At 44.3% G+C, this 255,927-nt stretch overlaps 15 protein-coding genes and 1 pseudogene across 28 annotated transcripts; 13 read left to right on the forward strand and 3 right to left on the reverse strand.

Moving 5' to 3' along the window:
• Positions 1-7,001: 7,001 nt before the first annotated feature.
• On the forward strand, positions 7,002-10,872 carry pim1 (Pim-1 proto-oncogene, serine/threonine kinase). The gene is made up of 6 exons (XM_080015953.1): positions 7,002-7,398; positions 7,529-7,644; positions 7,835-7,885; positions 8,082-8,448; positions 8,762-8,938; positions 9,068-10,872. Exons 1-6 carry the CDS (start codon positions 7,320-7,322, stop codon positions 9,334-9,336), a joined length of 1,059 nt encoding a protein of 352 aa, XP_079872079.1. The 5' UTR covers positions 7,002-7,319; the 3' UTR covers positions 9,337-10,872.
• A 12,252-nt stretch (positions 10,873-23,124) lies between these two features.
• LOC307241283 (glutathione synthetase-like) lies at positions 23,125-30,831 on the reverse strand (the record flags this gene model as incomplete). Its single annotated transcript, XM_080015325.1, has 12 exons — positions 23,125-23,245; positions 23,408-23,597; positions 23,894-23,975; positions 26,850-27,044; positions 27,286-27,352; positions 27,466-27,543; positions 27,650-27,730; positions 28,680-28,796; positions 28,979-29,118; positions 29,888-29,963; positions 30,273-30,418; positions 30,700-30,831. 12 exons carry the CDS (start codon positions 30,829-30,831, stop codon positions 23,125-23,127), a joined length of 1,425 nt encoding a protein of 474 aa, XP_079871451.1.
• A 779-nt stretch (positions 30,832-31,610) lies between these two features.
• On the reverse strand, positions 31,611-49,839 carry LOC307240789 (glutathione synthetase-like). Its single transcript, XM_080014649.1, has 13 exons — positions 49,794-49,839; positions 48,878-49,019; positions 46,872-47,017; positions 46,547-46,622; positions 45,782-45,921; positions 44,945-45,061; positions 44,389-44,469; positions 41,207-41,284; positions 40,402-40,471; positions 40,001-40,195; positions 39,339-39,420; positions 36,786-36,975; positions 31,611-33,204 (listed from the first exon to the last, which is right to left on the reverse strand). Exons 2-13 carry the CDS (start codon positions 49,007-49,009, stop codon positions 33,081-33,083), a joined length of 1,431 nt encoding a protein of 476 aa, XP_079870775.1. The 5' UTR covers positions 49,010-49,019; positions 49,794-49,839; the 3' UTR covers positions 31,611-33,080.
• Positions 49,840-50,717: 878 nt separating this feature from the next.
• Positions 50,718-59,150, forward strand: LOC307240878 (U8 snoRNA-decapping enzyme). 4 transcript variants are annotated; one of them, XM_080014775.1, is made up of 6 exons: positions 51,142-51,254; positions 51,804-51,855; positions 52,964-53,116; positions 54,221-54,261; positions 57,977-58,214; positions 58,685-59,150. In XM_080014775.1, exons 3-6 carry the CDS (start codon positions 52,985-52,987, stop codon positions 58,937-58,939), a joined length of 666 nt encoding a protein of 221 aa, XP_079870901.1. In that variant the 5' UTR covers positions 51,142-51,254; positions 51,804-51,855; positions 52,964-52,984; the 3' UTR covers positions 58,940-59,150. The 4 variants fall into 4 exon arrangements, with proteins under 4 accessions (XP_079870899.1, XP_079870902.1, XP_079870901.1 ...); XM_080014774.1 differs by having other exon boundaries at positions 52,985-53,116; XM_080014773.1 differs by lacking the exons at positions 51,142-51,254; positions 51,804-51,855 and adding an exon at positions 50,718-50,869 and having other exon boundaries at positions 52,985-53,116.
• Positions 59,151-60,549: 1,399 nt separating this feature from the next.
• On the forward strand, positions 60,550-87,089 carry arhgap4b (Rho GTPase activating protein 4b). The gene is made up of 24 exons (XM_080015724.1): positions 60,550-60,635; positions 65,759-66,041; positions 68,030-68,201; positions 68,821-68,983; positions 70,611-70,673; positions 70,797-70,970; positions 71,575-71,703; positions 72,192-72,413; positions 73,199-73,300; positions 73,616-73,801; positions 73,924-74,008; positions 74,484-74,511; positions 75,725-75,821; positions 77,089-77,149; positions 77,297-77,374; positions 77,961-78,089; positions 78,887-78,992; positions 79,201-79,428; positions 80,184-80,239; positions 81,000-81,171; positions 82,046-82,159; positions 82,599-82,706; positions 82,840-82,918; positions 85,058-87,089. The coding sequence occupies exons 2-24, from the start codon at positions 65,972-65,974 to the stop codon at positions 85,259-85,261; spliced, it is 2,826 nt and encodes a 941-aa protein (XP_079871850.1). The 5' UTR covers positions 60,550-60,635; positions 65,759-65,971; the 3' UTR covers positions 85,262-87,089.
• A 603-nt stretch (positions 87,090-87,692) lies between these two features.
• cav4b (caveolin 4b) lies at positions 87,693-93,043 on the forward strand. Of its 2 annotated transcripts, none has more exons than XM_080015818.1 (4): positions 87,693-87,870; positions 89,116-89,382; positions 91,453-91,640; positions 92,546-93,043. In XM_080015818.1, exons 2-4 carry the CDS (start codon positions 89,119-89,121, stop codon positions 92,727-92,729), a joined length of 636 nt encoding a protein of 211 aa, XP_079871944.1. In that variant the 5' UTR covers positions 87,693-87,870; positions 89,116-89,118; the 3' UTR covers positions 92,730-93,043. The 2 variants fall into 2 exon arrangements, with proteins under 2 accessions (XP_079871944.1, XP_079871945.1); XM_080015819.1 differs by having other exon boundaries at positions 89,119-89,382.
• Positions 93,044-93,399: 356 nt separating this feature from the next.
• On the forward strand, positions 93,400-102,909 carry fam50a (family with sequence similarity 50 member A). The gene is made up of 13 exons (XM_080015460.1): positions 93,400-93,649; positions 94,475-94,559; positions 95,163-95,262; positions 96,076-96,224; positions 96,729-96,805; positions 96,953-97,019; positions 97,258-97,319; positions 97,880-97,956; positions 98,414-98,468; positions 101,078-101,126; positions 101,257-101,327; positions 101,888-101,998; positions 102,586-102,909. Exons 1-13 carry the CDS (start codon positions 93,539-93,541, stop codon positions 102,592-102,594), a joined length of 1,023 nt encoding a protein of 340 aa, XP_079871586.1. The 5' UTR covers positions 93,400-93,538; the 3' UTR covers positions 102,595-102,909.
• A 2,230-nt stretch (positions 102,910-105,139) lies between these two features.
• LOC307241434 (interleukin-17 receptor D) lies at positions 105,140-122,612 on the forward strand. Its single transcript, XM_080015526.1, has 12 exons — positions 105,140-105,368; positions 108,773-108,857; positions 109,918-110,067; positions 118,357-118,475; positions 119,115-119,238; positions 119,401-119,439; positions 119,553-119,698; positions 119,850-119,924; positions 120,266-120,332; positions 120,437-120,583; positions 120,693-120,865; positions 121,250-122,612. The coding sequence occupies exons 1-12, from the start codon at positions 105,225-105,227 to the stop codon at positions 121,820-121,822; spliced, it is 1,842 nt and encodes a 613-aa protein (XP_079871652.1). The 5' UTR covers positions 105,140-105,224; the 3' UTR covers positions 121,823-122,612.
• Positions 122,613-123,513: 901 nt separating this feature from the next.
• sars1 (seryl-tRNA synthetase 1) lies at positions 123,514-139,646 on the forward strand. The gene is made up of 11 exons (XM_080015453.1): positions 123,514-123,665; positions 124,639-124,709; positions 124,851-124,931; positions 125,061-125,219; positions 126,337-126,480; positions 130,431-130,586; positions 131,440-131,661; positions 133,273-133,402; positions 135,427-135,584; positions 136,165-136,294; positions 138,758-139,646. The coding sequence occupies exons 1-11, from the start codon at positions 123,530-123,532 to the stop codon at positions 138,913-138,915; spliced, it is 1,545 nt and encodes a 514-aa protein (XP_079871579.1). The 5' UTR covers positions 123,514-123,529; the 3' UTR covers positions 138,916-139,646.
• Positions 139,647-144,863: 5,217 nt separating this feature from the next.
• Positions 144,864-153,739, forward strand: LOC307241596 (PTB domain-containing engulfment adapter protein 1). 2 transcript variants are annotated; one of them, XM_080015771.1, is made up of 9 exons: positions 144,864-144,982; positions 148,347-148,399; positions 148,508-148,586; positions 148,847-148,918; positions 152,099-152,197; positions 152,274-152,411; positions 152,536-152,640; positions 153,489-153,551; positions 153,688-153,739. In XM_080015771.1, exons 3-8 carry the CDS (start codon positions 148,539-148,541, stop codon positions 153,549-153,551), a joined length of 525 nt encoding a protein of 174 aa, XP_079871897.1. In that variant the 5' UTR covers positions 144,864-144,982; positions 148,347-148,399; positions 148,508-148,538; the 3' UTR covers positions 153,688-153,739. The 2 variants fall into 2 exon arrangements, with proteins under 2 accessions (XP_079871897.1, XP_079871898.1); XM_080015772.1 differs by lacking the exon at positions 144,864-144,982 and adding an exon at positions 145,089-145,205.
• Positions 153,740-154,173: 434 nt separating this feature from the next.
• tmem106c (transmembrane protein 106C) lies at positions 154,174-162,900 on the forward strand. Of its 2 annotated transcripts, none has more exons than XM_080016027.1 (8): positions 154,174-154,310; positions 154,605-154,876; positions 155,250-155,313; positions 156,812-156,971; positions 158,452-158,592; positions 159,643-159,692; positions 159,789-159,842; positions 161,241-162,900. In XM_080016027.1, the coding sequence occupies exons 2-8, from the start codon at positions 154,675-154,677 to the stop codon at positions 161,434-161,436; spliced, it is 867 nt and encodes a 288-aa protein (XP_079872153.1). In that variant the 5' UTR covers positions 154,174-154,310; positions 154,605-154,674; the 3' UTR covers positions 161,437-162,900. The 2 variants fall into 2 exon arrangements, with proteins under 2 accessions (XP_079872153.1, XP_079872152.1); XM_080016026.1 differs by having other exon boundaries at positions 154,203-154,503.
• A 2,186-nt stretch (positions 162,901-165,086) lies between these two features.
• On the reverse strand, positions 165,087-217,526 carry tns2a (tensin 2a). 7 transcript variants are annotated; one of them, XM_080014706.1, is made up of 28 exons: positions 217,260-217,526; positions 200,605-200,710; positions 200,157-200,194; positions 184,187-184,225; positions 183,588-183,626; positions 182,470-182,519; positions 181,824-182,007; positions 181,238-181,288; positions 181,007-181,129; positions 179,961-180,025; positions 179,283-179,366; positions 177,523-177,635; positions 176,166-176,226; positions 175,174-175,249; positions 174,629-174,758; positions 172,888-172,953; positions 172,637-172,753; positions 170,770-172,314; positions 170,349-170,514; positions 168,746-170,010; positions 168,516-168,647; positions 168,258-168,353; positions 168,071-168,148; positions 167,854-167,931; positions 167,532-167,700; positions 167,340-167,408; positions 167,005-167,034; positions 165,087-166,647 (listed from the first exon to the last, which is right to left on the reverse strand). In XM_080014706.1, the coding sequence occupies exons 1-28, from the start codon at positions 217,386-217,388 to the stop codon at positions 166,509-166,511; spliced, it is 5,238 nt and encodes a 1,745-aa protein (XP_079870832.1). In that variant the 5' UTR covers positions 217,389-217,526; the 3' UTR covers positions 165,087-166,508. The 7 variants fall into 7 exon arrangements, with proteins under 7 accessions (XP_079870832.1, XP_079870831.1, XP_079870836.1 ...); XM_080014705.1 differs by having other exon boundaries at positions 183,588-183,629; XM_080014710.1 differs by lacking the exon at positions 217,260-217,526 and adding an exon at positions 209,315-209,344 and having other exon boundaries at positions 183,588-183,629.
• An 18,095-nt stretch (positions 217,527-235,621) lies between these two features.
• Positions 235,622-238,809, forward strand: LOC307241284 (histone H2A-like; the record flags this gene model as incomplete). Its single annotated transcript, XM_080015326.1, has 2 exons — positions 235,622-235,694; positions 238,433-238,809. The coding sequence occupies 2 exons, from the start codon at positions 235,622-235,624 to the stop codon at positions 238,807-238,809; spliced, it is 450 nt and encodes a 149-aa protein (XP_079871452.1).
• Positions 238,810-239,702: 893 nt separating this feature from the next.
• LOC307241823 (histone H4) lies at positions 239,703-240,014 on the forward strand (the record flags this gene model as incomplete). The annotated part of the gene is made up of 1 exon (XM_080016063.1): positions 239,703-240,014. The coding sequence occupies one exon, from the start codon at positions 239,703-239,705 to the stop codon at positions 240,012-240,014; it is 312 nt and encodes a 103-aa protein (XP_079872189.1).
• An 879-nt stretch (positions 240,015-240,893) lies between these two features.
• On the forward strand, positions 240,894-241,255 carry LOC307241285 (histone H2B 1/2-like; annotated as a pseudogene). The gene has a single exon. The product of its transcript is annotated as a histone H2B 1/2-like (transcript).
• A 9,921-nt stretch (positions 241,256-251,176) lies between these two features.
• LOC307241522 (histone H3.2) lies at positions 251,177-252,156 on the forward strand. Its single transcript, XM_080015669.1, has one exon. It carries the CDS (start codon positions 251,614-251,616, stop codon positions 252,022-252,024), a length of 411 nt encoding a protein of 136 aa, XP_079871795.1. The 5' UTR covers positions 251,177-251,613; the 3' UTR covers positions 252,025-252,156.
• The last annotated feature ends 3,771 nt before the right edge of the window (positions 252,157-255,927 follow it).

The following is a 255,927-nucleotide window of genomic DNA, read 5'->3' on the forward strand; positions in this document are numbered from 1 at the left end:
CATTTTCACTTTTTGTTTCATTCGGGCTGTTCTGTTGCTTTGTCCATGATAACGTGTCAGCCCCGCCGTTTCCCACGTGGATAAACGCCCCTGACGACATCCACCCCTCAGCTGATTGCCAAGTGGAGGACAAGTGAATACCACCACCACTACCACCACCCCCCACTTCCCACCCTGTGGGAAATTGGAAATATCCCCCCGGCGACCCGCTTCACTGTGCGTCTACATGTTGTTGTTTCTCAGAGTCGAATAACGATATACCGCGCCTAACCCACATAGCTCCAAAACCCCAACCCCAACCCCACCCCCACCCGCACCACCCGACCCCTTCCCACCACCACAACCTCCATGGGAAGGTGACATGAGCACCCAACCCCCACACCGCCTTGGTTCAGCACATTCCCGGCCTTCCCGTATTCAATACCATCCACATTCCAATGGCAACACCACCCCCAACACCCCCTCCCTCTATCTTTATCTTTCTTATCTCCTATTTCTGCCTCCCCCTTTCTTTTCTCTCTCTCTCTCTCTCTCTCGCTCTCTCTCGCTCTTTCAGATCACGGGAACCATTACGCGAGCATAAAAATAAATGTGAGATTGTCAGGTGAGCACCATAAAACACGGCGATAAAAATAACACAGGCTATCGCCGGCTGCCCCACGCCGGACTGTGAAATACTTTGGCTCCTTTCCGTGCCCTTTGTCTTGTATTTTTTTACATTTTTATCAAACATATTACGTGAGTAATCACCCCGCGCCAGGGGCGGAAGGTCACGCGCGTATCAGCGCCACATTAAATTATACCGCCCCAAACTCAACTTGGACTGGTGAGCGGCTCCCTCAGCCTTGTCATTATGAGCAGGAATAGCACGAGGAAGCCGGCAAAGGTTTCCAGAGGCTCAAAGACAACAACCTGACCGCTGCCACGTTGAACCACTTAAAGGACACCCAGGCCTCTTTTACACCCAGGGACATTCCTCGCCCCGCAAGACAATGGCCATAAACAAACGTTCCATTGGACCACGGCGCGGAGGCCCTTTAATTGAGACAAGTGGGGATAATTTCCTGGAAGCAGAGTCTGAGTGGCGCTGGACAGGTATGCCAATAACCTCTGACCCTGAACCAGGCCTGTGCCGACATGAAAGTTGACCCCCGGCGACCCCCGAGGGAGCTCGACAGGGGCCCCCCCTCTGTGGCGCTTTCTCACACAGGTCAGCCTTTGATGACACTCACGGCTTTTCCCATGGCCCCCCGCTGGTCAGGGACCCGGGGCGTACGGGGAGGTGAGGTTGTCCGGGGGGGCGGGGGGCGACGGGGTGAGAGGCTACCTGAGGAGAGGTCGCAGGCCACACCGGCGGCTGCACCCGACGCACTCCCCACACCGAGGCCGCCACTAAAATAACCCCACCTTTGCCGGTGCTCACAAGCACGCCCGGCTTTCCGCAAACCTACGCCCGTTGTGCTCTCATAACCACACGGGCGGCATTACCGAGGTTTACACACGCTGTGCCCTCCATATATGGGAATGGCTCAAATGATTTGAATCCCTATTTTGGCAGCAGCGCAACAGATAAGGTGTCGGGGTGAATGAGCGCGCACGTGCATGCAACTTCCGGGTTCTGTATTGACAGTGGGGGAACAGCTGCGGGGGCCCCGTCCGCACATCTTCGAGCGGTGAGATAAGACGCCACCGAAATAACCTGTGAGGTAACAACCAGAAACAGACATGAGCCGTCGGCCGGGATCTCCGAGCAAAACACGGCGTATGCGCTTAAGTCTGTGTTTTCCCTCCCTTTCTCTTCCGCGTGGCACACTGCCATTCTGTCAGCCACTAAAACGTCACAAACCCATAGAACTGTGCTCGTCATCACGGCCCGCTAATCGTAAGTGATGCAGGACTCGCAAACGATTGGTCCGTGGCGAACCGTTTTAATTGACTCAGGAGTATGGATCCACTCAGACAAAAGAGTCGGCAAGTAAACTTCGAAATAATTACTGAGACTGAATTAAAAGTCCAAGCCAAAAAAAACCAAAAAAAAACAAAACGTCTTCCCACCAATATAAATAATTTTGACAGGATTCAAGGATCCTTGAGAGAATTCAATTCCGACTCGTTGGTCGTTCACAGCGGGGTCATCCTTCGCTCAAGAATGAATCTCAAAAAAAAAAAACAGTCAACGCCTTCATCGCGTTCAAAGAGTTTTATTTCAAGTGGAATTTTAAATGTTTTTCGTGGCACACTTGGCCAGCTCTGATGATCACTGCCATAAGAAAGCTCCTGGGCGGGGAAGGCGCGATTTAATCGACTCGTTCCTCATTGTCAAGTCGAATCAAACAGGCGGCGATGGCTCCCGTGGCCCCGTTGTCTGGCAGCCCGATCAACGTAACCAACGCAGGCAGCTTGTGTTTTTTCTGGGAGGGGCCGGGCCCTCTCCTCCTACCCCAGCCGTGTTACCACCCTCTCCTCATTTGCAGCGGGTGATCTCTGTCAACAAACGCCCTGCAGTTTTACCCGGACACTCCTCACTTATCTGAATCACTGTTATTACAGTTGACGGCCATCTTTTCGAGGGTCAAAGAATTGCAGCGCACAAAATAGACAATTACAGTTGGAAACGCTCTCTGCCGCGGCGTGCCAATCGAAGTGATTCAATACTCCCACCTTCATCTGCGATAACACAGAGAGTAATTAAATGAAGCATCAGAACAATTATAGGAACATTCCAGAGCACGTCCATTAAACCCGGACACAATTTTTCTCTATCGCCGTAATGGCCAAGGGGCATTTAGGCAACATTTGCTTAACACGACTCCCTCGGTGCCGTAGAGTGTCGTATGGAGAGTTGGATGCGAACTATTACCTTGTTTTTTTGCACACGCAGACCAGGCGTTCTTTATCACCGCACGGCTTCAATGTGACGTCCCGAACGCTCGGGCGTTTCCCGCTCACTTTTTTCCCCGATGGGAATGGCTCACGGAGGCCATTAAAAATGCTGAAATGCGGCGCGGAGCTCCGTCCATTTGACACCCGCCACAATCCCACTAATTGTTTTTCCAACCACTTGCAGGGCAACAGCAGGTGGGACTGGCCCTCAGCTGACCAGGTGATTGGCTGGCCCCACCGCCATGATTTATTGAAAGGAAAGTGCTTCCAGTGCAATGGGATGGGTTGGATGCAGAAACAGAGGCAGAGAGAGAGAGAGAGAGAGAGAGAGAGAGAGAGAGAGAGGGAGAGATTTCCCTGACTCTTTTGCTCTTTTGCGGAGCAGAAGGAGAAGTTCAAGGTCAAGCGTGAGGTCACGTAGTATATGCATGGAGGAGGTAAGGAGGCGAATTATCGGCGGAAAAAGAGGGAAACCGTGTCGCACTGAGCTGGAAATGTCATCGCACAGGGATAGAGGGTGGAGTCGGACGGGTCAGGCCGAGGGTGCATTAAGAGGATAGACAGGTTCATAGGAAGGTTGACTTTGCAACATCTATCCAAAGATAACGTTGCACAAAACGGTATGTTGCAATGATCTACGATCTAAATAGTGCGTGGGCGCATTTGACATCTGAGAATGTGCTCACATGAATTTATCTGCATTTATATATAATATATGTGTGAATATATTGTATATGCATATACATACATGTGTAATTTTGTGGATTCTCAATTTATGATAATGGCATAGAATAGGATATAGGTGTTATTCCTGTTCATCCTCAATGTGAAAAATCTAATCCAGCCTGAAAATCATGTTTAGTAATCAGATACAGTTTTTTTATGATATAGAAATGTCTGTACTTAAAAATTAAAAAAAAAAAGGAAATAAATAAAGTGAACAAAGCAACTGTAATAACACACGGACCATCTCTTGGAGAATAGTGCAGAGCGTTTGCATTTTGAAATACTGTATCATGGTTGCCAAACTTTTCAGGGTGTAAGGGTGAATATTTATTCAGAAAGAGGAAGTAATCCACAGGTTTTGACACCTTACACAAGGAAGATACAGTATCTGCCACAACCACAACCACCACGGCCCCCCCTTATGCAATTCTTGCTTCAGATATACATTTGAGAACTCCAGAGTGAAAATACACATGGTGATTAATTAGGAAGTGCATACATTTATGGGTTGACAGAGTGAAACCGAAATGGGAACCTCTGACGTGAGAGTCTTTTGTCTTCTCCTCGGAGTGAGCGCAGGTGGGGGGATGGAGGGTGGGCGGGTGCCGTCCAGAGATTGGATCGAACAGCTGGCCCTGGGTCCTCTGCCCTGCAGCGAGCTTCCAAAGGCACCGCTGTTGCTAATAAAAGATGGTATGGCAGCAGCGGACCCTCTGACAGATGGACCTGTGCCGGTGGCTGTCATTCGAGCCTTGCTGATAGTGCAGGCTGGGGGTATCTGTACCCACCCACCCCCATCTCACACACACACACACACACACACACACACACACGCACACACGTACGTACGCACGCACGCACGCACACACACACACACACACACACACACACACACACGCACACACGTACGTACGCACGCACGCACACACACACACACACACACACACACACACACACACACACACACACACACACACGCACACACATACACACACACACACACACACACACACACACACACACACACACACACACACACTTGGCATTACTTTGGCATTACCTAGCCCTCCAGTCACTGTCACTCTCTCCTTTGGGCCACACGTCTCCACTTTCACATACCGCGCCCCTCAAACGCTGACCTATGCCCCCATGCTCATCAGCCTACACAAATCTGGCTAGTGATTAAAAAAATCATAAAGTGTCTGATAATTTCAGGGAAGATAGGTCTGAATCAACTATACTCTTACATGAGTATAGGTTACTTTTCTCAGCATGCAGGTAGATGGGGGTCGAAAGGGAATGTGAATTATAGGCTAAGAAAATAGCGCCGCAAGCACATATTTGCATAGCATTGGTGCACTCAGACATTTCTAAATAATTTAAGGAATTTGCCCCGGGCTACCAAAGAACAGGTATGAACACTCTTCTACTTGCCTTGGTCATTCTGCTTTGGTTTGAAAGCATAAGCCTAGGGTATGGTATGCAGGACGGGAACCAATGTTGGCAAATGGAATGCAATAACCAATCACAGTAGGATGCAAGGTTCCAAAAGCAGATAAACAAAAACTATGGTCCCAAAATGGTGAAATGGGATTTTTGTTTTTGGTATTTTGAGGTGGGTTTTTTTGTATTTTTACTGGAAAAAAGTCCATACATTTTTAACACTTTGACTGCTATAACTTTGCCTGAGGATGATAGTTTTAAATTAACTTTTAGATATGCCTGAGTGATAAATCAACATTTTCATGGTCGGCTCTATCACTTATTAATGCTGCCCTTTGCAATACATATTTCTTTGTGAAAATAATGATGAATAAATAAAGGTATGGTAAAAATGTATATATATAAAATGATATACTGTATATATACACAGAATATGTATGTATGTATGTATATATATATATATAGTTTTACCCATAGGATATATTGACATCGGGTTATATACTCTGTGATTATCGTGATAATAAATTCTTCAATAAGGGTCAATCACCCAGTGTTACCATTAAATCCGAAAGCACACCAAAACAAAACTGACCCGCTGAGGCAGGCAGAAAAACGGGGAGGGGTGTGAGGGTGGAATGGGGGGTGGAGGGTTGCCATTCAGACGAGCGAGGGGGGTGAGGAGGAGGAGGAGGAGGAGGAGGGAGGAGGAGGAGGGAGAGCGGGGTAAATGGAGGTCTTTTATCTCCAGTTTCCCACATCCTGTGAGCGACTGAAAACGCGGCCACCCAATTTGAAAGAATGAGCGGAATGCGCCCGGTTCCCCCTCCCTGCGCTGTGGCGATCAGAGCGGCGGGGGGAGGCTCATTGTCAGGCCGCTGCAGCAGAGGGTCCGGTCCCCCTCAGCCGGTAAACCTGTGTTTCATGTGAAAATGATCAGGTAAATAATGGCGGCGGGACCCCGAACCCCGACCCACGGGTCGTGTATGTGTCTGCTGCCTGTGCCAACGTCCAGGGGTAATTGTGTTATTGTCCAGGGATTCTTTGCAGCAGGGGGGGTCTCAAACCCTTTTTTTTTATTTTTTTATTTTTTTTATTTTATGGCAGTGGACCCTTGACATTGTAAGTTCCCCCGAATTGGGGGAAAAAAGTAGAAGACTACGCTCTTTATGTGCCTGTCACACACCGCCACGTGGTTTAACATTTAGCTTGAACCTTCCCAGATTAAAAAAACAAACAAAAAACGAGTATGAGGTTGATTAAGTCGATTATGTGGGGAAAAATGTAAAAAGCGAAAATTAAAAAAAATAAAAATAAAAAGCATTTATTGATCTATTGTGCGGACCCCCGCGGGGGGACGCCCCCGTTTTAAAGCACCCATTGTAAATCCGACGCATTTAAACGCCCCTCGAAGAGAAGAGGAGCCATAATAATACACCAATGTCGCACTGCAGTGCGACAGAGCGGGATAGAAGGATAAAACAATGCCTTTCAGTTTATCCTGGAACTAAAAATAAAGTTTGGGTAACTCTGAAAGCGGGGACCTATTATTAGTCCATTCTTTTTGTAAATACTGAGTCAGTTTCCCGCGGTCCCCCCGCCCCGCCCCGCTCCCTTGGATTTACACGTTTCCCTCCAAACCGCGGCCTCGATTGTCTCCCTTCTTTTTTTTTGGCGCGTTTTTTAGTTTCCCGCCACGTCCCGTCTCGTCGGTCGCTTTGTTTTCTTTTTTTTTTTTTTTTCTTTTTTTTTCTTTTTTTTTTTTTTCGGTAACTGACGCGCGTTCGAAGCGCGCGCGCCTCGGCCCGCGATTGGCCCGGCGGGGCGGAAGTGGGCGGGGACGCGGGGGGCTCAGCCGACGCGGCCCGGGCCCCGCCCCTTTACTATGCACTATATGTGCGTCGCCGCCCCGCGCCGCAGAGCCGGTGTCTCAGCGTCGGGGCTGCGACGCGGAGCTGCACGGATTCCAACCGGGTTTTTTTTTTTTTTTTTTTTTAATCCTTCCGACCGACCCCCGGGGTGTCTTCGGTTCCCAACCTCCAACACACGCGGGCAGCTGTCTGTTTGTTTGGGGTTTTTTTGTTTTGTTTAACTCGACCTGGATGAGAGGATTTCTACCGCATTTCCAGCCCCCGAACCCCCTTCTTGTCAACGCCGGGTCGCGACTCGAGACTCGACCGGCGGGAGCCCTGCGTTTGGAATAATAGCAAGAAGAAGGAGAAGTCCGGGTCGTCGCTCCTCCCCCCCCCCCCTCCGTGGATTAAACAGGGATGCTGCTCTCCAAGCTCAACTCGTTCACCATCTCCCCGGTGGACGTGCCGTCCAAGATCCAGCTCCAAGTGCATCAAGGTTAGACGGAGCGGCCTTTTGTTGTGGGTTGTTGACACGGGCGTCGGGGAATCGGACGGCGGGGGATCGGAGCACCGGGCAGTTTGTGCTAATCCTTCTCTGTTTTGTTTTTGTTTGTTGTTCCTTTTAGCCCTTGTAGTGAAGGAGAGGGAGCCCTTCGAGAAGGTCTACCAGATCGGAGCGGTGCTGGGCAGCGGAGGCTTTGGCACCGTGTATTCCGGCACTAGGCTCTCCGACGGCGCACCGGTCAGTATGAATACACCCCAAATGCTAATTTTGGTGTCGTTTTTCATCTTGTATTTATAGATAGATAGATAGATAGATATGTGTGTATATATATATGTATAGTTGTGACTGTGTGTGTGTGCGCTGCGTGCGTGCGTGAAATTAATAATAAATAATTCGACTGACGTGGTCATGTGTTTCCATCCTGCAGGTTGCTGTCAAACACGTAGCCAAGGATCGCGTCTCCGAGTGGGCTGAATTGGTAAGCAATAATGGCTTTCATCTATTTAGATTGTACTTATTCTTCTTCTTCTTATTATTAATGATAAAGTTGAAAAATATAAACAAATAGTAGAAATATAATAAAATAATAATCAAAACGAGCACAGTTTTGAGGTGGTTTTCCCCCGCGTTTGGATCCGGTCCGTGACGTGTTTGTTGTGGTTGTCCCCCCGCAGCCCGGTGGCTCCCGAGTCCCAATGGAGATCCTGCTGCTGAAGAAGGTCGGCACGGGCTTCCGCGGTGTCATCAAGATGCTGGACTGGTACGAGCGGCCCGGCGGCTTCGTCATCGTGATGGAGCGGCCCGAGAACGTCAAGGACCTCTTCGACTTCATCACCGAGAAGGGGCCCCTGCCCGAGGAGCTGGCCCGCGGCTTTTTCCGCCAAGTGCTCGACGCCGTGCGCCACTGCCACGCCTGCGGCGTGGTGCACCGCGACATCAAGGACGAGAACATCCTCATCGACATGCGGACCGGGGAGATGAAGCTCATCGACTTCGGCTCCGGGGCGCTGCTCAAGGACGCGGTTTACACCGACTTCGACGGTGAGTCGACGGGGATCGTCGTCCCCACACTCGCCGCCCGACCGCTCAATCGCGTTGGCTCTGGCGCCCCCTAATGGCGGCGGGCGGTATTTTTACAACTCAAAGTTTGTAAACAAAGTCACGTGTCCGCCTCCCCTCCCCGCCCCATACACACGCTCCCCTGCACCTGATCCCTGCCGAAAAAACATATGGCCCCGATCACTTGAAAACAATATATATATGTATATCATAAACATATTTCTTTGTGTTTTTATTTATTTTTATTTTGACAAAATAATAACAACATTTTTTTGTCCTTCATCTCGCCCAATAGGCACGAGAGTTTACAGCCCGCCGGAGTGGATCAAGTTCCACCGCTACCACGGGCGCTCGGCGACGGTGTGGTCGCTGGGCGTGCTGCTGTACGACATGGTGTGCGGGGACATCCCCTTCGAGCACGACGAGGAGATCACGCGGGGGCAGGTCTACTTCAGGAGGAGACTCTCGACAGGTGAGCTTTTACCAAACTCAGCCGAGAGAGACCGACTACAATGACAGGATACCGTGGTGATAGCGTCTCGTAGGCGATTATTATAATTTCTTTGCACCCCGACTGACCTACCACCGCCTCTCTCACCAGAATGCCAGCATCTCATCAAGCTGTGCCTGGCCCAGCGGCCGGCTGACCGGCCCTCCTTCGAGGACATCATTAATCACCCGTGGATGCAAGGCGTGACCGCCGCGGTCGTCCCCTCGGCGGTGCAGGCGTCCGAGAAGCCTGCGCCGGAGATCCGGCTGCACAGCATCGCCCACGAGCCCACCAAAGTGACCGTCGAGCGTCTGCCGTACACCAACGAACATATACTGGAGCGGAAAGGCAGCTCGACCAACCGGCCCAACCTACTCTAATCCGAAGTAACGGCTGGGATGCCACGGCGGAAGAAGACCCCCAGGATTGAACTCTGGCGCAGTGCGACGCGGCGGGGCCCGTCCCCGCGCGGATGCCCAGGCCGGAGCGGCAGGACACAGTCTGCAGAGAGCTGGCGGAGCCCGGCGGGCGGTCGAGCTGATGTGACCGCTCCCTCGTTCTTATCACCGGCTGCCTTTTCGCTCTATTCCCCCCCCCTCTCTCTCTCTCTCTCTCTCTCACTGTAAAGGTGGAGTAAGAGGAGCACGGGAGGAAGGCAAAGACAATATTGCCTATATTGCAATAAGTGCCTTATGTGTGATTGTTGTTGGAAATGGAGCAGGAGGAGGAGGAGGAGGAGGAGGGAAGGGTGTGTGCCCTGGAAATACTTGAATTTCTGAAAACAAAAAAAAAGGGAGACCCCATGTCTTTTTTTTATTTTGGTCTTTCTTGTTTCCTAAAAAAGCTTTATATTTCTTTTTTTTATTATTATTATTATTTTGCTGTTTCTTCTCATGGGCCTAGATCAGTAAAGCCTGTGCCATTGCAACCATAACAATACTACTTCCTACTACGCCACCGACTCCAATGTCCTTAGCAACCGGGCAACCTCATAGCAACGGCTTAGACCTGCACAACCAAAACCTGAAACACTGGACTTACCTCGCTGTCACTACGCCACCGAAACACACATACACATACTTTTACAACTTCCTACCGCCTAGTACTGTAAACATAAACACACACATACAGTCAGGGCCAAGGCAACCGGTCAGCCACACCCACCTTATCGCACGCCTCAATGTAACCTTCCCATACGGAAATACAAACATCCTCTGCTCTTAAGTTTGACAAAGATTTTTTTTTTTCTCACAGTGCCTCGAACATCACAATTTGCTGGGGGGGCATAAATTGTAAATAATAGTATTTATTGCTGTGATTTTTTTTATTTTTTATTTTATTCACTGAAGCAAACTGCGTTTTGCTGTGGAATTTTATTTATTTATTTATAAGACAATTTGGGCTGTAAGTAGAATCCATTCCACCAGTTATTGAAGGTCCCGCAGATTATTTAAAAAAAAAAAGAGGACATGAAAAAAAATTGTTGACCATATTTATTTATGGCTTGGAAATTTTAAAGAGCAGATGTGTGTGCGTGTTTGTGTATGTCATGTATATAACGTGTAAAAATAACAAGTCTTGAAAGCACTTCCATTTTCCTTTATGTATCGAAACATTGAGCGTCTACTGATGGTAACTGGCTTTGTTACTCTGTTGTCTGTTGTGGGTGTGAGTGGTTTCGGAATGATGTATGTGTGTGTGTGTGTGTGTGTGCGTGTGTGCGTGTGTGTGTGTGTGTGTGTGTGTGTGTGTGTGTGTGTGTGTGTGTGTGTGTGTGAGCTTTCACAACCTGTTTGCATGATTGTGGCCTGTATTGTCGTGTTTGTTTGTCTGTCTGTGTTCATTCGAAATAGAATTGTAAATGATTTTAGAAGATATTTTTGTACGATTTCAATAAATATTTTTTTTAATCTCAACATTTTGCCTTCTCTTTCTGAAAAAATGTGTGTGTGTGTGTGTGTGTGTGTGTGTGTGGTTGGAGTCTCAATTGGTGGGTTTTGACTCAAATGTCAAAATCGTGGATTGACTAAAATGTGCATCACCGTATAAGGGTGGTTTCCCAGATGGGATTTAATCTAAGCACTAAATCTAATCTAAGTACTGAGATAATCCTATTTAAATTAATCTATTTATTTATCTAAATTAATCTATTTATTTAAATTAATCTATTTATTTGTTTAATTTGTTTATTTAAATGTATCAATTTTTTTAAATTTTAATTAATCCATTCATCCATTTAAAAATGCACTTTTGAGATGTTGCTTTACTAGACCAGGAAGTCCTAGACTAAGGTCATTAAGGACTAGCCACCCTCCTGGTCTTGGTGCTGGTCTCAGTCCAGATAATCCATTACATCCAAAAATAAACCTGCATCCGGTCGGGTTTCATTTAAGCAGTCACTTGGACCTAGATCGGCACTAATCTTCTTTCTGGAAATCAGGTTTTTTTTTAAACAAAGCAATGGGTAAGTCTGACCATTTTAACCGACTGAGAAAGGTGATCCCAGGTTAGTCTGGATTAAAAGTGTGATCATCATTTTAATCTCGATTTGTGAAGGCCGACATGAGCACCTCGGATTAGGACGCATCAATAGTGTAGATCAGTGGTCTCAAACTAGAATGACCCGGGGGCCACAGGCCTGGTCGTGTTGAACTTCATGGGAAAACTGGCCAGTTTTTTTGTTTCGCTTTTGTTTTTGTTGTTCTGTTGTTGTTTTTTTGCCTCATAGAAATCACTCTCTTATGACCTGTTTAATTCTGTTTTATATTTTGAAAACATTAAGTACATTGGTGTAGAGAAATTAAGCATTGTAATTAAAAAAATATATTAATTAATATATTCTCACCATGTAGCGGGCCACATAAAATTGTCTCGCGGGCCAGATGTGACCCCCAGGCCTGTAGTTTGAGGCCCCTGGTGTAGACCTCCCCCTCATCTCGCACCTGTTATAAGGTGAATTGGTACGATCCTCATTGGTGAATTCAAATCAATTTATTGTAAAAAAAAATGCTCACACAACATTTTGGGTCTGAAAGGGCGGGGTTGCGGTTACATGCCAATCATTCCAATTCATCAAAGTGGTGTAAAACAGCGTTTTCTGAACACTAGGGTATGAGCATCATTGGCCTTGAAGGGTGTGGCCTTCTCCTCGTCTGGGATGGGCGCTGCAGACGTCACGTTTCCTTGTGCCGGTTGGAGCTCTCATTATGCAAAGCTGCTTTTTTTTTAAAATGAGAGTCAAATTGAGGCGGATATTTACATGAACTGCCGGTGAGTCACTCTCCACCTTTGGCGACGGAGTTGATTTGCCTGTTAGGTAACTCTGTTCCCCAAATGAGTCACCAGAAAAACAGAACGATGTACAAACAATACTTGCCTGGGGAACAATAGGCTCTACCTTGAGAATTCACAACAATAATCAATTTCACTTCCGTTGCCAACTGAATTTAATTTAGTTGAATTTAATTACGCAATCAATTTTGGTAACATAGAGCACTATTATACTGCTATTAGTACAATTATATTATATACTATTATATATTATACAGCTATTAGTACAAGTATATTATATACTATTATATATGATACTGCTATTAGAACTATTATATTATATACTATTATATATTATACAGCTATTAGTACTATTATATTATATACTATTATATATGATACTGCTATTAGAACTATTATATTATATACTATTATATATTATACAGCTATTAGTACTATTATATTATATACTATTATATATTATACTGCTATTAGTGGAGCAGCCGAAAGAAGTAGAAGAAGATATTATATATTATTATATATTAAGCTGCTACTGGTACTAATATATGATATACTATTATATATTAAGCTGCTATAAGTACTAATATATTATATACTGTTATATATTATACTGCTATTTGTACTATTATATAATATTCTATTATATATTATACTGCTATTAGTACTGGCGCAGCTGATTTACTATTACTGCGATAGCACCTCTAGCAACTTAAAATGGGATAATATATTCCGACCCAGCCCAAATAAATCAGGTTTTTTGGTCTTTTTATGAAAGAAACGATGCGCATCTCGCGCAGTTCTGCCAGACAACTCGACGGCGCCACATGCTGCCACGCCCGACTAAAAATGTCTACGACGTGACGCCTGGACCGGGGCCCTTTTCCTTTTCATTTCAGGTTCTGGGAGGTACGCTGTCCAAGCACATTCAAGCTCCATTAATCAATGAAGCCACTGAAGTCCCAAACTGCTACCAATAACTTTGGGCCGACATCACTCGTACAATGAGAGTGACACATCAGTGGCGTTAGACAAAGTCATATCTGGGAATGAGTCTTTTGGTGGAATTTGTCTGATTGATCCCGATTCATTTTTAATTGACTGTGATGTGAGAGGCCCGAGCGGCCATTTTCTGGGTGATGCGTCTTTCCCTCAGCAACTCTCGTAACTTAAGTAACCTTAAGCAGTCTTTGGGACTTTGACCAGATTAGACAACACTGGTTGGTATCCCTGGTGTGTGTGTGTGTGTGTGTGTGTGTGTGTGTGTGTGTGTGTGTGTGTGTGTGTGTGTGTGTGTGTGTGTGTTTGACTTATTGCCCCACTGATGAGGTCCTCTTGGCTCATCTCCAGCTCGTTTCCCGTATCTTCGCTCTACAAAAACTCTTGGGAAATAGAAAGAGAAAGTCTCGTCTGTTGCAGAATCCTATATCTCACTCCTCCCTGTTCCAACTGTTACAGCGGAACAGAGATGTTGGGTAATATTATTAGGAAGTTCCATCAACCCCCCCCCCCCCCCCCCCCCTCGCAACCCACCCACCCACTCCCCCTTTCTTTTCCTTATTTTCCTCCCTTTATACGTGGCTGTCTTGGGTTTTATCCATCCGTTTCCAGTCAGGATTGAGATGGATCAGATTGCTGAGAAACAAATGGTAAATAACGCATTCTGCCAGAGTTCAGCGCTGGCTGCCGGGGAAAATGATCCCATGCGTTTATGCGTGTGGTGTAAAACCCAGCCAAGGCGTGAGTTTGTTCCAACCGAAGATTTCCTCGCGTGAATTTGGGCTTTACGTGGCGGACCATATGCAATAGCGACGACAAACACGTATGACGAGGCTCTGGGACTGACTATGTGTGGTCTACAGGGTCCACACGGCAATGGTTGATATAACTCAGCAACAGGATACAAGACCTTGTGTGTGTGTGTGTGTGTGTTAGGGCAGCAGAAGTTCCCTGACACTGACCCCCACGCCACACACACACACACACACACACACACACACACACACACACACACACACACACACACACACACACACACATTACTCAGTCGTGGTGGCCAGCGAGCGCCTGTCTCTCAGTTGAGGGTGGGACGTCCTAGCAGAGGTCAGGATGAACCGCCTTCACTCGAAAAAATAACCACTGAAATGTTCCAGATGTCGCTAAAACGTCCCGCTCCGATCCTGCTCTACATCAGGGCTTGTGTGACACGCGTGACACAGACTTTTTTTTGTGTGTGTGGGGGGGGGGGGGGGTCTTCGGATGTACGATTCGTTGCTCAATCAGCTGCAGTTCAAGTCTGCTTGTTTTGGCTTCAAACAGGGCCGTAGCTACCGTTGGTTTTACCTCACTGCGTGTTGACCAACGGCTGTAAAATGTGTGAGAATAAAAACACGACACCGTTCATCCCTAAACGTATTTTGTGAAGCCGAGAACTACAAGGATTTTGCTTTTTAAGATAAGATGACATAGTTAGATAGAATAGATAGACTAGAACAGATAGTACTTCACTGATCCCCAGGAGGGGAAATTCAGGCATTGCAGCAGCTCAATCAAACCCAAATAATAAATGCACAATAAATACATACTAATAAGCAGTCCAACAGTCAAAAAAAGAATAAAAAAAAGTTATCAAACTAATATAAACAACAACATTTTTATACTATAACCATCGTTATGCAAAAACTTTAATCAAATTCCTTTTTCCAGGGCTCGTGCATGTACACTCGCGCTGTCGCAATTCGTCGGCAGGAAGATCAGGGAGACGGCTTGCAGATACTTGAAGTTGGCAGCTCTGTTGACTTTTGTGCTCACATTTTTGTGAATGAGTCAGACTGGGTCACAGGAGAGACGGGAGAGAAAGAGGGCGAGGGCGGACAGCTATGCGCCCCGCCCCAGCCCGATCTCACGGTACCCCCCCCCCCCCCCCACCCCCCCGCTGGGGAAAAAAAAAAAACGACCATCAAGGCCCGACATGGCAACCGGATACGGGGGATAAGAAGTTTGAGGCAAAAGTTGTCTTCGTCAAGAATGCTGGTGCTAGAATTCTCCTGTATTCTGTCAGCGGGGACGACTTGAGTCTTTAAGACGCGACACGGCGACAACGGACTTTGAAATTCCCATCTGCGCGGTGGAAGTTAGAGGGAGCCACTCGCGGGATAAACGAAACAACCGCACGCTTCAATTTGAATTGGAATCATTTGGATTGGGTCAGAGTTTGGGGATTGGACGAGAGGTGATGTTCCTCCAGGGACACACATATCCAGAGGACGGTAAAGGGTCTCAGCCTGAAACCGTGACGACGTTTTGACATCAGCTACACAGCCTTCTCTTTTCTCTTATTTTAGGGGAGGCGGGGGGGGGGGTGCTTTGTAATATCTTAACATCACTAAATGATTATTTTCCCAGGACTGGCTGGTGGAGTGTTTGTCTCCAGGATGAACTGGGTTTCCAGGGTTGTAGGAGGAACGTGACTGGACAAGAGCAAGCGGTGACCCTGACATTGGGTTTAGCAATTTACAGCGACGCCCAGAGGTCATTGGTAAGGTGTGTGTGTGTGTGTGTGTGTGTGATTGTGTGTATGTGTGTGTGTGTGTGTGTGGGGGGGGGTAAGTTCCTGGGAAGTTAGTAGTTCGTTTTTTTAAAAAGGCGAGGCCTGGGAAGCCTTTATTTATCCGACTGTTTGTCAGCACCCGCGTTGTTTTATCTTCCCACGTTCTCTGGTAAAGCTTTAGGCTATTTACTGTATCCCTTTTGGCTATTCCACTCCCTAAATTAATCCCAATGCACTCAGGTGAAGACAGACCTAAAGAATAAAAAATAAATAAAAAAGTATATATATAAATCGTATAGCTATACAATAGATTAAAGATTCAACATTCAAGATGTTTATTTGTCACATACATACGATCATACAAGTATGTAGTTAATGACATTGCAGTGCACCTGGAGATTATGCATAATAAGTACTAACTGGTCAATAACTAACTGGCACAGTAGCTAACAAATTAATTAAACTAACTAAATGAACTGATTTCTAAAACGCAATTCAATTAGTAAATCGAATAGGGTAATAAACAAATTAGGAATACAAAATAGAAATAAAGGAATAGACTAATATGTATATACAGATATGTGCATTAAAGTGGCATGTGAATAAAGTGAGGTAGTGATTATGGAGATATACAGTACAACACAGTAATACAGTAACACCGAACAGAACAGCAATACAGCGCAGTATGCAGTAACCCAGAACAGTGATACAGTATGCAGTACAGTATGCTATATACAGTACAGTAAGGCAGTGGGGCCTGTGTGTGTGTGTGTGTGTGTGTGTGTGTGTGTGTGTGTGTGTGTGTGTGTGTGTGTGTGTGTGTGTGTGTGTGTGTGTGTGTGTGTGTGTGTGTGTGTGTGTGTTCACCCCTGGTGAGTTCAGCATTGAGTTCAGAATTTGTGAAGAGTGCATGAAAATGAAAAACTTATTTTTGACAGATTTCATCCCGCGTAAGCAACTCATAACATTGACTGCAATAAAACGGTAGCCAATTAAGGAAAAAAACAATTTTACGTCTGTATTTCTTGCTTTTCATCCCTCAATCACCAGAGTTTGCCATTTTCAATAAAAAATAAAAAAGATATATATAGTATATATCTGTCTACTAACCATCCTGATCTATTTCTACTTGTGAAAGACGGACGCTTGTTTGTCGGAAGGTTTTGACCTAATGGTAAAAGCAACTTGTCCACCAAAATGTGATGCAACTCCATCCCTTTTGTTTGTTTGACGCATAGAGATAAGACAACAACCGAATCGAGCTCAAAACACACAAAGCGCTGGGCTGAGGTCGAGCCGCCCGGTGAACGGTGTCTAGTGGCGTCTAAAGCGAGCCGGTTTTAGCAAATGAAGCGCTTGCAAAAGACCTTTTTGACAGGTGGACACGGAACTGATATCAGGAGCGGCCATGCAGCTCCAGTAAAGGTTGCTGTTCCTAGAAAGCCGGGGGGGGGGCGGGGTGTAGAGGTGGAGGTGTGGAGGCTGTGGAATACTCGTCTTGACAAGGGTAAGCCGTGGGCTGCGCCGGCATTTCGTAGCAACCCCCCCCCCCCCCCCCCCCGCCCTGCCTGCAGATCCAGGGAGCGCACCAGAGTCCGAGATGAAGGTTGGGGAAGGTTGGCAGTTTGAAACCCGGAGGGAGGGACCAATGACCAACCTGCAGGCAACCTCCGCTCATGGCGATGGGAAGAGGAGAGCTGAAAGGTCCAACCATCCGGCCTCTTCCTCTTTCTCTTTTTCTTCTTCTTCTTCTTCCGGCTGCTCCCGTTAGGGGTTGCCACAGCGGATCATCTGCCTCCAATACCTTCTGTTCTGCACATCTTCCTCCCTTACACCAACCGCCTGCATGTCCTCCCTCACCACATCCATAAAGCTTTTCTTTGGCCTTCCTCTTTTCCTCTTGCCTGGCAGCTCCATCCTCAGCATCCTTCTCCCAATGTAACTCTCATCTCTTCTACACACGTGTCCAAACCATCTCAATCTGGCCTCTCTCACTTTTCCACCCAACTGTCCAACCTGAGCTGTCCCTCTAATGTACTCATTCTTAATCCATCTTGTCACTCCCCATGAAAATCTCAACATCCTCAACTCTGCCACCTCCAGTTCAGCCACCTGCCTTTTTGTCAGAGCCACCGCCTCTAAACTGTACAACATGGACTAATTATCGTTAAAAAAAAAAGTTTTAAAAAATGAAGAAATTCAAACGAGGCGGATTGTGGCTCCTCTCCGGATTCCCCCGTGAGAAGGAAGCGGGCGGGAGGCTTCTGTGGGGGGGTGGAGGTGGGGGGTGGAGGTGGGGCTGCATTCCTGCCAACTGACACAGCGCCTCGCACACAGTGCAGGCTGCTGCCACGTCCATTAAGGGAAAAGGTCAGGTCGCTCTGCCTCGCCGCCAGAGTAAGCAAACGGTACACGCCGACACCCAGAGATCACCAGCCGGCGGAAAGGCCGCTGTGGGCGGGCGCGCACATACACATGCGCGCACACACACACACACACACACACACACACACACACACACACACACACACACAGACAGGGAAGACTTTGTACACACATGCACAGGACATTCTGACGGGGAAATGCAGAGTTTTAGGAAATGACCAGGCTCAGGTATTTGTTTGTGTGAGGCACGGCGTTGAATCACCGGAGTTAAACAGCAGACACACATTGAATATTTCGAGGATTTTAAAATTTTACATGGGCCTCACAGTGAGGACATTTGTATTTTGGATCGTGAGGACATGAAATGTGTGCTCCCGGTGTCCTATTAGTTCTGTTGGATATTTGGGTGTGTTAAACCATGTATGCACACACCTACGCACACGCACACACACACACGCACACGCACACGCACATGCACACACAAAAATGTGGGCACGGATGTTGACTCACAGATCAATAATGCTGGTTATGCCCATAACCGCCTCCTGTGTGGCATTCCGTCCTGTATGAGTGTGTATCCTGTGTGTGCGTTTCCACTCGTGTTTTCCATTCCTCTTCGAAGTGAATATGAATATATGTGAATGAGACGGCGAGAGGGAACACCGTGTCTTTCTGCCCGAGGCAGTCCCATTCCTCTTATTGATATAATATAATTCTTGCCACGCACGTCATGCAAGCCCTTCACTTCACAACAACAGTCTTGAGTTTGGCAGGAGGTAAACAAGTAGCAACACAGTGATCTCCACAGCCACCTTTCACCCGAAAGCCAAAGAATGCACGCACACACACACACACACACACACACACACACACACACACACACACACACACAGAGCGAAACAAACAGAGACAGAGTCAGGGGAGAAAACGCAATTATTGTGCGGGAAACACAAAAAAACAATTCTAAATAAATCTCCACCACCCCTCTGCTTTATTGCTATTTTCTCTCGCTTTCTTCCTGTCTCTTTCTAACAATTATTTGTCACAACCCCCCCACCCACTCACGTTCCCACTCGCCCCTCCCTGCAACCAGTGGCTTTCCCGTAAAGGCGCCGCCTCGCACACTTCCCCATTCCAGCTCCGCCAATAAACAACACTGGTGTGGCAACGTTCACAGGCTTTTGCTTGCTGCATTCCGGGCCAAGGCCCTTTGATCCTGGATGTGTGTGTTTGTGTGTGTGTGTGTGTGTAAAGTAATGAAGTTTATAGTCGAAACAAATTGTGTCGGTGTCTTTATGTCCCTCCGCTACTCAACGATTTGACGGTTTATGATTTATGAGAACACCGGAACGATCGTTCAGTGCGAGCCCAGTACCTTGATAAGACCTCGGCCAAACTAAGGCGTGACCTCGAGCAGCCGGTTTTGTGTCCAATTGTGCCTTCACTTCTTAAACGAAGGAGGGAACTGGTGATTATGCAAGCGGCCGTTTCGAGGAATGAAGAACTCAGCAAGGTTCCAAAACAGGAAGTGAACCCTGACTCCACCTCCATCACGACGTATTTCTGTCCATGCATGACTGAAGAGTTGTTTTACTTCCCCTCAACCGGCATAGGTGGATAAAAAAATGTGTGTGTGTGTGTGTGTGTGTGTGTGTGCGCGCCAGGGGAGGGGGAGTTCCTTTCTGTCGAAAACTCATGGTCCCATTCACGACAGCAAGACAGGATGTTGTTATCATGTGATGAAAGAGCAGAGAAGTCCCCACTTACTCTAATAACTGACACACACACACACACACAAAATTAAAAAAAACAGGAATAAACCAAAATGTACGTTTGTATGGTTTAATGGGACAACATGCCTGAATAACTCCCCCCAGTATTAATAGGACAGATCCTCTGTGCTCATGATAATGTCCTCATAATATGGTCATCATAATACTGTCCTCATGATAATCTCCTCATAATAATGTCTGTGAATTCCAATTAATCTTGTATTGAAGGGTTTTATACATGACTCGATGGACCACCTACACCCCTGTGTGTGTGTGTGTGTGTGTGTGTGTGTGTGTGTGCGTGCATGCGCATATACATTTATATACCACAGTGCACATGTTGGCCTTTGCGCCCAATCAAGGTGAGTGTGAACATTATTATCAGCACTCAGGAGATCTTCACTTGGTTATTGCAGTCACATGTGCTGTCAGGGCAAGATGGACGCCACGAAGTGCTGATGCCACAGAATGAAGCACCGGCGACCAGACTTTGAGCTGTAGCTGGAACGACTTCAATAAACTAACCGTCTAAATCCCTATAAGCCATTTGTATAAAACCACAAGTTTAGAACAAGGTGACCGAATGAGACCTAAAGACCTAAATAAGTTACAAAGGGGTGTAGAGTCACGGCTTCTGGGTTTGTTTTGGACGTTGCTTCCACAAGGCGGCCGTCGCTGTGGAAAAGTGGTCAAGGTTTGGTAATGAATGTCCTAGGTATTTGGTGTGTCTGTGTGAATGTGATGTGTGTGTGATGTGTGTTTGTGTGAGTGAGTGTGTGTATGTGATGTGTGTGTGTGTGTGTGTGTGTATGTGATGTGTCTGTGTGAGTGTGTGTATGTGATGTGCGTGTGTGATGTGTCTGTGTGAGTGTGTGTATGTGATGCATGTATGTGTGATGTGTCTGTGAGTGTGTGTATGCAATGTGTGTCTGTGTCTGTGTTAGTGTGTGCATGTGATGTGTGTCTGTCTGTGTGAGTATGTGTGTGTGATGTGTGTATGTGATGAGTGTGTGCGTGTGTGAGATTGTGTCAGGTGCTGAAAGCTCAAACCTTGTGCACAAGCTGCAATATTAAACATTTTTTTTTGCGTTCCCTCCCAATAAGTAAAACATGTGTCATAGTTTAAAGCTAAACAAGGTTGAGCCTTCCTGTTCACACAGACGGGAGAAAGGTGCAAAAATAAGAATAGTGATTGTAATTGAAAATAACCCCTTTCTCTCCTCCACACACACACACACACACACTTTATTTATGAGAAGCTCTTTATGATCATATACCACACACACACACACACGGACCGTATCCCAGCCTCGCCGTCTTCTCTCCATTTCCTCCTTTTCTTGTTTTCCCACAGGCCGCCGAGAAGCCGAGCGGAGTCACTGCGACCCACTTCCTCCCCGCCGTGACCCCCTTCCTGCCCCGTCGCCCGGCGCGCTCCGCACTGCCGTGACCCAGCCTACCACCCCCCCCCCCCCGCCAACCCACCGGGCCTCGCATCGTGGAGCGTGGCCCGAGCGCTTGTGTAAGCAGCTTATTAGATCTCTCTCTGAAAAAGAACCCATTGCAGAACAACTAACAGCGTGACAACCTAGAAAACTCTTCACCCGAGAAGAAAACGTTGCCCTACATGCGACTCGACTATTTGATCTTAATCTATTTACGGCTTTGAAGGGGAAGTTGGACATATTTGCTTCTTTTCTCGCTCGTACGTTTGCAGTCTTCCAGTGTAGTGTGTACGCAGCGTCACAAGATGGCGCCACATGGTTGCCCATGACAACGGTCATTATTATGAGGCAGCAGTCATTATTCAGAAATAACCGACAGCTGTTTGCCGTTATCGACCAATCAGAATTGAGTACTCCACACATCTGCATAATCTATCCATTTATCTATCTATCTATCTATCTATCTATCTATATATATCTATATATATATTTTTTTTTTTAAGCACTGTGAGGGATGTGTATTTGACTGTCACTGCCTGATTCCAGCTCAAACAGGACTCTGGACTTGGTGTAGGAAAACAATACCATGAACCTCTGGATACCAACTATCTGAGTGTACACACACACACACACACACACACACACACACACACACACACACACTAACAATTTATAAACTATAGAAATGACATATTATCCTGGTCAATCATAAAAATTATCCCAACAAAGGATTTGCCGGAACAATGTTGGAGTAATTTAATGCCTTCGGAGGATTTCTCTGGCCAGGAAGTTCCAGTTGTCATACACGGCTTGGCAGGAGGTGGAAAACAAAAGCGGAAAAACATTCCTAAGAAAGAAATTCTTGAGAAATTTGAAAACAAAAAGAAAAAAATAGAAACCGGGGCAACTGCCAAGAAATGACGCCCATCACCCCTTAACGGGACGACGGCTCCGGGAAACAGCGCGCCAGCATGTGTTTTTTTTATCCCCCCCCTTCTCTGTACTCCAGGAAACGAGCGTTTGGGGGAAAAAACAAAACAAAAAAAACCCAAAACAATGAAATACAGTAGGAAAATAAAGAGAGGCGCTCGGCGGGAAGAGAGAAAGAATGCTCGTAGTGTTTCCTGCGCGTGCGATTGTCTGGTGCTGACAGTGCCGATGAGGGTGACCCCCAGCGCCTATCGTGTGACCTCGCTGCACGCTGGACTGTGTCACCGCTCAGGGATCAATAACAGACAACAATGGCCCGTGCACATGCATATACACACACAAGTATGACATCCTGGTCAAATCCGAGCCATGTTTCACACACACACACACACACACACACACACACACACACACACACACACACACACACACACACACACACACACACACACACACACACACACACACACAGTGAGTGGAGTGTTTACAATTCCATTTATCATCCGTCGTGAAAACATCTTTTGAAATGGTTCATATCGGTCATTTCATAAACAAATAACACAAAAAGTACATCATTTAAAAGCGTTCAACCTCTGGCCTGTTAAAGTTAAATTACCATAGACTTTAGCGCCCCCTCATGGCCAAACACACAACACAAACTGCCCTTAGATGAGAACGCTGGTACTGTACCAGTCCACCAACACTCTCTGCAGCTCTTTCAGGAGTGCAGCACCCTATGGAGCCATGGGTGCACGGTCCAAAGAAACCCGGCGTCAAAATGGCGGCTCACAAAGCTTTTCAGTAATGGATCAGGTTGTCATACATGGCAACTCTTGAGATCCCGCCGTCTTCGTAGTCTATGCCCTTGGTCCTCATAATGTGGCCCAGGACTTCATTCAGCACCATTTCACCGCCATTCCTGTGGCAAGGTTAGAAAGGAAGAGTCAAAAGGAGAAGTCCACACTCGAGGCGCCCGCTTTAGTTCCGACTCCACAAACCGGGAAGCAGGCCTTTCAGTGTGATCACGTGGATTCCGCGCACGCTGCCCACGCGCTGTGGGCGCCGGCACCACAGACAGTACCTGACGTAGGCGCCGAAGACGCCCAGCTCGGCGGCGACGGGGGTCAGTTTGATCGGCAAACCCCTCCGGAGCAGCACGTTGTGTTCCACTTTGGGCCGGATCCGCTCCATCAGAATGTAAGCGGCTCTCCTGGCGTCCCCTTTAACCTCCTCCAGTATTCTGACAATGTTGTCCTCGTAGAAGTTGTTCCCTGCCGTACCGGAGCGAAAGCGCGTCATTTGGTCCAACCCGTGGTGAAATTAAAGCGTATGGTGCCGTAAAAAAATAAAGAATTACTTGAAGTATTAATACTTCAAATGCAGAGTTTGAATGTGGTCACACTTCAGTGGAAAGATTCCTACATGGGTGTAAGTGTTTCTGTTCCATTTGAAGTCAATGAAATTGAATCCAAATCCAAAATATTAATAATACATACATAATTAATAATATTAAAAATTCATTGAAAAACAGGTAGGTAGGCATGTAAATGAGAATATTTAGACTTACCTCCTCCCTCTCTCTGAGGCTTGAGGACAAAGTTACCGGGGCTGTCCAAGGCCATGGCTACCGTTTGGTCACCCTCCGGACACTGGATTTCGAGGAAAATGAGATCCAGTTACATTTTAAAAGTACATTTGTTATTGGTAACCAGACGGAATGTTACACCAGAGACTTTGGGGTGAAGACATGAGGGTCCCTAGGAGGTGGGGACAGCGATGCTGCCATCCTGCCACTAGGGGGAGTGAGCGAGCGTAACAGTTTATTTGCAAACCACTTCAAAAAAAGGACTTCAACCGGGTGGAGCGCAAACAGGGATCAGTGGAGGTTACGTTCATGTCGATGGAGGGTGCTCTTAGATTTTCAGTGATTGTAGAGGAAACACTGAATTGTATGCTTGATACATACATTTAACAACACAAAATATGATCACGCTATAACACAGATCTTGCATCCAGTACGTCCATATCCATCATTTTTCATCCGGGGTTGATGATGGTTGTGCTTGGTATATTTTGGGGTCTATAAGTTATAATGGCCTCGACCAATTCTTTATCTTGGATCGGGCTTACTGGTTGTCCAGGATCACCTAAAGGTGTTCTGAGATGGCAACAGCAGACCCGCCGACCTCGGGAAAATATTTTGAGTACCACAAAAGTGTGACAGGGGAGTCTCCGCTGCGTTTGAGTGAATGCAGCTGAGTGACTCCATCAGAAAATCACACTGGTAACGAGCCTCATCACATTGTATGCGAGATACTACAACTAATTATATAAGTGTACAAATTGATCTGATTAGGATATACCACCTGAAATGCATCATCTCTTAAAGTTACCAAACTACCAACCAGAGCTGCACCAATTGCAATTTTCTTGGCCGCTTCGACTTCCGATTTGTTTTTTCAAGTCTGACCTGCAGATTCCGATTTAGGGCGATTCAGAATTTCATTCAAATTGTATGTTCATAATAATACATTGACTATAAAATGTTTTATTTACATCGTGACAATTATTTCGAGTTTATATCCCTGATCGGAGAAATCACATTTTCTTAGCATTTGGTCTCATTGGGTTTATCTGCTGTACGTTGAAGACAAATACATCATGTGATCTGATCTCGCTCACGAGATTGGACAGCCGCACATAAGGACTACCGCTGCAATCATCAAGATTCCAGATTCTAGAGGTTTATTCGTCACATACATATACATACTTTCATACATATATGCAGTGAAAGGTCAATGCAACGCACCCGGTGATAGCACACAATATGTCCTAGACTTAACACAGTAGCTACCTAAGAATTACTATTTGACCAACTAACTGATTCCTAAAACGTAATGCAGTAAGTCGAATACCGTAGAATAAAATCAAAATATATAGAATAACATAAAATAAAATAAAATTAAATAGAATAGATAATGGGAATAGGCTTGTGTATATGGGATAGGCTAATTATGCATATATATGTGCATGCCACTTTAATGCACATATGTGCATTAAAGTGGCATGTGAATAAAGTGAGGTAGTGTTTGTGAGATATACAGCACAGTATACAACAGTACGGCGCAGCAATACGGTAACACCGAACAACCCAGAACAGTGACACAGTATGCGGTACAGTATGCTACATACAGTACAGAAGTTAGTGGAGCCTATGTGTGTGGCTCAGTGAGGACCCCTGGTGAGGTCAGCATTGACAGTTCTTATGGCTTGCGGGAAGAAACTCCGTCTCAGTTACCACAATAGCGAGATTGCTGGTTTTGACAACATTTATTATTAGTCATCGAACAATAATAGAACATCTAACAGCCGCTGAGTTCCAATAAAATAGAATCTGGGACTGTCACCAAGTTTCAGGATATAATGCAACCTGTAACTGGGCACAACATATAACTAACTTGGAAATGTCAAGTTCAAACTTCAAATGAAAGTCTCTTTCACTTTGGAGTGCAAATATACCTTTCTTGGGTTATATGTTTATGGAACCCCCAAACAGTCGACATTTTCTTCCTTTCACTCGCTTTTTTTGCGTGTCAACCACGCAACTACGTGACATTACGTTGGTATCGGTTTTGAGTATCGGATCATTTTTTACGAGTTCACGAGCACCGTATCAGGCGTGTGAATTTGTCGGGCACAGAATCAGATGTATCTGATGTCTGACGCTGATCGGCCGGTCCCCGGTCAAGGCCGATCGGGCTGAAAACCAGCCGATTCCGGTGACCGGGCGTTTTACATGTTAACATTGCTGTTACATTTTTGTTTTGTTGTTACATTTTTCACTCCCTCACTTCCGATCTTACCTCAGGGGAGGGGAGTGGTTACAGAACCACGGGCACCAGGTCGTAGCATCTGGTCCAATACGAGGTAGGTCGTTTAAATACCCAATAAACGTACGGTATTGTTTTTTATATATTGATTGTTTTCCGTCATTAAATTACAATAATAAATATATAAATATATCTATGTTTTTTTTTTGCGTAGTTTCAGTTGGCATTTCATACCGGCGTATTTTGATCAAGAATTATGTGCTTGGTACACAAAATACGTGCAGGTCGGCAGCTCTGTAATAGAGCGGCTTCCTCAACGCCAATGGAGAGGTCTGTGAGGGGGCGGGCTTCCCTCGGGGGAAAGAGGAGCTGTGTCTTGTCCGGATAGAGCGTGAGTGTGTGTTTCCGAAGGGGGGAAGGGAGAGATGGCGACCGAGTGGAAGGAGAAGCCACGGGAGGAGATGACACCGCCAAGGGATTTGGTGTACGAGGAAAAAACTACAGAGGACCGAGTGCGGCGCCCCGAGGGACACCGGCGTTTACAACGCTATCCTTGCATCAACAATCTTTTTTCACCTATAACTTGCATCCTACGAAGAAATAGGCTAAACCGCCCAAACTGTTATGGTTCAGAAGAGGCATCTCCAACCGCTCACCCTCAAACATATATTTTGCGAGTACTATTCCACTCACCATATCCAAAGTGTAGAGTCCAGTGAACGTGGCTCTGATCTGCTCCACCACCTGCGGCTGGTCGGGGAAGAACTTCTCCAGGACTCCCGGCCTGGCCAGCTCCTGCTGGACCTTCTTGGTTCCGGCGAGGTGGGTGCTGATGTCCGGACACTTGACGGCCAGAGAGCGCTCCATCATTAGCTTAGCTTCCCAACCCTATTGAACCCATCCGTCATGTACGTTATGAGACAGGGTCGTTTTGAAAAGCACTTCAGTTATTTCCGCTCACAATTTGGTACCACGCAGAACTCTGACGTGTCTTTTGGAGTGCTTACTTTTCTAGAGCTCCCAACTTTATTGTGTTGTTGTTTTTTTTGGGGTTTTTTTTTTTTGAAACAATGAAGAAAGAAAGAAAGTTACATAGCAATACAGGTGAATATTTGGAGTGACGCATGACCTTCTCCGTGTAGTGGTGAGGCATGAAGCCGTCACGATGGAACACGACGGCCACTTCCACTCCGTCGCTGCAACGGGGCGACAACGAGAGAACGGTGAGAAATTAAAGATCTAGTTAAAAAAGGGCCAAACCACGATCCACAAATCCTTTTCCAGTTCCAAAGGGAATTGGCTCACTCACATAAACAGTCTTTTGTCGCTGTCCAGGCGTCCGCTTTCGTACACGGACTCAAAGTTTTTCCGCATAAAAGAAATACCCCTGCGCATGAAAAGGGAAGGTTGTTTTTTTTGATTAAAGTGGGTCTCCAGTAATTACAGAATCATCATCTGTAATACATACACTTGTCGTTGACATACACCGTCACCTTTTTCGGAGCATCTCCTGAAGGTTGCGATGGTTGAAGGAGACAAAGTGGAGATTCTCCACGTGAAACAGTATTACCGCCCTGCAAACAAATAAGCAAAAAATAATTAAATACATAGTTTAAATCAAAGGCAATTCAAGTGCACTGTAATTAATGGTTTGTACAGTATGGACACTTGCTGACACTTACAGCACGTGTCATTTCTAAGGAGTCATGACGCAGTAATTAACTGGTAATCATCTAGTCTAATGCTTAAACCACTTCCACTTCATTTTGCGAGTCACAATCACTAAGATGTCGCCTCCTAATCCACAGCACATGGGGGTAATAAACAGAAGACAATCAGCGAATCGTAGCGGAAAAACAAGTGACTTTTAACCAGGAACATTAGTAGAAAACATATTGCAGTTGTCCGATATCACTTAATTCATTGACAAGCGCTTTCCTGTCTTAACAAAGATGTCACAACAAATTTGAACTATGCTGGTTGCCAGAAAAATAAACAAATATTATTATTATGTTCATTATTATTATTATTATTATTATTATCATCATCATCATCATCATCAACATCATCATCATCATCATCATCACTACTACTTATAATATTCGATAACAATAATAATAATAAAAATAATAATAATAATAAATCAGGATCAGGTTGTATCGAACATTACACCGAAATGATCAAAATGCTATTCAAATACTGCACATTATTAAAGCAACGACAAAATAAAATATGGTTCTTAAACATTGTGCACAAAAAACAGCAGAGAATATATCAAGTGAAATGTGAGATTTGCAGAAGAAAACACAAAACAAATGATTTCCTTTCACATACAAACCCGCGAACGTCGGCGGAGCAAAAACAGTGTAACCTACGGGAGGCGTGTGGAGGCGTTTGAAGTGTTTGGATGACATATGACATGAAAGGGAGGAATCTAAGGACAGGCGCGACGGACAATTTATGCTCGCGTTTAACAGTTCCACGGGCGGAGGCGGTTGGTGTTGCACCCTTTTCGGCACTCACTCCTTCTGTCCGTAGAGCTGCCAGGCCTTGGCCAGTGCTCTGGCAATCCCAGCTGTGGAGTTACAGTCTGGGATGGACTGGCACTGATCCCCGAGACCCACCAACCTCAAGATGTGTCTGGAGGAAATAAAAAATAAAATAAAATTATAATAAGCCGCAAGAACACGCCATTCACGTGCCAATCCAACCTCAAAAACGTATGGAGGACATGCTATTTGAAAATGGTTCCATTTTTTTCCGCCTCACTAAACGCTAACCGCTGCCATCAAATCAACTCCACCGAGAAGGTTCTGAATCACCTGTGGATGACGGGAATGTTGTCGCTGACCCCGAAGGCCCCGGCGGCGATGGTGTTGATCTCCACCTGCTTAAGGCGGGACGTCCCGTCGTCGCTCTGTTCAAACATGTAGTCGGACCTGTTGATTCCTAACACAATAGACTGACAAAGAGGTCACAGGATTTACTTCCAACAACGGCGTGGGGGGTGATCACATGAGGTGATCGTAAAGAGATAAGCGGTCTGCTTCGCACTCGGGGGTTCGATGTCCTGCTCAAGGGCATTTTGAGACCCTACCGGGAGGAGCCAGGGAGCCAGCGACCCTCAAACGACCAGACGACCTTGCCCTTGTACCCTAAAGGCGCAAAGTACATACTCTCCTCCCTTTAATTGGGTAAAAATTGTGCTTTCACCTCCTACGCACTCAGTCAGTGACGCAAGCGCAGAATTATTTAAAATGACAATTTAACTAATCTGTCGCAATGTAGCTTGAATGTTATTCTCCCTTGTAAGTTGCTTTGGATAAAAGCGTCTGCTAAATGACTACATGTAAATGTAGATGTAATGAATCTGACTGTTCACAGAGTGACTCGTTAAGAAACCGAATCTCAGAAAAACCCTAACCCTTAGCTCGGGAGGAATGTGTGAATTGAATTGCTGCTATTCTGGATGGACCTGATGAGTCAGCTGGATTAGCGCAGCCTTGCAATTTTGATCTTGCAACACAAGAGCGAGTTTCCACGGTTGCTTTTTTTTTTTTGGGTGAAATTTGAAACATTTTCAGGGCGCAGCCTGCGAGCTCACAGTGGTTGGAAAAAAAAACAAAAAAAAAAACCCGGTCTACTTTTGCCAGTTATGATGACATCCTGAAAGGTTTCCAGAATACTTTGAATAAACCCAGAGCACATGCGCTGCATTTCCCCCGTTTTACCTGTGTTCTGCCCTCCTTTTCAACCCTCTTCAAAATGTCAAACAGCCGAGCAGTGAAGTCATCCGCCTCGATGGTGCTGTGTGACAGCGGGAAAATGAAGGTTGTTTTTGGGGGTTTTTTTGTCCAAAATCCTAAAATATGGAGAATTAATAATAATTTCGAGGGTTGCTTTGGTGTGGTTGGAGGCTAATCAATTCGACACCCGTAGAGAAAGAGAAATAATGATCGAAAATCATTCGCTGAGCAATGGCCATAATCCCTCAAGGCCCCGAAACTGAAACGGGGTACACAGTATTTTCTTAAATGTATTCAATGCATTTAGCTTAATTTACATTTGTCTTTATTATTATTTATAATAACAATTTTTTTTTTTTGTTTTTATTACCTAGCGAGTGTATCCTCCAAAAATCTTGGGTCCTGGCTGATTTTGTCCATCAGCACATTGAAATGGCTCTGCACCTCCAGGGCCTGGTGGAAGGCGTCTCTGGGCACAGGAGTGGGGAAGAGGGTGAAGGGAGCGTAGGTCACCACCTGCAAAGCGAAGCAACACGGGATGACGACAGAGCGAGCCTAATTGCGACGACAACAAACGAAAACGCACATAAACAACAACAACAAAAAACGACTTGGCAGGATTACAACGAATTATAGTATACAGTATCATCACAAACTGGGGGGTTTTCCTCCATAAACAACAAATACACTGGATGAATGAATTCATTAAAGCAGGAGGGGGAACAAAAAGGATCCCCGCACGACGCGTCTGACACACATCTCCCGAAGCAAGCGGCGCTGTCAGCGCCTGTCGTAACCTCGGGGCTCCCCTCCGTGTGGCGGAGGGCTCCCAGCTCCAGCGCGAACTCCTTGGCCTCGTTGGCCAACGCCTCCAGCGCGGCAGGGTCCGTGGACAAGTCGCGCAGAAACCGAGCCGTCGCCGTCGCCATCGCGGCTCGTGTGCGCGGCCGCGGCGCTCCGCGGGGGGTCCCGGCGGTCGCGGGTGGGCGCGGCCAACCTCCGCCGTGTGGGCGCGGTCTCCCCTGCACCCCCCGTCCACCTGCGGACCAATTTGTGCCTAAGTGTCATATAACATACGACTATATATATATATATATATATATATATATATATATATATATATATATATATATATATATATATATATATATATTTGTGTTGCTTGATCATTTATAATATTTAATATAATTTATACCGCTGCTATTAATGTATTTTTTTAGGAAACGCTTTTCAAAAACCTAGATATTACTGCCTTTATAAAAAGTTATTTTACTAACAAAAAGGCTATGGAACTGATTAACATTTGTAAATGATCTCCGTGTGGTATAGTAACTCTAGTGGCTCAGTTTGGGTATTGTCATGTAAATACCTTGACATAAAATAACATTTTAGGGTCGCCACATTGTGATTGGGTGGTCGGTTGATTTTTTCTTTCCCTTATTTTCTGTCATATATAATGCTACGACATAGGACGTTCATTTAAGATGTGGCTCGTGTCAAATAATGAGGTAAACCAATGACAAAGTAATTGCTGTGAACAAAACACTCAGACCTCCGCTCTGAACGCAACATCTCTTTCTACTTCCTGCACAAGCGGACATCAGCTCATCGCAAATCTCTTTATATGGTCATCTTCTCCATCCGATCCGCTGTGCGTTTCTACAAACAAAACCAATAAAAATGGTGTTTTTATTGTAGATGTATTTATTTCATTTTAGGAAGTTTACATGAAACAAAATTGCTTTAAAAAGTAACTAAAAAGGCCTATAACTATATTGGCACACACACACAAACACACACACACACACACACACACACACCCACACCCACACACACCCCATTATTATGTAGCTCTGACACTGACTGGTCTGCAGCTACACAGCCCCATACGCAGCAAGCTGTGATGCAGTGTGTGTTCTGGCACCTTTCTATCATAGCAGCATTAACTTTTTTCAGCAATTTGTGCTACAGTAGTTTTTCTGTGGGATCAGACCAGATGGACTAGACTTCACTCCCCACGCGCATCAATGAGCCCATGTCGCCATTTCACTGGTTCTTCTTCCTTGGACCACTTTTGGTAGGTACTAGCCACTGCATACCGGCAACACCCCACAAGACTTGATGCTCTGACCGAGTCGTCTGGCCATCACAATTTGGCCCCTGTCAAAGTGGCTCAGATCCTTACGCTTGCCCATTTTTCCTGCTTCAAACATCAACTTCAAGAACTGACTGTTCACTTGCTGCCTCATATATCCCACCCCTTGACAGGTGCCATTGGAACAAGATGAGCAATGTTATTCACGTCACCCATCAGTGGTTTTAATGTTGTGGCTGATCGATCGATAAATCAATCTATATACATATTTTTTGTCAATGCATACAAAAATATTATGCAATTCTCTGGTTAGACCATTCCTGTAATATTCTAATAAAAATCCCCCAAATAATATTAAGACAGATGAAACCATTTACCCCACGCAATTTACTAATTATGAACAGCGTAGTTCCCGTTGCTGAGAGCAAGACATTAATGTCTTTCCCTCTAGTTTACTGGCATAAAAACCCACTGTTACAGCAGATTGGCCCACGTGTCTAGGACCCTTTCACACATGTGACTATGTGAGCTCACACAGAAATATGCAGAGAAAGGAGTCAGGGCCAGAAATGGTCCAAAACAAAATTCTAGACTGTTCTGAAGTGAGTCCAGATGGAAACTGAACACCCGCGGAGAGATAGGTAATAGTAGGGACCCTTCAAATCCTGAGAGTAGTGGAGCAGTTTGGCCCATAGAGAGGCATAGGAATCTCACTTTAGCGGAGTACTTTCTTTAAAGGCCCCATTTTAAACCTAGGGTGTCATTCATTGTCGTCAAAGGAATTTCTGTTTAATTGAAAAGTTGTGTCACATGTCAATGTAAGTTGCTTTGGACAAAAGTGCCGAATCGAGTCCATTTTCTCAGTAGCATCAAACCACTGTGTATTACAGTCACAGCTAAACCTTCTATAGGAAGAAGTATCAATCTAAATGGAAAAACAAAAGGGTGCCAATATTTCCAGCCACCTCTGTATTAATGTGATTTTGACTGGATATCAAATCCACTTCATTTTTCTGGAATTGTGTTTTGTGCCATGTAGTTATTAACTAACTAATCCAGCGAGTGGAAAGTCTATCTTCTTTTTCAGACCAGGAGAGGGTTGTCCAGCACGGCTACGCCCGCCGCCACACCTCCGTCAGCATATTCAGAACTCTTGGTCCTCAGCAGGTGGCCGACGCATTCATTCATCACCATGTCTCCGCCCTGCCTGTTGGGAGTACACAGGAAGATCAACATATTAGTCGTTTCTATTAAAACCTTTCATCAAGCTTCTACTCAGGATTCATTTAAAACGAGTCAGCGAACGAACAAACAAACAAACAAACAAACAAACAAACAAACATGGCTGGGCATCTCGCCAGCTAGAGGATATTGGGACAAATGGCCTTTTCTGGGTAAAAACTACCTATAAAACAGAGTATTATTTACAATTTTAATTGAAATTGTTCAATTATTTAAGATATATTTTTATTATGATGAAAAATATAATATTTCATATATTATTATTTTATTTTTTTGCTGACAGACTGTCTTTGGCTACAACACACAAAGGTAAAAGAGGATGTCAGAAGTCAATACAAATATTTCAATAACTCCTTCATACTGCTGACTCAAAATGTGTGATAATACAAACTATGCTGAACGCAGGGAAGCTAATCACACCAGTTAATCACACCGGTTAGCAACCAAAACCCAAGAAATAGCCCCAAAACCACCGCTAGGCCGAAGGCCAGAGGAAACACTGCTAACGCCACACCTGATAAGCCAGGCACAATTCTGATTGGGGACTGTGCGAGAAAAAATGCAATTCTTTGAATGATGTTTCACATGTTTTCTATAGGACAATAGCCTTTTTTGTATGTTATGTAGCTTGTAAAACACATTGCCTTGGGGTTTTTAAATGAGTCTCTCAAAGATCATATGAAGAGACAGAGTTCTTTCAGATAATGCCATACTGTATTATAAAGACCACATCACATTCCATCAACCTTGAGTGGAGATAAGGGAAGCCCCAGGGGGCTTGACATAGCATTGTGGTTTGTTTTAAAGCACAGTAAGATTGTATCTGTGACCAGAGTTTGACTGTTAAATCATTGAATGAGAGAAACCCCCAGGAATATGATTGGGGGGCCATAATATTTTCACATCTTTCTCATCAGACCACGGTTTCATAGTACTCTGTAGCTTGGTCTTCATTCTGCTGAATACATATCTTTAATGCTCTGTTTGTTTTGCTGTAGCGGACAGGTTAACATAGTGAGAATTCTCCAACATGACTCCATAACCAAGCATGTAAGAATGGCAAAGACTGAAAATCTGACAATGGCTGACACCTGTCAGGGAGCTGACAGGGCTGTTGCCAGTTACCCTCTCTACAGATACAAGTAATGTGAGGATTATTATCCACACTGGCCTGGGTATTTTGACATTTTGCGAAAAGAAAACACTGCTCGGCTCTGAGACTTTCCCTGCTACTGGAGAAACTGGGCTGTCAATTGCAACATTAGCCCCTTTCCCACATGGAATCTTTACAATTGCTGAACTAAAAAATATCCGGCAAAGGCGGCAGGTAGCCATTCCCATATTGGCCTCCTTTACGGAAAAGTTCAGAGTCTGTTCCCACATAGATGACTGTGAACCCTAAACCAAAGTTATTAAATCCGTCTGATCATTTTCAAACTGTCCTACACTCCCTGCCTCTGGTGAATGAACGTTCTCCACCGGTTCTCCCTCTCCACTCGCTCCCTCCAGCCATGCCCTGCGGTGCAGTCGATGCAGGCAACTAAAAGACACGTCTAAGGTCTGAGTGGCAACTTTAAATAAGAAAAAGAAAGCAATCTAAGAATATAAAGACCTGTCTCCGTAGAGACTGGACATGTTTAGGTTTCTCATCTTTATAGCCCGAGCTCCACGGTTTGGATAGGAGTTGCCAGTCTCTGAATGTGTTTTTTATGCCTGAATACACGGCTCACCCATGGGATAACGTTTATTTGCAATTTCAATATATTTCTACAAAAGACCGCTTTAGACCTGATGGGGTTCATCCAAACATCACCGGATTGACTTGGTGCCAACCTGAGTCATGCCTTACCCAAACAAGAATGACTGGACAGCATGCAGCAGAGCACACACAGGCAGACAGCCTGTCTATTTTTATGTGAAAAACTCAGTGCATTTAATTTCTTTATTGTAAAGCACTTTCAGCTGCATTTCTTGTATAAAAGGTGCTATGAAAATATATTATTATTATTATTATTACTACTACTACAATTATGCAGGAGTTCACTCACTTTCTTTTTTTCCATTTAAAGGAATTTAGCATGGTTCAAAAACATTACATTTACATTTACATTTAGTCATTTAGCAGACGCTTTTATCCAAAGCGACTTACAAGGGAGAATAACATTCAAGCTACGCAAAAACACCTCACCTCAACAAGTTGACGGGATGGCCCGTAAATTAATACCACTCCTTAACTCCCAGTATAGCAAAAAGCTTCAAATGAAGAAGGCTACAGTTGAATGAATGACGTGCACTCTCAACTATGATAAGGCCATCGATAGTTACCCATGTTTGCAATCTGATTTAACCTATTAAACATCAAAAAGCGCATAAGGCCAATGTACAAAAACTATAATAAAGAAAATAATAACAACATCCAAACTTTGTGTTCTGGAATGAATGTCAAGTCGAAAGGTTTAGTTTTATTATATTATTTTAAAGGGATATCTAGGGTCAATGGAAGTGGTATCACTAGGTGTTATCAATCTTCAGATTGTTTTCACAATATTTGACAAATCATTCAGTGTTTACAGCTTTGAATAAACTTGTCGTACCAATTCACTTGTAGCAATACTAGGTAATTGTTTTACATTTAAAAAACAACTTCAAAATCATTGTGATGGTACACTGAATTGTAATACGGAGAATGGCACCTCATAATGCTCAATAATGCTAATGCCGGGTGGTGCAGGCGGCACCCACTTTCATTTAGGCATGAGGTTTGCTTCACCGTCTGACTCGCTCGTGCGAGCGGATCTGCCAGGCCGAGCATATCTGGTACATACACCTGTAGCAGGGGGCTGATCCCTGCGCCCTCTCTCAACGCGGCTCCCCCGGAATTGTGGGGAGAGAGCTCCGGGGGACCCGTGGACTGAGTGCTCCCTTAAGCGGTGAGGTCCGTGCAAGGGGCACTGTAACCTAGGTCTACGTTATACTGTATTTGCGTTTGTAACAGACTGTTATTCAAACATAAGGTTCAAACTTGTCTGGTAAAATTTATTATTTTCGGACACAGGACCAAGTTTCACGACAGTGGTGTAAGACTGCAATTGCACTCAGAAACTGTAGGGGCACTAAATCCCAAAAGCTACATAGTGCTGCTTTCGCTGTGGTGGACAGTTATTTACAAATAGCTTAATTCATTATTAGAAATGTGTTTGCTTCTTAATTTTGATCTTTGTAAATAAATGTTATTCTGATACGTGAATATTGACAGAGCAATTTCATTTCACAACATTTAACTACCACAAGCAGGCCTGCAACGTGTCGAAGACAATTGTTATTTTTGCTTATGCCGAGTTCAGACTACGCGATTCTGGGCTGATTTTCTGCCTACCAACAGGTGTTTTGGAGATCCCCGAGCAAAGCCCCAGATTGGAGGAAAATCACAGTGCGCTGCCATGAGCAACATGATATCAAACATGTTTAATATCAGGTCCCGTCGGGATGGAGTCGGAAGTGCTGAAGCCTCACATGATACCTGGCTGAACTGTGAGGGTTCCGTACCTGACATAAGCGCCGAACACTCCCAGCTCGCTGAGGCACATGCTGAGCTGGAGCGACGCGTCCCTCCTCAGCAGGTAGTTGTGCACGGGCTGGGGCTGGATCTTGTCCATCAGGATGTACGCCGACCTCTCGACGCTGCCCCTCACGCCCTCCAGGACCCGGCAGATTTCAGAGCCGTAGATGTTGTTCCCTGTAGGGAGGCGGAGGAAACGTATCGTCGGTAGCTCATTCTGGGTGGGGGCTTTAATTCAAGATCGGATTTCTGCAATTAAGACCCCTCCAAAGAAAAAACACTTGGATTTGGTGAAGCTAAAATAATATCGTTGGTCTTGAGACATCCGCAGGGAGGCTCTGCCCTGAAAGGCCGTCCCCAAACAAAGAGGCTATTAATTCAGTGACTGCGCTAGGAACAAGGCATAGCCCGAGATAGCGTCGCTGGCCTTTAAACCGCTTCAGAGAAGTGGGGTTGGAGCTGATTTTAAAACTGATAAACAAGCATCCCTTGGGCAATGAAAGTAGGTGCACATCATAATTTCAAATGACAATAAGTGGAAGAATGCAGTGTGCCGTACCTACAAATGGCAGGACTTATGTAAACAAATATGCTGGAGAGCAAGGTTACTCCTATGGAAAATTCTATGGAGAATGAAAACAAATATCATTTCATTTCATGTCATTTTCTGTGTGAAGTTATAAACCAATATAGAAAAAAAACCTAAAAGTTACATAACTTTGAATTACAAATAAGCTTCAACTTGAAAAACATATTTTTAACATTTTTTTCTTTTACTTTTTTTTTTTAATAGTGTATTTAAATAAACAAAGTAGGATTTAAAGAAAAATAAGACATTGAAAGAAAATTGTGATAAAAAAATACAATAATTGATGCTTGTTTATATACCTATGCTCACTAATGCCGTGGGCAAACGACACAACTTTTAAAGACGTCAGATCGCTGTACTGTTCACACTACTTTCTGTCTTGTGATCAGGAATCTTGCAGAACAAGCCCTTTCATCGGGAGGAATCCCCGATGAGTCTGTTGGGTCTCCAAATTACGTTTTGTCACCAAAACACAAGCGAGAATTGACACCAGAAATGAAGTGATACAATACACGGGACAGGATCATTAATTTTCTGATTATATTCTTGACTGTAAAAAAACGAATTAAAGCAGAATTTAAATAAGAAATATATTAAGAACCTAGGGAAGTAAAATAGGAATGTTCAGTGTTTCGGGCTGTTACTCTGTGCACTCCAATCTCCCCGACTCTCCTTCTCGACCAGCCCCCACCCCACCCCCCACCATGTCAGCTCTCTTTGGCTGTAGCTCGGTGAGTCACTCCGGACAGGACCAGATATTAAACTTGCTTGATATCTCGCTGGCGTCTGCAATGAGCAGTCTGATCATCGCATTGTGAGCAGTTCACACAACACCACTCCCACAGCTGACCTTTTCTGGCAACCTCTGAAGTCATTTTTGGGCAAGGCCAAGCATATTGTCAACAAAAACACTAAGCAATTCGGACTGTTTACAACCGTCATAGCATACTACAGGATCTTAAAGGGCCCTTTGCAACAGAGGCGGTGCGCTGCACTCTTGTCCATTGGTGTATACAGCCTGCTTTATAGTCAGGGTGTCGTTTAGTGCGCACACCATAAATTATGTCATTGTGGTGCTTGAGACAACGCCACACTTCAATTCTGCGGGAGGGTGCACACCTCCCAATTTTTTAACTCCACATCGCGTGCTACAGGTAATTCAAGATGGACACGTCCGAAGGAAGGTTGTGCGAAGACGTTAAACATAACCATATGCTGTTGAATTCATGGACGGAGAAAGCGCCGTCTCTGTCCAAAGATTTGGACTATTTTAATACCTCGGGACTTCATAATGTTTACACTAACAATTTGCACAAACCCACGACTACATAAATAGAACCAACAAAAAAAACAAAACTCTGCACTGCAGGGGAGGGGTTTGTAGCTGTTCCATATTTGTGAATAACAAGGTTCAAGAGTCTGATCACCATGGGTAGGAAAGTTAGTGTGCTGGTTATATTTACGCAAAACATTCCTCATATTAGCCGTATTGAAGTCGCCAACAACAATGGAAGCTGCCTCAGGGTGAGCACTCTCTAGTCTCTAGTAACCCTTGGTGAAGCGTTGCTAAATAGTGACACTCTAAACCACGCTTGGCTACATGTAGCCTGCTCCACAGCAGGTTGGTAGAAAAAACAAAAACTAGCATGAGCCCCTAGCTGGCTTCCTGAAACTGAGATTAACCAGGCCGGCAGAAATAAGCATGGCTTACGGCGTGGGCAGGATTCCTGAAGTACCCCCCCCCCCCAAGTGTGTATGAAAAAGCACATTGATTAGCAATAACAAATGTAGCAGGCCACAAAACCTGCATTATGCTGACCGAGGGCAGCACAGCAGTGTTTTTATGTGCCAACATTTTGTAGGAATCACGACAATAGCTAACAGGGAAGGGTCAAGAGTGTGAGACCCCGAGGTGACAAGCACAGTGTCAGCGGCCACAAGGACACAGTACCTCCTCCCTCTCTCTGGGGCTTCAGCACAAACCGATCCGGATTGGCCAGCGCCATCTTCACGCTTTGGTCTCCTTCTGGGCCCTGGAGGAAACAGCAACAAGAGAAGCATATTTTTAATAACAAGCATGATTAAAAAAAAAATTTAAAACATTTTGTAATACATTCCCTACCAATCATAAGAGATTTCTATCAAGGGGGATGTCTGATACCAAAGAACATACAGTGCTATTATGAGGATAATGGGGAATTTCAGACACAAAATCAATACTTGTCTTGATTATAATCCTGTCTCACGTTTAAGTATGGGTTCATCATATTGTACTGTATGCCAATGTAAAATAAAAACATAATATAAGACCAAGAGGAAAATCACACTTCCACATTATTACTGTGGGAAAATTTGTGGATCATTCATTCACACATGTTGGGCAGATATCCTCCAATCACTAGCGCTTCCCACTTAACATGTTAAGTGTTAAGAATAACAACAGTGGCCCGAGGGAGACCAGTGTTTGGAGTGCTAATCTTGTCAATAATCTATTGTTTGTAATTTGCATACTATGAAGTAATAACCTTAAATGTCCAACATGTTACGATACTAAAGAGGCGTCTCCAACCACTCACCCTCAAAAATATATTTTGCAAGTACTATTCCACTCACCATATCCAAAGTGTAGAGTCCAGTGAACGTGGCTCTGATCTGCTCCACCACCTGCGGCTGGTCGGGGAAGAACTTCTCCAGGACTCCCGGCCTGGCCAGCTCCTGCTGGACCTTCTTGGTTCCGGCGAGGTGGGTGCTGATGTCCGGACACTTGACGGCCAGAGAGCGCTCCATCGTTAGTCGTGTTTCCCAACTCTATATGTTTAAAGAGTTAATTAAATAAATAAATAAAAGAGGAAGACGATCAGGGTTTGCATTAAAGCATTTCAAGTTACTATGTTCTGAAAAAAGAACAATTAGCACACTAAATGTGAATAGTACAGAAGTACTACAGGTAGTACAGATGCAGGAAAGCGTCAGATGTAAAATTAGCAGTGGTTGTGTAAGGAATGAATTCGGACCTGTTCAGATGAATAGTTCTGAGGCATGTAGCCGTTCCTGAAATATACTACCGCCACCTCCTGGTCGTTTCTGAAAATACACACCAGATGGAACAAATCTGTCTTTGCAACGCAAACACAAGTCTTATTGCTGGATTAAATAGTTTAAAGGGGACCTATGATGCAAAACACACTTTTTCACCACTTGTTCACATACATTTGGGTCTCTGAAGGGTTTACTAAGACACAAACTGTGAAATAAGACAACCCAGTCAGTTCATTGTGAGCTGTCCTTAAACCAGCCGTTCAGCTTTGTGTCTCAGAGCTATGAAGCATCGAGACACATTAGAATTAGAACCGCCCCAATCTGAGCAACTCCACCCATGCCTGCAGCACGGAGCTTGGAGATTCCAAGCTCGCAAGATTCCAAGCTGGGTTGTGTGTCGGAAGTCGGAACAAACTTTTAAATAAGGCCTTGAGGATCGAATATGAATGGAGGTTTCGCAACTGGATCGCTTATTTCTCACCTCAAATTTGTCGAGAAACAGATTTTAGGGTACTGATAAAGTGAAATAAGTAAAAGTTACGTAGTAAATACAACGGTACCCGGAAGCCATGCTCAAATGCCATTGGCTCACAGAACTAGGGGCCTCGGGAGGGTGGGACCCACTGAGCAGAGGGTGGATTCGATGAGAATGGCTAGAATGTATAATCCAAGTGGTATTTTCAGCAAAAAAAAAATAGTTAAAAACATCAGAGACCTATATATTAACTTGGTGAAAACGAGCACAATAGGTCCTCTTTTAATTGCTCAAATTTAACTTACACAAACAGCCGATTGTCCTTGTCAAGGGACATGGTCTCAGACAGATCATCAAACCGCCTTCTTATTGTTGTAATATTTCTGAAACAGGTAAATAACAACGTCCAGGTCAAACTTTGTTACAAAAACTCAAGGGATGAAAAGAAAACATTTACAACACAGGACTAATGCGTGAATATGGCATGATATTCAGAGATTTTACACCAGTGTACTGTAACCAGGGACACAGTCAAGGGCTATTCTTTGAGAATAGCCATGTCAGAGATGGACGACATCAGTGTGTAAATCCATATCACCGTAACAATAAATATTATGGTTGCACAACATACATGTTTTTCCCAAACTTACTTGGAAAGGTTATTGCTATATTGTTAGGGCTGTGACGGTATTACATTATTCTTACCGCGATGAAAAGCAACGTTTAACCATGGTACTGCGGTTTACCGACAGGCAGGCACTTTAATATTTTGTCAGTCAGTATGCATTACAATAACAGGATAAAACAGAGAGAAGTTTACATGAATGCACAGGGATAACATTTCAATGAGGAATTATAAATAAAGGTAATTACAGACGGACGTGGACACAGCTCTCTGTGTGCTAGTGACGGGAATTACGGCTCTTTGAAGGGAACCGGAGAGAGCTGTTCTTTTTGTATATTGTAACATCTGCGTATTGGCAAATGGCATCAATAATACGTGAAAATATACGATACTTTCGGTAAGTATGTTGTTTATTTATTAATAATAGTAACTAGTATAACTGTCAATAATAATATAACTTATTGAAATAAAACCTCAGTCAGACCAGTGCGTGTCTGCCTTCGCTTTGTGAACCTGACGTGACAGTGGGTGTGCTCCTCTCTTACATGAAGGGGGAAACATACTTTCACAAACTACTTTTCACGTTCGGCAGGAGACAGCAACTTAAACAATCAACACGACATAAAACTGTAAAACCTGGCCAAAAGATTTTTTTTTAATTTTTTTTTATTAAAGGCTCATCACCCAGTGAGACTCTGTTCCCATCATTCCTACAAAAGATCAAGGTCAAAAGAATCAGATCGTTCATGAACGACCCAACACTACCACGCGCCCCGACAATGGAAGACAGTCAGTGATAACTAAACTCTGTTAACTAAACAATGTTTATTGCATTCATATCCTCCTATAACTTCACCTGCAAAATACACACACACATACACACACACACCAAAATCGATGGAAATGAGTGTTCGATTTCGAAATCACAATCAGGTTCAAGATTCTCCCCGTATTTTTGTGGCTAATTTTGTCCCACATGGTTGCCATATCGGTGCGATCAAGATCTGCCGGTAAATGAATGCAGTGTGCGCTGGGCGTTGTGCGCTGTCCACGTTGCCGGAGACAACGCACAGGCACGTTTCCCTCCTCTGGCGTTTCACTGTGTGTACAAGGCAGAGTGTACCTTTCACCAGAATATCCAGCAATTCCACAGATGTGGGGATGAAAACGGAAAATAAACTCGACTATCACCGACGGAATGTCCTCTAGTGCAGAGGTTCCCAACCACCGGTTTGCAGACCGTGCCGGGCATTTGCCAGGAGAATAGGGGGCGGGATATATATATTTATATATATTTTTTTAATTTATTTATTTATTTTTTAATACGGGCGACCAGCACTCTGCTCCACTGCAGAGCAGCAGGAAGTCATTTGCCTATCACCACCAGCATTCCCCTCTGGCAAGAATAGCACCTGTTTCCTTTGCTTATTTTGGTGAGTAACTCAAAAGTAGTGTCATAAGCGTTGGAGAATTCCCACCGCGTGGCCGGTGACGTTAACCCATTTCACTACGAGAAACAAACAGAGTATTAAATATATTCATTGTGCAGAATAAAGAGAAAGATACAGATGCACTTCAAAATAGTGATGCCGTACATTCTGCCCTTGCTTCTACCGAAGAGGCCTCTATACCGTGAGAGGTTGTGTGCCATTGGTTAGGTGCCCTTCACAAGACCGTGCCCACTCCCCAATCACACCCTTAGGTGTTTCTGTCATACAAAGATTTAACAGTCAAACTCTGGTCACAGATACAACCTCAGTGTGATATTCTACAAACCACAATGCTCTGCCAAGCCCCCTGTGGTTATCCTCATCTCCACACACGGTTGAGTGAAGAAGGAATGTGGTCTGGCCTTGTGACAATACATTATCAAGTTAAAGAACAGTCTCTTCAACGTGAGCTCTAAATGAGTCATTAAAATCCAAGACAATGTATTTTAAAAAGCTATGTAAGATACTAAAATCTATTGTCTTAGATGAGACGTATGATACATCATTCAAAGCATTGATCATCTGCATTTTCTCTTACATGAGTAACTAAGTGTTTATAATTCTAAAGTCTAGTTGTGCTAAAGTTCTTCACTGTTTAGGTGTGTTGTTTAAATATTCTCATTTTTGTTATTTATAATTATTACTGAAATAGAAGTTACTTATTGAGAAACAAGTGTTTTTCCTTATAAATCAAGACTCAACAGTCTGACAATGGCATAGCCATTGGTGGTGACAAAAAAAGTTTAGATCTAAAACCGAATCTAAACCTTAAATTCAAATTCAATAAAATCGGGTCAAGTCATATTGAATCGTGGATTTGGAAAATCTTAACACTCCGAATATACATACAATTTAATTTCTTTATTCACACACACACACACACACACACACACACACACACACACACACACACACACACACACACACACACACACACACACACACACACACACACACACACAGCAGTGATGACTGTGGTCAATACTGAGGTGACATCACATAACTGTGGTAACGCAGTTATTGTAAAATCCCTAAATATCGCAATAGGAAAATGTGCAATAAATCTATTTGAAAGGGTTTTTTTGCGATCGTGCAATCATTACATTACCACATGGCTTGCCGCCCACTTGATGCATGCAAACCAAATGATCCAATTAGACGAGGCCTTTCAAACATATGATGCTAAAGAGAACGACCAGATACAGGGGACATGATGAGGCTGCCAGCACGGAAAAGCTCACGTCTGCATAACTTAATAAATGACTGATATTAACAGGGATGGATGGCAAACCTGTGACTTGTTTTCCCAAACCGGTTGAAACTAATATCTATCGAAGACTAGAAACAAATTGAAGACATTCTTAAGCCTCACCTCCTCCACAGCTCATTCTCCACATATCGATGGTCCAGGATGTTTCTTTGGACGTCCTCGACCAGGAACATCACGACCGCCCTGCAGAGAGACAGCGGTCGCGTCGGTCAAATCCCAGATTGTGAAAAGGTAATTAAACTCCAAAGAAGGAGAACATGGTGGTATAATACCATACCAATATCTAATACCAGTGTGGTATTATATTATACATTATCTTTACCCACCACTATATATCTGTATAGGTTGTACCTCATGCACTGCAATGCCAGAAGGTATCCTACATCTTTTTGTTATTTGGATGACTTCAGCATGTATATTTCTATACGGCCACAAAATGATGCCGGCAATGATCTACCATCACACCTTGGGTGAGGATGTCATGTGTTTATAGTTTCTATCTACTAGACCCTGACATTTGAGATAACACACAGCACATTAGATATAACAGGTGGAGCCAACAGGTGGATTGGCATAAATGATTTATCATGTCCTGCCCACCTCAGAAAAAAGGTGTTGGAAATGGAGCCCGGTTGTTTAGGTCTGTGCCAGTGTTTACCTCTCTGACCCATAAAGCTCCCAGGCTTTGGCCAGGCCTCTGCCCAGTCCCGCTGCGGGGTTGTTGTCCAGGATGCGTTGGCTCTGCTCCAGAAGACCAGCCACCTGGAGAACGTGTCTGAGGAGCGAGTGAAAGAACAAGGAAAACGGAGAAGGAAGACAAGACCCAGAGGGTTCACTAAATATCACGTTGACATCTCATTTACTAGGGTCGGGTGGTTTCTCTGTATAATGTTGTGAATGTCAACAGTGTCATACTCAACACCATGATAAAATTCATCTAGTTTTTGAATACCTTTTTTGCATCCATCTAAATCATCATTTGTAGAAATCAATTAAAAAAAAAAGTCAATTTCAGAGAGCAGTCAGCCTTTCAGACATATGGACGGGGATGGTAGCTCAGGCGGTAGAGCTGGTGGTCTAGTGATCTAAAGGTTGCTGGTTCGATCCCAGGCTCCTCCTGCTAGCATGCTGTAGTGTCCCTGAGCATGACACTTAACCCCTAATTGCTCCCGATGGCTGCGTCCGTCGGTGTTTGAATAATTGTAAGTCGCTTTGGATAAAAGCGTCTGCTAAATGCAATGTAATGTAATGTACACAGTACTACAGTAACATAACTTTGGGAGTGAAATACGACATTCCATTACTAAAGGGGAACTTATTTTGCTAATAATTATATTGTATAATATGGAGACAATATAAAAAATATATTATGGAGTGTATTACAGAAACCAAACAAAAATAAAATCTGTAATATATGTGTAACATCGTCTAACTGTTGGCCGGGTCCCGCACTTTTCCATTATTTACATATTTGTTATTGCAGTCAGCTGCTTACCGGTGGACGGTTGGTGTTTTTGAGGCGAGCCCCCCGAAGCTGGCAGCAATGGTGTTGATCTCTATCTGTTTGAGAGCGGAGGATCCATCCTCTCTCTGGTCCAGCATGTAGTCCGACCGGTTTAATCCCAACACAATGGACTTGAGACGACACAGGATTTTACATTGTTGATAAAAATAAAAAAAAAGATTTTATTTTTTATATATATATATATATATATATAGTTGCTGTTCTCACCTATCACCTAAGAGTGTGATAAGTTGAATATATATAGATAAATATCAGACCAGAGCAAATCACAATGCTTCTCTGAATTCAGCTTGGACTTCAGAGGGTTAACGACCTTAGTCTAAGACTTCCTCGTCTTGAACAATGTCTCATAAAGGCTTTTTTTCCAAATTCTGGAATAATTTATTTTAGCCGTGATTTAGATTAAACCCCGTTTGTGAAACCACCCTACTTTCAACTAAGAGAAGCTTATTCAGAAGGTGGCCATTCGACCAAAGTGACCAAGACATTCATCTTAAATTATGACATTTCGGACATTGATTTCTAGAACACGGATCAGTGGTTCTCATATGGGAGTACATGTACTTTGGGGGTCCTTCAAATTCTAAACATTCCATGATAACGGCAGAAATGGTAACAACACTATCTTTCAAGGTTGCCGGTTCATTCTGCGATTTCAGCAGCCGATTGTGACATAAGGGGCATTGCCTGGAATTGGTCTAGTTGTGGAGTGAAGTGTCGTTACCTCAGACGTACCTGTGACTGCCCTTCTTTCAGTATTTGGCGATAAATATTGAACAGCTTGCCGGTGAAGTCATCAGATTTGATGGTGCTGGGAATGAAAGACACCGTCTCCTTAAATATAATTCAAAAGTAACTTCTGCCGTTCATAGAAAATATTAAAAGTGAGTGATCGCTCACTTGCAAAACACTTTGGTCCAGACACCATTTTACAATCGTGCTCCCAAAACATCAACTTCAACATCAACATCAACTTGACAGGCGCCATTGGCACGGGATGATCAGTGTTATTCATGTCACCTGTTAGTGGTTTTAATCTTGTGGCTGAATCTGTTCCTACCTAGCAAGAGCATCCTCCAAAAACACCGGGTCCTGGCTGATCCTGTCCACCAGCACGTTGAAGTGAGTCTGCACTTCCAGGGCCTGGTGGAACACGTCACTGGGCACAGGAGTGGGGAACAGGGTGAACGGGGCGTAGGTCATTACCTGTGGAGCGAGACAGGGGTGATTATCTTCATTCATCTCTATTGCTTATTTGATATAGGTGGTGCAAGAGTACAAATAAACGGGGGAAAAAAACAACAACATTTAGGCCAAACATCCTGATTAAGCATGACCAGGCATTAGCGGGCGGCTAAACAAATCCTGACTTGTAAAGCGGAGCGAATTCCTAGCGTGGCTTTGCATTAACCATGCTGGTTTGAACAACCTCCCTCTCATGAGCTACCCTGGTTCCGAAACCTCACAAACATTTGCTCTGCAAACCTAAAAATAAATAAACAAACAAATAAAATTAGCTAAATAAATAAATAAATGGATTTTGTCTCTAAGACACATTGAACGTTAGAATATAGATAATTTGCTATTTTTATAAACATCCACTGATCTTTCCTAACTTGTAGAATACAAATAAGCTGTTTTCACACATGCACTGCAACACTGAACTTATCTAGACATTCCCCGGAGGAGCTGTGCAAGGTTGTCATTAAACAGACAGCCAGCCTGCCAGCTCCCTCATCCGATCGAGTGCATGTGTGAATAGAGCAGGTCATTGTCCGGAGAATTCGCAGCGAGCGAATGGCCTGTTGATGACCTTGCGCATGTACACGCATGCACATAGATCCTTTTTTTCAATAATTGACGACTTCACGGAATGCGGTGAATGAGCTGTGTACACAATAGCACCTCCAAGCGCAACAAGCGCATTTCACGGTAGCGTTTCCTGCGCGTTCTACCCAGGTGCCACTCGCCTAAACCAACACTATTTCCAATAAGTGAGATTGTGTCTGACACAGACAGTCTCCTGTTAATGTTCTACATGTGTGAAAGGGCAGCTCCGAACAATGTCTAAACATCGTCCAGTTTTGATATGTAAAAATAACAAAGTAGGGGTGTAAGAAAGAGAAAAGAGGGAGGAGAAAAAAAACAAAAAAAAAATAGAAAAAAAAACGTATGTACGTTCAGTTGCGTATTGCGATTCGCATTGAGACTCAAACAATTCACAAATCGATTCCTCTAGGAAGAATCGATTTGTGAAATGACATCGACTGCTCCATTTGCCCAGAGTGGCAAAATGTGGTGCAAGAGCAACCTTATTTTTGTATCCTTTACAAATATGTGACAAATAATCTCTTGAACTTGAAATAAACTCAACTCAGTAGCACCTTTGCTTTCATACAAACATGCAGCCCATAAATAAATGAATAAATTAGAATATTGAAAGAATAAAATGTTAAAAGTCAATACCACCCAACTCAAAAGTATTTTACTTGAAATTAAAGTTACTTTAAATTTTACGTTATGGAGCAAATGTCAAAGGCAATGTCAGCTTGGAAAAAAAAAACCATTTCAAAGCAAAAGGTCTAGTGATTTAACAGGTAGTCTAAATAAAATGGCAATACAAATTGTAATATCGAATCACAACACATATCAATTTGGCTGCCTGGTATCACAACACATATCGAATCGGCTGGCTGGTATCGCAATACATCGAATCGGCAGGTCTCTGGCAATTTACAGCCTTAGAACAAGGTATAAATTAACAAATGTTAATCCTTAAATCCGCACTGTCAATTGCCCTGCCATGGCCTTTCTGTAATAACCATCATTATGCTACTTCTCTGTCAGACAACTATTTCCAAGATACATACGAAATATGAAAATGTACTTGGTGGTTAGCGGCAGTTGACACAAACACTGTTTACTTATTAATTTAAATGGATGGTGAATAGATGGATAATGTGGTTGAGTCATTTCTTCAACATGTATCTGCAGTTGAGGGCCACGGTACACACAGGTTTTCAACCGAACAGATTCTTGCAGGTTTGACGGTGCCGCAGACCCAACCTCTGACGAATTGGGGCACTCCTCGGTCCTCATCAGAACGCCGTGGAGCAGGGCAGCGTCTTTAGCCTGGTCGGCCAGGCCTCGTATCAGGGCGGTGTTCAACAACACCTCCCGCGGGGTTACCTGGGCCATGGCGGTCCAGCTGTGGTAAGAGGGGCGGTAAAAAAAAAAAAAAGTCAAAATCTCTCATGTAAGCATGACAGTGCTATTTTTACCTTAATGTGTGGTATAACTACCACAAATTAAACACGACTACAGCTGTATCGCCATTTAAAACGTAGAACCTTAATAAAGTGAGTCCCTGGTGGTCTTGCTCACAGCAAGAAGGTCCTGGGTTCGATTCCCGCCTGGGGCGCTGTTGGCACCGTGCTCCGGGCGGGTTAACTCCCAAATAGGAGCCTTTCTGTGTGGAGTTTGCATGTTCTCCCCGTGCTCACATGGGGTTTCCTCCACCTCACGTCAGTACGGACCCCCACCAAAAACATGCACAACATCATCATCATCTGACCAGCGATGGAGGCTCGTCACCAGGTCCCCGGGCGCGTCGACGAATGCTGCCCACTGCTCCTGGCTGCCCCCCCCCGGAGGAAGGACAAGCCAGGATGGGTCAAATGCAGAGGCCTCATTTCACCGGCCACCACCCAAAAAGCGTGTGTGTGCATGTGTGGTGTGTTGCGTGATATTTAAAGATTCTTCTTCTTCTTCAGCGCGGGTGTCGGTTAGAGGCGTACATGGAAAAACATGCACCTCGTAATGCTTTCTCGCTTTGCTTCAGCCACCGACCATCGTATTATATTCGATTATCTAGTATAAGTATAGTATAAAACATATAATATAAGACATTTTACGAGCACGTAATGACATATGGAAGCGGGGCGCTAAGGTGACATTGGAACAGACATGTTTGTTTTCGTACCTGGTGGAGTTCGCTCGAAATGAAAGACACGACCGAGCTCCGGAGGGACGCATGCGCACGGAACCGGGTCGCGCCGCGTCTCACGCACCCGGAAGCGGGCGTGTCCTTCTGCCTACGACCGCTCCCGTTGGGGGTCGCCACAGCGGATCATCCGCCCCCAATACCATCTGTACGGCGCATCCCCCTCCCTCACCACATCCACAAAGCTTCTCGTTGGCCTCCCGCTTTTCCTCTTGCCTGGCAGCTCCATCCTCAGCCTCCTTCTCCCAATGTAACTCCCGTCTCTCCTACACACGTGTCCAAACCATCTCCGTCTCGCCTCCCAGAAGCGGGAGTACGCAATTAAATTCACCCACGTGGTCCCTTTTCCCTTTCCCTATATATTTTAATGTGTGAGGGAATATATATATAAATAATTTATATATATTATTTATTTATATGTTTATATGTATGTATGTAAGTATGTATTGTGAGAAAAAAAATATATACAAAAACTATAACTATAACATACTACATATAACTATACTACTATAACATTACAGATTGAACTAATCCTCGATAGCAAAACTATATGTGTGTATACTGCAGTATACGTTCCATTCATTCATTTATGTACATTACTATCATTCATATTTTGGGTGGTTATGAAATACAGTTTCATTGATCAGTCAGAGCCTTGGCAATTCAAATTAAAAATTAAAAAAAATCAAAACATGTATAAAGACACTGGGTGTAACTACGCAACCAGTTAGAAACCGAAACTGAAACGGTTAATCTGGCGCGCACACAGCGGGGAGTCTGCGACTAGCTACTCGGGGGAGGGGAAATAGCAAAGCGGGGACCGCCCCGCAAAGGGGGGTGTGTCGCTTGTCACAAAGTAACGAGGAAACAAAGTTTCGTCGGACATTCTGGGGGGGGACGTCTGCTAGATGAGACACGCAGCTTAGGACTCACCACGTCGACGTATTGAGTTTTTTTTTTATTTTATTTTTGTTAGATTCAATAATAATAATAATCATCCAATAAACTCTCAGTTTCATGGCATCATTCCGGATTCAGAAATTTTGAACACGACAGTATGTATATCGGTATACACACACACACACACTCCCGAGGTTAACCCAATCAACGGTAGTTCAGTGATTAATACTGCGTTCTAGTGAAACACGGAAATCGGTTATTCCGGTTCGGTATAGTCCCTACTCCGAGCTAAACGTGTTCCGTTATTTCTCTTCGCCGCGCCCGACTCCTACATGCTGCGCATGGTTTTCCGTCGGCCGTTCATTTGCAGCTTTCTGAGAAGGAGGTGTGGTTTTTCTGACGTCAATGGAAGGCAGCGCTGCACAGAGTTAGGGTTGGTCCCGGAAGCTTGCGCTGATCGTTCTCTTACAAATAGGAGATAATTAGTGTTTTAAGTGTTTTTTCCCTCTATTTTTCACTGTTTATGTTTCAAATGCATATGTGAGTTATTATATATATATATATACTAACTATATTATGACTGGAGGTGTATATATGTACCTTATATTTCCTAACTTGTTTGTATGCAAGCTACTGTTCCCTTCAGTCTGTGAATAGAAATTGTTCAATAAAAAATAGATGAAATATAAAAGAGCAAAAGAAAACAACAACCGTAGAGGACAAAATAACATTTGATGATTCGTTTTTAATGTGAGTGTTGTGTTGCAACAACCAAGGTTTTATTTTGCCGAGTCATCATGTTGGTGGTTCCTAATTGAGACTCGGACGCTGTCAGCACAGCCCGCGCAGCATCTGTCTGTGCGGCAACCCACTGCACTGTTACGTACAATTACGTACATATCCTACTCATATCCACGTTGTGTTTTGAATGAATAGGACGTTGGCTTCGTTCGCCAGATGATGGAGCCATTTCATTACGTGCCTTCCCTGTGTGTGTGTGTGCGTGCGTGCGTGTGTGTGTGTGTGTGGGGGGGGGCGCTGTTAACTTCCTCTAAACTTCCTGTTTATTCTGCTTGGACTTCCGGTCAGCAACTGATCACAAAACCACATCCACCCTTTAACTGATCATTCCACTTTACAGGTATTCTAGATTTAAAATGTTACTAGATAGAAATGATACATGTTTAATTTAAATAAACCATATTTGTTTGATAAGATGACCTGCAAGGTCTAAACAGAGGGGGGCATTTGCAATGCAACAGCACATGGTTAGGACTAGTGGACAAACTAGTGAATCTTTATTTTTTAATTCCTTTTTTTTCATAGTTAGTTAGTTCCTCCCGTTCCTTCTGGAACATTGGGCGACGAGTCCCCACCATTTGCTCCTTACCAGAATGGCTTCTTCTCGGCGTTTCCGTGACATGCTTTTTTTTTACGGGGTGAGCTTGTTAACCCCATTTTATATTTACAATAATGATAATAATAATAATTTTGAGCCGTTCAGTAATCCGTCTATAGAGAAGGGGACCGCGGCGGACTGCAGCTGGTGGCCGCCGGCGAGCTCGTAGACATGGTGGCATAACTAATATATGAACACACATATATATATATATATATATATATATATATATATATATAAAATATACCTTTTCCAACATATTGTTTATGTGTTTTTTAAAATTTCTTATTTGTTCCTATTTCTTTATTTGCACTTCATCCCTGTTAATGTTCGGTTTGTTTGTCCTGTATCTTTCAGATGGATATTTTAAATTCCTGTTTTCTTTGTGTACATATGTCTATATTTTCAATAAAAAAAAATTAAAAAAAAGGGAATAGGGAGCGGGCGGTTGCTATGGACTCTGGTCTCCATTTTTGGAGGATCATTTATTTTCAGTTGCCTAGAGAAATTGCTAAAATCTACGGACTGTATAAAAATGGAGAACAAAAGGGAGAAAAGGGAAGCGTTGAGGTGGCAATGATTGCAAGATTTTCTGTGGCAGTTTTTTACCCAACAAGACTTCCAAGCCATCTTTTCACTCAAAGATTCGCCGACCGACATTCACAGTCAATGCAAGTGATCCCCCAAATATGGAGGCTCGCTCCAGCAATGTGACGTCAGCTTCCCATTCCCTACAGGAGACGAAGCCGGAGACTGTGTGTGTGTGTGTGTGTGTGTGTGTGTGTGTGTGTGTGTGTGTGTGTGTGTGTGTGCGCGTGTGCGTGTGCGTGCATTCTTGCATGACAAACAGAAATTTGTGCCCCTTTTTTAGATGGCAAGTGGACAGCTGTCCAGGGCGGAAGGGTTGGCTCGCTCAGGCTCCAAGCACGCATGCCACGTGATGCTCTACTCGGGCACTGAAGCTCAGCTGTTCGGAAGAATTCCCATCAGACACATTATACTGGTAAGAGAGACAGCTCCCCCGTCTCTCTGGTCTCCCTATTCCTTTTTAGTGCACGTTACACATGCCTAAGAAGATTTTACATGGACATGAATAAATGCTTCTATGCAAAGATGTTTGTTTATGGGCAGTATGTGTGCATTTGAGAAAAAATCCAGACTGTATGAGTGTAGATAGATAGATAGATGGATAGATAGATAGATAGACATAGATACTTCATTCATCCCAGAAGGGAAATTGCAATCGTCTGAGTAGCTCATGCCAAAACAGTAGGCAAAACAATAATAATAAAGCAATACAATAAAAATATAATACAAGAGAATGGCAATATATTGAAAAAAAAATTTGAAAATATACAATAAACTAAACCTAGTGATACAACAGATATAACCTAAAAAATAACAGAAAAAAACAATAAAATGCAAATAACCTAAAAAATTAAGGGCCATGTTCTAAAATAAAATATACAGTCCTATACAATAACTTGTGAAATAAACAGTGAAACAGAGAATTTCATTTAAAATAGAAATGGTGATGTATAATAAACATGACATTAAATATAAGCCTTAAACATTAAATTAATGTTGGCAATAAGTCTGTAAACCAAAACATTCTACAGTAAACATACACTTCTGAACACATTCATATTTGGGTTAACACGTCTGATAGCGTCAGCAGTATGTCTGCATTACAGTGTAGATGGGGGGAGTTCTTTTCAAATTATTTTTGATCTGATATGAAACTTAACTTTACCATGAACCTTTGTCACATTCTTTAACACGGGACGTTTAAACTTACAGGCATCATTTGTATCTGTAGTGTCTTAAATTCCCTCCCATCCCCATCATTAACATGATCCAGTCATCCATTTCACCCAGCCCCAGGGTCTGGGTTTACGTGTGTGTGTGTGTGTGTGTGTGTGTGTGTGTGTGTGTGTGTGTGTGTGTGTGTGTGTGTGTGTGTGTGTGTGTGTGTGTGTGTGTGTGTGTGTGTGTGTGTGTGTGTGTGTGTGTGTGTGTGTGTGTGTGTGTGTGTGTTCGTATTTGTATGCATTAGTGTTTTGAGTGGGACTGCCTTTTTTTCTGTTTTCTTTTTTGCTTCCCTCAGATGCAGATGCGCTTTGACGGTCTATTGGGTTTCCCAGGCGGGTAAGTCAGTCACACTGCTCGGTAGATGTGGTCCATTAATGCAGGCGATGTCATCAAACATGTCGATACCTTTTCTTCAGACTGTAGAGGACCAAAGGACTTAACAATTTTCTGTTAAATTTTTTTTGGCTATTTGTATACATTATATTTGACAGTTTTAATTTAATTTTTATTTTGTCTGTGGAGAAACGCACCCAGCCTCACCATAACAAATTCATTGTACAGTGGTACTTTGACTTACGAGTTTAATTCGTTCCGTGACAGAGCTCGTAATTCAATCTGCTCGTATAGAAAATCAATTTTCCCCATTGAAATTAATTGAAATTTAAAAAAAGAAAAAAACAATTTATTGAAATGCCAATAATCCGTTCCAGCCCCCCAAAAACCACCCCAATTTTACATGTTTTTAAATAAGAAAAATGTATTTATAAATAACAAATATTGTATAAAAACATAATAAAACCATAATAAAAGAGAATGTAAAGAAATAAACTGGTTTTATAAAGTGTATTTACCTTGGAGATCAGACAACTAACGGAAGATGCTGGCGGAGGTGGAGGGTGGAGGAGATAGGCGGAGGAGGTTGGAGGAGTTTCGTTTCGTGCTTTTTCGGTCGCTTTCGTTTGTTGCTACACTTTATTGCTGAACTTTATTGCTACAATTTTTTTTTTTTTTCACTTCACTTTCGCTTAACTTTAAAAAATTTGCCAATTCCATCACACGCACACCTCGCTCATGTTTTTCTATGATTTCATGCTTTCATGCAATCAACATCATCCATTTCTTCTCAGCACTTACTTTCTTAGGACCCATGGTTAGAATTTCTTTGGGGGGCAATATAACTGCACAAATCGCGAGCACAAAACACAAAAGAGATGCTTCCACGGTCAGGTAACCACGTGAAGTGAAGGAGTGAGACGCGGGATGCTGGCCGGATTCGCTCGCCACGCCAACTAGCGGCGTACCTGAAGCTCACTCCTCGTAACTCACATTTTTGCTTGCAAATCAATACTAAAAGTCGACGGAACGACGGCTCGTAACTCGGAAAACTCGTATCTTAGTGCACTCGTAAATCAAGGTACCACTATAATGTAAATGTACCTCGCGACTAAAACTGATTCTGATCCTGAAGAGTTGAATGTGATATGGAAGTTTCGTAGAATGTTTGGCTGTAGGTGACGTTCCCTACCTTGATTCTAGTCAATGCACACCCATCATTTTCCCAGAAGTGTCTATATGGAAAATGAAGAGTGTCTTCTTTTTCCCCTCTCCGCTGTTTTACGCTGTTTTTTTTAGCTAAAACACGAGGCAGATTGAAATGTACAGTGCAGGTACCAAAATACCAGCTATCGAAAAGAGGAGTTGTAGTACAATGCAGAATATGAATTATTGATGGTGCGAGTATTTTTCAAGGTGCAAGCCAGAAGCTGTTGAAGTAAGTGGAAAATAGTCCCCATAAAAACGCTGTCATAGAAAGGGCAACATACAGTTCAAGGCAGACGTTTCTGTCAAAATGTGGATAATCATCACCAAACTTATTTCCCAGAAAAGTGTCGAAAGGTACTCAACATTTCAGGATGTACTCAAACATGGTGCGGAAACGGATAACCTTGATTTGAAATGTCCTGATGCACGGCAACATAAGTCACTAACCTTCTTGACTGTTATTATGTTATAATTGTGGCACGGTGGCGCAGTGCATTGCACTGCTGCCTCACAGCAAGAAGGTCCTGATTCCCGCCTGGGGCGCTGTTGGCACCGTGCTCCGGCGGGTTATCTCCCAAATAGGAGTCTTTCTGTGTGGAGTTTGCATGTTCTCCCCGTGCTCACATGGGGTTTCCTCCACCTAACATCAGTAAGGACCCCCACCAAAAACATGCACACATCACCATCATCTGACCAGCGATGGACACCTGGTACCAGGTCCCCGGGCGCATTGATGAATGCTGCCCACTGCTCCTGGCTGCCCCTCCGGAGGAAGGACAAGCCGGGATGGGAGAAATGCAGAGGCCACATTTCACCGGCCACCACCCAAAAAGCATGTGCGTGTGTGTGTGTATATATGCATGTGTTGTTGTAGTGCGGTGTGTCATGTGACAAATAAAGATTCTTCTAATTGGCTGGCAAAAATCTGGTTCAGGCTGGATGGATGAAGGCTGAAGCTACACTGTAGAGAGCCTCATGTTATTATTATTAAGTGGTTTGTCTGAGCCACCGTATCCAAGGCAACAAGTAATGTTCAGGGGAGGCATGTTTAGTACTTTTAATGCTCTTGTCAGCTCACACGATTCCATTGAGCAGAACACATCCCCTGGTGAGACAAACCAGAGTAGGTTAGGCTCATAAGAGGCTTGGACAGTTTCTTCACTTTTGTGTGACATATACTACATAGCCAAAAGTGATGGGTTTCAGCCACACCCATTACCAACAGGTGCATAAAATCAAACATACAGCCATGCTATCTCCTTGGACAAACATTTGCACTTGAATGGGTGATACTAAGGAGCTCAATGACTTACAACATAGCACTGTCATAGGATGCCGCCTTTTCAACAAATCTTCCCTGCTCTACCTGCCCCAGTCAACCCTAAATTCTGTTCTTGTGAAGTGTAAAGAAGAACAGCTCAACCACGACGCTGTAGGCTACGCAAGCTCACAGGATGGGGCAAGCAAGCAAGCAAGCAACATCAGCACAAGGACTGCGTCGTGAGCTTCATCAACCGGGTTTTCTACGGCCGAGCAGCTGCACAAGCCTCCGTTCACCATGCGCAATGCCATGCATCGGTTGGAGCAGTGTAAACTGCACCACCGTTAGACTCTGGAGCAATGGAAAGGCGTTCTCTGATGGATCATGCTTCACTGTCTGGCAGTCTGATGGAGGAATCTGGGTTTGGCGGATGCCAGGAGAGCTTTACCTGCCGGAATATATAGTGGCAACTGTAAAGTTTGATGCTGGAGGAATAATGGTCTAGGGCTGTTTTTTTCATAATTCGGGCTCGGCCCCTTATTTCCAGTGAAGGGAAGTCTTAATGTCACAGCGCATTGACATTCTAGAGAGTTTTGCGCTTCCAACTTAGCTGCAACATTTTGGGGAGGGCCCTTTTCTGTGACAATGACAAAGTGACTCTGGTGGAATAACTTGACTGGCGTGTGCAGAGCCCAGACCTGAACCCCACTGACAGCTTTGGGATGAATTGGAACGCCGACTGCGAGCCGGGCCCCGTCGCCCAGCATCAGTGCCTCACCTCACTGATGCTCTTGTGTCTGAATGGGTGCAAATCCCTGCAGCCACGTTCCAAAATCTAGCGGAAAGCCTTCCGAGAAGAGTGGAGGCTGTTCCAGCAGCAAAGGGGGAAACAACTCCTTATTGATGCTCATGGTTTTGAAATTAAGTGTTCACGTTTGGAGTTGACCATAACTCCCAAAATAATAACAATATTACATTTCTTTGTGAACAGACTTTGTTAAATAAAGTGTTTCTGCAGCACACTTGATGTGACAATGTACCCTACAACTCTTGCGCAAAATCGAAACAAAAAAGAGCCTCTTCCGGAGCAGCGTTGTGCCTTGAAAGTAAATGACGCCTCCATCTGTTTGATATATTCTCTTCCCTTCCAGCGGGATCCTTCCGGAGACAGCCGCCAACCGCCATTGCTATTTATGTAGATCAACATCGGCTGATTCTGACCTTTGACCCCCCCTTCCCCCCTTTCAGGATGGTGAACCTGGCGGAGGAGACCCTGGAGGAGGGGTTGAGCAGGGAACTGTTGGAAGAGGTGGGAGTATCGGTTCCCATGTCCGTGGAGGATCACGTGGCCGCCTCCTACGCCCCGCCCCACTCCTCCTCCTCATCTGGCCTCATCGTTCACTTCTATGTGAAGAAGATGGAGGAGGCGGATATCAAGGCCGCGGAGAAAGCGACCCTGTCCATAGCAGTGGACCATGGGCAGGAGGTAATGTGCGTGTGTGTGTGTGAGTGTGTGTGTGTGTGTGTGTGTGTGTGTGTGTGTGTGTGTGTGTGTGTGTGTGTGTGTGTGTGTGTGTGTGTGTGTGTGTGTGTCCACCGGGCAGAGCAGCGATAACCATATGTGTAGTGATTTATGGAGAGTTAATGTGAATGTATATGTCTGGCAGTTCCCCCTGCCACACGCCACCCGAGTGGCCCTTTCAGGGCCCTCCGAGACAGACAGGCAGAGATGTTGCAAACACACAAGTTTATTGTAGAGAGTGGGCAAGGTGGAACAAGCCGGGAGCAGATGGAAACATGTCACGAGAGAGGTTCCACTCCTGGCTGATTTACCTGTTGCTCATTGATTGCTCTGACAAGCAACAACCACCTCTGATCCTATACTGTTTTCATCTGATCTCTCTCTCTTTCTTTCTCTCTCTTTTGCCATAATTTCCCCCCACCCCACCACGCCAGGTTCTGGGCACTGTCCGAGTCCCACTCTACACCATGAGGCGCGGGGGTGGGCTCCCCTTCTTCCTGTCGCACTCGTTCATCGGGAACGCTCGCTCTCAGCTGCTCGACGCTCTGTTGCGCTTCCACCTGGTTGCCCCGCGGGACCTGCGCAAGGCCCTGGTGTGCTCGGCCGAGATGCACGCCTGCTCTGCCGAGGGCCTGCAGGCAGGGCTCGCACTCGCACAGGAAGAGGAAGAGAGGAGACGTTCCTCCTGAAAAGCAGCTGAGCAGGCATAAGCACACACACTACAAAGATACACACACATATACACTGTGGATGAACTCTCCACTGACACGCAGTACATACAGTACACATGTTTCAGAGTGAATGTTTCACATGATCTAGTGATTTAGATTAAAAAAGAAAAATAAAGCAACTGTTTAAGTGTTAACCAGAATAAAAATGTTCCTATTGCTGCTCAGCTGATATCTGAGATTTTGTCAATTATTTGAATTGAATTGTGGGAGGATGGAACGCCAGAGCTGCTCATCACAAAACCTCAAGATTTTCTTTTTTACACCTCTGCGATACAGATCTGCTTCCTTATTTGGTCAGGGATCTGCGGCGTAGGCTATGAATGTGGCTCTAAGCGTTTCACAAGCACATTTTCAATCAGGTTTGCCTTCCTCGTCTCCCCTACACATCGTAGATAACCTTTGTGAAATTGTAACGCCCGCTGTAGTTCCGTTGCGTTCCGAGGATTCCCAGTGTCATCCATAACATGCAGCTGTAGGACTTATATTGTATAACTGCACCCCGGGTGCCTATAACCTGACTGCACCAGATGTTAATAACCTCACTCCCCTTGCACTGCTGCTGGTGTCGAGCTAGAGCTGGCTAATCTCAGGTGAGATTGCACGGTTGCATCCATATTATACAAATGAGACGGAATTGAACGTTGAGCCAATAAAATGCACACCTTTCCTTTTTAATTCGTTGCCAATTGGGGTCACATGTTGCCAAATCTGACTGTGGTTTTTTTCTTTCAAACTCTGCTGTCGAGAGAATATGTTCACCACATCCTGCACAACAGACAGGAAGGATGGAAAGACAGTATCTTCGCTGTGAAATGGCTGGCTTTTGACGTGTGCGTGTGTCTAATCTTATCTATAGATTAACACACACACACACACACATTCCGTGTGTCTCCGTGTGCATATGTTGAGGACATCAAAGTGCTAACATACATGGATTTATGATTATATATATATTTTCTTTAAAATTCATTTTGTGGTCGTGCAAGGCATTGTGCACAGACAGGACTAGAGAGAGAGAGAGAGAGAGAGAGTGAGAGGTTGTCAAATAATGGCGGGTGAATAAATACAAGGTCGTCAGAAAAACATTTCATGGCAAAAGAGAGAGGGAGGGATGAGAACAGTGCAGGCGAGAGTTGGATGGAGGGAGGGGGAGGGGGTTGGGGACCGGAGTGAGAGAGCTGGAGCGAGGGATGCTCAGAGAAAAAGGTGGTATATTCATAGCAGCAGCGGTATTTATAGCAGCCCGAGAGGAGAGGAGAGAGTGGAGGCGTGGCTTGGGCATCCAGAGAGAGAGAGCGAGAGAGAGAGGAGAGGCTATTTGAGCGGGCAGGAGAGGGGGAAAGGGAGGGAGGGAGGGTGGGAGGGCTGTTTTGGAGTGTGTACGTGTGTGTTTATATGTGTGCGTGTGTGTGTGTCTGTGTGCTTGCGTTTGTGTGTGTGTGTTTGTGTGTGTGTGTGTGTGCTGAGGCAAACGGAGGGAGGAGGAGAGTACTGAGCTGAGAGGAATCTGTCAGATTCAAACACTGCTCTGTGTGTGTGTGTGTGTGTGTGTGTGTGAGAGAGAGATACACAGCGAGAGAGGGGGGGAGAGAGAGAGGGGGCTAGACAGAGATAGAGGGAACACTGGAAGAGAAGAGAAGACCACAAAAGTGAGGTATGTACGGCTGTCATCGTCCCGTTGTCTCAGGAACCCGAGAGCAACCTGTGTGTTTTTGCGTGTGTATGTGTGTGTGTGTGGGGGGGGGGGGTTAATGTGTAAGAGGTAAACATGTTTCCCGGGGGGGTTGCAAGTGGACAAATGTGAGATGGATGGAAGCTGCAGACAGTCAGAGGTATCAATTATGTAATATGTGCACCGTTTGTGTGCATGTATGTGTTCACATATAAGTGTGATTACACTGACAAATGCTTAGGTGCGTGTGTGTGTGTGTGTGTGTGTGTCCACCGGGCAGAGCAGTGATAACCATATGTGTAGTGATTTATGGGGCCATTGTAAATATAACTGGTGCTCCTCCACTGCTCTCACAGCCGGGGAACCTTGACTTCCCTCCTCCCTTCCGCTTTCTCCATAGCACCTCAGATATCGACAGCTCATCACATTTTAAGATGCAGATAAGGTTCTTAAAGGCTTTTTTCCCCCACGGAGATATCGGACAAAGCGGGGACTTGGGTGTGTGTGTGGATGTATTTGGAATATGCTTCGGCAGGGACCTTGGAAACCTTTTAGCGTTTCTGCGGGGGTTGGGGGTCAGATTCATGTTTGGGCTTCTCAAAGACGCCGCCGCCGCGCTGAAGATCATCTCAGGCCAATGACTCGCAGTAACGTCGCCCCGGCAGTGTTGATCAGTGACTATAATGTTCTTTTTGGGGGAAGCCCGAGCCAGCAACGTGATCTTTAGGTTTCTTCTACCCGCACGCTCGCAAAGCGTTTAAAAATGCCTCGTCATTAAAGCAAATACCAACACACAAGCCCAGGTGGTGCATCCCATTTACCATGCTCACCATAATAGCTGCAGTGTATTTATTGAGGTTTCCATCCCAGAGACCAGAACCAGAGTCGATGCACCTGCCAGTAAGGGTTTGATCAATGGGTCGATGGGTTTATTTAATTCTGTCATCAATCCTTTTGTCATTGTCGCCCCAATGTATCCCGCTGCACAGCTCCGGTTCCATTTAAGCACCATGTGTCCCTTCACCACCACAGCTTGGTGACGTGCACCGCTACAAGGAGGAACCACCGCGCTAGAATGGGAAAATAGTACGGCGCAAAAGGCAAATTTGAAGTAGACGAGAGAATCGACGGTTCACAATATACCTGTAGCTACCACCGCTCTGAAGCGTTTCACGTAGAAACTCTTTCCTAGACAGGTAGAGGTCTAGCAGGGCCCGAGGAGGGAACGCCGCCTGCCTGCCAGCCCTTCCTGTTCTCCCGCCGCACAGTGGCCAACTGTCAGGCTTGTTTTCGTTTCACCCCCTTTTTTTTTTTTTTTTTTTTTTAACCTTACAATTTCTGGTCTCTGCCTGGACCTTGTAAGTATTCATTCCGCAAATGTATAAGCTGTAAACAGACCATCTACACAAAATTTGCAGCTCAGAGCTGTCGTTCAAACATTCCCCCTCTTGACTTTGGCTTTAAAACGACCCTCCGGAGCTAAATGGGAAAATGAGGGGTGAGTGGGTGCAGGGACCAAATGTGTATAAAGAGTGAATTTCCATCCTTAAAGTATCTCATATCTTAGCTATTCCAGCCACTCGCCTTGGGTTCCCCATTGACAAAGGGTGACCATTGTGATAAATTAGTAAGGCATTCAGTGAGATTATGATATCCCTCTGTACGAAGGAGCTGTTGCTACCTGTTCTAGCCGCACCACAATTTCCTGCTTGTGAGACGGCTGCGAAGCAAGTTGCGTACGTCCATTTGTGCTCCTCATTTGGCAACCCAGAAATTTATCTATTTCGGTGTTTGCACGGCATTTTCTATTGTATAAGTGCTTCACAGCCAAACGCATATTTCCCCTAATTCTTGCGATGATGCATTCTGAAGCCAAGCGTGGCATGCAGCCAATTTAATAGCAGTACCTCTCGTGGTGGCGAAGTAATGAGCCTGTAATCCCTTGGGGGCTAGGTGAGTTGCTTTTGTGTTTAACTCAGAAGCCACGAACGCTGCTGTGTCACCATGCAAGTTGTAACGCAAACCTTGGATTCTCCATTGTGCGAATAGTATTTTCTTTCCGTCCACATGGATCTTTATGTCCACATCAGTAGTTCACTTGTCTAGCAAACCAAGCAACAAAGCCATGACATGACGGGAGTTTGGGCACAGGACGTTGCCTGTACACCTGCAGTGTTGCTGACACACAGCGAGGATGTCGGACATGACATAACGTCTGACGACGCGATCGCCTTCTTGTAATGTGTTGATGTTCATCGGAGAAGAGGGACGGAAGGGACGGGAGGGGGTTGTGAACAAAGTGCTGAGAGAGGTGATTATTGTCTCATCTCAGTTGCTCAACGAGATTACAGAGGCAGCGTTGTTCCTGCGCACCGTCGGCGTCCCTGAGGAAAACCCATGCGTATAGGAAGGTTTCAGGAAGTGAGAAACCCCGGGCCCACCGTCACACCGACACCCAGGTGTTGTGCCCCCCCCCCCAATTTTCAAACTTTGCATATGGGGTCATGGCGCATCAATGCACAAACGGGGGGAAGGGTCGCAGGTGTCGGGGAGGCCTGACGTGTCCACCCCCTGGTTGTGGGAGGAAAAGAAAAGTGTCGGGGGATTGAGATGCAACCCGCGAGAAGTGGACCGACGTTGTGAACGGGGCCCCGGCGGCGTGGCGGAGCGGGGCCGGATCGACTCGGCTTAATCAGCCCATCAGCGAAAACAAGTAGAGCCAGATTCGTTATCATCCGCAATAATCTTGCACGCCATTGCCGTTTGCTTCCTCTGTTAGTTCTGCTTAGTTGACTTGATTTGGTTTCCTTAGCGCGGGGGGTTAAAAAAAGAAAAGAATTTGTTTAAAAAGACTATTTTGGAGATAAGCATCTGACGTGCTACTTATATCCGCTTTGAGCCTCTAGCATCTCGTTAATATGCCTAATGTGTGCCACCATAAGACTCTCTGTTCGTGTGACCTTGACTTAAAGTGAGGACTACTGTAACCCCCCCCCCCAACACACTCACACACACACATACACACACACACCAGCACCCATCCTCAACCCCCCTTTTTCTTCTCGTTCCTGCCATGCTCTCTTATTCCGTCCCCCTCAGTCAATATCTCTGTCTCTCGATCCCTAGTTCACTTACACTCTTGTGCTCGAGCTCTTAATCCATCCCCCCCCTTCTTACTTATACGCTCTCTCTCTCTCTCTCTCTCTCTCTCTCTGTCTCTCTCTGTCTCTCTCTCTCTCTCCCCCTCTCTCTTCTCTCTCTCTCTCTCTCTCTATCTGATCAATTACCAGTTCCATTGTTCTGTGGAGATTAAGGTCGCACACAGACGGAGGTCTCTGGAGCCTCCGAGGTCTCCGAGATCCTCTGCCTTTTTGCAGTGGAAAATTTTCTCTCACACACCCCCTCCCATAGTTTATTCACCTTAATTATCATTTAAGTGCGTCAGGGTCACATCTGCTACACGTCCATTTCAAAAACTCTATATGAATATCCGCTCCTGGGACTCTCAATCGAAAGATCAAAATTCATTTATATCGCTTTAACAGGATTTCTCCTGACATTGCAGATAGAAAATCTTGACAATCTTGACCACGACCCCCAAGATATCTTCAATTCAGTGGTGAACTTCAACTGGTACTCTATTTCTCTTTGCCTATCGTATCCAGATTGAGATGACAAGGTCAAAAATATCATCCCCGTGTGTCCAGTACTGAGATTGAAGTCATAGGCTGCAGCGGAGTTATACTTTAGTCTTTATGATGAGTACAAATTATATGTGAAGGGCCACTTCAGTTGAGTCGGGGGTTGCCAGGTATGAACAGCAAAGCCTTGCACGAGATCATCACCATCAACAAAACTCATCTGACCAAACTGGAAACCCTATAGCACCAACACGTCGGGTTTTGCAGGTGACGCACAGCCGGTGATCATGGCTGGATTCATAGTTAAGGCACCAAAAATGGCTGAAATGACTCCACATTTGAGATGCTGGAAGATATATATCCCCACTTTCGCAGGAGCCAGGTAGTTGGTTCCCTCTGCCGCCTTGTATCGAGCAAACACGGTTATGTTGCCTGGAACTCGGGGTCAAGTCAAGGTACTTCCCTGAATAGACAAAACAAATCAGTTCCCCCTGTTCAAACGAAACACACTGAGCTACTTTCATGTACAGCAGAGTACTGAAACTGGTGTGTGTGTGTGTGTGTGTGTGTGTGTGTGTGTGTGTGTGTGTGTGTGTGTGTGTGTGTGTGTGTGTGTGTGTGTGTGTGTGTGTGTGTGTGTGTGTGTGTGTGTGTGTGTGAGTGTCTGCGGATGAGCATACATACAGTACATGTGTGTTTTTGAGAAAGGGAAAGATGAGATTGTGAGATTCCAGCGGTTTCAGCTGACTCACAAATCTCCCTGTCTAATGAACATGGCGTACACGACGCCGGAGCTGATAACGTCCTCTGGACATTTTAACTCTCGGCGAACTGACCCCATTAGCTCATGGGGAAAACACGCAGTAGGCTCTCGGGAATTGACTCTCATCTCGATTTACTCGGTGAAACGAGATCTTCATCGGGAATTCAAGCTCACCAACGAAGTGACCCCGTGAGAAACGCGTGTTCGTACAGTGTGAGGAGGATGCAATGGCGTCTTCGCGTTTAAAACTGGTGGACGGGGTAGAGCGCCCCCACCTGGAGACACAGTATTCAGTATTGCTGTTAGTCATCGGCCTCCTCTTCCTCTTCCTCTCCTCCTCATCCCTCTCTCTGACACATCACCGACCCTCCTGCGTTCTGCCCTCCCCACCTCTCTCACTCTCTCTCTCTCTCTCTCTCTCTCTCTCTCTCCCTTCTCTGTTGTTGTTGATGATTATGCTGTCCCCTCCCGTCTTGTCGACTCTTGGCCTCATTTGCCCCCCCCCCCACACTCCATGTGTCTGGTATCCTCCCTGTCCTCCTTTCATCCCCTGACGCTTGACCTCTTTTGTCCTGCTGCCATCTCTCTGCCTCTTCTCTCTCTCTCTCTCTCTCTCTCTCTCTCTCTCTGGCCAATCTCTCTTATCTTTCACCTTCCCTTCCCATCTGACTCCCCCCCCCCCTTCTCTCTCTCTCTCCCAGGCTGGTTCACCTATGGAGCCGGTTTCACGCGGGAAACCCGGGGCACTCCGTGGGACTCGGATCGATCCCGCCGGAACCGGCGGACGACTGTAGAGCGGAGCGCTTCCCGAAAGGCGAAGAAGGAGCGGAAGAGCGGGACGGAAGGAAGAGGAGCGTCTGTCTTCCGGTGCGTCACGCTTCTTAGGAGCGTGCGGTTGGGGTCGAGGTTCAAAGATGATGACGTCCCACGGAAAGCTGAGGAGGGAGAAGGGGAGCCTGGCCGAGTACGAGTCCCAGGTCAAAGGTGAGTCACTGCATACGTTAGCCAGCAGCCTATTGACAAAATCAAAATATCAATATTTTTTGATGCATATTTGGTATCGATAACTCGACAATATTTTGGAGATTATGAATATTGGTGCTTTGTTACACACAAGAGAAACAATAATTACTAATACAGATGTTATAACCAAGAGAACAGCAAAAACAGTCTCTGAAGTTCCATCACTTGCATCACTTTACTGTCATGCAGCCTTGAAGACAACCGTTAACTATATCACAATTTTGCCATCACAAAATAGCCAAGTCTCATATCTCTATCTAGTCTCATATCATGATATCAATATGATATCGATATATGTAGCGCCCAGCCCTGGTGTGCGTGCCATCCATGCACTCGGTTTCTCTGCTGCCAACCTCTGTCGCCAGTGTGTTTCTGTCTGTTGCCTTCACCTCAATTTGTTTGTGGTCTGAGTGCACAAGCTTTCGTGCCAACGAGAATGCACGACTTCCTGTGTGCATGAAAAGCGCCTCGCAGCCACCCAGGGATGGTGCCAGGATGTGAGGGCTGTCGCGATCAGGAAATTTAGGGGACAGTTAATAGTTATACAAATAACTGTGAATTCTGTTTTTTATGCCACCATCATAGTATGTGCTTATAACTCGCTGCACTTATTATTATTATTATTATTATTATTATTATTATTATAGATTGTTTTTATTATTATTATTATTATTATTATTATTATTATTATTATTATTATTATTATTATTATTATTATCGTTGTTATTATTATTATTATTATTATTATTATAGATTGTTTTTATTATTATTATTATTATTTTTATTATTATTATTATTGTTATTATTATACATGTCTAGCTATTTCAGAAGTGCTATCTGTTCCTATTGGAACATAAATATTCACTGGGTAGACAGTGAATTTGCTTCAATCCAACTGATGGAAATTCGGCAAATTCACATTTTATTTATTGCAACGTTTATGATATTGGTTTAAATTCGCCTGCTGTTTAGATGGAAACATCTGATTGTAGAGTCTAATTTCATTGTCGATGTATCTGCTGATATATAACAAGAATATTTGACTATTTATATTTTCCCCAAAATTCTGGCTCATATAGTCTACAAAGCTGCGTATCACCATGGGGCAATATTTTAATCTCACCGGACGTTAAACGAAAATGTTGAATTATCACCCAGCCCTGATGTTCTGGCTGGCTGACTGGCTGACTGGCTGGCTGACTGGCTGACTGACTGACTGTACTGTACTATGAGTGTGTATTTATAGTCGTATTAGTGATGCTGTCTCCTCACATCCAGTCAGCCCCGGGCTGTGTACTCAGAGAGGGAAAGCGAGAGAGATATGGAGAGGAGGAGAGCGGGAGAGAGAACAAAGAGAGCCAGAAAGAGGGGGTAATAGTGAGCAAAAGGGATGCTGGCAAATGAGCCCGGGTGAGGGAAAGGAAGTGTAGATGATGGGAGGGAGGGAGAAGGGAGGGAGGGAGATGTTTTTTATTCGTGATTTGGCCTGTTTAGTATACAAGAGTGTATCATGCATGTGTGTGTGTTTTTAATCGGTAAAGTAGAGTCTAGTTCCATGTCTGTGCATCTTGTACATCCTCAAGGCTGATGACACGTATATGCTCATTGTCCCCGTGGGCTGCAAGTTGTCAATATGCGTAGAGCTCTGCGTGTGTTTGAATGTATACCTGTGATTACGTGTTACGTGCCTGTCACTCCCTTTGTGCTTGGGGTTGTGTGTACATACAGTGTATACAGTACTATATATATATATATATATATATATATATATATATATATATATATATATATATATATATATATATATAGATATAGAACACACATATACAGCGTGTATATACTGTGTGTATATATATATATATATATATATATATATATATATATATATATATATATATACACACACAACCACACACACTGTATATGTGTGTTCCCTCTGTGGTTCCCAGACCTGCGTGCCCAGCTGACGGACCAGGTGAAGATCCTGGAGTCTCAGGTGGATGTGAAACAGCAGCAGCTGTCCGACCTGTCCGAGTTCCTACGTCGTCGCGGGGACATCGAGGCCGAGTATGGCCGCGCGCTCGACAAACTGACCGAGCGCTTCACGCACAAGACCAAGAAGTGAGCGCCTTTAATGAGTCTGAGTAAAAAGGTGTTGCTTAGCATTGTGGAATTCAAAGCAATGTTATCCTTTGACTCCAGTTACTATTATTATTATTATTATTACGGTCAAGATTTAACAACTTGTATGCTTGCACTGAAAACCATCAAGTTTTCATTGGAATCTGCTCGTTTTGACAACTGAAACAGTAATTTCCAACCCTACACACCATAAAAAATATTAATATAAAATTTATCAGAAGCAGAGGAATTTGTCTTGGTAGGGGTTAAAGCTGTTAAAGCTTAACAGTCTAAAAATACAAATGAATACAGAAATATAGCAAATGTATTTCTGTGTACAGGATAAATTAAATTAAAAGGCTGTGCCAGGGGCTGAGTGGCAGTGTGGTTGCTAGTGTTGGCTCTGGCTATCAGTGTAATTGGGATGTTTCTGTACATACATACATTAATACTAAGTTATTACAATGTTATTAATGAATGATTGCAGTGTTATTACTAAATGATTAAAATTGTATTATTACGTTATTACCATGTTATTACAAGGTATTATTGATTATTATTATTATTATTATTATTATTATTATTATTAAGGTTAATACTCAATAATTACAACCTCCAGGAAAGAGCAGTGGGGCCAGTCGGTGTGCCAGGTCTGGTCGGTGCTGCTGACCCAGACCCGCCTGGAGAGCCGGGAGCACGCGGCACTCGCCGACACCTGCTGCAACACGCTCACACAGCGGCTGGCGCACAGCACCGAGGACGCGCACCGCCTCCACAAACGGGTGGGTCAGGACTGACAGACACAGGGATGGATGGATGGATGGAAGGATGGATGGATGGATGCTGACAGCGACAGTCGTGGTCAGTCATCGTAGAAGATCCCCCCCGTCAGCTGTTCAAAACTGTGTCAATCGTCTTTTATTTTATTTTTCTACGTGCTCCCTTGGTACAGTGAAATGCCGTGAGCCGCTTTCCCGATGAGATGGGCACATGAGTTGTTGTTTAAAGTGAACCGAATCCCATTTCTGGGCGCACATTGGCACATTTGTCGGCCACCAACGAAACCCAGGCTTGTGGTACAGAGAGTTGTTTCCTTTTAAACACTTACTGTTATTAGCCACCGCTAACCATGTCAGCTTGGTGGTCTGTGCCTTGTGGTTTCCACTTCCACACTCTTTCACCCTGTAAAGCAGACAAACCATTGGAAGAGTTGTTTTAAAATACTATAAAACCATTACACTGGCCCTGGTTTTGCTTGATTTATTTTCATTCAATTTGGATTACTGTAGCTGTTAAAGAGTGAGAGGAGAGATTCAGGTGAATCTTTGTTCATGGGAACTTGGTTATAATGGTCTTTTTGTCTATAAATAATAATAATAATAATAATAATAATAATAATAATAATAATAATAACAATAGTAGCAATAGTAGTAATAATAATAACTTTAAGTTATTAGTGCCTTTCAAGCAACCCATGGACACTTGACAAAATCAATACGATAGAAAAAAATACAAAAATATATATATATTCTTGCTGTAAAAATATGATCACTCTCTTCCATCTTCATTCACTCTGGAATGAAATGTAAATAGTTTTTAATAGCATTTAATGAGAATGGATGAATATTGGATGGATCCAGGCATATTGGCCTTTTAGTTGTATGTATATATCATTTTAGGTATGTCATTTTATGGTTTTAAAAAAAAAGGTGTTATAAGCAGTATGGGCTTTGGGTTTCAGGCAGTTATTCTTTTCTTTGTGTTCTTTTTGCGAAATTTCATGTCATGTTATCCTTTTTGAGTTTTTCTGAATATTTCATTTTACCAAACGTATTAAGTATTTTTCGTTTATTACTCTGTAAATACTAAGCATGATTTAAAATCCTAAAGTACAACAACATGGTTCCACAAGCTCCATCCAGCTTGGTGGCTTCTGACGAACAAATTACGCACACACACTGCAAACACACAAACAAATAAATAAACACTTAAAATATGCAAAATATGTGTGTCTAAATTGGAGACGGGGTTAATCCCGATCCGTGAGTCAGTCACGTGCCACCGAGCATGCTCCATAATGACACATTTTGCACAGACGTGTCAGTAAAGAGTTCCGCCTCTAAACTTTGTCTGTGCACAGTACGACAGACACTGTGTGCTTCACCTGATGTTCCTCATATTCTGACAAACTGACTCTTCCGGGATCCCCCTCTCCACACACACACACACACACACACACACACACACACACACACACACACATACGCGGTTGAGATATTTGCTGTTCAACTATTTTGACGCAATTCATCGCAGTTAGTTCGCAATGGAAAATACTGTGGAAGTTTGTGAAAAAGGTAATAAAGTCAAACCTTGCTCTGCTTTTTATTTTTATTTGAAATGATTCCACAGAGCAAAGAGGTTGCGGTGCAGATGCAGGACGAGTTGCTGAAAGTCACCATCGAGCTGCAGACGGTGAGCTCCAGAAAGTGGTTTACAACGAGATGCAAAGTCGTTTGATATCAATAAGATACTTTGGAAGATATCAAAGAAGATTTTAAATATATTTATATACTTACAACTTACGACATACTCAAGGCTCTGAAGACCTACAACCTTTACCACACCGACTGCCTGACGGCGGAGGGGAAGCTGAAGGAGGCTGAGCGGCTGGAGGAGCGGCACACGGGCAAGTCAGCTGACCTCGGCCTCGGCCAATCGGGAGGCCAGAGGCGGAGTTCAGTCAAGAAGATGGAGAGACTCATGGAGAAGGTAATGGCTGTCTGTCTGTGTGTGGGTATGTGTGTGTTTTTCATGGCTTTCATCATATAGGTGGTGCGAGTGGGGCACCGGAAATGTTAGTACAGGTGTGCGGTGGTTCGGTGTGTCTGTAGGGTTTCATGTTTCCTGTCGACGTTGGTTGGTTTTTGTCTCTACATCCGCCACAAACAGTCACAATCAACCTTACATCGAAACATTATTAAACACAAATGAACACCTGTGAAACAAGGGAAAAGGCAATCTTGACCAGTTTACAAAAAAATGCTGATAAACTGATACATTTCTATAATATTCTACCTTTCTATAGACTTGAAATTAACCTTCAAAATGATTCACAGGGCCAGTCTGCATTAATCGTGGGCCACATTTGGCCCTTTGAGTGGCCCTGCTAGGTGTTAACGAATCTTATCTTTGACATATGAACCTCTTGTGATGTTGTTTATGGATGATTATGTATTTGTTAATATTCTTGTGTTGTCTTTCTCATCTGTGTGTGTGTGTGTGTGTGTGTGTGTGTGTGTGTGTGTGTGTGTGTGTGTGTGTGTGTGTGTGTGTGTGTGTGTGTGTGTGTGTGTGTGTGTATGCACGCACGCAGAGGCAAGGCCGAGTGCAGGAGACCCAGCTGAAGTGCACTAAGGCCCGCAACGACTACCTGCTGAACCTCGCAGCTGCCAACGCAGCCATGAACAAGTACTATCTGCAGGACGTCAGCACACTTATTGACGTGAGGGGTAACACCGTAACTACGCTTTGTGGTCTACTGTGTGTGTGTGTGTGTGTGTGTGTGTGTGTGTGTGTGTGTGTGTGTGTGTGTGTGTGTGTGTGTGTGTGTGTGTGTGTGTGTGTGTTGTGTTACGAGGTTCCTTCCGAGGGCCTTGTGGCACTAGAGCTGTGAAGAGGTTGCTGCGAGGCGGAACAGCAGCGGCAGCAGCTCCAATCAGGAGAAAGAGAGAGAGAGAGAGAGCGAGAGCGAGCGATAGAGCGGCTGAATTAATAAGAAAGGTGTTACAGGAGGATTAGAGAGGCGGGAAAATGAGGGCAGGGCGCATCAGGTATGAAGGATCAAAAGCTCAGTTTCAAAAGACAGAGATCTGACATGTATCCTTTCTCTCTCTCTCTCTCTCTCTCTTTCTCTCTCTCTCTCGTGCATCCATTTCCTATTCCCTTTCAACCACCCCCCTCCCCTCATCCACATCCGCTCCCTCTCCTCAGTGCTGCGACCTGGGCTTCCACCTCTCGGTGGAGCGGGCCATGCGGTGCTACCTTTCCAGCAGGGGGCGGGCCCAGAAGACGGAGGAGGCGGGGCTCAAGCAGCTGGAGGCGGCGGTGACGTCGCTGGACCAGGGCGGCGACCGGGACGCCCTGCTGCAGCAGCACGACACCTCCTTCTGCCTGCCCTTCAGGTTCAACTACCACCCGCACGAGGGCGACCAGGTGCAGCGGCCATCACTGTTGACACACACTACTAGTTGCAGCTTCTGTAACACCCTACTTTTAAAGTGATTACACAAAGCATTTTAACTGCATGATTCATTAATGTTCTTCCTTGAGACCAAACCATACCCTGACTTAAGTTAAGTGTTGACAGTATATTGTTATGGAGTGACTTCAGCGACTGACTCAAAAAAAATGTACATAGCTGGCACATTAAATTCCAATGAAGACAAGTTGAAGCAACCTGGACGTTGTCCTTCTAGCATTTTAATGCCACATAATGGTATTCGTCTTTTTCCACATAACCGCATGACGGGAGATACTTTCAACCTATCCCATCTTTTCTGTGTTTTGAGCCAGTCGCATCCCTTTGTATCAAGCTGGATAACAACACAATTTCTACATTGGTTTCCTGATTTTGTAATCTGTCATTTAGGATTTTTTATTCGTATTAAAAAAGAATCATTAATTATTCAATTATAAACAAATATTTAATGTTGAATGGTGATTTGGTTGATTAATTAATTGACCAATTAATTAAGTAACACGATTTGTAAATTATAATTTATTATTCCATTATAATTAATTCATTGAGTAATTAATAAATGTATACAGTTTTTCTCTTTTAATATTTTTTAAACACCTCTATTTGAAGAGTTCATAATTCGATTTGTAATTGATTTTCAGTGGGGGGAGGTAACAAAGCACTTGGCCGGTTAGGCATGTACTTCCCTGTGACTAAATGTGTGTTTCGATTATGCATGTGCGTGTGCGTGTGCTTTAAGGTGTGCGAGGTGAGTGCGGAGAGCCAGGTGAGGTACGAGCTGGAGACCCGGTACCAGCAGCTTCAGTCTCGCCTTGCTGCCATCACCTTGGAGACAGAAGAGGTGAGCTTATTGCTTTCACACACTCCATTTCCTGTCCAAGGCTCTCTACCTGTGTCTCCATCTAATTGTGTATACATTCCTGCCTTAATTGTTGTCGTGTGTTGACAGTACACAATTTCAAATGGAAGCAAGAATAATAGGGTTTCAGCACTAGGGGCTTGAATCCCTTAATTACCACTTCGGTATACGAAGGTATCGTAAGAATAGGATGCACAGGGTAGCGTTAATAAGGACTTGAGTATTGAGACATTTCCAAAGTAGTTTCCCTTCTTCTATTTTGCTTTTCAACTATAATAATAGTATTTTTTTTTTCAGGTCAGTAAAACACTTAAAGCCACGCTCACCTCCCTGCTGGACACCATGTGTGACAGTGACAGTAACTCCGCCCCCGACGTCGCCAGCAACCAATCGCATGAGCCCCCGGCACTAGGCTCCGCCCCCAAACTGACACTCGCCAAGCGGCGGGCCAATCAGCAGGAGACGGAGACCTTCTATTTCACAGTGGGTTTGGCGTTTGGTGGAGGTCTCGGACTAATCTTGTTCTGGTTTTAAATTTGAAGCATTGAAAGAATAACAAGTGACACACATATACCTACATACATCTATCGTGTACCTTTTGTCAGAAAGTGAAGGAATTCCTCACCAGCAGTTCCCTGACCTCCAAACTTCAAGCCAAACATGACCTGCTACAAGACGCCATACAGAAAGGTACGAGGCTCACACCCCGACAGCGTAGCAAACTATTCACCCTCCAAAAGAAAAACCTTGTCCTGCATATCACAAACCTATTTACTGTTGGTGAAATGTGAAATTGGACATATTCCATCTCTTCAAGTCGTCCATTGTAGTTTCTATGTATCTTCAAGATGTTGCCGCTAGCTAGCGTGGCATGAAACAAGGGATAAGAAGGATCATTAATAACAGGCGGTGGTCATTATTCGGAAGTCAACAATGGCTGTTTGCGGCTATTGACCAATCAGAGTGGAGTATGCTACAGCGCCGCGTAACAATCAGTTTGCAGTATGCACCCTAAAATGCAGTGTTAATGTAAACATTCCTCATCTCCATCCAACAATGAATACTGCTTGCTAACAGTTGTCAGATGTCAGAGTTGAGGATTCCTCACATACCTGGGCTTTTCTCAATTGTTTTTTTTTTTTTGTTTGTTTTTGTGTTTCTCCAGCTGAGGCGGTTGACAGCGACCCTTCCAGGTAAATACACGTGTCACGCGTTGCCAAAAGGAATTGGCAGTGTGAGCTAGAGATTGACAGGGATGGAGAGAGGGGAGATTAAAGTGAGAGAGAGGGAGAGAGGGGGATGGAATCGGGCGGCTCGCTCACAAGAAATTGTCACTCCAAAATGTGTGCTCGCCGCCAAAATGTACGACTCTGGCACCGAAATCTGTATGCGTAGCGCCGCAATCCAGGCCAACATTCTGGTGTGAAAATCATTTAGTTAAAGGGGACCTATTATGCTTTTCCTTTTTATCTGTCATTTATATAATGTTACAATGTGGGATGTTGGTATAAGATGTGGCCAAAGTGTCAAATAATGAGGTAAAGCAAAAGAATCGCAGTGAGTAAAACGCTCAGACTTCCAACCGCACTGAACGCTCTGTTTCCAACGTATTTATTTTTTTCTACGTCAGCTCATCACAGATTTTTTTACATGGTCATCTGCTCCAATCGATCCGCTCTCCGTCTCCGAGCAAAACCAATAAAAATAGTGTTTCGTTATTGTGGATGTTTTAAATTAGGCCTTGTAGATCTAATGTGAGTGAAGATTCGGCAACCGTATTGCTAATTTCTCACCTTAAATTTGTTCAGAAACAGATTTTGGTGGACTGATGAGGTGAAGTCTGTTAAAGTAAATACAATGGAACCCGGAATGCCATGCTCAAACATCATTAGCTCAATGATCTCGGAACTTGTGTTCAAACCCCATTGGCTCACAGAACTCGTGCCCTCAGCAGGGTGGCTCCTCCCACTTAAACGGAGCGTCATGAACACGATGGATTTCGAGGCTTGTTACAATGTCTCTATTGCATAATCTGAGTGGTATTTTCAGGAAAAGCTTCAAAAACATGTTTTGGGGACCTTTAGGGATCTCTATTAACTCGTGTAAAAAGCAACATAATAGATACACTTTAACATTGTTTTGTCTAATTTATGGCAATATATCAAATATCATGATAGAAATCAATATGTTTACAGGGTTTCACCAGGTCCTTGAGTTGCTTGAAGTTCTTGAATTTCCTCCTCAGAAATTGAAGTACTGGAATACTTTGAAAATCGCCACTTTTGTGCTGATGTGTTTTTTTTTAATGTTTTCATCATATATCCATTTCAAAGTCTAAGGTACCTAGTAGTAGCACTGAACCAACATGTAAAATGGCATCGTGCTGTTATGTATTATATTTCCCAGAATGCATTGTGCTCGGTCAGTGCGTGCTCGGAAATCCAGACCCGTTTCCCAGTTCTGCCACACACTCTTCACCGCAGATTTAGTCTCCTACATACAGGTAACACTGACATGCACACACACACACACACACACACACACACACACACACACACACACACACACACACACACAAGAAAAAAACAACATGCTCCCTAATACAATGCAGTATGTTTGAATTCTTCTACCACGAACAAACAGAGTCCGCTCCCCTGTCCTTCCTGTCTCCGTGAACGTCACACGTCCAGCTTAGCTGATTCTCTTGCTTCATCCACCTCTCTCCCTTTTATCTCTTCCTCCCCGGGTCCGAGGGATTAAAACGCAGTGGTCCCTCTGCCGCCTTTTTCTCTCCAACTCCTTTATTGTGCGCGCGAGTGTGTGTGTGTGTGTGTGTGTGTGCGCGCCTTTTTTCCCATTGCTGCTAAGTCTGTATTTCACCCTATTTCCCACTTTCCCTTTTTTAATCCACTTCCCCTCCCTCTTTCTCCCCCTTTCCCTCTCTTTCATCCTCCTTTGTATCTTGCTCTCCCTTTTAAAAACTCTGTTGTTGTTTTTTTGTTGTTCTTGCTTTGGCTTGGCGTAGAAGGAGAAGGAGAATGTCTCGGACGCAGGTAGCGAAACCCCGATGCCCCGTGACTGCTTGTGTGCACGCACGGCTTTTTGTTTGTTTGTTTGTTTCTTTGTGTCAGGGTTCTTACCAGGTCCTAGAAATGCTTGACTTTCCTCCTCAGAAATGTAATTACTGGGATACCAAGAAAATAGCCCTTTTTCTGCTGAAGTGCTTGAAAAAGTCCTTGGGGGAAAACAAAAATAATAATAATAATAATAATAATAATAATAATAATAATAATAATCATTATATATATATATATATATATATATATATATACTAATATAAATATAAGACAATGAGACTATATTGAGATTATATTATGTTTATATTTTAACTCATGAAGATCACATTGAAAATTGATTGGATTGATTTGTCTTTGCCGTGAAATGAAAAAATAGTACTTGAAAAAGTCGCTGAATTTCATTTTGTAATGCCAGAATTAACCCTGTCATTTGTGCTTATACCTGTTGACATTACCCGCTCCTCGGATGACCCTTGACCCCGCATTGCTTGCTCATTCCAGCCCCCGCGACGCATTGCTCTCGTCATCATGTTATTGCTCACACACTCGCTGTGTTCTCCCTTGTCTACCGTCCCTCCTTTATTCTCTCCATCCGGCGGTTGACGCCTTCCTACCTACCCCTCTCTCGCTCTCTCGCTCTCTCTCTCTCTCTCTCTCTCTCTCTCTCACCCTGTGATTGTCTCGGCCTTACAGAGCTCTGGGCAGCAGATTCCTGTGGTGGTTGAAAGCTGTATCCGTTTCATAAACCTCCATGGTGAGTCACGTGCACAATGTGGTGTTAAGGCGTGCTGGGAGAGCTTTGAAAATGCTCTGAATGGGGAGGTATGCGTGCGTGCGTATATACTGTATATGCAGACCTATTTTCACGTGTGTGTGTGTGTGTGTGTGCGTGTGTTGCCAGGTCTGCACCACGAGGGGATCTTCCGAGTCCCCGGATCGCAGAGGGAGGTGAACCACATCAGGGATGCGTTCGAGAGAGGTATGGTCGAACTCCCCATACCTTGTCTAGTTATTGATTTATTTTGTTTAATTGTGGTCGTCTCACAGCACAAAGTACAGCCAAATGGCAAAGGTGTACGGCAAGCGCTGGCAACTGATTAAAATCCTTCTTATTGCTTTTAATCAAAACTATAAAAACTTGTGGAGCTTCTTATTATCCACTAGCCATTTACAAAAGTGTATTTTTCTCAGGTCAAATCAACCAGCCAATGTTTACAAAAATATTGATATTAAACAAAATATGTCATGCAAGTATAAAGTAATAAGTCTGCATGTATATCTGGCCTTTTTGGGTAAAAAGTGCATATTTGAAGGCAAACTATTTTCTTTCATGACTCAGAGGTTTTTTCATCTTTGTTTACATAAATAATAATTTCGAGTTTATTCAGTGGGAATTTTGATCATTTGCCCATAATCCTTACAAACAGCTCTTTTGACCAGTTTGGGTCTTCAGCACTGCCTAGCTACTTCATAATCACATGATCTCTTTTTCTGTGGATGAGACATGTGTGTACATCTATCCATCACATTCAATCTGACGCATTGGTTTACTGCTCTCTTTTTAGGAGAGGACCCTCTGTCGGACAGCGAGTGCGACCTGGACTCGGTGGCCGGTGTGTTGAAGCTCTACTTCAGGGGCCTGGAGCCTCCTCTCTTCCCCTACGACAGCTACTCCCCGCTGCTGGAGTGTGTCCGTAAGAACCCCCCTTTTTAGCCTTTTTCGTGTGTTGAGTGTTGCCGGCGCTTCTGAGGTGCAGTCATTCATTGAAATATTTGAATTCCATTGATAAATGGACACCACTTTGGGGGTGGAGGGGGGTTGTCATGTGGGGAGCCACGGTACGGTGGATGATCACCTAGTGATGAGTGTGGACGCAATCATAATTTTCCTGAGCGGCGACATCTTAAAAGGACCAATTCGAATTTGAGCTTTCCAATAACGCAATTGTATCGAGTGTTGCATTTCTGATTTCTCACCGTCACTTTGTTATACAAGTGTTACGCAAGCGCGTTCCCTCGAGGGGCCCGAGAGAACGCGCTTGTGTAATGCTAACGCAGGTGAACGTATGGGAGGGAAACGGCATTTGTGCGATTCGCTCTGACCGACTCGTTTGCTTCCTTGACTCTAAATGAGATTGGACAGATCAGAGCCCTTCCCGCTGCGACTTGATTTGTACGGCCGACTGTGGCTGGGATCCCCGCCCGGTTAGCTGTTGAGTCTACTCTCAAACCAGAAAGGGATTTACTGTCAGGGTAGGACAGATAAATCGGCCTCCTGCTATGCTCGGTGTGGTGGTGGTGGGGTCATCAGTTAAATTCTATAATACTCTTGGGAGGTGTACTGCGATAAATCAAATCTTACAAGCTGTTTTTTTTTCCTGCTTTGAGACTTTGAGATGTTTATCTTTCTTCCTCGCTCCCCCCCCGCTGCCCTCTCTGTTTCCATCTGCCTGCTTTTTACCTTTTTCTTTTCTGTCTTTCCCCGCGTTAGAAATAGAAGGACTGACGGAGAAAGCCTCCCAGATCAAGCCCATCATCTCCTCCTACCCGCGGCCTCTCCTCATCGTGATGCGTTACCTCTTCGCTTTCCTCAATCAGTAAGCCCCCGCACAACACAGTGCCAGCGCCACGGGAGCTCTCTCATATCTACCACGCTCGTAAAACTGAACAGCCGTGTCGGGGAGAACAATTAATGTGTGTGTGTGTGTGTGTGTGTGTGTGTGTGCGCCTGTGCGTGCGTGTGTGTGCGTGGGCGTGCGTACGTGCGTACGTGCGTGCGTGCGTGTGTGCGTTCGCTATCTGCAGTGTGTCCCAGTACAGCGATGAGAACATGATGCAGCCCTACAACCTCGCCGTGTGCTTCGGCCCCAGCTTGCTGCGGGGAGTCGAGTCAGGCGACGCTGTTGCTAGGCAACCGCAAGTCAACGACCTGATCAAGACCATGATCCTCCAGCACGACGCCATCTTCCCCGGCCAGTCGGAGCTCCCGGGCCCCGTCTACGAGAAGCACATGACCCTGGAGCAGGAGTACTGGTGAGAGGCCACCGGGCGGCCCCGGATCTTATAGGAGAGCATCCGGAGGGGGACGGTTAGAGGAGTCCACCGATTCACCTCCACATTTCAGCCAAACTACCATGATGCCAAAGCAGTCTGACTTTGACATTTTGAGTAATATAAAAAATATATAAACATTTGGTTTTATTGCTAAATTCTGTTTGCCGCCAATATTGATGTCAATTGTTGACACACTTTAGTGACACACGGGCATGGGGTTGTGATAGGAGACCTGAATTAAGGGAATTCCAGTTATTTTTCTTATTTGCCTCAAAGAAATATATTTCTGAGTCTTATTTAATTTTTATTTTATTTTATTTGTCATATTCTATTCACTAACTGCATAACGTTTTAGGAATTAGTTAGTTTCAGTTTGTAAGCTAGGTAGGAGTTAGGTTAGCTATTATGTTTGGTTTAGTAACTTTTGTGCATAATCTCCAGGTGCCTTGCAAAGACATTTCACTGCATATATGGATGAAAGTATATATATGTATGTGACAAATAAACCTCTTGAATCTTGAAAAAAGTATTAAAGCTGTTTAAAGCTGACAGACAATTGATTAAAGTGCATTGCAAATAAAAGAGAGAATACAGTCATACAGTCACGGACACACTGTCTGCAGAGCACGGTTCATGTCGGACATAACTTGAGAAAAAAGGGTGTTGCTCGCTTCAGCTGTCAGGCAGAGCAGCACGCAGCCGACCATAACTCTCCTTGTTCTGCCTGTCTGCAGCGAGCCGATCACGGAGGAGGGAGATGGAGAGGCCGAGCATCTGCACAACGAGGACGGTGAGGACACACGCACGCACGCACAAACACACACACACACACACACACACAACCTCACACGCACGCACACGCACACACACACACACACACACACACACACACACACACACACACACGCACACACACACACACAACCTCACACACACACACACACACACACACACACACACAACCTCACACGCACGCACACACACACACACACACACACACACACACAAATTCAGGTATAGGTGGTTTATAGTCATAAGGAAAATTATTTAAAATCTGAAAGATTACGGCAGTTAGGATTATGTTGATTTTATAACTAAAATTTTTTGAATCATTACAGTCAATATGTATATACATATATCCTTAAAAATGGCATTATTATTAATATTATCATTATTGTTATTAAAACCTTTAGAATATGAGGACACTAAATGTGACAATCTGACCATCTGAGTGTCCTACAATATTAATGCGGGTGGGTTCAGGTAATTAGCCCATTTCAATCATATCTAAACACACACACACACACACACACACAAACAGGCACTGACATACATACACTTTCACATCAACACACATTGGGCAAATGGAACAACGAAATCAAACAACTAAGCATATGGTCACATTTACATGAAAATTTTATGAAACCAGATGATTGAATTAACACAGTTGAATCAACACAGCAGATACGGAAACCTTATCCATGCAGGATATATGGAATTTATTATACGTAACGTTAATTTGTCAAACTTCTATGTGCCTGTGCGTGCAGAGATGGAGGCGCTGGCCATGTTTGACTACCTGGCCAGGTCTCCGGCGGAGCTGTCGTTCAAGCAGGGTGAGCTCCTCATCCTGCACAGCAAGGCCTCCTGTGATTGGTGGAGAGGGGAAGTGGGCGGGGCCAAGGGTCTCATCCCCCACAAGTACATCAGCGTGCTGGATGGGTCAGTGGCATGTCCTCCATGGACGTTTCTACATTAAAATATCCGCCTAGTATTTTTTTTATGCCTTTTGCATCTATATGCTGTTTAAAAAAAAAAAGAAATGTGTTTTTAACTAAAAGGAGGCTTACCTGACACATTAACTGACAGCGTACTAACCTTGAGTTTTAAATGCATAAGTATTGGATTTCCTGCAACCGACGATGTGGTGTTACTATGAGACAGTGACGCCATTCACTGTGCTTCCTGTTTGTGGGTACCCACACAAATGTTGCTGCTCGCAGCGAGTCGAAACACACGCACCTGCTGTCTGCCTCCATCCCATATCTGCTGCCTGCGCTACGCCTTCCCATTTAAAACTAGAGATTTTCAGAAATGTAACCTACTATATCCATCTACGTTTCCTAGCATAGCTGCCACCTGGCTGTATTGGGCTCCATAGCTGACATAAGGCTGCACCCTGTTACCTTCTGTTTATAGATGTGTACATATATTTTATTTACTTTTATCTCTATCTCTTTTATTACATTTTGCAACCTCTGCGTCCGTCACACCTGCATTTTTTCCAGGGGGGTTAGTTAACATTTTTAACCAGGTTTGCAAGACACGTTCATGGTGAACTTTGCCCACATTCCTTAACAGGCCATTTAATATTGACCATTTTGTATAAATATTTTCTAAATCCCTGTTAAAGCTTTGTCACAATTTGTTTTCCACCCGTCACGGTGACGTGTGTCAGATGATGTGCTTTTTGTTTCTGTGTTAAAAAGAAAATGTTATATGATCCATATTATTTATACTGTATGTTCTATATTTACTTGAATATTCTATATTTACTTATATGATCAATCTCTCTCTCTATCTCTCTCTACTTCAGGTCAGAGCGAGGGAAGAGAGACGAGGGCGGAGGTGGAGGTGGGGGAGGAGGAGGAGGAGGAGGCAGCACTGGCAACCTGACGGTAGAGGATCCACAGATGGAGAATCCCACTCGGTATACACGTACACACACAAGCCCCTAGACACACACACACACACACACACACACACACAAGTGTACTTACACACACTAATTCCCACACTTGCACATCTCCATGCATGGTTGCGCTCATAAAAATATCTGTGCATGCACACACATATGCACACACATATGCACACACACACACACACACACACACACACACACACACACACATACATATTTTACCATAAATGCGAAAAGGGCCGGCAGGAGAAATGTGTGTGCAGCAGTCGCACTCAAATACACACACACACACACACACGATTGTACATACTTTCACATGAATACACACAGCAGAATACAAGCTTTATGCTCAGACACACACACACACACACACACACCCGTACCGAAAACTGTGCACATGAATGCACAGAGAGAAGAGAGAGAGAGTTCATGTGTGTGTTTCTAACAGGATGCGGGTGAACAGCGACAGCGCGTCGTTGCCAGGGCGACAGAGAGGAAACGAGGGGAGTCCCATCAGAAAGCCCTCCACCTCGCCAGCCGCACGTCACCCACCAGGGTATCTGTCTGTTTGTCTGTCTGTCTGTCTTTCTGTCTCTCTGTCTATTTATCTATCTATCTAGTGTTGTCTCCATTAGTACTGTATGTAATGAGTCCTACGCCCTCTTTCCTAATTCCTCTCCTCCTCTCAGGGGCCATGAGCGCAGACACACCCTGGACACTGTGAGACAGGGCAACCTCCGAGCAGCAGACCGACCACCACTGGACAAGGTCTGTAGTGTCAAGTCTCCCAAGCCTGATTATTTTCTGTTCATTAGCAATAATAAAATAATACATTTTTCTGTACAGTTTATATGTATGTAATGCATTTATATGAAATGCCACTCAAAGTGCTCCACATTAAAATAAAGGGGATAAAAGGAAATTAGGTAAATTAAATGAATCGTATGCAAAGTGGACCGAAGATTAAAACTGAGATTCAACCAGTAGCGGGCCGTGCATTTCAGAGCTAGGCCTCCAGGGCGGTCTCCCACAAAACCATCTCAAAATCACGCGACCGTATCACCATCATATGCCTACAGCTGTGCACAACTACACCATCAACCCACGGTTCCAATAGCAGAGACAAAACCAAATGAAAGCAAAACTTATAATTTCCTTATATGTTGACATGCATCATGTATGTTACTATTATTGTTTTAAAGCACTTTGTAACATTAAGGTGTGGCATATTGTATGCCACACCTGATATAAATGTATATCAAGTATAAATTCATAAGAAGTGGACCTCCTGTAAAATATATCATAGTTTATTGAGTCGGAATGCACAGGTTTTTTTTTATATTGTTATGAGAGAGAGCACAAAAGCCGCAGACCTGGCAACTGCTGGCAGCAGTGAAGAACACGGCCACCAGCTACAAACTTTAATCTGACGGGCTAATTCGTCTGTCAGTCCAGAATCTGGATTCAGTTGTCTATAATCTAGAGTCTAGAATGGCGACCGTTTTCCCACAGAGTGCAGCCGTTTCGCCAAACTTTATAAAAGACCCGATTAACTGCTCCCGGTGCAAGATTTATTAGAATGTTTTGATTAGATATTAAACCTGTAAACGGATCTCATGTTTGCTATTCTGAAAAATGTCCAATTTCCCCACCGTGACTATGAGGTGCAATAAAATCGAATGTGATATATTATGTGTAATGCTGCTGATTTTTCCTTTAAAAAAACATATTTGTTGTGCTTTGTATAGTCTCGTCCTTCAATATATTACGGGGTTTGTTTACAACCTAATACAGGCAGTCATCACTTTTGTTTTTTGGGGGGGGGGGGCGGTAATTTAACACTCGGGGGCGAATCCACAAAAGGAATTTGCAGCTTTTGCGGCCGCTAAACCTTCACAAAGAAGACAAAAAGAAACAGCGTGATTATCAAAGCGCCCGCAGAGGGGAAAATGCAGCCAAGCGAATAGTGTCTGGGTGCTCCGGTGCTGTTGCACGTATTTCAATAATTTGGTGCAAAATTGGCCCCTTTCTATGCAAATGAAACTCATTGCAAAAAAGAAAAATGTTCAATTGACAAGCACAGGGAGTTGGTGGTCACTGAGGTGTCCCCGTTTGAGAAGCTCGTGAGGAATTGTGTGATGTTTTATCTTCTGTCCTCGGCTTCAGATCATGCCATCTTCTTTTACAGTCTGGAGGCGTGCGTTTGTACACCAACAGCGCTGACGGACGGAGACGTTAAATCCCAAATATGGCTTCTCTCTGTCAAGCGTAAAACGTTTGGAGGAACGCCTCTGCACCTCGTCAGTCACGAGATGTAGCTCGCAGTCCGAAAGTTTTCTTTTTCTCCTTGTCTCTGGCATCGTCCTGCCGACTGTGTTACTGACAGAATGCCACCATTTACACTTTGCCACATGGATAATTGCAATCACGCAAAACTTTATGGCCATGTTTGTGCTGTGGCATCATAAGGCAATACCTTTTGGGAATCGGACGCTGAGACGGGGAAGATAGCGGTTACAAGTGATGTGCAATTCATGGTGGTTCTGTATCAGCGCCCGCAGTGCATTCTTTGTGAATTGGGCCCTCAATCTATTATAATAATAAATATAATATAAAAATTAAATTAAAACAATATAAATATAAACGTCAAAACCGATGGTAGAAAGAAAACTTAAATCATAAGGACAAATGAGGCATAAAATAATGATTAAAAAAAGATTAATAATCAAGAAAACGAATAATAATAATAATAATAATAATACACAAAATAATAATAATAAAGAAATGAATATTATTAATAAATGTTATTACATTTAATTATGAGCGATCTTTTTTTCCTCACTGCTTCTATCCTCCAATGGAACTCTTCTTTCATACTTATCTCGCATGGCTGTCCCCCCCCTACAGGAGATGATCAGCCGTCAGATGAACTCCGTCTTCAAGGAGCTCCTGTTGCGCCAGCCTACCCTGCAATCGGCCACTCCGCCCTCTCCTCTCCCTCCTCCGACCTCCTCCGCCTCCTCTTCCTCGCTCGCCCAATCCGCCCCGGCCGCCAAAAAGAGCGGCTTCGGCCTCCGGGGGCGGGTCCTTTTCAGACCCGTGGACCAATAAGGAGAAGTGTTCGAGGGCGGATTGATTGTGTTTGATGACGATGATGGAGATGAAGATGATAATGTGTGGTGTTGCAAGTGATTTATATTTATGGAAGAAACAAAAAAGACGAATTTGACACGCGTGTAATATTTGCTTGTCTCTGCCATTTCATAGTGCCACAAGTCTCAGTGCCGTATTACAGTACGTCCAGTGTGTTTTCTTTTTAAGTCTGTTTTTGTTATAATCTTTCTTTTTTGTTTGTATTTATGTTTTTGTTTGGCTGGTCTTTGTTATCTCTTGTTTTTTGGGTGGGGTGGGGTGGGGTGGCTTTGAGGCGATATTTTTGAGAATCAGGGACGTGACATCACCAGATCGACTCGCAGAACTGGGGTTTAGCCGGCATACGTTCCTTTTTGATTTTTCGTAGCGGGCGCTCCCAGTTCGACACCCGACGCACAAAAGTTTAGGGTATTTTCTAATCTCATCGTCGAAATGAAGCAAAACCAAATAAGGTCATAGTACAATTAATAAAATATAGCTGGGGAAAAAAAACGACGTCCAGTTCGCTGACGTGAACTTCAGTGCATCGGTGCTGTATGCAGAGAACCCTTTTCGCAAATTAAACCCCACATACTGTAACACAACCAACAACTTTATTCACTTGACTTTAGACTTGAGCTGCCCCCTCCTGGTAGCTCTAAGCTCAGCACAACCCCACAATCTCCCTGTTAATGTATCCAAGACACTATTAAAGTACGGAATTTCCTCAAAGGTTAATCTCAACGTATCGGGGCGGTTTCGCGGACACAGATCGCGCCTTATCTCAGACTGAATCACGCTTTTAATATGGACTAAATGAAATGGCCTTTCTCAGTAAAAAGAAAGAGTCTGAGACTTGCCCTTGTCTCGATTTGAAAAGTCCGATTTTATCTGGACCAAGACCAGGCAGAAGGGCGGTTATAGGCAGGAGCTGACCGGTCCTTCATTCCCTCGTCTCGGAACTAATCAACCTTAACTTCGACGACGTCTCAGAAAGGCATTTTTATATCCTGGGTGAATTTAATCTGGATTATTTTAGTTCCGATATAGCTTAAACCCCGTCCGTGAAACCACCCCATTGGGTGCTCCGTGGATATAAGTTGACATATAATAATACAGCGGATACTGTACATCAAGACATCATCAGGGAAGTGTATGAAGTGAGACCAAGGTTTGCATTTAGCACACACACAAACCCACAACCCCAAACCCCCCCTGTAATATGTGATAAATGGCCTGATGGACAGGCCATAACTCAGGGCTCAACCAGAGTTAGGGAAGGGCTAACTCGACTTAGAGAGAATAAAGATTTCAGAGTATCTCACTCAGGACTTTGACTGACTTAATTTGCATCCGTTCAACTGGAAACTATCCTGGTGTCAATAAAAATTAAAAAAAGCCAAAACGGTCACTGTGTTGACGCGGCCTTGGAGGGATTTTAATTTAGTGCAAATGCCTGTGAATGCCAACGGTATCGTGGACTCTTTGTCTCTCGTACATTCTGTAAATCTTTGCCCCCCGTGAATAATATAATTATCATCAGCCACAATTCTTCCGCTCAGATGTGTCGCAGTGAGGTGTACGATGTTGTTACTTTGGATTTGGATTTTAACGCATTTGGAAAAAAAAAAAAAGTATAGCATTTCACATCTGTGGTGTGTTTCGGTATGGGGAACCAGAGAATCTGAATCTTTTTTTTTGCGGATTCTGATCGTACGGTCGCGGCACCCTCCATCGTTCTGGGTCACTGTTCGGTTATGTCACAAAATGTAACTGTCAAAATGTATATGTGGTTAAAAGAAATCCAATAAAGACGATCAGCTGATCAACGTAGATTGGATTTGCAGATTCTTCTTGTCGGTGCACTAAATATACTAATATACATCATTTTAGTTTGCCGCCTGGGCTCGACTGCTCATCACCCCTGGGGAGGTGTACAGCAAACATATGTAGACAGAGTGAGCAAGAAGGAGTGAGAGCTTGAATAGTTGGATAGACGAGTAAAGCCCAACAGAGGCACGCAGGGGAGGTGGAGGGAGCGTAGCAACGCAGGAGCAAAGCAGGTACGAGAGGTTGGCGGCTTGAATCGGCCACCCCATGAGGGCGTGGAAGCGTGTGGCGCTGTCAAATTGTTTGAAAGAAGTGGCTCCGCAAGCGACACATCGTTTATGTTTAATTGTATTTTTTGATGAGCTCTAAGGAATGGGACTAATATGTTAAAGGTCAGCTGTGTGTGTGTGTGTGTGTGTGCGTGCGTGCGTGCGTGGGTGCGTGGGTGCGTGCGTGCGTGTGTGTGTGTGTGTTGATTGTTTCAGTCGCCACTCTGAGAATAAACCAAGTCGTGTAACTTGATCGTTGGAACCATCCAAGCCTCTTCCTAAAATAATCACAGCCACCAGCCGTCCACACACACACACACCCACACACACACACATACACATACACACACTTTCCTATTTGCACATCTGTCGTAGTCATTGCGGGTCAATCTCGAACTGAGGTTTGCGCGTCTGGGGAGAGCCACATTGATCTGATTGGCGTTTGAGAACAGCACTTTCCACAGGCCTCCCCCACAGCCCTCTAATAAGGTGAGTGCCTGCACTGTGTGACTCACTGTTTGTGGAGCCGCTCCTCCTGCATTTTGGTCACATTGCTTTTTTGTTTACAAAGGCGTGCCGGTTACAAATAACTCTTCTCGTGGATAACAGGACTATATCTAGATGAGAACATTTTGGACGTGGCTTACAGGATGACATTAACAATGTTTGCTTCTTTATTGCTTCAGAAGGTTTTATTTTTATTTTTTTAGGAGCTAGTCGTTCATTCATTCACACAATGCTATGACCCACAGTTTACATGAGAAGATGTTCAGAAAAAAACTTACACACGTCGTTGAATTTGTTGTTTTCATATCAATGTCAAAGTTATCTCTGCAATATAACAGAGTGCTTTTATGCTCATCAACAGCGACAATGTGACCATGCTGTTTCGAAACAGCTGGTAAATTGTATTTAATTGAGATTATTCGGATGAAAAACGAACATTAAACATAACCACGTGGATTTGAGGTGCTATTTACAGTTTTCCCCTGAGTTTCTTTTGGAAAGGCCAAATGCCAAACAGGTGGTCGTTCCACTGCTCAGCTCTCTGAGCGAGTGTGTGTGTAGGAAGTCCCAAAGTCCTGTAATTAGTAGCTAAGATTAGTATTTGTTGATGATTTTTCGAGTGTGATTAACACAATCCTATAGCATTTAAAGACCTGGAAACGGATGGATATGGAGCGCAGCTCCGTTGCTCTTTGGATAATTTAATTTCTTACTCGAAGCCTTGGGTGGGTTTGATACAGTCAAAGTAGTGCAATTCAATGCAAAACCACAACCTCTATACAGTACCAATCACTGTTGTAGCACCTTCCTTGAGACAAGTTTCAAGAAAGGAACAGATCAGAGTGTAAGCTCCCGGGCTGAATGCGTACCAAACAAACACATTTGAGACAGTTATCATCCTCGCTACGTGACCTTACCACAGGATCCAAATGAATAGAGAGATTGGAGCAGTTGGAATGCCAACTCGGGCAAAACAAATCGCCCTCAGGGCCAACCATCAACTGCCAAAATTTCCATAAAATATTCCTGTTTGTGTGTGTGTGTGTGTGTGTGTGTGTGTGTGTGTGTGTGTGTGTGTGTGTGTGCGTGCGTGCGTGCGTGCTTGCGTGCAAGTGTGTTCCTGGCCACACCTGTACACTGAGCTCCTGGGCAGTTGAAATGCCAACTTAGGCAAAACAAAGCACCCTTGGGGCAAAAACATCAACTGCCCGAATTTGTTTTGCGCAGAAGATGATGATGGTGAGCGACGACTGCCTGGTGGAGTGCCAGATCGACGATGACGACGATGAAGTAGACAACGTTCGGCTGGGGGAGGGAGAGATAAACACCCCGCCGCCTCCACCGGAGTTTGCCTCCCAAACCCCGTCTCCGCCCTTGCCTCCCACCCATCCGGCACCTGCGTACACACCCACACCCACACCCACACCCAGCCCCACCCCCAAACCCAACCTTCCCGTGTCCAGGGACCCACTTGGTATCAACCACCACCTGAAGGTAACAGATAGAGAGAGGATATGGTGGGATAGATTGATGGACGCTTTGGCGTTGGAGGTCATGATGAAAGGATGAAACAATGGTTACACTAAAAATATTTTACATTTATTAAAATAATATATATTGTATTTATTTATTTATTTGTTTGTTTGTTTGTTTGTTTATTTATTTATTTATTTATATTTGATCCATATATATATATATACAGTATATATACAGTATGTGTGTGTGCATATATATGCATATATATATATGTGTGTGTGTGTGTATATACAGTATATGCATACAGTGGGGCAAAAAAGTATTTAGTCAGCCACCAATTGTGCAAGTTCTCCCACTTAAAAAGATGAGAGAGGCCTGTCATTTTCATCATAGGTACACTTCGACTATGAGAGACAGAATGGGGGGGAAGGAATCCAGGAAATCACATTGTAGGATTTTTAATTAATTAATTGGTAAATTCCTTGGTAAAATAAGTATTTGGTCACCTACAAACAAGCAAGATTTCTGGCTTTCACAGACCTGGAACTTTTTCTTTAAGAGGCTCCTCTGTCCTCCACTCCTTACCTGTATTAATGGCACCTGTTTGAACTTGTTATCAGTATAAAAGACACCTGTCCACAACCTCAAACAGTCACACTCCAAACTCCACTATGGCCAAGACCAAAGAGCTGTCAAAGGACACCAGAAACAAAATTGTAGACCTGCACCAGGCTGGGAAGACTGAATCTGCAATAGGTAAGCAGCTTGTTGTGAAGAAATCAACTGTGGGAGCAATTATTAGAAAATGGAAGACATACAAGACCACTGATAATCTCCCTCGATCTGGGGCTCCACGCCAGATCTCACCTCGTGGGGTCAAAATGATCACAAGAACGGTGAGCAAACATCCCAGAACCACACGGGGGGACCTAGTGAATGATCTGCAGAGAGCTGGGACCAAAGTAACAAAAGCTTCCATCAGTAACACACTACGCCGCCAAGGCTCAAATCCTGCAGTGCCAGACGTGTCCCCCTGCTTAAGCCAGTACATGTCCAGGCCCGTCTGAAGTTTGCTAGAGAGCATTTGGATGATCCAGAAGAGGATTGGGAGAATGTCATATGGTCAGATGAAACCAAAATAGAACTTTTTGGTAAAAACTCAACTTGTCGTGTTTAGAGGAGAAAGAAAGCTGAGTTGCATCCAAAGAACACCATACCTACTGTGAAGCATGGGGGTGGAAACATCATGCTTTGGGGCTGTTTTTCTGCAAAGGGACCAGGACGACTGATCCGTGTAAAGGAAAGAATGAATGGGGCCATGTATCGTGAGATTTTGAGTGAAAACCTCCTTCCATCAGCAAGGGCATTGAGGATGAAACGTGGCTGGGTCTTTCAGCATGACAATAATCCCAAACACACCGCCCGGGCAACGAAGGAGTGGCTTCGTAAGAAGCATTTCAAGGTCCTGGAGTGGCCTAGCCAGTCTCCAAATCTCAACCCCATAGAAAATCTTTGGAGGGAGTTGAAAGTCCGTGTTGCCCAGCGACAGCCCCAAAACATCACTGCTCTAGAGGAGATCTGCATGGAGGAATGGGCCAAAATACCAGCAACAGTGTGTGAAAACCTTGTGAAGACTTACAGAAAACTTTGACCTCTGTCATTGCAAACAAAGGGTATATAACAAAGTATTGAGATGAACTTTTGTTATTGAACAAATACTTATTTTCCACCATAATTTGCAAATAAATTCTTTAAAAATCAGACAATGTGATTTTCTGGATTTTTTTTCTCATTTTGTCTCTCATAGTTGAGGTTTACCTATGATGAAAATTACAGGCCTCTCTCATCTTTTTAAGTGGGAGAACCTGCACAATTGGTGGCTGACAAAATACTTTTTTGCCCCACTGTATATATATGCATATATGTACAACAATGTACAACAATGACTGTTTTGATGCTTGTTTGACTGTTATCTCTGTAACTATAATATAGATATATTGGTAAATATAGCTTATATAGGTAAATTATTCTTCCCATACCTTCCATCTCTCTTCATCTGTCTCTCTCGCTCTCCCTCTGACCTGACAGGTGGAGGTCAGCGACGTGCTGGCTGAGCCCGCTGCCCCACACAGCGTGGACGGCGTGTGGGCATACAGTGTCCTGGGCTTCGAGACCATGCGCGTTTGGACCTACAGGTGTCTGTCGCTGCTGTTCGCCGTGCCCTTGGCCCTCCTCGCCGGCGTTCTCCTGGCCTTCCTCGCCAGTCTGCACATTTGGTAGGACTGAGCGGTAAAAGCGCAAATTGCTCATATCGGCTTCAGCAACACACCCACTCACTCAAATTTCCTCATAACGACACCCACCTCTTTTTAAAACCGAATGCCAGGCTTCGATGACTGATTCATCACTTATATTTTATTCTAATTACGTGTGTGACAAGACTAACACATTCATTCATTACTTAATTTCATTTCATCTTCATCTGTAACGCTGTACCCTGTAAAGGCTACTTCACAACAAATCCGTAATCGCATCCGACAGTCCGATCCTCCGCTAGTGGTCGTCGGATGAAATGGATCTGAATTTAGTGTCACAAAATATGTCTGGGGAAAACAGGTGAACTCGTTTTTTTCCAGTGCAATAGCGAGTAGTTTGATCGACTGGATATTTACCATGTTCCATTATTGAGACTTTAAAATGTCCTTTATATCGTTTAACGTGTAAAAAAAAAAAAATACATACACAAACTTACATTCACTTCTATAATAAGAGATTTATTGATAGTGAATATGGTGACATCCAAGGTTAACATAAATTATCTACATTTATGTTATATATGTGACTTATTTACTTAGCTTTAAACCCGGTTCAAATTTAAAAAAAAATCGATACTGATGTTACCTCTGGCATTGTCGGACCGAAACTTCCTGCATGAGTTGAAAAGATTGAATGCGCCCCGGAGCCTGGATCAGACACAGGCACCGCATCACGTCACAGCTTTTGGTGTGCGGAATCCGACTCTCCGTACGAACGATTTGTCGCTTGTCGGAGAAGGTGTGAAGCGGGCTTCAGGAACGCCTCCTTTATAACATGAGTCCATAATGACCCCTGACCCCTCTCTCTCTCTTTCCTTCATTCTCTCTCCCATTCTTTCCACACCCCCTGTCTCTCCGTCACTCAGGTGTGTGGTTCCGTGCGTACAGTTGAGCAACATGTTTCTCCCGTGCCTGCGGTCGTTGTGGATGTGCCTTGTGAACATTTTCCTCGCGCCCCTCTGTTCGTCGCTCGCTCTCTGCTGCAGCCACATCGCCGTCTCACTGTCCAACAAGGACTGGCCTTCAGTCCAGAGCAAAAGCATAGAATGAATAATGAATGAATCAAACTAATAAATGAATGAGTGAGTGAGCGAGTGAGTGAGCGAGCAAAGGAAGTTATCCCATTCACTTGAAAGTGTTTGGATTTGCATTCAATTTTAATCATGTTTAATGTTTAAAGTTGGGGGTTTTTTTTGTTGTTTTTTTTTTACTGTACAGGGCAGTTTTCAAGCGTTGTTGTGAATTTGTCTCTTCATAATATGAGTATGTAGTGTAATGGAGTGTTTTAGTTCTGCTAAGTGTATTATATATTGCTATATATGCCATAATAAAAAAAGAAGGCTGTTGGAAATTGTAAACTATCACGCAGCACAAATTCAAATAAATACATAAATAAATAAAACATCTAACCTGCGATCAACTTGGAAAACTTGGAAAACCCGCCTCCTCACAGCAACATGGCGCCGCACCCCGTGAACGGTGAACAAAGTAATTCGTTTTAATTGGACACCTCGAACAGCTAAACTGTTCAGTAGTTTCCGTTCATGTGCAGGTGTTTGTGGGATTCTCCAGCAAATAGCGCATTGTTGGCGTCCATGTTTTCCAGAAACGGAGCCAGTTAAAGCCCTTTGGCTCGCAAATCGGAATCACCCATTTCCGAGTTGCCGTGAATCGAGCGCAGCATTTCCCAGCATGCATCGGGAGGGGCGTCACGTCGCCATTTTTCTTGTTGTGATCAGACGGTTCTCTCGGGGACCCGGCGCTCCTTCAGTGTGTTATTTAACAACCGTTCCCCCGCGCGTTCCTGTTCATTAAGAGATACTCAACGTTCCCCAGAAACCTTGTAAAAGTCAGCCGCCATGGCGCAGTACAAGGGAGCCGCCAGCGAGGCGGGCAGAGCCATGCAGCTGATGAAGAAACGAGAGAAAGAGAGGGAACAACTGGAGCAGCTCAAGCAGAGGATCGCGGAGGTACCGTGCAGATTGAACCCCCTTCCCCGGGTGTCTGCAGGTCCCCCCCAAAAAATACCCCTTTTACAGTCTCGAACTCCGCTTTTACTGACACGAAGCATAAAAAGTGATTCGATAGTCCGACGTTCGAATTGAAGGACCCCCAGATGGCCTGCAGGTCCTCAAACAGCCTGAAAACGTCTCGCCTTGACTCCCACCAGTCAACATTTCACATGTTGTCAAACACTTGTCAAACAGCTTCTTTGTACTTAGCTGCACTTAAAAATCCACGGAATGTCCCTTGTAAATAATGTCAAAATTTATTCCAGTGCTGAATTACTAATCTTGCTAGTTGACCTAAAGCAATCTGATATAATAACAGTTCATAACCTGTTCTATTTCTACCTATATACCTACCTCAGCCCTGTACCAAATATCTAGTACTCACCTTCATTATTTACTCAATATGAGAGGGATGATTTGTTTAATAATCTCAAATTTCTTAGTCATGGTCTTAAAACCCTTTTTTTTAATCTTAAATTGTTAAATTAAGCTAGAAATTGGCCTTAAAAGTTCTTAAATATATTTTGCGTAACTCTATGTGTGATGCCTGCAGAGACCATGGTAAGCCACGGCTGCTTTTATTTAATCTTCAAAATATATGTCCTGTATTTTGTACCCTGTGGTAGTTATTCCTTATTAGTCAGCCACATATTTGCCGCGGCCACAGATTGCTGTCCGTCCTTAATCACCAACACCACCTTGCTGCTCAAAAAAACCCGATATATTTGACCAGCTTCATCAGTGTGTTTCATCCTTCTTTTGTGCTCTGGGTGTCTCTCACAGGACAACATGGTCAAGTCCAACATCGACAAGAAGTTTTCAGCCCACTATGATGCGGTGGAGGCGGAGCTGAAATCAAGCACCGTCGGTACGGACCCTTCCACAATAATCACTGAAAAACACACTTCTTACTAGCTTATCACTAGGTATGCACAGACAGTGTTATCAGGTCCGATACTATGCTTATGCAGCTGCATTGACTCCCTGTTTGATGCTTTTTTTAACTCAATATATCCTGTTTTTTTAAGATAAATAATTAGTCATTCTTTTATTGGAAGTAATAAACACTCAGGGTCGCACTGATATTGCCCCTATACATTTTGGCATTCATATCTAGACCCAACAGCCATAACTCCTACACTGTTGAAAGCATCGGTGCATCCCTGCTTGCTTACATCCTTGTTATTTTAAGGCCAGGTGGAAATACCTGGAAAGGGGGTAAAGTGATCATATTAATGTGATAAACAACATACATATTACAGCTCGCTTTTTGGGACACCAAATGGCTCTCTTGATCCCATATATAACAAAATGATGTGTTATTAGTAAAAAAAACCTTAAAAAAAACACACAATTTGCTCACTCATTGTAATGACAATACCAGGTGGCAGTGGAAAGTCAGAATCTACAGTACACGTCCAGCGATTTAGAAAAACAGCGTGAAGCTTGTTTGATTGCCTATCTCGATCAGGTCTGGTGACACTGAACGACATGAAGGCCAAGCAGGAAGCGCTGGTGAAGGAGAGAGAGAAACAGCTGGCCAAGAAGGAGCAATCCAAGGAACTGCAGCTGTGAGTTACACACAACTCTGACTTAAACGATTTGACCAGTCTGTGCATGATACATGCACAGATGCAGTCTGTGCATGTATCTGTGGTACTGATATTGTTTTCAAAATGTTTACGTTCGTATTTCTCCTTTCACATAGCCACTTCTAGATAGATAAATAGGTGATTTATTGATAGATAGATAGATACAGGGTTCTTACCGGGTCCTTGAGGTGCTTGAATTTTTTCCTCTGAAAATGAAGTACTGGAATTACTTAAAAATACCCCCATTTTGTGCTGAAGTGCTTGAAAAGAATAAAAAAAACCCAGATAATTGAAAATCTGTGATATTCCCCTTGCTTTTGTTTTTCAAATTGTGATGTATTTGTAAGTTTTCCAGAATCGCTGTTACAACATTATGTCAGGGAAATGTAAATTTGCGTGTGCGCATGTGTACGTGTGTGTGTGTGTCATTGGTTTATGTGAAGTCCTTGAAAATGAAAATATTTGTGCTTAAAAAAAGTAGTTGAAAGTCCTTAGATTTCATTTTGTATTGGCAGAATGAATCCTGCTTGCAATATTTTTATTTATATCTCTATTTTGATGTTTAATAATGATCGTTAGTCTTTGGTGTCAAGTTTTGGTGTCTTGATTTGATATTTTTTCATTTCTCTTTGCTGTGGGGGTTGTTGTTTTTTTTTTTTTGTACCCTGCTACTTTAGCTTGAATCCCTACTCATCTTATCTCATTTGGGGGGTGTAGTTGAATCACAATCCAAAATGATTCCCCAAGAAAAAAAGATGGTGATACACGTCTTTCTCCTTCTCTCTCTCTCAGAAAGCTCGAGAAGCAGAAGGAGAAGAAGAGGAAGGAGGAGCAGAAGAGGAAAATAGCCAGTTTATCATTTAATCCCGACGACGACAATGAAGACGAGGAGGAAGAGGAAGAAGAAGAAGAGGAGGAGGAGGAGGACGAGGAAGACTACAGTGAGTGCAAATCTTAAGATGTGCAACCCTCGATGCCCTTAAATGAGGATGTCTCCTTACGTAACTCCTTTTTATTTATGGCAAGTTGTTTCAGCGCATGGGAGTCTCATTTCATTTAAAAAGGGTCTCGTTTCATATTTGAATATAGTTATTGTTTTTATATTTTAATTATTTTCTCAGATTTTCAGACAAAGAGATTCATTTGAATTGAAATTCATGGATTTTCAACCAACGGCTCGAAGCGCTTTCTGGCTCCTGCCCGCTATACAGATCTTTTCGCCTTAAAATCAGTTTGAAAAGTTTGACCATAGAGTAGGCTGTTTGTATACATCTGAATTTACTGTTCTTACGCTAAAATGTCTGACCTCAAGTATGCTTGTATCAGAAAGGCAATTCGCCCTTGTGTCTTTGGTCTTTCATCAAGAAATGTAATTTAAAAGAGAACAGTTCTTGCTTGTTTTTTTTTGCCTGTTGCACATCCCCGGTGGGTTTTTCTGTTCCCAGCTCTGCCGGTGAAGAAGAAGAAATTGGGAAAGAACCCAGATGTGGACACCAGCTTCCTGCCCGACCGAGACCGGGAGGTAAGATCCTTGTTGGATGAAAGCCTGTATCTCTCAGTCACCTGGGTGCTCATCGACATTTTTGATCTGAGACTGTAACGCCGTCTTCTATTGCGGGAATAGCGCTTAAGACGCTGCTCCGATTTCAGGCTTTGTCCCTGTTTTCAGGAGGAGGAAAACCGCCTCCGAGAGGAGCTGAGACAAGAGTGGGAACGCAAGCAGGAGAAGATCAAGAGTGAGTGCCAGAGCCAGGATCGCATACATTCGCCTTTCAAACACATTTAATCCGGTGCTCATCGGCAGGTTAAACTCCCATCCCTGAGGCAAAAACTGTGGATGTTTGTTTTTGATTGTTAGTTGCTCCAGGGCAGGAGTTTCCCCATTAGTCAACATCCACACCCTGGGAGGGGAATAAAAACCCGCTCATGTAAAATATATGAAATGTGCTTCGATGTCTCTGTCTCTCGTCACAGGCGAGGAGATCGAGATCACGTTCAGCTACTGGGACGGATCGGGCCACAGGAAGACGGTCAAGGTAAAGCCCTTGGGAACTTCCCACTGAGAGTTGCACGTAAAGGTGGTGCACACTAAACTTTATTTCACATGGGTTACTTTCATACTATTTTCAATTTTTTTTAATGGCCATTCCGTGGCAGCAGTTTCTCAATGTCTCATTGTGGATGTGCCAAGAAATTAAAATAAGATAATTACTGGAACAGCTCTGTTAAACATGACCATTGTCTATTGGTGAGCAAACTACGCAGTAACTAGAATCCCTCTTCATGAGAATACACGTCATGGCATCCTATTAAAGGAAAACTCAATTTTTTTATTTTTTTTAACCAAAGCCTTATTTTCCAATCATTTGGAGTTAACAATCACCAAAGAATATAGTTTTGGTTGCTCCATTACATAGCAGTCAGCCAAAGATATTTTCTCAATACTGGACCAATTTAAAACATTCTGATGCCTCAGTTTGACTCACAGTGATGAAAAACACAAGGTTTACTTTAGAAAAAAACAAACAAAGTTTTCGGTTAGACACAGTGGATGGATTTCCCACGGTGCCTTTCTTTTCTTTTCGCCTCCCTCCAGATGAGGAAGGGCAACACCATCCAGAGCTTCCTCCAGAGGGCGCTGGAGGTGCTCAGAAAGGACTTCAGCGAGCTCAGGTGAGGAAGAACCCCACCGGCGGAAAGTCGACCGGAGGATCGATGCTGCTGTGACGTCTGTGTTTAAGAACAAGCAGTGTTTATATCCTTCCTTCCTTTCTTCTCACCTACCGCTTTCTTACTACCCCCTTCTAATGGAGATTTTTTTGGGGGTGGGGTAGAGATACAAAAAAAACAATTTGAAAACGTTTAAACACTTAACGCACTTCAAAGGAACTCCCATGAAACAAACTCATACCCCGTAGCCCAGGCTCCTGCTCGCAACTGCTCCTCCTCTACATATTTCTTAACCTCAATCGCTTGTTTTTGTGAAATGTGCATGCCGCCTACCTCACCCTCCCTCCGCAGAGCGTGATGCCACACTGCCTGCCCGGAGTTACCGCTTGCCCTGTTTTGACTGCTACCGGGGCTCTGAGATGAGACTTGAACGCATTCCTTTTCCTCTCCTTCCATACAGGTCTGCCGGAGTGGAGCAGCTGATGTACATCAAGGAGGATCTGATCATCCCACACGTGAGTACCTGGGGAGGGGCGTGAGTACCTGGGGAGGGGCGTGAGTACCTGGGGAGGGGCGTGAGTACCTGGGGAGGGGCGTTTGTGGAGCGTAAGTACCTGGGGAGGAGTGTGAGTACCTGGGGAAGGGCATGAGTACCTGGGGGGGGGCGTGTGGGGCGTGAGTACCTGGGAGTGGCGTGAGTACGTTTTTCTTGTCTTGAAGTGCTTGAGAAATGAAAGCATGTGATATTCCTCCAGGTCTTGTTATTCAAATCTTAACCCAATATAATTTTTCCAGAATCGCTGTTACAACAGATTATGCCTGGGAAATGTCAATTTAATCCAGTCTGGTTGGAAATGATTGGAAACACTTATAATAGTAGATGACAATAAGATGGATAATCTCAACCTCAAAATCTGTGGGACAGGCTGACGATTTAATATGGCCAATAATTTCCTTTAGAAGAGAAGGAGACTGGCTCAAACTGGTTAAAAACAGCAGAGCAAGTGACGGTGGTGGATGGGTCAGAAGAAGGGAGTGAGATGTGTGGTCTATTGCCTACAATCGTGTCAAACATCAAGACAAGCAGTTTGGGGAGGTATTAAGAATAGTGTTAGTGGTACTAAAAAGAACACAAGGTTTGTGACAATTATTAAAAATAATATCCGAAAAATATTTTTGTCTTTTCAGCTTTGACAATTTTATGATAGCTTCAACCCCCCCCCCCCCCCCCTCCAATTTTAAATGGAGCGACGATATGTTTTCCTAAAATAGTGACGTTAACTCCTCAGTATTAAAACAAAGTGCGGCCTCGTATGAGTCTGAGCAGCATTTTTAAAAGCAGCAGAGAGATGTACGGCTGTGGAAGGGTTAAACCTACAACAGTAACGAGCTGAAGCACCCGGTTGAGCCATACGACAGGAGAGAGATCTCAAATAAAACAGGCATGTGATCAGAATGTTAACAGCATGATAAAACAAGATGTAGTGTGTGCCCATGCTCTTGTGTAGGACCTGTCCAAGACTGTACAAGATTGAAAGTGTCAGTAAGATTTAAAAAGTCTTTAACCAACGGCTTATTACGACAGCCGACGTGAACATTTAAATCCCCGGTGATTAGAACCCTGTCATATTGAGGCATGATTCCAGAAAATAAACCAGAAAAGTCCTTGTTGTGTTTAGGTGGTTGGTATATCACGGCGCACGGTACCGGGTGAGGTCGATTCAACTCGAGCATATTCACTTCAAAGCTGGAGTTTAAGGTTGCTCTCCTTTCCCCCTTCTGTCTAGTTCATCCCAAACCAGCTGCTCCATGATTTGAAGGCTAGCATCTTGTTCTTTTCTTCTAAGGTAGTTCTGACATAGCCTGGAGGAATGTTTTGGGTCCTTATTTTGCTGTAGGATGAACCCTCCTGACCGACTAGGCGTCGACCAGAGGGTCTCACGCGGCGCTGCAGAATGCTGTGGTGGCCCTGTTGGTTCAGGGTGCCAGTCACTCTGCAAGTCGCCGACTCTGGATCCAGCAAAAGAGCCGCGACTACAACGCTTCCTCCTCCGTGTTTGACAGTTGGTGTCACACGCTGAGGGACCTTCCTTTCGCCTACGCGGCGGTGTACAAAAGCCCTGCGTGATGTACCAGACGTTTCAGATTTTGATTCATCGGGCAATAAGACCGTCTTCCAGTCTGCAGTAGTCCACTAGAGGTGCTTGGCGGCCCAGGCACGCCCCTTTTTTCTCATTTTGGCGTCTTAGCGACAGCTTTCTTACCGCCGCTCGACCTGTCAAACCTGCAGCTCCAAGTCTTCACAGCTGAAGCTGAGACTTTCCTACTCTGATCGGTGTTAAGCTGTGCTTGAAGCTGTTGTCCTGTGAGCCGCCTGTCACGTAAGCTGTTGAGTCTCAGAAACTTGTCTTGGGATTGTGCTGCGGCTTTGGTTCTGCCAGACCTCTCCCCGAAGCAGTTTTCTCCAGTCTCCAAGTGGCATTTGATGGCGTAGGAAACTGTGTTCACGGACACCTTGGCTTTCTTTGCAATTTCTCGAATAGGGAGACCTACACTTTTAAGGGTTATAATGGTCTCTTGGTCTTCCTTTGGTAATTGCCTTTTTCTCGCCATTATGATAGCAATATACTACTAATTGCAGTTCAATATTGTCCAAATAATGCTTAAGAGGGTGTAATAATACAGTCAGTTCCAACACTGCTTTTATACAGACAGAGGGTTTGGACTTGAGCTGCTTAAATTTAAATTAAAAACTGTAAAAATGGGTGTGTTTTTATTTTTCATGTTTTTACTTTTGACCTGTAGTGTTTTTGATGTGACGCACACCTCTCAATTAAAATGTCCCTTTTCTTTGAAGCACTTTCCAAGGAATTCCACCCTTTGAAGAAGACAGAATACACATGATGACACATTCTTTTTTTAAACAGTAACCTGTTTGACCAGGTGATACCCGTCCATAACAGTCAGTACTCAACAAATAATGGCCACTCCTAATGGTTTTTGTTAGACGTTTGAAAACCGCAAGAATAGTTGGAAACTGAGAGAAGCCATATGAGTCGTACATTTTTGGCACGAGAAGAAGAGCGTTATCTGATCAGAGCGTTTGGTCTCTGTGTTCCCGCAGCACCACAGCTTCTATGACTTCATCGTGACGAAGGCCAGGGGCAAATCAGGTCAGGAGCGGCCCCTACATTCTCCAAAATTTCTTTTTTCTTTTTTCCACGTTTTGGGCTTTTTACCTATAACATTACAGGGTGTGGTGCGCTCCCTTCAAATCCCGTTCTTCACCCCGTGTTTTTCCAGGTCCTCTGTTTAGCTTTGACGTCCACGATGACATTCGACTGGTGAACGACGCCACCGTGGAGAAAGACGAGGTGGAGTTTGTTTATTTATTTATTTATTGGTTTTTAAAGCCTGCAAACCTGTTGATGGTTGTTTTTTTCCGTCTCGTTCTCCAACTTTTTGGCTATAGAAATTCGGGTCAAGGTAAAGAAAAGCCGGGCTGTCACGTTCATGAATCTTTAGTTATATTTAAGTTCATCTTATTCCTATATTGTCATTCAAATAGTTGCGATTAACAAATTTCATTGGATTTTTGTCCATTTTATGCTACTATCATTGTACAAGCTTATAATAGTGGAGAAGAGCCATTTATTGACATTGAACATTGAACACACAAAACATAAAAACACTTAAATTGGTGGAAACTTACCCAGTTCACATTGTATGTCATTTCTAATACAGGGTTAAATTTCTCTTGTAGTTGGACGGAGACATGTGATTGTGTAATCTTAATGAATTTTGAAAAAAACAATTGCGGTCAGCCCAAATAAAGGCAATAATTAAGGCCGCTCTAGTTCCAAATTCGGTTAGAGTAGTCCTCCCCAGTGTCTTTTCCTGAAAATGTCTCTGCCTGTACCCCCCCCCCCCCCAGTCTCACGCAGGCAAGGTGGTGCTGAGGAGCTGGTACGAGAAGAACAAGCACATCTTCCCCGCCAGCCGCTGGGAGCCTTACGACCCGGAGAAGAAGTGGGATAAATACACGGTGAGGGGAGGCTTCGCTGCTCCTCATGCAGCCACGGCACTCGAATACGGCCATGCAGCTTGTACGGTTTTTCTTGCGTCTGTGTACAAAGTCACTCAAATATGAGAACTCTAATCCTTACCCTATGCCACAAGGATAATATAACATGTGTGGCCTGCAAAGTGACTTAATTCCCCAAATTAAATCAAATGAATATTGATATTGAATATTGATTCGCTTGCGTGGCGGCTCATCAATGAGTCAATTTGGAACCTGTCCCAAATGAGTCAACCGTTGATACCCAACCGTAATATCTCGGGAATTTAACCAACCCATATAATGAAACACAGACCATTTTATTTATTTTTTTTCCTTTTGCCATTGAGGAAATGGCAAAAGGAAAAAAAGGTTTTAGGTATCTGTCTGCCAGCAGAGCCGGCACTGGCACGCGCCCCCTCATGACACCGTTCCAGGTTTTCACCGTCTCGCAGATACCGACTAAATGAAATAACCGTGATGGCCCCTAAAAAAAAAAACCTAAAAAAAAACCCTGCCGTCCCAGCGTTGCTCCGTTTTGGACTAATTCTGTGCATTTGGTTTCATTTCAGATCCGGTGAAGCGGCGGTGTTCTCCTGCAGCCGCAGTTGTGGAATGCGCAAGTTTCTTTTATTTTTATTTTATTTTTTTTTTCGCCATGATTCCTATAGTTGTATCGTCAAGAAGAGACGTCTTTTGAAAGCTGCGTTAAAGCGGTAAAATATCCACTTGATTTGCTAGTGTTCCACAATTGTAATTCCTCTGGGGGAAACGAAAACATCTGTATTTGTACATAGCTCACAATCAACCAACGATGTTACTATCTGATTGACTCAAATGTGTCTGGCTACAATTTATTGTTTTAAATAAAACATTTAAAAAATAAAAAAACCTTAGATGCGTTTCAGTGACTTTTGTTTTATGTGTGACCAATTTGAACACTTGGCCCTTTGCCCCTTTGGTATTGTTCCTCTCTTTTTTTTTTTTTTTTTTATTTATTTTTTTCTTCCCAGTTTTCGAGTAAAATAATCTCAAGATTCAAGGTCCAAGAGGTTTATTCGTCACATACATATACATACTTTCATACATACAGTGGGGCAAAAAAGTATTTAGTCAGACACCGATTGTGCAAGTTCTCCCACTTAAAAAGATGAGAGAGGCCTGTAATTTTCATCATAGGTACACTTCGACTATGAGAGACAGAATGGGGGGAAATAATCCAGGAAATCACATTGTAGGATTTTTAATGAATTAATTGGTAAATTCCTCAGTAAAATAAGTTTTTGGTCACCTACAAACAAGCAAGATTTCTGGCTTTCACAGACCTGTAACTTTTTCTTTAAGAGGCTCCTCTGTCCTCCACTCCTTACCTGTATTAATGGCACCTGTTTGAACTTGTTATCAGTATAAAAGACACCTGTCCACAACCTCAAACAGTCACACTCCAAACTCCACTATGGCCAAGACCAAAGAGCTGTCAAAGGACACCAGAAACAAAATTGTAGACCTGCACCAGGCTGGGAAGACTGAATCTGCAATAGGTAAGCAGCTTGTTGAAGAAATCAACTGTGGGAGCAATTATTAGAAAATGGAAGACATACAAGACCGCTGATAATCTCCCTCGATCTGGGGCTCCACGCAAGATCTCACCCCGTGGGGTCAAAATGATCACAAGAAAGGTGAGCAAACATCCCAGAACCACACGGGGGGACCTAGTGAATGACCTGCAGAGAGCTGGGACCAAAGTAACAAAGGCTACCATCAGTAACACACTACGCTGCCAGGGACTCAAATCCTGCAGTGCCAGACGTGTCCCCCTGCTTAAGCCAGTACATGTCCAGGCCCGTCTGAAGTTTGCTAGAGAGCATTTGGATGATCCAGAAGAGGATTGGGAGAATGTCATATGGTCAGATGAAACCAAAATATAACTTTTTGGTAAAAAGGAGGGGAAAGAAAGCTGAGTTGTATCCAAAGAACACCATACCTACTGTGAATCATGGGGGTGGAAACATCATGCTTTGGGGCTGTTTTTCTGTAAAGGGACCAGGACGACTGAGCCGTGTAAAGGAAAGAATGAATGGGGCCATGTATCGTGAGATTTTGAGTGAAAACCTCCTTCCATCAGCAAGGGCATTGAAGATGAAACGTGGCTGGGTCCTTCTGCATGACAATAATCCCAGACCCACACCGCCCGGGCAACGAAGGAGTGGCTTCGTAAGAAGCATTTCAAGGTCCTGGAGTGGCCTAGCCAGTCTCCAGATCTCAAACCCATAGAAAATCTTTGGAGGGAGTTGAAAGTCTGTGTTGAACAGCGACAACCCCAAAACATCACTGCTCTAGAGGAGATCTGCATGGAGGAATGGGCCAAAATACCAGCAACAGTGTGTGAAAACCTTGTGAAGACTTACAGAAAACTTTGACCTCTGTCATTGCAAACAAAGGGTATATAACAAAGTATTGAGATGAACTTTTGTTATTGACCAAATACTTATTTTCCACCATAATTTGCAAATAAATTCTTTAAAGATCAGACAATGTGATTTTCTGGATTTTTTTTTCTCATTTTGTCTCTCATAGTTGAGGTTTACCTATGATGAAAATAACAGGCCTCTCTCATCTTTTTAAGAGGGAGAACTTGCACAATTGGGGCTGACTAAATACTTTTTTGCCCCACTGTATATATGTCCTAGGAAAAATGTCTTTCTAATAGACCAACTAACTGACTCCTAAAACGTAATACAGTAAGTCGAATACTTATAAAATAAAAATATATAGAATACAATAAAATAAAATGGAATAGATGGAGGGAATATGCTTATGTATATGGAATAGGCAATAATGTATATACAGATATGTGCATTAAAGTGGCATGTGAATAAATCTCATGTAGTTCCTCACTCTTCCCAGAGGGCCAACCCAACCGATCCAGAGGCTAACTGTGAACACATGGGGAGAGGGAGGGAGGGTGTTTTTTGTGTTTGACGTGAATCTCCACTTGTAGCCCGGAGACACCACTCCCATCGGCACTCCTCCTCCCTCTTGACTTTCTGCAACTGGCAGTAACACCCGTGCTCCTCCCCCAGTTGAAGCCAGCGGAGTTCCTCAAGCGGAAGGGAAGACGTCTTAACCTGCAAAGGTGTGTGTGTGTGTGTGTGTGTGTGTGTGTGTGGTCCGGTGGAGGTCCGCTGCTCCTAGAGGACCTTGTCATGCCATGTCTGTTGGCTTGATGTGGGAAGCCTTTGTTTGGTTCCACCTTTTGGTGCTCGCTCGGCCCCTCGGTGCCGAGGAGTGGCGGGCCCCTGGCGCTGGAGCCGCCATCACTCCGCGGCACTGCAGCCTGGAGTGCATCCGACAGGTATACAGGCTTGCGCTGCCTTTTTTTTTTTTTTGTAACATTTTCTTTGATTGTAATTTCTTTGTCATAACACCGTAATGCCTATTCTTGCAACATGCTGCCTCCAACAGCAGAGAACCACCAACAGCACAACCACGAGACCCAGTTTACAATGCCACAGCGCTGTAGCAACTCAATTTGCAGTATATGTTTTAATATAATGGCCTTGCTGTCAACATTCCAGTACAAACAACTTATTATCCTACTAACAACTGGGTAATTATCATGGTGCCAGGTCACAGATTGGCCAACGTCAGTTCGTCAAACAAACACTGAACTGGGGAAGGAGAGTTTTCTTTCAACACTGAGCACTTTTCTACTGCAATGACCTGCCAAGAATCTGGGAATTTTTAAAGATATTTTTTGCAACGCTCGTGATTGTTTTGTGTCTTGTGTCCGACTATACAGTACATCTTTGAAAAAGACATCTTGATCCCGTCGAGACGACCTGACAATATTAGGCGTGTTATTATTATTATAATTAGTATCTTATAACCGAATGGATTCATTTGCAGGTAAGCCCTTGTAAGTCATCTCTGTTGTGTGAAGTTGGTCATGCAGTAGGTTTTAAACACATACTGTATCCAGAACCATCAAATTAGCTACATCAGCCCAAATTCATCACATTTCCTGCAATCCCTATTGAGCACAGTAGAAGGTCATCGTGCGTATTTTCACTTCAAGACTACTTTAGGCACGAGGGTTAGAGGCGTTTTTATTTTCATAACAATGCCACGAGGAAAAACATGTTCTGACCTTCCTTACTTAGTGCACAGATGTGAGAGCTATTCAGGGTGCATTTCTGAAAAGTTCCATTTATTGGGTTTTTTTGCAAGTCGGAATGTGTCACTTTCAACTCCGGCGAGCCGGACACGAAATTTAACAACTTGTTTATGTATGTGACAAATAATTTGTTGAACTTGAACTTGTTGGAACTCACGAGTTGTTCTCATGGAGCTGCAATGTTTTTTTATTTTTTTATTTTTTTTTGTTATGCACTAATAAAGACTATTACACGGATACAGCCATTCCTTAAAATACACAATGAGTTAAACCCTATGCTTGGTACTGTCAAATCCACTCTGCATGTTCAATAATGCCAAAAATACAATTTATAGAACTCATTTAAGGCACGATGATATAGGGTAATTTCTAACAGGTTAACATGGATTGGGAATGAGTCGGGCAGTTGCTTATGTGTACAGTACATGATATTTATTTTCCAATGCTCTGACTCTACTTCTAACTTCTCTAATGCAGGTGAAGTAAGATGTCTATATCCTACCTGCTCTACCGTCGACGCTGTGCTTTTCTTTAACAGCTGGTTCGGTGCCCAGTCCTTGAACGTCTATAAACACATTCCTATTGGGTAAAACTCTGAGCTCCAGTCTTCTGCAGCCACAACTGTGGTTAAAGATTCTCGCACCAAATTTGGATCGATTTAGAAGTTGGGGGACAAAATTTCATGATTGTACATGGGGGTCAAATGCATATAATTTGGCTGCAGGTGCACTTTAATTTAGCATAGAGTCATTGTTTTGGTGGTTAAGACTCTGCTTTATAGTATACTCTCTTGTAAGGTGGTAACAGAGCTGATGCTCAATCACACTGCGCAGCACCAAACACATTATTCTATATTTGACTATTTTCTTCATTTTTCTTTTCATTATATTATTTTTGTCTGTTTAATATATTCATATTGAATTATTTTAATTGTGTTTCCTTCATTATTTCTCTCCTTACATAGGTTGTCTTGGAAGATTTAGAATTTCAGTTTAATAAAGAAATATTCTTCCAAATTTAATTTGTAATTTCTAGTACACAATTTGTTTGTCCACCACAGAACCTAAAGCTGTTCTTTAGTTATTTGTATTTTTATTTTATTTATTTTTTTTGTGCAAAAGTCGCATTGAACAGATTTGTTTTTCCCTTTGCCAAAAGGCTTTTGATAGCAGAAGTGGGCAGGAACCGATACACTGATACGCTCCCTAACAATTATAAATAAAAATTAGATTCCCAAAATCAATCAGATTTTTCACTTTTTTTAGAGTTTGGAGTTCTGATCTGCCTCTGCCCGGGGGGACTTCCCAACTTTCACTGCGGTCACCCTCCATATCTGGCAACCGCAGACATACGATCACCAAGCATCCTGATTAATGACATCACACCCGAAGAAAGACTTTTAAAGGCTCGAATGGCTGAAGTCTGTGTTTTTAGAAGAACAGCTGGATTGCAAATATTTTTATGCCTTTTATAGTTTATGGACGTACCCAGCGATATGTAAATGTCTGGAAGGTCGTCCCCCCTGCCCCCCTAAATTAAACAGTAACCAGTCTTTTAGGGCATGCATTGCCAGGTCCATTCAACCTTCCGCATTTTCATTGAGATAGCTCTAATTGTCAAAATGGTATTTCATTGCGAAGTCATTTCCACTCAGTTCTCCATAAGTCGTGGTTTGTGATCCTTTCAACGTTTGTTCGGTTTCAGCTCTTGATTCACAGCTTGTTAGCACCGATGCATAAATCCCAAAGGATCCGCAAATCCCATGAACGTCTCTGAATATTACACGTTTTTTAATATCTCTCGTCAGATGACTTGTCAGTCATTTCATTGCATGCTTAGCACACGTTGAGCATTGCGTACAAGGAAATACCTTCCCTGACAGTTTAACTACCCAAGAAAACACACACACACACACACACACACACACACACACACACACACACCAGCTCTCTCCTCCTCACTGCCTCTGTTTTCGACTCTTGTTTACCTGTCACGCCTGTTCACTCCTGTGCCCTGAGGTGGATCCACTCGCCTCTCATTTTCTCCAGCGACACAGCTTGAAGTGCTCCGTTTAAAAACCTGAAAGAACATTCTATTCCATGGAAGCATATTGAGTTCCATGGAAGCATATTAAGTTCAATGAAGCGTATCGAGTGTGCACGGCACTCGTGTTATGTCTTCAATTGTGTTGTCTTTCGATGGAGAAGGGTTGAGAGAAACCCCCCAAAATCTTCATCCAGACTGATACAGACACGGAATCGTCAAACATTGTTATGATGAAATTTTGGTCTACGATGGCGTGACGAAGCTGAAGCGGAGAATGTCGTTGGTGGATTATCCCGTAACCGATTTGACCATAAACATATTTTCCGCAACGGAAACGGAAAATAGGCCCTCGGAGTCCATTCTTGTGGGGGTGTTTATAGGGAAAAAGGGGATGGAAACATTAAGTACTCTCATGGGGGGAGGAGGCTCAAAAAGGGGTTGAGGGATATGCACACCCCCTGATCAAAGCGTTCTGTGTAACAACTATGTAAAGACCATGTAACTACAATGTAGTAACTGCTTTTCCTCATTTCCAGGGAGGGCCGGGCTGCGAATACTGCAGGATCACCCGAGCTGACGTGGAGAAGACCCTGGGTTTCCATTCCATGGAAGCATTTGGAAGTAAGTCGGCTGGGACGGAAACCTGCTTGCGCAAACGTCTGCTCTGTGTCTGGCCGCCATTCTATCTTCATCAGGGGCGCTGTTAAGGGCGGGTGTCCGGGGATTCATCCCTGAATGTTTCAAAAATGGTCTTCAGTCTAATATAGCCCGGCGGTTCTTCCTATGGGCAGCCACTAATTACGGTTCGATTGCTCCACTCTCTGACGGTGCCCACGGAGCGCCAGCATGGGGTGCCAGTGATTGGTGCACCAAAACAATGCTTTTTATTTTAGATGTAGGTTATTTTATTTGACTGTTTTCTTGTGTAAAAAAAAAAAAGCACTGTGCGTAATGGGGAAACTTTCTCCGTCACTCTTACACCCCCCCCCCCCCCCCCGGCCCCCACGCTTGGGCGAAACCCCTGACGTCTTTAACCCCTAGCAACACCCCTGTTCTTCATCATCATTGTCATCCTCAGACTGTAATTGCACTGTGCAGGACACCCTGGTTTTTAGAACCTATACTCCGTGCATCCTTTCTCTCTGTCTTCCCTTTGAACAAATAAAAAAATCCCACTATGTTCATGGAGGAAAGCTGTCGCAATGGCTCACGGAGCAGAAAAAGAGGCTCCTTCGCTCCACCTTAATGTCTTGCCTGAAGCTGCCATCGGTGCTATTGTGAACTTTTATTAATGTTGACTCAAAGCCATACTGTTTGCCTTGCACGTGTTTACATTGGGGTTTAGCGCGCCATCCTCTGATTACACACTGCCTAAACCTCAAAGCCAGGGATAGGTCGTCATAAGAGTCTCATCGTGGAGATGGAATCCAACCCGTTTGGGAATATAGTGTGTTTATGGATTTCTGTATTTTCTTAATTTTGTTTTCATTTTCTTGTTTTGCTTTTGATTGCATACTTTCTTTAATTTCTTTGTTTATTTTTATTTTTGTTTTATTTTTTTGTTTAGTATTTCAATGCATCATTGTTTCATTTAGCTTTTCTTTGTTTTGCTCTATTTTCCTTGACAACAGTGGATGTTACAGTATACATATATTTTCTTTATGAATTCCTTGTTTCCTAGGTTGTATTCCGTATCCGTGTTTTGAGCTTCTGGGTGAAGACAAGTGTAAACACTTTGTCCAAGCTCCAAATGACGTGACGGTGGAGTTCACTTCCGATCAGAACCCTGAGTCCGACACTGCCATTGTCTCCTGGAAGCCAAGTCACTATGGTAACAATGACAAATCACACCATACCAGCATCCAAAATGTTGGATTACATACTACATGTCTGAATTATCGTCTAGTTAACTTTAATATTTGAGTAAAATGATGTTTTCTGGGACATAATACACACTCTCATATACGTGGCTGGCCCAGCATCTTGCCCTCACATTGAAATTCTTGCATACTATTTGAGCATACCATGGTTTCTGACATACCAGTAATTTGGCACACTAAATGTTTTTCTTTTTCTGTTATTTTCAGGTTATATTTGTTGTTTTTCATTAGGTTTAATGTATATTGCCACATTTTTACCGTGGTCACTCATTAACTGTTAGTGTTGTGAATAATACCGATATAGCCACAGTGGTGAATGAAACGCTACTATACAATGTGTTCTTGACGCACATACCTTTAGTTAATTCTCTTGATGTAGTCATAGATTCCAGAATGTAGTTTCCTTAGCTGTGTTAGTACTTGTGCAATATTAAGAATCTTATTGTTTTGTGTCACTTAGTTGTGTTAATCTATATTATGCCCTTTTGCAGTAAGAACCGTTACCATTATCTTCCACGGTCCAAACACTAGTGTTGGGTTGTTGTGGAATTGTATTAACTGTATTCTGCACGCAATAAAACATGAGATGTGTTGTTGGAAGTACAGTGTTTAATAGAACTCTGCAAACAGCGGAGATGATCTGACTTTGCACACAGCTCAGTAGAATCGCTCAACGACGGATTGTCCAAGGGAGCTTCTTATAGAGAAAGGAGTGGAACATTGCTTTGACACAATTTTGACATTCAACAAACTAGGAGGTTGTGAGAACATTCGATTCGGTTAATTCCGAGGAACGTCGTGTGCACCCTTGCACCGGCTATGGGACTACTAAAGCACATGAGGTATCAATTATTAAATTTCCTTTTCCTCCTATTTTCTATCAGCAGTACTTTTCCATGTTACGTTATACAAGAACACACACAGGGTAGGAGGCAAATTTGCTCTTAGTTCTTTTTGACCGAATCTTTGAAGTGTGTCACTACCGGGGCTAGTCGGGACCCAAAAGCACGACACAGAGAGACGGGAGGAAGACAAAAGGATGTTTATAAGCCCACACAGTGGAGCTGGCCGGCGGGACCCGGTCAGGTAGGGATGGAGCAGGGATGATGATGACCGGGAGGAGGGGTCCAGGATCCGGGTGGAGAGACGGGGAAGCGGACTGGATGGAGAGGGACGGACAGCCTTGGTCGACGAGCGGAGACAAGCAGGTAAGGGGAAGACGAAACATAAAGACATAAGCTAGGGACCTAAACAAGCACTAGTAGCTAGGAATTTGGAATGGAGCCAGTAGCTGTACAACTCGGGTAAGCTAGTTGACGGTCTGGCAATGAGTGACTGGGAAGCTGGAGAATAAATACTGTGTGGAGTGATGCAGGTAATTGATCCCAGGTGTGTGCATTTTGCTCAAGGGGGGAGCTGCAGATTGGGCAAGAGTGGCCTCTAGTGGTGCTGGGGATGTCCGCCCCTGGGGCTGGTGGTTGTCAGGCAGCGGAGCATGGCCTCCACCTCCTGGTTTGCCCGCTTCGTCTGGCCGTTGGTCGGGGGGTGGAAACTGGAGGAGAGACTGACCTGTGCCCCCAGGGCCGAGCAGAAGGCGCGCCAGACCTGGGGACCTCTGTCCAACACCATGTCTGCTGGGATGCCATTAAGGCGGAACACCTCGGCCACCAGCAGGTCTGGTCTTCCTTGCCGATGGTAGTTTGGGCAGGGCGAGGAAGTGTGCCGCTTTAGAAAAGCGGTCCACCACCATGAAGATGGTAGTGTTGGTGGGAGACCGGTGACAAAGTCCAGGTCGATGTGGGACCAAGGACGAGTCGGGATGGGTAATGGGCGGAGGAGGCCGGAGCGGGGTCGGGTGGAGGTCTTGGACCGGGCGCAGGTGGGACAGGCAGAGACGAAGGACCGGGTGTCAGGGAGCATGGTCGGCCACTAGAAGCGGTGGGGGACAACGGCCAGTGTGCGGGTGATCCCAGGATGGCAGCTGAGGCGGGAGGCATGGGCCCACTGCAGAACCTGGGAGCGTGCGGAGTCAGGGACGAACAGGGGGCTAGGGGGTCCAGTACCTGGGTCCGGCTGGTGTTCCTGCGCTTGAGTGACCAGGGACTCGGTTTCCCAGGTAAGTGTGGCGGCAAGGCAAAGGGTGGAAGGATTGGTTCTGGATCCCCTGCATTCTCCTCTGGCGTGAACACATGGGACAGGGCGTCATGTTTGGTATTCTTGGTGCCTGGGCAATAGGATAGAGAGAAGTTAAACCGGCCGAAGAACAACGCCCACCTGGCCTGCCGGGAGTTGAGCCGCTTCGCCGTCCGGATATAGGCCAGGTTCTTATGATCGGTCCAGACGACGAAGGGGTGGTTTGCTCCCTCAAGCCAATGGCGCCACTCCTCCAGGGCTAGTTTCACAGCCAGGAGTTCCCGGTTGCCCACGTCATAATTGCGCTCGGGTGGGGTGAGCCTGCGGGAGAGAATGGCACAGGGGTGGAGCTTACTGTTGGTTGGAGAGCACTGAGACAGTACCGCTCCTACCCCCGTGTCCGAAGTGTCCACCCCTACCACGAACTGGAGGTTGGCGTCGGGCTGGGCCAAGACTGGGGCTGATGAAAAGCGGCTTCTGAGGTCGAGGAATGCGGCCTCGGCCGCAGGGGTCCACTTGAAGCCCACTGTAGTGGAGGTAAGGGCTGAGAGGGGAGCGGCGATAGTTTGGGATGAAGTTTGGGATGAAGCGCCAGTAGAATTTTGCAAACCCGAGGAAGCTTCCTATTGGGCACACCATCATGGCGGCAACCTTCTTGCGGTCCATCCCCAGCCTCCCTAGGCCAATGATGAATCCCAGGAAGGAAACGGGCGGAACATGGAAGACACACTCCTCGGCCTTAATGAGCAGACGGTTCTCCAGGAGCCGCTGGAGCACCAGGCGTACGTGTTTTCCGTGGTCGGAGAGGGATTTGGAAAAATCAAGATGTCATTGAGGTACACAAAGACAAACATGTCGAGCATGTCCCAGAGGACAGCGTTAATTAGGGCCTGGAAGACCGCTGGGGCATTTGACAGACCGAAAGGCATTACCAGATACTCAAAGTGTCCGAGCGGGGTGTTGAATGCAGTCTTCCATTCGTCCCCTTCGCGGATGCGACCAGGTGGTAAGCGTTGGGGAGATCGAGTTTGGAGAAGTGGGTGGCACCCCGGATGGGGACGAAGACTGAGCCCATCAGGGGCAAGGGGTACTTGTTCTTGACTGTGATGTCGTTGAGTCCCCTGAAGTCAATGCAGTCCTTCTTGGCGACGAAGAACAACCCTGCGCCCAGCGGAGACGACGAGGAGCGAATGATCTCGGCAGCGAGAGAGTCGGAGATGTAGTTCTCCATGGCCTCCTGTTCGGGCCGGCAGATGTTATACAGGCGACTGCAGGGGAGGGGGGCACCTGGCAGGAGGTTGACTGCGCAGTCGTAGGGGCGATGAGGTGGTAGGGACAGCGCGCCCTGCTTGCTGAAAACAGGGACCAGGTCCAGATATTGTAAAGGAACCGAGGACAGGTTGGGGCTCTTGGGGACCGCCGGCGGTGCAGTAGAGGCCGAGCGGAGGCAGTGGGTGTGGCAGTGTGTGCTCCAGGCGCTCACGTTACCCGAGTGCCAGTCCATCTGAGGGTTGTGGATCCAGAGCCAGGGGTACCCTAGGACCAGGGGGTTCTGGGGGGAATGGATGAGGAAGAACCTCAAGGACTCACGGTGGTTGCCGGAGAGTAGCAGATCGAGGGGGCCAGCTGGTGGGTAATCTGGGTCAGAAGTGACCCAGTCAGCCCCTTGACCTCGAGGGACGGGTGTCAGCCCTAGCTGGCGTGCTAGTCCCAGGTAGAGGAAACTCGCAGCCGCCCAGGAATCTATAAAAGCTGAGGAAGGGAGTGTAATACGCCCCCCATGAGAGGGTAGCTGGGAGCAGAGGACAGGTGAAAGGGTTGGAGATGGAGCGACCGGACGTAATCCTATCGAGAAGTCGCCCTCTCCCAGCCGGACCTGGCAGGTGGCTCGGCGGTTTCCCAGCCGGCCGCAATACAGACAGGCGCCGGTCTGTATACGGCGGGCTCGCTCCTCGGGGGAGATCCGGGAGTGACCGAGTTGCATGGGCTTCGCATTGGAGAGAGTCGGGGGACTTCAGAGGCGCCTGAGAGTAGTGGCTGCTGGAAACCGGGGATGGACCGCCCAGGCGGGAGGCATGGGCTGTAGTCTACCAGCGGGAGGGACGGGCTGGAGTCTCGCCCCCTCCTTCTCACCGGCGCTCCCGTAGCTGGTTGTCCGGGTGGATGGCAGTCTCTACCAGTTGGTCCAGGTCCGTGGGCTCGTCCCGCCGCGCCAACTTGTCCCACAACTCGTCATTCAGGGCACGCTGAAACACATCCTGCAGGGCTCCGTCATTCCAGCCGCTTTCTGCGGCTAGTGTCCGGAATTCTACGATGAGGGAGGCGACGCTACGGGGACCCTGGCAGAGGGAGAGGAGTCCTCTGGCGGCCTCCTTGCTGCGAACTGGGTGGTCGAAGACTCTCCTCATTTCACGGATGAACAGATCGTAGGAGAGACTCATGGGGCCCCCCTGATTTCAAACCGCGGAACCCCAGCCGAGAGTCACCCCTCTCAGGCAGGAGATGAGGAATGTGATCCGGGCGCCATCGAAGGCGTACGATGATGGCTGCTGCTGGAAAACCACAGGGCACTGCACAAGGCAGGCGCGGCAGGTGCCGAAATCGCCGTCGTAGGGCGCTGGAACGTAGGGCTCAGGGGGGACGAGGGGGGCGCTGGGAGCCCTGGTGGAGAGAGGGCCGGAGGAGCAGGGGGGGCCACGGGAGCCAGAAGGAACCTGCAGGCTGCTGACGGCTGCCGAGATGTGATCCGTGATGTCCCGGAGGGCCTGGTCATGTTGACCAAGCAACACTCCTTGGATCTGGAGTGGCTGGGTCCTTGTTTTTTTGGCCAGACCGTACTGTCACGACCGGGGCTAGGAGGGGCCCAAACGCATGACACAGAGAGACGGGAGGCAGACGAAGGATGTTTATAAGCCCACACGGCGGAGCTGGCCGGCGGGACCCTGTCAGGTAGGGATGGAGCAGGGCTGGGCAGGGATGATGATGACCGGGAGGAGGGGTCCAGGATCCGGGTGGAGAGACGGGGAAGTGGGCTGGATGGAGAGGGACGGACAGCCTTGGTCGACGAGCGGAGACAAGCAGGTAAACCGGGCTGGCTGGAGAGGGACGGACAGACTGGGTCGACGAGAGGAGACAAGCAGGTAAGGGGAAGACAAAACAAAGACGACATAAGCTAGGGACCTGAAACAAGTGCTAGGAGCTAGGAATGGAGCCAGTAGCTGTACAACTCGGGTAAGCTAGTTGACGGTCTGGTAATGAGTGACTGGGAAGCTGGAGAATAAATACTGTGTGGAGTGATGCAGGTAATTGATCCCAGGTGTGTGCAATTGGCTCAAGGGGGAGCTGCAGATGGGCCAAGAGCGGCCTCTAGTGGTGCTGGGAGGCCGTGGGCCTAACAAAGTGAATGAAATGAACTGAGTCCTCATACAAAATGATTAATTCATTTGAGGTTCGGCCTTCCGCCAAAATCTTCTGCCAGAAGTAGTTCGCAAATGAATCAGTGAACGAACCTAAAGAACTGGCGGAAATAGTTCTGAACTGTTTCCTGCAGTTCTTATAGTTCCTTCGATTCGTTCATTGATTCCCTCTTTAGTTATTTTAGTCAGGATGCTGTTATTTCAGTTTGTACCCTGCAAACTGAATTGTGCAGACATCACACATGCATGATCACACTTGCACACTTGGCAACATTGACATTTAAGTTGAGGTACAATCTTTGTCATGTTAAATAGTTCATTTAAATATTAATATTTTATATTTTTATTTTAGATACTTTAGACTTTATTACCGTATTGATTCAAAATGGGATGCAAGATTCAATTGTCAAATGCAGGACTATTCCATATTTTACGGGATGGAAGGCAACCTTATTTTTCCCTTTTATTGCTTTATAGAATATGAATTGATCGTCACCGATCTTAGACGATATATTTTTGAATTCACTATGAACTGGGCCAAATAGAGTTCTATGCCATGGGATTTTATAGCGGGAGCCTTAAGTGTACCGCTATATGCATGCACACATGTACACGCTTTTATTATTATTATGATTATGATCGCTTATGTTTGGCCATCTTATTATTATATTTTATTTGTATGTACCGTGTGTATGTACCGTGCGGTACTCTTGTAGTGCGTGCAAAACGCAGCATTTAAGTTTTTTATTATTTTTGTTAGGGGTCCATCCCACAGGGATGATCCCCTATTGTTATTGTTCGGATTTATATTATTTTCCTCCGAATTTTTCGGGCTACAAGTGTCCGGAACAGAACGACTGCTGGAGCTACGGACACGGTTGAAGTGTCATCAGAACCGGGACGTCACAGACATCTCAATGTTTAAGTTGCATCCAAATCGATCCACTTACAGAGCAGAAATTTGTGAAAAACTTCACAAATTTGACCGAAAGGAGCTGAACTTTCGTGCTTCACCAACATGTTAATGTTCGAAAACTTTCGATCGGGTAATGGAGCGAGATGAGTTTTTGAGTAAGACGTTTTATAACATCATCATCCAAATTGCTATAAATGTGCAGGTTGTGGTTCAGAATGCACATTCGAGTCGTGCGCGGTGCGTAGCCCACCGTTCTGCAGTGGTTAGAGGTTACAAACTAGACATGTATGCTTATGTTCCTTGTGACCTGGTTGACGCCAGGGGGGCTGTTCCATTGATATTTTATCTCTTTTTGTAAAATGAAGACCGAACATTCAAACTGTGCGAACTCATGATGCATTTCATGTACTCCGAACAAATAGGAAAACTAGTGCCAGTTAAATCATAAATAATCACAAAAAAACCTCAACTCTTTTTGGGTGTCATGGAATCGTAACTCATCAGGAAACCAGGACACGAAAAAAATATCATCCACAGAAAGAAATGACTCAGTAAGTTCCCCATCTTTGTTCACGTGCAGAACTGTTTTACGCCAAAATTTTAGGACTCTGTGCTTTACGTTACTTGCATGCACATGGGGCAAGTCTAAACAAACATGCCGGAATGTGGCGCTTCTCGAAATTACTCATGAGATGGATTATAACAAAATTTGCCCGTCTGTTACCGCGCAGCGCTAACATGAGGTGAGGTGAATCAAAGTTTACATCTTCAACTTTGCTAATTAGTCGGATTTTGATATATACAGTATATATGTCGCTTATTTAGACTCTGCTGTCATTTTTAGAGACCCAACAACTGAATATACAGAAAACAAAGGGGGAAACATGAAATACCGTTTACGGCGGTATTTTGGTAGATACCGTACCGTACTGTGAAATTTCATAACGTTACATCCCTCATGAGCGCGTGTGTGTGTGTATCGCCTTTGACTTGGGAACTTCCACACAGAGTGATTACCTTCCACAGGGACAACGTGAGACAGGACTCTGTGGACTACAGGAAGACAGCCACGTTCAATTTTTTAGGATAAAGTCATAACACGCAGCAAGTGTATCGATTTGTGGTAGTAATTCTGCGCATCACCTAATCCTTACGTCGGCTGATGCTGCGTTCAATGGAAACTCAGAAAATTGTAACTCGGTTTAGACGTAATGCTCATGTAAAGAGATGAATTCGAAAAATTGTGTTTTTTATTTTAATTGTGCTGAAAGCATGTTTTACAGATATTTGTCGGGACTCGGGACACACAGCTTAAAACCAGACGATACTGTCTATCCTGGGCACCGAAGAAAGAAAACTAAAAAGCACCCATATTGTCTCCATCTGTCAGGTTTATTGTATATTTTCGAAATTTGCCGTATATTGCCATTGTTTAAATTTTTGCTGTATTGCTTTATTATTATTTTACCTATCGTTTTGTTGTGAACAAGGAATATAATAATTCATCATAATATAATACTCGTGTGCAGTGAAGCATACTAAGCTTGAGCATGTGAAGATTATTGGTTTGACATGCTTTGTGACAGAATGTATGTATTATTTATCGTGCTAAATGCAGTGCAACCTCTTCAAAGATCTGCTGCATGGGCTTGTCTTCCAGACCAAGTATTTCAGCTCTTTAGTCGTAAAATGTTACTTTGAATGAAAACAAGAACACCAGTGCAGTAGCGCTGCAGTCTGTCTGAGGTGTGTGATGGTGGCTGTGCTTGTGGCAGGGATCGCCTTCCTGCGAGGCTTCCAGGTGTCACTGCAGCTTCTGGGGGGCTCCCACACCGCCTGTCAGCTGCTGCTCCTCCACAGCAACAGTTCCCTCACCCCCTCCCACGCCCACCAGGTAGCACACCCCACTACTCCCTCTCTCTCTCTCTCTTTCTCTCTCTCTCTCTCTCTCTCTCTCTCTCTCTCTCTCTCTCTCTTTCTCTCTTTGGCTGGTTTGTTTTGTTCTTTTTGTTGTTTTCTTTCTTTTTATTCTTCCTTTCTTTTTCATTTCATTTTTTAATATATTGTGTTTGTTTCTTTCTTCATTTATTTCCTTTCTATTACTTTCCTTTCCTTCCCCACCTCCTCTTTGGAAATGTCTTGTTTCATACTTCATGTCTTTTGTTCATTTTATTTGACCCATCTTTTTTCATCACTTTTTTGTTTTATTCATTTCATGGAGGTGTGTGAGGAACTTGACATGCATCTTGTTACTCTAATGATGTGTCACAGTGATTATCACAGTTCACATTAGATAGGATCAGAGAAACTAAATTTCACCTTTGACATCCTGAGCCCTGAGCCAAATTAAATAATTATTATTGTGATGACGTTGAACAAATACTGTCACTTTAGTTAATTTATTAGAAGCATTTTAAAGCTTTTACTTGATTAGATAAATGGAGGGCCATTACCGGCCTGCAGGCCTGGCGTATACAGTATAGTTATTGTTTGTTGAAAATCAAGTCATAATTGTATTTTCTTCCTTCTCCAGGTATACACGTCAGACCCTTTCACCGGCCTCGCTCTGGGGGCCCAGTATGCCGTCACTGTTATGGCGCTGCCGGTGCCTGAGAAATGGGACAAGTTCTCCCACAGCAAAATCTTCTCCACACGCTGTAAGACCACTTGCTTCAAAGACTCTGCAATTGGAAACATTTACCATTCGTTGATCACTCTGCAGTCAGTTTGGTGGCTCTTTTAATGTTGCATTTACAAAAGACAACAACATTGAAATAGGTGAGGAAATGACCTAAATGCATTTCTATTTTGTCTTAAAGCGTGCAGTGAGAAGAACAGCTTTGACAGATGCAAAAAAGGTAAGCATAGAAAACAATATGTAAGAATGCTAAAATTGAGTGGGTCGGTAAACTTTCGGAAAAACAAGATCCATATGCATAGATTAAGTATTTTCACCCATTCTGATCCTTAGACTGGTACCCCAAATATATTGAAGTCCAGCAGAAAGGATCTCACGTAATCGTGACATTTAACGTGGCTCCGCCAAGCCTGGGCATCACAAGCTACTTTTCGTGGTGTTACGGAGGAGGCATGAAGACGTACATGGACATACAACCTGTGAGTGACGTCTCGGCAGCGTCTGATTCGAAGTTTTGTTGCGTATCCCCGAGCATTTGGTTTTAAATACAGGATTTGTTCTGGTGTTATGTGTGTTGCAGAAATGAATACTGATTTTCACAGATGCGTTATCTCATTTTGTCTTCTTCAGAATTCCACTAAAAACAGGACTCACCACAGTTATCACCTAGATGGACTGAAAGAAGGATCCAACTACACATGTGAAGTATGATAACAACGGGATATTAATGGGAACTATTAAGTTAGATACTTTATTCACCCTCGGAGGGAAATTGCGGAATTTGCCAAGAAAGGCACTTCTTTTAAGTACCTGTCTCAAGAATATTATAATAATCATCGATGAATCATACTTGAATGGCAGTAAGCCTTTTGTCAAAAGTATGTACTCCAGTATTTTGTCACTTGCTTTGAATCTTCGCTCAGTATTGTAGTTAATGCTATACCGTCATTTGTTCTTCTTTAGGCACTATAGTTGTTGCCAGCATCTTCAAAAGCATGACTGCCAATTAATTTCTTAGACGTAAAACAACACTTCTTCCATCGCAGATTGCGGCTGACGAAGTGGACGCGGTGAGAAAAACCTTTACCGTTCAGGTCCTGCGGGTCCACCAAGGTACGTTTCATGAACACCGATGGATTAAAATTAGGTGTAGTTCATCACTGCACCTTTGTGTCTGTCGCTGCGTAGTCCTTATAAAAGAGATGATGTTCCATCAGAAGTCGCTCCGCCCCTCTCCGCCAGCCCTCCCTTGACCCTGATGCTTCCGTTAGGCCTGGCCTTCATCGTCGTTTTCCTGGTGCTGCTGGTGGCCATCAGAAGGTGGAGGTCCAAGCTCCGGATGAAGAAGATGGACATAAAGCCAGGTTTCATAAAAGCAACTGAGCATCTGAGATACAGTACTTCTACAAGCAGAGCTCCGATTGTCCACTTAGAGTCTTAACATATGATGCAACCCATCTTTCACCGTCGCAGACATTCTTGAGCAGCATCAAGACGAATGTGCCCTGGAGGAGGTGACGTTGCTGCCCAGGGGCAGGTCAACGCCTCCCCGGCTCCTGATCTGCTACAGCCGCCGCGACGGCCCCGCCCACATCAGAGCTGTCATGCAGTTGGGGGCCTTTCTGCAGCAGCACATGGCCACGCATGTAAGGCAAAACAGCCAAGTTCGATGGATCCCAGGGGTGGAACTTCCGGGGTTAGAAAGTAAAAGACCTCTGCACAATTTTTTGGTCATTTCGTCCAGATTTTAACCACAACCTGAGTGGAGGCAAGAACATGGCAGGACTTTTACTTTTTAAACCTGGATGTACTGGTAGAGGTCTTGTCTGCCATCCACCTGGATGACCTTCTTGCAACCATTTAGGTCTAAATAGTCGTCAATCTGTTTACTGACCAACAAAAGCATGAGTTCTGTTGATTAAAGACCCTTGTTTTGGCACTTGCTAACGGATTCCTCTTTTTAACCTTCAACTCTGCTGCATCTAAATAGCATTTTGGAGTTGAACCCTAACCCCTCCTTTCCTCTTCAGGTGTGCCTGGACTTGTGGGACTCTCTACGTCTTGCCGAGGAAGGCATCATGGGCTGGCACTGCCGGCGGATACAGGAAAGTGACTTTGTGCTGGTGATCTGCTCGAGGGGCCTCAGGCAGGGGCCCGTGCCATCCCACCTGGACCATGACGATGATGAAGAGAAGGATGAGGAGGAGGAGGAAGAAGAGGAGGAGGAGGAGACAGAGCGGGAACTAGACTGCGCCGCGGCTGTGGCGCTCATAGGGGAGGAAGTGGGCCGCGCCAAAGCCAGGGGGAGGGACTTGTCGAAGTACATGGCCGCCATCTTCAACCACTCAGAGGAGACGGACATCCCGGCCGAGCTGGGCCTAGTGTCGCGCTACACCCTCACCAGGGACCTGCCGCTGCTCTTTTCTCACCTCCACGGGGTGGCTCTGCACCGGCCCGGTGGGTACCTGAAGATCCAGCACGTCTCGGAGGAGGGGATGGCCAAGGTGCCGGCCGGAGCGGCGCTGGAGAGGGCCGTGAGCGAGGCCGAGAGGGAGCTGAGGGAGAAGGAGAAACGCTGCGTCGGGTGGGACGGAGTGAAATAAGTAAAGAAGATAAAGATGAGGAACACAACCTGAATGTCTTTAATCAAGGAGAAGGAGTAATGAAGCTCGAAGCTGAAGGTGGCTGCTACTGCTACCGTTCATTAGCCTTGTGTGTTGTACAACATTGAAGAATTTCACTTGATATTTCCTAGTGTGTGTGTGTGCTTGTGCGCGTGCGCGCCTAATGCAGCATGTTAAAACGTTTTGTCTTTTAAACATTTGATTGTCAAAGAAAACGAAGAGAGTTTCGTTGTACGCTTTGAATGTCTGTCTGCAAGTGGCGGCGATCGATAAACACGTCATTGACCCGCAAGTTCATGATACCACAAAGGTCACGAGTCACAAGTCACGAAAAAGCGATTGGCTGTTTGAAAGGATCCGTTAGTTTATATTGTCGTGTGCGATGGCTTTCATTAGACTTGATACGTAACCAGAGTCTCCCTTTGTGCTTATGAATGTTCTGTGTACTTCGTCATCTGTCTACAATCAGAATGCCTCAAAGTATTTTGCATCGAAAATGCACACCGGTTCATACCTCTCATACAATCTCATTCTCTCTCAGATGATTCGTCTCTGTTCCGTGAGGCTGTTTAGAAGAAGACATCATGCAACGCAGTTTGCTTTTTATTGTAGATTCCATGCATTCCATGTGTCCATAAAATAGTAAAATGTATGAGATTGTGATGGTGGCTGTTTTCAGTCCGCTTTTTGTTTCGTTAATCACTGTATATGTGTTAGAACCAGAGAATATAAAGAAAACAAATAAATAAAAACATTTCTTTTAAGAAATAAAAACAAAACAAATGTTTATTTTTGTATTCGTTGAATTCCAGCTGCTATGCCAGGTCGCCAAACTGATAGAAAGCCATTTAATGCTCGATGTAAAGGATACTTTTCTATGCTTTCTGTGTAATTTTCGCATTCATGAATGGAAATCCTGGAAGGGAACAGTTTGAATTCCTGCCTTTAAAGTGGTAATCCATTAGATTGTGTGGGTTGGGTGGATCAGACTACAATAAATCCCAGAATTCCAATCCACACAGCACCATTGTTTTCCTCAATATTTACCGTCATCTCATCAGAACGGTCCCCCCCCTCCCAAATGTATTCCTTATTTATTTAATTCACTTCATTATTTGTTACGTCTTTTTTTCTTGGTCACTTGAGATGTCGGGATCATCAGAAAGTGCTGTTCTTATTTGTGAATGTTCGTCCATATCGGCATTTTACTGACCGCAACTAACTATGCTGCTTTATCAAATTCACCACGGCTGCCCTGCGTTCGCGCCGGGAAAGGCGGACCCCGCCACCAACAATGGAAACAGCAGAATTAAGAAGCACATATATAACTCAAATTCATTGAAATGCTGATTGCTTAAAAAAAAAAAATAATAATATATTTTTTAAAGCATATATATATATATATATATATATATATATATATATATATATATATATATATATATATATATATATATATGTGTGTGTGTATGTGGAAGGAAATTCAGGCGTAACAGCAACAAAATGAAAATAAAAAAAGATGTTGTAACGCCTGAATTTCATTCCATCAAAAAAAAAAAAAAAAATCCTGAATTACAGGTTATGCGTTGTGGCTGCGCAGACTTGGCAACCCGGGTTGCCGTGTCGCCTCTCCACACTCCCCCCTCTGCTCAGCGTCCTCCGTCAGACGGACAGCGTGGTGCAAAGATGGTGCTCGACTTGGACCTGTTCCGCACCGACAAGGGCGGCGACCCGGAGATTGTCAGGGAGACGCAGAGAAAGCGGTTCAAGGATGTCACCCTCGTGGATAAACTCGTCGACGCGGACACGGAATGGAGAAAATGTAAGTGTCTTTTGGGGCCGCGTCCCGCACCTTTTCCGGTGCGGCGTGCTAACATGCTATGGTAGCTAACGCCGCCCCGTTGAATTAAAACGCGGAGTCCGTGTGGAGACTGTCGAGATTGTTGCGGTGCCTTGCTGTCGTTGAACCGCCTCCGCATGCTAACCCTCCCCGCGTTTATTATCACCCCTTTGGCGACGCTGGGAGTCGGGGTAAGTCCGGAAGAAATGCTAGCTGCTGTGTTTCAGAGCCACATAGACCGGTGCGTCATCCAATGCAGCCCGTGCAATCTGATGCAATCTCAGGGGGCGGCTTGACAACTCACCCCGCAGTGGGATCTGGAATCTCGGGCGGTTTTGCGTCTATTGTCAATTAAAGTGGAGTTTATTTATATCGCCCTTTATCATGGTAGGGCTCCACAACCCCGGGTTTCACATAGAAACCAACAGCAGCCACTAGTCTTGACCCTCCATTCGCAGCAGGAACCCCACTTCCCAGGACACCACCGGTCCGTCCTGCAATCACAGTTTAGAGAGATATTTCCATGTTTAAGTTCAAGTTCAATACTTCCAAACACTATCCCCCAATTGTAACATGTGTAATGGTTTAGAGTACAGAGCCCTGGGGGGTCCCACATGGACATGTTGGGGGCCCTACATTTCAGTAGTCGGACACAGTGTCCTCTCAAACAGCTGTTCCCGGGTTATGAATATACAGTTATCATGAGTCATCAAAATGTATCACTGAAAGTATGAAAATTAGGTAAGTGCGCCTTTTTAGTTTTGAGCCACTCAAGCTGACAGCGGACAGTGAGTGATAGTTCATCTATCAAACCAAAAGAAAAAAACATGCACCTTTTGCTGATCACTGCGTTAGAGGCAAGGGAAGTCGTCGTCCAGTTCACGCAGCTGCGTCAAACAGACACAATTGCGAAAGTGGAGCTCCATGAGTGACTTTCTGTAATGTTCCCCTGTAGGCCGCTTCACCGCAGACAACCTCAACAAGGCAAAGAACCTCTGCAGCAAAAGCATCGGGGAGAAGATGAAGGTAATGAACCGGAGGGCGGTCAATACACGCCCAAAATCAATGTTGCACCGCCGAAGAAAGCAACTTCACATCCTCGTGTTTTTTTTTAATTCTTCTTTATTAATTTATCTTATTTTTAACGTTTTATGTTTTTGAGTACAGAAGAAGGAACCGGTCGGGGAGGATGAGTCTCTTCCCGAAGAAGCTGAGAACCTGGAGGCCCTAACTGCCGAAACACTATCGGTGTGTTCTAGGAAGCTTATCGCCAAGATCACATGTCACTTGATCAATCAATAAGCACGACCGTGTCAAAAAATGCCCTGCACAAATGAATGAAATAACGCCAACGTGGGTTTCCCCGTGTGGCGCCAGGCCCTGACGGTCACCCAGATTAAGAAGGTGCGCGTTCTGGTGGACGAGGCGGTGCAGCGGAGCGACAGCGAGAGGATAAAGCTGGAGGCGGAGCGCTTCGAGTACCTGAGGGAGCTCGGCAACCTCCTGCACCCGTCCGTTCCCATCAGCAATGACGAGGTGAGAGACCCTGGAAACACTGAAAGAGCTGCAAATCCAGAGAAACGATTGACACTTTTTATTTGTGTATGTTTTGTGTGTATACACCACACTGCGGTTTCTTTCACATTCTTTAAGTGTGAGAATGTCACGGAAGTGTGTCATCTGTCGGTTCACATTTGGAACTTTTGTTGCGCAGAAAGGGGATTTTCGGCCGCTGGGCTTGGAGCCTACTTGTGCAGATAGTGCCAGCATGCTGTATGTTAATGACAAGATAAAAGGGAAGGCGGTTAGAACCTTGAAGCATATGTAAATGTACTATATCCACCCTAAACTATCCAATTACTTACTGCTCTTATCAAAAGACTGCACCTTTTTGAGCTGTGGGCTCCCTCACCAAAACGTATTATTTTGATTAAAATTTTATTTTAATATGAAGTTTTTCTGTATGTTTCATTAATAGTGGAAATGGTATTCATCCGTCTAAATGATCACATTTATTAGACCCGCCTTTTTCTGAGTCGATGCAAAACTCAGTGGGGAAATTTGCTTCTGCGGATTGAACTCATAGCGAGTTAATGAACCTACAAACCTGAACCTGCAAAAAGACATCTGAGTATGCAAAAATAAATACTGAAATGTCTGTTACACAAAATGAGTAAAATAGTGTCACATTGGCATATTTACAAACCTTTATTGATATTGTTCCATTCATTCCATTGTTGTTCATTGGGAGTGACAAGGATGGACAGGATTAAGAATGAGTACATTAGAGGGACAGCACAGTTTGGACAGTTTGGTGGAAAAGTGAGAGAGGCCATATTGAGATGGTTTGGACACGTGTGTAGGAGAGATGAGAGTTACATTGGGAGAAGGATGCTGAGGATGGAGCAGCCCAGTTACAAGCCCACTAGGCCAATTTTCAGATTAGTTTTTCTGTTTCCATGGGCGGGTGTTACCGCTGTCTACACAGTAATTCACTTTTCTGTCGACAAGGTCGACAGAAAAGTGAATTACTGTCCATTCTACCATTCTACCATTCTACTGCCATTGCTCAGGTTTGACCTTCGGACCCTTTTTTGTGACGGCTCCCTAATGTCCCTACCCCACGCTGATGTCTTATTTTCCCCCCGGGCAGGATGCTGACAACAAGGTGGAGCGTACCTGGGGCGACTGCAGCGTACAGAAGAAGTACTCCCACGTGGACCTGGTGGTCATGATCGACGGCTTCGAAGGGGAGAAGGGGGCCATCGTGGCCGGGAGCAGGGGCTACTTCCTCAAGGTACGAGCTCTGCACCTTAACATCTCTTGTCTTGTACTGAGTGCATGCAGGGTGGCCGCAGGTCCTAAAAAAGTCTTAGAATATCTTAAATACACATTTACTGATTAAAAGGCCTTAATAAGTAATTAATTGTCTTCAATTCAGATAAGATGGGTCTTAAATGTTAAGTCACGTCAGCATCGTGAGAATTTCCAGTATGCACGCAATGCCCCTATTTTCGCTCCCTTTACGTATTTAGATCACATGGCACAATGAGTCTGCAACATTTAACTAAGGCCTTGCTAGCCAGCCCGCTCGTTCATTTATGGAAATGGGAAAATGCAAGTTTAACGACAAATGGCTCGAGAATAAGGATTAGTGGTGTTGGTTAAAGCCGGCGCTTGGAAATGCTTGCGAAGCAAACTGCAGAGGTGGAATCGTACATGCAGAGTGTGAAGCGCAGGGAGGATGTATGGGCCCCAGAGCACTCTAATTGCCCATTTCTGCTCCACTCTTTCCACTGCTAACAAGGATGTTACCATGGTTGTTATGATGGGAAATACACAGCCAAAAGTAGGGCTAAACGATTTGGGAAAATAATCAAAGTGCAATTTTATTTTATTTATTTGTATTGTTTTCCAAGTCCAATATTGCATTGAGATTTAATAAGCGATTATTATTATTATTATTATTATTATTATTATTATTATTATTTTATTTTTTTATTTTTAAGTTCCTTATCTTCTGTATTATTCACTTTACACAAGCAATACATCTTTCTATATTATGACCAAGACAACACTGGATACAGTCAAAATATAAACTGCTCTTTCCTGTAGGCTACACCTACATGTTATGATGAAATTAGATGAATTGATTTCTGAATTGATATTAGTAACATATCTTTATTTAACTATTGTATTGTAAAAAAAACTTCAATCACAGTAGAATATTGACTGATCGATTTAACTTCAAGGCTTGTAATTGTTCGAACCTTAAAATTCAAATTCGAAAATAAAAATATGCAGTGTTTCAGCAGAAATTAATTGTTTGTTGTAAAAATGTTGGGCACATACGTCCACATACATCCTCTGTGCATGCAAGTGAGCAAGCCCTGACAGCTTAATGCTCGGACACAGTCCGAAAGTTGGTCAAAATGTAACTTAAAAATTTTAATAGATATTATAATATGTACAAACTTATGTGTTATGTTTTTTTGTTTTTTTAGAAGGAAAATTTTAAGATGATTATTGGCAAAGGTTTAAAAAAAAAAAAAAAAAAAAAAAGTTTTCTTTTTTTAACCTGTGCTGTCAGCATGCTGGGCATACAACACTGAGCATTTTTATGCCATTGCATTCAGGACAGAGTTAGTCTGCAAGTGGAGTTCAAGTTCTCAACCTGCAATGCAACTCTTTAATAATTCTTTAATCATCAAGAACTGCCGCATTAACTCTGTCCTGTGGACGACCTGTAGAATGACAAGAGCACAGTTTTTGGTTATGGAGAGCCACCACCAACCCCCCTCTTTGGAGAACTATTTATCATGTTTGGGTCTATAAACAACTGATCACTACTCATGTTTATTTGTCTCACCACGGTGAGACAAATAAGCATAGAAACATGCAACATTTACACAAAAACATGAACATTGGATGACATGTATTGAAAAACAGTGAATAAGGTCCAGGAAAACTGGAACTACAACTGGTCACGTGGCCTCTTCCTGTCATAATTATGGCCACAAATGAGGGAGGAAGGAGAGGAATGCAACCAGGACGGTGCTGGGGTGCACTTGAAGCGCGCGAGTGTGCGCGTGTGTGTGCGCGCGTGTGTGCGCGTGTGTGTGTGTGTGTGTGTGTGTGTGTGTGTGTGTGTGTGTGTGTGTGTGTGTGTGTGTGTGTGTGTGTGTGTGTGTGTGTGTGTGTGTGTGTGTGTGTGTGAGGTGTCCACCAGTGAGTGTACATGACTTATCCCCATTTGTACTGGTGTAGAAGGTCGGTATGTCGCAGCGCCTCCAAGCAGCAGAAGGGGCCCCGAAGCCCCCCGAACACCACAGCCCGTGGACATCTTTCAGCTGCAGGAAATCCACGGGTACCCTGCCCTGCGGCCACAGAAGACCCCCGGGCCCCCAGAGAAGCCAGAGGGCCGTGGAGCAACCCCCGGGCCCAGCCCCGAGCAGCATGATCCAGTCCCAGGGAGCACGAGGAGACCCTGCACCCCAGGGGCGCACACATACAACCAACCCCCGGGTGCAGGCACAATACACAGCCGCCGGCACAGAACCCGGGCCACGGGCTCATGGCACGGACCGCGGGCCCGGATCACGGCCACACGGCGACAGACCAACACCCCGCCCGAGCTGCCTGCTCCACGGGCGAGCCGGCAGGACCCCCACGCCCTGCACAAGGGGAAGGCCCGCCCCAACGCAGCCGACCAGACGCCCTGCCTGGCATGAGTGCCAAGTGCCCATACACGTAGAAGCGTTTGCCCAGCGCGGGGCACCTCGATGGTACACACCCCGCCTCCCGCACTGGGAGAGATAGGCGAGTTGCGACCGGATGGATCCAGGGGCACAGCAGTCCAGGGAGCAACCATGCAGACCCGAATCCAACCGCGCCCCAGTGCGCCCACCTCAAGTACCTGGTGGCAGCCAACCTACAGCGATCAGCCAAGGGCGCAGAGCGTCCGCCATGCACTTCCGTCATATTGGGCAGCTCCGCGCCCCCATCAGGCCCCTGGTCAGCCCCCAGCTGCCGAGCATGCGGACTACAGAACAGAGGGCAGCAGACGGCACCCCCACCCACAGCCCGAACCCCCCAGCAACGGGTGCCCCGCGCACCGAGAGCGTCAGAGGGCCGGTACCTCGGCCAATGTTGACAGCCATATTGGTTAGATTGTATAACAAAAATATTTCTTTTTTTTTTTTTTTTTTTTTTTTTTTAAATAGCAGCCTTTGTGACTTGAAAGTGGTGTTCTACTATATTGTGATGTCAATTTGAATTGGATTCATCTTTCAGTCCTAGCCAACAGGTTTGGTTTGCGCACAAATCTGTCAATTTTGATTTCTGGGTTGTCAGCTGATATTAAATGTCATGGCAATATTGTAATAATAAATACTTTAGGACAATGATGATATTTTTGTCATTTCTTTTCAGATTGATAAACACATTTGGACAATGTTTTAAAACTCAACCAGTTATTGTCATTTTACATCAATGTGATTACTTGGAAAGAGTATTTTCACTTTTGGTGTGTATTTCCATCGTAAGTTTGGTCTTGAATTTAATTTAAAGTGGTAATAATCATACCTGTGGACACCCTGAGCAGAAAGTGGCTCAGTTCCCAATTTCATGCTTGAAACCGTTTTAAAGTGTTGGCTCAAAAACAAGCCCTAACAGAGCAGGGTTTGCAGGTAGAGGCTTATTCAAAACAAAAGAGACCTGGCAGGTGATGAATCAACCTCTATATAAGCTCTATCTGTATAAACTGTATTTGTTGTCTAGTACATTGGTAATGATGGGGAAACTTTTCCATGTCTGATTTGCACTTTGAACTAGAGCTGAACCATACGATCTCCACTCAATATCACAAGTTCACGTGTTTAATGGCGGAAAAAGATCAACTTGCCCATGCTTACCCAGGTTTGTTTTGAATCAAGAGCGATGATTTGATGAAGAGGAAGCATGTTAATTGGAGTTGCCAACTGGTTGTTGTAGTGTTTTTTTAAGGAGACTGCTTATGGCCACAGAGGGGAAAACATTTCCCAACATAGTGACATGAGAAAAATTTGGTTGGCAAGAGAGTTGTTGGAGTTGTCAGTGTGACTAAATTCTCTGTATGCCTTCCAAGCCCTGCCATGAATGTGCTAGAGGAACAATGAATAGTTCCCTGCAAATGATCGTGCATTTTATAACGACAACAAAAGTGGATCATTTGAGTATCCAGGTGCTTAATCCAGACGCTCTCCCCAGGGGCCTCTGGTGTTCCTGGAACAGGCACTCATCAACTATGCTATGAGGATCCTCCACAGCAAGAGCTACACCATGCTCTACACCCCCTTCTTCATGAGGAAGGAGGTCATGCAGGAGGTGGCTCAGCTCAGCCAGTTTGACGATGAGCTCTACAAGGTGCGCGTCGCTGTTGACTTTTATGCTTTTGATCGACCTTGAATAAATGCAGTGTAAATATGAATTAATTGAAAGATTAAGATTATTGTTTTTGTAAAGACACCACACAGTTGTTGGGATCTTGAGGTTGTTTAAGTCAAACTGAAATTAAAATGCGTTTTTCTTAAAAGAAAATCAATGTACATTACCTGTAAATTTGCTCAATATATCAGTATGCCATCTGCTCTTTATATGGTCTACGCTGTGTAGTAATTTTGGTCTAAATTTGCATTACTAAAATGAAGAAATGTAAATGTATTTAATCTTTTTGCAATGATAATGCCACTTATAATGGCATTTTCCTGTACACGTGGATTTTGGTTATTTTATTTCTGCATATCTGCAAATCTCACAATCGGTCTTTACAGATGTTGAAAGGTTTAATGGCGTTGAGAGTTCACCATGAAAATGGCCTCTATCATCTTTTATTAATGATAAAAACTGGTATCTATTACTGGAGAGATAGCAATTAGCATTACACAAGGGTGTCTGTCACTCCGCTCAACTCAACCTTTGCCCGACGTTAAAAAAAAAAAAAGAAAACAAGTTTTAAGGCTCTTCTACAGTCACAATAACTTTATTATTTTGATCAATATTATTTACATTGAAAGTGACGAAAATAACACTTACTCTTTTAAAGGTTCCAAACATTCCCATCAGGAAATATGAAATTGCACAAAATGAACAGATCTCCTCTTTCAGTTTTTGAATCATTTAATAATTGGGTCCAAAAGTTGGTAAAGATAGTAGTTTGGTCTTTAATCTACATCTCTAAAGCCAAGAAGTTTAATCCGCATGTGCTTGCTTGCTTCAGGTGATTGGAAAGGGCAGCGAGAAGTCCGACGACAGCTCCATCGACGAGAAGTATCTGATCGCCACGTCGGAGCAGCCCATTGCCGCCTTCCTGAGGGACGAGTGGCTCAAGCCCGAAGACCTGCCGCTGCGCTACGCCGGGTTCTCCACTTGCTTCCGGCAGGAAGTGGGCTCCCACGGCAGGGACACCCGTGGGATATTCCGTGTGCACCAGTTCGAGAAGGTGTGTTTCCGGGCAAAAGCTATTTTGTGGCCTAAGTTTCACATGAGAACATCATCTTTGGTCTCGAAGACGCTGGTCTGCGACAAACCTCCTCAGTTGGAATGTTGAATATTGTGTAAAATTCCTGATGATTATCATATTTAACTGCTTAATCTTCTCACCCACCCCTGCCTGGGTTAGTGATTTATAGCTTATTGTAAGCTGTCCTCAAAATCCCCACCATTTGTGAGGTGTCTGAAGGCAAAGTACTAAGTGGTGCAACGGAACGTAGTAGCCCACAGGCGGAGTGTCCTCGTTACGTAGGTCACAACGCTAATTAGGGATGGAGGAAAACAGGTCCTGAACTCCACCTGATCTAAGGTCTCCTACGGCCTTCTCTCCTCTCCTCCCCTGATAAGCAGACTGCTGCGACTCTGCTGTGCGCTCAAAAGCTGACACTTTCACTTTTGTAGTGTCTGTCTAAGTATTCATAACATGCTTAGTATTTTACAAATTAGAATTTATTTTTCATTTGAACGTTGGCGCAGATGAACTAAATGGGTTTTGTTTCTAAAAAAAACAAAAAAAAAACGGCAAATAATGTAATCGGTAACTGCGGCAACCTTACTCTGAAGTGCAATGATTGCTTGACGGTGTGTTGTGCTATGTTACTGCTACTTTACGCCATGTTGTGAATGAGCTGCTGTATTTGGCTGCTCTGCGTCTGCTCCTCCACCATATTGGAGGAGACAACATCCGAAAGTAATCAAATTCAATGTGTATTGGGAGATGCAGACTTTTCTACAAAATCGACTATAACTCGCTTAATTCTGAACCGATTTTCATGAAACTTAGTTTGTTGTGAATGTGAGGGAAATTGAACATTATACTGGTGACTTATTGGAATTAAATTCAGTTACTGGCGGCGGATCTAATCATGTTTAATATTTCATTCACTACCATGTTTAAAGGAAAAAGGTATCGTGGCTCATACTGCACTTTAACTTATCAATTTATTACTGAATATTTTGATTATTTGAAGATTTTATTTAAACATTGGAAATATTGTATGTTGTTTGCATTTAAGAGCATGGGCAAAGGTTTGTTGCTGTAAGTGGTTAACATTTGATTTACATTTATATTTACATTTAGTCATTTAGCAGACGCTTTTATCCAAAGCGACTTACAAGGGAGAATAACATTCAACATTCATTTACAGAATAAATGTAAATCAAAGTTATTTTTGTCTCTTTTTTTTTTTTTTTCTTTTTTTTGCTGAATCGGAAAATCATGCGATCCGTGACTCAAAACCGTGAAACGATTCGAATCCTGTGTTGCCCCTCTACGAAGTACTGTACGTGAGGCGAAGGCTCTATATTTAAATACATAGCAGGCACCTTGTGACTTTTATATGGGATCTAATAAGCGCTGGATGATTAAATGCAGAGGTTTTTTTTTCCACAAGTACTTTTGCGCTGACTTATATTTCCTTCTTGATATGTTGAACCCTCCTGTTGGAACGGATTAATGCAATTCGCCAAACGCGACAAAGAGATTTTTGTATTTGTGTGGATCTCAACAAAGTATGACTTTGCCTGCATTCCATTCATCTTCACGCCCTTCTTCTTTCAGATCGAACAGTTTGTGTACTCCTCCCCCCACGACAACAAGTCGTGGGAGATGTTCGACGAGATGATCGGAACGGCGGAGGAGTTCTACCAGTCGTTAGGAATTCCGTATCGCATTGTCAACATCGTGTCTGGTGAGTCACACGAAGAATGCTGACTTGAGTTGGGCGTATCTATAGAAAATCTTATTGCGAAAGCATTTAGGAAGACAACTGTGAGCCGGCTGAGTCTGGAGAGGTGTGGTTGTGTTCTGGGTGGTGGCTGCCAACGCATTTGACTTTGAACATTTCCATTGGAATCACAAATATAAATTAGATGCATACTCATACCACTCACACATACCAGGAGGGAAATGACAGTGTTAAATATATAATGATAAAGTAATAGAATAAAAAAATATAACAAAGGAAATGTGAAAATACACAATAAATACAATAAACCTAACCTAACCAACTGTACACAATAAAGATATGGTAATGTATGCTAAACCTAATGATAAACAACAAATTTAACCTTAAAAACAGTAAAAATCTGGAAAAATGTGGTCATAGAATAGCTAATGAAATAAACCTGACAGTGAACCAGAAAGATAAACCTAAAGATAAGACAAGAATGGTAATGTACAATAAGCCTAATGATAAGAATTAAATATAAGCCTCAAGATTTGACAAAAAGTCAGCGACAGATCATCCGGCTCCCTGAAAAGAGACTTTTTTTCCCCTCCACGTCTGTTCTGTACATTCTTCTATCATCTGACTTTTTTCCTCATCCTACTCATCATATCACAGCGTCGTGTTTTGTTTAACATTATAATTTTGTCTTTGATATCACAAACCAAATCATATCCATAACGTTAACTACTCTTACGGAGCGTGTACTGGGACGCACCGGCACTTCTCACAAGCTGCCGGTCTCTGTTCTGCCCTCTCAAGTGGACAAATTAAAACATATCAATATATATTAAAATATGTCATATTTTAATGAGTTGGAGCGGTCAAGATCCATGTCGGACTGCTTGTGATTTCGAAGATTTGAACTTTAGTTCAGAAAGCTCAGTTTAGAATCGGAATCGTGACACCCCGACTAAAAAATGTGAACAGTGAACATACGCCTCTGTATCAAGAGGCTCAAAATGGAAATTGATTCTGTATATTCATTAATGAATTGGTTTTCAGCCAGGCAGAGTTACATGTTTCCTCCCACACTGCAACTTAGACCTAAGGAATGACACCTGAGGCTCCAGCTTATAACCTCTTTATCGGGGGTGTCACAATTCCGACTCAAAATCGGAAATCAATTGAAATGAGCATTGGATTTGGAACTTGGAAATCACAAGCAGGTTCCCTTGATTTTTTATTTTAATTTTTTTTTTGTGTAATATTGTCCGACATAGATGTGATCTCAAATGTTACATTATCTGAAAATAAAATGCGTACTGCATTGCTGAAGCAGAGCTTTTGACAGACTTCTTTTGTCCACTTGAGAGGGCAGAACAGAGACCGGCAGCTTGTGAGAAGTGCCGGTGCGCACCAGTGCACGCTCCATAAGAGTAGTTAAGGGTATGGATATGATTTGGTTTGTGATATCAAAGATAAAATTATAATGTCAAACAGAACACGATGCTGTGATATGATAAGACTTCACACTTGCTGTGCATTGAAAAGTTATTCTCTTTTCAGTGAGCCGGATGATCTGTCTCACTGAAAAGAGACGGCCCTCACGGCCCCCAAGCATTTATTTTATTTATGAAATTGTGTGAAATATTTTGTTTATATTTATTCCACTCCAAAAAAGGACATTATTTATAATGATTTAATATGACTGGACTCAAAGGTACTTATTGAGTTTTTCTTTTCAATTCATGACTCAATAGTCTAACAATGGCCGTCAGTACTGAAAAAAAACACATGTTTAAATCTAAAATTGAATCGTGACAGTCAAAGAAAGAAAGTCAAATCGAATTGTGACACCCCTACTCTTATGGGACTGAACTGCTCCATAAACATCTATATTCTAAAGGCTATGGAGGAAAATGTATAAAAGACTGTTATATAAACGGTGAAATGCCGACAGATATCCATTACCAGTAACTGCATCCTTCCATGTCTCCTTTATAAAGCAGCAGGACTATTTGTAAACGCTGTCTTTCCCTTGGCAGGCGCCCTGAACCACGCGGCCAGTAAGAAGCTGGACCTGGAGGCCTGGTTCCCCGGCTCGGGGGCCTTCAGGGAGCTGGTCTCCTGCTCCAACTGCACCGACTACCAGGCCCGGAGGCTCCGCATCCGCTACGGCCAGACCAAAAAGATGATGGACAAGGTGAGGAAGAACAGACCCAATCCATGCTGGTTGTTTTCTGCTGAGGGGTTTGTTGCTAGGCACCATATTCATCCATAGAGTAGAAATCTCAATTATAGTATGTAACTTTTATTTTATTTTTCCCAACATTTTAATCACTGGGGTAATACTTTACTTCAGTACAGCAGCATGTTTGCTGTGGAATTAAAAAACAACAAAAAAGGAAGAATTTGTTTTTGACAAATTAAAAGTCGTTCTGTGCCACCCCCGTCAGTCAGTTTGGAACAGTCAGTCGGAACTTTGCATTAGCAGTGAAGCTCTGTTTATGCCCAAAGATTCTAGTTTTTCACCATTTCTATTTAAGTTCCTTTTTCTGCTTCACTGGTTATTTCATAAGATACTGATAGGGCCGTGTATTTTATTTTTGGAGTTCTTTTTATACATTTTAGCAATTTTTCATCTTTTTTCTTTTATTTCCCCCCCCTGGATGCAACTGCGGCAATAAATGAGGGCACAAATATTAAGGAAGTAATAGTATTTTATTATTGTAATATACACATACACAGGACAGCCACTGACTCCCCCCGTCTCTGTGTGTTAGGCTGACTTTGTGCACATGCTGAATGCGACTATGTGCGCCACCACGCGCGTGATGTGTGCCATCCTGGAGAACTACCAGACGGAGGAGGGCATTCGCATCCCCGAGAAGCTCCGCGATTTCATGCCGCCCGGTGAGCTGCGCCAGCCGAGTCACACGACGTGATCCAGTCGTGTCCATGCTAATTCGGTTTTCCAGCCGATGTTACTCCTTAGATCCACTGCATCGTTTTTTCCTTTTCACTTTTCTCAAGTGTGCATTGGTTAAGTCAACTTGCCTGAAGCCAGACTTTCAAGTGTCTGGCTCCAATTACAGATTCAGTATTTTAAGTTGCTCCCATAAGCTCCTGTGTCACCTTCAACTTCACGTGTTCAGCGGAGACATCTTTGTGGTCGAGGCTGACTCTGTTTGCCGAGCACAGTTACATAAGTCCCAAAGTAATGATTAAAAATCTGAAATGGTCACATTTATTGCAGTGCATAGCTGCTAAAGGAAAATAAGTCTCATTTAGGCTCCTAACTTCAGTGTTTGTACACTTTCAGTCCAAACTAAAACTTAAAGGGTGAATATTGACATTCCAGTCACATTTACAGTCACCTCCTTTCCACCAACACAAACCTAGTTCTAGTTCTGGGCCACTGCTAGTGCCACAGTTGGTTTAACTTGCAAACCTTCTCAGAACCCGTTGGCTTTTCCACTGGAAAAACGGAACAGAGTGCCACGTCATTATGTCACTGCAGACCGCTGCATACGTCTTTACCTTTTCATCAGGATGGGGCGACAATTATTATTATTATTATTATTATTGCTTATGTTTTGTGGTAGAGTTATTACTTTAGTTATTACTTTACTTCATTACTTAGGTAATGAGTGATAACATGAACATGATAAACGTCTATGTAAGCGCTGAAATTAAGTATATATTATTATTGTTATTATTTTAATTGTGGTGCAAACCGGCACTATTTGGTAGTGAATGAGCCCAATCTTGCAGCTTGTGCGTTCTAATAATTTAAAGAAAAAGTGCACTCCAAGTCAATAAAATGATATATATTTTAATTACATTTAATAAAATATGTCCACTTGCTTTGTCCACTTCAGTGTTTTGAGAGTTTCTCCTCCACGGACCACTGTTTAGATTTCATGTCCATGCTCAAGTGGTCACGTGTTAGTCGGCCTTGGTTGTCCCCGCCCCAGGCCCCTGACGTAAGCGGTTCTTGGTTCTAGACCAGCAGCCAAGTGGGGGCCGCCCTGGTACCAGTTTTCCTATCTGAGGGCTGGTTTGAGATTAGGCACCATCTCCAAATCGACCCTCAAAAGGCCTTGGTGGAGAGGGGTGTGAGGCTTGTGAAGCCCCTAAGGTGGCGAACCAGGGAAATAAGTGCTCTTTAGCTCCCCCTTGAGTACATTTTTTTTATTGCCATTATTGTTATATAGTAATAGTATAATTCTTGTTGTATTGGTTAGTTATTATAGTTATTTTTTACTATTTGGGGTTATTATAATGCTGTTGTTGTTCATTATTACTATACTGCCATTTTACCATATTATGGATATGTTTTACAATACGGTGATACATGTGTTATACCAGAATATTACACATTAACATAGCGTTAATTGTACTTGGGCCGATTAACGATTAAATCATTGATCGATTAATGCCAAGAAAAATCCCGTCGAGCACTGAAACGGTGTAAGTTCTGTTTACCGTGTTCGAGAGATGATGAGATAGAGAAATAACTTTATTTTTTAATGTCAACTATTTATTAATTGAATACGGGTAAGGTAGAAAGATGCGCGGAACAGAAGTTATTGGAGGCAGCTGATCCGCTGTGGGGACCCCTAACGGGAGCAGCCAGAAGAAGAAGATTAATTGAATACATGCTATATTGCAATATAAATTGTTGTCAAGATATGAAATAACCGATATCGGGATAAAAGGCTTTGGCCACATTGCACAGCCCTATTCATTGTGTAAAAGTGTTCTTGTATTGCACATAAAAAAATGGCGGTGATGTTTTCCCTCTCGTAGTATATGTGACTTTATATGTTCTTCTAGCCCACATTGCCAAGTGTATTGTCTGAATCAACTAGGACCATACATTCCGTTCTATGCACATGCATCCCCTTCCTGGTAGAAATGTCTATCGACGATCGCTGGGTGGAGCGATTAGATGATTGAAATTTTGCACGATCGCCCAAGTTTAGTGTTTATCCACATACGTTTTCCACTGTACCATCATTACATATCATTACTATGCACTATTTACTACATACTACTATACCATCCTACTATATATAACAAACTTGACTTTAGCGTGGCTGCCACCTGCTCATATTGGGTTCACTAGTTAACGTGGTCAGCTGTACAACTGCTACTCCTTGTTAAATTCTGTTTGTATTTGCACCTAAATTTCATTTTATCTCTTTTTGACTTGCCCTGTCCTGAACTTCAATAATCAAATCAATAAATTGTTCTCTTATCTATCTGGTGATTCAGGTGTCTAAAAACAGCAGGTCTCTAGACAAACTTTGAACGACCGCACTTGTTCACATGCATTCATCAAGTTAAAACTTTAAACCCCCATCCCCCCAGATATGACGGAGTTGATCAAGTTCGTGAAGCCGGCGCCCATCGACCAGGAGGTGACCAAGAAGTCCAAGAAGCAGCAGGATGCAGGGAAGAAGAAGAAGCAGGCGGGAGACATGGGGCTGCAGGGCGCCGTGGAGAGCATGTCCGTCAACGACTCCTAAGCTCCACCCGGACCTCACCCCGCTCCCGTATAGAGCCGCTCAGGGTGGAGGCGCCCAGCTTCACGGCACCCCTCTGCTACTGATACATTCTCAGTTAATTTGCCTCCAGGGATCGTCTTGATCGGCAAAGTCTGCGCTGCCCGTCTCTATCTGGACCGGGAGGTGACGTTCTGTTCATTCATCTCCAGATTCTCCCTCCGCCTGACGCACATTCGATAAAACTGAAAAGGAACCCCCCGACCTCCCCATCTGCATTCGATCTGCCTCACTTTCCTCTCCCCTTTCCCCGCACTCACAGATCAGCCCAAAGCAGACAGATAACGTTACGTTTATAAACAGCAGAACGTTCAGAACCTGTACCTACACCCACGTCCTACCTGAAATACTCTGCTGCTTAAATGAAAGTGCATTTCCAATCCCTGGGGAGCGGAGAGTTTTAGCCTGGTTTTGCTGTTTGAAGGATCAACTGACGTACAGTGAGACGTGATGGAATGGGCGCTCTTAAAATATTGGATCGAAGGTCGTTCTGTACTTTCATATTCCTCTGAACTGTTTCTAGATTTGAGTATTTGGAAGGTAAACTCTGTACTTTCACTCTGTCTGTTTCGGGCCTTGGGATCACAGATATTTTGCATTTGACAGCGCTCTTTTGTTTGGTTTTCCACCACGCACTAGTAATTATAACCAAGCATTGCCAGTGCTTCAATGTAAACAATAAATGAGATCAGTGAATGGTGAAATGTTGCTTGTCTTGTCATTTTTGTTTGAATAAGAAAGACATCATTATGAAATAACTTAAACATTTATTTTTAGTTTCTGCTCAAATACTTTGATAATATGGCATTTTCTGTTTATTTGACACTTACATTCCTACACCTTAATTACTTACAGGTAAGCAGGAAGTAAATGTCATCTAAATAATAAATGTGAAATTGTACTGCAAATACACAACAATAATCTATGATAATAAAGATCTTCTTTCGGCTGCTCCCGTTAGGGGTCACCACACATCCATAATAATAAAGATAAAGGTACTTTATTAATCCCCAATGTGAAATTCTAGTTTTGCAGCATCAATGACATACTGGAATTTCATATCCAATAATAAAGAGCAATTCAAATTCAACTTGCACTATAAACACACAAATTGCACTGCAATCCTAACGAAATGAAGGCTATTTACATTGTAGAATCTTACATGTCAATAATTGCTCTTTACATTATATTTGGCAAACAAGCTCTGAAGTTACCTCGTGATAGCAGTTATATTTACATTAAATGAAGTTATTGATATATGCTGTATTTACTCTATTACAGTTTATATACAGTATATATATATATTTTTTTTTTTAATTTTTTTTTTTTTATTGCATTTTCGATACTACATTGCCAGGTAGTACTAGTGAACCAACTCAGGCCTCATAATAGAGCAATAAGGAAGAGATGCCAGTTACTTATTACCTGCTGTCGACTTTACACCCGTCCATCAGTTGAACAGCGAGGGAAGGTTTTTCATGTCGGTATCAGTATATTCATAAAGGTAAGATTTTTATTATAGTCTTTTTTTTAATAAGTACTTCAAAATCTTGCTCATTATGGTGATCAATCCGAGGCGTGTGTTGGTCTGTGTGTTGTATTTCTCTGCCAGTCGGGGTTGATTTTTGGAACAACACCTTAAGATGAGTGACATTTCTGAAGATGACAACGAGATTGAATTCTCCGTAAAGGTAACATATGCAATATATGTGTGTGTAAATAATATATATATATATATATATATATATATATATATATATATATATATATATATGTAGTATTGTTGATGGTAACTAGTAAAATTAAACACTGAAAAAGTACTACCTTTTGATTATGTGCCTTTTGAGTTTATTTTCAGTTTTATTGAATAAATATAGAAATTAGTGCCACAAATCTCAAATATGTATCTGAATCTGAACGAGTAAAAGACAACAGTAACAATAATGTGTGTGTGTGTGTGTGTGTGTCCTTACAGTTTTTGGGGCGGGTGGAGGTGCTCCGCCCTGCAGGTACACAGATGCTGCAGGAGGCAGCACAGAGCCTGAAGGTCAGCACTTCCGGCCTCCATCTTGTGTTATTTTTTATTAATTTATTAAAATTTTTGTTGTTGTTTTTGTTGTTGTTGTTTCTTCTGCTGTCGTTGGTGTTTCTGTTGCTGCTACTCTTGTTGCTACTTATTGCTACTTCATTTAGGAGGATTTAAATGTATATTTAATACAACGCAGTCAATTCATTCTATTACATAATTATAGAACCCAGAGTCGCAATTGTGGCGCCTCCCCTTGCGGCTGCCTGTGTGAGCGCCTTGTGTCGATTACGCACATTTTGTAGTTTTTTAGTACTTTTAAATCTTATAGAGCTTATTGTGCGTAATCACCGGGTGTCATGACATTTCACTGCATATATGTATGACCGTATGTATATGTATGTGACAAATAATCACTTGAACTTGGTGCTGTTTCTGTTGTTGCTGCTGTTTCTGTTGTTGTTTCTGTTGTTGCTGCTGTTTTTGTTGTTGCTGCTGTTTCTGTTGTTGTTTCTGTTGTTGCTGCTTGTGCTGTTGTTGCTGCTGTTGTTGTTTTCTGTTGTTGTTGTTGTTGCTGCTGCTGTTGTTGCTACTGCTGCTGCTGCTGTTGTCATTGTTTTTGTTGTTGTTTTTGATGTTGTTGCTGCTGCTGTTGTTGCTGCTGCTTTTGTTGTTGCTGTTGTTTCAGGGGCATTCTTTTGAAATGTCTAGCTGAAAACTATATTCTTTCTTTGATTGTATTTCTTTGTAAAGCGCATTGTGTTGCCCAAGTATGAAATGAGCTTTATAAATAACATGTGACTTGACTGACTTGACTTATTTGTCTCCATCTTCGTGTGGTGTTTTTAGTCCCAGTAAGAAATGAAAAATAAGTCTCTGCTCGTACATGATCTTGTTTTTTTTTAAATAAAGGGAACATCTTGTAATGGAATGAAAACTTCATTCACTCTCAATGTTTAATTATCACAGTATAATTCTCTCTGTCATTCTCTATCATGCTGCAGACATAGTGGTTTATCATCATTATTATTATTATTATTATTATTATAATTATTATTATTATCATAATAATTATTATTATTATCCCCCCCCCACACACACACAGTCATTATGTACAGACTGTCACTTTATTCCAATAGGAAAAACAGTAAAAATGTAAGATATTTTGTACAGTACATATATGGTTTACCCTTTGGATGTGATTTTTGGTTTACTCCATTTTGGATGGTGTTATATATTTATTTATTTGATAGAATATGGATTTAATGTTATTGTTTTTGTATTAATGTTCTTGTTATAAATAATAATAACAACAATATTATTAAGTAAGGATATATATGTGTGTGTGCCAGGTTTTATTCGTCCTTTTGGTTTCTCGTTTCTAGTGTCTAAGTGTGTGCTCATTTGTTTTTGGGACATGAAGACTGTTTGTAAGTTTTACACAAACAGTCATTGAAAGAAAACACAATGAAGTGTGGAAACAAGAAATATGGATTATTAGCTATTATTATTATTGATTATAATGTGGTTGTTACAGTATGTATTTTTCTTTTTTTGTTCATTTCCTCCAGACGCCAGATCAAGACTTGATGAAAAAGGCTCCAAAGACGACGAGAGTTCACCTGTTCCTGTCACCCAGCGGGATAGACTTACTGAAAAACAAAACCAAGGTAAGAAACGGAAAACAGCAAACAGAAAATTCCACACAAACCCCTCTGTGTATCACATACTCTACCCCCCCCCCCAGTACATGCTGTACACGTGCCCTTTGACCTCCGTGTCCTTTTGTGCCGTCCTGCCCTCCTCGCCCAAAGTCTTCGGCTTCATCGCCAAACACCCTGCGGCCAACATGTACCACTGCTATTTGTTCCAGAGCAAGAGATTTGTGAGTAGAACCTCGTGTGGTTCCCTCGCCCCCCAAAGACCACAACCCATACACAGAAAGAAGCTCTGATCTATAACAGTGACTTTATTATTATATGTATTATTATTTAAAACTTTCCCCTCAGTCTCACGTGCTGGTCTCGGTTATTGGAGATGCTTTCAAAGCCGCCAAGAAGGAGAACAACGTGAGGGGGGTGTGGAAGAAATTCTCCTGCAATGATTGGTGAGGTTGATCTGCCCGCTACAAGAAATATCACAGAAAAAGACAGGAGGCTTTATACAGGAAATCAGGGTGTGGTTTGGGTCAGAGGCCTCTAACAAGTTTGTGCCCCCCCAACTGTCTTCCTGGGTGCCCCCCCTAGACAATGGAAATAACAGGTAGGCTTGCAAACTTGATCTGGCAGAAGCGGGTTGCATGACAATGCACTTCTAGGCTCCCCTGTTGAGTGTCCCTCATCTCCAAAACAGGGCCAAGTGTGATCTGATTCTTTCATATTAGAATTGACATTGTAGGAGCAAAACATTTCTCTTTCCATGAACTCTGGGGGGTTCCTGGGGAGACAGAGACAAATGTTTTAAAACCCCATTTTTGGAGGTAGAGGCCTTGTTCTCATTCAAAATAGTTGATCATAATCATTTTTCTCTCCAAGGGGGACGGGACCTGATAGTGGAGGCTCTGAGGCATAAGGTTCGACGACACAAATTATTATAGTTTTTTTTTACTCTGTAAAGCCCTTTTTACTTTTTATTTATACTTTTTAATAAAAATGTATTTTGTATCATTTACATATGTGAGCACTGTTTCAGTTTAAAAATCCAATTTAGTCACCACTAACTATGGATGGTAAAATATTTGGCATAATCATCATACATCCATTAATATTCTTATATTTTATATTATTCTTTTATATTATTACTACATACTACAACTACTACTAATACTACTACTACTACTACTAATAATAATAATAATAATAATAGTACAAATATTATTAACTATCCTGAATATTATAAGGAAATATCCTAATTATATTTAGAAAATGTTATTTGTATAGCACAAATCTTACAGGAGATGGAACTCAAACTCATTCACAAAAAGTAAAATCAAATAGAAATACAAAGTGCAGGAAAATACAACATGTACTTTTTGAATTGGACCTCTACGCTGACCATATTTTCGAGAACATATCCCATACTTTTCTTTGTCCTTTTCCTTTTTCTTTTTTACTGATCTCTATTTAGAATAAAGTCCTGCAGAGGGAGAACGATGAGCTCAAGAGAAGGCTGACTGCACCGCCAAACTAGGTAAAGGGAATAAAGATAATGCAGAGAAGCAGATAGATAAAATGCTTGTATACATGATAAGGACAATGCAAACAATCCCTTCACTATTCACAGAGGTTTGCTGCTCTATTGTTTATATCTCATTTTTATTTCCATTTTTTATGACTCGATTTTTTTATCGCCTATTTGTTCTGATGTGTGCCAGGCCTATATAATCACACCAATTTATATTTTTCATTTACAGGACTGGGAGAGCCTACAGTCAGAACCACATTACCAGAAGAAGAATGACGGGAATCTTTCTAATATACAGTTATTTTTATTTTTGTAATAAACCTTCATAATAAACCTTTCATAATTCCACCTGTGTGTGTGTGTGTGTGTGTGTGTGTGTGTGTGTGTGTGTGTGTGTGTGTGTGTGTGTTATAAACCGGGCAGCAGGGGGCAGCAGAGAGCGGACGTGCGCGTCGATACCAGTGTTGCCAGATTGGGCGGTTTTCCCTCCATATAAAACAAATACAACTAAAAGCTGTGTTTTTAGTGGAGGTGTGTAGCAGCAGGGTGTAGCGGAGACACTTCACTCGGTCGCTGTCCCACCCCCCAGCCCGGTCAACACTTCTCAGGCACTAAACTGGTACTTGGTGGATTGGGCGGCTTGCCGACTGTGGTCTGGCTGGAATTTGTCAGTCCGACCTGGCAACACCGATCAAGCTCAGTAGCAGTGAAAATGTCTCTGCGGCGGCGGCGCCGGCGTCAGCACACGGGCCCCGGAGCAGACATGTAGCGGCGCGAAGTGACACCGAGCGGCGATGGGGGCTTGCAGCGCGGATCCAAGCGGTAAGTTTGATTCGACGGGTGCGGTGTGATGTCGCTTTAACGTGGTAGCACCGCCTGGTCCCGGAGAGGCAGCACCCGGGCTCTGCTGGCGGGGAGCGGGACGACGACTCCCTGAACGGCAGGGACCGGCAGGAGGACATCGCCCGGTTCCCCTACGTGGAGCTCGCCGGCACGGACAGCATCACCTGCCCCACCTGCCAGGGCACCGGGCGGATCCCCTCAGGTTCGGATCGGATCGGCTCGCCATCGACACGGCTGTCGCGGTCATGACGTTTAAGTTGTCGATTAATCGACAAAGGGAAAAAGTATTTTTTTTGTACTCATTTCATGGCACTGTCATCGTGTTTGATCGATTGATGCCAAGAAAAATCCTGTCGAGCACTGAAACGGTGTGAGTTCTGTTTACCGTCAGAGATGATGAGAGAGAAATAACTTTATTTTTGAATGTCGACTATTTATTAATTGAATACGCGTAAGGGAGGAAGATGCGCGGAAAAGAAGGTATTGGAGGCAGCTGATCCTCTGTGGGGACCCCTAACGGGAGCAGCCAGAAGAAGAAGAAGATTGATTGAATACATGCTATACTGCAATATAAATCGTCAGCTGCTTTTGACACTGTCAATCACAGCATACTCCTGTCCATACTCTCAAGTATGGACGTATCTGGCAGTGCACTCTCCTGGTTTGAATCTTACCTTACTGGGCGCTCGTTCAGTGTGACATGGCGAGGCCAGCTGTCTGTGCCTCACAACCTCACCACAGGGGTGCCCCAAGGCTCAGTGCTGGGACCCCTCCTCTTTTCCATATACACCACCTCGCTGGGCCCGATCATCCGCTCACATGGCTTTTCATATCACTGCTATGCGGATGATACTCAACTCTATCTGTCCTTCCTGCCTGATGACCCCACTGTCTTGACGCGGATCTCAGATTGTCTTGCTGACATATCCACGTGGATGAAGGATTACCATCTTCAATTAAACCTGGCGAAAACGGAACTGTTGGTCTTCCCGGCCAAACAAGGTATTTATCACAACATTGATATTAAAATGGACTGTTTATCTCTTGTTCCTACCAAGGCTGTAAGGAATCTAGGTGTCATTATCGATGACCAACTGACATTCTCGGACCATGTCGCCGCCGTCTCCCGGTCCTGCCGCTTCGCACTATTCAACATCCGAAAAGTCAGGCCGTTCCTGACCCAATATGCCACTGAACTGCTGGTACAAACCTTGGTGATGTCCCGTCTCGACTACTGCAACGCCCTCTAAACAGGCTTGCCGGCCTGTGCGGTGAAGACACTACAGATGATACAGAATGCGGCGGCGCGACTGGTGTTCAACCAGCCAAAGAGGGCACATGTCACTCCGCTGCTTATTGAGCTCCACTGATTACCTGTAGCCGCTCACATCAAGTTCAAGTCTCTTATGCTGGCCTACAGAGTGATTGTTGGGAATGCTCCCACCTACTTAAATGTTCTTGTAAGAGCACATGTTACCCCCCGGATGCTGCGCTTGTCAAATGAGCGGCGCTTCAATAATCAAATCAATAAATTGTTCTCTTATCTATCTGGTGATTCAGGTGTCTAAAAACAGCAGGTCTCTAGACAAACTTTGAACGACCGCACTTGTTCACATGCATTCATCAAGTTAAAACTTAAACCCCCATCCCCCCAGATATGACGGAGTTGATCAAGTTCGTGAAGCCGGCGCCCATCGACCAGGAGGTGACCAAGAAGTCCAAGAAGCAGCAGGATGCAGGGAAGAAGAAGAAGCAGGCGGGAGACATGGGGCTGCAGGGCGCCGTGGAGAGCATGTCTGTCAACGACTCCTAAGCTCCACCCGGACCTCACCCCGCTCCCGTATAGAGCCGCTCAGGGTGGAGGCGCCCAGCTTCACGGCAACCCTCTGCTACTGATACATTCTCAGTTAATTTGCCTCCAGGGATTGTCTTGATCGGCAAAGTCTGCGCTGCCCGTCTCTATCTGGACCGGGAGGTGACGTTCTGTTCATTCATCTCCAGATTCTCCCTCCGCCTGACGCACATTCGATAAAACTGAAAAGGAACCCCCCGACCTCCCCATCTGCATTCGATCTGCCTCACTTTCCTCTCCCCTTTCCCCGCACTCACAGATCAGCCCAAAGCAGACAGATAACGTTACGTTTATAAACAGCAGAACGTTCAGAACCTGTACCTACACCCACGTCCTACCTGAAATACTCTGCTGCTTAAATGAAAGTGCATTTCCAATCCCTGGGGAGCGGAGAGTTTTAGCCTGGTTTTGCTGTTTGAAGGATCAACTGACGTACAGTGAGACGTGATGGAATGGGCGCTCTTAAAATATTGGATCGAAGGTCGTTCTGTACTTTCATATTCCTCTGAACTGTTTCTAGATTTGAGTATTTGGAAGGTAAACTCTGTACTTTCACTCTGTCTGTTTCGGGCCTTGGGATCACAGATATTTTGCATTTGACAGCGCTCTTTTGTTTGGTTTTCCACCACGCACTAGTAATTATAACCAAGCATTGCCAGTGCTTCAATGTAAACAATAAATGAGATCAGTGAATGGTGAAATGTTGCTTGTCTTGTCATTTTTGTTTGAATAAGAAAGACATCATTATGAAATAACTTAAACATTTATTTTTAGTTTCTGCTCAAATACTTTGATAATATGGCATTTTCTGTTTATTTGACACTTACATTCCTACACCTTAATTACTTACAGGTAAGCAGGAAGTAAATGTCATCTAAATAATAAATGTGAAATTGTACTGCAAATACACAACAATAATCTATGATAATAAAGATCTTCTTTCGGCTGCTCCCGTTAGGGGTCACCACACATCCATAATAATAAAGATAAAGGTACTTTATTAATCCCCAATGTGAAATTCTAGTTTTGCAGCATCAATGACATACTGGAATTTAATATCCAATAATAAAGAGCAATTCAAATTCAACTTGCACTATAAACAGATAAATTGCACTGCAATCCTAACGAAATGAAGGCTATTTACATTGTAGAATCTTACATGTCAATAATTGCTCTTTACATTATATTTGGCAAACAAGCTCTGAAGTTACCTCGTGATAGCAGTTATATTTACATTAAATGAAGTTATTGATATATGATGTATTTACTCTATTACAGTTTATATGCAATATATATATATACATACACATATATATATATATATATATATATATAAATATATATTTTATTTATATATTTTTTTATTGCATTTTCGATACTACATTGCCAGGTACCAGTGAACCAACTCAGGCCTCATAATAGAGCAATAAGGAAGAGATGCCAGTTACTTATTACCTGCTGTCGACTTTACACCCGTCCATCTTCTTTCAGCTGCTGAACAGCGAGGGAAGGTTTTTCATGTCGGTATCAGTATATTCATAAAGGTAAGATTTTAATTATAGTCTTTTTTTTAATAAGTACTTCAAAATCTTGCTCATTATGGTGATCAATCCGAGGCGTGTGTTGGTCTGTGTGTTGTATTTCTCTGCCAGTCGGGGTTGATTTTTGAAACAACACCTTAAGATGAGTGACATTTCTGAAGATGACAACGAGATCGAATTCTCCATAAAGGTAACATATGCAATATATGTGTGTGTAAATAATATATATATATATATATATGTAGTATTGTTGATGGTAACTAGTAAAATTAAACACTGAAAAAGTACTACCTTTTGATTATGTGCCTTTTGAGTTTATTTTCAGTTTTATTGAATAAATATAGAAATTAGTGCCACAAATCTCAAATATGTATCTGAATCTGAACGAGTAAAAGACAACAATAACAACAATGTGTGTGTGTGTGTGTGTGTGTGTGTGTGTCCTCACAGTTTTTGGGGCGGGTGGAGGTGCTCCGCCCTGCAGGTACACAGATCCTGCAGGAGGCGGCACAGAGCCTGAAGGTCAGCACTTCCGGCCTCCATCTTGTGTTATTTTTTATAAATTTATTACATTTTTTCTCGTTATTTTTGTTGTTGTTGTTTCTGCTGCCGTCGATGGTGTTTCTGTTGCTGCTGTTGTTTCTGTTGTTGGTGCTGTTTCTGTTGTTGCTGCTGTTTTTGTAGTTGCTGCTGTTTTTGTTGTTGGTGCTGTTTCTGTTGTTGCTGCTGTTTTCGTTGTTGCTGCTGTTTCTGTTGTTGTTTTTGTTGTTGTTGCTTGTGCTGTTGTTGCTGCTGTTGTTGTTTTCTGTTGTTGCTTCTGCTGCTGCTGCTGCTGTTGTTGCTACTGCTGTTGTTGTTGTTTTTGTTGTTGTTTTTGATGTTGTTGCTGCTGTTGTTGTTGCTGCTTTTGTTGTTGCTGTTGTTTCAGGGGCATTCTTTTGAAATGTCTAGCTGAAAACTATATTCTTTCTTTGATTGTATTTCTTTGTAAAGCGCATTGTGTTGCCCAAGTATGAAATGAGCTTTATAAATAACATGTGACTTGACTGACTTAACTTATTTGTCTCCATCTTCGTGTGGTGTTTTTAGTCCCAGTAAGAAATGAAAAATAAGTCTCTGCTCGTACATGATCTTGTTTTTTTTTAAATAAAGGGAACATCTTGTAATGGAATGAAAACTTCATTCACTCTCAATGTTTAATTATCACAGTATAATTCTCTCTATGTCATTCTGTATCATGCTGCAGACATAGACGTTTATCATCATTATTATTATTATTATTATAATTATTATAATAATTATTATTATCATCATCCCCCCCAGTCATTATGTACACACTGTCGCTTTATTCCAATAGGAAAAACAGTAAAAATGAAAGATATTTTGAACAGTACATATATGGTTTACCCTTTGGATGTGATTTGGGTTTATTCCATTTTGGATGGTGTTTTATACACTACTCACAAAAAGTTAGGGATATTCGGCTTTCGGGTGAAATTTCAGGATGAAGATAAAATGCACTATAACCTTTACAGGTGAACTTAATTTGACCTTCTCTAAACTTTTGAATGCACATGTCCAACTGTTCAATGTTTCAGTACTTTTTGCACAACTTGCTGTTTTCTTACAAGGAGCTGAACGGCAAAATTCACAACAGGTGTTTGATCCATGAATCGACCAATACATTTCCTGGTTCAATTACAATTGGTATTTAAACAGTCCTCTTCATCATGCTGTTCACATTTTGACATCATGAGACCAAGACGACACCTAACAACTGATCAACAGTACCTCGCCACTGCGAGGCTTCAAACAGGATGTTCTCAGAGGGAAGTAGCCACTGAGCTTAGAGTGTCACAGAGTGTCATTAGCAGGTTGTAACAGAGATACAGAGAGACTGGAAGAGTCACAGAAAGGCATAGAAGTGGACGTCCTTTGGCCACATCCCACACTGATGACCACTTCATTGTGAACAGTGCCCCGTGGAACCGGATGATGAATGCCACTCAACTCCAGGCACATTTAAGGGAGGTGAGAGGCACCCAAGTGTCACGTCAGACCATTCAAAACCATTTTCATCAGCGTGCTCTGCGTGCTAGACGACCTGCAAGGGTACCTGACCACACCACCAGGCACAGCCATCATCGTCTTGCATGGGCCAGGAAGCATTTACGCTGGACGAGGGACCAGTGGCCTCAGTGCTGTTCTCTGATGAAAGTCGATTCACGTTGAGCAGAAATGATGGCCGCCAACGATGTTGGAGACGTCAAGGAGAGCGCTATGCATCAGCCACTGTTGTCACCAGACGAGCCTTTGGTGGTGGTGGTGTTACAGTGTGGGCAGGTGTGTCTAATCAATACAGAACTGCCCTACACTTTGTGAATGGTACAGTGACAAGCCCATACTACCTGAATAACATCATTAATCCAGTCATTGTGCCCCTGCATGAACAACACAGGCCTTAGTTCATCTTCATGGATGACAATGCTCCAGCTCATCGAGGTCACATCATTAGGGAACGGCTGCTGGAGACTGGGGTACCTCAAATGGAGTGGCCTGCACTTTCTCCAGACCCGAATCGCATATAAAACCTATGGGATCAGCTCAGTCACCGTGTAGAGCAGGGGCCTCAAACTCGCGGCCCGCCGGCCAATTGAGGCCCGCGGGACGATATTTTGTGGCCCCCTACTTGACATCAAAGTTAAGTGTTTGTGCGGCCCGTGTGTTTTTCTCACACGCACCTTTTTGCCGAGTCGTTGGCCTGGGTGTTTTATTTATTTTTATCACTTATGGGCTACCATAGCTCAGGCTCGTGACAGCTTCCAGTGGTGTTTATTGACAAGTTAGCCAACGCGTTCGTCACTTGGTTGAAACGTGATTCCGGAGTGACACTAAGTGGAAGGAAAATATATCCTGTCACCCAGTGCAAGGTAGTGGGCGGACTCAACAAGAGTAATCAGTGACCTAATAAAGACAGCATAGTGTTGCAATAGAAAAGGGAAAAGAAGTTGTACTTTTGTTTGAAATACATGAAACCCTTTCTTTGTGGAATACTTGACCCGGCCCCCAGATAAGTTGAGTTTGAGACCCCTGGTGTAGAGGCTCGTAACTCTATACCCCAGAACCTCAATGACCTGAGGGCCGCCCTTCAAGAAGAGTGGGGGGCCACGCCTCAGCAGACAATAAGTCGACTTGTGAACAGCATGAGGCGTCCTTGTCAAGCTGTACTTGATGCTCAAGGGCACATGACAAGTTATTGAGACACTGACATTTTTTGTTGTGGTAAACCCACCACTGTTGTTGGCTTTTGTTTCAATAAATTGTTTGAGATGAGGAAATCACCATTGCATGCTTCTACTTAAATGCCCTACTTTCATGATATAATATCACTGTAGTGTGAACTTTTTACATTTTCCATAAATTTCAACCGAAGGCCAAATATCCCTAACTTTTTGTGAGTAGTATATATATGTGTGTTTGTGTGTGTGCCAGGTTTTATTGGATTCTCATTTCTAGTGTCTAAGTGTGTGCTTATTTGTTTTTGGGACATGAAGACTGTTTGTAAGTTTTACACAAACAGCCATTGAAAGAAAACACAATGAAGTGTGGAAACAAGAAATATGGATTATTAGCTATTATTATTATTGATTATAATGTGGTTGTTACAGTATGTATTTTTCTTTTTTTGTTCATTTCCTCCAGACGCCAGATCAAGACTTGATGAAAAAGGCTCCAAAGACAACGAGAGTTCACCTGTTCCTGTCACCCAGCGGGATAGACTTATTGGAAAACAAAACCAAGGTAAGAAACGGAAAACAGCAAACAGAAAATACCACACAAACCCCTCCGTGTATCACATACTCTACCCCCCCCCCAGTACATGCTGTACACGTGCCCTTTGACCTCCGTGTCCTTTTGTGCCGTCCTGCCCTCCTCGCCCAAAGTCTTCGGCTTCATCGCCAAACACCCTGCGGCCAACATGTACCACTGCTATTTGTTCCAGAGCAAGAGATTTGTGAGTAGAACCTTGTGTGGTTCCCTCGCCCGCCAAAGACCACAACCCATACACAGAAAGAAGCTCTGATTTATAATAGTGACTTTATTATTATATGTATTATTATTTTAAACTTTCCCCTCAGTCTCACGTGCTGGTCTCGGTTATTGGAGATGCTTTCAAAGCCGCCAAGAAGGAGAACAACGTGAGGGGAGGACGGGACCTGATAGTGGAGGCTCTGAGGCACAAGGTTCGACGACACAAATTATTATAGTTTTTTTTTTTTTTACTCCTGCCCTCTGTAAAGCACTTTTTACTTTTTATTTATACTTTTTAATAAAATGTATTTTATATCATTTACATATGTGAGCACTGTTTCAGTTTAAAAATCCAATTTAGTCACCACTAACTAAGGATGTTTGGCATAATACACATACACAATCATCATACACCCATTAATATTCTTATATTTTATATTATTATTTTATATTATTATTATTATGATTATTATTATTATTACTACTACTATTGATTATGTTTAGTAATGCTACTACTACAACTACAACTACTACTACTACTACTACTACTACTAATAATAATAATAGTACAAATATTATTAACTATCCTGAATATTATATGGAAATATCCAAATTATATTAAGAAAATGTTATTTGTATAGCACTACTACTACTACTACTAATAATAATAATAATAATAATAGTACAAATATTATTAACTATCCTGAATATTATATGGAAATATCCAAATTATATCTAGAAAATGTTATTTGTATAGCACTACTACTACTACTACTAATAATAATAATAATAATAAGAGTACAAATATTATTAACTATCCTGAATATTATAAGGAAATATCCTAATTATATTTAGAAAATGTTATTTGTATAGCACAAATCTTACAGGAGATGGAACTCAAACTCATTCACAAAAAGTAAAATCAAATAGAAATACAAAGTGCAGGAAAATATAACATGTACTTTTTGAATTGGACCTCTACGCTGACCATATTTTCGAGAACATATCCCATACTTTTCTTTGTCCTTTTCCTTTTTCTTTTTTACTGATCTCTATTTAGAATAAAGTCCTGCAGAGGGAGAACGATGAGCTCAAGAGAAGGCTGACTGCACCGCCAAACTAGGTAAAGGGAATAAAGATAATGCAGAGAAGCAGATAGATAAAATGCTTACGCTAAAGACTCGATTTTTTTATCGCCTATTTGTTCTGATGTGTGCCAGGCCTAGATAATCACACCAATTTATATTTTTCATTTACAGGACTGGGAGAGCCTACAGTCAGAACCACATTACCGAAAGAAGAATGACGGGAATCTTTCTAATATACAGTTATTTTTAATTTTTTAATAAACCTTCATAATAAACCTTTCATAATTCCACCTGTGTGTGTGTGTGTGTGTGTGTGTGTGTGTGTGTGTGTGTGTGTGTGTGTGTGTGTGTGTGTGTGTGTGTGTGTGTGTGTGTGTGTGTTATAAACCGGGCAGCAGGGGGCAGCAGAGAGCGGACGTGCGCGTCGATACCAGTGTTGCCAGATTGGGCGGTTTTCCCTCCATATAAAACAAATACAACTAAAAGCTGTGTTTTTAGTGGAGGTGTGTAGCAGCAGGGTGTAGCGGAGACACTTCACTCGGTCGCTGTCCCACCCCCCAGCCCGGTCAACACTTCTCAGGCACTAAACTGGTACTTGGTGGATTGGGCGGCTTGCCGACTGTGGTCTGGCTGGAATTTGTCAGTCCGACCTGGCAACACGGATCAAGCTCAGTAGCAGTGAAAATGTCTCTGCGGCGGCGGCGCCGGCGTCAGCACACGGGCCCCGGAGCAGACATGTAGCGGCGCGAAGTGACACCGAGCGGCGATGGGGGCTTGCAGCGCGGATCCAAGCGGTAAGTTTGATTCGACGGGTGCGGTGTGATATCACTTTAAAGTGGTAGCGTGTGCCCCGGCTAGCCAGCCAGCCAGCCAGCCAGCCAGCCAGCCAGCCAGCCAGCCAGCCAGCCAGCCAGCCAGCCAGCCAGCCAGCCAGCCAGCCAGCCAGCCAGCCAGCCAGCCAGCCAGCCGCTCACATGGCGTTTCACCGTAAGCATTAGCATCCCAAACTGCCTGCTTCTGTTTTCCGTCTCCGCGTCAGCTAACCCCGGGTGAGTGGACGTTAAACGCCGGTCTGCTCTGCCTTCCAGGACACTCCCCAGGGATGCGCGTCTAGTTCTTTTTTTTATTTTTTATTTTTCCCCGGTTTTGGTTTTGACCATGGGCACCGCCTGGTCCCGGAGAGGCAGCACCCGGGCTCTGCTGGCGGAGAGCGGAGCCGCCGGCAGCGGAGACCGGGACGACGACTCCCTGAACGGCAGGGACCGGCAGGAGGACATCGCCCGGTTCCCCTACGTGGAGTTCACCGGCACGGACAGCATCACCTGCCCCACCTGCCAGGGCACCGGGCGGATCCCCTCAGGTTCGGATCGGATCGGCTCGCCATCGACACGGCTGTCGCGGTCATGACGTTTAAGTTGTCGATTAATCGACAAAGTGAAAAAGTATTTTTTTGTACTGATTTCATGGCACTGTCATCGTGTCAGTAAAACCAATGTCTAATTGTCAGTGGTGGGAGGAATGCACGAGTAAGTAAACTAAATTCAAAGTTGGCATTTCTACTTCAGTAAAAGTAAACTGGCACTTTCTCCTAAATATACTTAAAGTATTTATAGTGACTATCTGTTGACCTCCGGATACCGATTGAACGTTGTACCTGCGCTGTCTCGTATTGATTTGTGCGGAGGAAAACAACGCTCAATTTCCTGATCCTGTTGTCGTTTCCTCCACGACAGAGCAAGTGAACGAGCTGGTGGCGCTGATCCCGTACAGCGACCAGAGGCTGCAGCCCCAGAGAACGTACGTAACAACCCCACCACCTTCGGCTTGCATGTCCGAGGCCCGACTGTTACTTGAAACGTGACTCGGATCAATTCTGTAATATTGCATTTTTTTCTTATATATATATTTTTTTTTATTGTTTTTGCAATGCACCTATTTAAAGCTAAACCAGATTTAAAATACACTTGAAACCACTAGGGCTGCAGTCGGAAACACTTCAGTCGACTAAGATTCCTCAAGTCGAGCAGATTTTAAGCAGACAGAAGCTTACAAAATGCATAGGTATAACATTTCACTGAGGAATTCTGAATAAGGGAAATCAGAAATATTTGCGCCCCGATCGCCGTGCCCAGTTCCTCCAAATAAAGGCCGGGCGCGGAGGAACGGGACACGACTCGTAGACTCGTCAAGATTATTTTCTGCGCATAAGTGAGAGAGGGGAGAGGTGGTGATTGGGGATTGAGCCACGGACCAAGTTTCCCCGGTACACATGGTTTCCTTCCCTACTGTTCTGTACGCACTAGTTTTGTTCCATAAGGAGACGTGAAATAAAATAACTTGCATCTAAAATAGAAACAAAAAATAGGCCCGAATCGCTCCCTCTCCGCCCCCCTCCCTCTGGATGGTGCCTATCTCACCTATAGCAAGGGCCACCACTAACCCCCCACCTTGTAGAATAGTGGAGTATTCTCATTGAACAGCCACATCGGATTGGAATGACAAAATTCTGAGTCGGGTACAGCCCTAGAAACCGCTCTTCAAATTCTGCTTAATATTAGTGACTTTTTGACGCTATCAAAAAGGTTTTCAAGTCATGTCATTTCAACTGAACTCTGGCTTATAAAATAAAGTAAGAGTTAACATAAACGCCATGTTTAAATTGTCTGTACACTTCTTTTAAGTATTGACACTTGAGTAAATATTGGCGGAGCGAACGATCAGTGTTGGTTTTTAGTCCCATCCCTAATGTGTTGTAATTGCAGCTTCTTGTCTCTTGTTCCCCCTGATGAAGGGCCTCATCGACTGTCTCTCTCTCTTTGGACTCTGGACCTTTTTTTTGGGGGTGGCGGGGGAGTCTTTCATGGCCCCATTCAAGTATCTGTTCTCTGTGTAGAAGAGCAACGCACAAAAAAAGGGCTCAAACTAGAATCAATGTGGCGCGTGTGTCAAAATGACATGCAGTGGGCCCTTTACCCTCGCTCATTCAGGAAGAAATGCAGTTGATTTTGTAGCTTGCGAGCCTCTTGCAGAAGGTGCTCGACTTCCCTGGTTTTTAGTTCATGGCAGAGAGAGCAGACAGCCAAAGAATTTAATTTAGGGCTATGACGCTATTCTTCCAATGCTACTCAATATCATTCCCCCGGGGGAAACACATTTTCGACCGAAGTGGAGTAGAAGCCGGGGCCCTGGAGCGGAATCTTCCTTTAATTTGCGGCCGGGCGCCCATTTGCTCCAAACAGTGACCCCAGTGTGTCGTGACCGCGCCCTGCTCTGCTCATTCCTTCTCTCTGTCCAGGAAGCTGTACGTGGTGCTGTCGGCAGCACTGTGCCTCCTGGCCTCGGCCTTTGTGGCCTTCTTCCTGTTCCCGCGCTCCGTGGTGGTGGTGGACGACGGCATCCGCTCTGTGACCGTGCGGTTCGACCACGCCAACACCAGGGTGCTGATGAACATGACTGTACGTGCTCCGCCGCAGGGCGCTTTGCTCAGTCTCACTTTAGTCTCCAGTGACAACTGGTTATTCTGGTTCGAGGCATTTTTGATCCGTGTTTATAATCAGTCATGTGGTGTTTTACCGGTGTCTCCTTAAAGGCAGTGAGTGGGTGATTTAGCCATTGTGGGCAAGTGGTATTGTTTCCAGATGTTCAGACTTAGTTGTGAGCAATGATAATACTATAATAATGAGGATCATTTACCATATTTGTCATATATACTAGGGGTGTAACGGAACATAGTTGATGAGAACCCTCACACATGAGAACCACAGATTGCAAAATTTAACCATCGTGAAATACAGGTTTACTGTTTTAATTTTTTTTTATTGAACACTTTAATTTAACAATTGAGGGGCGAATTCACAAGGATTTGCTCCTGTTGCTTTTGAAGTGCATTGTTGAAAACCACTGGAACTGCTGCCTATTCCGCTACCTACAGATGCCGTGACTGTAATAATAATTATAATAATGTCTAAATATTATTTACAGATCAATGGAAAGTCTGGGTGGGACATCGCTTATAAATGTGCTTCAGTTGCACCAGGTGTCTGCAGACGGTAAAAGCGTTTCTAACTGCGTGCGGCTATTAGCGCCAGGGTTCGTAAATTGGACGCTATTTGCTATGAGGCTTATTTGCATAGAAAGGGGCCAATTTTGCACCAAATGTATGCATAATACGTAATTGAAATATTCGGCAATAGCACCAGCACACCAAAACGCCATTGCGTGGTAGTGCAGTAAGCAGTGTAGTTCACCGTTTTCAAATGCTTTGTGAATTAGACGCTCGCTTTTTCTGTTATTTGCGCCGGTTTAGTGGCTGCAAAAGCTGCGCATTCGCTTTGTGAATTCCCCCCTGAGTATTTAATGTTTTATATATTTAAATATTTTATTCAAACATTGGACATCTTGAATGTTGTTTTCATTATATCCATGGGCAAAAGTTCCTTGCTTTACGTCTGTTACAGAGTAAATGGAAAGCAAATTTATATTTGTCTCCTTTATTTCTTTAAATTTTTTCTGGTCCAAAACAAAAGATCCGATCTGTAACTCACAACCGTGATACTATCCGAAACATGAGTTTTGTTATCCGTTGCACCCCTAATATATACCTTCAATAAGTTTGATAGATTTAAGTTGATTTGATATAATCGCTTGTCATAGACATTGAAGGATGAATAGTGGGGAAAACAACTTGCAGTGCTTTAACAATATGAACTTCCATTTCCCTCACGAAAGAAGTGCATCCCTCCTTGCCCGATGTTATGTACAGAGTTCTTACCAGGTCCTTGAGGTGCTTGAATTTCACTGTCAGATATATAAGTATTGGAATACCTTTGAAAATAGTCAATTTTGTGCAGAAATGAGAGAGAGAGAGAGAGAGAGGAACCCTGTTTGTCAGATATTTCCAATTCACCCATCCTTAAACCCCGGTCTGTCCTGCAGAGCACGCTGAACTTCAGCAACTCCAACTTCTTCACGGTGCTGGTGCAGAGTCTGAGCTGCCAGGTGCTTTACATGAAGACGGTGATCGGGACTCAGCAGCTGGACAATGTCATCACCATCCAGCCGCTCAGCGAGAGACAGGTAGGGAGGCCATGGGCGACGCCTTGGGGCTCGTTTAATCATACTAGTTGTGTGAGAAATTACGCTTAAAAACATTGGAATTCAGACACATTCAAAAACTATTTTCCACAAAAACACGAGTGTTGATAAACCCCAATGGATCATACATGTGAGAGGCGTGTGCAGCTACCAAGTCATTTTCAAACATGAATATATTCCATAACCATAAATTTGTGGGGTTGCCAATGACATTGTTGAGCTATAAAAAATGGCAGAGGTTGAAGTGGATGTAAGGAGCCCCAAAAGGGACAATTGTCACTTTGGCTGTTTAAGTTATTGGTATTAAAGTGAAAGTCCGTAAGATTATTTTGTAAAATTAAATAAAAATAAAATCCCATATTTGATGCTCATTCATCATATTTTCGTTACGCATGTGGTCCTCTATATGCTGTTTTTAATGTTTGCACCGGCAATGTTTGGAGTGCAAACATTCTGGGATTTGATGCTTTTATAACCCAAAACCCAACCATGTAAAGGACAATCTACAAATAATAAACTAAATAGTTATGTTTCATATATAACTGAGAATTATGGAACATTTCTGAAATAAATGAACCAATATAAATTTTAAGCCTATAAGTACGATAAACCCATTTCATACAGATCATCCACTCTACAGCCAGTGTAAATTTAGATTTGGACAGGCAAAGGAAATTGTAGCTGCGGAAATCCTCTCCCTACAGCATGTGGTTTCCAGATCATAACAGCAACTTGTACCGCGCTTGTACGATCGGGCGTTTTCGAAGCTTCCAAAAAGTTAAACAAGCGTCTCGAAGCGGAACTCGCAGTCAGGTTTTCACAACGAGGCTCGTGTTTATGTGGTGCTGCTGATAAGACAACGGCCAGACGACCAGCGTTCCAGCTCGAGATAATGAGGGAGGGTTTGTTGGTTGTCTGGTGTTGTCTTGTGACACGACAATGCTCCCTGTGGTGCACACAGCGCCGTTCCACAGTGTCTCAATGTCGCAAGCCATTCTTCCATATCCACAAAACCTCGTTGGTCTCCCGCAGGTGAACTACACCGTCAGCATGGAGATTGGCGACAGCGTGTCCTATGTTTAGTAAGTCCTTTCCTTTGTGAGCTCCAGTCTTGAACATTCCCAAAGACGTTTCTGCACTAATCACATTCCGTGCCTTCCTCTGCTCCATGTCTTCAGCTTCTTCTGCACGATGCCCAGCATCAAAGTCCACAACATCGTGGTCTATCTGCAGTGAGTATCCGCTGCTTCATGCTGGATTCTGCTTCCCTCCAACTGGCTGCTGGTTCTCATTCTCGTGGCTATATGCAAACGTAGAACTCTGTCACTGGAACTTATTTATCAATTCTTTCGTATGTTGTGTGAATTTATTTATATATATATTAAAGATAAATTCGGTCCAGATATTTTAACATTAGATACTTAAGATACTTAGATGATACTTAAGTTTTTATAGGTGGATTTTGACTGTATACAATATCTAGTACACAAGGTATTGAGCAGGGGCACATTCCTTTTGGACACATCCAAAAAAATTCCCATAGCGCATGTTTGTCTCTGGTAATATTTTCACTGGTGGTCGATCGATTAATTGATTGACCGATTAATCGGGGCAGATTTTTTTTGAGATAATAGGCATTGGCCGATGCCTGTCCTCATGAGGCCGATTAACAAAAAATGTCTGCAGACTAGCTTTGTCAAAAAATATATAGATTTTTATATACATGAGATTCAGAGTATTTGAGACAATTTCAATATTAATTTTCCGCACTATGGATGGTAGCAGCCGCGCTTCCTCGCTCTCTCTTCTCTCCGACAGCGAGTCACACACACCGCTGCAGCGCCCACATAACTCTGCCTCCTCTCACCCACTCCCCGTCATCACGGTCTCATCCGCTCCGGTTGGTTATGGTGTTAGTTACTTAAAGATGACAAGTGCAGGGCCTCCGCGACCAGCTTCAGTTGTGTTAAGTGGAGGTTTTATTATTATATATTTTTTTCTCCTCCAGAGAGCGGTGCGCTGTGCCTGCGTTCCCGTGGCGGTTTGACTGTATTTATATTTTAGATCTTGTTTATTTTTCTGTTTCCTACTTGTATGAAACATTTTTAAGCACAACTGAGTAAAGGGACTTTCCCGTTACAAACAAAACCCCTGTGTGATGCTGCTTATTATTATTATTTATTTATTATTTATTATATTATTTATTATTTATTTATTATTTTAATTTTTTTTTATGAAGTTTAGTTTTTTGATTACCTGTGGACATTTATTTATTTGATACTTAAAAAAAACAACCAAAAACTTAATTGAAAATGTATGTCAAATTTATTATTACATAAAAACAAAGAAAATTAAATAAACATGATATTGCCATCGGCCATCGCCCAACCCACTCTCTAAATATTGGCATCGGCCACTAATTTTCACACATATTTGTCCTACTCACATTTCAAGTGAGGCCCTTTTGATTTGTATAGAAATGCAAAAAAAAAGAGAAATTGCATAAATGCGAACCCTTGGGTGAGACCTTTGGTCACAAAGGTCAACGTTGTTTGTCAAATTCATGCAATTCGCTTGTTTAAAAAACACAACCCAAGAAAACACCTCTCTGTCGTTCCGTCCGTTCTCAGGACGTCGGTGAAGACCTCCAACATGGTGCGGGCGGCCCAGAACAGTCTGGAGGCGTTCCGCTACATCGACTGTGGGACCAACTCCACGTACCGACAGCCGGCCAGGCAGCACTGGCACCACTTCCCCACCGTCTCGCCGCCCCCGCCGCCCGACCCAACGGTGCTGCCCTGGGACACTATAGGGCAGAACCCGTAGGGCGTGGAGGAGAACGCACCGCGCCCAAGGATCTCCGCTTTGACCGTATCGTATCTAACAGGTCCATGCTACGGCAGGCCGTTGAATAAGCTAACGTTATGGAGGAGGAAGAGGAGGAGGCCTGTTCAGCTTGTTGTTTCCACATGCCTCTAACATCACTCTGAAGGGATTCCTTGTTTGTCTTTTTGTAACTTTAGCTCTGCTGACGAGTCGGTGTCTGATAAGCAAAAATAATCGCAAACATGCTCCTCTAATTAGTGGCGGGTATTGTCTGGTCGCATCGCGGCAGCTAAGGCGTCACGTCGAGCGTTCACTTCGTGGCAGGAAGATCTTTTCTCTGCCTGCGATGGCCGACGTTACCCTGAGATAGCTTTACCCAGGAATGGCATTTTAGTTGGCGATTCACTAGCTGCTGCATATTTCTCTCCCACTCTTCTGGTGCACGGTGCCCGACGCCGTGTTCCTTCGCTGGAATGACCCAATGCTCGTTGGCGAGTCGCAACTACTGACGTCGACACTTTTTGAAAAAGGGAGTGGGAGCTGACCTGCTGTTTTTAGAGAATGGATTTGCTGAGACGATAAAGGGAGTGTTAAGTGCTCTATATATATATATATATATATATATATATATATATATATATATATATATATATATATAAATATAATTAAATAATGTTGCCTTTGCTCTGTTATTTATGATGTCTTGCAAAGCAGAAATGGGTGTTTGCGCTTGATCAAGGGATTTTGAAACAGAATCGTACTGAAACCCTTTTTGAGCACCTTGCGGACTCTTTTCTTTCATTGGGCCGCTCATGAATGAGTTTCAGGGTCATCTACAGTAAAGTGCCGCCTTTCTGTAAGCCAGCAGGTTTTAAAAGTGTTAAAGTGATTTTGTATTTGTCAAAAATGCGTAAACTGGAACTGTTTTAATACCAGAGGAGAAATACATCCAGAAATGACACTCTCATCATTAAGCTACTTTTTGGGGACTGGTTGATCCCGTTGGAGTGAAGACTGTTTGCTTACCTCATAACGTGCACTTTGAACGTACTGTCTCCCCTCTGCGTCACATTCCAGATGTTAACACCTGCTGCAAACTCTATTATTTGAAATAACTTTTGGATTTTGGCGTGTGGGAACACTTTAAATTAGCTTTTTGATTCTCTGAGTGGCATTTAGGGAATTTGACTATTTCCTTTGTTTCCCCGTCCGCCCTGCCCTCTAACCGTCTAACTTCCAAATTGAATGAGTCTTTCTGGTATTATTCTGTGACAGTTTTAATTGTACGGTTCAATACAACAAATGGATGTGCAGGGTGGCTGACAACAGCTTAACAGTAATTTTTTTTTTTTTTTTTTTAAGGGAAGGTGCTTTGTAGATTTACACTTTAATGCTTTTATCAGTGTTTTGGAATAAACATATTTTCATGCTTGGTTGTAAAAAAAATAAAATAAATAAATTTAAGTGAGTTAATAAAATCAATGAAATAACCTTTGATTATGGATTTTTGTTACTGACCAGAGGTAATAAATACACCAAAGGGTTGTCACGATCATGACGTTTTAGTTAACGATTTTCTCACAAATAATTACAATTAACAATCACATTTTTGATAAATTGTGCCATTTTAAAAAAATATATATGCTACTCACAAAAAGTTAGGGATATCCGGCTTTCGGGTGAAATTTCAGGATGAACCTAAAATGCACTATAACCTTTACAGGTGAACTTAATTTGACCTTCTCTAAACTTTTGAATGCACAAGTCCAACTGTTCAAGGTTTCAGTACTTTTTGCACAACTTGCTGTTCTCTAACAAGGAGCTGAACGGCAACATTCACAACAGGTGTTTGATCCATGAATCGACCAATACATTTCCTGGTTCAATTACAATTGGTATTTAAACAGTCCTCTTCATCATGCTGTTCACGTTTTGACATCATGAGACCAAGACGACATCTAACAATTGATCAACAGTACCTCACCACTGCGAGGCTTCAAACAGGATGTTCTCAGTGGGAAGTAGCCACTGAGCTTAGAGTGTCACAGAGTGTCATCAGCAGGTTGCAACAGAGATACAGAGAGACTGGAAGAGTCACAGAAAGGCATAGAAGTGGACGTCCTTTGGCCACATCCCACACTGATGAGCGCTTCATTGTGAACAGTGCCCCGTGGAACCGGATGATGAATGCCACTCAACTCCAGGCACATTTAAGGGAGGTGAGAGGCACCCAAGTGTCACGTCAGACCATTCCAAACCGTTTACATCAGTGTGGTCTGCGTGCTAGACGACCTGCAAGGGTACCTGACCACACCACCAGGCACAGGCATCATCGTCTTGCATGGGCCAGGGAGCATTTACGCTGGACGAGGCACCAGTGGCCTCAGCGCTGTTCTCTGATGAAAGTCGATTGACGTTGAGCAGAAATGATGGCCGCCAACGATGTTGGAGACGTCAAGGAGAGCGCTATGCATCAGCCACTGTTGTCACCAGACGAGCCTTTGGTGGTGGTGGTGTTACAGTGTGGGCGGGTGTGTCTAGTCAATATAGAACTGCCCTACACTTTGTGAATGGTACAATGACAAGCCCATACTACCTGAATAACATCATTAATCCAGTCATTGTGCCCCTGCATGAACAACACAGGCCTCATTTCATCTTCATGGATGACAATGCTCCAGCTCCTCGAGGTCGCATCATTAGGGAACGGCTGCTGGAGACTGGGGTACCTTAAATGGAGTGGCCTGCACTTTCTCCAGACCTGAATCCCATAGAAAACCTACGGGATCAGCTGAGTCGCCGTGTAGAGGCTCATAACTCTGTACCCCAGAACCTCAATAACCTGAGGGCCGCCCTTCAAGAAGAGTGGGGGTCCATGCCTCAGCAGACAATAAGTCGACTTGTGAACAGCATGAGACGTCGTTGTCAAGCTGTAATTGATGCTCAAGGGCACATGACAAGTTATTGAGACATTGACATTTTTTGTTGTGGTAAACCCACCACTGTTGTTGGCTTTTGTTTCAATAAATTGTTTGAGATGAGGAAATCACCATTGCATGCTTCTACTTAAATGCCCTACTTTCATGATATAATATCACTGTAGCGTGAACTTTTTACATTTGCCATAAATTTCACCCGAAAGCCAAATATCCCTAACTTTTTGTCAGTAGTGTATATAATTAAAAATAATAATTATGGCAGAAGAGCTTTTTTTTTTTTTTTTTTTTTAAATTGGGAAAACAATTTGGCTAGACAGTTTACTTACCCAATTCATGGAAATTCACCTACTTCACATTCTTTTCATTGCGACATAGCTGACATTGGTTTTAAAACAACAGTAAAATTTGGATGGAAACAAATGACTGTGGAATCACAATTTTATGAAAGAAATTTCTGCTCAAATAATTGCAATTAGTTGATTATTTAATAATTGTGATGGCTCTATATCCCTATATACAGTATCAACAGATTGTCTGATTACACAGACAAACAAATGGGAAATGCCATCCAGACAACGCCAGGTGCGGCAGTTTTGGCAAGGAAGCCATATAATGACCTGGGAGATAACAGACCGAAACTGTCAGATCATTGTTCTTTTAACATATAACCCAATCGCACAATGTCCGAACCAAATTACCATTGAGCTTAGATGCGTTTGGTACCAGGATGTTTTATTATATTCTTCATTTTGTGCATACAAAATAACATGTACTATAATTTCCACTTCAAACAAAAAAAAACAAACGTCTCCTTTTTTTTCTGTCTCTTGCACTATCCTATTGAAGTGTGTGAGAAAATATATTACTACATAATACAGAGATGGACAAGAAAGAGACAGCAATGTATATATTATAACAAGTAGTGCTTTTTTGTGTTTTATGAAACAAGGCAGCACACACACGATAAAATAATGCAAAGTACAAATACACAAGGCGAAAAGAAAAACAAAATACAAAAATATATATAAAGCTTATTAATAGAGGAGTGCTCTGTCTTTGGTTGAGTACGTAGGTTCTTAGGCAACTATCTTACAGAAGTGGAAGCATTTATGTCTTTTCTTCAAAACTTTGTACACAAACATAACTCGGTATCGTAAATTCGTTTGACACTTTTACACGGTTATGGGATTATAAAAATACTTTTTGTTTTTTCCTTATGCTCTCCTTCATTAGACTAGGCACATTGATCGTGACATCAAGTGAACAGAAAACCAAACGATTCACGGCAGCGGTGTGAAAATAAAAAAAACACTACTTCTTTCTCGTCAACGTTACTTTTTCCGTTCAGGGCACATTTCGTTAAAACTCGCGAAGAAAAACGTTGCAAAAAACCTTGTTTCTGAAGACCTGTGTTGGTTTCACATACACACATGCGCACACACACACATCCCACCCTCGCACACACTCCTTGTTAAAGTTAATGACCTTACATTCATGTTTACTTTCATTAGATGTTTATGTTTCGCCCCACTAATAAGTCGTGTTTATGTGGATTAAAAGAAATATGATTGTCAATAACAATAAACATTATCACTTAAGCTGAGCGTACTTCTAATAAACATGCATTGATATAGCGTCTACATTTCATCGTCAGGGCTTTGGTCACGTATTTGCAAAGAATAAAAATAAGTAATTTCAGTTACAAGACAAAATATGAACACCGTTTAATAAAGGCAGTTATGTCTGAATGGTGGAACCTTCAAGGGGGTTTCAAGGACCCAGACAGTGCAAGGAAAAGTTCCACTACGCAAGTCGGAAGTCCGATGGCACGGCGGCCATACGAGCTACTGAAACATACTGAACTTGGCGGAGAAGTTTGGTCAAAAGAGCGGACGTTTATTTACAACGATGGCTTAGCAAAGGTCAAAATGGAACAAAAATAAAACAAACCAAGGGTCTTTCCATTTCCAAAGGACCATGGACGCAAAGACTGAGATTTACCCAATCACAACTGTGCCAATGTGCATGTTACGATGCAACCTACCTCTCGTCTTGGTCAACCCTACATCTTTTTCGTTTTCCCTCGATCCCTACACCTCTCTCCCTCCCTCTTTTCTATCCATCCATCCATCTCTATCGGCGTTGTGCCAGCAGGACCTTGTTAATGAAGTTGACGATGGCGGAGGCCGGCTGCTCCGGGTCCAGCTCGGCGAACAGGTGGCAGACATTCTCCGCCAAGCTGCCGGGTTTCTTGGCAACGAAACCAAACACTCTGGGAGAGGAGGGGGGGAGTGAAGGGGAAAAAAACAAAACAAGGTTAGAGAAGAATTGATAGAGAAAAGTACATTCTCTGGTTGCGGAGATTCATGTACTGTATGGTGTGTTTTGTAATAATGAGTGTCATGAAATGTGCTTATATGGAACTGGATAGTCGTTAATCACTGTTGCCGTGATGATTAATTTTTTTTTTTTTGCCAAGGCGCCGACACGACCGCAATGGCACCATGCATGTTCCCAAAAACTGCAAACGTCTCAGCCACAGGCCAGTCCGCACAGAGAATCAAATCCACAGGCATCTACCGTGAAACACAACCAGTCACTCCAACCCACGTAAACACGCAGAACTTACTTAACATTGGTGTTGTCTGAGTTAGTCCACCTAGAGCGGAGAGAGAGAGAGAAAGAGAGAGAGAGAGAGCTGACACACGCAAGGCCTTAGATTGAAGGACACGCTGACGCAGGAGCCAACCGACACCAACAAACATGCTCAAAAAAGGGATGTAGGTCCATGCAGCGGCTCACAGCCAACTAATCTGCCGAATGGATGCAATGAAGGAATGAATAAACGAGGCGACGCCTCTAGGTTAGTTAGTAAAAACACGGCTGTTATTACTACTACAACTACTATGCATTGCGGCCGAGGGATCAGATCTGTTTGGTTTGAGGTTCTCCATCTGCCTCTACCTCCGGTCCTTGGGGTCGATGCTGCTGAATGTCACACTGTTGACTGGGTAGTGTCTCCTGAAGAACACCCTGCAGGTAGAGAGATGGAGACGAAAAGAAGGGAGTTGTGCGAAAGCTGGGAGGTACATGAGACATACACCTATTGGGTCACATGTTCTCAAATCTTCTAATCCTCGGGAGCTGCCTCCTTACCTGCGCTGGCTGTCGGTCAGCGTGATGCCTTGGGACGTCACCTTGAACTGGACTACGGTGGCGGAAGGACGCGGGTTCCGACCCAGAGTGGCCTCCGTAGCCCTGGCAATGGCCTGCGGTCCGGTGAGAGACTCGGTTTCCACGGAGTTGAGGTACAGGACGTTGCAGGCTGGAGGGAGAGCAGCGAAGGTAGTGAGGGAAGGTGGCGTATCATGATGATGAAAACCTACCCTTCTGGATCTCTGAAAGTGTAAGCATAAGACACCACCTGTCGTGACTGTGACTCACGGTCACAGTCAAGGCGGCGGGGCCCTGGACTCACCTGCTCCTTGCTTCAGCAGGTCAGCAGCTGTGCTCAAGTTGCTGGCTGGTTGAACCTCCTGCACATCTCCTATCAGGTCTAACAACATTGATGAGAACTGTTAACAGATGTTAACTGTTATGGCAGCCATGTAAAGTTTATTAGAATGTTATTTGTCGTGGTGGATTTAGTTATCCAAGCTACTTTGCAAAAATAACCCATGTAAAATTGTCCAGACCTTTTTCAGGAATCTTCAGGGCGCAGGGCAAAGAGATGGGTGTGATGGAGTGCTGGTAGACCAATGCTGATAGACTCCCTACAGATGAAAGACAAATGGGGGATCAGGTGAGCTTGTTCTCACCCACATCATATTTACAGTATACGCCCAAAATGTATATGGTTAGGACTTAAAAGGGCTGACTTACCAAAGTAGGGCTCATTCTGACATCCTTTAATCTTCACTCCACGAGGGCCAGTCTCTATCAGAAAGTGCCTCACCAGCTGTTCCATGGGGTCGAGCACTGTGGCATACAGGAGAGATGGTGGTTACTGCTAGAAATATGGCCTAGTACAGAATATATATATTCAAACTAAAGCCCCGACCACTGGACTTGATCAGTTCTGCAACATACCAGAAGGGACTAAAAGTAAAATGGTCGGTAACAGTGACAAAGGAGGCCCACCTTTGCTGTTGTGGTTGTTGATGTTAGCAGGGGGCGTAGCGACTTTGAGGGCCAGGCCGTAGGCCCCCTGGAAGGAGTTGCTGTCCCTAATCAAAAAGGTCCCGGGCTCCCGCTCCTTCAGCGCAGTGATGGCTACAGTTTAGAAGACACAAGAGGTTTGAAATGCCTCCTAATATATGCACACTGCATTCCTCTATGAACTGTACGTATTCTATGTCTTTCATGCTCACCTTGTTCTCTGGAGATGCCAGGCTTGTACCAGAACCTTGAGCTGTCTTGTACAAACTTTACACTGACCATGGAGTTGGAGTTTTCAGTCTCCGTGGAGATGCCTCCCTCGCTCTGTCCCACAGGAGGCGCTATCTCCCCTACGGTAGGGGAGAAGGTGACGTGGTGCTGCTGCTGTTGGATGCCATTGGCAGTCGTGGGCGACACGTGGCCTGGCCTCAGGGTGCCTACTACTCCACCATTGGGTGACCCTGGCTGGCCAGACGGGCGCCGCTTCTCCGGGAGAGGAGGCTGGGGGTGTGGGATGGAGACGGTGGAGTAGTTTGAGTGGGAGAGTGGGTGGGGATGGCTGTGAGTGAGAGTGGAGAAAGAGTGCCGATCATGGGGCAGTGTCACCTCCGGAGCAGAGGAGTATAGCTTGTCTGGATGTCCAGCCGCGGCTGGGTCCATGCCGGGATAGTAGTGATGGCCGTGTGGGTGATGGAGTCCGTGTTGGGGGCTGAGGTTTGGATGATGAGGCTCGGTCCCTGCCAGCATCAACCTCCTACCCAGGGTGGCGAAGCCAGGGACAGGGTGATCTGCGACAGGAGAGCCCTCCATGCTGCCAGATGATGGGGGCTGTGGAGATGAAGGCGACCTTCGGGTGGGGGTTTCAGGAGCAGGCATGGTGTTGGTGGTGCCGTTACGAGTGGCTTTTGGGCCTTCTTGGATGGGCTCCTCAATCAGGGGCGACCCATTTACCTGGGCTTGGACCTGCACTTGGGTTGATTTGTGTGGAACAGGGGTTTGGGTCTGTGTTTGAGTTGGAGACATTGCCTGGGTAACAGTGGATGGCAGTCCAGCAGTCTCTGAGGGATGGGGGATGTGGAGGTTGTGGGCGCGCAATGCCTGGGTCGGGGAAGAGGGTGCCTGGCTTCTGGTCTGCGTCTGCTCAGACACAGCCGTTGAGACAGGGTTAACCTGTGTAGGGGTGGTGGTCTGGGTAAGTGCGGACGGTGCTGAAGTTGTAGAGGTGCTACAATGGTTCTGTTGGTCTGCCGCTGGCTCTGCAGACTCGGCTTGCGCATGTGGGGTAACAGTGTCTGAAAGCTGGTCTTTGGGACCCTGCGCCGAAGGGGAGGGGTCCGCTATGTTTGCTGGGCTTTGTTGGGATTCCTGGTCGATATGTTCATCGCGGTAGGGCCCATCTTGGGTCTGGGAAGCATTGTAGTCACTGCCAAGGATATCAGTGGTCCGGATCTCATATTCCCTCCCTCCTAGACTGGGACTTGAGATCACACAAAGAGACACAAAAGGTCTGTCAGCATCCAGTTGAGCCGCCTATAGGTCTATAAGGATATCATGTTTAATAATGTGTCCTGCACTCCTTTGGCATTTAAACAGATACAGCGATACTGTTTTGTAACTTAAACCAGTATCAAATTTGGAACACAAGTAAACAAGCAGAACAGTTTCAGTGCTGCATGTTGAGTATAACTACACCAACCAGTGGCTGAAAAGTGTGACCCTGAGCAAAACGTACACAGCCCTTAGCCATTCAACTGGACAGAGCCGCTGACACAGCACTGGCAGCATTGTTAGTAGAGAGGGGGAACGAGGGAATACCTCTCTTGTGTGCGCAGGGGGCTGCTGTTGTGGACAGGGGTGGGCGGTCCAGACATGTCAGAGGGCGTAGAGCAGGCCCCGTGGGCGTCCCTGTTGACTCTTTTGAAGGAGCCATGGGTGATGTGGTCCCTCCAGCCCACGCTCTCTCCTGAACTACGAAGACCATCTGAGGGGGGAGAAGAACTGAGTTTTAAATACAAACGACTAACCGAAAATAATTGTATTTTACTTTAATTATTATTATTATTATTAATAATCATAATAATCATAATAATCATAATAATAATAATTGCAATTGTTTCATTATTAGTTAAATTACCTATATGCTAAGAGCTTCATGATGAAAAGATGGGAAAACAAATAGTATTTTAGTGTAAAGCAAGTCATTAAATCTTTTGTTTTTAATAAAATAACCGCTCACCAGTCTGTGAGTCCAAGCCGTAGGACTGCTGAGAATCCGCCAGGTGATGATGATGATGATGGGGTTGGTGGTGGTTGTGGTTGTGGCCGAGCTCCATGGGGCCGTTGCCGTGGGCAGAGGCAGGGGGCAGAGGGGAGGTTGACTCAGACTGGTACCCCGAGGCGTAGCCCCGGCTCTCAGATGGCGAGGGCTGGTAGGGCGAGCAAGGGCAGGCCTGGTGGGGGGTCTGGTACCCACTGCTGCTGCTACTGTACTTCAGGTCCAGGTGGGACCTGGAGGCCTCCGGATAAGCTGCGTGGCCCGACGGCAGGGGGTCAAAGGCGAACGCTGGCAGGTCATGGCTCTGCAGCCCGAAGGAGGCTACGGTGGCCCTCCTGTGCCAGTACTCTGCCTCCCTCTCCCACTGTAGCTCTGCCTCCCTGTCGCGGTCCCAGTGCAGGGAGATCTCCCTGCCCCGCCTGGGGCCGCCGGGTTCCCTCTCCCAGTGAAGTTCTGCCTCTCTGGCCCTCCTCAGCCCCGCCTCTCTGTCCCAGTGAAAGCTGTCACCTCGGTCCAGCCGTATGCCATGGTAGACAGCCTGGTCCTCCCTCCTGACGCTGCAGTCCCTGCAGGGACAGCCAGGGGGTGCCAGGCCGTCAAGAAGCATCATGTTGTTATAGGTCGGGCTGGTGGACCGCTTGGGGTGGGGCTCGTGGCCGTGGTGGTGGTGGCCGTGAGAAGGAGGGGTGCTGTGGTAGGGGACGTAGTCATCCCCTCGACACAGAAGCCTACCCGGATGGACGGAGAGCGGGTGGGGGTGGGAGTGAGAGTGGGGGTGGGGGTGTTGGTGAGGTGGCAGCTCGGACGAGGACGGGTAGGGGCACATGTGGCGAGATGGGGGGCCGGAATCCGAGCAGGAGCGGTGCAAGTAGTGTGACGTGCCACCCTGGCGGTCCCACACCAGGTCCGGGGGTGGGAGGGGCTGGTGGGAGTGGGGGCTATAGTGCTGACACAGATCCATGTACGAGGGAGGAGCGGCGGGGTTGGGGCTGGCGGATGGGGTTGCCCCGTGGTGCCCGTTGGTGCCTGGCGCCCGGTCGAGGCAGTAGCCATTGGGCATGAGGAGGGTGCGGTCGCAGCCGGGTTCGGCGCACCGCTGCGACCGGTAGCCCACCCTGCAGGAGCACGACCGGCCCAGCCGCAGCGTCCCCGTGCGCTCTGAGTGCAGGGAGTCCCCGTCGTCCAAGATGGCGGTCTCGCGTTCCCCTTCTCGGTTTCCCTCTATGCCTCCGAGGAGACGGTCGAGCTCCTCCCGCTCCTGTCTGGTCGGGGGCGGAGGGCGGACGGTCTCGTTCTGCCGTTCCGGCTGCAGAGACGAGTGGCCGGAATGAGCCGAGCAGGTGGAGTCACAGCTGGGAGCGATGAGGTTATTGGGTCGGTCCTCTATGAAGCCCGTCCCCGGACTGCTGCCATTGGTTGATGTGAGAGAACCAGAGCCGAGGGCGCGACGCTTCTTGATCTGAGCGTAGAGGCTGCCGTCCACGGGGCCTCTGGTGTGGGCGATGTCTGAAAGAGAAAGGAATCAGGATTTTTTTCCCTGTTTAGCAATCCCTGAAGCTACACGGGACAAGGCAACACTGAACAAAGTGCCAATGGATACATTCCACACTCCACATGACAGATTATTTCTTTAATCATTTAATATCAACCTCTAACTGATGCTGTTCGTCCTGAAAACGACTCGCGGTGAAACACACGGGGCGGCTGCGTCGCCAGCAATGTGTCAGCAGAACAATGCGAAGGAAGACGCCAAGAGAGAAAATGTGTTTCGATGACTGGTAACTCCTGCTAATTGTCAACGGTTTCAAATTTTCCCAGCTGCCGCTACCTTCCAGACTGTCCTGGTAGCGCTGGTTGAAGTTCTCGTAGGAGTCCCAGCGCACCACGGGGTCGGCCGTATTGTAGTCGACCGTGACGGCGGGGTCGTTCTTCTGGTACTCGCGGCCTGGGGAGAGACGCAGAGGGGGAGAAAGAACTTTGGTTAGGATTTGATTTCGGAGGACTGTTTCTTCCATTCTCCACGTCTCCTTGGACTTTAAAGAGCACGGACAAGTAGAATGGGCCGACCGACCGACCGACCTTTGATCTTCTCAGGTCCGGAGGAGAACACAAACTCCACCGTGGCGTCAGATGGGAAGCGCTCGTCTGAGAAGGAACCAAACAAAATGAATCATATTGCAGAGAAAAAGATTCTCCCACTTAATGTTTTTCCAGAATTTTGTGAAGCTTCTGTTGATTACAGGAATGATGGTATACTGTAGTATACACAAGACACGCTGTATATCCTTTCCAAAACTCAATCCTGTTTTCACTTCAGTCGGACAAGTGTAAATGCGTTTAACCCGCTTCGGGTCCCGACTCCCTGACCCCGCTCTATTGAAAAGCACTGCTCCGGCGTATAGAGTCGGCTAATATCTTCCACAGCCGTTTCCTGAGCCGGGTGACCTCTGAACGCCTCTGTTTGCATTTCTAATGCTTCATTAAATCTGATGGAACAGCTACTGCGTACACGGCCTCCGCTGTGCTGTGGGAGCTGCAATGCGGTCTTTTTTTCCATCAAAAGTATTTTGTCATTTCATAGAAAGTGAAACCCACAAGGAAATGGGATAATGAGCATGTTCATTATGGAATTAAACAATAATACAACGAGCACTGAGAACCCCAAAAAATTTTTTTTTTTTTTACTACTCTTCCTGAGGGGAAGGAAATCGTAGCCGCGAGGATGGTTTACAGAGTGCCCCCACTGTGCTTCCATCTCCAGAGGGCGGTCGTTACGTCAATTTGTCCAGTATGGGGATTAATATGGGGATTAAGCAACCACAATGAGAGGATTTAAACGTTTTCTATCACACTATTATGGGGCCCTTTTTTTTTTTTTTTTTTTTTTACGAGAGCACGCTACAGTGAATATTTCCCCGCCCGGCTGGCTTCCCAAGGAGTTGCCATTAGGGACAATTAGTCCCGCTTGGTGATTATGCTTTTCCACTGTTAAACGATTTAACCAAATTGTTGACAGTTTGAGAGTATTCAGAACGGTGGAAAAAGGCCTCATTTGACACACTCCCCAGGGACCGGTATTATTTGTTCCTCTCCGTTTACAGGGATCCAGATACAACTGTGAACATCGAAGAAGTTTTGACATGCTCTCAGTCGCTAAAGGACTAGTGGAACGTCGTATTTACTGTCATCGTTGTCATTACTCATCCCCATGCCACTTTTGTCTCGTTCACTTTATTTTACCCCTTTGTTTTAAGTGGGTACACGCAGATTTCATGCAGGTGAAACAAAACAAATGAGCTAGCAAATTATATGAGCTCTTAAACCTCAGTTCCTCAGACCCGTTTCACATACATGTATGCCGCACCCAAATCGTCCCTGACAAGTTTTTGGATGAGCATCTTAGGGGGTTCAGAACCCGGATATACTGGTTCAGGGTGGTAGGGAAAAAGTAAAATATGTCATTCTGATTGGTTTATGGTGGATGATAACCCGGTGATATCGTTCCAAATTCTTTGACTTGGCCAGGGCGTCTAAACTCTTTGATAAAAAATGGAGCCAGCAGGCATCAAATTGTTAACTGAAGGGGGAGTAACGAGTCTCAAGGTTTCCTCTTCCTCCATCTTCACTTCAATATCTGTTTTTATATTATAATATATATATATTTTTTATATTTATAATATTTTAACTGCACGCTATTTGTGAGCGAAAGTCAAAGCCGGGGGTCAAAATAACCGTATTGACCCTTTACCCCTAAATAACCATCAGTGGCAAAAAATAAATATGATCAGATCTTTGACTTAAGCCCCTGGATCCAACACACCTGAACAGGCCTCGTCCAGCTCCCCCTTGCCGAACCATAGCTGGGATCCGTGGATGGTGCAGGTGTGGAACTGCAGCCGGAACACCGTGTCCCTGTCGGCGCTCTGGGCGTGTCTGTGGTAGCACTTGACCTGCAGGGGGCAGCAGAGAGTCAAACCCAAACCCGTGCGCAAGCGAGGAAGTTTATATAAGATTCAGGTTTTTTTTCAGCGTAGCGATGAAATCTAATGTCACATTACATAACGACAGAGCAAGAAAATAAGGGATGAATCACAGCAGGTGACAAAGTGAGAAACATATTGACTGACGTGCTTAAAGAAAGGATTTTTATTTATTTTTTATTCCGCAAAAACATTATTTTCAGTATTTATTTCAGAAACGAATGGAAAGGAAACATACAAATGTTAGAAGAGAGCCATGGCTTTATTGGAACTGTTGATATTTCGGTGAAGAGAAGTCTGTGGTCATTTAGTCGCCATTACCAAAAGTGTTTTTCTGTTTTGTGGAGTTTGTGTGCGTTACGTAACCTTACAGGCTCACACTCACCATGATGTCACCTTTGAGCAGCAGCGCCGGTTCCACGGTCACACACAGCCGTCGCCCCCCGGTGCCTTGTAAGTCGCTGTGGTCAACACGCAAACACACAGACGCTCTTATGTTAAGACGACTTAAAGGCACTGGGTGGAGTTCAAATACCTACTTTCCTATGTCCTTTATGATTTAATTCTCACCGTTGTATTTTTTTTTTAAAGACCTCCTAAATCTTTCTTCGATGCAACTTAAAACTCTTAAAAGTTTATAGCAATTATTATTAATAATAATAATAATAATAATAATAATAATAATAACAATAATAAAAACAATAACAGCAAAATAATTACAATATAGATGATCATTTTTATTTTTAATAATAATAACAATAATAAAAACAATAATAACAGTAAAAAATTATAATATAGATGATAAAAAATATTAATAATGATAACAATAATAGAGCTCTCACAATTATTACATAATCACCGATTGCATCTAAATTTAAGGGAGATTTTAAGCCAATGTTAGAAACGTTGAATGTAAATTGGGTGCATTCTACCGAAATAATTTCAAATTTTCGATGTCAATTCATTTCTTTTCTTCACAGAATTGATGTATGTTATTAAGGTAATATTATGATAATGACATAAAATGAACCAAAAATACAATGAAATTGTATCGCGATTAATTTACCAAGATCAACTGAAATGTCATGATTGTAACAGCCCAGAATGACAGGAGGTAAATACAACCAGGAGGAGAGGGGAACAATAGAAAATCGATGTTTATTGTGACAGTCAGTGTGTCCCCTTATGCAGGGCATATTGTTTGCTTCTCCTGGCGTTCGTCCCTTTGTTTACCATGCGACTGTATTTAAAGAACAAAAAAACCCCCAAAAAACAGCGAACCTCTCTCCTGCAAGGGAAATCCTGCAGAGGGAGAAAACGCAACGCTACGCCCCATGTGTGTTATTAATTGGTAAAACGATCGCGGGGAATACTCACTATATGCCCGAGGTGTAGACCAACTGCATGGACTGGTAGATCTTTAAGAATGGGTAGTAACCTGAGAGAGAGAGAGGGAGAGGGAGAGGGAGAGAAAGAGAGAGAGAGAGAGAGAGAGGGAGAGGGAGAGGGAGAGAGAGAGAGAGAGAGAGGGAATGGGAGAGGGAGAGAGAGGGAGAGGGAGAGAAAGAGAGAGAGAGAGAGAGAGAGAGAGGGAGAGAGAGAGGGAGAGAGAGAGAGAGAGGGAGAGGGAGAGAGGGAGAGAGGGAGAGAGGGAGAGGGAGAGAGGGAGAGAGAGAGGGAGAGAGGGAGAGGGAGAGAGAGAGGGAGAGAGAGAGAGAGAGGGAGAGGGAGAGAGGGAGAGAGGGAGAGAGAGAGGGAGAGAGAGAGAGAGAGAGAGAGAGAGAGAGGGAGAGGGAGAGAGGGAGAGAGGGAGAGGGAGAGAGGGAGAGAGGGAGAGAGAGAGGGAGAGAGGGAGAGGGAGAGAGAGAGGGAGAGAGAGAGAGAGGGAGAGGGAGAGAGGGAGAGAGGGAGAGAGAGAGGGAGAGAGAGAGAGAGAGAGAGAGAGAGAGAGAGAGGGGGATATTTAGTAAGATGAGTAGAAGATCTGAAAAAAGGAATTACACAGATGAATAGATAGATACCGTACTATCTATCTATCTATCTGTCTGTCTGTCTGTCTGTCTGTCTGTCTGTCTATCTGAGGCAAAAACCTTTTCACGGCACTGTAGACATCTCATTTGTTTTCTTTCGTTTGTAATGTTATTTATTGCTAAACGGAACACTATTTTAAACTCATTGAGTTCAACAATGAACGTGACATAGTCCAGTCACTTCAACTTGACTTTTGTCTAATTGAAATGCATTCACAGCATATGCATATAAAAGTTTAATCAAGGACTGTTTTTACCGATATTAAATGCTTAATCACTGGGATTGGTATTGGGGACCACAGAGACGGAGATATAGCTGAGATATACAGATAGAGATGCAGAGGGATGGAGGCAGCGCCACTCTGGTAAACTCAGAGGAATGTGCTGACTGCCGCCCCTCTCTCTGCGCTCCATCATTAGATTGAAGATAAACAGATATGTGTGGGTGGAGAAAGATGAAGAGGAGGACGGCAAAGATCAGCATCTAAAATAAACGCAGCTATCTCCTAAATAAGTGGTGCTGTGATTCACGAGGCAGGAATGAGACAAATTACACATCACAAATCAAACGAACACGCGCACACGCACGCACGCGCACGCACACACACACACACACACACACACACACACACACACACACACACACACACACACACACACACACACACACACACACACACACACACACACACACACACACACACCTCCTTCTCCCTGGAAGTTGGGGAGCGAAGGGATGAGAACCTGGTGGAGGAAGAGCGGGCTGCTGTTCATCTTGATGGCACCGGAGAGAAGGCCGCCGAAGTAATAGATATACCTAAAAGAGAGGGAGGGGGGGGCGTTGAATAAAAAAAGGAATTCTTGCACCGAACAGATTTGAATATTTTACATGTTTACAGAAGCAAAGAACCAACAAAATATTGCTCTAGCGGTATGAGCAACGCACGCTCTTTGAATATGGAGGTGAAACTATTTCCATATTTACATTCCTTTCTAATAATTACAAAATAAATAAAAATGAAAAACATTAAGTTAATAACAATAATAAACAAATATAATAATAATACAGTGGTACCTCGACTTACAACTGTAATTCATTCTATAAGAACGGTCGTATGTTAAAACAGTCGTATGTCGAAGCAATTTTTCCCATATAAATTGTGGGTGAAAATAAACAAAACACACAGCACAAACACATGTGAAAAAAATATCGATAAGCCACGAACTACGTGCACACACCATGTAGGTCGCCCGCTGACTGACTGCTGACTGGCCGCCGACGCGCCAACTGCAAAATCCACGGTCGTATCTTGGAGCAGTCGGTCGCAAGTCGATAGAAATTTTCGCGACTATCGCTACTAGTATCTTGGATTAGTCGTAAGTAGATGCAGTCGTAAGTCGAGGTACCACTGTAATAATAATAATAATAATAATAATAATAAAATTAAATACTATTAAAAATCATGAGAGCTTGAGAGAGAGAGAGAGATAATTGAATAATTGGGGGGTAGAGGGATAACAGAGGGAAAGAAGGCGGGAAATGCAGAGGGAGGGATGGATTGACTGATGGGGAGAGGGAAAGAATGATGGAGAGAGTGAGAGGGATGGATAGGGAGAGGTGGAGGGAAGAGAGAGGGGAGGGAGGGGGATGTGAAAAGCATTTGACAGAACAATGCAAACAAGCAGATGCTGCCATCTGATCGCATTGGATTTGGGAGGTTGGCAGGAGGTGCAGAGGGAGAGAAGGTTGGGAAACGAAAAGTGCTGGAAACCTGTATGGCTGAGGAACAGGCCAAAAAAAATGCTGGGTCGGATATTGGAGGAAACGCGGCCGAAATCCAGTCCGATCTAGCCTGGAACACCTCCGCGACATAACACAAAGTGACGTAAACTAGCTCTGTGACAACAGTAGATTTCGGTTTTAAATGCTCCAATTGCTTTAATGACTGAGTAAAACAAAGCAGGGGTGTTGTACGGGTCATGATGTTGTTGGCTCGATGCATTTCTTCCTGTTAGTTCGTGAAGTGTTTGTTTGAGCAGTTTCAGCCCTCTTTAAGCGAAGTGCATCGAAAAAAGTTAGTTCAAATTAAAGCAAAAAAAGTGCTATCGGCATCGGTATAGGGGAAGAAAAAGTTGCATTGTGTAATCTCTACTTGCTCCCGGTGGCTCTTACGTTTTGGCTTTGACAGGAAAACGCCATTAGATCACCTGTAAGCAGGTTTGAATCATAGGATTTGGGGTTACTGCACTATTCACAAAACATCCCGAGGCCTAAAAGAAAAAGTAGCTCCCGAAACGCACAGAGTTTTCCTTCATAACTCCAAATCCTGAGCGCGGGCGCCGTTTTCGGTAAGCTCCAGTTACGAGGGGCAATTAAACCATCGGCCCTTCATCTCTCCGCACATAACCGGGGCCCCTTCCCTCCCAATCTCTCCCCTCCTCCTCCCCCTCCTCCTTTTCCTACCTGTTCTGGGACGGCTGGAGGGACGAGGACACCTTATCTTCGCAGAACTTCCTCATGGCCAAAGTACTGAGGGCCTGGTCCGCCCTGCACACACACACACACACACACACACACACACACAGAACGTAAGCCAACCATTTCCATCCACGGAGAAACAGCATCCAGACTCTCCGGGTGCCAGAAGGCTCATGGATGGGATACAGCTGGCATCGGCCACAGGATAGACCAGTTTCCACTGTTCCTGTGTTAAAAAAAAACAAAAACCGACTGGGCTCCATCTATCAAAGAGCTTATCAGCCCGTTTACATTGGAATCGCTCCGTCGTATACAACGGAAAAACATCCATCTGCGAAGCGGCGTGCGAGCAGCGCACAACGTAATAAAACCCTCCTTTGAAGACATTCCGCACGTGCGTTTCGCTTACTCAATCCGTCGCCAACATCACGTCTGGCGTTTTTGAACGCATTCCACGCGCGGGGAGGTTTGACTGTGTTGAGAACTGCGGCGTTGGATATCTTCATCGCACGCATGCATACACACAGGCACACAAACACACACACGCACATAAATGCATGTACACACACACATGAAAGCATGTACACACACACACACACACACCCATACACAAAAATGCATGTGCGCACACACACACACACACACACACACACACAGGCTCACCCTGCGGAGATCTTGCTGTAGTGCATGTAGGCTGCTATTATCACGCCCGTTTTGCCCTTGTTGCCCTGTAGTAGAGAGAGAGAGAGAGAGAGAGAGAGAGAGAGAGTACAGTAAAGACAAAGTCCTCCGAAAATGCAACATTACAGAACCCTACCGTACCTTTCAACCTCTGCCGCAGGGATTTGCGTCAGTATGTCTCATTTCGACAGTCTCCACTTTATTTTTCTCGAGAAAGATAAATGGGAGATGGAAGCGAGAGTAGACGGAGAAACATAAAGAGGAGCGAGAGAGAGAGAGAGAGAACGGGTACAGGGATACAGGGAGAAACAAATTAAAAAGCTCCCTGTGGCGTGTTTTTTTTTTTTGGTCTTCACACTGGGTGTTCTCTACTTCCTGACACATTCCAAAGGACATTCCCGCGCAAAATTCTTGAAGTGACCCGGACGGACACCAGCGGCAATGAGAGAAGTCCCAGCGGAAGAAAAAAACAAACAGAAGCACCACAGAGGTATGGAGCCTCTTATTGACTGTATATTTCCTCGAGACAAATGAAGTGTCGTTTTGAAGCTTGTACGCCCTCTTCTCATCCCAAAGCCTCTGGTCCTTGGCATCATCTTTAGTCTGGGAATAAAAATCTGAGAACTTTGAGCTGGATAAGTGCTGGAATGTCAGTAGACCACAGCGGTTCGTTGTCTTTGATTTCGTGTTGACTTTCCGTCAAAACTGAGAAATTCTTCAGCGGCCAAAAAAGTGAGGGAAGGCAATGGTGGCAGGTGGTCAATGTTTAGCAGACAGAAATTAAAGGCTACCACAAGTAAACCCATCCAAAATGAATCAAACTCTTTGGAGACGTGAAGCCTGGCCGGGAGAATTAGTTTGTTTCAGCGACAGAGGATAAACGCTGGGGAGTCGAATTGGAAATGTTGAAGTAATTTTGCTGGAAAATACGAAAGCTTGAAGCCTGAAAAAAAAAAAAAGAAACCTCTCGTTTCCAACGTGAAGCCACATTGAGATGCCCCCACCCTGCTGCCAGGGTGAACTCTGACCTTGCAGTGCAGGACCACCACATGCTGGGGGTCGGAGGTCAGCCACGTCTCCATGGCCTTACACATGGCGCAGATCTTGTCCAGAGGCGGGGCATGGAGGTCGGGCCAGCCAAAGTCATGGACCTGGGGCAGAGGAGAGGTGATGGGGAAATGACGGGTGAGTAAAAAGGGAAAGGTTACACGTGAAGGAAGGATTGGATCCTATGGATTCTGAACAGTGGGTTTGTATACCTTCGGATTGAGTCGGCTGATGTCGTGGCGCCTTTCGGAAAGGTTGAAGAGCTGAAAGGTACAGAAGTTCACTCTGCGTCAGGGTTGTCCCTCTGAAGGAGCCACTCAAGAACTTTTAAGCGCATTATATGTTTTCTCACACCCATACGCCTTCTCCCTGTTCTCTAGTGTCGTGATTCTCCACCTTTTTCATATCAAGGCCCCTCAATGTGATACCCATTAGGTCAAGGACCACAATTTGTTCAGATTTTGCCTCTGGGACCCCCAATCTGAGAAGATTTTTATGGCTAGATATGATTTAGTCCAAACCTCCACACCTGTCTATACTGTAGTTAGGGAGACAGCTGTGAAACTATGATCAAAACAGTCATTATTGTACATTCTCTAATGGTGCGAATGTGTCGTAAATCAAATAATTGCGAAGGATGACTATTAATCATTTTCCTGGGGACCTCCTGGAACCTCTTGAAGGCCCCTCTGAGGATCACCTGGGCCCCACGTAGAGAACCGCTGCTCTGGTGAACGCTTTGGCTCGCCGGTCAGAGAGCAGGGGGGAAGAAACCTCCGGTGGGCGCGGCTCCCTCACCAGAAACTTGTCCTGGTGCTTGCTCTTTAGCATGGCGGCCACCTCCTTCAGGTTGAGCCGGTAGCGCTGCTCCTCCAGCCGCGGGGGGAAGAAGACGGAGATGATCCGCTCGGTGATGTAGGTGAGGTCGAAGTCGTAGTGGCGCTCCATCACCCGCTCCATCACGCGGTCCACACTGAAGCTCCTGAACGGGGGGGGGCGGTGGTAGCGAGAGAGAGAGAGAGAGAGAGAGAGAGAGAGAGAGAATGAGATGAGGAGGAACGGGCGAATCCATGGAAGGCATGGACAGAAACCAAGAGATGTATATATATCGCGGCGTAATAATTTGGTTCGGAGCAGGATTTGCTGTGCGTCGGTGTTGACTGACAGAGCTAAAACGGAGTGGGACGCGCTTGAGAAAGGAAGGAAGGAAGAGGGCGCGTGGAAACGTAGAGATGGCCACAGATGGTGTCCATAGGACAAAGCTGTGCGTGTGAAACGGAGGTCAAAACAACAGAGCCAACTCTGACTCCTTTGGGAAGGACGAGGGGGGAGGGGGCAACTGTCAGACGACGACGACAACAACAACAACAAATCTATTTCCGTTATTTCAGTCGAGCTTTAAAACAAATCGACCAAGAGAAGACATGTTCAATGGTCACTTCACCTGGGCAGAGTGCTTCTCTGCTTGGTGTAGTTCAGCGATTTGGTCGACCCCTGCGGACATAACAAAAGGAATAAAATCATAATAAATGTTAACTGTTCAACAATAATTATGAAATGCATTTAAAAATGTACATATCAAAAACAAGGGTCTCCTCCAAAAGATTCTTATCTTTTATAAATATTTGTTGGGGATCTCATATTACTTTTGAGACCGGTCTTTCCCTCCCTATTAGGTCCATGGCGTTTGGTCAAAACCAAAATTCTGGATTTAGATTTCAGTTTAAGATATAGGATTTATATTTAGATTTAACATTTCGATTTAACACATAATTCTTAAATGTATATACAGTATGGGGAAAAAGTCCATTGTAGTGCATTTTTTGTGGGGTGTAATTTCTCTAAATTTAAGAGATCTAGATTTGATATTCAACTTCACAAATCTGCTTTTTTTTCTTCTGCTCCGGTGTCGGACACAGACGATAACCCCGCAGGTTGTGAATAAGGAGGGAGGGAGAGGGAGGAGAAAAGATGAAGGCTGTAATCAGCGTCTGTGGATCCGCTTGACGTCAAGTTGTACTCCAAACGTGAGTTTGCATAAAGCTAAGAGCGTTCGAAATAGCCAGATGTGTTGTCGCTCTGCCCTAAATATCGCTCATCAATTTGTGACCCAGGCATCCCAGCGTTCATTTTGTCAGGGGCGTCGCCGCTGCATCTAGAACGGCCTGCTACATTCCACCTGTGTGTACTATCATCAATACTACGACTGAAAAGATCAAATGTTTTTTGTACCTAATACATGGTCATGAAGCATACAATTGATGTACTGTAGTACTTCATCCTACATTTGCACACTATTTGAGCATACTAAACACTCATTTGGCGTATTAGTTAGTATGCAAGTATGCCATTCCGAAGGTAATTTGCTGTTCCAGAGAAGGGACTGGTGGGACGTCCTTCCCAGGAACAGCAACAATGGGCCCAGACTTTGAGTCCTTTTTGGTTGACCGTCAAACGTCCAGGGGATGAGAGATTAGGTTTAGAATGATGATGAGGGGGGATGAGGAAGAGGCGAAGGAGGGGAAGGAGAGAGGGTGCGTCCATCTGGTTAGGCGCTCTCACCAGGTGCTGGATGTGTCGAGACGGGGCGGTCCCCCTGCGCTGCTGGAGGAAAGGAAGGAAGGGATGGTGCAGGGGGAGGGGGCAGGAGGACGATACGCGGCGAGGGACGAGGTCAGCAAAGGGATGAGGAGGAAGAGAAGGGGATGAGAGGAACGAGAGGAGAGGAGGAAGGGGAGAGTTAATTCAACAAACAGAGGCTCCCTGATGGATAAACATAACTACTTCCTTCTGCAGCGTCTCTGCAGTTTTTTTTATTTTCTTGTCCTTGGGCGCCTTGGGTGTCCCGCGGCGCCCTGAGCCCAAAGCGGCGCTCCAAGGAATCCCAGGAAGGGCCGGGTTTTGTCAACAACCTTTTTTTTTTTTTTTTACAAGCCTTCTACAAGCCTTTCTAGGAGTGGGGAGGGTTTCCCTTAAGAGTGTAGATCAAGGAAAAACCAGAGACCCTTTAACTGAAGACAGTGTTACGAGGGAGCATAAGCCCCAACTCGCCCACAGGATGGGTTTTATGTAAAAACAAAAAACAAAAATAAAACACAACAACAAATAAAGTCGAAGACAGCAGAGAGACAAAGTCAGAAAGAGAAAGAGAGACGTCGTACCAGATCATTGGAGGGTGCCGGGGTGCATGGCGAGGTCACCTGGAACACAGACGGAAAGGGCTGCATCAGAAAGCTATATCGCACATGAAGGCATGCAGGAAAAAAACAGTCTAACATGGACACACGCCGTTTGGGAGACAAGACAGAGGAAACGCTTTCTCTGGGAAAAAAAGAGCTAAAAGTAGAAAAACACACCAGATAGCAGAGGCCTGACAAGCTACCGGGACCTCCATCCTGGAGAGCGGTATTTACGGGTCAACAGTTCCTGTTGGGTCTCGCCGTTCCAAATCCATCACCATAAACGCCAAATCCACAGCAACAATTTCCTCATAACCGTTTGCAGTAGCTCTAGTCTTAAAATAAAAGAGGATCGTGAAAGAGACAATTAGTCCTCTCATGTTGTGTCGATATGTCGGAGCTAAACAGTTGTATTATTGACACTGTGTGACTCTTTACATTTACATTTAGATTTAGTCATTTAGCAGACGCTTTTATCCAAAGCGACTTACAAGGGAGAATAACATTCAAGCTACAGCTATTTGGGAGTGTGGCCGCCTGCCCGTGAAATAACTCCAAAAACACAGACGATTAAACGACAGTACCATGTCATTCACTCACATCGCTGAGACATGTTGTTGCTGGGCTGCAGCCAGGTTGAAGAAGATGCATTTAGAAACCAGCAAGGAAAAAAAGACCAGGGCTGTAAAACTACTCAGTTGTACCAGCGCCCAGAGCCAAGTCAGTCAAACCAACCGCATGCCCTTGAGCGACTTTTCAAAATAAAAGTACACCGGCAGACATGCTCACTGGCCACACGAACGCATGGAGGCAGTCGGACACGCCCGCAGATATAAATAAGGCACACACACACACACACACACACACACACACACACACACACACACACACACACACCCTATTCCCATGTCTGGTTCGGCCTACAGGTCAATGAACTGTGACCAGGGGAAGCATGGCCCTCAAACAGCGGCCCTAATGAGGGAGGTCCGCGAGGGGATCTGCACAGTCATGCTTACATAACACACACACACACACACACACACACACACACACACACACACACACACACACACACACACACACACACACACACACACACACACACACACACACACACACACACACACACATTTCAAGCAAGCACACGCACATGCACGAACACACGTAAAATAACTACATCATTGCAGGACCTGTGGGCAGTTTCTGACAAACTGTTGATGCACCAGGGAATCATAGGTACACACACACACATACACACATAAACACATACACACACACACATACATACACACACACACACACACACACACACACACACACACACACACACACACACACACACACACACACACACACACACACTGGTATGTTTGTTTGGCTACAGGAAAAGGGCCTGTGTGTGTCTCATTGTGTATGGAAGGGAAGTCACTCAGGCCTTGAACTTGTGGGTGTCACCGTCTGTAGGGTTTGTGTGTGTGTGGTGCATGGGTGTGTGAGTATGCATGCTGATGATGCCAACTGGGGTTTCTTTCTTTCTTTATTTAGTTTTCTTTTCTTTCTTTCTTTCTTTCTCTACTTCTATACATTTTCTTTCTTTTCGTTTCCTCCCTTCTAAATTTCTTTCTAACCTTATTTCCATGTTTTCTTTCCTTCTTTTCTTTCTTGTCTCTCTGTCTTTCCTTTTCTTTCCCTTCCCTCTTTCATTCTTTCCTTCTGTCTTTCCTGATTTTCTTTTCCTTCTTTCTGTCTTTCCTTCTTCCCTTCTTCCAAGTGCCCACGTAAATGTCAGAGCGTCTCCGGTGACGCCGACGCCGTTGTCAACAGGAAGTTGGAGGAACAGATAATGAGCTCGAACCAGCACTGCCTCCTTTCACTTCGACTGCAGCCGAAGGAAAGCGGCCGTGCTTCAATCCCTGATATCAAGTAACCAACTGGGCAGTGTTCCTGCATGACTCAGAGAAATCCATGCTTTTGTTGTTTTATTCCCCTCTGCCCCCTTCGGAAAATAAATCGTATCATGTCTTATCCTGTGTTATGGTTGAATGTGCTTTGGTCTCTATCTGTGTGTGTGTGTGTGTGTGTGTGCATGCGTGCGTGTGTGAGTGTGTGACGTCTGACTGTGTCTCTGCCTACTGTACGTTTTCTGCGGTGTCTGTGATGCCACAAACGTACAAAGAGTCATCAAGACAGGGCATTGTAACTCTAATTGACGCGTAAATGGGACCCACACATCAGCGCCTCATGGTGCAAGACACGTTGAGGTTCCAGGGAGACGCATTTCAATTCAATTGTCGTGTGGGATGAAAGAAAAGACCTCCAGCTCGAGTTCAAAGCCAGCGGCGTTTTCTTATTAAACCCTCTTTTACGACTCCACTGGGGTTCTCCCGCGTCCCGGTCCATATGCTTTTCCTCACCAGGCTGGGGCCATGTTTTGGGCAACGGGGAACTGCTCCCTCATGTTCCATGTCTCCCTGCTAAAGTGGACTCCTTTGGAAGTCTTCGGTGCAGATTTGCATCCTCACCTGGGACCGGTGGATGGATACCAATGTATCGATACTTCCATAACAATTGGTCATTCCGAAGTGATTAAATGTGCCTTTGGGGGAGTTCTGAGACTTCCATCTGCCAGCAACAACTTAGAGACTCGTGAGACTCTAAGTTGGGAATGTGCAGATTGTAATGGAACAGATGTAGTTGATGTGTGCTTTGTCCTCCTGTTCTATGTCGGGGGAGGACGTCTCACAAATCAGCGTTTCACTTTCTTTCGCTTGCTACATGTTTCGACCAATCATGTCGCTGGGATCGGGGATCCGTTAGCAGGCGTTACATGGAATGAGTCCCTACTGGAATCGGCCCGACCAGCGAAACCATAACAATAACATGCTGATTGAAATGTGACAAGTCTGACCAGCAATTGCCAGGGACTAAAAAACCTTTTTAGAAAACGACCGCTGGGATCCGAGATCACTCCTTGGCTCATAGCGAGCACAAACTCGGCCAGCGCTGATAGATTAAACTTCTTCCCGCGGCCGGTGGGAAGATGAGCTAAAACATGCTGTCTGGACACCGACATTCTGCGACAGAGTTTCTGGAAAGGTTTCCAATCGGCAACGAAGCGCAGACTGGCCACCGCAGAAACACACGATAACATTATTAAAATCCTCACTTGTAAGCTCCCTCTTGCCACCCGCAAACGAGTTTCTCTTCGCTATGATATCCTCGCAACACTCCCGAAAAGGGGGCCACCTTCGAATCTCTGGTTTCCGGTGCAAACTCCAAGTAAGTTTAGGGATCCACAATTAACTTTCCATCTCTTTATCTACCCATTTCTCTGTACCCTCCCGCTCTCCCTCTCCCTCTCCACCTCCATCTCCGTCTATATCTCGTGTTGGGATTTGTCCCATGCAGAGAGCCCGGAGAGGGCCAGCGTAGCCTCGTTCCCGACAGATGGACAGAAACGAGGCTACGCTGGCCTGTACCGAGTGGTATTTCGAATCAAGCAGAGTCCAGTCCAGTCTAGTCCGGTCCAGTCCAATAATGTGCTGACTGGGTTGTCTACGTCAGACCAAACACACCGGATTTCCAACCCCTGCGGGCCAACACTCGCAGGTTTCCTGTTAATGGCGCTCCACCCGACTCCTTCCATTTTGCTCTTCTCACTCCCTTTCTACCCTCTTTTGCCCTCCTGTTTTCGCTCCTCTCTCCACCTGCTCCACCCCCCTCTTGCACTTGCTCCTGTCTTGGTCCCTCACTCAGCTTTTCAACACCCAACTTCTTCCAACTCTTTTGTCCCCACCTCATTCTGTCATCATAGCTGTCTCTTTCTCTTCCTTCCGGCATCCTCCATCACTCTAGTTCTACTCCCTCACTAACTTCTGCTTTTACTGTTGTCTTCAACTTTTCCTTGTACATCGTCTCTTCTCGTCTCTAGATTTTTTTTTTTTATCACCCTTCATTTCCCTCCCCCTCGTTCGCCCTATTTTCCGAAGCTCCCCCACTTCGCTTTATTCTCTCAGACGGCTTCCCTTTCAACTTGGCCGCCTACCTGACTGGAGCGCCTTCATTTTTGTTTTTCCAATGAATCAACCCACCTTTCCTCTCGTTCTCCGCTGTGGGTCACTGGCGACGTTTCAAAGCCCTCATCACGGGCAGCGTTTCAGTTAACGTTCTAACCTCCCTCGTTCCGTCCAAGTGCTCCAGAACAAGACCCCCAAAAACGTCCAAAGTGCTTGCTAACTTGCTGTGACTCGCTGGGGACGAGTCGAGTGCCAGCTTAAAAGGGTTCTGGACAAAAGGGACGTCCACCGCAGTGTGAAATGCGAAGAACAGGACACATACGTAGACGTAGCTCTTCTGAATGGAAAACGTGGACCTCAATCTCCGTCAAGGCCCCCTCTCAATAAAGACACGTGGACAATGTTGCAATGTCCATTCCATCTCACTCGCCATCCCCTTCTTCTCCTCCTGTCACTTATTTACAAGACATATTCTCCATAGCTGTCCACCACCAACCACCCACTACTTTCCAGTTGGGTCCAGCTGACTGGGCTCAGGGCCTCAATTCCCTCCTCTGTACGCCACCCTTTTCTTCTCCACCTCGGTCAAAGCCTTCTCAAACTCCCTTAACCCCTATTCTCCACCACCATTCTCTCTCTCTCGCTCTCTCTCTCCCTCCCTCCCTCCCTCCATGCCCTGCAGCCATCTCACATCTACCCTTCTTTGATCCATCCAGGCTAAAAGGAACCGTGGCTAATGGCTAATGCAGACCCCCTCGTCTCCCCTCAACGCATGGCTTCATAACCCAATGGCTTAAAAGAGGGGTTAGGCCTGGATAACTAGAGGATGAGCTGGCAGCCACGCTATGTTATTAGTGTGATTAGTGTGTTTTTTGTGTGTGTCAAAACAAGGTAAGAAAGATTGGGAGATAAGTTAGGAGATAAAAAGGAGGTCTGTGTCAGTGAGTGAGTGTGTGTGTGTGTGTGTGTGTGTGTGTGTGTGTGCGTGTGTGTGTGTGCATGTGTGTGCGTGTGTGTGTGTGCGCTTGTGCGTGTGTATGCATGTGTGCATGTGTGCGTGTGTGCGTTTGTGTGTGCCATTTCTGAACCTCAGAGTACCTTCTTGACCCCAGATCACAGTAAAAGATGCCGTAAACTTGTCCCATGTAGGAAAGGAAAACAGAGGGTCCCCAGATGTGCAGCCAAAACCGAGGTCTTTTCGCACCACGACATGTTCACTGTCGTACCTCATTAAGAGCGTGGTATCCTTGACAACTACATCAGCAAACAAAACTTTGAATCCCAAGACCCCGAACAGGACGTTCCTTAGTTACACAGGAACATAGCTCTAACAGTGTGTCCGTGACTGTTCCGTTTGATGCTTACAGCCATGTGGTACATTCCCTCAGCTCCCCCGGGGAGGTGCAATCAGGGAGCACTGATGAAAGCTGCACCCAATCCGGGGCGAAAGCTGATGCTAGCCGTGACCTTGTGGTTGCAACCTCGCCGTCATGAGAAAGAGAGCGAGAGACATAGAAATACAAAGAAAGACAGAGAGAGAGAGAGAGAGAGAGAGAGAGAGAGAGAGAGAGAGAGAGAGAGAGAGAGAGGGAGAGACGTGAGAAAGCTCTGGCCAGGGGGCAGCGATGTCTTACATAACTGTAACACCCAAGAGAAGCGATCTTTCCTGTAATTATGGGCACGACAATAATGACGCCACTGCGACACTCCGAGGCGTAGCTTTGTGAGGGAGGCGTCACTGGCGTCACCCATAATAATTATGGCTTTCTAACTAGACAACTAGAATGAAACAACACTGTTTTCTAATGGTGCTTAGTTGAGAGTTATACTGTATACAGTATAAGAAAAGCAAAGTTGCTGTGATTCCTGGAGCTGGTGGTGGTGATGGTGGGCCTTCTGGTTAATGCATAGGGCAACTGAGCCACACCTGCCTACTGTCACATTCCAGATACCATAGGGAGGCCTTGGCAGATACCCTGACGCCCTGTATGGCCCGTGAGGAAATATTGCTCAAACACCCGAAGAGTTAAGTGCGGGAGCGGAGGCCATACTGTATGTTTTCTGTCATAGTTCAAATATCAGATAGATTAAGAGAAGAGCTCTACATACACATACTGATCTGATCTAAAAATCATACAGGACGGAATAAGGAAAGAGCTAAGGAGAGAGGAAGGTAAGGAAATAGGGAAACATTTTTCGCTCAAATCAAATCAAAACTGTATTGAGAAGCATGAGGGGCAATCGAGTTCTGGTTAATTATCCATCCCTGTTTCAACTGTTACTCCCCGGGATTAAATGTTTTGAAAAGTTGTTTGTCAGTGTAAATGAAGGGTACGAGGGAATACACTGTTAGAAAAAATACTTTTATAAGCACGAAGCAGCCCGTCCAAGTCCACCCAGTCCACACAATCAGTCCAGAGCAAAGTGGGCAATGCCTTCAAGACAGCAATGGAGATCAAAGTGATGGAACACAGGAAAAGACGGGAGAGACAGTCCTGGCACCGTTCGATCCTGTTAGCAGGTGGAACATATGGTCCCGCGATGGGCCGAGGTGGGGGCACCGGTGGAGTATTTAGCAATAAGTCATCTTGGGACCACTACAGTCTGACGGAAGAGAAACAATGTCGAAGCAGAAGTGGAGAAAGTGACTGAGTTGGTGGTAGATTTACTTAACACCATACAGATTACAGCTACCTAGGGCGTGGTCTAATGAAGCTGTCAGCCATTATGTATGTTGTTCCAAATCTTTGCTGCGTCCAAAAAGGCACACATAGCAACCAGGCCAATTTTGTGTTTAGTATGTCTAAAACCATAGTATGCTCCAATAGTATGCAAAAAGCACCAGGATACAATATCTGGTGAAATATCGTAGTATGCAAATGCGGCACACTACGCCAGCAAGCATATCCCACAATGCATTGTGAGAGCAAGATTGTGCTTAAGGTTTCTCTGCAATGTTGCCATCAACCTGCAATGTGCTGAAAGGAAGTAGAGCAGATATATACAATGTCCATATATGTACTATGTCCGATAAGCCATTGTTCTTTTTATTCACACTCATAGTTGGGGTTTCACCAACTAGTCAACTAGTTGACTTGTATAACCACAGTCCTGTGGTCCTGTGCTCCCGTCATTATTTACAGTCCAATAACAACTTGGAATGAGAGAATGGAGTTATAGTTGAGAGACGATGTCTACGACCGGATTGTTTGACAAGAAGTAAGTAGTACATTTTAAAAAAGCAAATAAAAAACAAAATCGTCATCAGATCGATAGTCGATGGGTTCCGAGATTGCCTGCAACTCCTTTCTCTGCCTCTTTCTTACAAAATAGTTAATGGCGACTAGTCGACTAGTTGACTAATATAATGAAACTTGGCAACTAGTAAAAATCTGTCGTTGTGGAAGCCTTAGTACCTAGCACATAGAACACTATTTCAGACACAGGAAAACACTATACAAATATCCCAAAGTGCAAAGCGCTTGAAGAGCAGAAAAGCGTGACAGATTGGGGAACAGTTTTGTACCTTTTTTCCCTCCCACTGTGGTTCCTCTTGTAGTGAAGCATAAAGACCCAGCAGTGACCTCTCCCAACAAACAAACCTTCCAGCTCGTCATCTTCATGGCAGTTTGAAGAGTTATCCGGCTTACCTGTAATAGCCCTCCATCTTTAAACATGGCCCGCCCGTCTGATTCTTCTTAATCATGACAAGGTGGGCCGGCTCAAGACATCATGAGAAAATCAGAACATGCCAACTGGGGATGGGGGGGTCAGGACCACGGCTAAGCAGGCATAACTCATGTTCCTTTGCTCTCTGTCAAAGCCCTTGTTCTGTTTCTATAAGTGAGGCCTGCGAACACAATGATTATGATTGTTTTCTTTTGTTTGTTGCTTTTTTTCTTCTATTTTCTCTCTGATCAGCACATATTTCTACCACCCCCCTCCATCTCTCTCTCTCTCTCTCTCTCTCCTTCTCTCTCCCCCTCTCTCTCTCTCCTTCTCTCTCCCCCTCTCTCTCGCTCTCTTCCAATGGTTGTTCCCACACTCACTTTTGCCCCCAAAAGGAAATAAAAGAGTTTCTGTATTATTGCTCTCTCTCTCTCTCTCTCTCTCTCTCTCTCTCTCTCTCTCTCTCTCTCTCTCTCTCTCTCTCTCTCTATCCCTCCCTCCCTCCCTCCCTCCCTCCCTCCCTCTCCTTCTCTCAGTGGGGGAGGGAGACTGGATATACCAGAAGAGAGGTCATGCGGGTCCCTTGTGGTGCAATGACCAAGTGGGTCACCTCACCCTGCTATGGAGCAATGGGTCAAGAGTTACAGCCCATACACACCCACACACACACACACACACATACACCCCCACCCACACCAACACACACACACACACACACACACACACACACACACAGGCGCACACACAGGGAATACTGTCCTCCGATCCACCCTTCGCTCTGTCCTTCCAAGCCAAACAAGGGCTGGAAGAGCAAAGCCAGATAAAAATAAACAGGAGTAAATAAACAGAGCGGGAAAGACATCAGACGCACATGATTGTGAGGGATCGACAATGTGAACCAAGCAGCACCGCGCGTTATTACAGAGCCGAGCGCACCCCCCCCCCCTCACTGCCCTTCTCCGCCCTTCTCCGCCCTCTGTCCTCGAAAGGCGTCTTTTAATCGTCGTTGGGATGCATTCACAATAACTGGGCATAACCGGTACATTTAAAAGTTGGTACAATGTGGTGACACATCTAAAAAAGTTTCAAAAATGCTTTGTAGTAGCAGAGAGCGTTTGAAACAGTCTTTATTCGTCACGCAACACACCACACTACAACACATGCTTGCACACACACACACACGCACACGCTTTGATGGTGGCCGGTGAAATGGATTCTCTGCATTTAACCCATCCTGGCTTGTCCTTCCTCCGGGGGCACAGCCAGGAGCAGTGGGCAGCATATGTGGACGCGCCCGGGGACCAGGTGATAAGTGTCCATCGCTGGTCATACGATGACACAGAAAGGCTCCTATTTGGGAGATAACCCGCCGGAGCACGGTGCCAACAGCACCCCAGGCGGGAATCCAACCCAGGACCTTCTTGCTGTGAGGCAGCAGTGCAATGCACTGCGCCACCGTGCCACCTGGTGTTTGTAAATAGGCTTATATATGAGTAAACAGGTTGTAAATGAATCTATTATTATGATCTGAACTAGGCGGTTGAGAGGGCTTGGGTGATCCATTGCCCTTCTCGATACAACGGGTCCCACGAGCGCCACTTTGATCAGAAGTTCCACACACGCGCCCCTTTTGATTGCATATTCATGGTATTTCCAAGCTCACCCTGCAACTGCTCAACAGTTTTCTTACGATACAACTTCAACAGCCCTACAACTTTTGTTCCGTTACATACCCTGCTCCTTTTATATCAACACCATCAACAGCCTATTCCTAAACCATCATTACAATGTGCAGTACCACCCCCTCAAAACGGAATTCACTGTTTCGCCAACAGTACTGCGAACACCACAAGGGATGTCACACCTCTCCCGGGCGGTGCAAAATAATCAGCCAATCAGTGTCATCAAGATGGAGACAGATGGAGCGAGAGAAAGGTAGAGACTAAATAATCAAAGGTGAGAATCGGTTAATGACATGGAATGGAATCCACGTCAAAACCCTAACTCTGTGACTTGATGTGTTGGCAAGTCATTATAAAGTGATCTCCCCGTGAGAGTAAACATCTGCTTGTTGCTATCTGAGTGTGAGATGGATATCAGAGGGATAAGACTCAGATGTTACATTACAGCGGCTCTGGGTTTGGCTCTAGCCAAACATCTTTTTGTAAGAACCCGGGCTCCGCAGATATCATCCTAGACGTCTCTTCTTGTTTTGTACTGAGCAGATGGACCAATTCCACTGCCCAATTAGCCAGACTTATGCCCTTGACACACACACACACACACACACACACACACACACACACACACACACACACACACACACACACACACACACACACACACACACACACACACTTGACTGGCAGATCCCCCCGCCTGGCTAAGCTGACTGTCACGCTTATGGTTTTAACTCTTGTCAACTGTGCAGTGAGTCACTCACTCATTTACTTCCAAGCTGAGCATACACTCTCTGCACACACACACACACACACACACACACACACACACACTGATCTCTAAGCCATCCAGCCTATCTCGGCAATTAGCAGAGCAGTCTCTGATACTCCTGCTCATGTTAAAAGGATACGGTCACATCCTATTATCCAGAATGAGTCACACTGGCTACATGAACTGCTGAGGCCTGCGGGAGAGAAGCCAAAGGCCAGCTTTTTCACTCGGAGGCCAAAGAAGTGGTAACTGTGATTTATGTGCTTGAGTTTTCCCCCATGCGGCTTTTCGGTGATGCTTTCTCACACAAAAATAAAGCCATAATTTTGGCAGCGCACTTTGAAACAGCACATCGTGAACATTTCACAAATTTCTATGTCACAAAGTGAACTGTTTGTCAGCAGGTTCACCGTTTCTCTGATTTCAGCCGTGCATCTGATAAATTAGGATTTTCAACATTTGCATGAACTTGCTGCATGTTCCCCACTTTCCTGAACGACATCCAGACAAAAAAAAAAAAGAAAAAAAAAGAAATGCATATAACAGCTATTCATAATTCGTAACGAACCCCAGGCTAGTATTGACGGGCGGAATGGGAGGAACATTTTTTCCCCCATGGTAACCATGACACCACCAAGACGAGTGAGGGGGAGGGTTTTGATCCCGCCTTTCCGTCCTACAGGAAGCCGGCGGGTCGGAGGGGTATGTTGGGTCAGCTGCGTTGTTGAGCTGTGCTGCTTGGTTAGCAAAACACAGGAGAGGCCGTACGCGGTATTTCTTCCACCCGTCTATCCTTCCATCCCCTCATACTTTGCTTCCCTTTCCTCTCTTTCTCTCAACTGTATTTCCTCTGCTGAAAGGTTATCTGTGACAAGGGCGGTACTGTCTGTCTTGACGTGAATATGATTGATGTTCAAATTGTGGCTGATCATGACCGTGGTCTTGGCTGAAAAAACTGATAATATCGCAATTGTTGGAGAGAGGAAAGACCCCTGTTGCATGGCTTCAGGGTATGACTCATGCAAATAGTTTCTAGACCTTTATAGATAAGCCTCCGTCTAGAAAAATGAGAACTGTATGTTTTTCAGCCCTGGCCCTATTAAAAGGTTATCCTTCATGATAGAGTTGGACAGATCACATTTTCAGCGACATACTGACATTGACAGAATTCTGATAAAACAGTTAATGTCAAGGCCCATCAGAGGACCTACTTCTCCGCAGTAAAACTTAATTCAAGTTCGTCTCATGTGGATTGAAGTATTCCGACTTTGTGATTGTTGAATTGCTAATAAAACCCTTTGTAAGGCAATCCAACAGTCAAACGGTGCAAATTATACTTATTTTGGCACCTGAAGGTACCAATAGCTTCCCATCATTCTGTAAGGACTATCTGTCATGCTTTGTTGAAGGCTCAGCAGTTGCCAAGTTGGACTGCTGAAAAAGTGATTCCAACTCTTCAATATTATAGCTATGAGTTAAAATACGGACAAAAAAACAAAATATTAAAAAGAAATTAAAAATAAAACCCTTTCACACATTTTGTGGGTTCAGGTATCCCATCTCCCAAGTGGTCGACAGACTATTTTCAAGAACATCTTTAAATCCTCTGCATGTACACTGCTGTGGTTCAGAAACAGCAGGACTCAACAGTGTCGGGCCATTGGAGGTTTGTGTAACATTTGCTTCTTCACTCCCAATATCTCCCAAAGTCTTTCTGATTTCTCATCTACTGTGTGTGTTGTTTGTGAACCACCCCCACCGCCACCGGCCAGTGATGAGTGGAACGTTGTTTGGTCAGGACTCCCAAGCTCCGAGGCTGAATAGGTCTTGTCGCTTGTCATCCCGTCCCTCCCCCACACCCCACTCTTCCTCTTTATCTATTTCTACGAAACTGTATATCCTCCCCTGGGACAGAAAGGAGTGACCGGCAGGCATAAACAGTCGGCGATCACAGAGAAAAAAATATATATATATTTTTGAGCTGTTCTTCAGATAAGAGAACCGAGTTAGAGTGATGGATGGATAATAATTAAATAGAGACACGCAGACTCACAAATACAGACTCAGATTCCGGCTGTACAGGAGGAGAACTTAGCATTCAATTAGTCGGTAAGACTAACTCAGTAAGAAACAGAAGGCCACTCAATACTGAGAAAGCATTAAGCAATTGAGTCACTTAGTTCAGTTGTTTGTCACAGTACTTGGTAATAGCCGTAACATGTACCTTAGTCAGCTCAGTCGGTCAGTCAGCTCAGTCAGTCAGCTCAGTCAGTCAGTCAGTCAGTCAGTGAGGGTCCAGTGGCTCTAAAACAGCTTTGGACCTTATACCTCCCAACAAGATTCCAGTCAACCGCGCAGTGAATTGGATAATCAAGTGGAAAATTAATGAGTTACCAAGCTGGTATGTCTACTGTACGATTTTATATCAGCAAGGGTCCACTACCCTTATGTCTCCAGGCTGGCAGACAGGCCAGGCAGACATCATCTACAGATTTGTTATCGGCAGGGGGTTCCATACTCGTAATTGGGCCAGTCCTTGAGGTAAGTCCTCCATCGGCCGGTCGCTCGAACTGTCTACTTCTCGGGGATTTCCTCCCGCGGAAATGCCTCTTGGCCGCCATATTGCACAGACCTGTTACCCATCATTCCCCATGGGAGTATTGACCCAATACTACCGCCCTCTACTTTACACTTGTCCGACTCTCCTCTCTTCTAGCCTCCCGTTCCCTCCTTACCTGCCATCCCATCTCTTTCCCCATGGCCCTAAGCAACCCCTTCCTCCCCTTGCTCCATACCCCCCACACCCAACCCAAATTCCCTGCAGACTACATTTTCCACTTTAGATCAAAGATAAGGAAGTACTTTTATCCAAGAGAACAACATGTTGTTATATAACTGTTTTGGACCAGTCTGTGTGTGTGTGTGTGTCTGTGAGCGCGCACAGGCGCGCCTGTCTCTGTGTATGTGTGTGTCCAATTTGCAGGAATTGTAAATCAGAGATGGGCCAGCTGGAGGTTGCTAAATTAAGGGTAGAAGACAGAGAGGGACAGACAGAAAAAAGGATTCCAGCAAAGACTAGAGTGCGAGCAGTTAGCCGATCACTGCCCCTTGTTTATGGGAAAGAATCAGGAAAACAAGGGGTTTTCCTGGGAAATAGTGGCGAGCCACTGTCTAGGGGGGATGACAAAGATGATTTGTCGCCAGGCTTACGACAGCAAGTCTGCTAATGAAAAATAGAATCCTGGTGAGAACCGGATGGCTCATAGATGATCGACAACAGACAACCAGATGTTTGTGTGTTTGCGTGCATGTTTGTGTGTGTGTGTGTGTGTGTATTTTGTGCATTGGTGTACGGGGCAGACACACATTAACACGGCATAAACAGACAGTAGGGAGGCAGTAAACATGCTCTCAGGCGTAATGGAGAAGGGGCGTGCCCTGGTCAAGAACACTAGGTTAGGGTTAATATCTGCCACATTGCAACTGTGTGCAAGCAAACACCTTGAACCAATAAAAAAATCCTGTGTACCGCAGGTAACAACATCTGCTCGGCACAACCCCAAAACAGAGCTGAAGGCTTCCCTTTCTCTGAATCTCTGCGGGTGTGTAACGCTCAGGGTAATGCCCCTTCCACTCCGCCTGTAAGAAGACTCCTCAGCCGCGTCTACTATGAACAAGGGCATAACATAACCCTAACCCTAACTTCAACTAACCCTTGAACAAGGTCAAAGCCCTCGCCCTTTGTTCAACCTCTTTGTTCAACCTCTAAGAGGTTTTTATTCATGAGGGAATCTTGAGAGTCCTGCTTACTTATCTTTCCTGTTGCCCCAACCCAGCAACGTGGCTCTTATTACTTGGGATCTCAAGACGTGGTCAGAACGAAGGTTTCCTTCCTACCACTCTAATGTTGGGCAAAAGGCTTTTAAGTTATCTGCTCCCTCCACTTGGAAAGGTCTACAGAGGGAACTTCAGCAGACTGACCTGAGCTCTAAAAAATGTAAATCTGTGGTCAAGAGTAGGGTATTATATGTAAATGCTGTTTGTCAGTGTTTTAACTATTTTGACCTGATTACAATATTGACAACTAAAGTTCCCCTTGGAAAAATAAACATATACTATTTGATTGTATTCAATAATCTTTATTGCTTTCAGTGGTATGATATGCCACCCATTTTGTAGCCTACATTAAAGGTCATAAGAAGATATGACCTACAATTTCTGATATTAGAGGCAAAAATACATTATGAAAAGGAGTTTTCAATCTGCCTAGTGCCTAAGTTGAGTTGTTTAATAGCTGATTTTGAACAGGTAAGAAGCTATTGTGATCCAGTGTGGATAACAATAGAGTGTCAAACAATGGAGTGTCAAATGTTCACCCCTAAAAGCAGCATGTTTGCAGTTCACAGTAGGATGCCGCTCTACCTCCCACCCCCCACCAGCCCCACCAGCTTTACGTGGTTAGATGACGGCTGAGATGGCCTCTGCCGACAAACTCCCACGCCCTGCCCTGTCAAACCTCACCCTTCCTGGGCAGGGGCGATGGCTATCAGCACGCTAAATACCAGTCAACAACCTCAAATCAGACAGTTTGAGTAATCCAACATCAATGGCCCCTCCTCTCAGCAATTTGAGCTCTCTGAGTGCGCCTTCAGATGAGAGAATAAAGGGATCTTTTTAAGTACCATATGTACCATATTCTGATGATTTAAGTCATTAGCACTGTTGGTAAATAAGATATTTTATTAATTCATTAGATAAACTTTTCAAATGGAAAATCAGAAGCTGCCGCTTTGTCTTTTGTTCAAATTAGAATCTTTATTATTTTGAATTATACTACGAATGTTCCCACAACCTCCCTCCCAACTGAAAACTCTCTTCTGAATAAACTCCCCGCCAAGAGAGAAAACCAGGTCAAGAACATCCAAAACAACCGCCCGCAGGCAGAAAACTGCCCCATGAAAGAAACTGTGCTGATATGACTGTTGTTCTTGTTTATTTTGTGTGTTTCTTTTGTTTTTTTCACATTGCTCTGCCCCGCTGTAAGCCACCCCCTCCGGCGCTCCTCTCCCCTGCGGGCGGGAGTCGCCGTCACAGAACCCGGTCTGTCTGTCCCGCCACGAGGCTTGGGCCCAGGCTGGCATGCTCCCCCACCGCCCCTCCATCCCCTCCATCCACTCCTTCATTCTGCCATCCCTTCATCAATGACCCTTTCACGGTGGTAGCAGCATGGGGGCTCACGGGGTGTGTTTGTGTGTCTGTGTGTGTGGGGGGGGCTCTCTCAGCGCTCGCTGCCCCCTCGGAGAGAGCCAAACAGAGTGGCATTCACGCTTACGCCCGCGGAGAAGCTGAAGCTCCAGCGTCTGCGTCTGTCATGTGCTGCGTACAGTCACACCCAATTGGCACAGGGACCCGTTGAAGTGCAATGGGAGCGGCGCTTAAACTGAATTCCTGTATTGTGCCCGTAACTGGGACACCGCTGTGGGTCCCAAACACACAGATACATACAAACAAACAAACAATTATCTTCGGCAAAAACAGTCAGACTCATCTAGTCACATAGTATTGAGCTGTTTTATATTAAGTTCTTTTGAAAAGATGGTGAACATTTGGAGCAAGAAGACAGGGGTTCGAGCATATAATCAGATTCATGACTATCATTTTTAGCAGTACAACTCAAAGATATCCAAGTCAGTCCCACATCTCTGATAACAAAATGGTCAATGTCCATCTGTGAGCTTTCAAATCGTTTTTATCCGTCACACTTTGCTTGAGATGAGGCCGTATTTTGGCATCGGTAGGGTGACATTGAACCTTACCTTGGCCTCGCATTTCCTGTGTGTGGCCGTCTTGCACACTAAAGAAGTGGAAAAACCCCCCACAAAACAACAAGGGGAAGAAGGGCGGAGAGAGAGGGGATGGGAGGGGAGAGAGTGGAAGATTAGAGGAGAGAGGAAACAAAACAACAACAACAGTCTTTTTAGAGAGTGACTTAAATGTTTGATCTCTGCTTAAAGGTTCTTACATTTTTATTTTAAAATTTCAGTGCTATTTTAATCACTTTCACTTAGTTATAGTCAATTTAACTGGTCTAACCTGCACGAGACAAAAGCATTTCAGAGCTTACACGACATGTGCTGCAATGCAATGCATTGACAAATAGAGCTTTTAAACTTTTGAAACTTATAGCGCATTATGACACTTATCCCTAATGGCAGCAGGTGGTGGAGGTGATGGAAAGGATGGTGGCGGGCGTGGCGCTCTCACCTCTGCAGAAGGAGCCCACGCTGTCCACGGTCTGGCGACACACACTGCACTGACGTTTCTTCTTGAACGTCTTCTCCTTGAAGACGTGGGGTTCCCCTTTCCCCGTCTGCACACGCACGCATGCACGCACACATGCACACGCACACACAGACGCACGCACACACACAAACATAACAAATACACAAAGATTTACCCTCTGTTAGAAACCCAATTAATGACATGTGTTAAAGGTTTTGGAGCTGCCGGCTCAATAAAACCTGTTTGGCCTGTGTCAAAGTGTTAGATAGAAAGAATGAGAATGAGAAAGAAAGAAGGAAAGAAAGAAAGAAAGAAAGAAAGAAAGAAAGGACAATAATCGACAGAAAGATGAACAGTACTGAAGCAGAGCCATGATCTGGACGTCAGAGTTAATTTGTCTGTGTGTGTGTGTGTGTGTGTGTGTGTGTGTGTGTGTGTGTGTGTGTGTGTGTGTGTGTGTGTGTGTGTGTGTGTGTGTGCGCGCGCGTGTGCATTTGTGTGTGTGTGCATGCGTGCGTGCCTGCGTGTCTGGTAGACATGTATCAAAATGTGCATTTTGGTTCGGTTTCCCTCTGCCCGCTGGACCTTTGTTCTGGTTGTGTAACTGTCCTGCAGTAATAATCCTTAAGGTTCCCACCCCTGACCAACTGTAAGCCAGTGTGTGTGCGTGTGTGTGTATGTGTGTGTATGCATGTGTATGTATGTGCGTGCTTGCGTGCACGTGTGTGTGCGTGTGTGTGTGTGTGTGTGTGTGTGTGAGACTAAGTAAGAAAATGTGACAATGCAACAAGTTTTTCTCCTTCTGGGTCTCTCAGCAACTTGGTCTCACCCTCCTCCTGTTGCCCAGATTCGATCCCTCTCTCTGTCTATTTCTGTGTTTGTCATTGTTGCCGGTCTTTGGCCCGAACTGCCATTTTGTTTTCCCAACATGGGATCAGCTTCACGGATATTTTTACCCCGAAAGGACAAACTCGGAGCCTTTGAACATGAGAACGCTAACGATCAAGGGGCTCAGCATGTTCTATGCATGGCTGGCTAATGATGACGGGGGGGAGGGAGGGGTCAAATCGAGGGTGGAGAGGTGAAGGCACATTAACGCAAGAACTCCTACACACAGTCTGCTCAGGGTAATAGTATTAAGTAAAACAAGCAGGTTGTTATTAAAAAAGTCTGATCTTTCCTCCCGATCCCTCACACAGAAAAATCTGTTTGGAAAGTTGGGGAACTCCCGGCTTTCAGCCAAATGTTTTTCTCATGTCAAAAACATGTTTGTGTATCTGCCTCTGTTTGCACGTTCTGCTTATATCACACTCCGTCACTCTCTCATCCCTCACGTACACACACACACGCACACACACACACACACACACACACACACACACACACACACACACACACACACACACACACACACACACACACACACACACACACACACACACACACACACACACACACACACATCCCGTCCCTGACGCACACCCTGTCAGCATCGGGAGTTTATCTAAGCGCCGTTATCTGGAGATAAACCGCCGTACGCCACTCTGAACGCGTCCAGCTCTTTTTCCAGCGCCGCGAGGGGAAATCAAACCGCTGCGTACAAATAAAGGACTTTTTGTTTCCTTGGCGTAAAAAGAAAAAATTAGGAGAGGAGGTCTGTTTGCACGCTGTTCCATTATCCTCTTGTTCTGCCCGTGTTCCAGGGGGAGCCGGGGCAGTGTTTGGACAGCTGCCTGGCTGGCGTGCCAACGTCTGCCAGGTCTGCTGTGCATGCACTTTCAGTGCGTTGTCGGTGGAGCTGGAGCTGGTGGTGGTGGTGGTGCTCGTGGCCGTGTGTTTTACTTGACAGATGTTGCGTGGGGGGTGAGTGTTAATCAGTTTTTCGTTTTTTTTTATACATCTATCACCTGGTCCCTGTTGGCTTGCGGCCTTGCGGTTCCACCGCCCTTCTTTTCCCCTAAACCCTCACAATCCCGTCATGAGGAACGGGAACAATAACCACTGACACAAAACGGACCTCCTTCTTCTTTCAGTCCCTTCGCCCTGACACCGACGCCCGTCGGAAGTAAATATGCCTCAACACCGTCTTGACAACCACATTTCATGGACACAACGCTCCAAACTGTGAAGACTTTTTCCAAATGCGACCGCCCCTTTCTGCGTTCACTCGCCCCGGTTTGGGTGTCGTGCACACATTCATTTACGTTGCGGTCTTTTGCTACACACACATATATGATGACAGAGAGTATGTGTCTGTGCCTTCGTATGTACAAGTAGGTGCGTATCTGCATCGGCCCCACAGCAGGTTTAAATAAAGCATCCCAATTACTGCCAGTTAAAACACAGTGGCGGTGCGGGCTGAGGGATAAACACATAGAGGAGAGGTTGGCAACATTCCTTCTCTTTCAGACACAATCAAGGCCGCCTTACAGTCACAACCACATGCAATCATGGTCAGATGGTGATATATGACCCTATGCTGCTGAAGGCGGATGGGCGCAGACGTAAGATCGCCGTGGTTGTTGTCGGGTGCTTCGGCGTCCAAGTGGAGCAAGTGTTGTAACGTCTCTGAGAGCACGGGACACCGTCTCAGCAGTCCCACTGTGGCAAATGTGGCAGGGGCTTAAAATTGGGTGGGATTTGGCGAGGGGAGGTGTCAAAACCATGAACTTTTCAACTACTTTCTGTTGGGGGTAATATTTTCACCTTGTTACCAGCTGAGGGTTCCTACAAATCAACATTTTCTCTCGTTGAAACTGTGTAGTGCTCGTGAAACAATGAAAAATAAAATCCTATGCATGTATTATTGGACATTCATGCTGCTGTTTGTTATTGCTTTTGAATTACTTTCAGACATCTGGTATTTCTCACATGAATCTAACTGCTGCCACAATATACTTTGTAGCTGTGCCAACGTATTCATATGTTTTCACACTTGGTTCTATTAGCCAAATAACACATGCATAATATGCCAGACTACTTCAAACATTACAGTAGTTTGACAGAAAGTCAGTGATTGAATTGTGATTGGTTGAGACAACAATGGACGGGGAAACCGAGTAAACTGCTTCTTTATTGGAGGACATTTAGTCATGTAGTCATTAGTCATTTTGTTTAGAACCAATGTTCCCATTTTGTCCCCCTCGCCCCAGTTTATTGGCAACCTGCTATCTTATTCAAAGAGCCAATCCCCAACGATGCTCGGGCCACATTTGGACCGCCAGTTGAATGGAGCTGCATGTGAAAGTGAGGCTGTCGGGCGCAGCGGGGGGAACAAAGGCTATTGCGCCAAGCGCCGATGTTGAGCAATTTCACTTGTTTTATGCTGCTTATTGTTTGGTGCAAACATAAATAAGCCCGGGCTGAACCACAACCGCACATTGAATGCCCTTCCTTCCTGTTGGACTGAACGCTACACCCACTTCTTGCTGGATACACAAGCGGCCCGCTGCTACTGCGCTGTTAGAAGCTGCCGTAAAGTGGGTTGAATATTTTATTCTTGTCCTCTGTGAGAAGCGGGAAATCACGAGAATGTTCTGACAATCCAAAACCAAGTCGTTAAGACGGACAATGTTTACACAAAAAAAGAAAAACCACAAATGTGTCCATCAGCATTCGAAAGGAAATGAACAGTAGCGGCCGCCGAGCTAACAAGGGATATAATATGGGGCTGGCCTGATAATTTGATATGGTCATCATGGTCTATCTGTGGTATCGTGCCGTCATGAAATGAAGATATTGTCAAGTGGCGGTACGCAATTTTGTAGTCTAAATCAAATATGTTGACAATCCTCTTTGACCGAAAGCTTATCATAATATGAGGTCTGACATAAGAGTTGTATTTGGAGAACTGGAGTTTTGGTCTTATAGACTTTATATTATCGAATAATTTTTTTGACGAGAAAAGCCACAAACGGCTTCTTTATCATTTTGAATTCAGATAATCAAGAGCACATGAATCAATATTGGATAAAAATTTGCATATTCTTCCTTACGACCCAACCATAGATATACATGGGTGTTCCACGATGGCCTACGGGATATGGCGAGAGTCGGAGAAGCCAAAAACAGTTGTAGCTACTAGGTGGGCCGTGGTCTCGGCCAAAAGAGAACCGGGCCTCGTCGCGGAACCTGGCCGGGACGGCAAATGGCACGTATGCAATGTTGGAACTGGCGGTTTGAAAGATTTTCCTGAGGTTAGAGAGTTTGGTCTGGGAAAACAGCCATGCCCTGCCACAGAGTTCTTGGACACTCCATCAGACATCACATCGAGTCGTACTCCATGCTGCCGCACCATATGACTGAGGAACCTTCCACAACTTCATTTTTTCGCTTCGGGCAAATCATGGCCGGCAACTTTTTTTTGTATCTGTAAATTGTTACAGAGCTGCTGCAGATGTCTCGAGTGGAAATACTGAAGAAGGGAGAAAATTCCACGTATGACGCAGCTCCTATCGTGTGGCCATATTCAGTCTACGAACACAAATTATGTAGAGTCACAAGTCCAGCTCAGTGCTCCACTCAGCTAAGCTTGGGAGTTTGTCAAATCGCCAACACACACACACACACACACACACACACACACACACACACACACACACACACACACACACACACACACACACACACACACACACACACACACACACACAGCCAGCCAGCCAGCCAGCCAGCCAGCCAGCCAGCCAGCCAGCCAGCCTACAAAATGAACGGGAGAGGCAGAAAACAAGCAGCTTTATATGAAATAACCCGAGAGACGAGGTCCAGGCCTCGTGATAGAAATTACTGTCACTATTTCTCATCTAATGGATATAAAAAGGTGCGCTGACCCTGTAGGACATGAGTGTTATTCATAATCCATTCTCTGAGTTAATAAGGAGGCTAATAGGGGCGGTTAGGTAAGCTCTGCTGCTAAAGACAGGGAGGAAAGACAGGCACAGGAGGGATCTGCCACCCTCCTATGCCTGTCTTTCCTCCCCGTCTTTAGAAAGAGGAGAAGACTGACGGACAGGTGAAAACAAACTGGGTAAAGGAGAGTTTAGCAAACGGTTTCGCACACACACACACACACACACACACACACACACACACACACACACACACACACACACACACGACATAAAAACACAAAACTTGACAAGAGAAAAGCTTGTACACTCACGGCATCGGTGCACATTTTCGCTCCTCAGTAATGGCCACAGTTTAGCCAAAGTATCTCCAGCAAGCGAGGGGCTACAGTCGCTACTAATCCCACAAAGCCACAGCATTCGATCACGCACGCAACCTTAAGACCCGTCGCCCGGCCCCATGTTACGGAACCCTCAAATGACCCGTCTGCAAGTCCACAGAACCTCACCCCAAGCAGCTTCCTGGGACCTCTGGAGGACGAACTCGACGCCCCTGGACCCCCGTACGTACGTACGTACGTACGCCCACATTTATACGCACGCTCACATGTGAAGGTGTGATCCCAGAGGACGGCCGGTGGAAAAAGGACGACCACCGTTCTTCTGTCCGGGCCTGAATCCCCCCCGTGTTTCCAAGACAGCCCACCCCCCACCCCCGGCCGCCCCCCAACTCAACACCGCCACAGCCACTGCCACCACCGCCTCCTCCCCCTAAACATCTGCTACACACAAGAGGGTCCTGTTCTTGTATTTTTAGTCATCTGGCAAAGAGAGAGCCGGGAGGTTGTTGGGAGTCAAAGAGATGCTTTCTAATTTGAAAATCCCTCCCTCTGGAACTGGACCTTCTGCCAGCCGTCGCAGAACAGTGGCCGAATTGAACAAGGGAGGGGTGGACAAAAAAGGCAAACACACACACACACACACACACACACACACACACACACACACACACACACACACACACACACACACACACACACACATCCATACAATCAGATATTTACACATTTAAACATTTAAATGGTCTGCCTCAACACCCCCACCCACACAAATAAAAGTATACCTTGACTTCCACCGCCACTCCTACTCAAGCAAATTCGGTCATTCAACGTGGCGAACGCCCCTCATAATGCGTACCCACTCACATCTCTCCCTCTCTTTTTCCCCTTCCCCAAAATAGCATCGATATTCGGACAATGGTGGACATTGTGCGGCAGACGGGTACATTGCTTGGCGACTGCAGGATCGGACCCAAGTTTCCTCAGGCCCCGTTGCAGATGGACGCCGAGGACACGGACGCAAGCTGTCCTGAAAGGGAGAGGTCGCGTCACTGACGCTGGGAAAACCATGATTGGTCGTGTCAGTTGCACAAGGTCCCTGATCCCTGAACTTCATAAAGGGAAAGCACTCTCTTAGGTTTTCTAATAAAAAAAAGGCTATCTCGAGTGTCCACCGGCTAAAAGCACAAGTCGGCCGATTATCTTAAGTGTCTATACTGAGGAATACTATACTCTCCTTGTCCATGAATAAAATACCAAGAGATGTTCTACATTTTCTACATTTTTTCTTGAGGGTTCAATTAGAATGATGTTAGACAATAGGTTGTTCATCCATTTCGTAGAGTGAGGACTTCCCTGCAATGGAACCAAAGGCCACAGGTTGAACCACCCAAAGCAGCCCTAGCACCTACGATTTTGGCCGTTCATCCGCGTTGCTCATTCTCAACGGGACACCGGGCCTCAGCACCTGTTGTGGTCACAAAATGGACCGGTGGCTGTGCTGGTAGGTGTGACCCATCCACTGGCTTACAGTTCGCCAGTGGCTTTGAGTGTGTGCATGTGTGTTTACATGTACAAATCCCACCCTCCATTGAGAGGGCTTCATGTTTTCTTGTGTGTGAGTTCCTGAATCATTTGTTGGCCTCGAGTCCTGATTGTTTCTGTGTGTGTGTGTGTGTGTGTGTGTGTGTGTGTGTGTGTGTGTGTGTGTGTGTGTGTGTGTGTGTGTGTGTGTGTGTGTGCGTGGGTGTGTGTATGTGCGTATGTGTGTGTCCGTCCAAAGGGTGGGGACAAGCAGTTTGGGAACAGAGACAGCCTGTTCCAGAGGTGAGGTCAGTCCGCCGCCATGACACACTTCCGCTCACACACACACACACACACACACACACACACACACACACACACACACACACACACACACACACACACACACACACACACACACACACACACACACACAAACACACACACACACACACACACACACACACACACACACACACACACACACACACACACACCCTGGCTGTTCTGCTGGAGTGGCAGCAACACCAACACGTCCCCTCACTGTTCCTTAGAACACGTTGATCAATTTACGAGGAGATGTTGTCAACGGTCAGTGCCGTGGCTCGACTGTGGACTCAATCCAGTCCGATCCAAATCACTTCAAAACTATGCGTTGATTTGAACATAAATTGGTGATTGACACAGGAAAAATGACGACGGTATGTCAGTGGTCCGGCAGCGAGGATATGCTGGATGGATGTGGTGGTACTTTTGAGCGGCTGCGGATGTTGACTCAATTGAACTGGTTTGGCACCAAGGCGTCATGAACGAACCAGGCACAGCTTCGGTTTCTTGGCTTGGCGCTGCTCGAGGGGTGTCCCTTGGAAGAGAACACAAGTCATACGAAGCTCCCTTCAAAAATGTGAAAGGTTCTGCTTTCGTGTTTGGAGAAATTCTGGGGTGAGGTGCCTTGCTCAACAGCAGCTGGCGGCTGGTGAAGGAGCAACGATTAATCACACTTTTTGACATCCCTCTTTTCGGAACAGAAGCAGATGTTTCGAGGCGCCTGGATATCCTGATCACAAGCTTGCAAGATATCTGAATTTACTCGAAACGCACAAACATTTTTCCCACATAGAATATTGTTCACGCAGGAAGTAATCCGTTAATGGCCGTGGTGTTATCAGTGTCGGAGGAAAGGTTGGAGAGGTCAGACAATGTTATCTGGGTATGAACCCAGGGCTGTTTTCGTCATGTTAGCCCTCTGTGTTGGACAGCTTTTGACATGGGAACATGATATAGAGGCCATGTTGATTGGTGAGTGTGAGAACCCTACATATTAGACACACACACACACACACACACACACACAGACCACACACACACACACACACACACACACACACACACACACACACACACACACACACACACACACAAACTAGATTCCCAGGTCTTAATTGTCTAAACGACCCATGCGCGCACACGCACGCACACACACTGTTGACTGGGGGGGGGGGGGGGGGGGGGAGAGTTGCGCGCCATAGCCATCATATGACTAAGTTCATAATAACGTGACGTCACGAAGATGACGTTTTGGCTCCTATCGATCCAAAACACTTAAATGAGAAACAAATTTGTAAAAATAAAAAATATCAGAAAAAAGATTTATATAAAAGTTGCTTATTGGAACACCGCCTGCCAGCCTGAGAGAAAAGCCTGAATCAAATTGTAGTAAGAGAAGATAATTAAGAGAATTTAGAAATTCGGGAGTATAACAATAATAGTGTAATTTTCTTTCATAATAGTACATAATATACATACAACAGTGTTATGACACATTACTTATTTGAACAAGTTCAAAGGCGCAGCCCATTCAAACCCTGTTCCTTCACTTTAAAACCTAAATGATGACAATAAGTTGATTTATAAACTAAATTAAAGAATTGATGTTGTTGTGGTTTTTTTTTTTGTAAAACTTAAGGTATTGTCTCGCCTTACCTTGTTCATTTTCCCCGCTGCAGCTTTGTGGTTCATGTGTAGTTTCCAGGGACCATCACCAGGATAAACTTGTTTTCTTGACTCCCCCGTTCACTCCGCGCTCTGCGCCTCAGAGCTCCCGGGAGGGGCGGGGCTAACAAGTGTATGACCGGCATCCCCGCGCCCTGATTGGTCATATCTAGAGATGGGCGCGGGGAGACACTCACTCCTGATTGGCGATAACGAAAGGGGCGGGGGCAAGCCATACTGCGTCAGGCCAGAGCGTGAGCTCTTATTTTGAAATTCACTGGTTACAGAGCATCGTGGTGGCAGCGGCACCATGCGGCGGAGTGAGGTAAATGCAACCCCAATTCTCTCTCTCTCTCTCTCGCTCTCTCTCTCTCTCTCTCTCTCTCAGAAGTTAAACATTAGTATTAATCATTTGGCTGAGGACCCCCTAAAACCCATTGGGGGACCCCTGAGGGTCCGCCAACCCCACATTGAGCACCGCCCCCCGAGGGTAAACGATGGTCGAGCATAACATTATTGGAGTATTTATTTTTCCGGGATCAATGTCCAGACTGTATTGTGCACACAGGCTGTGGGGCCTACACAGTTTTCATGCCTCACCGGTTCCTAAACGTGTGCATTTATGGAGCTTGGCGCCAACGCTTGTTCTCCTGCATCGCCTGCAAAATAAATAAATAAATGCGTCCATGTCAGTATTTAGTCACGCCTTCCTCCACCCATGTGCTGTGGCCTCGGGTTGGTCGGTGTTGTCCCCCGTACCTACGAAAGCCTGGGTGTAGAGTGCCAACAAGCAGGACATTACTTCAGTCCGCCGCTATAAAAACCTCTTAGTTGCTTCCATATGTGTGAGGTTGGTGGGCGGGTATGTGACCTGTACAGTATATCCACGCTGCCCAGAGCTGGATGTGGTGGTTGAGTCACCCCCCCCCCCCCCCACTCCCGCCCCTCCCCCCAAGACGGCACGTGGAGCAATGCACTCCATTTCTACACGCACAACTCTGGAATTTCCGGCACAAAGTTATGGAGGGAAAAAAAAAAATTATGTATTGGGTCGTGTGTGTGTGTGTGTGTGTGTGTGTGTGTGTGTGTGTGTCTGTCCGTCTGTCTGTCTGTCTGTCTGTGTGTCTAACGTTTTCTTGGTTCTTGCGTTTGGGCTTGGAAGGAGGAGAAAGAGGAAAAAAAAGAAGCAGGAGGTGAGCTGAAAAGGGGGTATGGGAGTGGTGGGGGTGGTGGGGTAGAGAGGACTAGAGAGACCGGGAACAAAGCAACGGAGCCGGAACATGGGAGAGGTGAAGCGGAGTGGCGGGGGGGGGGGGGGGGGGGGCAGGAACCTCTAGAATCTGTAGAGACAGGAAGCCAGTCCTTGGGATTGGAATGGGATGTGAAAGGTTTGGTTTGGGGGAAGAAGAAAAAACAAAAGAAAAAGGTGAAGGAGTGGGCTTTGGTAAAGGGGAAGGGAGTCAGCGAGCGTGTGCGTGGGCTTTGCAGAGCGTCGCTGTCACGTTTCCAGAAACACACACTGGAGCTGTACGACTACTCACACGACGCAAAACAGGGGTGAAGACAATTAAGAGGATGAAAATATGACACCCCCCACCACCCCCACTTCATGGCTCTTTTTTTCCCCTCGCGCTTGGACGCTAAAAAAAGAGATGACTTCACAGGCATGGAATCAAGCTGCGACAAGCTGAGATAAATTAAGTGAGAAATTATATAACTCGCTGGAAGTCAGCTCATCCTCCCACGGCATCAGCTGGCCAGAAACTATGGCCTCGTGTCACTTTGCATGAATTTCCCTGCCATGATAAGACAGGGAAGAGACAGAGAGAGAGAGAGAGTGAGCGAGAGAGAGAGAGTGAGAGAGTGAGAGAGAGAGAGGGGAGGGAGGCTGCTGGGGTGACGTCACAAGGTGCTTCGAGTCGCGACGCGTGCCAGGTGCTAGGCCGTTCCCTCGCATGTCTCCAGAAAGGGAGGATTTAGGGGCTCGGGGGAAGGAAGGGGAGAGGCTGGGAGGTAAATGGGGGAGGCCTGACTCGAGTGGGAACCGGGGAGGCCGGGAGGAAATGAGGGGCGGGGGGTGGAGGGGAAGGGAAGGGAAGGGAAGGGGAGAGAAACGAGGGGGCTGAGGGGGGTACGGAGCTGGGAGACTGATTGTGTAAGACAGCGAGGGCTGATAATATACAGCTGTGGAAGGGGTGAACGAGGAGGAGAGGGAGGGTGGGATCGAGAGAGAGTGAGAGAGAGCAACATGAAAACAGAGCCACGTGAGAAGAGAGAATCCAGGGCATATATTGTGCCCGAGAGTGCAGTAACCCTCGGAATCCTTCCCACATCAGGTATCCCTCTTCACGCCGTCCCCAAATCCTCCCTCGCGCCCTCGAACCATTTCCCCAAAGATGCTTCTTTTAAACCCCCGCTACCCCCAACTCCTCTCCCCCCTTCACCCCACCCCTCCCACGGTACCAATCTCGGATCAACATCTCGCAGACATACTTCATATTTTATGCAGGGGAGGCTGCGAGGTGTTTCTGTAAAGGGCGGCGCTGGGATTTGTTGGGGTTTCGTGCAGATGGAAAAGGTTCATGCCCCCCTCCCTCCTTTACGCCGTCTTTCCTTCATTCCCTCATTTTGCTCGTCATCAAAGGGGGCGAGCATTCCTCGAACCCCGGTCCCCGGTTTGGGACGGATTGCCGCTCTATCTCGAGTCAGCCCGCAGGAATCTGGTCCACACCAGCCCTCTGGCTCTGGACCTCACAGAGGAATTCACCGATTTTGCATTGTGTGAGAGTGCGGCGGGAACAAAACCCTAATTCTATTCTATATTGTCTTAGTGGAGGTTGAGGACTGAGAGGTCATATGTGCGTGTATGATCATAGTATCAGGGTGACTTTGTATGAGGGCATGTATTAGGGTGGTGTTTCCCAAAGTCGCCATCCTTTTAACCACTAAAGACGTCAAAAACATGCGGAACGGCGCTTATTATTACGACCTACTAATGGTGACGCAAGACTCGCAAACGGTTTCCGCTCGTGGCGAACAAAGCTTGGAAATGGCTCAGGGGTCCGTAGGAAAAGAGTGGGCGAGCGAGTGAATCCTCGACTCACAAACTGGAAATAATCACTCAAAGAAAAAAGGCCAATTCGATTCGATAATTGATATTGAATGTGACTGATTTACTCATTGCGTTCCGCCAAAGTATTTTGTTTTGACGGAATTAAAAGAACCTCGGGAGAATTCCATCCACAACTCAGGGCCAGACCGACTCTTTCGACCCTCGTTGGTCGTTCAGGAAAGTTACACATCAAACAATCAAACGACTCTTTCTCAAAGTCTCTCAAAAAAGAGTCAAACCTTTCATCACTACTCATAGTCCTCACTCCCAGAGTGCAACCTGTTCTGCTGGAGCTGCTATTGTGGCTCTAACTGATGATTTAGATGAATTAGTGCAGCCTTTTTGATCTATTTTGATCTTGCAACACAAAAGCTAATTTCCATGATTTATTCCTTTAATCGAATTTGGAAGGTTTTCACCTGCCGAGCTTGCACAGCATAATATGGGTTATCATATCTGCTATTGTGTTCAAGTATTCATACTGATAAAAATGTTCAGACTCTGAAATTTGGCAAAATGTTTTACTTTTACCGGTAAAAAAAAAAGGCCATCGCTGCGTCTTTGGTACGTATGTGCATTCGCTGTAGACATTATATTTTTCCTGCGATTCCCGCCCTGACTATTTTGGCCGTCGAGGGGGTCTATTTAAAACCCTGACCGGTCAGTGTTCCTTCCTGTGCCGCTGGGTGTGTGTTTGTAAGTGAATGCCTGTGGTTCACAGTCACGGCGAGATGCTGTGGTCGCTCGTAGCTTTGGTGTTACCGAGGAATGTTGCAAAAAGCCAAACAGATACTGATGTATTGTAAAAAAAAATTAAATGTCCTCTGTGAAATGCCAGGGTGATCGAATCAGTCAGCATCAAATCTCAAATACACAAAATATGAATGCATTACTGTTGCAAAATTTAGTTCAACAAATCCCCCATGAACAAATGTCACCCTGTGGCTCAGCAAAGAATTTTTCTAATTGATTCAACAGGACAAGCTTATAGCTTGTCTTTGTCACACACACACACACACACACACACACACACACACACACACACACACACAATGGAGGCGATGAAAAAGTTTATTTTTCGGATTATCCCATCAAGGCTTGTCCTTCCTCCGGTGGGCAGGCCAGGAGCGGTGGGCCGCTTACAGCTGGAACGGGGTCCAACCTGAACCAACCTATCGCTGGTCAGATGATGTTCCTCGTGCATGTTTTATTTTTAGCGGGGGTTCTTACGGTGAAATATGGAGGAAACCCCATGTGAGCACGGGGAGAACGTGCAAACTCCACACTGAAAAGCCCCTAACCAGAGATGCCCCACTGGAGGGAATCGAACCTGGGACCTTCTTGCTGAGAGACATTAGTGCAAGGCACTGTGCCACCTTTTTAGAGACAGTAAGGGTCATTCGGAGATTCAATTGCCACATAATTTAATTAATGACGAAGGTGAAATTGTCTTCCTATTTTTTAAAGTGCCTGCCAAGATATGACAGGGTCAGTTTGGGATCATATAATAGCTTCCAAAGGCACGGCTGGGGTTGTTTCATGAGAGTTTGGGTCAAAAAGGCCACTCTCCATAAAAAGGAAATGGTATTAGCCGCCGGTCTTATTGATGGAAAGGTGATGGCCTGTATTTAGCACATAGCCCCTCCCTCTCCCCAAAGGCGCACAGCTCTGACGCCTGGAGGAAAAAAACGTTTCCTTTTTTCTTCAGTGAGTTTTTCACCTTTCCTCGGGTCAACATGGCATCATTCTCTACCTTTCAGCTCGGGTTTAACTAGAATCATAACAGAAAAAGGTCTTAACATAACAGAAGATCTCCCTATCAGGGACTGTTTATCCTGTAGCCGGGCCATTTGTAGGGGGTTATTAATTGGTGCGCGGCTACTGCCTGCCAACAAGATGTTCGCGAGTTAGTTTAGGCTCCGCAGAGATCTCACCTCACTGCAGAAAACTAGACGAGGTTGTATTTATTTTCGGTTTGAAACGATAAACGAGTTTGTCAAAGCCAAAGATAGGAGGATGAAGATGTGGTTCCATTTCATCTGGAGAAATCAGATTGCCATATGTTAAAAAAGGAAGCATTTTGTGCACAATACATTTCCCATTTGAAAACAAATGAGGGCAATTTTGGCCATACTTACAGTATGGATGACGATTGAAGGCAGGGAAAAGACAATTCATAAAAATTAATTAATGAAGGTTGGAGGCCTTGAATGTTATTTGTTGAGATAGAAATTAAAATAAAAAAATCTGTGGTTAGAATGCAATGCATTTTAAAGATGGTGAATTATGAACCTAATCATTACATTTGATTTATTCTTAATGGTTTATTATTAAACCATTGTTTTTACTGAGCCATTGACTTATGACATATGAATATATGTCCATAATTTCATATAATTTATATTCATACCCTGTCAATACTCATTGACAGGGTACCCTGTCATTCGGCCTAAAAAACTGATTATAATTCATATTCTAATGAAAGATCTGCCAGTAAAACCTCTCAGGACTATGGAGAGAGCAATAAATGAGAGCTGCCTCAGAAGCCCCGTTCCATCCCAAATAGTAGCCGGTGTAGTCAGAGAAGACCGCACAGCAACAAAGAGGAGAGGCAAGAAGGAAAATAATAAAACAAAAAAGACCAAGAAATACAATTCAAAGCCCCATAAAACCCCACCCACTGAGATCATGAGCAGGATCCACTCGGTTCCCACAGTCGTGTTATGTGGAGGGTTCAGCTGCTGCTGCTGCTGGACGACACGGAGCAGAGGGCTGCACGTTCCCACGCTGCTCGGCGTGTGATGCAGAGCCACAGGGAGTGCGGGACAACATCAGGCAATGCAACACAGAGACATGCGATAAAAAAAACTCACACACACACACACACACACACACACACGCACACACATGCACGCACGCACACCCAGGCGGCCGTCGCACAACTGCACGTGTGCACAGCGATGCCGTAATTCGGGGTGAATGTGTGGGGAGGCGACGCAACACGGAGCTCCGGTGACGACGGGGTCCGGTTGCACCACATGACTCACCCCCACTTTGAAACCACTCCAGCCAGCTTTGCCTTCGCCTCTGTCTCTGTTTACTTTACAGCGATTCCCCCGGCGGTGGCGGAGAGGCCGTCACAACAGCGCCATTGTATCCACACAGATGTGGCGTTGAGCCGGTGCCACCGCGGCGACTCTTGAAGAAAAGATGCCACCGCTGGCTAGGGCTTGTGAGAGGCCACCTCAGAGTTGGGGGTTTGCGTTGTTTTTTCGAGGTTTGGGTGTCTCTCTTTGTTTTGTTTTGAAAGGGTCCAACTCCGATAGCAGTACTGGTAAATTTCAACCAACTCATAAAGATGGCTGGCATTTGAACTTTCCCTTCAGAGCAGGGGTCTCCAATTCTTAATTACCTGGGGCCACCAACCAGGTTGTTCTCTCCTAGGGGGGCCACTTCAACAGTGAGGAGAAAAAACTCCAGTTTTTCAACAATAAATGCAATAAACTATAATTAATTACCATAACAATAAACTATATACAGTCATTTAAGCACACTTTGCCCAATGTTTGTCCAGTCTTGACTTATTCAAGCTCTTTGTGGAGAATATTTTCAGTTGTCAATACGCATTACAATAACATAATAAAACATTATAGAATCTTACAAAAATGCACAGAGAGTATATCACAGTATTGAATTATAAATACAAGAAAGGGAATTATAAAGTATAAATATAATGAGTTTTTATTCTTATATCGGCTGTGTTAATTGGGAAGACTTGAAGCGGTCAATGCCGTTCATTTAAACTTAAATTTGTTTATTACACGTTTACATTTTTTCCATATTTATAGTTAAAATTAAATAAAGAAGTTTATAGTTTTGCTTAACTAGAAATTATAATTCCAACATATCCACACATACGTAGTGATGATTAGTCAATCATTCAATCCATTCAAATCAGCGTCTGGCATCATATGCAGATGTCTTCATGTATTATTTGAGTTTAAATCCTAAAAATGTTCATCTGACTCTGTTGCACTTAACTATGTTTATGTGGCCTAGATCAACACTGAAACCCAATGTATTTTCCTATTTGCCAGAAAGTCTACGAAGCAAGAAAAAAAGCCGAATTTTCATTTTAAACTACCGAATCGTATTCGACTTGGAAAATTCAGAGTCATTCCGGCCCTAGTGTAAGGTGTAAGGTGTTGCTAAAGTCTTCATGTTTGATAAGTTGCACAGCTTTCTGAATGTTAAGTGTGAAATAAAAAGTTTTTATGTTCAGGTTTTGCAGCCTTGCTAGAAAATTTCATGATTACCCTGAAACAAAAGACTGGGGGAAAAAAAAATCGAAATTGTTTAGGATCTAAATTCTAAACAGGTGGGGGGGCCGTATGGAATTGTCTCATGGGCCGGATCTGGCCCCCGGGCCGGTAGTTTGAGGCCCCTGCTTTAGAATAACATGCATTTCATTCCCTAGGAATTACTCCAAACAAAATAAAACTGGTGAGTCATATATGTCACGTAATATACTGGTACATTCTGTACCAACCTGTTCAATTTTACCTTGACCAGGTGCATTTGCAGTAACGTTTAGCTTGCCCAGTTTAGTTTTAAACTGTCCAGCTGATCTGTCCCCTGGATGAAGTCCATAGGTTAGTCTCCTATGAAGTCCAGGTTTATGTTTTGCAATGCATTTTGCAAGTGTATGCAGGGCATTTGTGCAGGTGGCTGTACACACACACACACACACACACACACACACACACACACACACACACACACACACACAGAGCCATGTGCAGGGAGGAAGACATGCCCGCTCACCTTGGTTAACCTCATCCTGCCGCTGTTGCTCCTCTCCAGGCTCCGGCTCTTCAGGGATGAGCTCCTGACGACCGCCACAGCTCGGACCTCTTCCTCCCCGCACCAGTCCGAGCTCAGGGTGCAACCCATATAGATGGAGGGGGGCCCTGGTTTTTTTTTTTTTCGGGGGAGGACTCGTTGTCTCCTGTCTCTTCTCTCCTCTCTCTCTGTACTCTCCCTCTCTGCTCCCGGGGCTCGCCTCTCCTCTCTCTCTCCTGGTCTCACCGACCCGACGGGCTCTGCTCTCTCGACCCCGGGCTCCCAGGCAGCTGTTTTTGTCAGCTGGAGCAGGAGGAGAGAGAGAGAGAGAGAGAGAGAGATTGAGAGAGAGAGAGAGAGAGAGAGAGAGAGAGAGGCCCTTCCCCTTTTCCTGGCGCTCATTCAGCCTTGCTCACCCTGCTGCTGAGGGGAAGGAGGAGGTGACGGGGGGAGTATACACTCCCCTCAAGGAAACACAGTCACTGGCACTTCTCTCCCATCCCGTCTCACGCACTACCCATTTAAAACGCCCCCCAACCCCTCTCTCTCTCTCTCTCTCTCTCTCTCTCTCGCTCTCTCTCCCTTGGTGAATATAAATCATGCCCTCTCTTCACCTCCACCTCTCCATCCCAAACTCACGGACCCACCCACCCGCCCACTTTTTAAACGCCGAGTCTGTACGGGGTCCCGGCGGTGTTGACTTTCCTGGACTCTCTTTCCTCTTCTCTCCTTCTCGCTCTTCATTCCGCCTTTTCCGCGCTCGCACATGTGCATCCTGTCTGAAATACAAGGCCGCGTCACGTGTCGTTATGGTCACCGGCGCAACGCCCTTCCCCGTTGTGCGGCGCTCTCCTCTGTTACCGCGATTCCATTCGAAAGAGAAAAGTCTCCTCTCCCTCATCCCGCTCTTCTGCCCCTCTCAGCCCCAGGTTGCCTCACTCTAACGCACACAATACCTCTCTGTTTCTCCCCTCCCCTCATCTCGGCCTCTGCTTCTCAGAGCTCCTCTGTTTCCTGCTCCCGGATACAGGAACGCAGACATTGTGCCATTGTGTCGCAGAGCCTCGCGGGCACCGGGACGAACTACAACGCGCAACCGTGGACGTGAAACAGCGATGGCGGCCGCTGGGATGCTGCGTCACTGCATTTCAGGACGGGGTCGAATCCCACCCGGGACTCAAGTCGCCGGTTTACTTAAGACAACGCCGTGTCTGTTCTGTACGTTCAAAACACGGGGTCTCTTTCACTACGAGGCTCTATACGGCGCTCCAGAAGAACTTAAGCTATATGAAGGAATGTCAGAGGCAATTTTTTTTTTTGGCCTTAAGAATGTGGGTGAACCCCCCCACCCCCCTCTTTTTTCTCTCTCTGTGACTTGACCTCGGCTCTCATCCAAGGTTCAGTAATAATGGCAATTGCCAGAAGGTGTGAAGAAAAACAACAAAAAAAAAATAGAAACAAAAAAATGTGTTTTTTTGTTTCCCGCCAGTGTCTTTCGGTGCAACTCGTTTCTCCTCTCCGGTGTTTTGGCTCCTGCGCCAGCGAGGGATTGTGCTCAGGCTCACAGGGCTTGGAAGCACAAGCCCGTACCCCTTAAAAGGAGAATTCTTGATGTGCCTCCAAAAGCTCCCCTCTCCACCACCCCCTGTCTTTCTATTTACTCTCTCTCGCTCCCTCTCTCTCTCTCTCTCCCTCTCTCGCTCTCTCTCTCTCTCTCTCTCTCTCTCTCTCTCTTCTCTCGATTCCCTTTCCACTCTCTCTTTCACATTTTGTTCAGGCTTTCTCCCCTGGTATCCTCCCCACTCAGACAAGAACCAGTGGTAAAATGACCTTGTTGTGGCAGCCCCCCAAATACTGCTACTCTATCCAGCCCCTGTCCTCCGCCCGTCCAGCTCTATCTCTCCACATCCCCCTCGTGCGTTTTCAGACGATGGCCCAGACGTTAGATCAGGCGGGGGACATTGCTTACAACAAGCCCCCTAACACCCCCGCCCCACCGCTCCACCCCCCTGGTTTTAAGTGCGGTGAAATTAACTCCTTCTAATCAACTGGGGTTCAGATCCTGTTTCCACATCTGGAACAGATGTGGAAACAGGGACACAAGAACAAGTGGTCGAAAGATAGAGTGAATCAGCAGCCAAAGCCTCTCGCTTTCAGGTGCGTGCCAGTTAGCTTTATGCTAAATGGAGACAAATAAAACGGGAAGGGTTAATTTGAAAGGGAGACACAGTCTAAGACCAGAGCAAAGTCTGCAATCATTTGCAGGGAAGACTGATCAGACAGGGAGCAAATGATAGAATGTGAAACCGAAAGGAGACGTAAAACACAAAATCACCCAAGTCCAAATATGGAGAGACAGTGAAAGACTTAAAAGGGAGAATGGAAGCCTGGGGCAGATGGCAGGAATAGACACCGTCGAAGTGATCAGAGGTCCGAAGGAGGACAAAAGTGACCCAAACACAAGTCCTCTATTGACCTGGTTGATCATTAAGATATATTTGGATTGACAGCTTGTATTGACATCATTATGTAGTAGCAGAGGCCGCAGGATCATGAAGGATCCTCACCACCCCAACAACGGACTGTTCCAGCTGCTGCGGTCAGGCAAGGGCCTCCGCAGTCACACAGCGAGGACAGAGAGACTGAGACAGAGTTTCTTCCCTCAAGCCATTAGAACTGTCAATGCTGACCTCACCAGGGGTCCTCACTGAGCCACACACATAGGCCCCTCTGCCTTACTGTACTACCTAGTATGTAGCATACTGTACTGCAAGTTACTGTATCACTGTTCTGGGTTACTGCATACTGCGCTGTATTGCTTTTCTGTTCGGTGTTACTGTATTGCTGCATCGTACTGTTGTATACTGTACTGTATATCTACATACTCACTTTATTCGCATGCACTTTACTGCACATATCTGTACATACAAATAGCCTATCCCATATACATAACTCTATTCCCTTCTATTTTGTACCCCCACTCTGTATTCCCTTTTTGTGTCTTATTCTATTTTTATTTTATTTTATTTATATTATTCTATTCACTAACTGCCTTACGTTTTAGGAATCAGTTAGTTTCAGTTAGTTAGCTAGGTAGGAGTTAGGTTAGCTATTATGTTTGTTTGTTTGGTAACTATTGTGCATAATCTCCGGGACATTTCACTGCATATACTGTATGTATGAATGTATGTATTTGTATGTGACAAATAAACCTCTTGAATCTTGAATCTTGACTATGTGAGTTATTAAATGCCACTCCATCTACTGATTGCTGATGACCGTCACTTACTTATGAAGCTACAGTGGAAGTTCAATCTGGACGCATTGCTTCTCAATGTCAATTTCCCACACCGTTAAAATAAATTCATGCCTAACCAATCAGAAGAGTCCCTTGCACCATATCATGTCTGTCCGTCAGTAGTTTTTTACATTTCGTTAGAAGCCTATCTTTGGTCACTTTGGGTTGTCCATGTATTGCGGTAAGCCTATTTACCAAGGCCTGCTTTAAGCCAAGGGTGTGGACACTGTCCCTAGATAGCATTATAGGCAAAAAATAAAATAAAAAGGAAAGAACAATAAACATAGTCCAAAATCATTGACCACAGAAAGAAAAGGAAAAGAGGAAAACAAACTGGTCTGAGCTGTGAAATTACACACTTCGGAGAGAGTGTTCCAGAGAGCCAAGACCAGAGACACCAGGACAGAAATTTGACATAGGTCTATGTCAAAGTTAAAACTCTGTGTGGAGCAAAAGTCAATTTGGGATGTTCAGATAAAAATAAATTCTAATCTCTGTTTACCAAATTGTTTGGTTCCGGCACGGGTTTGCGGTCACTGCTGCACTGTTTACAAAAGCCGGAAGTAGAACGTCTCCATGTTCAAAAGGCTCCGGCTTCCATCATCATGGAAAAGACCGGAGGAAACCGGAGCAGAAGTTGGGACACACTGTAAATATGTCACAACTCAACCTTCTGAGGGGTCTCGAAGGTGACATGCCCCCTTTAGTGTAAAGAGACACAAGCAATTAGAAACAAACATAATTATCTATCTAGACTAGAGTTGTAGAGGCCATACTGTATCTGCACCCATAGCTGTAATATTGAATACGTTAGAATAGTGCTGTTACCTGGACGGCAGACAAACAGGGAATAGGAAGGTTAATTGCAATTAATTTGACACAACCATTTAGTGGTTTGTTTGAAATACATAATTATTACCTCAAGAGACCAGTCACTTGAAGAGATTGAAATAGCTACATAAATGATCGGATGGGAGCAGCACTCTTCATCACTTGTTTACATAATAGAAACGGAAAAGAGACATTCCATCTGAGGGGCATAGCACCAAACAATCTCTGAGCATTGAGTCATCATTGACTTAGTCCTTGAAAACAAGGTAGACAGTTTCTGCCCTTTCCCATCCTTAAATAAGACATCCCACTCCAAGGGCGAAGGGGAGGGGGCAATCGTGTGATCGACTGTCTAAGGTTAGACTACGACATGGGACACACAGGAAGGCGAGGCTGGGAAAATGTCAAGACATTTTAAAGGGGCACCGAGCACGTGCAGCTGCTCCAGCCAAAAACTAACAAAAATAAACAAAATGAGGACACTGCGTTCTATTCCCCATTCTCTCGTGTTTTGTCGAGTCCTCCCAAAAGTCATTGTCTTTCCTCTCCTTTCCTCTCGCTGCCCTCGCTCACACATGCCCGTGCACATGCACATTCACACGTACTTAAAATCTCTCGACGAATGCCTGTTTCCCATCATCATTCCAGAGCAGGGAAATTGAAATGTGGTGGGGGGCGGGGGCTGGTGTTCGGCCGCCAGCTAATGGGCTTCTGCCCATGGGGTCGAAGGTCAAAAATCTGGGGGAGCGCACCTGAAAGGGTCATGGCAGAAAAAGCACCGGGGGGAGGAAGGGTGTGGGTGGTAGACAGGAAGTAGAGAATGTTTTCTGCTCTAGTCCGTAGAAAATACCAACGCAATCGGTTGGAAGCCGGATGGAAAACGTCTTTTAGGATGTAACCCTCCTGCAGTCTTTTAAACATAAAGGGTACCTAATGTTGAATGGATGTTTTGGTCTCAGGGAAGTGGAGGCACAGGCTTTTACAGCCTACAAGCTGGTTGGTTGGAGGGTTTATAGATGTGAATGTGCAGGGTAACTTTCAAATGGTTGAAACAGGGTGATGGAGATTTGCGGTAGACCATTTCCCTCAGGGGTATAAGTAAGTAATAAATTCCTTTCGTCCATTTTGGTTAGGCCGGACCACTCCTTAACATCCCCATGTTGGCTTGATTAGGAGGAATTGTACAAAATAAGTCTGGATCCATGACTACCCCAATTGTAGGCATTTAGAATAATTAGGAACACCACACTTAATAGCTGCGGTCAGATGAAATGAGCTAAAAACTCTTTCAGCTTTAAAAAATTTACAAAAATACCACAATTTCAGGGTATATTAACATAATTTTGGAAGTATTAGTAGCAGTAGTAGTAATAAATTATTTTATTTTTTTGTAATTTTTTTGGTACTTTTTAACAATTTTCCAAAATGAATGTGCATAGACATAGATAAATAACAATAAGGCATTGAATTAAAAGGAGAACAAAAATAAGATTTTTGACAAAAACAAAAACATAAACAAACAAAAACAAAAGTTCCAAGCATTTCATTCACAATAATAATCATATCTCAGTTTTATTTTTGTTTGCCACTTAATTTTAAACATTTTTTTAAATGAGCAAATTCCTTGTCACAACTTTTCCACAAGTTCACTCTTTTGAAAATATATATCAATTTTTTTTATATTTGTCCTTACCCTTTGTAGTGTGATATGGACCTATAATTTATATTTACAGTTTAGTTTTGTTTGGGCGCCACCAAAGTTTTCATAAAACTTGGAAAGTTAAAATTAGTTTATGGCCGCATGGGTGGCGAAAAAAGCTCCATAGCTCTCAGGGAAGTAAGTTCTTTAACATTCAGAAATTCTCACACAATACATCAGATAATTACTTGACTACTGCTTAATCAAACAATGAATGTTATTAATACTAACAGAGTTTAATAATTCAAGAAAAAAGATTGAGGTAGAAAACGTAAGTACATTAATACAGAAACACACATCTGGGATGGTTTCGGATTGACTGTAAGGGCGGATGTATTGAGTGTATTTTGTTACCGGATCGCCTTGGATTTCCCAAGGGCTATCTGGTTCAGAGCTGCGAGATGGGTCGCTAGCGTATTGTCGGGTTCTGGATCCGGCAGGGGTGTTCGGCAGGGGTTCCCCTGGGCTCGATGTGTGGCCGCCTGTCGGTGGCTTCGGAGGATCTCGTGCGTTTGTTCAACATAGGGGAGGTGGCTTGAAACCTGGTTTCAAAGGAACAAAGAAAAAGACAGGGCCGCGGAGCACCCTGCCAGGTAAAGTGAAAGAAAGGTCCCTACAGGTAAAAGTCAGCATCGGAAGAGAGAGTGTACAGTCATCCGCTCGGCCTGTTTATCGCTTCTGGAGAAGGCGGGAAATAAATGATCTCTTTCAACGGCGATTGGTTGGCATAGTTTTTGCGAGACTTTCCCTAGACCTGCCGTGGAGAAGGGAGCTTTCCTCTTCCCTTGTAGTGCATTCAAACCCTCTCGATAATCAGAATTCTTACAACCCCACTCTTTCAATCGCTCAATCAATCAATCAACCAATCAATAAATACATAAATAAATAAATTCATTCATTCGTTCATTTACTTATTTATTTATTTATTTATTTATTTATTTATTTATTTATTTATTTATTAACCTGTGCTGTCAGCATGCTGGGTGTACAACACAGAGTACTTTTATGCCATTGCATCTAGGACAGAGTTAGTCTGCAGGTGGAGTTCAAGTTCTCAACCTGCAATGCCTCTTTTTATTCATAATTTAATCATCAAAAACTGCTTGCAGCAACACTGTCCTATGAATGACCTGTGGGATGACAAGGGCACAACTTTTTGTTACACAGAACTTCATCTCAGTATTACATTTGTGTTTGTCAAATTCATCTTGAAATAAAAGAAGACAAAATCACACACGTGAATATCTCTTTGGAATGCAGGTACCTGACAACACACATGTGAATGAATCTTTGGAATGCAAGAACACACATACAAAAAATGAATCTTTGGGATTCAAAAACGAAAATCTTGCAAGTCAATAAATCTTTCAACTGCATCGATAAAAATTGCACAGAAGGAATCTTTGAAAAGCAAGATGATGAATTAGATGTATATGGACGCTGTCTGGGTTTGGGATAACACCAATGGTGGCCGCTAGGGGGCCTCCAAGCTCAGCAGTTTAAACTCAGAGAGTTTAAACACATCTTATCATCATTTTGCTAATATACATCTCCCAAAGTCGGGAGTGGCATCGTTCTTTAACCACATCACCCAAGGAAAATGTTATAGTGGTTACACAATCTACACTTAATTTACATACTTTTAGGGAAACAGAGTTCAGATCATGTAAAACCTCCTGGACCAAATAGTTTGCAGTTCAATGACCCAGCCATTTGTGCTGGGGTTCCTTGCTGTTCGCAGCGGGGGCTGGAGGTTTCAACAGACAAGAGACCAGAGATGACTGTGTCTGCTTTTTTAGTCAGCTCCAACAGTTAATTGGTTTGATCTGCCAAGATCATTGTCCTACTGTGGGTGTCAGAGGCAGGGGAGCATATTCTCTCTCAAAGTCCAGGCGACGTGTCGTTACGATTTCCCACTCGGTCCAATGGTCGCTGTGTCAAGGGATCTTCAGGCCGTGAAGAAGAAGAGGTCAAGGGGCACAAGAACAGCCACGAGGTCAAGGGACACAAGAGCAGCTTATTAGGGTGACATGTAATGTTGGTTATAGGGGTGGCATCAACAAAACAGGGAGAATAGATAAGAAAAGAAAAGTCTGACTAAGGGAGTCCTACTCTGAGTTAAAGGTTACCTGTACAAGGGGGTGGAGTCAGCTTCATCATTCCCTTTATGTATTTAACTTTGTTTATTTTCTCTAACCAACATAGCCAGGTAACGATTGCACTTGTCAAGAGTCTAAGAGTACTAAGGGTGACATGCAGTATGGGGTATCTTACTCATGGACAGACTGTCCACTGAGGGTCCTACATCTCGCAACATGTCTGGCATCAAGAAACGTACGAACTGTGTGTGAATGTTGTCAACCTGGACCCATTAAAGGAACGAGTTTACTGCGCGAAGGGTCTTGTTCAGGGCTACGCTATGCATGTTTACTACCAAAACCGTGCCTCGTACAATCTGTCCTATAGTCTGTAGTTGCTTTTTTGCTGTTGATTTACGCATGGCGTTTGACAGTAGATGGGCTGACAGTGTTTTACGCGGAGAGTCGCATATTAAACAGGCATTCGAGTGCCGTAGTGGCCGACAGTCCCCAATAAATCCCTTGGGTCTCTTATTGTGTTTGCTAAATTTGAACTGGGTTCTGTAAAGTGAACTTTGTAGCTGCTCTAGCATATACAGTAGGTTGTGCCTGCCTCAGCGTGTCTTATGACCTTGTCGTTCCAATTCCTTTCTTGGGGTTGGGATTCTAGGGATTCTGTGTTGAGTCACCCCCACTAATCTTTCTATTCACTCAAATACAAGCCACTGGCACCCTTGGGTGCTTAAGTGTGTTAAGTGCTGGGACAGTGCCCTTGAAAGTTCCCATGGGGTTATGGTGTGGTTTTATCCGGTTGTGGTGGACCCATCAATTGTTGGCTCTTTCTGTCCCTTCCTGACTCTGATCTGGTATATCTGGTACAGTGGGGCAAAAAAGTGTTTAGTCAGCCACCAATTGTGCAAGTTCTCCCACTTAAAAATATGAGCGAGGCCTGTTATTTTCATCATAGGTACATCTCAACTATGAGAGACAAAATGAGAAAAAAAAAACCCAGAAAATCACATTGTCTGATTTTTAAAGAATTGATTTGCAAATGATGGTGGAAAATAAGTATTTGGTCAATAACAAAAGTTCATCTCAATACTTTGTTATATACCCTTTGTTTGCAATGACAGAGGTCAAACGTTTTCTGTAAGTCTTCACAAGGTTTTCACACACTGTTGCTGGTATTTTGGCCAATTCCTCCATGCAGATCTCCTCTAGAGCAGTGATGTTTTGGGGCTGTCGCTGGGCAACACGGACTTTCAACTCCCTCCAAAGATTTTCTATGGGTTTGAGATCTGGAGACTGGCTAGGCCACTCCAGGACCTTGAAATGCTTCTTACGAAGCCACTCCTTCGTTGCCCGGGCGGTGTGTTTGGGATCATTGTCATGCTGAAAGACCCAGCCACGTTTTATCTTCAATGCCCTTGCTGATGGAAGGAGGTTTTCACTCAAAATCTCACGATACATGGCCCCATTCATTCTTTTCTTTACATGGATCAGTCGTTCTGGTCCCTTTGCAGAAAAACAGCCCCAAAGTATGATGTTTCCACCCCCATGCTTCACAGTAGGTATGGTGTTCTTTGGATGCAACTCAGCTTTCTTTCTCCTCCAAACACGACAAGTTGAGTTTTTACCAAAAAGTTCTATTTTCGTTTCATCTGACCATATGACATTCTCCCAATCCTCTTCTGGATCATCCAAATGCTCTCTAGCAAACTTCAGACGGGCCTGGACATGTACTGGCTTAAGCAGAAAGAAGAAGAAAGAAGAAGAAACAGTCTTTATTAGTCACGCAACACACCACACTACAACACATGCTTGCACACACACACACACACACATGCACATGCTTTTTAATGGTGGCCGGTGAAATGGATTCTCTGCTTTTGACCCATCCTGGCTTGTCCTTCCTCCAAGGGCACAGCCAGGAGCAGTGGGCAGCGTACGTGGACGCGCCCGGGGACCAGGTGATAATTGTCCATCGCTGGTCAGACGATGATGGGTGCATGTTTTTGGTGGGGGTCCTTACTGACGTGAGGTGGAGGAAACCCCATGTGAGCACGGGGAGAACATGCAAACTCCACACAGAAAGGCTCCTATTTGGGAGATAACCCGCCGGAGCACGGTGCCAACAGCGCCCCAGGTGGGAATCGAACCCAGGACCTTCTTGCTGTGAGGCAGCAGTGCAATGCACTGTGCCACCGTGCCACCAGGGGGGTCCTGGGTTCGATTCCCGCCGCAGGGGGACACGTCTGGCACTGCAGGATTTGAGTCCCTGGCGGCGTAGTGTGTTACTGATGGTAGCTTTTGTTACTTTGGTCCCAGCTCTCTGCAGATCATTCACTAGGTCCCCCCGTGTGGTTCTGGGATGTTTGCTCACCGTTCTTGTGATCATTTTGACCCCACGAGGTGAGATCTGGCGTGGAGCCCCAGATCGAGGGAGATTATCAGTGGTCTTGTATGTCTTCCATTTTCTAATAATTGCTCCCACAGTTGATTTCTTCACAACAAGCTGCTTACCTATTGCAGAGTCAGTCTTCCCAGCCTGGTGCAGGTCTACAATTTTGTTTCTGGTGTCCTTTGACAGCTCTTTGGTCTTGGCCATAGTGGAGTTTGGAGTGTGACTGTTTGAGGTTGTGGACAGGTGTCTTTTATACTGATAACGAGTTCAAACAGGTGCCATTAATACAGGTAAGGAGTGGAGGACAGAGGAGCCTCTTAAAGAAAAAGTTACAGGTCTGTGAAAGCCAGAAATCTTGCTTGTTTGTAGGTGACCAAATACTTATTTTACTGAGGAATTTACCAATTAATTCATTAAAAATCCTACAATGTGATTTCCTGGATTATTTCCCCCCATTCTGTCTCTCATAGTCGAAGTGTACCTATGATGAAAATTACAGGCCTCTCTCATCTTTATAAGTGGGAGAACTTGCACAATTGGTGGCTGACTAAATACTTTTTTGCCCCACTGTATATATAGTTGCGAGCACTTTTTCCAGATCATTGGCTGTCCTTTCTTGTCGGTTGAATGAAGGGGTCATGCCCTAGCTTGTCCCCCACTTGGAGTTCGTCCTGGACGTGCACTTTGTCCCCCAATTGGAGTTCATTATGGGCATGCGTAAACCCCTTGTTTTTTTATAAACATACCGATTCCCCTAAGTTCATACTGGCCCTCTCTAACTTCAAACAACCTTTGAATACAGTTAGAAAGTAGATTAACTTGTGCTTTGTAGATGATCTGTGCAATTTTATGATCAACTACATCACAAAATTTGAAAGCATGGAAGTCATTAAAACGTGCGTTGGTTGGTTCATAAGTTATTATATTGAAATGTGCCATTTCCCATTCCTAATGTTTGATTTTCAAAGTACTGTTTTAAAAGCCTTTAAGCCCATTTTTGGATGAAGTAGATCCTTAACTGTCAGAAAAATGTCTGAGAGGTAATGTCTATCTTTTTTTATTTCCCCACATATAATCAACATGCATACGTGTTTTATCAGCCCTGTTACCAACATATCCACTTCTGTTTGAGAAGGTTTGAAATCCAGGGATAAAAATCCCCCTTGTTATACTTAATGTGTTTGTAAAGTGAGAATATTGAGGAGTTTACCTTTTTCCCATGGATAAATAAGCTGATTTACAATTTACTTTCACAGCATCTTGTTTTAAGAAAAAGTTATAGAAACAAAATAATAATACCCCATTTTCTTTGAGTGGATTACTGACCTCTTTTACTTAACATATAAAATTAGTTTATTTTATATTTGTCTTTTCATTTTTTAAATAATATTAGAAAATTATACAAGTAACAGGGCACCTGTACAACACCTCAGTCCTATCGTTGACAACAGTTACAGTTGGTAATACTGCTGATTTTAGTTACAGTTATGTGTGTAGTGGAGTTTTAATGGGATATTCACAGGCCTTTAATTCAACATGACAAATCTAAATATTTTGGAGACAGATTTATTAAGAGGTTTTAGCATAGAAGATGATGATACTGCGGATGTAAATGTAAACCAACTGTTTTATTCAAAACATGACGGATATTGAAATGACATCACAATATAATGATCTATTGAACATGCTTGGCCTCAACAGAATAAGCAAAAGCCTAATATTGTATCTGCTGTGCCCCCCCCAAATGCAATCAGTGATACCCCTTAATAACAGCGGTTTACCCCGATTTTTGTTGTTTTTTTAACTTATGTGTGATTTCCAATTTAAATGATGGTCAATTTTCATCATACATTTTCATACAACGTTTCTATTTCATCATCATTGATCATAAATTCAACTTGATTATTGATTTGCCAATTACCAAACATTAAAAAAAGTAGTTTAACTTGAATTGTTAATATCAAACCATCTCAACCAAGACTTTCAATTCCCTTTCCACTGTATTCAGAATCCGTTCCAAATTTTTCCCAGAGCAATATAAATTAGTAACATCAGCAAATAGAACAAATTTTAACAATTAACACACTTTAAAAATAATTTATAAGTATAAACAGTTTAGGGCCGAGCACTGAACCTTGTGGAACCCCACAAGTAACCTTCAACAAATCAGATTTGATTTATTCATTTGTACATATTGATATCTGTTATCAAGGTAACTTCTTAGCCATGAGTATACTATCCCTCTACCATATATGTCTCAGTTTCCTCATTAATAAGCCATGATCGATAGTATTGCATGTTTTTTTAGGTCTATAAACACCACCACAGTATATTCCTAGTTGTCCATTGCAGTATAAATCTATTCTACCAGTTCCATCACTGCCATTGTGGTGGACCTTTTTGCTCTACAGCCATATAGATAGTCACTCAATAAATTTTCACAAGTCACAGTAAAGTGAAATACATTCTATGTATCACTGTATATTCCATATTCCATAAATATATTTTTATCTTTTGCGAGCATATACGTCATTATGTAAACTTTTAAAAATAGTATTTTAAGCAAATTTTTGGCTTTATTTGTCTGCTTTTTAAAAACTTTTCACTGTAAACAAAGTTGTATTAATGCGTTAACAACGTAGTAATATTCAACACTTCACATGTCAATGTATTTAGTTCACTGCCTTCCTTGGCTGAACAGTGTTGAACGTTTCACGACACGACCCCCGACATGTTAAATTTTCACTTCTGGTGCCAGGGAACTGGCTGAAATGCATTGATTTCGACATCTCATTCCAATAAAACCAGAACAGCAATATCCAGCTGGTTGTGAACACTAGAAAGAAGCAGATCACCATCTGTATGAAATGAATTGACGCCTGGCATCACCTGACCAGCACAACAATAATATTTATTAGAAAAAACATACTCTTACATTTTTGTAAATGTGGTAGAATTGAAAAGTACAAACACAGAATATAATTGATTCCTTTAAAAAATATATATCGATAATACATTTATATAAATAAAAACAAAACATGGGTGGCTGCAGTACAAATGTACAAATGTGCACATATTTCATGTGGTTGGTATTTGAATTTCTTTAATTCATGTTTATGTGATAATTATTTATTTTATTATTATTTAACCATAGTATCTCTGTAAAACACTGGATTATTTATAACACTTTAGCACAAACATTTTTTATTCAAAGGTGCAGTGTGTAGAATTTACGGAATGACTTGGCAGAAATGGAATATAACATTCATAAGTACATTTTATAAGTGTATAATCCGATGAAAATAAGAATCGTTACATTGGTATTGTAACAATATATCTATGTAATCACATAAACATATAAAAATGCACGCACACATAATGAAGAACACAACCTTATAAAGGCCCAGTCATATACGTATCTTTATTTCAGCACACAATGTTAACTCTCACACACAGGTATATGTGCTTGTGGTCTGCCGTGGGCTCCTACCGGTGACTAGCTTTGCTTTTGTTTTCGCCGCGCTGTACGCACGCAACTGTGAGGTCAAACTGACAATATAAGTTTCCTGCCGCCCCCAAATAAACTCTTCCTCTCAACGCGCTGCTCCCGAGCAGATCTCTGATCCGACCTACGTCCATGCAAAACCAACGTCTGTCTGCACCTAGATTTAAAACCACCGACTGACAAACTGCAGATTAAAGCAACCCTTTAATTTCTGTAACATTACCTGGCGTCTTGAACAGGATCGAGCTGCATCCAGGTTTATGCCGATGGAGCCAGCATAAACTAAAAACCTCGTTTGGAGGACCGTCCTTCTGTTAAAAAAAGAGAGATGTTGTGGGAAGTGTTCAGGATTTATTTATACACATGTATATATACACAGGATTTTTCTTAAAGTAAAGATATTGGTTGTTTATTCTCAAATTTTCAACCGAGGTTTCGAAGAAAATTGGAAATATAGTAACGACTATGTTTAACTAGAGTTCTATTAAGACTAATAACATAAGTTTAGTAGAGTCTAGAGTTCTATTAAAATCGTAAAATACGTGAAATAGAATTTGGTTTATCTATTGAGACTGTAAAACATACTGGGTATTAATTGCATGAAATAGATAAAAAGGGAGAATAAGGATCAACCAATTGATGCGAAGGAGATCCTCAGGTTAAGGGGCAATCATAAAATACAATAAAACTAATTTAAAACAACTGACATTTTGAATGGGTACCAGTTATAATAAAGTGCAACGGAAGGATCAGCAAGTTAGGGAATTGATGCTTTAAATGCATGAAGGTAAAAGATGAAAGGACAGTGATAAGTTTGGTAGAATGGGTGAAATAAGTGAAAGTTAGACTGTTGGGCAAAGAAAAGAAAAAGGGGAAGTAAGAAGCCAATCGGTAGGGGTTTGGAGAACGGGAAGAGGAGGCTTACAATAGAGACAAAAGAAAGAATAGACGGCAGGGAGAGAGAAAGGGACAGGCAGATGAAGATCAGGGAAAGAGACAGGGTCAGAAATAGGGACAAGGAATGCAGAAACCATCAGCACCACCGCCGTATGAGGTTAATCGATGTACTTCTTTGTATCCTATGTTACCGGCCGGAACTCCCCTGGATCACGGCCTCACACCTCCACACAAACTGCCTAAACCCGGAAATCTGGCCCCAATGGACCTATTCTGGTGTATCGGCCATGGACAGATGCTGACGTTGATCTCGCAGCATCTAACGTCCCGTCTCCAGCAATGAACTTCAGACTCTGGTGAAGACAATTCACGGACATGTGTCGCAGTTATCGTCAGCTCGGGCGTGAGATGCACAGAGTCCTTGTCAGGACATGCGGTATACAGTTCCACCATGTGTCCGCCTTGATACTGGAGGACACCCACACTCTGTTTCCTTGACTATAGCTTGCCTTTACTCAGTTTCTGGACCAAAAGGGTGGATATATGTTATGAGTGCTATGCCAACCCCATGGGGGAAAGCTCAGCCGGGTGCCATATTTTTCTTCTAAATTAGGCCCAGTAGCAGGTGGACGCATGCTTACATTCAGCGGCCACAGCGAAAAAGACAGTAACAGCTACTGCACCGTATGTGGGCTACTCACAGTGCACACTGATAGTGCAACATGCTGTGGAATTGTTCCAAATTGATCCTACAAACTGGGAAACCAGCACCGGAAAGATTTTAGAGTTACCATGTACCACAGAAAACAAAGCACCACACGACTGCTTACGAACCATTGACATCACGTGCAAGTCTAGGGTTGACCTCCGTGAGGACCATATCCCTGCCACATACCTCAACCTCTGTGTGGACAGATCGGCTTCAGGATGCAAAGATACAGGTCAATTAAATGTGGGTTTTGCTGTTGTCTCAATGAAAGACATGCAACCGCTTAAAGTAGGAAAACTCCCTCATCATCTGTCCACGCAGGCCGCCAAACTCATTGCGCTGACTGAGGCGTGCAAGCTGGCTGAGGGACAAACGTTGAACAAGAGCACAGTTTTTGGTTTGGTTGGTCTTTGGAGAACTATTTATCATGTTTGGGTCTATAAACAACTTGATCACTACTCCAAGAGGGGGAGAGACACCACGGTGAGACAAATAAACATAGAACCAAACAACATTTACACAAAAACATGAACATTTGACGACAACATGTATTGAAAAACAATTAATTAGGTCCAGGAAAACTGGAACTACAACTGGTCACGTGGCCTCTTCCTGTCATAATTATGGTGGCAAATGAGGGAGGAGAGGAGAGTGCTGGGGTGCACTGCAAGCAGGTGTGGTGGTGTGTGCGCGCGCGCGTGTGTGTGTGTGTGTGTGTGTGTGTGTGTGTGTGTGTGTGCGTGCGTGCGTGCGTGCGTGCGTGCGTGCGTGCGTGCGTGCGTGCGTGCGTGCGTGCGTGCGTGCGTGCGTGCGTGTGTGTGTGTGTGTGTGGGTAAGGTGTCCACTGGTGAGTGTACAGGACTTATCCTAATTGGTACTGGTGTAGAAGGTCGGTACTATGTTGCGGTGCCTCCAAGCAGCGGAAAGGGTCCCGAAGCCCCCCCTGAGCTCCGCAGTCACGTAGACACCCTACGGCTACAGGAAAGCCCCGAGCACCCTGCCCTAAGGCCACAGAAGACCCCTGGGCCACCAGAGAAGCCAGAGGGCCATGCAGCAACCCCCACGCCCGGCCCTGAGGAGCATAACCCAGTCCCAGGGAGCACGAGGAGACCCTGCACCCCAGGGGCGCACACATACAACCCACCCTCAAGTGCAGGCACAAGATGCAGCCACAGGCCCGGATCCTGGCCAAGCGCCGACAGACCGACACCCTGCCCGAACTGCCCACGGGACCCCCAAGCCCACCCACGCCCCGCGTAAGGGTGAGGCCTGCCCCACCGCAGCCAACCAGACGCCCCACCCGGTGTCAACATATATAAACGCACGCACACAGAATGAAGAACACAACCTCACAAAGCTCCAGTCACATATCTTTATTTCAGCACACAGTGTTAACTCTCACACACACGTACAGGTGCTTGCAGTCAGCCTTGAGCTCCTACCGGTGGCTGTCGTTACTTTCATTTTCGCCGCGCTGTAGCTGCACAGCGGGAACTACACCCTATTGTTACCCACAGTTTTGCCTTATCTTGAGCACGCACAAAACTGTGACGTCAGACTGACTCGTCAGAAGTTTCCTGCTGCCCTCAAATGAACTGTTCGTCTCAGAGCGCTGCTCCCGAGTACGTCTCTCATCCGACCCTTGTACAAGCAAAACCAACGTCTGTCTGCCTCTTTATTTAAAACCACCGACTGACAAACTGCAGATTAAAGCAACCCTTTAATTTGTGGAACAGCGTTACCTGAGAATCAGACGTTTTTATCTACATAGGGAGCGGGTACGCTTCACCGAGGCCACCATGTTTCTACAGTAGCCCAGACGAGACAATCCACACACTGGCTCTAGAGAGGGACGTTCGCAAGTTTCGGGGCCACGAAACTCTTCCACGGAGGCCGCCATGTTGAACCGCCATGTTGCACCGCCATATTGCACCGCCATATTGCACCACCATGGGGAGGGATGTTCAGATGGGCTGAACAATTTGGGAAAATAATGTCATTGCCATTTCTTTGGACCAATATTGCGATTGCGATTTAGTATGGAAATTCTTTAAGTTTCTTATCTTTTGAATTATTCACTAAACAAAAGCAATAAATCATTCTACATTAAGAGCAACACAACACTGGATACTTCAACATATAAACTGCTCTTTCCTGTAGACCAGGCACACGTGCTATGATCAAATGAGATAAATTGATGCATGAACTGATAAATAACATATCTATATCTAACTATTGGATTGTAAAAAGAAAAACATTCAAACACGGTAGAAGATTGACTGACTGATTTAACTTCAGGCTTGTAACCGTTTGAATCTGAAAATGAAAATTCACAAAAAATGCAATGTTTCAGCAGAAATGGAGCGTTTTTTAGCAACAGACATTGTTCTGGAAGAGGTCTCCCCGGGGGGCAGGGCGGAGATTTGACTCCCCATCTCTGACACGTGGATCTTTGTGACCTCGCCTATAGGAAGAGCCGGCCCTGGACAGCATGTCTAACATATAAACTTATTTCTTATTGTACACTTTGCAATTTTAAAATTGTGTTTTATTACATTGCAATTTCGGTTTGAATTAGATTAATCGTTCGGCCCTAGTATTACGTTGGTTGCGATCTGCAACCTCACAGCTAGAAGCCTCTAAATTATACACACCGCACCTTTGATTGTGCTCATATTTGCATTTGTAATAAGTTTGTAATCAATGGCCGGTATTTGTCATGTCATTTGCTTGAAGTGTAATGATCTTTTTTTGTAATTACCATTATTTTGAAAAATCACACACCCATTTCAGAAATTGTCGGTGTCTGTATCATCAGAATTGTGACAAAAACTATGAGGTACCATATCAAAAAAGAAAAGTTGCGCTTACACTCATAGAATCTGGAGTACCAATTCGGAACTATTGTTGCTGCACGATCATCATGCCCGAATCCGCCACCATGTCAGTGCCCAAGAAGGACTCAAAGAAAGCTGTGTCCAAGGCCTCCGTCAAGGGCGGAAAAAAGCGCAGAAAGACCAGGAAGGAGAGCTACGCCATGGCGTAGCTCTCCTTCCTGGTCGTTTCAGCCACTTACTATTACTTAAAAATAAAATGTTTACTGTTTGATTGCTGATTATAGGCCTATGTGTATATTTTGTATATATTATAATTTAATGTACATTCTCCTGTTACTCTGTATGCTTAATGATTCCCCACTGAACAACACTTGAATGTCATCTTCTAGGGGATAAATTAAGTAGTTCTCTAATTTAACCATATGCAGAGTCATAACATACACATCTTATTTCACATTATGCACCAGACAAATCAAATTTTAAATAATGTTCTGCCTCGCTGATCTGCTTTTACCTTCTTGTTTGTATAAATGGTCATTGTTTTATATTTTATCTGTTTAACTAGATGTACATGGCTTTGAGTTCTTAGGAAAGCGTTTTAAGAATAAAATGCATTATTTATTGTATCATATTTCATCAAGAAATGTTTAATCGTTTGAAAGTAAGAAAGTCATGATTTCCGAATTCCCAAACACACCACCTATAAACTTCCAGAATAACTAAAGTATTAATTCAATGAAGTATTCAACTGAGTGTGATGGGTGAATGTACAAAGGATGTGAATGAATTAATTATGGTTAGTTCCAGCAGACAGTACAGACCACAGCAGAGGAAACACATGGAAATTAGTGTCGTAGTCACAACAATAAATCAATAAAAACAGTTGGACAGGATGTAATCTATGGCTCCATTCCTCTGCTTCCCTCCTTTCCAAAACTTTCAACATTGCCTTCATCTCCCATTCAGTCAAAGTTTTTTTAAGCAGTTTTAAATATACATTATTAGCCGTAATACCATTATTACTGGTGCTATTACTATTATTACAATTATTACTATATCCTAATTATAATTGTAGCATAAGTCATATTGTTATTACTGTAAAGTACTGAACTGTATTTTCACAACTATGCTGCGATTCAAGTCTATAGATATACTTACACAATATGGATATACACATATTCATTGCACCAGCATGTTTACTAGTACTATTACAGATTAATTACTATACTATGTTACTATCTGTACCTTACTTTAGTGTAACTACCACCTGCTTCTATTGGGCTCACTAGTTAAAATATTTCACACACAATATGTAGATTGTGTTAATATGTGTAATATATGCACACACACAATATATGTGTACAGCTATTGTTTTAACCTCTTGTGACCTGCACTGTTTTTTTTTTACCTAAATTTCACCAGAACAACGAATTTTGGAGTCACACTTTTTTCCAAATTTATTTGAATGGTGAGATTATCTTTGACTTTCGGGATACTTTCTGGCAAATAAGTAAACTAAAACAAACCTGATAAAAGTACGCCACTGCGGAGAGGTGTGGGGTGCATGGATGGGCTGAAATTTCATTCTATCACGAAATAAAATCAGGATACTGGTTTCGCTTTTTCTCTATTAATTGGTCTATTAAATTCAAGGTTGGGTGAGAATAGGAATATAGAGTCAGACCCTCAGCATGAATTTCATTCATAAATACAATTTAACTGGATATAATTATGTGATATAATTATTCAGTGTTTTCGTGCGTGCCTGAAAATTTGAATGTACCCATCAGCCAGTGCGGTCCATGGTAACAGCGAGCTCCATCAATCAGAGATGTCGCGGTTACACTTAGAATTGTGGGTAGTGTAGTACTTGACATCGCAAATAAAACATCCTTTTCTTACAACAAGGTCCATATAATACAGACTTCTAGCTTCTACAGGATGAAAACCAAATTATTATATACATTGTGTTATATTTTCTCAAATATTTATAAACCTTTCAAACTTGAACCCTAGCCAACTACAAAAACTACAATTCTGCATGATTTTATTATGCATCATAATGCAATGGCCTCATGGGTTAGGTAGTTATATCATTATAAACCTAAAAAGGGAAATAAGGTATGAGTGAAAAACAACATGACTGTGTAACTAGGGTTTATTATGGTCGGGGACTATACCTGCGTTGTGTAGAAGAAATTCTTCTGCAATGATCGGTGAGGTTTATCTGCCCGCTACAAGAAAACAAAAACTAAGAATATTCAAGATTTTTTATTCTACAAAATAAAGAGAAAGATTCAGTACTGCTCCAAAGCAGTGTTCTGACAAGTCTAATCTTATTTCTGATGAAGAGGGCTTTATACAACAACAGAGGGTGTGGCTTGGGTAAGAAGTCATTTGCAAGTCTGTGTCCCTCAACTGTCTCCCTGGATGCCAACCTCAAACAGTAAATTCACAGGAACTTGTAAATGACCTGGCAGACGCGGATTACAATCCTTTACAATGCACCTCCAGGCTCCCCTGTGGTTATTCTTCATCTCTTTACAAGGTAAACAGAGCCAAATGTGATCTGGTTCTTCCATGTTAGAATTGACATTGTAGAGAGAAAGAACATTTCTCTTTACATAAAGTTGGGGTGTTCCTTGGAAAACAGAGACAATGTTTTTAAAAACTCCCCCTCTGGAGGAAGAGGCCTTTGTCCTCATTCAAAATAAATGATCATAAGCATTTTTCTCTCACAGTTGTCTGAATTTACATATGTAATTTTCAAATCCGTAAATTATATGTAAGGCTGTTGTAAGTGGTGCCCCCTGTTGACCCCTCTAAAAGTACCTGTCCAGAACTGTCTAAAACAGTTGACTTACTTTTCGGTAGCTCTTCTAATTACTGGGATATAGGGATTCAAAGGTGTGGACAAGCCAGAGCTAAGGCCAAGACTCGCTCATCTCGTGCCGGTCTCCAGTTCCCAGTCGGTCGTGTCCACAGGCTGCTGCGCAAAGGCAACTATGCCCGGAGAGTCGGTGCTGGTGCTCCTGTCTACCTGGCGGCCGTGCTGGAGTATCTGACCGCTGAGATCCTGGAGTTGGCCGGAAACGCTGCCCGCGACAACAAGAAGACACGGATCATCCCCCGTCACCTGCAGCTGGCCGTCCGCAACGACGAGGAGCTCAACAAGCTGCTGGGCGGAGTGACCATCGCTCAGGGAGGCGTGTTGCCCAACATCCAGGCTGTTCTCCTGCCCAAGAAAACTGAGAAGGCCACCAAAGCAAAATAATCACATTTTGCTCAACAATCCAAAGGCTCTTTTAAGAGCCACCCACAACTTTGTGGAGAGTAACTCTTATCCTCCATCAAATCTCATTCTTTTCATTATTACTGCTCCTGAATATCGTTACTGTGTCGTTAGATAACCTCATTATACTGTTTTATTTTGTGGGAGTCTGACTGTTCGATTGGAAATATTTAATTCAAATATTTATTTTTCCAAATGAAAAGGTGGTGTGTTTGTTGCACATATTGTCAATAGTCTATTAAATCTGAACAGATATATTCTCATCCAATAAGTATTTTTTAAAGACACATTCATTTCCGGCATGACAATTATTCCAGAAAACACTTTTGATATTTATGGAGCAACCAACATGTTTAAACTACAGGGATAACAATTCAACTCATAGATTTTGTGATTTATTCATCTGCTTGGATACATATCCAAAACTGCTGACTTCCACTGCTCTTCTAAAAAATGATAAATCTCATTATTCATTTGTTAATGTTATTTTAATTCTGATGGAGTCATTAAGATGTCATCTGTCATTTTTATAATTATGGCTGTTAAAATGCTTTACATTCTGATTGAAGTTTGATACACTGTGTGTATGTGGTGTCATAATGACACATTACTTTATATTTTGTGGTATTTAGAGTCCAACCTGAAGGACAGGAGAACTGTTTAATGTTGTGTAATGCTCTTTGTACTTCAGACGTACACGACAGATTAGTCACTGAAACCCGCGCAATTTTGAATTCAGGCGCGTGATGACGAAACAATATGTGCAAGACTTGCACCACGGACTAGTGTGCTCTCCTCTACGTCCGCAGGAAAGCTGTAAATGAACAGGCTGACACAAGAAGTTGTTATAGCTTGTTTCGACTCGATCTGCAAACATGAGCGGTCGTGGCAAAGGAGGAAAGGGACTGGGCAAAGGAGGCGCCAAGCGTCACCGCAAGGTTCTCCGTGATAACATCCAGGGAATCACCAAACCCGCTATCCGCCGTCTGGCTCGTCGTGGCGGTGTGAAGCGTATCTCCGGTCTGATCTACGAGGAGACCCGTGGTGTTCTCAAGGTGTTCCTGGAGAACGTGATCCGTGACGCCGTCACCTACACTGAGCACGCCAAGAGAAAGACCGTCACCGCCATGGATGTGGTCTATGCCCTGAAGAGGCAGGGCCGCACTCTGTACGGTTTTGGAGGTTAATTGCTCTAACAACTGAATTAAACAAAGGCCCTTTTCAGGGCCACACAAACCTCCTCAAAGGAGCCTGACCCCTTGTGTAAACGATGTGTGATTTTCTTACCTAATGTAAATAAACCCTTTGCTGCAACTGCTTTGGGTGGTGTACATATAAATACAAACTTCTCCATGTCACTGTATATATTGACAAATTGCTTTTGATGTAAAATTCAACTCACAAATACATACTTAAATGTTGTATTCCAACATAAGAATTTCCAAGAGGAAAACACAGGCTCAACGGAAAGTGTTTAATGTACATCATTTTGTTTAAAGGTTTATATTTTATCCATCAATTACATAGAGCTGATTCACCTACACGCGCTATTAAAATGAACAGGCAGAACATGCACAGCAGCACACGTTGCAGAAAACAGTGAGATTGTAAGCTACACACGAAAAGAACAAATTTAACTTCTGACAAACAGTTATAAATATTGGTGACAGAACAACGGAACTATGGTAATGAATCTTTGTGTTTCTGTAAGAAATAAATCCGTTAGAATAGATCCCATCTGGTCTCTAATGTGTCGCAGAAAATGAATAGTATATTATAGTATAGCCACACACAATGAGTGTGATACATATACACGAGAATGGTCGTAACATTGGTGTTGCAAATAACCAGGAAATGGTTAAATCCAAGCACATCTTTTTTCAACCGCCAATCTGCCCCTTCTATTTGTTTTCTGTTTGAAAACTAGTGGCACGTGCCACGCGTCTTGCAAGCACTGGCCAATGAAATTCAGGGAGTCACAGAGGCTGCTTTGCATGAGAGGGTTATATAGAGCAGCACCGCCCCTGAGCTTTTTTTTGGTGTTGTGCGTTGCTGCATGATCATCATGCCTGAACTCGCCCAAGAAGGGGTCCAAGAAAGCTGTTTCCAAGACTGCTGTCAAGGGTGGAAAGAAGCGCAAAAAGACCAGGAGAGAGAGCTACGCCATGTACGTGTACAAAGTGCTGAAGCAGGTCCACCCAGACACCGGGATCTCCTCCAAGGCCATGGTAGTCATGAAGTCGTTCGTCAACGACATCTTCGAGCGCATCGCCAGTGAGGCCTCTCAAAGGCTCACTACAACAAGCGTTTCACCATCACCTCCAGGGAGATCCAGACCTCCGTTCGCCTGCTGCTCCCCGGGGAGCTGGCCAAGCACGCCGTGTCTGAGGGTACCAAGGCCGTCACCAAGTACACCAGCTCCAAGTAACCACAGCCTGTAGCGCTGAACCAACGGTCCTTTTCAGAACCACCCAACATGTCATAGAAGGAGTGATCTCCACATCATTCTACTATTATTCTCCTGTTACATTGTATGTAACAGGAGCAACACTTGAATGAACAACACTTGAATTTCCACTTCAGGGGATAAATTCAGTACTTATCTCATTTGATGTTACTATACAGACAGGGCACCATATGCAGAGTTATAACATGCACATTTTATTTCACATTATACACCAGACACATCTAATTTTAAATAATGTTCTACCTACCTGATCTGCTTTTACCTTCTTTTTTGTATAAATGGTCAATGTTTAAGATTTGATCTGTTTTGATAGATGTAATGGCTTTGAGTTATTTATTACATTAAATTACATCAAGAAATGTTAAATAATATGAAAGTAGAAAGTCAGAATTATCAAATGCCCAAACGCAAAACTTATAAACTACCAGGATAGCTAAAGTATTAATTCAATGAAGTATTCAACTGCATCACATCAGAATATTGCTTGAGAGTGTGATGGGTCAATGTACAAAGGATGTGAATGAATGAATTATGGTTTAGTCCCAGAAGCCAGTGCAGACCACAGCAGAGGAAACACACTGAAATTAGTGTCGTAGTCACAACAATAAATAAATAATAACAGTTGGACAGTGTGCGATCGAGGGCTCCATCCCTTCGCATCCCTTCTTTCCAAAACCTTTAACATTCCCTTCATCTTCCATTCAGTTAGAATATTTGTTTAGCAGTTTTAATTATACATTATTAACTTTTATTACAATTAGAACTATACCTGAGCAGCGTGCAACAGCGGCTGATGTAGGACAGCAGCTCCTGCACAGCGAGCTGCAGCAGGAAGTGGTTGCACCTTGCCTGGCCCACACGACAAGATTTTTCAAATCTTAATCAATGTTAAAAATGTGAGAGAACCCACACAACAAATATCATGATACATTTAACAGTTTTGTTCCTATAGTGTGTGCAGAGCAACAATGTGCCCATACAGCACACCACACACAAACAGATTCCTTCACCAACAACAAGAGTCCTAATATCATGAAGCCTTACAAGTTCATTACACGCAGGTGTGGCTATGTGAGGTTACCAGAGTCCCAACTCTCAAAACCGGAACCCTCATGTGACCAAACGTGACTTCAGAGTAAACAAACATAGTGGATGACGGGCTAGAACTAGCAGTGCTATTTTTTTGCACATTTGTTTTTACAGATAATCCAAAAGGAAAAATTTGAAACAGTGGATGAAGTCATGGAGACGGCGTAAACATTGACTGTACATGTTGCAACTCCAGTTTTATGCTTCGCAGCGTTCGTATTTTCAGCCATGGCTGCTGTTTTGTTGAGAACTTCTGTTTCATTCAGCTTGGCCTCAAATTGGCTATCGGTCTTTCCCACGTGACAATCCACAGAGCCCTCCTCATCGCCGCATGTTTAATAGTCAAGTAAAGTCACTTCATATATAAAGCGCATTTCATACCAGGGTACACAATGGGCTTTAAATGAATTACAATCAAAAAAAGAACATAGTTGTCAGCTGGTCATTTCAAAAGAATGCCCCTGAAACAACAGGAACAACAAAAGCAGCAGCAACAACAACAAAAACAGCGACAAAAGCAACTACAACCACAGTAGCAACAGCAGCAGCAACAACAGCAGCAACAACAGAAACAACAACCACAGCAGCAGCAACATCAACACCAGCAGCAACAACAAGAAAAACAACAGCAAAAACAGCAACAGCAGCAACAGCAGCAGCAAGAACAGAAATAACAACAGCAGTAGCAACAACAGACACAGCAGCAGCAATAGCAGAAGCTACAGAAACAACAACAGCAACAGCAACGACAACAACCACAGCAACAACCACAGCAACAAAAACAGCAGCAGCAACAACAGAAACAACAACTGAAACAGCAGCAGCGCAGAAACAACACAAACACCAACAGAAAAAGCAGCAACATCTACAGTAGAAAGAACAGAAACAGCAGCAAAAACAACAGCAGCAGCAAATGAGACAACAACAGAAACAACATCAACGGCAGCAGCAACAGAAACAACAATTCCAGCAGCAACAACAAAAACAACTACAGCAACAGCAGCAACAACAACAGCAACAACTAGCGCTAGCCACACCAAAGTCCTGCTCCACTAGTGCACGACAACAAGGGTTCCACCATCACCTCCAGGAAGAGCCAGACCTCCGTCCGCCTGCTGCTCCCCGGGAGCTGGCCAAGCACGCCGTGTCTGAGGGCTCCAAGGCCGTCACTAGGTACACCAAATCTGAGTAATTCAAATTGTCAGCTTCTCAAACCAAAGGTCCTTTTCAGGACCACCCACATTGTAACAGAAGCATTATTCCAGGGACACCCAATCCTGTATTTCAGAGACAACTACTATACAAAGGTTACATTTTGAACTATTGAATTGGCCCAAGTTAATCAGATTAACTGCTTTCATAATTATTTACATTATCATTGAGCAGAAACTTTTGAATGTTTTTTTTTTGCTCCTTGAACTGAGAGACTTGGATATATATTTATGTCAATGAAAGTCTAAATAAATGTCTCATGATCATTGCTATTCACGCTACAAAGCGTCAAGATGCACTTGTGTCTTTGAGCCACTTGATGGCAGCAAATGAACTAATTGGCCGGAGAGCTGCAGTAAGGATAATCATATCAAACTCATCAAATGACAAGTTACAAGATGTTTGGGCAGCTTTTTACTAATGAGACCATTTAGCAATTCAATTTGTACGTGTGTTTTGTGGTGAAACTAAAACATGATTTCTGCAGGAAGAAAAAAGTACAACATACAAATATTAGTATAGCATACATTAGTATAGCAAACTTCATAAACCAGGGCAATTCAAAGTGTTATACATTTGGCACAAAAGACATTATATGAAAGCAAAGACAGTTTATCAAACACAGGATAAGATGTAAATTCCTTGTGCAAGCACATACCTAAGAGTGTCGTGATGAATGGTAGAACGTCTTAATGTCATCTTTTCGTCTTGGTGATGAATGGTGGTGAATGGTGGGAGCTGGATACGCATCATCAGTAGTGTGTCCTTGGATCTTGGGATGTTTCGGCCTCTACACTATACACCCTCCCCAAGGTGGCCAGCTACAGGCTGATCGGACCTGAGCTTGCGTGAGTCCAGACACGTCACGAGAAAGAAAGCCATAATGATGGCAGACTTCTCGAGGGACTATGCATGGCAGGGGCGTCCTACTCCCTGAGTCAAGCCAAAGCTGACCGCATACCTACTGGTTTGCTACTTTGGGGCCCAACAGGGGTCTTTCCTCCTCATAAAAAGCCACTGGCTGCTCCTTTCGGCTGCCTCTGATGCAGCTTTGATGGCTGAGCGCTGGTTCTGGCCTCTAACTCCCAGGTCAGCGAACAGTCTGGTGGTAGATCTTGCCACAAACCCTCTGCATCCGACCTCCACTGGGCGGACCTCAGCGTTCCAGCCACGGTGTTGTGCTTCAGCAGCGAGCTCGGCGTAGCGTAGATGTTTTCGCTCATAAGCCTCATCCACTGCGTCCTCTCAGGGTACTGTGAGTTCGATGATGTACACCTTCTTCAGGGAAGGAGACCACAGCATCAGGTCAGGTCTCAGGGTAGTTGTAGCAATCTCTGGAGGAAAAACCAGCTGTCGGCCAATGTCAGCCAGCATCTTCCAGTCACGGGCTAAGCGTAGCTGGCCTCGCTCAGATGGTGTAGAGCAGGCCTGGCCAACCCGCGGCTCGCGAGCCTCATGCGGCTCTTTGGCTGGTTTCATGCGGCTCTTTCACATGACAAGCGTCAAAAACTCAGGAAAAAAAAAGCGCAGCCATTCATTCCCTATTGTGATTATAAAATCGCTATGATATATCACTCGTTTTCCACCGCGGATCACTTCCTCATTTACTCAAAGCGAACAGCAGCAGGAGTCATGTCCCATTAACGCCTGTTTTATTAGTCCTAATGCCGCGTTTACACCAAAAGCGCCGGGGCGGCGCGCCTCCATACAAAGTCAACGCGGCATTAGGACTAATAAAACACCAAATAAGATTCAAAAAAATATGGAAGTTTATTTTCAACACTATTGACATGGTTAGTAGTCAACATATAAGATGGATCGGCCGGTGAATTGCGTTGCGTATCGAACATCTCCGATGGAGAACTGTGAAGGCTGGAGGGGTGTGTGTGTGTGTGTGTGTGTGTGTGTGTGTGTGTGTGTGTGTGTGTGTGTGTGCGACTCGCGAGCTGCAGGAGGAGGACCGACTGAAAGCTGCTTTAAGGGAAGGGACCATTGAGTTCTGGAGAAGTGTGCCAATGGAAAAATGCCCCAATGTCAAACGGGCTGCGCTTAAGATACTGTCAATGACACCCATGTGAAAGAATTGCTTCGAGTGGCAACAACGGAATTCAAGCCAGATTTGAAGAGCATTGTTCAAGACAAGGAATGCCAGAAGTCCCACTAAGCAACATGCATAGTAAGAGAAAAACGCTATTGTTAATTATTATATTTTTGTTTGTGGACTTGGTTGAACTGAGAGGTATACCGCGGAAACGCAGTACTTTCAGTACTTACAGTACTTACTTTTTTTTTTTCAAAAATGTGGCCAGGACTCCGGAACACCTAGTCCCAGGTATATGTGGATGGCCAAAGCATCAGATTGTGTATGGTAGGCAAGAGCCAAAACTGATTCTTAAAGGTTAGGGTTTAAGGGACACTATTGAATAAATTGACCCAACATGAAAAAAATACATCCTTATCATTAAACCCGAAGTCCAATTCCTCCCTCTATGAATAAATAAACAACCGTACTTTTTGAACTGAGAGTTTGTGTGTGTGAGACAGTGCACACAATGTTATATTTTTGTTTGTGGACTTGGTCGAACTGAGAGTTTGTATGTGTGAGACAGCGCACACAATGTTAATTGTTGAAAATAACTGGCCTGTGGTCTTAGTACTCCATCCATCCATCCATCTTCAACCGATTATCCTTAGTCGGGTCGCGGGGGCTAGGAGTCAACTTCTGTCATTATCATGTTGGTGTGTGACACTTACAATAAATCTGGCTGAGCAGAGGTCTGTGTGTGTGTGTGTGTGTGTGTGTGTGAGGAAGGGATGGGGTGATGTTCATGTGTGCCCATGTGTATGATGTGGCTCTTTGCAGTAACACAGTAAAAAAAGTGGCTCTTAGTCTCTGACTGGTTGGCCACCCCTGGTGTAGAGCATCTTCTGGTTACCTTAGCCCCCTCACGGACAAAGATAGTTGCCCGTTGTTGGTTGGATGCTGGTGGTGGTAGGGAGTTGGTGGCAGTTCGTTTGTCCTCCAGAGTGGATGCAAGGACTTTCAGGACTTGGTTGTGACGCCACGTATAACGTCCTTGTGTGAGACTGGTTTTACACCCTGTAAGAATGTGTCTGAGGGTGGCTGGCATAGAACATAGGGCACACCCCGGATCTTCACCAAACCACTGGTGAAGTTTGACTGGTGTTGGAAGGACGTCGTATGTAGCTCTGATGGAGAAGCTCAACTGTCTCGCTTCCATGGCCCACATGTCTTTCCAGCTGATCTTCCTCCTCTCCACACTGTCCCATCTTGTCCACTGTCCTTGTTTGCCAAGAGAGACTGCCTTGGCCCATCGTGCAGCATCCTCCTGGTGACGTACTTCCTCCGCCACCATCTTCCTCCGTTCTCGTGCTGTGGCCTTACTCCACGCTGGGGGGGTAGCTGTCAGCCCAAAGCCTCCTCTCCCTTGCTGAACATGGCCCACAATGTCAGCATGTTTGAGGGCTGCTGTTGCCTCCTCCACTGCTTTGGCTGGTCTCCATTTGCGGCCAAGGTTAAGGTTAAGGTTGGTGCATTGTTGCTCACCACTATGTCTCTGGATTCATTCAGTGTCATCTGGAGTCTTGTTTTTGCACACTTGAACTCCTCTGTGAGACTGGTGAGGGGCAGCTTGAGGATGCTCTCTCCGTAGAGGCCTATGGTGGTAAGGCATCGTGGAACTCCAAGCCACTTCTTGATGTATCCTGTGACTGTTCTTTCCAACTTCTCTACAGTTGAGATTGGTACCTCATAAACTGCGAGGGGCCACAACATCCGGGGTAGGAGTCCAAGCTGCAAGCACCAGGCCTTTAGCTTCCCAGGCAGTTGGGTGCTGTCAATGGACTGTAGGCCACTGCTGATGTCCTTACGCAGTTGTTGCACCTGGTGTATGTCAACAAATCTAAGCTGGAAAGAAATAATTATATCACAGAGATGAAGGGTTCATTTGAAACATGTCTACCCGGGTGCATTCATTTTCTATTTTCAAGTCAACCAGCTCAAATTGACGGCTCGAAAAAAAAGTACATGTCAAGTTTACTTATATAGATCTTAATCACAGTACAGTGTCCAAGTGCTTCACATTTACACTTTGCACAGGGACTGTGAAATACACATCTACTGCCATAACTTTGACAGGAAGAGGCCACGTGGCCAGTTGTAGTTCCAGTTTTCCTGGACCTTATTCAGTTTTTCAATATGTTTTTCAATGTTGTCGTCCAATGTTCATGTTTTTGTGTAAATGTTGTTTGTTTCTATGTTTATTTGTCTCACCGCGGTGATTCTCCCCCTCTAGAGTAGTGATCAGTTGTTTAAAGACCCAAACATGATAAATAGTTCTCCAAAGAGGGGGGTTGGTGGTGGCTCTCCATAACCAAAACTGTGTTTTTGTCATTCTACAGGTCGTCCACAGGACAGAGTTGTTGCAGCAGTTCTTGATGATTTAAGAATTAATAAAGAGTTGCATTGCAGGTTGAGAACTTGAACTCCACTTGCAGACTAACTCTGTCCTAGATGCGTTGGCATACAAATAGTCTGTGTTGAATGCCCAGCATGCTGACAGCAATGTTTAAAAAAATAATAATAATAAATGAAATGAAATTAAAAAAAAGAAAAAAAAAAAAGAAAGAAATACCACTCTGAACTATAAGCAGACAGTGGAAATTATAATATATACGTTACTTTAAGATATACTACGCTATGCATATGGACTTTGTTTTCCTGCCTTCAGTGATACTGAACTTCTTATGTCTGTCCTTTTATTCTTTTATTACTGAATCTTTCTATTTATTATCCTGTTTTAACCTTTCTTTTGCAGAGTGCTGCTCCGTATCTACAGGTTCTACACAGGAATCAGGATTTTATGCTCAGTACTTAATCAGATAAATCAAGTCATTTGGATGAGGATAAGGATATTTTGATTATCATTCCACAACATGTTATACATGAAAGGGAAGGAAATAAAGTACTCAGGTCCCGGTACAGGTATAACAAAAAAAAAAACAAGAAAAAAAGCACACAGTTATATGAGGCTTTGTGTGGGTTTCAATTCCTTAAAGAACATAGAAACAAGTTATATATTATGAGGATTAAAGAAATTACATGTATTCTATTTATTTAGTGAATCTCACACAGTACACGTATTTTATTGCACCATAAATTCTAGTTACAAAATGGTTCACACTCGTAAAATAGATCAACATATACTAGTTGTATGTTCAAGCACCTTGCAGTATGTGTTGTATTATCATTTAGAGTGAGAAACCTGCTAATTACACATGATACATATAGTAATCTGTAAAAGATCAAATCATATTGTAATAACTCCTCCTTTCATTTCCTGTTCATGCAATTTATATTTGACCAAATATGGTCATACCTGTGGAACAGGTCTTCCAGGTGAGCAGCTTCATGCTTGGATCAAACTGTCTTTGTAAAGTGTTTCCCTTGTTTCTATTTCTGTTCTTTCTGTTCATTTAAAATCATATTTCATTCATTCATGTATTTTTGTTTTACTTCTTCACAGTATTCAAACAGACACAAAGCCTCATCTACATCATCCGATGAAGTATGAGAAGATGATTTAGCAGCACATCCTGCTTCATATGTGGGCCACATGTAAATAGTGAACAGCACTTTGCAGAAAAGAAGACAAAGTTGAAGCAGAATAATTCAAATGAGAATGATTCACTATTAAAAGAAGAACTTGGACACACACAACAAGTTGGGTCTCACTGCAGGCAGGGAAACTACAAACTCAACATGGCCGTAAAACCAATAAAGTTCAATCATTATCAATGAAACAAAAGAATCATTTTATTTTGGTACAAACATGTAATGTATGAGATTGAGTGAAACAACAGAATAAATGTCATTTGTTTAGTCCTAGAAAGAGTTGTTCATTCGTTGTCTGGGGCGGTTTCAACATGTGTGTTTACCAGTGGCTTTAAAAGTCATTTTACACACGAGCTACAACATATAAGGACAAGTTTTACTTTGAATGCTTTGTCAAACATCTTCAGTGTCTCTGCAAAGCCTTTTTAGTAACTCACCAATGACTTTTCTTCAAATAAAAGACAATTGACGAAGGAAATGCGCTTGGAGTAAATCCTTCGTCACGGAGAAACAGCGATGATTTGAGAATCCGGGGGAAACGCTCCCGGCCTCGACGCCAAAAAGACCTTGTATTTATAGGTGAACATGTTGACTTGTTGTTTATTTCAACAACAATTATTACTATTGTTCTTCTGAGAAGACTTTATCAGGAAAACACGCAGGAGAAAACACAACGTGGTACCACGGAGAGACTCCGCTGGTAGAGTCTGTGCGGTTCTCATGGTGCGTTTAAGTCCAGCCCATTTCCTCGTTTCAAACACTCCGTTCAGTCACTGTTGCGGAAATCGCACCAGAGACCCGAGGAAAGAATGGCAGAAGCGGCTCCAGCAGCAGAAGCGGTGACGGTCACCGCAGCCGCTCCGCCGGCCAAGACGGCGAAGAAGATGATGAAGAAGGCACCGCCAGCGAAAAGGGCGGCGGCAGGACCCAGCGTCCGTGAGCTCATCCGCCAGGTTTTGTCCGAGTCCCTGGATCGCAAAGGGATGTCTGCTCCTGCCATCAAGAAAGCGCTGACTGGCCGCGGATACGACATGCAAGGAAGAAACTCTCGCGTCAATAATGTGATCAAGGCCATGGTGGGCAGCGGCATTCTGCTTCAGAAGACGGGACTCGGCGCTTCAGGCACTTTCAAACTCAACGAGACGCAGAGAAAGAAGCCCGAGAAGAAGCCAGCCACGAAGAAAGCAGCCGCCAAAAACCCTGCCACCAAGAAGCCAGCCACCAAGAAAGCAGCCACCAAGAAGCCAGCCACCAAGAAGCCAGCCACCAAGAAAGCAGCCGCTAAGAAACCGCTCGCTAAGAAAGGTGTCGCTAAGAAACCTGCCGCCAAGAAACCTGCCGCTAAAAAGGTCGGTGCCGCCAACAAAGCTGAAGTCAAGAAAACTGCTAAGAAGTCCCCGAAGAAAGTCACCAAGGCAGTGGTCAGGTCAGCCAAGAAGCCTGCTGTGGCCCAGAAAGCAAACAAGTCTCCTAAGAGCAAAGCAGCGAAGCTCAAGAAGGCAGGCAAGAAGTAACTCTGCTGCCTTCACCCCAACGACCCCAAACGGCTCTTTTAAGAGCCACACACAATGTCTCACAGAGCTGCTCCTTATCAAATCCTTTCCCCTATTCTTTATGTTATCTAATCATAGTGTTATGGTGCCGTACCATAAGCAATGACAGTAACTTACTACTCCATAATAATTATTACATAAACAAGCAGTGTATGTAATGCACATACAATTTTTCTAAATGCATTTATTCATATTTGACATCTAGACATGTATGCATGCATACATACACACATGCATACATAGACGCATACATACATACATACATACATACATACATACATACATACATACATACATACATACATACATACACACATACATACACACATACATACATACATACATACATACAGACATACATACATACATACATACATACATACATACAAACATATTTGGATCTATTTGCTATGTTGTCTACATATATTTTTCTGATTCAGATTATATGGTTATGAAGTAGTAATTATTTATATTTTTATACTTATATTTATTATATATATTTGCCCTTTTATAATTTCGCTTAACAGGAACAATTATCTTGAATGTTGATCCTAAGTTCCTGGTTATCTCAAATGTATTCCTTCAAACTTCTAGTAACATGTCATAAACACGCAGCATTTTTCAAATCATCAGTCAATACTTGAACCATTACGTCAGAAAAATATTCAGAGGTTCCTCGCGCTCAAAAGGCGCGGGTTTGTTTTGAATTCCTGACGTCCAATCGACACTCGCGCACGCCTCACTTGGACCAATCAGCGTTGAGCAGCTCTCCGCACTGTCTATATAAGCTCAGTCCTCCCAGTCTACTTCAGCACAACTCCTCATCCAGCATGGCTAGAACCAAGCAGACCGCCCGTAAATCCACCGGAGGAAAAGCTCCCAGGAAGCAGCTGGCTACCAAAGCTGCGCGTAAGAGCGCCCCTGCCACCGGCGGAGTGAAGAAGCCTCACCGCTACAGGCCCGGTACCGTGGCTCTGAGAGAGATCCGTCGTTACCAGAAATCCACCGAGCTGCTGATCCGCAAGCTGCCCTTCCAGCGCCTGGTGAGAGAGATCGCTCAGGACTTCAAGACCGACCTGCGCTTCCAGAGCTCCGCTGTCATGGCTCTCCAGGAGGCCAGCGAGGCTTACCTGGTCGGTCTGTTCGAGGACACCAACCTGTGCGCAATCCACGCCAAGCGAGTCACCATCATGCCCAAGGACATCCAGCTGGCCCGCCGCATCCGCGGAGAGCGTGCTTGAAGCCACCGCTCAACAGTCCCCAAAAGGCTCTTTTCAGAGCCACCACACGCTCCGTTAAAGACATTGTTGCCTTACAACATCATATCAAATATCTGCTTTATACATCCGTGTGCCCAATCACTCCTAGGTACTTAACCCCTCATGAAATTCTACAACAACCAATAAATCTATCTATCTATCTATCCATCCATCTATCTATCTATCTATCTATCTATCTATCTATCTATCTATCTATCTATCTATCTATCTATCTATCTATCTATCTATCTATCTATCTATCTATCTATCTATCTATCTATCTATTATCTATTATCTATTATTTATCTATATATCTGTCTAGCTGTCTGTCTGTCTGTCTATTATTACTGATGTTGAATATAGTTAAAGGGAGTATGGATCTTATAATGGAAACATTTTTCTTTTAATTCAAATATGTATGTTTTTTTCCAAATTAAACAAAATGACACAAGAAGTTGTTGTAGTTTGTTTCGACTTGATCTGCAAACATGAGCGGTCGTGGCAAAGGAGGAAAGACCGTCACCGCCATGGATGTGGTCTATGCCCTGAAGAGGCAGGGCCGCACTCTGTACAGTTTCGGAGGTTAATTGCTCTAACAACTGAATTAAACAAAAGCCCTTTTCAGGGCCACACAAACCTCCTCAAAGGAGCCTGACCCCTTGTGTAAATGATGTGTGATTTTCTTACCTAATGTTCATCAACCCTTTGCTGCAACTGCTTTGGGTGGTGTACATATAAATACAAACTGCTCCATGTCACTGTATATATTGTCAAAGGGCTTTTGATGTAAAATTCAACTCACAATTACTTACATACATGTTGTATTACAACATATTTATTCCAAAGATGAAAACACAGATGCAAAATAAAGTGTTTAATGTTCATTACTGGAATCAAAGGGCTATTGAATGAGATTTCATTTAAAATTGTATATTTTACCCATGAATTACATAGCTGATGAACCACAGCAGCACACGTAGCAGAAAACAGTGAGATTGTAAGCACCCCACGAGAAGAACAAATATGACTTCCGACAAACAGTTCGCTAAATATTGGTGACGGAATAACAGAACAATAGTGGACAAATAAAGGAGCCCCTTATTAGGGACTCTTTGTGTTTGTGTCAGAGATACATCAGTTAGAATAGATCCAATCTGGTTTCTCATGTGTTGCAGAAAATGAATAGTGTATTATAGCATTATTATTAAGTATATTATGAAAGTGTGATGCATCTACACTAGAATGCTCGTAACATTGGTGTTGTAAATAACCAGGAAATGGTTAAATCCAAGCATATCTGTTTTCAACCGCCAATCTGTCTCTTCTATTTGTCAGTTTGAAAACTAATGGTGCCATGTGTCATGTAAGCACTGGCCAATGAAATTCAGGGAGTCACAGTGGCTGCTTTGCACGAGAGTGTTATACAGTATAGTAAGCAGCACCAGACCTGGCCAAGCACCCCGTGTCCGAGGGCACAAAGGCCGTCACCAAGTACACCAGCTCCAAGTAACCACAGCCTGAAGCGCTGAACCAAAGGTCCTTTTCAGGACCACCCAACATGTCATAGAAGGAGTGATCTCTACATCATTCTGCTATTATCAGTTCATTCTAATAATGCTGAACAACACTTGAATGTCATCTTCTAGGGGATAAATTAAGTAGTTCTCTAATTCAACCATATGCAAAGTCATAACATACACATCTTATTTCACATTATGCACCAGACACATCTAATTTTAAATAATGTTCTGCCTCGCTGATCTGCTTTTACCTTCTTGTTTGTATAAATGGTCATTGTTTTATATTTTATCTGTTTAACTAGATGTACATGGCATTGAGTTCTTAGGAAAGTGTTTTAAGAATAAAATGCATTATATATTGTATCATATTTCAGAAAGAAATGTTAAATAATTTTAAAGTAAGAAGTCAGAATATCCAAATTCCCAAGCAGAACACCTACACTTCCAGAATAACTAAAGTATTAATTTCATTAAGTATTCAACTGCATCACACTAAGAAACTGCTTAAGAGTGTGATGGGTGAATGTACAAAGGATGTGAATGAATTAATTATGGTTAGTTCCAGCAGACAGTACAGACCACAGCAGAGGAAACACATGGAAATAAGTGTCGTAGTCACAACAATAAATCAATAAAAACAGTTGGACAGGATGTAATCTATGGCTCCATTCCTCTGCTTCCCTCCTTTCCAAAACTTTCAACATTGCTTTCATCTCCCATTCCGTCAAAATTTTTTCTTAAGCAGTCTTAATTCTTCATTATTAGCGGTATTACCAATATTACTGTTGCAATTACAATTATTACAATTATTACATTATCCTAATTATTGTATCATCAGTCATATTGTTATTACTGTAAAGTACTGCATGGTATTTTCCCTACTATGCTGCAATTCAAGTCTATAGATATACTTACACAATATGGATATACACATATTCATTGCACCAGCATGTTTACTAGTGCTATCACAGATGAATTACTATACTATGTTTTAATCTGTACATTACTTTAGTGTAACTACCACCCGCCTGTATTGGGCTCACTAGTTAAAATATTTCACACACTATATGTAGATTGTGTTAATATGTGTAATATATGCACACACACAATATATGTGTACAGCTATTGTTTTAACCTCTTGTGACCTGCACTGTTTTGTTTTTACCTAAATTTCACCAGAACAACGAATTTTGGAGTCAGTGTCACACGTTTTTCCAAATTTATTTGAATGGTGAGATTATCTTTGACTTTCGAGATACTTTCGGGCAAATAAGTAAACTAAAACTAATCTGATAAAAGTACGCCACTGCGGAGAGGTGTGGGGTGCATGGATGGTTTGAAATGTCATTTTATAAAGAAATAAAAACAGGATACTGGTTTCACTTTTCTCTATTTATAGGTCTATTAAATTGAAGGTTGGGCAAGAATAGAGATATAGAGTCAGACCCTCAGCATGAATTTCATTCATAAATACAATTTAACTGGATATAATTCTCATCGTTTTCGCGTACGGCTGAAAATTTTATGTACCCATCAGCCAGTGCGGTCAACATTTCCATGGTAACAGCGAGCTGCATCAATCAGAGATGTTACACTTCGGGTTGTAGGTAGTGTGGTGCTTTACATCGCAAATAAAACATGTTTTCTTTACAACAAGGTCAAAATAATACAGACTTGTAGCTTCTACAGGAGCCAAAACAAATTATTATATACATTGTGTAATATTTTCTCAAATGTTTATGAACCTTCCAAACTCAAAACCTCGCCAACTACAAAAACTACAAGTAATGTGGTCATATCATTAGAAACTTAAAAAGGAATAAGGTATGGGTGAAAAACAACATGCATGTGTAACTAGGGTTTATCTTGTTCAGGGGATATACCTGCGTTGTCTGAATTTACATCTGTCCCACAACAGCAAGACTCGCCATCTCGCACATTTCTAAAATCGCCAGGAGCAGCCAAATAGGTTCACAAAACCTTTCCTGAAGGAAAATGAGATTTTTCCAGATTCGTGTTCCATTGTGGGTTTTTTCTTTATCTCTCAATGTATTTTCAATACCGAGTTTGATATATAAATAGTAGAAAAATATTTAACCGTGGAGTTATATATTCCAGTTAGATTACATGGGGAAACGCAGTTGCCTTACCGAGACGCTGAACAGCACTAAACAACGCCAATCGTTCATTTCCTTTATAGCGAGGGTCCAGGTGAAGATCATTCATCCATATTCCACATGATATGAAGTCACAATGTGAAACCGTTTTGATAGAATTCAACATTTATATTGTACTACTTTTACACACACTGAGCCATTGTTGTGAAACGGCGAAGAAGAAGAAGAAGCCTTCGCCTCACGCACCT

This window comes from Zeus faber (genome assembly GCF_960531495.2).
Source record: "Zeus faber genome assembly, chromosome: 15".
NCBI lineage: Eukaryota > Metazoa > Chordata > Actinopteri > Zeiformes > Zeidae > Zeus > Zeus faber.

Bases quoted from the DNA above. Each gene is read 5' to 3' on its own strand.
- pim1 (XM_080015953.1), top strand. From the start codon at position 7,320: ATGCTGCTCTCCAAGCTCAACTCGTTCACCATCTCCCCGGTGGACGTG. The intron at 7,645-7,834 runs GTCAGTATGAAT...TCCATCCTGCAG, and splicing joins GGCTCTCCGACGGCGCACCG to GTTGCTGTCAAACACGTAGC. The intron at 7,886-8,081 runs GTAAGCAATAAT...GTCCCCCCGCAG, and splicing joins TCTCCGAGTGGGCTGAATTG to CCCGGTGGCTCCCGAGTCCC.
- LOC307240789 (XM_080014649.1), bottom strand. From the start codon at position 49,009: ATGGCCCAGGTAACCCCGCGGGAGGTGTTGTTGAACACCGCCCTGATA. The intron at 46,623-46,871 runs GTAGGAACAGAT...TTTCATTCCCAG, and splicing joins TTGGAGGATGCTCTTGCTAG to CACCATCAAATCTGATGACT. The intron at 45,922-46,546 runs GTACGTCTGAGG...TGTCGTCTCAAG, and splicing joins TGAAAGAAGGGCAGTCACAG to TCCATTGTGTTGGGATTAAA.
- LOC307240878 (XM_080014773.1), top strand. From the start codon at position 52,985: ATGGCAAGTGGACAGCTGTCCAGGGCGGAAGGGTTGGCTCGCTCAGGC. The intron at 54,262-57,976 runs GTAAGTCAGTCA...CCCCCCTTTCAG, and splicing joins CTATTGGGTTTCCCAGGCGG to GATGGTGAACCTGGCGGAGG. The intron at 58,215-58,684 runs GTAATGTGCGTG...CCACCACGCCAG, and splicing joins CAGTGGACCATGGGCAGGAG to GTTCTGGGCACTGTCCGAGT.
- arhgap4b (XM_080015724.1), top strand. From the start codon at position 65,972: ATGATGACGTCCCACGGAAAGCTGAGGAGGGAGAAGGGGAGCCTGGCC. The intron at 74,009-74,483 runs GTACGAGGCTCA...GTGTTTCTCCAG, and splicing joins ACAAGACGCCATACAGAAAG to CTGAGGCGGTTGACAGCGAC. The intron at 82,707-82,839 runs GTATCTGTCTGT...TCCTCCTCTCAG, and splicing joins GCCGCACGTCACCCACCAGG to GGGCCATGAGCGCAGACACA.
- cav4b (XM_080015818.1), top strand. From the start codon at position 89,119: ATGATGATGGTGAGCGACGACTGCCTGGTGGAGTGCCAGATCGACGAT. The intron at 89,383-91,452 runs GTAACAGATAGA...CTGACCTGACAG, and splicing joins GTATCAACCACCACCTGAAG to GTGGAGGTCAGCGACGTGCT. The intron at 91,641-92,545 runs GTAGGACTGAGC...TCCGTCACTCAG, and splicing joins CTCGCCAGTCTGCACATTTG to GTGTGTGGTTCCGTGCGTAC.
- fam50a (XM_080015460.1), top strand. From the start codon at position 93,539: ATGGCGCAGTACAAGGGAGCCGCCAGCGAGGCGGGCAGAGCCATGCAG. The intron at 96,225-96,728 runs GTGAGTGCAAAT...TTCTGTTCCCAG, and splicing joins GGAGGACGAGGAAGACTACA to CTCTGCCGGTGAAGAAGAAG. The intron at 96,806-96,952 runs GTAAGATCCTTG...CCCTGTTTTCAG, and splicing joins TGCCCGACCGAGACCGGGAG to GAGGAGGAAAACCGCCTCCG.
- LOC307241434 (XM_080015526.1), top strand. From the start codon at position 105,225: ATGTCTGTTGGCTTGATGTGGGAAGCCTTTGTTTGGTTCCACCTTTTG. The intron at 105,369-108,772 runs GTATACAGGCTT...CCTCATTTCCAG, and splicing joins GCCTGGAGTGCATCCGACAG to GGAGGGCCGGGCTGCGAATA. The intron at 119,699-119,849 runs GTGAGTGACGTC...TGTCTTCTTCAG, and splicing joins CGTACATGGACATACAACCT to AATTCCACTAAAAACAGGAC.
- sars1 (XM_080015453.1), top strand. From the start codon at position 123,530: ATGGTGCTCGACTTGGACCTGTTCCGCACCGACAAGGGCGGCGACCCG. The intron at 124,710-124,850 runs GTAATGAACCGG...TTTTGAGTACAG, and splicing joins GCATCGGGGAGAAGATGAAG to AAGAAGGAACCGGTCGGGGA. The intron at 124,932-125,060 runs GTGTGTTCTAGG...GTGTGGCGCCAG, and splicing joins TAACTGCCGAAACACTATCG to GCCCTGACGGTCACCCAGAT.
- LOC307241596 (XM_080015771.1), top strand. From the start codon at position 148,539: ATGAGTGACATTTCTGAAGATGACAACGAGATCGAATTCTCCATAAAG. The intron at 152,198-152,273 runs GTAAGAAACGGA...CCCCCCCCCCAG, and splicing joins TATTGGAAAACAAAACCAAG to TACATGCTGTACACGTGCCC. The intron at 152,641-153,488 runs GTTCGACGACAC...ATCTCTATTTAG, and splicing joins TGGAGGCTCTGAGGCACAAG to AATAAAGTCCTGCAGAGGGA.
- tmem106c (XM_080016027.1), top strand. From the start codon at position 154,675: ATGGGCACCGCCTGGTCCCGGAGAGGCAGCACCCGGGCTCTGCTGGCG. The intron at 155,314-156,811 runs GTACGTAACAAC...CTCTCTGTCCAG, and splicing joins AGGCTGCAGCCCCAGAGAAC to GAAGCTGTACGTGGTGCTGT. The intron at 158,593-159,642 runs GTAGGGAGGCCA...GGTCTCCCGCAG, and splicing joins AGCCGCTCAGCGAGAGACAG to GTGAACTACACCGTCAGCAT.
- tns2a (XM_080014705.1), bottom strand. From the start codon at position 217,388: ATGGGTTGCACCCTGAGCTCGGACTGGTGCGGGGAGGAAGAGGTCCGA. The intron at 200,711-217,259 runs GTGAGCGGGCAT...GTGCGTGTGCAG, and splicing joins GCAGGATGAGGTTAACCAAG to ACGGGGAAAGGGGAACCCCA. The intron at 179,367-179,960 runs GTGAGCCTGTGT...GTGTGTGTGCAG, and splicing joins TACAGCAAGATCTCCGCAGG to GGCGGACCAGGCCCTCAGTA.
- LOC307241522 (XM_080015669.1), top strand. From the start codon at position 251,614: ATGGCTAGAACCAAGCAGACCGCCCGTAAATCCACCGGAGGAAAAGCT.